At 34.4% G+C, this 235,420-nt stretch overlaps 5 protein-coding genes across 9 annotated transcripts; 4 read left to right on the top strand and 1 right to left on the bottom strand.

Annotated features, from left to right (window-relative positions):
* Positions 1 to 2,014: 2,014 nt before the first annotated feature.
* Positions 2,015 to 13,480, top strand: LOC132547051 (endoglucanase G-like). Its single transcript, XM_060210800.1, has 11 exons — positions 2,015 to 2,194; positions 2,670 to 2,874; positions 3,208 to 3,378; positions 3,672 to 3,856; positions 5,147 to 5,306; positions 7,143 to 7,254; positions 7,595 to 7,751; positions 8,245 to 8,389; positions 11,813 to 11,978; positions 12,409 to 12,599; positions 13,449 to 13,480. The coding sequence occupies exons 1-11, from the start codon at positions 2,015 to 2,017 to the stop codon at positions 13,478 to 13,480; spliced, it is 1,704 nt and encodes a 567-aa protein (XP_060066783.1).
* Positions 13,481 to 18,374: 4,894 nt separating this feature from the next.
* On the top strand, positions 18,375 to 27,551 carry LOC132547066 (uncharacterized). Its single transcript, XM_060210819.1, has 11 exons — positions 18,375 to 18,554; positions 19,148 to 19,448; positions 20,575 to 20,742; positions 21,784 to 21,971; positions 22,779 to 22,938; positions 23,138 to 23,249; positions 24,043 to 24,193; positions 25,020 to 25,164; positions 25,487 to 25,658; positions 26,409 to 26,593; positions 27,493 to 27,551. Exons 1-11 carry the CDS (start codon positions 18,375 to 18,377, stop codon positions 27,549 to 27,551), a joined length of 1,821 nt encoding a protein of 606 aa, XP_060066802.1.
* A 29,713-nt stretch (positions 27,552 to 57,264) lies between these two features.
* LOC132547050 (polyamine-transporting ATPase 13A3-like) lies at positions 57,265 to 92,830 on the top strand. The gene is made up of 27 exons (XM_060210799.1): positions 57,265 to 57,712; positions 66,255 to 66,346; positions 70,730 to 70,815; positions 71,774 to 71,848; positions 72,197 to 72,266; positions 72,644 to 72,782; positions 73,278 to 73,340; positions 73,831 to 73,962; positions 74,824 to 75,000; positions 75,704 to 75,849; positions 76,837 to 77,037; positions 77,956 to 78,017; positions 78,672 to 78,816; positions 79,189 to 79,305; positions 79,763 to 79,919; positions 80,658 to 80,778; positions 81,218 to 81,521; positions 82,707 to 82,826; positions 82,999 to 83,078; positions 84,197 to 84,349; positions 84,727 to 84,823; positions 86,874 to 86,946; positions 88,898 to 89,048; positions 89,708 to 89,853; positions 90,176 to 90,264; positions 90,942 to 91,022; positions 91,358 to 92,830. Exons 1-27 carry the CDS (start codon positions 57,265 to 57,267, stop codon positions 92,828 to 92,830), a joined length of 4,998 nt encoding a protein of 1,665 aa, XP_060066782.1.
* Positions 92,831 to 118,135: 25,305 nt separating this feature from the next.
* On the bottom strand, positions 118,136 to 124,072 carry LOC132547065 (glutathione S-transferase 3, mitochondrial-like). Its single transcript, XM_060210818.1, has 5 exons — positions 123,862 to 124,072; positions 123,271 to 123,335; positions 121,444 to 121,501; positions 120,544 to 120,616; positions 118,136 to 118,984 (listed from the first exon to the last, which is right to left on the bottom strand). The coding sequence occupies exons 1-5, from the start codon at positions 123,982 to 123,984 to the stop codon at positions 118,884 to 118,886; spliced, it is 420 nt and encodes a 139-aa protein (XP_060066801.1). The 5' UTR covers positions 123,985 to 124,072; the 3' UTR covers positions 118,136 to 118,883.
* A 2,180-nt stretch (positions 124,073 to 126,252) lies between these two features.
* LOC132547071 (kazrin-like) lies at positions 126,253 to 219,522 on the top strand. 5 transcript variants are annotated; one of them, XM_060210825.1, is made up of 13 exons: positions 126,253 to 126,583; positions 193,524 to 193,868; positions 200,215 to 200,415; positions 204,334 to 204,494; positions 205,653 to 205,799; positions 206,667 to 206,823; positions 208,465 to 208,683; positions 209,129 to 209,432; positions 209,813 to 210,047; positions 210,754 to 210,855; positions 211,452 to 211,618; positions 212,943 to 213,069; positions 215,704 to 219,522. In XM_060210825.1, exons 1-13 carry the CDS (start codon positions 126,547 to 126,549, stop codon positions 215,863 to 215,865), a joined length of 2,364 nt encoding a protein of 787 aa, XP_060066808.1. In that variant the 5' UTR covers positions 126,253 to 126,546; the 3' UTR covers positions 215,866 to 219,522. The 5 variants fall into 5 exon arrangements, with proteins under 5 accessions (XP_060066808.1, XP_060066807.1, XP_060066809.1 ...); XM_060210824.1 differs by lacking the exon at positions 126,253 to 126,583 and adding an exon at positions 146,623 to 147,292; XM_060210828.1 differs by lacking the exon at positions 126,253 to 126,583 and adding an exon at positions 171,250 to 171,389.
* Positions 219,523 to 235,420: the final 15,898 nt, after the last annotated feature.

Below are 235,420 nucleotides of genomic sequence, written 5' to 3'. Positions count from 1 at the left end.
TTAACAATTTACGAGCTGCTTCTTTAGTGTGTTTTGAATATGACATGTTTATCAATACTTTAGTTAATGTTCTTCACGGGCCTTTAATAATCTATACACACTTAAACATTGGTGTGATGTATAATGCTGAAGATTTATACATTATTTGACATCCATACTCTACAAAGAAAGAACGATAAGTACGTTTTCTTACCTGTGAATAAATTACATCTTTGCATTGTAAGAAAATGGCAATAGTTATCATTACAAAAACACTAGGTTATCGAAATCACTCAAGCATCAAAGGTCTGTATTAACAGAAAAAATCCACGAGATTTTCTACGACAATTTATTTTCTGTGTCCTCGCTTGAATACAAATATTCACCTAATTTGGCTATTACAAATACAGATGGAAAGGATGTTAGTCATGACTTGAGAGGCTTGAGAGTGTTGGCGTCGAGTAGCCCAGCATTTTGGCTGTATTCTTGACAATTTGCTATTATAGTTAGTCGTTTTAGTCACACTGTTTCACGTCATCCTCTAATCGGCCAACCCGCAAAACAAGTGCTAGGTTAGATTAATACACTTAGGCAATCAATTTATAACCGTGCGGTAGATACAAGTAAATTGTTTTGGCGTCGTCTGTCTGCCCATGTTGTCCGCATCAGGTTGAGAGTCTATCGATTGAAAGTGCAGCGTCCTTACGCAGGATTCATTCTGTTGCACCGTCATTGTAATAATCCCCGTCATTTAACCCAAGTGCACCGTCAGTCGGCTTTAAGACAAAGGGAGAATAGTACCGATTTTATCTGCAACAGTATGATGGCGGGCTTTGAGGAAGTGTAATGATTGGAGAAGGCATTTGGGTGGGGGTGGGAAGGTTGATGGAAGGTTAGTCAGTGGCAATGAAACATTTAACTAGTATTCAATATTAGAACAAAAACATCGTTGGCGCTATTTTACAGCAGGATAATGCGCCACCTCCGCACACTAGTCGCGTAAGCAGAATAACGTTTAGGTGTTCGATTGTCTATTGAAATCACCAGATTTATCACTAATTGTGTTTCAAAATCAACTGTCAAATTTCAAGGTTTATTTGCCGGTTTGTGAGTTCCATGTGACGACGCAGCAATGATTTTTACCTTGCAAACAGTAGTCATACCTGTATAAATGTGTTGCATGTGACATTGACTCCAACGTCTTTTATAGTCGAATAAAAATAAGTTTGATCCAAATAAGTAAAACACTTCGTACGTAATTAACTGCAATTTATCAAGGAAATCGTTAATTAATCACAACATGAATGAATGTCAAATTTCTATTAAGGTTTTGTCCAGTGTATCTAGTGAACTAAAAGGTATTACAGGCATGTGTGTAATTAGTCATTCAATCCATTGGCCAGAGAATATTTGTATTCCGAAATGGACATTGAGTTACATGTTTATCTTTACAAGGTCGCATGCCCTGAAGTCTTCAATCAACATAGATTCATAGTTTCTCATAGTTACTCAATAGACGACCTATATTTCGACGTCTTCTGATAACAAGACTAGGCCGACAAATTTCCCCGGATCGTATTTGCAGTAGATTAAACGAAGGAACTTGTAGAGGTACTAGTAATCAGTTTTATATCAAAATATTGGTCATGTTTATGTTGTGTTCTATTGAATTTTTTGTTGTTTTCACAGCTATATTGGCTCGTGCAACTATGTATATGTTAATATTACAAAATCTATTATGCTTTAGATGGAGGTTTTTCCTTAGCATGTCTGTACTCAAATATAAACATACTACTCAAAACGCTTCAGATCTAAATGTTGCTATAGAAACAGTTATTTGTAAAATGACATTTCGTGGCAATCGCAACATATGGAACAAATTCAAATTTATTGACGATTCTTTATTTTTCTCAAATATTTATACTACCATATCGTCCTTTATTTCTTAAGCATTGCCAAATGCATCGGTGGATAGTTGTTGATATATAACAAATTAACATTGATTTCATTACAGGATCGCATCAAAGTCGCCGATATGATTGTGGTTCTTCTCTTGGCCTTCCTGGTTACCGGGAATGTGGCGATCGAGGTACCGATGACAGGGGTGAACGATTGGGGAGGAAGGTTTGAAGGAAAATTTGTCTTCAATATACCAGAGGAGGTTTCTGGTTGGGAGGCCATTCTTCACTTCGATGAACCGATAACAGGGATGACGGTAAGTATGGTCTCGAAGACTAACTTCAAAAATCTTTTAATATGGGTCTTAAATACTAACTTACATATTTTAAATGAATTGTGGATCTTGATAACTGATTCAAGATTCGTAAGCAAGTATGAGTGTTGTTTAATAACTCGTTATGTAAGTATGGATCTTATTTCATGACTCAAGTCGTTATGTAAGTAAGAGTGTTGTATAGATACTCCACAATCGTTATGCATGGTATTGTTTAATGCCTCCAGTTGTCCAGTTGTTACGTAAGTATGGGCGCTCGAATGTAGGCATTAGTATCCTGGAAGCATGAAACATCTGTACGAAGCAGTTTTATTTCATTATCTGGCTCTATTGCATCTAATTTAAAATTTGTATCAAAATGTGCTATTCTTTTGTGTATCCGTTGTGCAAACTTATCGTCCAATCCGAATGCACTATCTGTGTTTAACATTGAAATAAACAATCCGTTCTTCGGCAGGAATGGATGGGCGATATCATCAAAACTGCCAATGATAATACTGAATACATATTGGTCAGTAAACCTCACACGGGGATTCAGCACGTTGGTCAAACACTGACCATCACCGTACAGGCTAGTTATTCTGGAGGTGCACCGCCCACCGGAAAAGGAACTCTTGTAAATATGGCCCACGACGGCCAGACGGTGCCCCCCGCACCTACAGGTAAGACGTTGTTTATGTAAACGCTGGTCTATAAATCCGCATCGTTAAGGGATGATACATGTAATCTAACATTGGCAATTAACAAGACCGATACAAATACTTAACCATGATACATGTCAAAATGCATGATAATTTGACACAAATGCGCATATTGAAAATGACTTTGATAATATGGAAATGGTGTAAAATATAGGAACAAAAACTAGGATGTCGGGTGTCTTCTAACTAATTTTTAAATCATAATTCCCGTCTGTGGCGGTAATCCATCGTCGATCATTCCAGTTGTTTGTGAATTGCAATATAACTATTGAATGAATGTACATGTTTTTAAAGTTCCCGGTGCTAAATACAACTATGCCGAAGTTCTAGAAAAGTCCATTTTATTCTACGAGGCTCAGCGATCGGGAAAACTGCCTTCTACCAACCGGATACCTTGGAGAGGAGACTCAGCCTTGCATGATCAGGGGCTAAACGGAGAGGATCTCACCGGGGGATGGTATGATGGTAGGTAATAGTACTATCCTTGTGTTAGTGCGTTTGATTGGATTGTAATGTTATAATACAGAAAAAATCTAAACAAAAAATAAAAATATTGTAAAGAAAAGCAAAAAAGATGTATAAAACTGTGGGCTGTTATGATGGAAACAACGTCTGTTGTCGGTGAGATTCATGAACTCATGCGGTTGAATATATTTCGCTTGTACTGATTTGACATCCAAGTGAAATTCGGAAAAATAAAAATCTTTGATGATTGGTTTGAAAAATAAGCCAAGTTAGATATATCTTTTGATCAACAGCTGGTGACCATGTGAAATTTGGACTTCCTATGTCGGCTAGTGTGACCATGTTGGCCTGGGGTTTTCTCCAGTATGCCGATGCCTACGAAGCAGCTGGACAAACAGAATATATGTATGACTGTATCCGTTGGCCTCTCGAATGGTTGATCAAGGCTCACACAGCACCAAACGAACTTTATATTCAGGTATGTCAAGGCCATTTGGTTTAAAACGGACGGTAACCCTGGAATAGATTAAATGTGGGCGAAATAAGTACAGTGACCTGACAAAAAGTATTGCAACAAACACGGCCGACGTCATTCACAATTGAAAAACAAAGCTGAAATTTAAAACAATATTTTTCAAATCAAAAATGTATATATAATACTTACCAGACTTTTAATATTTTGTAATATAGCCTTTCTGGATGATAACACTGCGAATCCTTCTGGGAACTGATGCATATAAATTTATTATGTAGACCTGAGGTAGACGTCGCCAGATATCTTTCACTGCTGTGATAAGTTGATCCCTGTTTGTAATGTCATCCAATTTTTTATTAAGTTTAATTTTTATATATCTCCACATATTTTCAATAATGTTTATATCTGGGGATTGTGCAGGCCAGTCCATATTTGGTATACGATATGCAGTTTTCCAGGCATTGGTCACTCTAGAACGATGAGGGGTCTCATTATCATCCTGATAAATCCAATCACCATTTGCCAAATTCCATTGCAACCACAGGCCACAAGTTTTCGTCCAGTAAATCTATATACTTTTGTGAATTTATATATATCAACCTCAACTAAAGTACCAACACCATTATATGAAATTCATCCCCAAAACATTAACTCACCTGTTAGGGCGCTTTCAAGATATTCAAACACTCCGGGTTCCACTTTTCTGTCGATTTTCTCCCTACAAGTAAACCATTTTTCTTGCCAATAACAACTTTTGTTTCGTCCGTAAACAGAACTTTTTTCATGCCGGTAGTCAATTTATTTCTATCCAAAAATCGCAAATGCAATGTGCCAAATTATTTTTTGCAGAAAATCGATCATGTTTGTTGCAATACATTTGTCAGGTCACTGTAATCTGGAAAAGGATAGAAGATAGAAATCAGTAATTTTGTAATTCATCTACTTTCAGTGTTACAATCATGCTTTACGATAATGCATTGTAGAGACATGACACTGTGTGACACCTGTTTATTCGACCTTCGAAATAGAAATAGCGTATGTCAAATAAGGAAATAAATGGTATCACACCGCGTCTTTTATCGCTTTCATGAATGATGCAGGGGGTTATAAGTATGGGGATATTAAAGAATTAAATACTAAGAACTCCTCTATATACTGAGGTAAACGTTGAATATAAAACAGGAGGTTGCTGCTACATAGGTTAAGGAAATCTGAAGAATTTTGTGTATTTCATAATTGTAAAAGTTTAACTTCGATTTCACATGCTGATATATAATTGCTTGTTTGGTAAAGGTAGGAGATGGGGGTAAGGATCACGGATTCTGGGGCAGACCAGAAGACATGTCAATGGATAGACCTGCATTCAAGGTCGACGCCACTAAACCAGGAAGTGATGTAGCTGGCGAGTATGCTGCTGCAATGGCTGCTGGGTACTTGGTTTTTAAAGACAAAGGTAATGTGACAGCGATTGATGGGTGAAAAATCGACAACCGATTGAATTCTGCTCATAAAAGTTAGATACAACTGTGATAGAGAACTAAGTAATTTTCACTTACCAATGATGGTACCCAAGCAATTCTCTCTTACCAATGATGGTACCCAAACAATTCTCTCTTACCAATGATGGTACCCAAGCAATTCTCTCTAACCGATGATATGGTACCCAAGCAATTCTCTCTAACCGATGATTTGGTACCCAAGCAATTCTCTCTTACCGATGATTTGGTACCCAAGCAATTCTCTCTTATCGATGATTTGGTACCCAAGCAATTCTCTCTTACCGATGATTTGGTACCCAAGCAATTCTCTCTTACCGATGATTTGGTACCCACGCAATTCTCTCTTACCGATGATTTGGTACCCAAGCAATTCTCTCCAAACGATGATTTGGTACCCAAGCAATTCTCTCTTACCGATGATTTGGTACCCAAGCAATTCTCTCTTACCGATGATTTGGTACCCAAGCAGTTCTCTCTTACCGATGATTTGGTACCCAAGCAATTCTCTCTTACCGATGATTTGGTACCCAAGCAATTCTCTCTTACCGATGATTTGGTACCCAAGCAATTCTCTCAAATCGATAATTTGGTACCCAAGCAGTTCTCTCTTATCGATGATTTGGTACCCAAGCAATTCTCTGTTACCGATGATTTGGTACTCAAGCAATTCTCTTTTATCGAGGATTTGGTACCAAAACAGTTCTTTCTTACCAATGATTTGGTACCCAAGCAATTCTCTCAAATCGATAATTTGGTACCCAAGCAATTCTCTCTTACCGATGATTTGGTACCCAAGCAATTCTCTCTTACCGATGATTTGGTACCCAAGCAATTCTCTCAAATCGATAATTTGGTACCCAAGCAGTTCTCTCTTATCGATGATTTGGTACCCAAGCAATTCTCTCTTACCAATGATTTGGTACCCAAGCAATTCTTTCTTATCGATGATTTGGTACCCAAGCAATTCTCACTTACCGATGATTTGGTACTCAAGCAATTCTCTTTTATCGAGGATTTGGTACCAAAACAGTTCTTTCTTACCAATGATTTGGTACCCACGCAGTGCTCTCTTACCAATGATTTGGTACCAGGGCGTTTCTCTGTTTAACAAGTATTTGGTACCATTAATTTTCTAGTAATAAAAACAATTGATTCATCTGTTTGAAAGTGATATCGGTAACAGGTTATCTGGTTTTGACATTTTGGTTTATTTTTGCTGATAACGTATACATCTGCACCATGATTCTCATGTTGGGGTTTTCATGTTGAAGGTTCTGTTTTAAGTAAGAAATTTCCGTTTCAGGCTTTCTGACTGGATGCTTTTCCATTGTGTTGAAAGTTCTTTTTTAAGTAATACATTTCCTTTCCATGTCTGGCTTCCTGCACTGAGCACTTATATATATATATATATACATATTTAATTTAAAAAGATAAAAACTTTGTGTATCCTGAAGATGGCCGCGAGGCCTGAAAACTTTAGTGATATATTTGTTTGTCTCATGTTAAGTGATTAATTTTCTCTCTCTCTCTCTCTCTCTCTCTCTGTCTCTCTCTCTCTCTCTCTCTCTCTCTCTATATATATATATATATATATATACATGTTAAATTTTCTAGTAATGAATTCCCATGTCTAGCTTCATGCACTGAACGCTTTTCTGTTGTATTGAATTTTCAATTTTCAGTAATGAATTCCCATGTCTGGATTCCTTCATTTGACATTTTCGCTTTTGTTTGAACGTTCTGTTTAAAGTAATAAACTCACGTGCTTCAACATTATGATTTTACCTCAGATCCGACGTTCGCTGCTCAGCTTCTCAGTAACGCCGAAGAGATCTACAAGTTTGCTGTGACCTACAAAGGGATATACAGCAATAGTGTCAATCAGGCCGCCGCCTATTACAGGTAACAACAGGCTTCATGTGTTTTAAACTAAAATCTTGAATTTAAACGCACGTTTGAGAAGAGCAGTGTGAGGTCCATCTGTTCTTCGACAGTGACCTATTTTAAATGATTCCTTCCTATATCACCAACTCTACTTCATGCTCATGCGAACATTTTCTTTTACATCAAAGTTTTAATCCTGTATGACACCATGATTTATCACGCAGATAAACAGTAATGACGTTGATCGAGGACATGCACTAACTGGAAAGTTCTCTATTCATTATTTGTTTTTGATGAAATATACGAGAGCGATCAATCACTCGTTCTTCGTTTAATGTTAACACGGTTTTCGAAAAAGGTCGTCTGCCTATGAAGATGAACTTTGCTGGGGAGCGTTATGGCTTTACATGGCGACAAACAAAACCTCATACCTGACAGAAGCTAAGACATATTACCCTACTGTGGCTGGACCAGATTGGGGACAGTCTTGGGATGACAAGGGCGCTGGTTGTCAGGTTCGTCACGTGTCTCAGAACAAACAATATACATGGAATCAGCAACAACAAAAATAGAAGCATGCCGGCTATTTGAAGTTTAAGTAGCATTGAAATGTAACGACATTGTCGCATGGTATCAAACTGAATGTATTTTCATTATTATCGTGCATTTTGAAAAATGATTATATAAACTCTCTCAGATCACGATCTATTTTGAAATATCAAAATGTTATTGAATATATTTGAAAATGATATTTAAGACAACTATGAATTGTAGTAACTACCGTTGGATTTGTTAATTTGTGGTGATCGTTTCAATATGTCATGTCCAAAAAGTAGAAGATCGAAAATTTACTACTGGTATAGACCCATAGCATAGCATCAACATTTAAAATTTTGAAAATTAGCTAAGAAAAGAAATGGGTTTTACCTTCAATAACGAGACATGCATCTCTATTTTGTATCCGCAGTATTACTGCATAAGTTATAGATAGAATGGCTTTACTTTTAGATTCTGCTGTATAACATTACTGGAGAACAAAAATACAAGGATAACATAGAGGCCACATTTGCTGATTGGCTACCCGGCGGCAGTATTCCTTACAGCCCCAAGGGTCTCGCGTTTCGCTCCCAATGGGGATCACTCAGATACGCATGTGAGTATATTGAAACCGACACGATAGAATCAAATTAGTTTATTATACGCTTGAGTAAACTTCCTCTGTAAAGCAATTTACAGATGAATTGGGTCAAGTGATGTGTTTTCGGTCTGATTTGAAACAAACACTTCTTTGCTTTAATGTTTAAGTGTCAATTCGTATGACACGCATGTCAGTTATTTAATTATTTGCGTGATGTAATTTGTTATTGAAGCCACATTCGTTTAAATAGAGATATCGATGAAATATTTACACGTTAGGATATTGGATGACATTAAAGTCTATTGTGTTTTCAGCATATATATATTGGATGACGTATGTCTATTGTGATTTGTGTAATAAGTGACATTATACGCCTATTATGTCTAATACTGCAAGTGTAATGAGAGACATTACACGCCTGTTATGTCTTATACTATAAGTGTAATGGCTGACATTATACGCCTAGTATGACTTATACTGTAAGTGTAATGAGAGACATTAAACGCAAAGTATGTGTTATACTATTAGTGTAATGGGTGTCATTATACGCCTAGTATGACTTATACTATAAGTGTAATGGTGACATTATACGCCTTTTGTGTTTTATACTATAAGTGTAATGGTGACATTATACATGTAATGGCTGACATTATACGCCTAATGTTTTGTGTTTTGGTGTAATGTAATGGCTGACATTATACGCCTTATGTGTGTAATGGTTATACTATAAGTGTAATGGTGACATTATACGCCTACTATGTTTTATACTATAAGTGTAATGGCTGACATTATACGCCTACTATGTCTTATACTATAAGTGTAATGGTGACATTATACGCCTTTTGTGTTTTATACTATAAGTGTAATGGTGACATTATACGCCTACTATGTCTTATACTATAAGTGTAATGGCTGACATTATACGCCTACTATGTCTTATACTATAAGTGTAATGGCTGACATTATACGCCTAGTATGACTTATACTATAAGTGTAATGGCTGACATTATACGCCTAGTATGACTTATACTATAAGTGTAATGGTGACATTATACGCCTTTTGTGTTTTATACTATAAGTGTAATGGTGACATTATACGCCTACTATGTCTTATACTATAAGTGTAATGGTGACATTATACGCCTAGTATGACTTATACTATAAGTGTAATGGTGACATTATACGCCTAATGGCTATGACATTATACGCCTATAAGTGTAATGACTTATACTATATGTCTTAGTGTAATGGTGACATTATACGCCTACTATGTTTATAAGTGTAATGGTGACATTATACGCTTTTTGTGTTTTATACTATAAGTGTAATGGTGACATTATACGCCTACTATGTCTTATACTATAAGTGTAATGGCTGACATTATACGCCTAGTATGACTTATACTATAAATGTAATGGTGACATTATACGCCTACTATGTCTTATACTATAAGTGTAATGGCTGACATTATACGCCTAGTATGTCTTATACTATAAGTGTAATGGCTGACATTATACGCCTACTATGTCTTATACTATAAGTGTAATGGCTGACATTATACGCCTACTATGTCTTATACTATAAGTGTAATGGTGACATTATACGCCTAGTATGTTTTATACTATAAGTGTAATGGCTGACATTATACGCCTACTATGTCTTATACTATAAGTGTAATGGCTGACATTATACGCCTAGTATGACTTATACTATAAGTGTAATGGTGACATTATACGCCTAGTATGTCTTATACTATAAGTGTAATGGTGACATTATACGCCTAGTATGTTTTATACTATAAGTGTAATGGCTGACATTATACGCCTAGTATGACTTATACTATAAGTGTAATGGCTGACATTATACGCCTAGTATGACTTATACTATAAGTGTAATGGTGACATTATACGCCTACTATGTATGTGTAATGGCTGACATTATTACTATATGTAATGGCTGACATTATACGCCTAGTGTAATGGCTGACATTATACGCCTACTATGTCTTATACTATAAGTGTAATGGTGACATTATACGCCTACTATGTCTTATACTATAAGTGTAATGGCTGACATTATACGCCTACTATGTTTTATACTATAAGTGTAATGGCTGACATTATACGCCTTTTGTGTTTTATACTATAAGTGTAATGGTGACAGTATACGCCTAGTATGACTTATACTATAAGTGTAATGGTGACATTATACGCCTACTATGTCTTATACTATAAGTGTAATGATGACATTATACGCCTAGTATGACTATACTATAAGTGTAATGGCTGACATTATACGCCTTTTGTGTGTAATGGCTGACATTATACGCCTACTATGTCTTATACTATAAGTGTAATGGTGACATTATACGCCTAGTATGACTTATACTATAAGTGTAATGGCTGACATTATACGCCTAGTATGACTTATACTATAAGTGTAATGGCTGACATTATACGCCTAGTATGACTTATACTATAAGTGTAATGGCTGACATTATACGCCTACTTATACTATAAATGTAATGGTGACATTATACTATAAGTGTAATGGCTGACATTATACGCCTACTATGTCTTATACTATAAGTGTAATGGCTGACATTATACGCCTACTATGTCTTATACTATAAGTGTAATGGCTGACATTATACGCCTACTATGTCTTATACTATAAGTGTAATGGCTGACATTATACGCCTAGTATGACTTATACTATAAGTGTAATGGCTGACATTATACGCCTACTATGTCTTATACTATAAGTGTAATGGCTGACATTATACGCCTACTATGTCTTATACTATAAGTGTAATGGCTGACATTATACGCCTAGTATGACTTATACTATAAGTGTAATGGTGACATTATACGCCTAGTATGTCTTATACTATAAGTGTAATGGCTGACATTATACGCCTACTATGTCTTATACTATAAGTGTAATGGTGACATTATACGCCTACTATGTCTTATACTATAAGTGTAATGGTGACATTATACGCCTTTTGTGTTTTATACTATAAGTGTAATGGCTGACATTATACGCCTTTTGTGTTTTATACTATAAGTGTAATGGCTGACAGTATACGTCTAGTATGTCTTATACTATAAGTGTAACATTGGTGCCTACCTTGTAAAATAAGAGCGGTCACTGAATTGTATCTACAGAACGACTGAATATTGAAGATTGATCTTGTTTCCTTTTTGAAGTTAGTTTCTTTATAAGATAAGTAAAGTTTATTCTAGTGCAGGACTTGATCAAAGTCCTATATACCAGACTCATTCACAACAAATAATGAATAATTCATATAACCTTTTCCTGCATATCAGAAACGCTCCTATCTATTCATCAACTAAATTAAAACCTGAAGTAAAATCTGGGTTATACATATGTAAGCGAGTTATTGATAAGTGGGAGTATTCTTTAATTTCAAAGCTAACATGGCGTTCATGGCTTTATTGGCGGCTGATACTGGTGTTCATACTGACGAATACCGCACGTGGGCAAAGTCGCAGATCCACTACGCGCTCGGTGACACCGGAAGGAGTTTTGTCGTCGGATTTGGGGTCAACCCACCTACTCAACCACATCACAGGGGCAGGTTAGTACTTCCTTTGTAATATGTCTGATGCAATTATCTCAGCTTCGATTTGTGATAATTAAACGATTCAGAAAAAAAAACTAATTCCAACAATTGTAAACAACAAAATCATAATTGAAAACATCAGGACATCAGGATCACCTTGTAATCTTGTAAATCGGGCACTATTTGTACTGTTTTTTCCCTCTGTTCAACGTCTAAGTCGAAAAATCCACAGTTGAATAATGTTTCGTAATAACATGTTTCTGATAATTGTCACTACAAAGCTATATTTTTGTTTCATCTTTAAAAGAGAATAGTCGAACGCCTATCAGTTTAATTCTACAATTTCAAGTTTGATTAAGGAAAAAGAGAAAGACAGTAAATTATATCCCATAATTTAGAATGTATACAGGCCATCAATAGAGTCTTTTATCTGTCCCTTTCTTAGCTCTTGTCCCATGATGCCAACACCTTGTTCCTGGGAAGCCCAGCAGCAGAAAGGTCCCAACCCACATACCTTATATGGAGCCCTCGTTGGGGGTCCTGACGGCAGCGATTCCTATACTGACAGTCGTAGTAACTACATCAACAACGAAGTAGCATGCGATTATAATGCAGGCTTCCAGTCCGCTGTAGCAGGTGAGTACTTTACTTCCATGTTTCGAGAGGTAATCAGAGGAAATAAACATAAATTTACATATCACAAAATCCACGGCGATACTTCCAATAGTTAAATGTAATGTGAAGTTTGTTTATTTGTTATATACTGTTGACGGAAGGTTTCGGGTAAGGTTGGAGAAGAATTATGTCCAGATTTTCATACATAATGGCACCGATTAAGGATGATTTCGTAATTAAATTTACATCATCAGAAATTTTCAAATCGGTCATACCATTTTGCAAATATGCGTTTTTTTGTATATTTTCAGATATGTCTAGCATTTTTTTGATATTTTAGCTTTACAGCTGATTTTTATAATATTTTGTCCTAACCTGTGCTGTAATTTAAATAGTTCTGCAGTGAATAAAGTGTCTTGCTGACAAAACTATTTAACGGCAGTGTATAAGCTTGTGATTTTCAGCATTATGTCATTTTGAGCATGTAAAAGTCGCCCAATGTAGAATCGGGATTTTTTCTTTTTCTTTAATATATTTCCTATCCTTCTTTTGTTTTCTCTGTCGATGTCATATAAAGCAGTTGTACACACGTATTATTGTTTATTTTTCATCATATGTGACTTTTCCTTATCATTTTTGTTTGATTTTCTGTTCCAAAAGGTGCTTTGTTTATATACATCAAACGCGTGATTTTCGTATAGAAAAGAATGTGATTTTTATTACAATGAACTTAGCTGCCTGTTCATGATGTTGACTTTATTGACACACTTTCATAAAAGACCGAAGTTGTGTAATTAAACAATAGAAAATAACATTTTCTACAAATCATCTCGTTTTTATATTCTTAAATGTGACTTTTTTCTCTTTTAGGACTGCTACACAATACCATGATGGCTTCCTAACCGAAGTGCCAGTCTTGATTAATGTAACTAGGTTGATTTATTAGGAAATAAAACCACAATTCATATGAGAACTGGTTGTTAAAATATTTACATCCCCGCCATTTTATCCATTTTATGTTGACCCGTCCGTCCAGCCTGATGCCATGCCGCCACATCCAGTCCATGTTAATGTCATGTCTTTACTTGTGTGATCTTTACATCACGTTCTATATATGGTAATATTAGGGCGGTCAACAGTCAGGATTAATGGGTGAAAAGTCTCATTTGATAACTTCCGTTCATCAACCAATACATGAGAACGGCGAAAAAGTGCCCAACGTTTTCTAGTTTAAAATAACTTTTGGTGTAGAATTTTTCTTAAAATAAGGATTTTCTTTTCAAAGAATGCTGAGGATGAAAGCTTGACGATGATTGAATTCCTTGTTGCGAATTTTTTGTTGAGTTTGGTGATAGCAAGGCATTCCAAGAGTATATTGACAAACCAATGGTACCAGGCCATTCCCCTGGCTTTTAAGTTTCATATAAGATTAGTTTTATCGAAGAGTTTATCAAAAGAGGTTACAATGCCGACACCAAGTCAATCGGTTCCATTTGTTAGTGATGTCTGATCATAGAATAGCAAGACATTTATACACCTTGCACCAACGTTACAGGTCACGAACACAATAAACTCTTTTATGAAAGTCTGACGATTTTGATGTTTCTACTGTGAATGTTCCATTTCTAGTATTTCCTAACTTGCGATACGAATATAGCAGTGTTCGGCTCGTAAGAATGTCTGTTGTTTGCAATGTTCTAATTTAAAAACGTTGTATTACTTAACAAGCATGATCACGTATTCTCATTACAGAATGCGGTTGTTAATTGGACCGTTTCTTCGTGTAATTATATTCGTGTTCCGGAATTGTACCAAGCATTATCAAGACACCATACAAATAAAAGGAATTGTCATTAATGATAAGAAATAGACGATCCTGCAGTTCACAACGGTGATATGCAAATATTACATTTTATTAAGTTTTAAATATCGTGTAGAATATGAATATGAAGTTTGAAGGAACAAAACATATCTCACGCCAATGCTGGCATAACTCATCATAATAAACCTATCAAAATTGGAAATCAAGGACTAGTCCAACATTTCCACATCAGCCGCTGATCTCTACCTTTTCCTGCAACGAAACCAGCATGGACAGACTCTCACCAAGCTGTACAATAAGGGTGATGATTTCAATTGTCCTTATATAAATGTTCTATTTCTGCATTCCAAACCAATGGAGTTTATATGTCACAATTGATTTAATATTCAATGCCTGTTTCTAATATCACGATATCTGTATAAGATGTTGTCAACTTACGGACAAGCTCATAACTTAGGGCTTCAAAAGAGACAGGCTGATGAAAATTATAGTGATGTCACTGAGAAAAAAATTGAGTGATATGAAATTCGACGTGTTTGATGTTTGTTAGTGTGCCTGTTGGTTCCGGTGTCGAAGACCTTGTTCTCATTTGAGAACATGACATTGTTTCCTTGGATTGACCAAGAATCACATGGTTGATGAAGCAGAAGACGCTTATTTTTCGGGAACATCTGATCTTATTCTCCTTGTACATATTCACGAATCTCCGTGTAAACATTTATTTTGTTATTTTGCTCTTGGGTTATTGAACAAATTCGTTAATGGTAAAAATCTCGTTTCTGAAAGAAGTCTTAGAATCGTGTTCCTGTATGTGCTAAGATGTTTTGTTATACTTTAGCCCACACTTAGTTTATTTTTGTTGTCAAAGTGAACAGTTAGTTTGACAGCCTAAAACTTCCACTTTGATTTTCTGTCTTTATATTCACCTGTAATGCCAGCGTACATGCTTCTTCGTGTATAGTTTGATACTAAGTTATACATATTGTCGGTATGTTTATGAACAATACACGTGTTGCTTGATATGTAAAACGCTGAATAGAATACAATTAGTTAAAGTCAATCAAGAAAAACGCTGTTTTTTTTAAAACTCTGTTAATTAGGTGAGCAATCACTGATTACTTGAACAAAAATACAAATCGGTGAACTATGATCTCATTACTACAGTCAACAGGTAGGTATAACTTACAACTGAATATTGACAGTGCCTATGATAGATTCCTTTCAAATTATGCGATCTCGCAGCATGAAGTCTCAAATTTTCATCGTTGGTTATTTTTAAATAGCAACAAAGAAAGAATCATCCAAAACCTAGAAAAGCATCAGTTAACCAGAAATGTTAAAAAAAAATCCGACGAAATTTATTTACGATATCGCATTACATTCAATTATATCCTCTATGGAATAAAAAATATAAAATATTAGCGATATATCTATGCTATCACCCCATGCCATGAAAAATCGATGTCATTTTATAACTTGGCATTTGCTTGACCAATGTGGCGGTGTAAGAATTTTTTAAAAGAAAATGGTTCATTATGAATGCCCAAAATATTGAAACCTGTGATTAAGGATTAACTTTGAATATTGTAAATGTTATTTAGTAAAAAAATTAATAATAATAAAATAAGAATTAAATAAAAATAATAATAATAAAAAAAGAATTAAATAATAATAATAAAAAAACTTGCAACGGTAGAATCCAGTCAGTAAACAGCACGTCATAGAGTTGCATAAGTAATGACTGGGGAGTTCATTCGGTAGAATGACCGTGTGTATCCTGCTGTATATGTCAGTAACCTTTTGTACTGAGTGTACACCGTTTGACATCCCATGCCAATGTCTTAAGACACGTGTTTGACTGTTGATGGATCTTGCTATGTTTGTTTAAGGGCGTATCAGTGAAGATTGCAAATAGGAGTTGATACTTACATAACTTAAGCTGAAAATTCGAAATTAAATCACATTAAACACAAGTGCGATCATAGTGCGGAAAGTTTCTTATCCAATAAAATATCATAATTTTGCTATACATGGAATCATCTACTCTCCAATGGCCAACTCAATTTCTTAAACCCCATTGGAATCCCTATTGATCTGGAGTATTGTGATATGTACTTTTGATATAGTCAGTCCACAAAGTACTGTATTTTAAAAGATATAAGGACTTTTCTAAAATTTTCATCCTTTCCATGTTTGATTTTACTGATAAGTCCTCGCTGGCCTACGTTCGGGATCACTGGGTACAGACCAATCTGAAGACTTTACATTGTGTGTATTACTCTTTATAAGTATCTCTTGACTCCAAAAAATTTGAAAGAATATCTATTATCAACTCTTCAAAGTTGAAAGAAAACTGCAAAATTGAAGACACAATGCATTGCTATGGCAAATTTCATTGTGACGGTAGAATGATAAATATTGTACAAAGACAATGATTTATACATGGTGTGTAGAATGTAACCAAAGGCATTTCTAGAGTGCGATGAGAAAAAATAAATTTTGACGAGTGAAAACGATGGGAAAAATAAGAAAATCAGCATAAAGTAAGAACAAACCACACGTGTCAATGTCAAGGTCGACCAGGAACAAAAATACGTTTAGGATAAACACCAGGGTTATATAATCTATAGCGCAAGGATTCAAATTAGGCTTAACGAGGGGGATTAACGAGGGGGGTTCAACGATTCAGTTTGCTGTTTATCGAATGAATTTGATTCTGTTAAGTAGTCGCATGAAGTCCACATATGAACAGTTTTCCTTGATACAGTAGTAGTGTTTCGGTAGGTAGTCCCAACGTCAAGTCTAGAGCTGTCTTATAACACCAAATTATCCACTGTGGCGATTATAATAGTAATCAAAGATCGAATAGATATATCAATGTGTAATTTTCATAATTTCATCATCTGTTCATTAATCTTAAAATTTCAATCATGTCGGTATTTTCTTTTTCCCCACAAACCAACCTCTCGCCCTATGATTATCACATTTATATAACATTATATAAATGCTTACAGATAAAACATTTTATTTGAATAAGATTGTTCATCACATGCTGTAAACTATGGCATGTCTTCAACTTCAGATTGTATGAATCAGAGAAAAACAAGAACTCGGGTACATAGTTACATTACGCATACATTTTTCTGATGCTTGTAAGAACCAGATACCATAAAGACAAATGTTTAATTAATTTATAAAGCGACCATTTTAATGATATTCTACCTGTACGTAAAACAGAACAAGGCTGACTTGGTGAGAAATGACATTCCTATGTAGGCGATTTAGAAGACGTGGATTTCTACAGATAAACCGACCTAGATTTTCAACTGTCTGTAAATGTTTAGTAAGTATGTAACTCAGTTATTCTACCAGATAAGGACGTCCAGGTTATATAAACAATACAACCAAGGTCTTGAGACTATTGTGTGGTGAACACAAGTCACAGCACCACCTCTCACGTAAGTATACACTTTTCTTCCTCTTTCTGCCTCCGAACCGATTTAGCATACATTTGAATTTACTGCAACTGACATTCTTCTGTCTTATTTTGCATAAAGCGATAATTTTGCTTAAAAAATGTATTATAGATTTTTATGCAGCTGCTCAACTTGTCGCGCAGAAAAAATATACATCGTACACATATGGATAGCATTAAGCTTACATAAATGTAATAGTACCACGTGATTTATGTAGGATTTATCTGGTTTGTTAGAAAACAGCCAGTTTACGGGTATCGAGTGATTTACCCAATGATAACGTGTAGAATGGTACTACTTTATCAGAAACATTTCGTACGTACAGGTGACATTAATTTTTTTTCGATAAAAGATGCATCTGTTTTCTGTCATCGTATTGAAATATCTAAGGTAAACGATAACTGTCCTAGACCTGGGAGCAATGATACATAGGTATTCATAAACGTCCTCCAATCGAATCTTATACAACATATTTCTTTCTTTCTATTTCAGGTAAAAATGCTACGAATTTTGGTTCTAGCCGTGACGGTAACCTTGGCGTTGGGGGCTGCGACAAATGTCCAGATAACCAATGAATGGCCTGGAGGCTTCCAGGGCACGTTCACAATACATCCAGACAACGCACTGCACGGTTGGAAAGCTCATCTCCAATTTTCCAAGCCCGTCGATAAACTTGAGGTACAAGAACCATGATATAATCAGATCTATGTTACAGAATACCCTGTATATGCATTGATGATACTTTAATACAAAATATTTTCTTTTTTTCATTTTAGGCGCTTTTTGCGGTTAATTAAGTAAAATCATTATTTAAATATATTCATATTTAATGCCGGCATCGTACAAATTTAATCTATTACATTTTCTTTAAAGTTATGAATTGATTTGCCCACAGGCTATGCGTTGACCCTTTCAGTAAAGTTTGTATGTTGAGTCGAACATGATGAACACTGGTCATATCATATGTTCGGCATGTTGAATACTGCCCTATTTCCTTTCAGATTTCTGCATGTTGATTCAGCAGTGACCGTTTGTGACATTATAAGTGAAACATTGACCTTCTGTCCTTGTACTGCCTTGAATGTCACGGTTTTACTATTTTTGACACCAGACACGTAACAATTTGCCCGTTGATTTCACATAATGTTCAGTATGCTATGATGTTGCTATTAGTTTCATTTGAGATCGCGCAAGTCGCTTAATGATAAGTGTACTTTTCATGACATCACGTAAGTTTTGTGCTGACGCTGAGTTTGTTTCATCTACAATAGATCTGGAAGGCCTCTGTTGTATCCACATCTAATAATAATCAAGAGTATGTGGTGCAGAACGTCCCCGGGGTTGGCGAGATTGGCGGCGGGGCTAGTCTTGATGTTATATTTGTTGCACGAGCTGGCGGAGATCACGCTGGTCCCGTGAGAGTATTCGTAGAAGGCGTGGATTCAGGATCAAGTTCGAGTGGTGGCAGTTCCAGTTCCGGTGGTGGCAGTACTGGTGGTGGATCATCCGGTGGTAGCGGATCTTCGGGCGGATCAGGGACTCCTATTTCCGGCGGAAGTTCGTCACTCGGATGTAAATTAATCTTTTCTTATATTTAAAAAAAAATGTTTTTATGATGAAATGTACCAACACACTTTTTCTATTGTATTCTCAAGGATTCGGAAAGCAGTTTTTTTTCTGTAAACTTAACGTTGTATTCATTTTACATGTTTCTACACAAAACTATGAACAGGTAGCAGTGTTCACAATGTGTAAAGTTATTTTCAAAAGTCAAAGTAACGCTGCCGAGTTCGTTTTTTTAAACAAATATGCCAAAAACGCAGATACGAACTGTTTTTCCAAAGAACTTTGATGAAGGTCATTATTACAAATTATAGGCATTACTGTTTTCAGTTACAGAGGGGGTGAGCGATTACAACCTAATACAATAACCTAACATTACTAAAATATATCTCCGAAAATATAACTTATGTACCTCTGAAAATGATATGTCGCAAGCCAACTTTGTCATAAGATATAAAAAATATAACATACACTATTGTTGTGACCATATTTCCCAAGAAAGACAATCTAGTTTAACATTTCTTAAATGCCGTATTCTTACAAAAGGTTGTTGAGTCACAGTAAAAACATCCATTAATAGATCACGTGAGTAAAAAACAATGCGACGAAAACTGACAACAGGTCACCCCAATTGAGTTGATCAACTTGTTGGATCTCACCTCAGCTAGAAATGAAACATTGAGAAATGGTGCAAACCCGAAAAATGATAGATATAGCATGAAACACATATGGATTGTGTGATTGTAGGGTTCTGGGGATAATGACAGCGAACGGAATATCATAACTGACTGCTGGGTGGTACAAGTGTTTAAACCCTTTCACTATGGAGGATGGTATTTGATATGATCTATATTTGTTATCTGAATCTGATCTTTTCCCTTGGAAACAAGGATATGCATTCACGGGTAGTGACTGTTGTTGGTTAAGGTATAGACCTCAAACAAAAACTATTTAACAATTCGCCGATCACAGCAATGTTTACAGTTCATCTGAAGTAAAAATGATTAAAAGAGAAATATTTTCATATATATCGTTTCTTATTACTTGTACCAGTTAGTCCCAACCATGTTACGTGGAACCCTTTTCTTAATAAATGATTACTGACAATACGAGTTACTGTTTGTCTCCATTGCAGCCTCGACTAAGTATGACTACGGAGCTGCCCTCGGTCTGTCCATCTTGTTCTACGATGCTCAACGGTCTGGTAAACTGCCTTCAAACAACCCTATCCCGTGGCGATCTGATTCAGCTCTTGGGGACGGAAGTGACGTGGGAACGGACTTGACCGGAGGCTGGTATGACGGTAAGCATTTGGAAAATACTACTGCTGCCTGGTGTTTATATCAAAACATATTGTGGCATTCAATAAATCTGTCTTAATAATTTGTCGTTAGCGGATTCAGTCATACTAACTAGGAAAATCATGATACAATAACAAAGAAACAAGGGTAAACATAATTTGCTTCATCAAAGACACCCGCCATGCAAAGCCTGCCCAACATTTAACAAACCTAGTACGTCAAACTGTATAAAGCAAAAAGAGAGATTTGATTATATTAAGGACGCGTTTTTATAGGTGCGTTTGAAATTGCTAAAATATGCCAGGAAGGCCAGCATATTGTCAGACTCTAAATCTTAGTATCATATCGATTATTTGTTTAATGTAAATTTTTAACTAGTGATCATCATCTGTGATCAGTTGACTTTTCATTTGATTTCAGCCAATAACGCTCAGTTATGCCATAATATATGGCAATGAAATATTTCAAAGTTGACCGCTGACCTGATGACCAGTAACATTCAGATGTTTTTCGTTTTACATGTATATACACATTAATCTCTGAATGTGAAAAGTATAAAGAAAATCTTAACGTAATCAACCAAACAAGAATTTAGATATTTTGGAGATACTTAGTTTCTACTTATAATACGACGACATTGTCCTTTGACATCGGGATTCAAGCATTTCCGCCAAAAAGGATGTAGTAAAGTGTGATTGAATTGGTTGAACCAAATCAAAATACGGACGGACGAACAAACAGACGGACGGACAACCTCTATTGGCTCTATTAACACAGATGTATTCATGTATAAGATAACTAAAGTTTATCATTTATGTTTTATCTACATAACTCTTTCATCTGAATTTGGCGTCTATGGGGGCGACCCACATTCGTTATTTCTTTCACTTCTATACTCAAATATTTAATAATTAGGCTTTACTGTATATGCTCCTTAATTGTACTGAACGTTACTATTCATTTCTGTGTCTTGTTCAGTCATAGAGTCCCATAGGTAAGAATATTTGTGGTACTGTGCTAATACATTTTCAATATTTCAATAGCGGGAGACCTTGTCAAGTTCAACTTCCCGATGTCATCAACAACCACAATTTTGGCCTGGGGCTTGTCCAAGTGGAAGGATGGTTACCAGGCAGCGGGGCAGCTGGAAATGATGTACGATTGTATCAAATGGCCACTCGACTACTTCCTGAAATGTTGGAAACCAAGCCAGAACGTATACTACGCTCAGGTAAGAAGGGAGCGTTTAATTGGCTTAGAAATGTGACTACTTTCGCAATATAGGTACAGGTGAGACTGCTGTCATTGTAAACCGCGATAGAATACTTCTTTAGATAAAGGTTAAGGTAGGAATGCCATAGATGACTGCCTGCGATATAGGCTCAGGTCAGGCTACTGTCTTTATACACCGCGATAGGAGATGACTTTCGATAAAGGCTCTTGTAAGACTGCTGTCAGTAGAGACTAAGACGACACCACAGTTATCAAAGTAAAAGTAAGACATCGCTATATCGATAGCAAGACAAAGTATGATATAGTATCAGGTTAGTTTGCTTTCTTTATTCATCTTAACAGGAGATTACGTGCGATATAGGATCTGGTTAGCTTGTTGTGTTTGTAAATCTCGATAGGAGATCAAGTGCACATCAGATAAGAGGCATATTTTTCAATGACTATCATATTAGAAGCATATCTTAATACATATCACTTAAGAGACATCTTTCAATACATGCCAGTTAAGAGACATCTTTCACTACATGCCAATGAAGAGACATCTTTCACTACATATCAGTTAAGAAACATCTTTCACTACATACCAGTTAAGAGACATCTTTCACTACATATCAGTTAAGAGACATCTTTCACTACATACCAGTTAAGAGACATCTTTCACTACATGTCAGTTAATAGACATCTTTCACTACTTATCAGTTAAGAGACATCTTTCAATACTTGTCAATTAAGAGACATCTTTTAATACATGTCAGAAAAGATACTATAGGTACGGTATATTAGCAGGGGAAGAAATATGTTGTAGGTTGGTAATGGTGGAACTGATCACGCAGTCTGGGGCAGACCGGAAGACATGCATATGAGCAGACCATCATACAAAGTTGACACCGGAAGACCCGGAAGTGACGTTGCAGGAGAAACTGCCGCATCTCTTGCTGCTGGATCTATTGTTTTCAAATCCAGAGGTAAACCTCTTGTTTGTTACAATGGATGCACAATGTATATACACATACATATAACTTACCTTTTAATGGTCGAGGATTGCCGAAAGTTTTGTATATCAAGCTTTAAAAAGACGAATATATAATCATCCTACAAATAATGTTGTGGTGAATAAGAAAACAAAAACATGTCAAGTGTCTACATAGATAAATGCGATTTCAGATGCTGGTTATTCTGCTAAGCTGTTGACAGCTGCAAAGAGCTTGTACGAGTTTGCAAAGAATCATAAGGGTATCTACTCCCAAAGTGTCCCTGATGCTCAGAGCTATTACGGGTAAGTCACCAAAAGTAATGTTATGTATATAAAAAAGCAAACTGTCCATTTAATATTCGATTTTCAAGAATGAGTTTTTTTCGCGATTTTCTTTGACGTCATGTTTGTACCGATGATTTTAAGATACATCCCTAAAAACTGATGTCTCATTCATGACAAAACGTGTATTATGAGCAAAGAAAATCTGCATAGTATGACCATCCTCAAATTATTTTACAGAGGGAAACCTAATGAAGTACCATCGAGCTTCCATTGCTCTTTGCAGTATGGCCTTTCTGTACTTATCTTTTCAGCAGGTTTTATTTCCTCTCATTTACTTATGTGATCCAGAGAAGACAATAAATCATAACTACAGGTTAGAGGCTTTGATATTTCTGTTTCAGCCAATATTGATTTCCCCTGTCGTCACAGGTTCTGAACTAGGCTCGAACGGTCGTAGGACAGAATAGCTGCATTGTATCCATTATTTGCTGTGTTGTACATATGTTGTATGCAATGCTATTATCTCAGGGTGGTATTCAAATGTGCGTCTGTTGCACAATTCCTAGACAAGGTAGCATGACACTTCACCTGAGCATAAAATTCTAAAATAATCGTGGAATAGTAAGTCCGCTCTGACATTTGACATGAAACATGTTGCTTATACCGAAATAAGTGAAGTTAGGAAACAATAAGTTTATTTGTTTTTCAGCTTTCCGCCCCGTGAACAGCCATGGTCAATTTAATGCAATCCCTTTCCCCGCTTATCACATGATTAAATGCTTTGATTAATGGAATTTTTTGTATTGATCAGGTCAACAGGGTACAACGATGAACTTTGTGAGGCATCAGCGTGGTTGTATAAAGCCACACAAGAGGGACACTACCTTGAAGAGGCGAAGGGCTTTTACGAGAATGACGTCAGCTGGGCATTGTCATGGGACGACAAGAAGGTCGCTTGTCAGGTAATTACAGACAGGTCGAACTGTTCTCAGGGCATTGTCATGGGACGACAAGAAGGTCGCTTGTCAGGTAATTATAGACAGGTCGAAACTGTTCTCAGGGCATTGTCATGGGACGACAAGAAGGTCGCTTGTCAGGTAATTACAGACAGGTCGAAACTGTTCTCAGGGCATTGTCATGGAACGACAAGAGGGTCGCTTGTCAGGTAATTATAGACAGGTCGAAACTCATGACTTGTCAGGTGGTAAGAGACAAAGAAAAATTGTCCCCATTACAAGTCCGGTAATTACAACCAAAGAGGAACTGTCTTTAGGACGTGTCCGGTAATTATAGTTAAAAAAAACAACTGTCCTTAAAACCTGTCAGGTAAAGAGCTACTGTCCTCAGAAATTAACCGGTAATTATAAACAAATAGCTTCTGTCCTCAGAAATTAACCGGTAATTATAAACAAATAGCTTCTGTCCTCAGAAATTAACCGGTAATTATAAACAAATAGCTTCTGTCCTCAGAAATTGTTCAGTAACTATAAACATAGAGCTACTGTCCTCAGAACCTGCCAAGCACTTATAGACAAAGTGCAACTGCCTCAGAAATTGTCAAGTAACTACACTTATATACAAAGTGCAACTGCCTCAGAAATTGTCAAGTAACTACACTTATATACAAAGTGCAACTGCCTCAGAAATTGTCAAGTAACTACACTTATAGACAATGACTACCTCTATTAAGATTATTTCGCGGTAACCATAGATAGATGGAAGCCTACTAAAGTGTGGTTACATTTGACAAGAATCGAGATTTAAACTGGGCATGTGATTATATTCCAGCTGCTTTTGTGGGAAATTACAAAGGAGGCTAAATATAAGTCAAACGTTGAAGCGTTTATCAACAGCTACAAGCCAGGTGGTGGTATAACATATACTCCATGTGGACTTGCTTGGAGAGATCAGTGGGGCAGTCTCAGATATGCTGGTATGTATTTTACTATCCTTCTTATTATGTTCTAATTGACAAACTTGCATTTTTTTTCGTTATGGAAATTCGAACGCCGATACACTCAAACAAGCCAAAAATACATACACGTTAACGAAAACCTGAATTCTAATTCAAAGTCGATGAAACAAGAGCAAAATATCATCAAAAAGCAAAAAACAAAACAAAACAAAACAAAACGTTGATACGGAGGCTTTTGAAAACGTAAAAATAAGTTGCGGTGTTGTGTAATTTGAATTTATCATCTGAATGCATTAGACAATTTTCAAACGCATAAAAACAAGAATGTTTACTTTCCTAGCAAACGCAGCGTTTGTGGCGCTGATGGCCGCTGAAGATGGAATCGGAGGAGCTGACTACAAGACATTTGCTCTCTCCCAGATCAACTATATCCTAAAGGACAACAGGCAACATATGAGTTTTGAGATTGGCTTCGGTAGCAATTATCCCAAACAACCTCATCACAGAGGAAGGTATATTTATATATTTATGTGTATAGCTATAAATAGCAAAAAAAAAAAAAAAAAAAAAAAACCCAGTTGCACAGTTTCATCAAAAATAAGAAAATACCAACATGTTAACTTAATGCTAATCTAAACACAATTTCAACACAACTAGGGCGAAAAATGGATTAAGAAATACAGTTTACATGGATACTCCTAAAACCATCACAAGGTAAATAAGACAAAGTGTTCGGGAAAGATAAGCGTTCCCAGCTTATACTCAATTCAATATTCATGTCCAGACCATAAGAATATCCTGTGCGAAGGTTTTGTGTAATGAATTACGTTCTTTCACAATGTACAGATAACAACCACTATTATGAGAACATCGCGTATATCACATGTTGTATATTGCTGATATATCGTTTATAAATCGAGTAATTATTATTATTATTATTTTAACGTTTCTTCCTTAGTATGAGCACGAGTCAGTACCGACTGAATGTATTGTAAATGCTATCGATCAACAACACCAGCGACAAAATGGACGCACTGTTCATTGTAATTATCATAAGAAGAGTTTGTGATGGCGTTAGAAGCTGTAATTGCTTTGATGTGTTTTTGAAATCATCAGATATATGGATATTTCGTAGTATATTGAATTATGGGGTTATTGAAAATTTACTACTGTATTCAGTTCTATTTTATTTATTTTTATTTTGAAAATTGCTTTTCATTTTCGTCTTTTTTTGTAATATTTGACCAAACTGTTTTATATAGCTCCTGTCCCGGCGCCGGCTGTGGATGGAACGACTACAACAGCGGCGGAGACAACCCACACGTTCTCAAAGGTGCTCTTGTCGGTGGGCCTGATCAAGGAGATAATTACGCCGACAAAAGGTCAGACTACACCAAGAACGAAGTCACATGCGATTACAATGCTGGATTCCAGTCAGCACTTGCAGGTAACATTATCAATAATTTGATTTGCTCTTTTTCAAAGCATATTAGTTCCATTTCTTATTTTTCCATTTCTGACTTTTCTTTTATTGCCGGAGTTAATTTCTCTTCTTTTCTATCCAATTATCTCGGTAATTTCTTTCATCATCGATTCTATTGAACGTATCGATTCTTATTATCACAACTTTTTAGATGGTCTGTTATCATATGAACATTCTTTTCCTCTGTATTGTGATCGGCTGGTTATAAAAGAGCACGTAATTACAAATGAAAGCTTACTTTTTAATTTAGTCGATATTGTTAGGGCAAACATAGTGATACGCGATACGGATTACATAGAAGGTTGGTATAAAAAGCATATCCTGGAACATGCTTTAAGTACTTTTGTATAGACAAACGGAAAAATTGTTATTGATGATAAAATTTAAGAAACTGTATTATTCTTTCCAAATAAAGCGTCTAGTATCAGATCGCAATCGGCCAATAATATCATAAACTCATGACAAAAATTGAATACTGGTTTTTTATGTAGACTAAAAAACAATCATTTTATCGAGGGAAGTGTTGTCGCTGTTTTAGGAAATATGAATCAGGCCGTTATACTGTAACAATGAAGTCCATTTACGTTTAATAGAATGCACCTTTGAATTAAAACGAGTGTATTGATATAGTGTTTTATTATAGAATTATGAAAAAGGGCATTTCTATCGTGGGATATTGTGTTTTATTTATAACAATGTATCTTATAATTAAAAAGGGGTCGATTAATGGCAGTTTTACAATAGTTATGAAGGGTTAGATTTATTTTATCTTATACCTGTATTACAATGACATAAAAGTATTTTTAAATCCGAATTTTACGAAACAGTTCACTTTAAATATGAAATGGTATTATTTTTCACAGGTCTGTCATCAATGGCTACACGTGGGGAACTCCCAGCATCACCAGCCGCTAAATGTTAAGATTGACATCACTATGTTCATTAAAACATCAAATCTAAATTTGATCGTGTTATTGTTGTTGTCCATTTAAATATTTAAATACAGGTCAAGTGATCACGTAATCAGATGTGAACTTTTAAGGGACATACGCTATGATCGGTTGGTGTGAAGTACAGGTATTAATTTCAACACATCACCAGTTAGTGACACCAGATTTTCGCGTTTTATTACAGGAGTGCATTTCGGCAACAAACAAGACATCAATTTGTTAAAAACGTGTAACGTAATGTGTTGCCTCTAAAACGAATAGGGAAGAGAGGAAAGTACTATAAATGCGCGATGTTGGTAAGGTGGCATGTAACTGCCATCTACTTGTACGTGTCATGTTGCCATTTTAATTTATCAAAACAAATAGTCATATAAACACACCTTGTCATGATGATATCGTGTTGAGACGTATTAATAAGTCCACTAGTCGTGATAAATTGATTTTTAAATATCCTTAATTATCATGACAGCACGACATTGTGCCGCGGTGATGCTCGGACTTGACATGCGTTGAAACTTCAATTTCTCTAAACATGGACTAACACGTTATTCGGTATACCTCAGTTATATCACTGACCATACACTGACTAGTGATTACTTCTCTTCGTCACTGAAAAACCAAAATACAGAGGCCTTCCGAATAATGTGTTAGTATATTTTAAGAGAAAGTAAAGTTTCAACACACGTCACTTTCAAGCAATATCGCGACAAAAAATCGCGTTGTCATATCTAAGGTGATATCTAAGGTGACTTAAAGTTATCGCGATAAATATCACGACTAGCCGACTGAATAAGACATTGCTACACGTTATTGTTATGACCATTCGTGTTAATATGACAATTTGTTGCAATAAATTATGACAACATGAGTCGATGGCAGTTACGTGCCACCATATTTTAGTGTGGCGTTGTCTACGTTCTCAAATTGATATGCTGTTGGCATGTTTTTGTGACATGGAAATATAACACACTAATTGACTAATTGTTTTTAGTTAAGTTGATAACAATTATGTATTTAAAATAAACAGTCATACATACAGCATACAGTTTACTTTCAATAGAGATGTGTCATAAATTATCTGCCTCGTCAATTTTGTAATTCGAATACAAATATTTGATCTAAGTAATATATTAAGGCATTCATTATAATGTTTATGTGTTAATTGATATTGTCTTATTGATTAAACAGACTAAAATAACATGTGCCCCTTCCGGTCCTTTCAATCTCTCCTGGTATTATTTATTGTTGTTTGGCGTTAATTTGGGAAATATCTACAAATAGTTTGTAATTAGTTTTTAATGGAACAACATGATAAATCAGCATGACAATCCGACAATACCTTTTCATTACCAATGTATAATAAATGAGGCTGTGAGAGCTCTTACAGCGATTTTCTATAAATAGTAATGAAGAGCTCAAATTTGTCCAAGGTAATTTGATGTTTCATAAGTGTGTGAATTTTGATGAGAGTCTCTCAAGAAATGATGCCAGTATAGAGCCGGTAAGTATTTCTTTAAAAATATAAACGATGACCTTGACCTTAAGGCAACAAGCGTGAAATTCAATTTTGTCCAAAATATTTTGATGCTTGATAAGTGTGATAAGAATATCATAACAAACTTTATTACGGACGCAGAGACTGACGAATAGGAAAAATACAGTCCCCGCATGGGTTTCATCGGGACTTATAAATTTAAAGACTTGATAAATATTGCCACTGTTAGGTTCGGAGAAAATGATGGAAGCATACCACATATACCTCAGATGTACATGTCGTTGAGAAGAAATAAAATTTCATTACAGCAAGGGGCCCAAGGACCTTAGTGCTCACCTGAGTTACAATGGTGTCGTTATTCTTGTAGAATGTCGTAGAAAACTAAAATAGTTTGAACTACGTTGTACACTGATGCAAGACAGAATTTCGGTAAAGAACCTTCAGACTCTCAGAATTCTCGGTCAAATTGACCATTTTTGGCCGCGCTTCTCTGCCCCTTAGAGTGAACAATGATTTATATTACCAATAACTTTTTGAATCATTTCCAACGGATAAAATTGTCCATAACTTTTTATTTTTTGATTTAAACCATAGTAAACTTTACCCCTCCCTAGAGGAAAATGACAGACTGAAATGACTGCCATCAATTTGAAGTATGTTTTGAAGTCAAGTTTGGTCAGAAGTTCCCGTTGCACAAGTGTGCACTATAATGATAAATTGTGAATTACACTACTTCAAAAATGCATACCTTCGAGAGTAAAAGATAGAGGGAAAATATTTCTATTAAAATTGTTTATTCTTTTGTATATCGAAATTGAATGTTTTAACATATGCAGGAATTCTGGGTTGCTCTGTTGAAGGCGGACCAGCTGATACACGACACAAACACAAACACAGAAGGGAGAGAAATAAAGATGTTTAGAGAGAAGAGACAATTTAGATTCCAGATTTAGTCGCATTTTGCGATCATGCAATAAGGAGGACAGACAACATCTTGAGGCTCTGATTGGTAGTACTGTTTTGTCCTTAGCATTGTATAAGGACGCTTTGTAATTATGGGGTAATCATGTGAGTTGTCGTTACCATAAGGGTTTAGCAAAGGTCTTTCACATCCTGGTCTTGTTCTTCTCCTCCTCCTTCCTTTGTTTGTTTGTTTTTTTTCATTTTGATATTTATTTTTGTTCTGAGTTGTTAACTGTTAACTGACTAAAATAGAGTATCGACAGCTCAAAATGATATTGCTTTATATAAAGGAACGAGGAAATAGGGACATATGGTGATTGTTTCTTTCGTTTATTAGACTTTTCGGGGTAAAATAATCTTTATGGATACGTCATAACTAGAATAAATTATTTCCTCTGTAGCCTTCATCGTATATTGTATAGCCGCTTTTGCTAGTAGTCATCGAACGATTGTATGTTCGCAAGGCTACTATCCTGAAGAAAACACATTTGAATTTATATTTACAAAGTGCTAGTCACAGATAGAGAGATCATTATACTTTCCATCACACCAATAAACGATCAACGTGTTGTGAGCATACGCCTACGGATTACTTATAAACATCGTATAGAACAATAACTAACTTAAAGAGGATAAGGCGCTTTGCATAAACGCTTTCATTCGACACGTCATAACAATAACACTACTGGAATTAATATTACTTTCATGTAAAGAGAAACCATAGCCCCGTATTTTTGATTTCCATATCTCATCAAATTGCAAATAAGCGGGTATGATTCTTGAGATAATCATTCCTCTGAGTATTCTTTCCTGGTGCCGAAAAACACTAGGAATTTCAGTATCGTTATTGGTAAGTTTGATCCATTCAACAACTGACTACATGGTACTTTCAACCGAACTGATGATTTCTTTTAGATGGGGATTAACGTCCTGGTAACAATCAGTTATATTAGGACTGGTGTCGAGAGGAACATCAATTCAAGGGTAAGACGTTAATAAAATATTAAAGTTTAAAAATAACTTCATGTTACGGACCACAAGTCCGGACTGTCAATGGAAACATTTTAATTAAAATATAATTTAATTTGAATGACTATACATTGACAGTCTTATTACAATGACATGTTTTTCAATGAAAAATTAATGTACTGATGTAGCAATAGATTCTACAATTTGTGGAGCTAATCAAATATTCCTTCACATGGAACTTACTGATCTAAAAATGCCAAAGGCTGATCGGCCTTAGCGTCCATCTGACTATAAAACATACATATGAAATAGGCTCAATGGGCCTGAATTGCTCACCTGCTCTGCAGTTTACAAAGAAAGTTGTCAGCTTATAAAGTCAATTTCTGCCATCTTGAAATCCTATTCAACATAGATTTTAATTATCAATACATTTGATACCGATGACCTTAAAAATGGGTCAAGGTAAATCCTTTAAATATATTTATTAGACATTCATCCAGTTTTGTTCCAGAACCAACAGAAACAGCTTGGACCCTTTGGTTGTTGAGAAATTATTTAGTGATTTTAACACATTTGACCCCTCGTACCATGAAAGGGGGTCAAGATAATTAATTTGATCAAGTTTGTTTGTACAAAGCATGCAACAGACCACATAATAACATTCTAAGGCTTTTGGTTATGTAGAACACATTAGACATCTGGAAAATGGGTGACAGTAATTTATTTGAACAACCATTGTAGCCCTTTCTGTCAGTCTATTGCAGACCACATATCAGCATCCTTAGTCTTTTGGTTATAGAGAAGTCGCTTCAATGAAAAGTTTTGTGCACAGCAGACTGGATCAGTCATGATTAATATGTGCATACCATTAAACCGTCATTCTATACTTATAATTATAAAAAAATTCTGAACAATTTCCAAAATAAAGAAATAAAATATATTTAAAGTATATTATATATACTAAATTTCATCCCCCTCCGTAGACAATATGTGAGAATCTGAATCATGTATTTCACTCTTTAGGAAAAGCTTCATAAATCCAACCATCCATGAAGAGCATTTGATTCTACAAGATTGAGGTGTTGAGAGGATTTCTGAAATTCGAGTTAATTTGACCTCTACTTTTTTCCCGCATTTTAGCCTCTTGGGTCAGCTAAAATCAATAAGTGCATGTCATCGGGCCGTCATTACAATTATATTTCTAACCAGGTTTCAATTGTTTCCAACAGAAAAAATATACCCAAATATATAATTTTCCTTTAAGATATAGAGTAAACTTCACTCCACCCCGTGGAAAACGGGAACTCCCAGGATTGTGTTTTTCACAATTATGATAAAGCACATGAAGACCTTCTTTAGTAATTTCTGAAGAAGAAGATTGTTGTAATTTAATATTTCGATCCCGTCGTTCAGGTTCTTACCTGAAAAGTGGAAAAGTTTACGGAAGGCCCAGACGGATAGTGATAGCAATAGGTCCTCCACACCTTTCGGACCAGAAAAGATTTCTCTTGCTACATGCAGGTAAGCCGTAAGAATTGTACCTGATGCCCACAGTGCATGATATTAAAAGGCGAATGAATTTGAAAGTAGGTAATGTAACTGCAGGTTTGCTTACAAAGCATAATGTGTCAGGTTAAGTGACATGCGGGGTGCATTCGGCAGTTCACTGTAACATTACTATAAATAGGCTCCGTTTGTAGACTTCGTCATTGTTATAAATATAAGAATTTCACTAAGATCGATATCGTCTATGAGTTTCTGGCTGACAACATCGAGGTTTTTGATAAGATCTTCCTATAGGGAGCTAACTGTGTCGTCTTGGTTTTATTTTTTGATGCGATTCTGAATTTATCGAAGAGCTTGTCAAGGCAGCTCACATAGACTTTGTAAAGTCTTTCAATTGCACTTTTAGATAGGTGATGATCTTTTGTCTTTGAATAACAAAATATTTACTGACCACTAACATCGTATATACCCACTAGAACCGGACATTTTAGACACGACAGACACTTATACATCAGCCATTATCTCGATATTTTCCTACAGTAAAACCAACATGGACAACATTTGGTCAAGTTGTATGAAGAGCATGTTGATTTAAAATTGTCCATTTTTGGATAACAACATTCCAACGCATTGTGGTTTACATGATGTGGTTGATTCAATATTCAACTAGTCCCAGTATCACGAGCAAGATCTCGTTAATTGACAGAAAAACATTAATAACACAGGATGAGGAAACCTACGGATATATAACACGATATGTAGCTAGACATGTTTGCCTGTTAGTTCATCGTTGTATATCTTGTTCTAAATTTGAAAACGTAACATTTTTTCCCTTTGATTAACAAAGATTTACATGGCGGATGTCGTAGGAATAAAATACATTGCAATCGGAATTTTGTATAAACTCTTCACAAAACAGTTCTGTTCACAAGGACCGTAAATGTTACTCACATATACAATGTCTATCTTTTCATATCAACCATAGAGTGTGAAATTTCCTATACTTAGAAATATCATTTAAAACATGAGTGAGTGTACTTTTTTGGCAACAGGAATTTTATTTGACCACAAAATTTTGTATCTAGAGATGAAATATAACATGGCTATTTTGACTCCTGTTTTGTTTGTGTCGTAATGGAATCGGAAATGACGTAATGAATAATCATTACATGTTGATAATAGATTGTCGCACAATCCAATAAAATAGATACCGGAAAGATGTTAACGTTTTCTGATTATAAACACGTGCGAATGTTCTTGTTGTAATGGGATTTTCATGTCTGGTTTTAGATTTTACCGTACTGATCCACGCTTATGTAAATATTATTGTGGCGAGATCGCCTACGCTTTGATGTAATCAAAATATACGAGATTCCATTTAATTTTAATTTGTATACCGCTCTTTTTGATGCTTAAACGTCAATATGAACCTTCCTTACATGTAAACAATAAAATCATGGGAGGATGCATGCTGTGAAGATATAAAAATTTGAACATTTACAATAAGGGGAGATTCTTTAAAAGCTGTATGTGTGAAGCTTTTTGTCCATAACATGCATATGTGCCCTGCATTTTCAGATTCCATTTTGCATTATACGGTTCTTGTATTTGTTCCTGATGTCCCTTTAAATACGTGGAAGTATATTGGTATTTCATATAAGTATTTTGAAATAACAAATATATACAGTATATATATATATATATATAACATTCTCGCCTCTGTTTCGGTTAAACCCAACACGGTTATCGTGCAGCAGATCTTGCCATGTTATTAGGTTGAATATGTTGAATATTTAAAGACAACAATCAATGAGAGACTGACGACGTCATTCCCTGACTGTAGGATCAATGATCAACTTGTCACTCCTTCACACTCCCGCAGATTAGCGTGCAGAAGCGAAGCAGTATATCTAACTGACTAAAACGATCAGCTATGAAAAAATATCTGATGCTGTTAACGTTTTTGCACTGTAGATGGACTCTTCCAACCTTCTGCAATGGTATGTATATTTTATCACTCAAATTTCATAAGGTTTTACATGTTTTGCTCTCATGAATCACGGTCATTTTGTAATTGTGAAATTAAGTGCGCCCAAAATGGATATTGATATTGTTTTTGACCAAGTTAGTTTTTCGTCCCTCCTTCCATGATTTAAGCCTATAACATCACTAATGTGCCTAAAAGAAAAAAAATGATTCATTATTTGTTAGTACCGTATCTGATTCTATTACTCCTGTGAGGTCCTTATCACTTATGATAACTTACTTTCTTGAAAGACACCTGTCTATATCGGAGTTTTCTTTTCACAAACGACATGGTAACTTTTGTCACTTGATTTCCCAGCTAATTGATTTTTTGTCTGAGTGGCAGTTATTTCTTTGAAAACTTATAAAAAGAAGACAAAAACACGAAAATATAACAACATTATCATAATCTAAACTCAGAGTCAGTAAACCTTTGTTAAAATATTAACTAAAGATTAACACGGACAATAGCTCATACAAGAACGCTTGCGAGTCCCGATTTTTCTAGAACAACGCCATTAAACGTTTAATTTGGTTTTTAGAACCAAAATCAACATTGGCATAGTTTGTATTATATATACACATTCAGGCATTGCCACTATAAATGTATAGTTCAACAAATGCATTGATACTGGGAATCATTTCTCCGATGCAAAAAAATTGTAAACGTTTTTCATATGGCGCAAACAAAATCTGCAATAAGCGGACTAGTATTTTAGCTCTGAATTACCATAACTGCTAAAATAGGTACGATAACAATATAATTCTTCTCGTGCATACCACTTTGCAACTTTAAGATAAGCATATAAGTTTGTTCGAACATCTTTCAACATATGTTAACGAATTAGATAAAAGAATATAGAAATTAATTAGTAGGCTTTATTTAAAACCAAAATTTGATATGTATATTGAAGATTTTAATTGATGAGCACCACACCGGTATTCTTCACGAACTTATTGTTTATTGTTCTTCCCTTAGAATACTTTCCTATTTTCTGGTTCTAATTGAAATCGAAAGTGTGTAATAATTACTATGTCAGGATATAATGACCAGGGATGTTTTTGTCATATAGAAGAAATGTTGACTACCTATAACTATAGGTCGGATGTAGAACAACTGTTTCATTCGTATATCCAAATCTATTTTTGGTTGAATTTATTGAAGGTATTATCAAAACAGGTCACAAAGACCCGTCAAGTCGTTTAATTTCATTTAAGATATTGATGACGTCTAGTCTTTAGATAACAAGAAATTTGTTGACTGTGTCCATTGTACATATTCACTAGAACTGGAAATTAAAGATACAACATCTCTTCCACATCAGCTGCTTATGTCGATCTTTTTCTACAACGAAAACAACATGGTTTGTCTATTTCTGGATAGCATTATCCCTACATCTCCAACCTATAGTATTTACATGTCACAGGTAAATTGATTTTCGAGGACCTGTTCCAATTATCACGATTTTCGTACAAGAAGGCGTCAGGTGACTGACAAACTCGTAACATAAGGGTTCAAAAAGATGCAGGTTGATGAAAATTATGGTCGCCAAAGTGATCTTAATGAGAAACGTTCTATTTCTTTATGCGACACGAAGCTGGACATATTTGACGTTCGTTAGTTTGCGTTTTGGTTCAGTTGTTGTACACCTTGCTCTCATTTGAGAACGTGACATTATTTATTTCGATTGACCAAGGTAAACATGACGGGTGTCGTCGATGAAGCAGAGGACGCTTACTGTTTCGGAACACTGTCTTATTCTCCTAGTACCTTTTCAGAAGTTTCCGTGAAAATCTTTCTTTGTTCATATTTTGCCCTACATTGATGAAATTTGTCGCCATGTTGGTGCTTTCTTGATGTGATTTTTACCATTGTTACGTGACCGTGTAACGTGAAGAGTGATGGCACGTTTCAATGACTCCATAGAACATATATATGAAAAAATCCCCAGCGTACGATCGTTATTACCATCATGATAATAACTGGACTCATTTGTTATTCATAAGGTATTGGCAATTCACTCTATACTCGCCTAACATTCATATAATTGATATGCTTTAAATGACGGTACCAGAAGGATAACATCAAAACAAGAAGGAATTTGATTATAAAAGAAAACAGTAGTACTATCGAGTCTCTACTCCATTCTGGTTAACATTTAATTATTTACTTTATAGCATACAGTATAGTATACGATATTCGATCCATTATAGCTGATAAGACCGTAAAACAGTATTGTCCTTTCACAGCTTTACATGGTTTCAACGCATGGCGGGATCCATTCGAAATGTACTTCCGGTCCTGAAGATTATAAAATAGTATGTACCTTACCTATATCAGATACATATTTAACAAGCAGATTTCTTTTCTATTATTTCTCTCGACCAGAATTGCTGTGTAGGATTTATCGAACGTATCGACTACGCATGCTATTTCACGAATTATGATAAACAAATCATTACCGGTGTACATGACCGATAAAACCTCGTTGTCAATCAGGTGAAATTACGAGGTGCGTTGTTCGATCCTCCCTTCCCGTAGCTTTTTGTGTTAATCGGGAAGCTGAGGAAGGGACCAATCTAGTGCTGATGTGTTTGTGTCCTTAAACAAGACACTTAAACCTGATTGCTCTAGTTGGCAAACCTGAGAATAATCAACTAGGACGGACAGCAGGCACAATTCGTATGCCAAGCCTGCCGGAGAGATCCGAAATTGAGCAACCGATTGGTGTGTCGTTGCCACCCATATGGTTAATAACACTTTCGGAAAAGATAGTATTAATTCTACCTTAAAGAAAATATCAACGTATCAAAAGAGACTTTAATTCGAACCCAAATTCTATAAAAGTATGGCAAAATATAACAAAAGCAAGATTAACATGGAGATCCCTGAAACAATGGAAGTAGAAAAAGACCATTTGTTCCTGGAGGTAAGGCGTCTTCTGCTTCATGGAGGATACACGCCATGGTCATTTGGTCAAGTTGGAGTACGAAATGTTACATTCACAAGTTGGAAAATAATATGAATGAAACCACCAGACATATTATTGGGCATCAAAATCGCTCACATAATCTTCATAAACCAGCATCTCTCATACCATGTACTGTTAATTTGTCGGCTGTCGACATTTGCATTAACATCGCGATATTCGGAACAAGCACCTGCGACAAGTAAATACCGTAGGCTGGGGAAGCAGCTATGTTATTATCTGGAAATAGAAAATTCACGATTGGATAATTGAAATTAAGCTTACCATACAGCTCATCCAAAAGGGAAAATTATGCAATGTTTATGAAAAAAACCATACCAACCACTTAGAACTTAAATTCATTCACAATGTAAAATACAGAGCTTGCCTGTAGCTAGGTGTCCCTTTGGGAAAGGTTGAAGCTTTCAGTGCAAAACAATGAATAAACTGCAACAAACCGCAACTTCAACTCTCTAATACTTATCAGTGGTGCTAAAGGTCTGATATTTGAAACCTAAGAAGCGACCGAGGAAAATCCAAGATGATCGATAAAATGTCGAAATCCAGATGAGGAGATGCAAGGACCCTTAATTGAATTCAAAAGTGGCACGCAGGTTTAATTTATGATCAAAAATTGTTAAAATGTCGGCATTTTCTTTGGGTTTTTCACCGAGTTGATTATATGGCTTGTGTTTTGGGAGAGGCTGTAAGATTAATATTAGTAGTAGCTTTTCAATAGTTCAATGCTGAATCAATCTGTTTAAATTTTGAAAATTGCACAAAAAAAAAACATACAAACAATACCATCTTTTAAATAAAAAATTGGAATTATATGGCAGACCCAAATAAGGAATTATTCCGCTACATACGGTTGTTTTGTCTAGAACACGGTCGGCATTTAAGACATGATGATCGATAAATTGAATTTAGGACATCTTGAATATCTTATTTCATTGAGGCTTTTTCTATACTGTTTTTAATGGGAAACATGGTTCCGAAGTACATGCTAACTTGTAGTGCATAGATGATATCATGCATGAGGCTCTTGGAGGATGAATACATTTTTAGGGATGACAAACCAAGTACATAACGTACACAGCTTAAATAGACGAGCGGAAAACCAATCAATATTGTTAATGTGAAAGTAGAAAGACAGCAGTGAAATAAATGTCAACTGAATGTAAATGATTTACAGTATATTTCCCTACCAAAGCAAATGATCAGGAAACATTTCCTTTTGTCAATATCATGATTACGATTGTTTAAACAGTTAAATGACAATTAAAATGAATATCCAAACTTACCAAGGTTACTCACCTCTTTGTCGAATCTCCACAACAGTACCAACGGACGCCTGCCCCATGCAAAGGAAATATACATGACATGTTGTATCAAAATGAATAAAATTATGAAAATGATAATGGTTAAAAACAGAGGGAAAACAGCGCTATTTGTTTTGATGGTAAAAAGATTGAAATTGAAACAGATGTCTGGTCAAGATGAAAAGGCTGAAAAAAACTAAGGGTACGAACTCTGACATATTGCTGAATCAGAATGTTGTTCACAAGAACACTAAACTCATGCAAGGTTTAAAAATTACAGTTCATAATGGAAAACAATGTAGATTAATGTTGTGTCTTTTGTACAATCCTTAATAGCCTGAAGGAATTTGATAACCAGACAAGATTAATATGCAGAAAGAAGGGTTACAACTCTTTAACTAATTGCTAATCTTACATTGAGAAAGACGTAACAATATGTAATGGCCATGAAACGAAACAAGTGTCTACTAAAAACCTGAGGGAGATCTCTGCGTTTAGGGAGATCACGGACAACAACTTTTACTCTCGTTTGCATACCTTTACTTCACTCATTCGTAAAGCATTTTATCCCGTTCATACGATCTTTGATCTCATTTATATGAATATTATTTTGTTACTACGACTCTTTCAGTTTTCTTCCGATCGTAGATACAACTCTTGGATATTACTCTGTCGTTGACATTTTTCATTTGATTGGTACGATTTCTTTAACTCGTTTAAACAGCTGTAAGTACTTGTTAACACGACTTATTTCGTACATACACACTTTCTGCTCGTCCGTACGCCTAACCCGTAATTGTTTTACTATAGAGAGTACTTACTATGGAAAGCCTTTTTGCGCCCATGCCATGGGAGATTTATCGTTATAAAACCAAGACACATCATCACACACTAATTACCATACGTTGACAGGACGTTTGGCGATATACACCAAACAACCACTTATTAAAGACCATAGACTTTGATAGGACGTTAAGCTACAAAAAGAGAAGAAGGAAAAAAACCCAAACCATCACTCAATAATGACTAAAGATGTTGATAGAAAATATACAATATAAAAACAAACAACATCACTCCCACATGACCATAGATGTTGATAGGACGTTAAGCTATATAAACCAAACAAAACCATTGCTAAACAGTAACGATAGCTGTTTACAGAACATCAAACAATATGAAAACAAAACCATTGCTAAACAGTAACGATAGCTGTTTACAGAACATCAAACAATATGAAAACAAAACCATTGCTAAACAGTAACGATAGCTGTTTACAGAACATCAAACAATATGAAAACAAAACCATTGCTAAACAGTAACGATAGCTGTTTACAGAACATCAAACAATATGAAAACAAAACCATTGCTAAACAGTAACGATAGCTGTTTACAGAATATCAAACAATATGAAAACAAAACCATTGCTAAACGGTAACGATAGCTGTTTACAGAAAATCAAACAATATGAAAACTAAACCATTGCTAAACGGTAACGATAGCTGTTTACAGAACATCAAACAATATGAAAACAAAACCATTGCTAAACAGTAACGATAGCTGTTTACAGAACATCAAACAATATGAAAACAAAACCATTGCTAAACAGTAACGATAGCTGTTTACAGAACATCAAACAATATGAAAACAAAACCATTGCTAAACGGTAACGATAGCTGTTTACAGAAAATCAAACAATATGAAAACCAAACCATTGCTAAACAGTAACAATAGCTGTTTACAGAACATCAAACAATATGAAAACAAAACCATTGCTAAACGGTAACGATAGCTGTTTACAGAAAATCAAACAATATGAAAACTAAACAAGCGATCGGTAATGACCTTATATGTTGATAGGACATTCAACAATTTTGAACCAAACCGAATATAACGAATGCTGACAGAAAAGATAAGAAAAGACAATTGAAAGTTGTTCCTGCCCATCTTAGTTTTGTAGAAATGCCATCCGTATTTAAGAGAACTAAAACTGCTGAGGTTTCTCTGTTGGACTAAGCACTAACGAAAAAATGTTCCAAATAGTATAAACATATATTTGTACTGGATGAAAAGAACATCAATTTAAGCACACTTTTCATAATCGTACGTAAACGATGTATATGTTCTCGTCAATGTATGTTTTGCATTGTATTCCAGCAACTGAGACCGTAGCGGTATGTGAAGATTCTTCTTATGCTATTAAGTGTAGTGGAGGGATAGAAGTGTTGAGCGCACGCTATGGAAGATTTGACACCGTCACGTGCATTCATTCAGCTATGGATAGCGTTGGATGTGGCGCCAGTGGCGTGTTCGATGATATCAGAAGTCAGTGTGATAACCAGGTGGAGTGCGTATTGTCACCCTCCAACACAAATTACGGAGACCCATGTCCTAACACATATAAATACTTAGAGATCACCTACGTGTGTAGGCCAATACGTAAGTACAATGGTCAACATGTGCTAAATCATTGTCTTTTTCAGCGATGTTTGTTATTTTCATAATTATTTCTTTTGTTGACAGTTCACTATTTATTGCTTTTCAAATATAATGTTACAAAAATGTCCCCATTTTAACTTATCACAGTATACATTATGAACATTCATTCTCTTATATAACTGCTCAATGACGTAATAGCAACAGTAGGGACAAGCGAATGGTAAAATTTTCGAGGCATTCTGCCCCTTGATTAAGACACAAAAATCACATAAATTATATCACATGCATAGAACATGAAACCAATACAATGTTATAAATCTAAATTGAGAGGGATGGTGTAAAATTAAGTGTCTCGATAATCCCTTCGGCCGATGGACGCCGAAGGCCCTTTATAGCGGACAAAAAATCATCCCAAGTTGTTGTATGTAAGATGGTGATTTGAATATCAAAAATGTTTTACATAAATCTAAATATGTTTTGCACTCTAGACACTGAGCATATATGTCACCGCAACAAAAACAATGACACGTCAAACTCCGAGGATAGTAGTCTACCAGTACATCTCAGCCACATTCTAAATGTGGAATTGTTGGATTAAAAATAAGGAAATTTATTGTAAACAATGTTAAATGTAAGTGTAGTTAAAATAATAAGTAATTTGATAAAAAACTGGTTAAATACAATATATATATATATATGTGTTGATATGTTAGGTTATGGTTTCCAATGTTTTCAATGTCCAAAGGTCATCATTGATGGATGACCATGACGATCCAATGTATATGACGAACCTATTTGAGCTAAATGGTATTTAAGACTATAGCGAACGCTCGTGTGACCGTGTATTCACGTCGAAGGGAGATTTGTAAAGCATATAATGCAAAACTTAATATTTTAGTTAATTTATAGTTCTTGTACATAAAATATACTACTATTGTCTGAACTAGAAATTGGCAATTATTTTTACTATTTATACATATACATGATTGCAATTATTCATTTTTCAATTGTTATGAACATCATATTTCATCAGGAAGTGTACTTACATTATCATTTGATCCAAAGAAACATAAATAACCTGTTTTCGTCTAGGAACACTTCATTATTGTTTACATATCAAAATTACTTTTGACAATGCAGTTTGAATGGAAGCGAAATTGAATAGAAAAAAACGTAAAAAGAAATGAATTTAAAACTGTAAGTGAAAATATTTATTGGAAAAAGCATATTGAAATCGATCTATCAAATTGAGTGGCAATTAATATATATGTCATGTTTCCAGAATATTGATTTTTGTTCAGACAATCTATTTCGGAACAGATACCAATGTTAATTGTGTGATGGCAGAGAATTATTCATTTGTATCCTTTGTGTGTTTTAATGTCATTCATAGAAAACGATCTTAACATCAAAACCGAAAGCAATCTTATTTACCCAACATTTATGTCAAGACCAACAAAAAATAGAAATATCAATGGTATATTTAAAAAAAATATCAAGCAATACATACATGAACCATGCAAATAAAATGATAATAATGAATTTTAAAACAATTGCGAAGCAAGTTTTTCCAACTTATATTAATCACTCTTGCTGGCTCGGATGGAAGCGGGAGAGGGTTCTCAGTGTGGGAGGAAACCGGAGTACCCGGGGGAAATCCACGTGGTCGGGCAGGTGACCCCATACCTATTCACATCCATTCCGGGAATCGAACCCCGGACGGCTAGGTGAAAGGCGAATGCGTCCCCACAGCGCCACCTGACCATCCAATATGCATATAACTGTTCAAATATCATGAATCTTCCTAAGATTTTACAAAAGGTGGCACGATTCGGAATTTGCATATGTACTTGAGGTTCTCCTGACGTTGTAAGATATATCAAAATTGATTGATATTGTTTGGTTTTCGTTGGTTTATATTGTTCAATGTTGTACTGAAAGCTATGGCCAATAAATGATGGCTTCACGTTGTATGCGTGGTGAGTGCATGTGTTGAGGGTATGTGTTTTGGGGAAGCTGCGATTTGTGCTGAACTTATGCCGACTTCAATATCTTTACAACACTGATTATTCTTCATCAAAGTATAAAGAAAAAATGAAATCAACCACTATGGAGCAGCGTTGTGTTTACTCGATGTCTACATATTTCGGCTCCTATTATGAAATATTAATCAAAAAAAGAAAAATTAATTTGGTTTACTGACTTCATTTAACAAAACTCATGGAAATAAGAATAAGGTGAAAATTTCAGCTTTCCTCTCCTCCTACCTCAGAGCTGCTTCACCAAACATATAGTACAGAATTACCTATTAGTGTTGTCTATCTGTTAGGTTCCATGTGTACATTCTTTAAGAGCAAAATTGACTTTATCTTTCATCTGATAGGTAAATTAATTTGGCGTACTCTGATATATCTAACAAATTGAGAAATTCTAGGATTTCTGACTTTTGAATGACAATGGACACTGGATAAGAAAAAGAGCAGTGCTATCGACAGGTTGTGCTTTATTTAGTCTATATACCACTATAGTTCTGTTGTACATTTACAAATAAGCTGTGCTAGCTTCAGTGTATAATCGTGGGGAAATTTACGACTTGTTAACCAGTACAGATCAGTACCGCGTTCGAAATGAATAGAACTGTGCGTTGTTGACATTATTGAAGGCTTCATAGCATCTCATCACTTATTGTAGTAAACGTACCTACTATCCTCCGCGCAAAATTTCTCCGTGATTCGTGTGTAGGACAAAAACCATTAAACACAAAGGCCATCAAAATTGATATGTCGAGCCTCATAGCAGTTATGAACATGTCATAAAAAACTTTCTGACTGTCAAAGTTTGTCACCAAGTATAACAGCAGATAGTCGAATCATAAAGGGAGTTTTCTAGACCTATTTGTTACTTGCAGAACAAAGCTTGTTCAAGAACATTTTTCCTCAGATCAACTTCGCCGAATTTGTCTAGTAAGTCAATGGCTTGTGTTGTTACACATATGGATGACAGAATACGCGATTACGTTATTTTTCACCAGTTTGAAACTTGTCACGCCTCCACTGTGAATACCAACACAAACCAGTGCATTTTATTACTGACTCCCCTTTGTCAACGATGCTTTTCTGTTTTCGTTGTATTGAAGATTTTAGGTAAGGGGTATGCTTCCATCTTCCTTTCTTACCCAGTATAGTGTGTTCTGTCTAAATTTACACTTCTTAGAAGAACGCGTTTCAAATAAACGTGAATCTGTTTCAATGAGCATTTAACCCGATTGTAAATTGTGGACATAAAGACAAATAATGAAATAATTGATCACTTCCAAAAATAGCAATACCAACAAATCCAACCTTGAAATACGCCCTCTTCGTCTGGGTAGGAAATGACCTTCATTGTCGAGTATAGTATTATACAAACGAATAATCATTTTTAAAATCTGCGCACCTCTGTATAGAATGTGTTTCGTTATAACGCCATCCATTACCGAAATCCACGCCTTTTAAAGCATTCAACACTTAATATTTGGTAATACATATTAGACACCATACGGATTAAGCTTTTGGCACAAAGCATATTTACAGAACAATTTATCAGTTGTTTATGTGCATTATCAAAACGCTGTTTTCAGAGCTCTGAACGCTGACATTTCATAGCCTTAATTTTTTGGGAACGGTCAAGTTTGTAAAAAGTTCCTGTACCAACCAACGATGCTAATTGTAATAGTTTCTGATCCTATTGCTGACGCACACTTTCAAACTTCCTCGTAAAGAGGAGTTTACATTCTTTGACATATAACTCGAAACCCATATCACATTGTTAGCCATTCCATAACCACATTGAACATTTTTCAAGCATTGATGCATGCAAAAATGTAACTTTAATCAGAAAAAAGGAAGTCTTTCTTTTGTGGCTTCGTATATACCTCTCACGTTGATCTTGAAGAGAATGTACATCACAAGACCACAGAGTGGACATAGCATCTTTTTTTTTTTTTTTTTTTTTTACATTTTTGCGTTAGCCGACTTCTACTTCACTGGATATGGATACACACTGCATTCATATTAAATTACGGTGTGAGAGGTGCGTTAATACAAACGTACTGAGATAAGATCAGCGACGTTCAAGAAATAGTCTTCGAGAAGCAAACAATCGTCTGGAACTTTTTATCGGAAGTCGAAGAGACGCTGTTTGAAATTCCATCGAATGGAGACACATACGTTGTTATGGAGATCCCGTCCAACCCCTCTCAGCATATATTATAACCTGATTTAGAGGAGGGGTTATTTCTTAACTAACCAAGATAGGTTTAACAAGAGGATGTCGGCAGTGCGCACTTGCATTGAATGGAGATTTGGAAAAGTCCTGGCTCTAGAATTTGAAATTATACTTGCAATAAGTTGGAAAATATCATGTTGTTGCCTCTCTTTACGGAAGCCAGACAAGTCTGATTTTCGAACTAGGCCTGCCTTCATTTCAGGAATATCTCTAAAATGTATATTACTTGATTTGCCTAATGTTGTCAAAATATGACGGACGGTGTCTTGGACAAAATTGCGGAAAATACACATCTACAAAGATCATAATATAAAGTTCAAAGGGTCGGTTTCCAAAACGGCCCCTTCTCTGATTCAAATTTCCTGTTGGTGGTGCATTGCCCATGCCGTTGTGGTCACAAATCTATAAAGTATAAAGATTTAGGTCACTTGGTTTGTTTTTTATGGCTCCTCAAAGTTGTACCTTTCAGAAGCTGTCTAAGTGTTGATTAAATGTGCATGTTATGTAAAATATTAATGAAAATCTAGTCACCGTAAAGAATACATTCATGGCATGATTGTGACAAAAAATCATGTTTCCATCGCGCTATTTGGCTGTTTTATGGAAGAAACAATCTCAAAAATGCCATTTTCGATGATAACATTTTAGACACAAAAACTGTGTTTTTTAGAGAATACACCCTTTTATGGGCGTTGGATGCAAACCAATTTTTATCCTATTCAATAGTACGTAATATGCCATTGAAAAGAGGAAAAATCATCAAAATGTAAGAGGTGGAACATTTTCAATATTGGGTTGAATTGGTCCATGCATGCCGAGTCATCAAGAGAAGAAAAGCTTATTGTAAACGCAGCCTGGTTCTGTGAAAGGACGTGCGACACCTCTAGGAGGTCATTAATGATTTCGGACGATTTTGATGGTAACTTAGATTCCAAGAAACCTCTACCATCAAGGACAACAACTGTAGACGGATTTAAGTCGTTACCAATAAGGTGAATGGAGCAGACGCGGGATGAGGTGGGACACCACAGTTTGTGTGAATAGATCAGGTGATGTCTTGCACGTTTTGGTAAGACTGATGATTTTGTTCCATTTTTTGGAAAGGTAACAAGACAGAGGCAACATTTTTTGTGTGAAAATGATCCATTCAAAAGATCATGAAGGGTCAGCAACGGCAGGATATGGGACGGGGAGTCGTCTTCTTCCTCTATTTCCTGGTTCAGCTCGGGTTCAGGTTCAGGCTGATTTTTGTTCCGAAGATACTTCATGTAGCACTTCTGGCAAATAAATGCTTGGTCCTTTGCTGACATCAATCCTTGTTGCACCAGCGTATCTAGGAGCCATTTATATTGTGGACTATTTACATTGCGTGCACTTCTGTTCTTATTGCCACTACGTTTCTTGAAGTATACTTGACACTCTTCTCCAACACATTTACCCTCCATCTTTAAACAATAACGATTGGTTTATGAAGCGTCGATAAAGTAACAAAATAGCAAGCCACCGATGATTGCAGTAAACAGCTAATACTTAGTAGTTTGGTACAATTATGCGAAAATGTGTGATAAATAACGAACAACTAATTACACAAAATAACAAGACAATATAATAAATCACATTCAATACCTCCAAGAAGCGCAGAATTGATTGATTACTTAGAACAAAATAAAGTATTTCATATGGATAATCTATCTATTCGACATGGCGTGGTCGGCAGGCACAAAGAAAGTGAGACAAGTCAGGGTCCCAACCCTGACAGAGCCACAACGCTTTGGAGATGGGACAATAAAACAAGGAAATTGAGACAAGAATAGCTAGCGTCGAGTGAATGATTTCGTAAACGTATAGACAAAGACAAGAAGATACGGATAAATGTACAAGGCCACACGATCAGAAAATTCAGAAGAGGACAGCTTGAGATGGAACAGTATTCATGTATCAGGGTGTCCTCAGTGTAAATCTTTATATCGATACTATTTATTTAGTCGTTACACATCATAAAACTGTCATGAAAATATCCGCTCTGATATTCAATATAAAAGTTTGTATAAAATAAGCTATATAATAGGGTTTCAGACAAGGTTGTTACTCATTTCCCCTTTTCTTTCAATTTACAACCACATTCAGGCGGCGATATGAGAACGTTCCACCACATGGAATTAGCTGATTTTTGGTACACATATGAAACAAGTAAAGCTCTATCCGATTTCTGGTGGAAATTTGCATCCAAAACTATATAACGGGAGAAAATTGCAAATCTATGGCATTTTTCTTCATAATTGTGTTTCTGCAAGTGCATTTTCATTCGAGAATATTTTTTTTATGTTTTATGAATAAATACGATGTTTTGGAAATATTTATCAAAAGAAATTTATACTATGTTGCGAATTATAATTTCGAGATAACCTTCTTTTATTTACGAACTTATGTCTTTGATGCTGAAATTAACAACTTTATAAAAATACATTTTCACTGAAAGGTGTAAAATTATTTTTCGGAAAAGAAAAAAACAGTAGTTGAGCTAGATAAGAAATTATACGGGGGCAGGCTCCTATGGAGAATTAACATTACTGGAAACAGGCCCTTTAATCTAAAATTTAATTGTGTATCAAATAAATAAAAACAGTGGCACGTCCAAATAAAAATGTTTGTGTTGAATGGAAAATTCAAATTTTTACTTATGTTTGGTTTTTGACAACTAAGCATGAAATAAGTATAAAGTTTGAGATTGATCGCCCAAAATGAAGTCGAGTTTTATGGAAAAAATTGCAGGCATCACTAAGATGAAAAATGAAAAATGATAATATTTGTTTAATCTATTTCAGGTACGTTTTAAAATTATTTTCAGCGATTAGGTCTGTCATGATTTGCATCATCAATGAATGTTTAGCCTTTTTTAACTCCATTTTCAGTTTTCACTCTTCTTCTTTCAGCTCCAAACGTTCTTTTGCGAGTTGCCATTGTCCTCGCCTCACTTCAAATTCTTACTCTTTTAACGTTCTTTCCATTTGGTGTTCTCGCTTAAGTACTTGATCTTACTGTTGGGTCTCTTGGGCTGCACAAGCCGTATATTGTAAGAAAATATGGGCGTTAAAAAACATAATTGACATAAAATGTCAATGAGAAAGTTAATCATGTCATCACACCTGTTTACACGTTTGTACTTACTTGTAATTGCCACGCTACAAGTTCTGGCTACGTGTAGCAAATGCTTGAATGCATAACTCGATGACGTCATACACACAAAATTTAGGGGATTCCCCTACTTCATGTACATAAGAGTTGCTTAACCTCTCTAATGACTTTGCTCTGAAGTGATTAGCATTCCAAATGATTTGTTTTTTCGAACATTAAAATCGTGTTGGAAACAACTTGTCCTTACTTTGAGAACCGGCCATGCATCATATATACATTTCAGGGTATCTATATATACATATTTATGTGTGTTTATTTAGAGAAACGCGTGTGGATTGCATAAGAGCTTCCATCAAGGACACTCGCGACTGTCAAAAGTTTAATTGGGCAACCTATTACACAATAATTGCCTTCCGGCAGGATAGGTGGCATGTTTATACCATTCATGAGTATAAACAAGTCAGCGAGTGTTTGATTGTTTACAGTACTGCCAAAACAAGTCAGCGTACTAGAATCGCGATCAGCAGCAAGCATACCGCTATGCATGAAGGATGCTGCAGTGACTTCAGCGAGGTTTGATCACTGAGGTGGTGCGACGCAATTGCGCCATCATTTGCTGAGCGCGAATCAATTATCGATGATTTTCTGCCGTTATTACACCTGGCTAGATAGGTCGTTGAGTGCTTGGGTGAGACTTTCAGTGTTACCCATGTATATGTTGTCTAAATGTCTTGATTCAGTGACCCAACCGATTCCTTGAGTTGATCGCAAATACTTCTACTTAGCTGTGTGGACGTCATGCTGGGCGTCTGACATGTGAATGGCTCTCTCTGGCCTATTTTGCATAGCACGAATGTTCCTCAATATTTTAACAGAATTAATCAATTAATTTATTAGTTAATAAATGGAAGGAACCTTTACATATAGCAATCAAATCGTTTTGCATAAATCGTTAAAACTCTCTTTAGAAAATCACATGATAAATTGCAGGTTTGGAACGTGATTTTGCAGGGAGCAAATGATCTCCTTTTTAAGATTTTATTAGCTTGTTGTACTTAAATCAATCTCTTCTAAATGCTGTTTGACTTTACATTGAAAAAATGTCCATATTTAGTCTTCGTCTAATCTGTCTTTTGTGCGCCAACAGCTAATGAAATCGTTCGAGCAAACAAACGAATTTGCCGCTGGCTTTCAACCCGTTCGGCTGAGAATGAAGCGAATGTTGAACAAGAGGGTTTCTCACTAAAACATTGTCTACGATACCGTTGTTTTGTAATGCTTAATCTGTATATGGTAAATGTGCAATTCAAGGAGTAAACTCAATTTCAATCTTTTTGTCAACTCACACATCGGTTATATGATTAGATAGAATTTCCCCTTAAAAAGCACAATAAAGACAATAAAGGATTTTCCATTGAATGTCTAACTGACGATCTACTTTTATGACGGAAAATATCGATATCTTGACTCGTGCTTTGCACTGATGTAAAGAAATATATATGCTGACATGACATCCTCCTGAAATATAGATTTTTGTATATAGAATACGTAGAGTACGTAATGATGTCAGTTGAAGAAATACCATATACAACAACAACAAAATTGTAAGGCCTGATTCTACCACAATTAAAATAAATGTTCCGTCGAAGTATTGTTGTGTACCGTTCATATTTTTTCCGTACGATAACAGTTACTGAAATGACCTGTAGTAGAATGACATTAATTACCATACAAAAAGGACAGTTTAAAACATAAAAGACAAACAAGTGGATAGAAGCTTTAATACCAATTTTGAGTTAGACATGATCGTGCCAAGTATTGAATTAAACAGAATCATACACTTGTTTCGTCCTTCTAGGAATCGTCAGTGATGCTTAAGGGCCTAAAATTTGAAGTCTATGGTGTGAATGAGTAAAATCCAAAGTGTTCGAAAGAAAAGATTAAAACTAGATGAAAGGTGTACTATCCTGATGATTTAATAAATATCTTAATGTTCCTATTTCTGACAATCACGTATTTGTATATGTTTAATTTCTGAACCGTGCCACAATTTTACTGGATTAGAACATGACAAAGAATTCAGTAAAAGGAATAAGTTTTATATATTTCAGAAACAACAACCGAAGCCGAGACAACCTCTACCACCGTAACTGCAGTAACGACCACAATGGCAGATGTAGTCACCACTTCCACTACAGCTGAGACCATGACTACCAACGTTGCCGCAACCACCACAACCACCGATGCCACAAGCAGTTCTGATCAAACCCAAAAGACTAGTTCAAAATCGACAACACTCCAAGTACCATCATCAGTGGAAATGACTTCACATCAGCCCACAACGTCTACTGTTGTGTGGTCTTCACCTAACCCAGAGACAAATGTTACATGTGCTTGTATCTGTCGTTATGTTACTGATACCCCGTGTGCGGATAGTGATCTGCCATGTCTGCTTGCTAACCTAAAGGAGCTTTTAGTGGTAAACAAAACTACACTTTCCTCGTTTAAAAGGACTAAAATCAGTGTCTATGATTCGAGAACATCCTCCATGGTCATTGGATGGTCAGGTGTAACAATACTTGTGACAGTTATAGCAATAATAGTATTGCCTGATTTCATTAAACTTTCCAGATTTTTGTTTTGTAGCAAATCTTAAAGACATACATCATGACTCATGTTTCAAACAGACATTCAAAAGAACCACAGGTATGATCATATTGATTTTCAGTTCACTAGTGTGGATGTCTTGTTCTGATCACATACACATGTTAAGCGGAAAACTAATATTATTATACTCGCATTGTTCCTTCTAATCAGGATTTGCAGAAATGTACAAATAGGATATTAAGTGGATCCTAAAAACAGGATACTCAGTGGAGTCCTAAAAACAGGACACTCAGTGGATTCCTACAAACAGGACACTCAGTGGAATCCTACAAACAGGATACTCAGTGGAGTCAAACAAACAGGATACTCAGTGGAGTCAAACAAACAGGATACTCAGTGGAGTCCTAAGAACAGGATATTCAGTGGAGTCCTACAAACAGGATACTCAGTGGAGTCCTACAAACAGGACACTCAGTGGAGTCCTAAAAACAGGATACTCAGCGGATTCCTACAAACAGGACACTCAGTGGAGTCCTACAAACAGGATACTCAGTGGAGTCCTACAAACAGGATACTCAGTGGAGTCCTACAAACAGGACACTCAGTGGAATCCTACAAACAGGATACTCAGTGGAGTCCTACAAACAGGATACTCAGTGGAGTCCTACAAACAGGATACTCAGTGGAGTCCTACAAACAGGATACTCAGTGGAGTCCTACAAACAGGATACTCAGTGGGGTCAAACAAACAGGATACTTAGAGGAGTCAAACAAACAGGATACTCAGTGGAGTCAAACAAACAGGATACTCAGTGGAGTCCTAAGAACAGGATACTCAGTGGAGTCACACAAACAGGATACTCAGTGGAGTCCTACAAACAGGATACTCAGTGGAGTCCTAAAAACAGGATACTCAGCGGATTCCTACAAACAGGACACTCAGTGGAGTCCTACAAACAGGATACTCAATGGAGTCCTACAAACAGAACACTCAGTGGGGTCATACAAACAGGATACTCAGTGGAGTCATACAAACAGGATACTCAGTGGAGTCCTACAAACAGGATACTCAGTGGAGTCATACAAACAGGATACTCAGTGGAGTCATACAAACAGGATACTCAGTAGAGTCAAACAAACAGGATACTCAGTGGAGTCCTACAAAAAGGATACTCAGTGGAGTCCTACAAAAAGGATACTCAGTGGGGTCATACAAACAGGATACTCAGTGGAGTCATACGAACATGATACTCAGTGGAGTCATATAAACAGGATACTCAGTGGAGTCCTACAAACAGGATACTCAGCGGAGTCCTACAAATAGGACACTCAGTGGAGTCAAAGAAACAGGATACTCAGTGGAGTCCTATAAACAGGATACACAGTGGAGTCATACAAACAGGATACTCAGTAGAGTCAAACAAACAGGATACTCAGTGGAGTCCTACAAAAAGGACACTCAGTGGGGTCATACAAACAGGATACTCAGTGGAGTCATACACACAGGATACTCAGTAGAGTCAAACAAACAGGATACTTAGTGGAGTCATACAAACAGGATACTCATTGGAGTCCTACAAACAGGACACTCTGTGGGACCATTATAATGAATTTTAAATAATCTTTAATCTGCGTTAATAACGTTGTGATAATTTTACATGTTATCTTTTTTATTGTTTTTCATTATCCTATTTCTGATTAACATGTTTATTAATATATCAATAACCAAAATATTGTTTAATTATATTACCTCATACAATAGCGGCATTGTAAAATAACAAATCATATCACTTCAGATAATATATTTTATTATAAAATGCTTAAAAATTAATTTTAACTTTGACGCAAAGCTAAATATTTGTTATCATGCATTTTTCAATTTTAATTATCAATTAACGCAAGCATCAATAAATCATCATATTTTTCAATGCTATTTTCAGATTGTTTCAATTAATGCATCGTACCTTAAAATTTGCAATTTGATAAAAAGAATTCAAATTCGGGTACCAACATTAATATCTTATTTTGGCCATACCTTTTAATTAACTCAAAAAGACGATTTAAGTGTTTCACTGGAATTTTTGAAAACCCTAACAGGTAATAGGAAAGGATGCAATCGAAATTAGAGATAACATGTTTCCATCTAACTCATCATATCTTAAAAGGTCACACGTGGTCAATGATACACGTGCACGTGTGACATACTGTAGATATGTATATACTTTGTGCAAATAGTAGTATCAATTGACTTCATACTATCTCTCCATCTTTATTGATGTTGGCTATCTCACATACGTGTATATTATAACATTACCACTGTCATATGGTGAGATGAACAGATTATACCATATAGATGATGATACAAATGGATCACCACCAATATCCCAGTAAAATGAGAATTCCCCGTAAAATGAGATATCCCGTAAAATGAGATATCCCCGTAAAATGAGAATTCTCCGTAAAATGAGATATCCACATAAAATGAGATATCCCCGTAAACTGATATATCCCCGTAAAATGAGATACCCCCGTAAACTGATATATCCCCGTAAAATGAGAATTCTCCGTAAAATGAGATATCCACATAAAATGAGATATCCCCGTAAACTGATATATCCCCGTAAAATGAGATATCCCCGTAAACTGATATATCCCCGTAAAATGAGATACCCCCGTAAACTGATATATCCCCGTAAAATGAGATATCCCCGTAAAATAATATATATCCGTAAACTGATATATCCCGTAAAATGATATATTTCCGTAAACTGATATATCTCCGTAAACTGAGATATCCCCGTAAACTGATATATCCCCGTAAACTGAGATATCCCCGTAAAATAATATATATCTGTAAACTGATACATCCCCGTAAACTGACATATCTCCGTAAACTGAGATATCCCCGTAAACTGTTATATCCCCTAAACTGATATATTCCCTGTAAACTGAGATATCCCCGTAAACTGATATATCCCCGTAAACTGATATATCTCCGTTAACTGTTATATCCCTGTAAACTGATATATCCCTGTAAACTGAGATATCCCCGTAAACTGATATATCCCCGTAAACTGAGATATCCCCGTAAACTGATATATCCCCGTAAACTGATATATCCCCGTAAACTGATATATATATATCTGTAAACTGATATATCCCCGTAAACTATATATATCTGTAAACTGATATATCCCCGTAAACTGAGATATCACCGTAAACTGATATATCCCCGTAAACTGAGATATCACCGTAAAATAATATATATCTGTAAACTGATATATCCCAGGAAACTGATATATCCCCGTAAACTGAGATATCCCCGTAAACTGATATATCCCCGTAAACTGATATATCCCCGTAAACTGAGATATCCCCGTAAACTGAGATATCCCCGTAAACTGATATATCCCCGTAAACTGAGATATCCCCGTAAACTGATATATCCCCGTAAACTGATATATCCCCGTAAACTGAGATATCACCGTAAAATAATATATATCTGTAAACTGATATATCCCCGTAAACTGATATATCCCCGTAAACTGATATATCCCCGTAAACTGAGATATCCCCGTAAACTGAGATATCACCGTAAAATAATATATATCTGTAAAATGATATATCCCCGTAAACTGATATATCCTCGTAAACTGAGATATCCCCGTAAACTGAGATATCCCCGTAAACTGAGATATGCCCGTAAACTGATATATCCCCGTTAACTGTTATATCCCCGTAAACTGATATATCCCCGTAAACTGAGATATCACCGTAAAATAATATATATCTGTAAACTGATATATCCCCGTAAACTGATATATCCCCGTAAACTGAGATATCCCCGTAAACTGATATATCCCCGTAAACTGAGATATCCCCGTAAAATAATATATATCTGTAAACTGATATATCCCCGTAAACTGATATATCCCCGTAAACTGATATATCCCCGTAAACTGATATATCCCCGTAAACTGAGATATCCCCGTAAAATAATATATATCTGTAAACTGATATATCCCCGTAAACTGATATATCCCCGTAAACTGAGATATCCCCGTAAACTGATATATCCCCGTAAACTGAGATATCCCCGTAAAATAATATATATCTGTAAACTGATATATCCCCGTAAACTGATATATCCCCGTAAACTGAGATATCCCCGTAAAATGATATATATCTGTAAACTGAGATATCCCCGTAAACTGATATATCCCCATAAACTGATATATCTCCGTAGCGTTCAAATTTTGGCTTTAAAAACTTATTGATTTCGTTTAATAATATAACCAATGACATCCCGTGTCCCAATTTCCATAGTTCTCGTAAAAATCTAAACATCGAAATAATTTCATCGATGAACCTTTTTATCGTTGCCTATTTCAGAATGATTTGAATGCTCCAGATAAAGTTATACATATTTACAGCAAAAGAAATTGTGCGTTGTTTTATTGAAAATGGTTAGACAGAGAAAGGCTACCTTTTACGAACGGAATCTTTATAAGCATCCTATGTTGTTCTATTTTCATTTGTTCTTGTTTTTACTATGTTTATTATGCCACCCATGTTTTCAGAATATAAACAGATAAACATGTCCATCACCTGTCAGATATTTACAAACACATTGCCATCTTTACAATAAGTATCTCCATGTCATTCGATGCTCTACGTTGATAATACATCATTTTAGTGCATTTCTGTTTTTTGACAATGGTTAAGTGTATTGATCCTTCCTGTACCAGTGGAGCATTAAGTGACTTGTATATCATTCCGGCATTATTTATGATTCTCTGACATTATGTTCATTAAACATTGAGTATTTATTGCTGATATATATTTTATTAATATTATGCGGAGATATTCACCCTAACCCTGGTCCTGATAATGATACTAGCTCGATCTTTCAAAATATTTGTATTTGTCACATAAATGTATGTTCATTAAGAAACAGGATTCATCTTCTTGCTGCAGAATTCTCTGACTATGATATTTTATGTGTTAGTGAAACTCATCTCAATAATTATATTCCTGACAATGATTTATCACTTGAAAACTATGGTAATCTCTTCAGAAAAGATAGAAACAACTGTGGTGGTGGTGTTCTTATCTACTCTAAAAACAATCTTAATATCAAGCGAAGAACTGACCTTGAGTCTGATGAATTAGAATTACTTTGGGATGAGGTATCCACTCATAATAAGCCTATTTTAATTGGTTGTATCTACAGACCTCCAAATTCTCCTGTTAACTACTGGCAAAAACTTGAAAATAATTTAAATGATGTGTTTGATTTACAAAGAGAAGTAATTCTGGTTGGAGATATTAATCAAGATATGCTAAACCTTAGTCCAAACTCTCATTTTTATAGACTCTTATTAAAATACGGACTACAAAATACTGTTACTGAACTTACCAGGATTACTCCTCAATCTTCAACTTCACTTGATATTCTTGTTATTAATTAATGTTAACTTTGTTACTAATACATCTGTGCTACCCGCATCTTGTAGTGACCACTCCCCAATTACTGCTAACTTAAACTTTAAGTATTTTAAGAAACTTGCTTATAAAAAAAAACCTTTTATATTTCCAAAATACTAATTTTGATGGAGCAAATGAATTTTTTAGTTCTATTGTCTGGAATTTTCAATTAGTAGGTGATATTGATGAAATGAATTATATTCTATCTAACAAAATTTTAGCTGCTATTGACCAATTTGTACCAAACAAGACTGTAACTATTAGACCTAATGACAAAATATGGATGACTAATGAAATTAGACTGAAAATAAGACAGAGAAATCGTCAGCATTCTAAAGCTAAACAACAGAATTCCCAAGCCTCCTGGAATAAATTTAAAGTTATTCGAAACCAGGTAATTACCTTAATTCGAGCGGCTAAAATTGAATACCTATCTAAATTACAATCTTCTCTTATTGATAAAACTAATCCTCCTGGAAAATGGTGGCGAATTGCTAAATCAGTTATGAATCTTCAAAATAAAAGCGATACTGACTCTCCCCAGATAATTAATGATGATCTGAAAATACATCCTCTAGATAAAGCTGAGTCTTTCAATGATTACTTCACATCTATTTCAACGACAGACAAGAATGCTGATGATTTACCACCTGACTATCCCCCACCAATTATTAACTTCTCTTCTATCGACATAACTGAACAGGACATTATTGACCAACTTCAGCTTCGAAATTCTAACAAACCTGCTGGCCCTGATGCCATCCCTCCCAAATTCATAAAAGGAGTTTCTCAATCCCTTGTTAAACCTCTCTCTATAATATTTGATAAATCTATCTCTGCAGGTGTACTTTCTACCTCCTGGAAAAATGCCCATGTAACACCTGTATATAAAGGGAAAGGAGGAAAAAGTGACCCTTCCAACTATAGGCCAATCTCTGTTACTCCAATCTCCAGTAAAATCCTTGAGAAAATTGTTTTCAAATATTTGTATAACTATCTTTCAAGATACAATATTATCTCTAGAAACCAATCAGGTTTCTTACCAAAAGATTCTACTGTTAATCAACTTTTAATTATATATGATGAAATTATTAAACATTTGGATAAAGGCAAAGAAGCAAGAATGATATTTTGTGATATTAGCAAAGCGTTTGATAGAGTTTGGCATGATGGATTAATTTACAAATATGGTATTAGTAATAATATGTTAAAGTGGTTTTCATCTTATTTATCTGACAGGAAACAGAGAGTGGTCCTAGATGGGTACAGGTCCAACTGGAAAACATTACAGGCTGGGGTCCCACAAGGTTCAGTTCTTGGTCCTTATCTGTTCTTGCTATATATTAATGATATTGGTGATGATTTACTATCTAATTATTTGCTGATGACACATCTTTATATGGCCTAATTGAGGGCGACAGGCAAGATTAGGCTGATATACTAAATGATGATCTCCAAAAAATTTCTAGATGGGCAAATAGGTGGGTTATTATTTTTAATCCGGATAAGACTGAACCCTACATTTTTCTAGGCGAATAGATTCTGAAATGCTGCATCCAAATCTGTATTTTAATAACTCAGTTATTAAAAATGTTACATGTCATAAGCACCTGGGTCTAATTTTTAACAATCATGCTAACTGGTCCAACCACATAAGCTTTATGTATGAGTAAGCTTATAAACGAATAAATATTCTTAGAATGTTAAAGTACAAAATTGACAGAAAGTCACTTGAATTAATATATATTACATTTATTCGTCCTATTTTAGAATATGCTGATATTGTTTGGTCTAACTGCACAGAAAGGGAATGCAACATCTTAGAATCAGTTCAATTCGAGGCAATACACATTATTACTGGTCTGAGACGGGGCACCAGTCATGCTATCCTTTACAATGAGTCTAGATTAATACCATTAGCTAAACGGAGACACCTACATCAAAATATCCATTTTTTAATATTTTAAATAACAGATGCCCTCCTCATGTAACTGATTCTATACATCCTTTTATCAACAATAATACTGCTCATTATCCTCTTCGACACAAAACTCATGACTGAATAGAATGACCCATCCTGTCTGTTTCCCTCATTGACATCCATTTATGCAATAAAAAAAAAAAACATTTTTGTCACAGCCTGTTATCAATCCTCTTTTACAATGCACTGATACTTTTAAATATTACGGTAAAAGAAAGGCAAACATAACCTTGTGTCAACTAAGAAACTCTGCAAGTAATCTAAATTTTGACTTATTTAATTCCCACCTTAAAGACAATCCTGCCTGTACTTGTGGCCACCCAGTTGAAGATCCTACTCACTTTTTTCCCATCGCCCCTTCTTTACTATTCAAAGACAACCCCTTCTTAATTATCTTTCTACTCATAGTGATTCTATACCTCTTACCACTGATACATTTCTTAAAGGATCTCATACACTTGATGCAAATATAAATAAATCTATTCTTGATTTGGTTCAGAGATTTATAACTAATACCGGTCGCCTGTTTTAGCCTTAGTATTCTTATATATACATTTTTTTTCTATTTTTAATTTGAATTTGTTATCTTAAGCTTGGTTCGCCCGTCAATTTTTACGGACTCGGCTCAGGATTGTGGGTATATGGACTGTTTGAACCTGCAGCCTGTGCCGTGATCAATTGACAAACTTTGACTCCATCTAGTTATATATAATTATATTACCTATCTAATCTTACCATTCTTTAACACTATAATTTAAATGATGGTAATGCTTGCCTAACATTTCTGTTAGATAATTATTCAACTGAATCTATATTCTATATTCTTTTCCTGGAATGCTATCATTATTATTCAATATCTTTAATTTTTATTGATGTGTCTGTGTACTTGTTTAAGTTGTATGGAGAGGGCTTCCATAGGCTCTGCCTGTTGCCCAATGCCATTTGTCACCAACATCAAGACAACAAAATATTCTGAAATGAAATTTTTGCATGAAAAAGTAACATCTAGAATATAACAAAACATTTTTTGCAGTATGGTATGACCGTGAACATCATATATGTCCAATTGGAAATCAAAGATAGGACACGATAGACTCTCTTTACCTACAACGCATCAGGACAGCGTTACAATGATGATTGCGATTTGTTTATCCCAATATAAGGATATTCATGAAAGATAACACAGGGTTCGAGAGATGTAGGTTGACGGAGACTATATGGAAGAGCTAAGATCGCCATCAATTTCTCATTGGAAAATATTTTATTTTCTTGTGCCATTTATATGATATGCGCTTGGTGTTTAGTTTCGCTTTCATCGGATTACTTACTCGCATAAACATTTTGCTCATTTGTTGTCATTTATTGATCAATCTTAAATTTGGATTTAGATTTTTAACGTGTTAGTATATTTTTGTTATTTTAATAAAATTTAGATAAAAAATATAATGTCTTGATATTGTTTTCATACGTTTTACAAATAAAGATTGGTGTACAGCGATCAAAGTATAGGTCTTATCTAGCCTTAACATGTAATGGTACGTGACAGATCGTCCTCTCATGAACCATTCAATATTTATAAAAGTCACAAGGCCGTGGTGATCTATTTCTACATCACAACATTCAAAACATACTAATGTCATGAAAAAAATGCAGATGATAGGACTAGACACATTCAAATAGCATAGAAGAGATATCAAAGAACATTAGGGGAAATGGATCAACACATAACGGTCATAAATTGGTAATGATAAACGCCGTTACTTATCTCTTATCAAACAAAGAGTCTTAAATGAAACGAGTTTTATTCTTTCGAGTCTTCGCGAGTAAAAACTGAAACTCCAAAAGGGCTTTCATGAAGGCTCATAGAAAATGAAAGCAAGCTTTATTGTATACTTGGATTTGTAGATTTTTTTCTATCACTCATACAATGTTCCATGTATCTCTGAAATGAATTTCGGAAGATTACTATAGCTTAATACATTTCTTACGTATTCCTACCGCCATTGTTATATACACGTGTACGAGTAACACAAAAGAGTTCCATTCTTACTAAGTCACATTGACAACAATGCAGATTTGTTCAAAAGAGCAACCTTGTAGCCTGATTGGAATCGGAAACAACTGTCATCAGTAGACAGAATAATCTTAACAATCTGAATTATAGTGTCCACCTGAATAACTCCAACGAAAGATCGACAAAATATCTCATTTTTATGCAATTATTACCGTCGGCTAGTCTCATCACTTGATGTATTCGTCATTTCTAAATCGTATTATACAAAATGATGGAAATTACTTTCAGAATGGGTAAGACATTCCTCTCTCTGGTAATACAAAATTTGGTGTAACATCTTTCAGAGGCTGTAAAATGCAACGTAAATGTTGATGTTGCTCGATATTCGTGTCACGTGGCTTAACGCAAGTGTTCATGAACCTAAAACGTCACTATGATATCTAGGGCGATATGTATTAATTCTATCAGTGTGTAAGAGAAGCTGTATCTGGTAGGTAAAGATAAAACTAAGACATGGAAAGAAAGTTGGTGTATTCTCAACAGTATGATATTAAAAAGCAAGATTAATGGTGATTCGTCCATACCGGAACGGCGTTGTCAATATGATAACATTTCGTTCAATTTCTCACTGACGCAGCGAACGAGAAAGGGATCTATGGTAGGCAACACTAATGACATACGTGCAAATCTATAATGGGCGATATTACAGGATACACTGATTAGGTGACAAATATAGATATGTTATCTGTTTATGTAAGTAGTGACGCTAGCTGCTCACTGTCTGGCTTCCTTTTCATGATTGTTCCAAGTTAGGTTACCTTACTCATAAAGATATCACGTGGACTATCATCAGTGAATTTAATTCCAGAAACAAAAATTAAAAGAAAAAAAAAAAAAAAAAAACTGATATTGATAAAGCCTCATCAGGCAATTTATATCTCCCTTTTGATGTCAAGCATGTTAGGAAATTACCCGTTTTGTTGATAAACAAGACCATAATGCATGTTAAACTGAATTATGTATATAAACGACTTTAATTTGTTTGTTTATTGTCTATTAACCTCAAAACGTATAAGTAAATCAAAATACTGTTGTCAATTAAGGTTGATAATCGATAAAATGCACGACCATCAAAGTAAACACTAAACATTCTACATGACGGATATCGTCCATGAAGAAGACAACGTTGACTTTCAGAATCACCTGGTGTAATTCTCTGTCGCTTTTAAACGTTTTATTTATTTTGAGCTAGAATAATGAAATTGGTTTTACCTTGATATTATATATTACAAAATTGATTGGTTTACGAACAATTATTGCTATTCGCGACTGTATATAACAGATGACTGGAAAGTGAGGTCTAAACTGTGCATAAATGATGTGCCTCTGGCATTGTTTTAAAATCAAATTTCATTTTTTGTTTCTTTTCATTTTCAATGCATTTTATAACATTATATTATATATTTGTGCGATATCAAGCAGAACATGTTTGGTAAGCGTTAGTTTGCCCATTGGTTCCGTTGTTGCATACATTGTTCTCATTTGAGAACCTGGCATTAATTACTTGAATGGACGACTTGATCAATATTAACTTTCTTTTGTTCATATTTTGTTTAAGTTTTATTGAACTCAAAAGTTCTGATTGCGATTACGTTGATATATTGGTGTTGACTTGGTTTTGTTTTAGCTGTTACAGTGGCTAGTTCTGCTTTTATAGACGGTATGTTTAAGAGAGTATGAGGAAAGTCCTACATTCACGTGTAATGCTTTTGATACATAACAAGAGTTCAGCTAGTTAACTTTTTAATGTGAATACTCAGTAGCTGCTAGCCTGTCGGAGTACGACTTTAAAAACGCAGGTTAGGTTAGGTCAAATATTTACAGAATTTAGATTCTAACATATTGTAAAACTCCTTTCAGTTTAGAAAACTGTCGGTGTTGTGAATGAACTACGTACTGTACCCATTATTATCTAGTCGTTCAGTGTAGAGATATGATAACCTGGCCACCGTGTACAAGGTGAAGAACACGTGTCATATGCTTGCCGAGTGTAGTTATAATCAGTATCTATATTTATATAACAATGTATTTAATCATTTGTTGTCATGTGCCTAACTGATGTGAGGAACTGTTTTAACCTAACTGTTGACGACGTTAGGTAAAGTGATGTCCGCCGTTGACCATTCCCGCCGTTGTTACCCATATCAATCGGATAATTAGTATTGTGTGTGGATGCATTGAAGCACTAAATGATGAAGGGATCAGGTAGGTTTTTTATAAGCAATATTTGTTTTCCTGTTTAAAACTGTTTGGCTTGTTGGAATCATATCACATCCATAGTATGTTTAGATGTACATGTAAGACTAGTTTTATCATAGACAAATACGACTCGTTACATAAACAATAAAATCTTTCAAACAATTATTCAGGGATGTTATATTAACTATCAAACCATAAAATTACATAATAATATTTTGTCCTGATTTCATACTGGAATATATATATATATATATATATATATATGTATATAATGAGATATAACTATATGTTTAAATGGATCAATATAAGTCTTAATTAGTCGGTTTTGTTATAAGTTTGTACATGAAGAAGCTTTTGTCAGCTCTACTTAGATGTACAAATGAAAGTCATATAATTCTATACAGATGATGACAATAGGAGACCTAAATTCATTGTCTATACTAATACAGTTAGTGGAATAGATTATCTCGGAATTTAAAGTTATTGTGCTGAGTTATGATGATATGGTGATTCTGACATATAATTTCTTCTCACAAAAAATACTGTACAGTTGTGGTAAAGCACAACACACCAAAACCTTCGTACGGACACACGCACTACACAGTATCTAGCACAAGGATCGCACATTTTGTGCCGTTTGGTAAAAACGGTAATTATAAATGCCCCGGCATCAAAACCAAATGTAACAGAGGTCACTATCAATTCCAATGCCTCCGCTAGGAATCGAACCCAGGACCCCTGGCTTAATAGTCTTACTAGTACTTATAAACAAGCTGTATCAAAAGCTTAGTTACACTTTTGTGAATTTTCCATTTCTAAATTCACCTGTTTCCTGTAACTAAGGTGTTTTCATGTCGTGGTTAGGGCTTGATGAACTTACTATAGGGTTTCGAGAAATGCAGGTTGATGAGGATTTTGGATAATTTTTACTGAAGTGATATAAATCTCATTGAGAAATATCCTATTTCCATGTGATATGAAGTTAGGCATGCTTGATGTTCTTTAGTATGCATGCTGATTCTGTTGTTATATAACCGGTGCCATTGAGACAGCAGAAGACACCTCTAGCATTACCGACTTCATTTCAATACTTGGACAATTCCTCTGACGCTGTGTGAAAATCATTGTATACCATTGTATTTACCGAGGTATTTGTCTTTTTGAGTAAAAGACAGATATATATGATTTTCCACTTTAAGGCAAGCAAAGTTACAAACACAAAATTTCATCTCACCACCAGAATATTCTGGTATAGAAAGGTTTGTTTATCCCTTGTCTGAGCAACAAATTCAGTTTTCAAATTTTGCACCCATCTACCTCGAGATGTGTTGTGTGTAAGCTATTCTTTCACATTGATCAATTAAGTCTTATTATCTGATATTTAATAAGAACCACATACTTATACTAATGAATGTAGGTATTGTTAAACTGTTGTAGAATATTTATTAACTGACTTTAAGTAATTAAGATATGTTCCCTTGGTTTTATTAAAGAAACATTAAATTTAATACCAATATATTTGAAATGTAAAGTGAAATGTCATTCAGTTGATATATGTCATATTGTTTATAATGGAAACAGCACCATTTCGTGCTCAAGTGATAGCCTAATCAAACAGATTTTCAATTTTCCCTTTGAATTGCTGCAACAGCATTAGTTTAATTTTTTTTTCATATATTACTATATTTCTACCTTTCACTTTCCTTATAAGACGTAACCTACAGGTAGAGCTTAAGAGTATTATCTTTGTTCAGATAATTAGTAAGAGTCGACTAAATCTACAATCTGGTCTTATTCCCTTTTTATGTCCCGATATTCACGGTAACCTGCATGCTACGTTTAAATTCATTTGAATAGTGGCGCGGTTCAGAATACACACACGTACTTGATGTTGTTCTCAAATGACAAGATATCTGAAAATTACGAAATTTTCTTAATTATGGGGCAAGTTCACTTCCCAGTTTAGTGTTTGTCTATTTTTTCGACCACTTTGAATTTTCTTCAGTCGATTCCTAGACTTAAAATTTTTGGCCCTTAACATCACTGACAAGTGCTAGAAGGACGAAACAACTGTATGCTGCATTGCCTTAATCTACTGTAATCATTAGGTTGTATCAAAAGGCGCTATTCAACTGTGTGCCCTCTATACAATCTTTATTTTTCACCTGTAGTGGAGTTTTGTCCTTATGGGGAAGGCTTTGGGTTCTGTTCCCTGGCCAAGGCATACCAGAGTCTTTGAAAAAATCTATTTTATTACTCCCGGCTTAAAACGGTTAGGGTTATGACTACTACGATTGTTACCCGTGTAATGTGACCATGTCGAGTGTCCTGCTGGATGCTTTTGACAATACACTGTAGTATAAGAACGCTGAAACGTCGTCATCAGTCCGTAATATCACGGAGAGACTAAAGCGAACATGTGACAGCCTCCCAAACGGACAACCACTCAACACATACACAAACCGCGCTTATATACATGTATGTATGACATTCATAACCAGAGCTGTTAAACGTGAAACAATATAAAAACAAACCATACAATTATTCTAAGACAATCACTGTTTTTTTCACGCAATATATCTATCTAGATGAAAACAATGTAAACATGTTCAGTCGAATAAATATTACATTAATCTAAAGTCCGAAGGATATTTCATAAAATTTTGTTAAATATTAGAAAGTCCAAAAAGCTTATCAAGGAGGCTTTTAAAAGTCCACGTGGATTTTTTGTCATGGATATGAATTCATATTATGTGACGCAACTTCTGAAAAATTTGCTGTCAGATATATTCTTTTTTTTATGAATAAGCTATTTTATTTTCTCAGGCTCAGAGAGAAATGTGAGACTTTTGGGTCATCAAATTCCAAATTTTGATAGAGCAGCTTAGGACCCTACCATCCACCACGAAAATTTTATTCTACCATATTTGGATCATTGGAAGATTTTCCTTTAATAAATTTGAGTCAGACTGACATTTTTCAGTTCCACCCATAAGCCCTGGAGATGATCAAAATATGATTTCTTGTTATGTAATAAAAACATGCTCACATGTTTTCATAATTAATTAAAACTCGAATTCGATGAAACTAGGACTAAATATACACAGAAGAACGATGTACACGAAGACTCCTTCAGTAAAGCAAGGAGAATAAGACCAGGTGCTCCGGAAGGGTGACTGTGTACTTATATTTGTGTATTCTTTGTGTTTACGGTGCAACTCATCTGTGTTATGTCTTGCAGAAAGCTCAACAGCGGAGGACCCTGGCAAGTCCAGCCTGCCGAGAAAGACAGGGGACCGAGAGTATGTCAACCATGGTATGGAAGACGAAATGGTATGTCACACAAGCTGGGCTTGAAACTACTTTATACAATAGGTCTATAAATAGACACATTTGTGTCGCTTTCATTTACATATCTAAGATGACAACGCGACGTCAACCAAAGTAACTATTTACCTAGCTTTGTTGCCATTTAGTTTACAACGCAATCAAAGTTTTAAAGTCTATGAATTATTAAGTTCTATAAATTGTTTGAGATACGGAATAAAAGAAAATTAACAAAAACTCTTACCACATTATTAATGTTGGCTAAAACTGGTTCCCTGCTTCGACATTTGAAATATTGAAATGATACCAGAATAAATTTGAAATTAGCAGAACACGAAATCTTATACTGGAAATTCAAAATTTGAGAAGTTATCGACACTAAAGTGTACATTAGATCTTTTTTTTTTAGAAATATTTGCAGTGCTGTTTCGGAAACATTTCCGACTATTAGTTCCAACTATTCTCTCCTACTTTCCTCTTTCATGTTTGAACCAAATTTCACATCATTGCCCTTTGCATGTTCATTTTAATATCGTTATATAGTAAACGTGATAATTTCAATTTTCCTGTTGAATTATTTCTTTATTTCTGGATAGCAAAATATTTGTATTCCCAGCCTATAGTATTGACATGTCGTAGTTAATTCAATACTTTAGTAGTGAATGTTTCCAATAATACCAATTAAGAAATATTCAATATCTGTGTGCGATATGAAGTTGGGAGTGATGATTCCAGTGGTTTTTTTTTTATCTTGTTCTCATTTGAGATTTACTGGGCGGGTGGCGTCGAAAAAGCAGAATAGGTTTACGTTTCTGGAACCCATGGTCTTAATATTCTTTTATTTGCTCAGAAATATCAGTGTAAGTCATTTTTTGTTCTTATTTTGCCATGATTTTACATAATTTGAATTAAGATGATGTCGATATTTTCTTTGTTAATTTTGAGACTAGTAAAAAATGACGTTAACGCATTCAAATGGAAAAGATGATTTCTTGTGTTGTGCAGCGTTGCTTAATGGTCACTTTTACATAATATTTTCTGTAACAGGAAGTACAAGGCTTTATTCGGTCTAAGATGAAAACAGCTGTGATTGTATCCTTAACCGTTTTAACTGGCGGGGTACTGCGCCTTTTTCTATTCTGGTTCCCACATCTCCTCGTTAAGTGGACTCACCGGAAGTGTCAACTCGGTGTCGCCAATACTGTAGTTTTAAAGGTAAAGGAATGTTTTATATACATTAAGCTCAAATCGTTTTAAACAAATAATCAAATGTTTACTTCTTTCACTTGTCCATTCACCAGACAATATCAAAGAAATTATTTCAAAGTTGGTTACGAAGAACAAAAGTAACAGTTCACGAGCAATTTCTCGTTAACGATTTCAGCGCAAATTTTCTACGTTTTATAGGCATTTTCCCCATGGTATACTCTGATGTTTTTATTTTCTGCTTTCTGATTCTCCAGTAATTAAAATAAGAACGTAGCACTTTATGCATGGAACAAAGTTAATTTGACCATCTATATATCATATGTAAGGACAAGAAACTAGTAGAGTTGATTGTTGTAGATGAAGGAATCTACAATGTTAGGTTTAGCATGTCGAACGGGTACCCCTCTAATGTTGATATAACAAGTTAGAATCCGGCAATCTTTTTAATAAAAGGCTTACGTTATTTTTTTATTTGAAAATGTAGATAGTGAAGGATTAATACTTGTTAGAAATATCATGTTATAGTCATGGTCATATCAACAACATTAGCATAAGCTTACCACAATGTTATAATGAAAAGAAAGCAAACCGTATATATATGTTTAGCGCTATGTTATAATAAAAAGCAAACCATAACATATATACATATATACATACATGCATATATCAAAAACTATATATTTTTCAATTCAGTAATGACTCTTGTAAAAGCCCAAGTGAATTACTAAAGTTGTTTGTAAGCAATTATGTATAAGACCTGTTATTATAAAGTTATAATTAAAATGTAAGAAAATCATAATTATAAAAAAAATAAAATAAAAAATGATAAAAAATGAATAAAAAAAGTCAGATAGGAGTTGCTTCCCTTGTATTATATTGCAAGACGATTGTCATCTTAATGGCTATTTCTAATGAATGTCTATATCTTATGTTTATGTATTTTGTCTTTTAGGACTTTGATGTTATGTATAGGAGAGGATTTAAATAGGCTCTGCCTGATGTTTAACCCCTTTGTCATATATGTAATTACATGTCAATAAAGTTGAAAAATGACCAGTAATAGTATCATAGTTTAACATCAGACACTGTACATATGTCGAGTGTACTAATAGTCTTACGGAGGTTTAGAGAGTCAAACGACACAGTGTGTATCACATGTAATTGCTGAAAGAACTTTGTGCTTTTTTATCTGTCCAAAATATCAGGTTATATTTATCTTAGTGAAGAGATCTCTTTCAGGAACAGTTCAATTTTTGCCCACGCACCAAATTAAATAGTAGTTTGTAGTATTTGTAGCATCTTTACTGATTACCTATGAAGAAAGGTTAAAAATCCCAAAAGGTCCATAGTACTTGTGCTACGACCCATTTGGTGTCGTAACATAGGAGTATGACAGGGTTTATCAACTGAAAAAATATCAGAACCACAACGTACATTACCAAATGATATACTGTTTGAGTAGTAAGGACCGGTTTGACAATATGTATCAAAATATTGCAAAATAATTTTTGTTTTTTTTTGTTTTTGTTTTTGTCAGATAAAATGATTTTTAATAACTGAATTATTTACTTCCAGGTTTAGTGCACCAAGGTTCTTTATGTATTATTTGTTCCTTTTTGTCAAGAACATCGGGTGAAAATTTCAGGAAAGTACATGCTTCAGTTCTTTGAGAAAACACGCCTTGAATCCTTTAATCCTATTTCATGGGTAATCACTCTAGGTGCTACAAATACCACCCACTTTTATCTAATTTGGTGTGTGGGCAAAATTTCCATTTTTCCTGAAAGCGATCCTTTATTCCGATTTCACGTATTTTTGACCAAAGGATCAGTATGATCAGAAGTTTGTCAGTGACGTCATGACGGCGATGGTGGACAAAGAATATAACACAATAACAGGGTAAGATAATGACTAAGTGTTCTGAAAATTAGATCACATCGAAACTACGGCACTATTTACATCAATATATAATATTTACGTCAAGCAAAAATTGATATCACGACGGTAAAAAATCTGCATGCTATCGCGCTCATCAAATATATAAAATTTATGTTTACCAGGAAAATTAATGGAGTATAACTAATGGTAATTTGAATGTTGCCATTTTGTTTTATGGTTGGTTGACCGTGCGGGTAATGCTGATCTTACAACAGCTTTATCAGAAATCAAGTATCTGCATGACGCTTTTGTATAAGTAATAAAATAATGATATTGATTTCTCTTTTTATTATAATATACGAATATTCATATACTTTGATATAACAGGTCCGGTCGATATTCTTATAAACGCTCAGGATCACACAAAGGTTCTACAAGAAAGGATAGTGACACCATTCCTTTATTGTTCTCCGATGATGAGGTAACCGTTAGATTGAAATAAACAATATTAAATAACAACAATCACTACGTTAATAGGTAAATATCTTTTGATGAAAGTTCACACATGCGGTTTAAATCTTGCTTTATATATAAATTTCCATATGTTGTATCTCTGATACACGGAAATGGCTAAATGTATTTGGCTTTGGGGCAAGTGCACCTTCATCTAGATTTTGACTTTATTTTCCATCACATTTGATTTTTCTCAGTCGCCTTCCAGAAGGACGAAACAGCTGTATAATGCAGTTTAATTCATTGTTTGGCTCTGCTGTATTGAACACTCAATTTATATTAAAATATGCTATTCACTTGTTGTTATTTGTACAATTTTTTTATAGTAATATCATTGAGTGAAAAGTAAAACACTTCAGAATCTACGAATATTTCAGTAACATTTTAAATAATTTTTGGTGTTCAAATAAATAAGTGTACCAGTTGAATCAAACAAATAAGTCTTTCGCCAAAATTTAGGATCTTACAGTGTTTACCTGTGCTCCAATTACTTTGTATACTCAGATTACCACTTTTTCTGAAAAGGAAGATTTCGCAATTATAATGAACAAATGCAAAACGGATTAAAGTCTAAACATTTTGCGTATTAAAAATACATCACTTTAGTCTACAAGATCGTTTATAAATGTATAAAGAAATTATTCTATATTTTGATAAAATTAAGGATGTTTATAACCAAATAATTTTCATGTACACATTTATTGGAAATAAATACAATTCATACATTGTACACTTATAAGCACTTATATATATTTTACCTTTGTGATGTAAATTCAATATTTGTTTTAGCTTCAATTTGATGTTATACGTTATTTCATCTCGAAAAAAGTCAAGTATGTCTGGAACCCAGCAACAGAAACTTATGAAAAATTAAGGTAAGTCTTATTCGTATTTCACATCTACATGTATAGTATATGACACTGCATTGGTATACAATAAGATGTGAACTATACAGTGTGTCGTACTCTTTTTGCGAATATCGTACTTGGACTTTAGGTAAAAACCCAAACTCTCCTTCAGGGTGACACTAAAATGAAACTTTGTCTAAATACGTGTGAGATATTGCTTGAGGTATGGTATTTACCAGAAAAACACACGTTGCTCAATAATACATTTAATACCAACGTTTTGAGCAAAATTTCTTAATGTTGCTATTCTTATCTAACTATGTATATTTTAACAGATCATTTCATGTTTTAATTATAACAAACAATAGAATGATGACTTAGGGATAACTGTTTTCAGATTATCATACTTAAAGCTCATCCTGTTTTCCAAATATATTCATTAGTTCACTAAATATTTTACTTCACTAAGTACTGTCATCAAAAATCGCAATATTTAGCTACAATCAGGGTCAGATTTCACAATCTGACAAACAACCAGCAATATTATTTCCTCGATATTTGGTCGTTGATCTGTCACAAAATCATTGAAATTTTAATTGAAATATGGAAACTATTCTAAAACAAGTGAATAAAGTGTGTTTTAATCTTTAGATTTGTTTTACTTAAAAAAAAAGTGACAAAAAGAATTAATTTTGACAAACGTCCATTTGGGATTAATTTGTGTACTGCAGTACATGTTGTGCTCTAATTACTTTGTATACTCTGATTACCACGCAATGCCTTTTCTTTCCAATTGTCCATCGACCTAAACTTAGTCACTGAACTAGATTTACCGAAGTCGTATATTTAAAATACATACTTAAAGTGTTTCCATAATATGATAGTTCTTACTAGTAAACTTTAAAACTCTGTACCATTACTAACTTGTTTATAGAATTAATGGATCCTAATGTTTCTTTGTTTATGTACATAACACCGGAAACAGGGGTCTTGAAGAGTCGACACCATGTTCCTTTTTCCACAATACCCTAGGACAAAGCAGGGCGGAGCAAATAAAAGGGTATTGATTATTTATCAAATGAGAGCGTGCATCAACGAAACCACACATTTATGTACCATGCTTGTTTCGATTCTCATACTCTTATACAGTATTCAGAATTTTTTTTACTCAATTTTAAGGTATGTAACAGGTCGAAATGATCAAGGAAATCAACGATTCGTCAGTAAAGTAAAAATAATATTGCAATACAATTTCATATAGAAGATTGATCAATATGATGATATTTCCTTTTTATCCTATCCAAGGTACGACTTGAAATAAAAGCTCAGATAATCGTAATGAATTTTAAATTTGTTGGCACATTTCTGAAAAAAATCTATCAACCAAACTTGTGTTTTATTGTTTCAGACGAGCAACATATGGAATTAATCGTATTGAAGTGACTATCACACCTTTATTTCAGCTGTTTTTCCAACAGGTGGGTTATATTTAAATTTAATTTAAGATTTGAATATTCCATGAAGTTCCATCGTTTTATACTCCATAAAAATATTTAAAGTATCGGTTTTCTACTTATTGTGCGTGCTACAAAATGGAAAATATTTATATTTCAGTTTCAAATATTATAATAATACATAGATCTTAATATAACATATATATAAACATACATAAGCTGATTGAATATCTCGTTTATTTATATGTTTTTGAATCGGTACGAATATAATATAGAGTCATTAAATGAGAAACGTAGAATCTCCCTCGTGTTACGCACGTGGAATCCTTAGGGAACAATTTACCATATTTGCTCAAGCACGGGAAGTGTCACGATATGATTTAGTTCTGTTAACATTGCAGGTCCTGTCTCCTTTCTACGTGTTCCAAATGTTTAGTTCTATCTTGTGGTTTGTGGAGTGGTATTACTACTACGCTGGGTTCATTGTCTTCATATCTGTTCTATCTATGACGGTCGCGATCTACCAGACAAGAACGGTCAGTGATTCAGCAAAAATAACACAGAACTCTTATAAGCAAACACAAATCAACAGTAATTCCATGTTATTTAACATCTATAGAAAATATAAAAGTGGTATTGACATTGTCAAAAATGACTTGTAAGTTGCTAAACTCAATAAATACAGCTTACCCACAGGTAAAGTAGTCTCAACGGTGTTACAGAGAGTTTTGTTTCAATTTGCTTAGATGTGGATAGGCAACACATTTCAGAATAAAATGTTAACAGATTAAATCAATTCAATTCTTTCACGCCTCAAAAAAACCCTAAGGGAAACCATACACACATTTTCTCATGGCTCAATATTTGTATAGCTATGTTGAACGTCATATAAGTGATACATCTGGGAAAGTTATCGATCCATGTCATTTAAATCCAGTTTTGGCAATATAATGTTGTAATTGTAATGTATACTGTGATGAAAATACACTAGTTTAACGAAAGAAATGTGAAATCAGATTTTTTTCTTACAGACAGAATTAGCTCTACGCAGTACAATAGAGTCCTCTTCAAACGTCCTTGTATATCGAGGAAAGAATGGTACGTTTCCTGCATATATCTTTTTATGTCTATTTACATAAACTTCGATTTCCATATTTTATTAAAGGAATATTTCGAAGTGAACTTTATATATGTTTTCATTGAGTAGTTACGTACAAAACTTGCTATTGAACAGTAGGTAAAGTCGAGGCAATGAGTTATGAATGTACTCTTTCTATGAGATGGGGCCCGTTTGTGAGGCAAGGATAATAATGTGTCGGTCGTAAGTATTTTGTTTATGGTCAATCACACGTGACATGAAACATGGAAAGGACCAGTTGGTTCAAGAAGTCCATATCTTGACAAAAACGTTCAGACATTGATATCGATACGAAAATATGGCTATCAGAAAATAAAAACAGACCAGAGGTATCAACGCATTTTTAACCTATAATTTGTTTACTGAATTGTTGACATGTTTAAATGATATATTAACTGTGAATAACTGCCGTTTTCTCCCATTGTTCCCAAACGTTGTCTGTCATTTCAGTGTATGAGGAAATATCTTCAGAAGATCTGGTTCCCGGTGACGTCATAGAGATCCCCAGGCGAGGCTGTATGATGCAGTGTGACGCCGTTCTTGTGTCAGGAAATTGTATAGTAAACGAAGGGATGCTTACAGGTACTGATGGATAGCAGCCAATACCATATTAATGACATTATATATAAAAGTGATCATCATGGTTTTTCAAGAAAGGTGTACAAAATTATCTGTAGTAGTTATTATGGATTTTGTGCGTTTTCCCAGAAAACCGCCTTATTCTGCAAGATTTGAAGCCATTGGAGTCATTTTGAAAGGTCGACGTCATGACAATCACCATGTTTATTGTTCAGATGAAATTCGTGTTACATTTCGAATCCATTGTATTGAAACAACGTTTGTAAACAATACTACATAAGCATAGCATTACATGAAAACATATTATTACTTTTATTGTCTAGAGGCTTCATCCCTCGTCAAATTTCACACGTTTTAAAGCATCAAATGATCAAGGACAAGTTGAAGCTTCAACTTTGTTGGGTTAAGGTCAAGGTCACCGTTACTAATATTAGAATATATGTTGCAAACACTCTAGCGGCTTTAATCCTAACAGGATTTTGATGAAACCTTAAATATTTACAAGTATAACAGGATTTTGATGAAACCTTAAATATTTACAAGTAACAATAACACATTTAATCACATTGGTGATACACTGCTTTGTCAAATATTTATTTTTGTTTATTACATTTTAACGTTAAAATCAGTTAAAAGCTAATCATATATTTTTTCCAAATGAGCACCAAACAGCACAATTTTATAAACCATTACAGTGTAAAAGCTTGCGGGGGTCGGTAGGGATATGTATTGCTTAAGTAATCTTCAGTATGTTTGCTATGTTAGTAAATGTTCTTCTTTTATTATGGTGTAAATAGACTCTATGCAGTATTTGTCGGAATGGACTGTATGTTGTATAATTAATATATCATTAATCTTTTATAGGAGAAAGTGTACCAATTACAAAGACACCTCTCCCGAACCCCGCATTGTCTAGATCACAGGAAGACGTCTTGTTTAGTATGCGTGAGCATGCGCGTCACGTTTTGTTTTGTGGTACAAAGATTATCCAGACTCGATACTATGACAACCATAAAGTTCGAGCTGTTGTGATTAGAACAGGTAACATTCAAAGGATTTTATGATATGGAATTACCTCAAATGTAGGCAGATGGCAGATATGGATGGTAAATGATAGGGGTTGGGGTTCGGATATCAACATATATGTATATCAATACTCATTTGTGATTAATGTCTTTTTTAACTTACGATAAAAATACTTTAAAAACTGTATGAATTGCGACAATTACTGGAACATATTTCTAGATTCTGGACTGAAGATGGTAGACACTGCAGGTAAACTTTTAGTCCTCTGGGTTAGCAGTAACCTGTATGCTACGTTTCAATTCATTCAAATAGTGGCACGGTCCAGAACACACACATGCACTTGATTTTGTTCTAGAATTATCTTATTTATGAAAATTCGAAATATATTTATAGGTGGAGCTAGTGTACCTCCATATCTATAGTTTGACTTTTCTGTCACTCATTCTCAGTCTCACACCACCCACTCTTCAAAAGGTAGACCCTTAACATCACTGACGAGTCCTATAATGACGAAATAGTTGTGTGACGTACTTCAATTTATTGTTTGGCAAACGTATCTAACTCTAAATTCGCATCAAAAGATACTATTCACTGGTGTGTCTTTTGTGCAAATAATTAATGTGGCAATGTGAACTATTTGATATACTTTGAATTTCTATTTCACACTCTTAATATTTAACAATAAAACTTATTTGTTTACCTTGTTTAACTATTTAAGGCTATAATACAGCTAAAGGAGAACTTGTGCGGTCAATCATGTTTCCTAAGCCGGTGGACTTCAAATTTGAGGTGGACTCCTATAAATTCCTGGCTTTCCTCTCGTGTATAGCTACATTTGGTGTCATCTACACATTTCTGGTCATGGTAATTAAATTATTACATTTTATTAAATGCTTGTAATAATAACTGCTTCTATGTACATGTCTGTTATCAAACACTTTAAAGAAAACCCAGTGAGCGATTTTAACTGAACAATGTTTTCAAAGTGGCAATTTCAAATTTGATTTTTTTAATATAAGTTTTTGTTTACGAAATCTCTTTCGACTTTGACTTTACTCTGCTGCCTCTTATGTTGCAATTCTTGTTTTGTTTTGTTTTCAAATGAATAAAAACTCAATTTAACCTCACGGTCACAGGGGTCAAATGTGTTAAATCCCAAACGACACTTTTCTCAATAATAAAAAAAACATAGGATTCAAATTTCTGGCCTGCAGCATGCATCCTGGGATGAAGGGCTACAAGATTCGTTCAAATGATCGACTTTGATGTAATTTTAATGTCAAAGAGGTCAAATGTGTTGAGCTTTTAAAGGTTGTTCTTTCAACAGCAATAGGTCATGGAGCACAGTATTTATATAGTTGTATGTTAGAAATATGATTTTAAATTTGCAGTAATGGACAGAGTCGTGTGTGTGAGCTGTAGCACTGGTTGGCCATTCCCGCCCAATTTTAATCATATAGGAACTATAATCTTATATAAAGGACGACAGTTGATGTCCATTGGTTTCCTGTTTACCTCTGTAATATATCTATTTTTATATAAAGATGCTAGATACTTGAGCTTGAGTGTTTGAAGTATAATCAGTTTTGAACTGGTTTGGTTGCTTCTGATAAACTAGTAATCAGTATATATATATGTGTGTAAGGGCGTGTGTAAGTTAGTGTGTATTAAACAAACTCTGCAAAGTAGAAACAAAGTCTACACAATGTCTACAACTTTTCCATTCTTATTGGAATTTGAGGAATAATTTCCATTTCAACTCATAATCCCCATAGCTTCTTACTTTTTTACTTTGGACACCCTTGTAGATGTTTGTAGACACCATCTTTGCCATTGTCTATCTTAATACAGTCCAACAAAAGTGCACCGATCGACGAGGTCATCATGCTAGCACTTGATCTTGTTACCGTGGCCGTCCCTGCTGCACTGCCGGCTGCGCTAACAATTGGAATCGTGTTCGCGCAATGGCGACTGAAAAAGAATGGGATATTTTGTATAAGTCCTAAACGGATAACCGTCAGTGGCACTCTAAATGTCGTTTGTTTCGATAAGGTAAATATTCAAATAAGATCGTTTATACAATGGAAGTTATGCACTATTGAAACAATAATTCTTAAGATGTTGCTGTTGGAAAATGAAAAATAACGATAAAAGGACCAATAAAAAAATGTTTGTTATTAAAGTATCCTAAATATCACAGGGCAAATGATGCCAAACATCAGGTAGGGATTTTTTGATGAAATTGTTAAGTAACAGGTTTTTATCTTAATGCGATTAATCATAACTTCGTATTTTTAAACCCTAATATAGAATAACCTGTGATATTGATATTTGTAAAAAAAAGAATAAAAATTAAATTGCAAACACGTTAACTAAATCCAAACTCAGCTGTAATAAAACTCTGTCAAATCTGATAACAAAAGAAAGATTAACACTGAGACGCCTAAAACAAAGAGAATAAGACCAGGTGTCCTGAAGGAACAAGCAGCGTCTGTTTCATCGACGACATCAGCCATGTAAATCTTGGTTAATTCATGTAGATAAAGACAGATTCCTTAATGAGAACAAGGTATACAACAGCGTGATATTTCATTTTTTTCTGAATAGCTCCAATGACAATCAGGACAAAATCGTAAAATCAAATTAAACTGAACAATTTATCGTTTGACTTACTAGCAGGATAGTATTGTACGCTGAACAATGATAAGAACTGGTACAGATGCCTTGTGAACAATAGATTTGTACCCGTTGTTATTGTTATGATCAGCATTTGAGAACCTGACATTTTTTGCTTTAAATGGCCAAGGTTTACATGGTGGGTGCCGTGGACGGAAAAAATCGCTTACTCTTCCGAGACACCATGTCTTATTCTCCTTGTACTCGTTTTCTTTTGTTTTTGTTTTTAGTATTCCTTGTGGTGATTATATTTTTTAAAATTTTCTGTTTTGCATTTTCTCATGTCTCCAAAAGACTGGTACAATAACAGAGGATGGACTTGATATGAAAAGTGTGGTACCAGCCACAGATGGCAAGTAAGTGTATATTTTGTAAATAACCAGAATAAATGATTAATATCTTGAAGATAAAATTACTCTTGTAATTACAATGTATTCAGTTCTGTTTGACCCATAACACCAACTATAAACACTTCTCATTAAAAAGGTGATAGTCATTAATGATAGTTAATTCATATGATATAAAACTCATTTTTACCATATTTTGAAATGCATAAATAAAATCTACGTTCCGAAACCGCAAATTACATGTAAAATGGTATTCTATCTTGGAGACATAGGTTAGATTTTATTTTTAATGATTATAATATTTGTTAGGTATTTACATATGCAGAAGATTGTACAAAAGACAAGCAAGTAAATACCACTTTTTAATTCAAATTTAAAATTAGATAAATTAGCCAAAAGTCTTGATTCTTGTAATTCGTACATAAATAACTTACATATAGTAACATGACGTTTGACAAACTTACTGAATATAAAGAATCTCATTTTTCTAATCACAGTACTTACTGCTCTCTCTGTATTACCTGATATATTGTATTAGTGGTTTTCAATCAATCAACCAACCAACCAACCAATCAATCAATCAATCAGTTAATAAAGAATTTCCAACTACTTACTTTATTTTACTCTCCTGACACTTTAACCTATCGTTGTTATTTGCCACAGATTTTCAGGAGAAATAACCGCGATATCTACACTGACAAGGAGTCCCATCATGGCTGCTATGACTACCTGTCATTCCTTGACAATAATTGATAACCAGTTGTGTGGTGATCCTATGGACCTGATAATGTTCGGCGCAACTAAATGGGTAAGACTTCATATCAAATTCCAAAGCCTGTAGTCTAGGTATATGTATATAGTGTAGTATAGTGTAGATCAGTAGCATTTTGTTTTTGGTTTTCCTTTCTTTGTTATTGTATCATAATTCGATGTCTTAGTATGTGTACATTTTGTAAAAGGTTATCAAATGAATAACCCTTTTCACTAGAAAGTCAGTCATATTTATATTATAAACAGAACAGTCACTTGTTTAAAACCAACAACGCTTTTTAATATTTTAAAATGATACAGTTAAATACACGGTGTTTTTTTTTTGTGATAAAATATCAAAACGAGTACCAAAACCCAATCCGGTTTAATTTACTACTTAGAATGATACCGAGAGAAATTTTGTTCATAGGAACTTGTGGAACCGGGACAAGAGGAGACAAGGTTCGATCAGATGGCTCCAACCATTGTCAAACCTGTTGCTGCCATCAATAATATCTACAACGATTCTTTCGACTCAAACTTTCAGGTATTTATATCAAAGTCATTTGAACACATTTGCATAGAGAAAATTGTTGGTCGAATAAATCTAGATGTCCTGCGAGTCCCAATGGATCGGATCCATTTTGATATCACAAACATAGATGATAGACATAAACGGTAATGTAAGGTTTGGCAAAATGACAGCCTTTGGTAAGTAATTCTAGAGATTTTACAGTTGATACGGGGTGCATGGAAATAGTTGCAAATTGGTAACACCGACTGACAATCCTATTTGGCAATCGCTTGCAAACGTTAGTGATGGGAATCGAATGAGATTTTTAGAATAGCAATTATATTTTCGGATATCGTCGTAGCCAAGCACTAACAAATATATGTAGGTTAACTTTAAGAAAAGTTTGGTAGGTGTATTTTGTTATTAGTTTTGCTCGTACCTTTGTATAGCTTTTAACTGATTGTCGTATATGTGGTCGTTATACCGACAGTTGCCCGTTGAAGAGATTGGCGTGATCAGACAGTTTACATTTTCATCGACACTACAACGAATGTCTGTCATTACTCGCAAGTTGGGGGACAGTCACTTTGAACTCTACATGAAAGGAGCTCCAGAAAAAGTCATTACTCTTTGCAAATCAGACACCGGTAAGGAAACATTCTAAGACTATTTACTTCTACTGAAACATGTTGAGTGTTATTCAATGTTGTTGTTGTATTTCTTAGGACTCAAAGGTGTCTTTCTTATGTTCCAAAGGCTCATTGATGTGCTCCACTGAATTGATAATTTGATTTTCGTTTTGTCTTTGGGTGCTAAAGTATCTTATTCTTTTACTTTCCGTATCTATGTCTTGTGGAGTCATGGAAAAAATGTTATTTTTGAATAACAATAATTTGGTAACTTGAAGCCAATAGGCAAATTTCAAATTTTGTTGATAGCAAAGTTCTACATCTTCTTGCCAGGGTCAATCCTTTTGAAACTGTCTCTTTCTATTCTTTAAACTTGTTTAAATACATTATTTGTAAATCAATTAAGATGGCTGAATCCATTAGCATCATTTATTTTTTAAAAACAATAAATCTTATCAACAACTGATTATATTTAATTTATCATGCGATATTTCCTCTGATGCATTATCTTGAGGTCTGTCGATAAGCAATTTCAGTAGGTGATATGACATGATTCCATGTGACATATTCATACATTAATATCTTGCAAAAAAAATCATTGTCAATGAAAAACAACAACATAAATATTAACAAAAATTATTGTTTGCTAAGTTGTTTTTCAAGCAGAAGAAATGCACCAAGCTTTGCACACATCGCTAAACTCCTTTATGCCAGTATGTTATTCAAACACGCTCCATTTTACTTGTTGTTCTATAGTGCCAATTGACTTCCACGAAGTGTTAACACAGTATACACGACGTGGACTACGAGTGCTGGCCCTGGCATGGCGACCGCTTCCCGGGAAACTTAAATACACAAAAATTCAGCGGATACAAAGGTTCGTTCACTTCCTAAATCAGCTTTTGTAGAGAGGTTGTATGCTGTTGTGGATTCTAAAATTAGAGCTGTCCTTATAGCAAACGATGAATAAAAACAATCAAATGAATCAAATACCTGTCACAGAATGTTTGATATTTGGAAATAATCAGGATGTTTTGATTCAAGAAAAAAAATCAATACATCTACATTTCCCGTCCGACCATTATTTACATTATTGTGTTAATCTTATGGATAGCATTGATCAGAAATCAATCGATTGGAGTATAAGATTAATTGTGGGCAATAGAATATCCTGTAATTATGCGTCATCATACATGTACATAGTATGTATACTAATTGACAAGAAAACGCCTTTTTCATGACTTCCGCTTATGTTCCGGGATTTGTCATTTTATGTATCTCACATTCGTACTTTCCATCAATGTTATTTTCACCAGAGAACAAGTGGAGAAAGATTTACGATTTATCGGTCTAATGGTGATGGAAAACAGACTGAAGCCTTCCTCCAGCCCGGTCATTCACCAGCTAAAAGAGGCACACGTTCGTCCCGTGATGGTAACGGGAGACAACATGCTGACCGCTCTGAGTGTGGCAAGAGAGTGTGGAATGATTGACCACAAAGACAATGTGATTCTTGTTCAGGCTTACCCAGCACAGGAATGGTCTAACGCATCATTGGAGTACATCTACACAGACATAAAGGACCCTGAGGACTTGGATCTCATAACATTATCGGGAGGGGTGAGGCGTGAAAAATTGATATGTTATTTCGATAAACATCAAACTGGGGAATATAGTGCATTTTAAAAGCAATAAATCGACGATTGAGATTATTGCGAACTCCTCTACAAAATACTTGTATAAATGAACATGTAAAATGAAGATGGGCTGAGTAACACGGTGTTATTTAATACCTGAAATGTGAACAAATGTAGGTCAAAGGTCACATAGAGAAAAAGTACCAGCGTAAAGGTATAGATACAAGAAGCACACATGCCAAATATGAAAGCACTACCTCCTACGGTGCAATAGCTATGGGCAAGATTAAAGTTGACAACACACAACATACAGCATAAAACCAATATGCCCCCTATCATTCTATCCGGGACGGTTTATAACTGAACTGCTAATCATACACTTATATTGTCAAATTTGATATTATTGTCTTCACTGGAATTAAAAACATTGAAGTAAAAGGTATGCCCAAACTTGTTCCGTCTATCTTCACCGATTTAGAGATTGTAGACAACAGTTGTTCTTAAGAAATTGTCCTTATTGGGGACATAAAATATCCAAAAGTGCGTCCAACTGTTGAATCAGTCTCCGGCGGTCGCCTCAGTTGAAATGCGTAATTTCTCGTAATTTGAATATAAGTACATGTATAAAATTCAAAGGAAATTCCCCCATAGATTGATGTTACATATCAAGTATCGTTATTTTTTGCGATTGTATTTAGGAGTGTTAAGTTATAAGTTACACTTAAAATTAATCTGTCCTGCTGCATATTACACATTATACGGAGAGAGGTCCGATTCTATTCAATCAATCTGAATTAAACTTGTGGATATATGCAATATTCTGTTTCAGATAACGGTTGAGATTGTCGTGATTGTCAAACTGCCGAAGTTATATCATCAAGCGATTTTACTGTTTTTATATAATATTTTTGGTAGTTCTGGGTATTCTGGAAGGTTTACCATTGTTGGATGATCCAGTGGTTTAACATGCAGTACATAGCCATGATCACAAGGATTCCGACCAGTCGTGCTAACCAGACGACTTACAATATTTAAAACACTCAATAATCATGTATAAAGTATATCATTTCCTTGATATCATGAAACGTACATTTTTGTTATTTATTTGTTACTTAATGTTTTTGTGTATTGCTGAAGTAATACTGGTTACATGTTATTGTTTTTACAGAGAATAGGGAACATAGATATTTCAGAAAAGTTTAATGAAGTGAATGCCAGATATCACTTAGCGACTGACGGGCGGTCATGGGCTGTAATACGAAAATTCTTTCCGGATATAATCCCAAAAGTAGGTAAATCGACTAGTTAATATATATTCCATATTGATATATAAGTATATGATACCAGTATTATTCTTTAAATCTCTCATGATTTAAACAATATTAATCAATTAATTACCATGAAATATTAATGCTTTTGGTCACAAGTCTCCTTGATATACCTAATGTTATTATTTACAGTTGGCAGTAAAAGGGACAGTGTTTGCGAGGATGTCACCAGACCAGAAAGCACAGCTGGTAGAAGAGCTTCAGGAATTAGAGTATGAATCATCTCCCTGTGAATGTACTTTTCTCAAACATATTTATACTTTATCATCAGATTGTCTGCTTAATATTTTACTTTTAATTCTAACAAAAGATTGTACCAAGACACACTAGCTTAAAAAAACAATATTCAGTACAGGGAGCCCAACACAACAGAACCAAATCATGAATGAAATTTTGATATGCAGCTGTTTCGTCCTTCTAGACTCGGAAGTAATGCTGAAATTTTAAAACTTAGGAGGCGACTGAGGAAAATCAAAGGTGATCGATAAAATGTTGAAATCCAGATGGGGAGGTGCACCAGCCCCCAAATTAGTAATTATCAAATATCTGATGACTTCCTTGACACGTTGAGGTCATTTGTTTATTCTGAACCGTGCCACAATTCGAATGAACTTGAATGTGGCATGCAGGTTAAGGCGAACCAACAGTGAGTACCACTCGCTATCTCGAAGACTGTACAAAAGCCATACAAGTGAATAGAACCAAAAGAATTGATAAACAAGGTTGAATCTAGTGTCTTACTTTTACCATTTGTTTTCATCACGTGATTAATTTTTAAACTCTTACACACAAAGTGAAAGTTGAAATCATTGCTGGCTCGTCTAGCTGTTTAACCAAACCTTTGACAAAACTACTATTTACCAATCTTAGCATTATCAAAAATGTAAGAATTGACTGTTCAATAATCGAAAGTGACAGAAATAAATGATACTTGTTAGTTACATACAGTTTGAATCACAAGTTTTAAGCCTAGAATAAATTGAATCCAATGAGTTTTTTAAGATAAATACAATATAATTTAACAAAGAATTGCATGCAAGTTATTTATAGATATTTATAAATTAATAAATTTGCGGCGAAGAATTGCCTCAACATTGCAAACACGTTTAATATGTTCTCTATGTTTTTGGAATATTTTAATGAATTCGGCACACTTATGTATGTGTTGCATGCCTATCACATAATAAATTTAATTATTTTTGAAGCAAAAAGCTCTCATTTAGCAAGCTTTCATATAGTTAATTTGACATCGTTACATTGCATTTAAATATTTACCGCTAGATCAGCTATGTACATTTGTTGCTAGGTAGTTATATCTATATGATGCTAGGTATTATGTCGGGATGTGTGGAGATGGAGCTAATGACTGTGGGGCCCTGAAGACAGCACATGCCGGCATATCTCTGTCAGAGGCGGAGGCATCTGTCGCGTCACCCTTCACGTCCAAGAACGCCAATATTGAGTGCGTTCCTACCCTTATAAGGTACGCGCTGATTAAGATGAAGGCATGAATACAGATATGATATAGACATAACTTACCCTATAGGTATATGTTTTACTTTAATATATTGTTATTCTTATCATGTACTTCAAAAGTAATTTGAAAGTGTGTGCTTGCTTTATAAGTATACAACGAAAGTGCAACAAATGGGACCTTGGTATTTTCTTTGCTTTCATATCGTCCTCTATCTTCCTGAGATTTTGTGTTCCTTTTAAAGCCCGTCCCGATGCGATATTGCGAGGGCGTTTATCAATGTAAAACTAAAAGAAATAGTGTTTAATTCTGATGATTTTAAAGATATTTATTATGGTGTAAATGATGAAATAGTAACATCATTCATTAGTGTGTTTATTATGCAGGGAAGGACGAGCCGCTTTGACGACATCATTTGGGATATTCAAATACATGTGTATGTACAGCTTGGTGATGTTTACTACCATCACTATGTTATACTGGGTAGGTAACACTTGTATTTACAATGTGTCGAAAAATGTCATATTTTGTCAGGATCAGAAACGTTTGAGCTCTGTCAGAACCAGTATCCTAACTCTCAGAACCAGTATCTTTACTGTTAGAATCAGTATCATTCCTGTCAGAACTAGCATCATTTCTGTATTAACCGGTATTATAACTGTAAGAGCCAGTATCATTTATGAAGGAGCTTGTATCATTACTGTCAGAACTAGTATAATTTATGTTGGAACTGGTATCATTACTGTCAGACAAGTATCATTTATGTAGGAACTGGTTTCATTACTGTCAGAACCAGTATCATTACTATCAGAACCGGTATCATTACTGTCAGAACCAGTATCATTACTATCAGAACCGGTATCATTACTGTCAGAACTAGTATCATTACTGCAGGAACCAGTATCATTTATGTAGGAACTGGTATCATTACTGTCAGAACCAGTATCATTACTATCAGAACCGGTATCATTACTGTCAGAACCAGTATCATTACTATCAGAACCGGTATCATTACTGTCAGAACTAGTATCATTACTGCAGGAACCAGTATCATTACTGTCAGAACCAGTATCATTACTATCAGAACCAGTATCATTACTGTCAGAACCAGTATCATTACTATCAGAACCGGTATCATTACTGTCAGAACCAGTATCATTACTATCAGAACCGGTATCATTACTGTCAGAACTAGTATCATTTTTGTAGGAACTGGTATCATTACTGTCAGAACTAGTATCATTACTGCAAGAACCAGTATCATTACTATCAGAACCAGTATCATTTCTGTAGTTCGATATTTTCATTACTTTCTGATAGCATTAAACAATGGCACAACTGACGGATGTTCAGTGGGGTCATGCCATTGCAATGATTATGCAAGGTCAAAGGCAAATACAGTGTCCATATTTACCATATAGAACGTCTTGTTAGATATCCTGTCTTTCATACCATAGGTATTCATACCCATCCTATCTATGCAAAAACTGTAAGGAAGCGATTGCAGGAAGTTGGTTTGCGGGCACGTCACTCGTATGTAGGTCTGTTCGATGCTCGTTTCCGGCATCGTATGTCTTAGTTGGCGGTGCATGCCCCCAGAATATTCTCATTGAGGCAGTGGAGGCGGGCCTTGTTTACTGATGAGACCTGGGGTGGATCAATTATGATGTGGGAAGAAATCTCACATGCCGCTAGGTAAAGAGATGAGATCCTCCGACACTATGATATCACATTATTGCAACAAAACAACCTCACTAAGAACAATATCCACCCTCTGGACTGGCCGCCAAACAGCCCCGACTTATCCCCTATTGACCACTTGTGGGACCAACTTAAGAGACACCAGCCTCCCCCGTTACTCTGCCCAAATGAGAGCATCCCTCACAGAAGAATGGGCCAATATCCCAATGAGAAAGATAAACTCCATCATGAACTTCATGCCGAGATGAATCAGGGCTGTGGAGAGAGCGAATGGGGACATGCCCGGTATTGACTAACCAGCTCCCACAATCAGTTCATTTCAATTTCAGATGACAGAGTTCTCTTTTTTTCAATTCCCTTCCATTACTCCCAAATTTTCAGTTTTTTTTTCTGTATGAATTAATCTTCATTTTTAATAAACAAAATATTGAACATTATCCTCGACGTCTTGCCTAGAACCATCTTCAAAGTTTACCCTACGTTTCTTTATCCCTTGAGTATATTTACAATATGTATATGATGTGTTTTATCCCACGCCAGGTGTATTTATTTGGTATTATCTCTACATATATTCTTTCATGACCTTCATGTGTGTTATCAGCAGTAACATGTATCGGATTTCCTTAAGTGATGTTATCAATCCTGTTTTACGATCGGTATCATGTATCAAGTAGATAACAATGAATAACAATGAGTCACTTTTACTTGTCATATCATTATAGCACTTTGGTTATAAATATTTTATATATGTTGTATAGTTTTTCATTAAAAATAAGTAATAAGTGTCGTGATATAATAATACTAATACAAAACGAATTTAATAATTTTCCAGAAAAATGCAAACCTATCAGACTTCCAGTTTCTCTTCATTGACCTGGTTCTCTTAACAACCCTTAGTGTGACCTGTGAGTAAAATCATACATGATATATGAAGTTGGTATTATATGTGTGGAGAATTGAGAACAAATAACATGTGTTTTATAAGATAAAATGTGTACTTGGTTTACGGCATGTCTTGTCAATATTACATACGATCGCACACTGATTAGACATTAAGTAAACGGTACTATGACGTAAAAAGTTTCACTTGATTGGATTAAATGAATGACTGGTTCACACTGTAAACACACTGGCATGTCCATTGTTTTAGTAAGTATTATTTGCCATTTACTGAAATCAGACGTTCCATGAAACAAAAGACGATTACTCTTCCGGAACACCTCGTCCAATTTTCCTACTTTTTCAGGAATTTTCGTGTAAATCTTTATTTTTCAATAGTTTACTCTACTTTTGTTGAATTTTAGTTTGGATGATTTTGTGTTCACATGGTGGTATTTTCTTGTTATGTTTCTCCTTTGGTACACTGTAGTAAAGTGTGTGGATTGCTGAAGTGGGTTAAACGTTTCGGTCTAAGACATTTGTTGACCCTATAACAGGATAAAATTTTAAACAAAACCTCATCTTTATTTTACAAAAACTGCAAATCAAGATATCACGCCTGTAATTCGGGTTGTGTGGACGCATGCGTGTCCACTACCAATGTGCCACTTGACCACCAAATAATGACATGAGAGGGGAATTATATATAGTATGATATTATATATCTAGCTTTAATCCTGCATATAACAAAATACAGTAAACTTATGTACAATAACTTCTAAAATTCTGTAACACGAGCAGGCCGAAATACCAGTTAAACAATTTGATATGATTAAGCTTCAATTTGACAGAAAGTAAATTGCCTGTCATCATGCATGTGATCGCACTGTCAAGTATTAGACAAGAATACAAAACAACCAAATACTTTCATTGATAAAATGATTAAAATGTGTGTCATATTAGAGGTTTACGATTCAGTAAAACCGATACTTGAATATGGAAGACACACTGTCTACTTTTATTTCAAAACCATCGAAAATGCTCTGTCATTTAAAAACTAGAAAGTGAAAGTATAGTTTACGAAAGACTTTTCTTTGATAGATTTAACAATATCATATATTTATTTGATCAATCATTATGGATTGACATTTAAGTACATGGATTACACTTTATCAATGGAGCTATTCACTTTAAGTCGCGAAATTCAAAACAAGAAAATGAAAATTATTTCAGCCATGCATAACTATTTTCGGAAGGTAGTTTACAGCGATTAAGATTAATTTGGAAACATTAATCTTTAAAACAATGTTGATGATCCGTTTGTTATTTCCATAGTGACAGATGGTAAATTTTATAAAATAATGTAGCTTCACATAAATTCATTTCAGTAATAAAAGAGAAAGTAATTATTGAAAGATATATATGTTTGACGTAGTACAGATTATAGCTTGAACTTTAATACTGCCAAGCTACCACACTTTTACCGATTTCCGGATAACAAGTTGGAGGCGTAGAATATCTTATTCAATACTATAATATTTTTATGATTCTTGTTTTATTGTGTTATGTATTAGCGATTAGCGGCAATGCAGTTTTGCGACCAGTCATTGTGTTAAAAATCAATTACATCCAAACAAATTTTGCGTCCGTGTCGTCCCTCCCCCCCCCCCCCCCAAAAAAAAAAAATAAAAAAATAAATGTTGTGAATATAATTGATATTCATAAGAAATTTATTCTTATTACAAGTTTAAACATGTCATGTTGCTATCATAGAATATACATATGCTTTATGTTTCTTTATCGTATATGGTATTGACAATACAGGAAAGCTTTAAGAAGGAGTTTATTCTTTATAATTTATATAATATTGATGAAGATACATTCGCAGGATGTAAAATTAAATAGCAATGTCTGTATTACATTGTGATAAAACTTAAAAATTATCACTAAATATCGACCTTTTTCTATCATACACAGTCAGCTGGACAGGGGCGTATTCTGAACTGGTACGGGAACCACCTCTTCTCAAGCTCGTTAGCATATCGCCTATATTATCAGTGTTTGGACAAACCGTGATTTCTATGAGTTTCCAAGTATTTGTGTACTTAAACATTAAGGAGCAGACCTGGTAAGTACCTTAAATGACATTTCTATTTATACTTCCGACCTTTTACAGGTAGGGGAGAGGTTGACAATACGTCTCATTCGAAATCAGCAGATTTGCTTCATATTTCTTCTTTGGTATCATAACATTGAGTTAAACATCTTGCAATATTCAGGTTGCCATCGGTCAAGGCTAAACAGTTAAAGCTCATGCTTGACAAGTTCTGTATACATGGATGCATGGACATTCACATCTTGCTAGCTTTCCAGCTTCCCATTTGACTTTTGTTTCTTCGATATCGATGGGTTTTTTTAAGCTAGTAAAATTAAACTGCATGTATTTTGTGCGGAAAGCAACTGAATCATATGTGTTTTTCGTTTTTCGTGTTCTTCTGTACATTTGTTTCGAATAAGTCTTAAACTGAGTTAATTTAACGACCATTAATATACTATGCCGGTTTCCTTTAGTGTGATAATAAGGGAATAACATTATAACGGGTACAGGATGTGGAACAGGACAATTGATCTCTCACGTCTCCTTCAGAAGGTTTCTTGATGTGTATGCTGGCTTCCATTTTGACTTAAAGCTCTGTCGGTTTTCAATGTGTAGTTGACAAGGATTTCCTTAATCAATGTAATTAATGCTGGTTTATCTGTTTTTAATTATCTACTAATATATTCCAGGTTCGTACCTTTCGTAGAAAATGAGGTGTGGGACTATAGATGTGAAGAAGTTACTGCCTTGTTTCTCGTGTCCACTTTTCAATACTTCTATCTCAGTATTGCGTTTTCCAAGGGACCCCCATACAGAAAATCAATATTTTCCAACTGTGAGTGTCTTCTGACATCTATTTCATTGTGCTTATATTGCTAGTTTGTGAATTTCCTACGAATACCATGAAAAAATGTGATTACGTGTGAACAAATCCTTCTCCTTTTTACCAGCTTTTCATAGATTTTAATGTAATCCTCTGATTTGAATATTTCAGTGTTAATTAAAAGAAGAAATCCTAAGTTTGTCTTGCATTTGATCATTCAGTATTGACAAATTACTGAAAAAATAGTCACCAACATGCTTTACCATGAATTATAAGATATCAATAGAACTGAAAACTTAATTATTTTTATTTACTTTAATGTATTAATTCACAGATCCTTTTATGGTGAATTTAGTAGTGTGTTTCGCAATGAATATCTGGTTTACGTTGTATCCAGGAGATGGTGCTGAGGATTTCATGGAGGTGAGTTAATGTTCATCACTCTTTAAAGAACCAATCGATGATGTATAACTCAAATTTGATAAAACTAGTTCAAAATGATAAAATGAGAAATACATCGAGACTAAGAACAGATGCAACAGACGAGAAAAGATCTCCTGTGTCAATGATGATACCCATCATGTCCAGGCGTGTACAAATCCAAACTAAAATTCCATAAAACCAATGCAAAATATGAGCAAAAGAATTATTTAAACGGAGACTCATTGAAAATACACAATTAGATTAAGACCAGTTGAACCGGAAGAGTAAGCGTCTTCTGCTTCATCGCCGACATCCGCCATGTAAACTTTGGTCAATCCAAATAACTAATGTCCCGGACTCAAACGAGAACAAGGGATACAACAACGGACACAACTAGCAAACATACGAGCATTAAACACGTCCAGCTTTGTATAACACAAAAAATAGAAATATTTCTCAACGAGATCACTATGTCGACCCCAAAAATGAATGCACCTCCCAATACCAATATATGGTTGGGTACAGGTTTTGATAAATAATGAACTAAATTGAATCAAACGGTTATTTTGTCATTTTGTCCCAAAATGTGGACATCTAGAAGGCGTGTTTATCAGGTAATTAATTCCGTGGATTTTCAATATACGATTATTTATATTGAACCTGTTTCTTCTTGTCAGCTCAAACCTCCCCCATTCCTCTATCGCCTTATTCTGCTGGGAATAACCATCGCCTATGGATTCGTATCTATATTGTTTGAGGTAAGTAAAATGTTTCACGAAATATACAAACCAGTAAACACATCAGTTTTAGAGGGTCTTAACATTTTAATTTAAAAGCATAAATACATTTTACTTACGAAAACTACTGATTTCGAATAAATTTCTTTACTGTTTGTCATTTCGTTTTCATATCAATTCGCTTAAGAGTATTCATATTAATCAACGAAAATACAACTATATAAAAATGTAGACAGTTGACAAAATTCCCTGTTATTTTTTCTTATCGGGGAACATTTATCATTATTCGGAGATATCCCTATTATAGGGGAAGAATAAATGTTTTGTTTCTATTTTTATTTCTATATTTAATACAGATGTATGTGATTGAGAGTCCCTATATCAACAATACACTACAAACCAAACTGGAGGAATTGTCCAGAGGCGCATCGTATAGATATCAAGAAGTTGAAAAAGACATTGAAGGGGATAGTTCATGGCCCCCAAAACAAACAAATCCTTCCAACCTTGTCGAAGCATTTGCTAGATTGGATGGTGCACACAATACACCTGATTTCGACCAAAACAGCCTTCTCAGTAGCCTTCTGTACTCGAGCAGTGGTTCATACAGGTCACATAGTCTTCATTCAACAGGTTCTCTACGATTCTCATCCGGTTCCTACACAGTTGGGAGAGATGAAGAGCACCTAATTGGTTCTATTGGTAAAGAGCAGGATGCAACGTCGATGGGCGCAATATTTCCATATCTGACTAAAATGGAGGACATTACCGTAAAACAGTTCGGAAACGTCGAAGGATTTATTAATGCTCTTCCGACAGATCCTACAATCTCACAAAACGAGCCGCCATATGATCAAGAATTTGTAAATGTTGACAATCGAACTAAAAACACGCAGTCATATGAAAGACATTTAAAAAATTCTGACATGGAAATTGACCCGCAAGAAAGAACAGCTTTTTTCATCGCAGATCAACATGTTATACCTCAGATAGAAATTGTCAAATCAGATTCTAAACCTGATATTGTAATGGGCAATGTTGACGACACTGTGCGAAATGAAGATAGTAATCACTTAAATGTTGTTACTAATGCTGACTGTGATTTACTGACAAGAAGACCAGTGGGTGATCTGAAGGAGTCTTCTTTACCTGCCGACAACAACATGTCTTCAGTGAAGATAGCTTTTGACAAGGACATTACGGAACAGCACATTCGAACAGATGATAATAACATACCACAGCCCTCCGATTACCTTTCATCAGGAACTACTGTAGATGTGAAAACTGACGTACTCCAAAGGCAAGAGTTTACCCAAAGTGAGCTTAGTATAGAGCAAACGAACCAACACATAGACAGACAAAGGGAAACTGACACATTATCTAAGTCTCATACGAAAGAAACAACTGAACTTCCTGTAGAACAAGTATCTATGCCGAGAGAAGAATCCACAATGAAAATGGAAAATACAACGCCCAACAATTCAGCACAAGAAACAAACGTTGATTATAACGACTGTAAAGAAGAGAGTGTTGCTAGCTCGCGACAGGAGTCAATTGACAACGAAAATCAGAACACTGCGATTAAAGAAGTACCTCATACTGAGGTTCCTTCATCAGAAACTTGCAGGACGATAGACAAACAAAACGACCCGGCCTGTGTTCTGTTAGCAACAGAACATAACTCAAATAAAGAGCTGGACAATTCTCGCCACACAGGTGACGATCTAACGAAACCTAGCAAAGGTTCAGATGAAGATCTCAATGGAGAGGACATCAAAACAGGTAGTCTCGAGAATAACGTCAAAGATATAGATACTACTCATTTATAGAAATAGTAACAGGAAATGGTGATAAGAACTGACTGATAATATAGAGATTATGTAAAACGAGAATTTTATGCACTTTATGTTCATGTGTCTTTGTTTTGAACTAAATATTATCATCAGACACTAAGGCGACGACTAAATACACAACGGATGTGACTCATAGAACATCCAATGTAGACATCTAAAGGGTTACAACCGTTAGGTAATATCCAGTGACTAGGTGAACTGGTATTAACCCTTAACAGTTCGAGTAACAATTCAAATGACTAAACCTTGTGCATCTTGACTCTAAATTCATTGTTCATATTTCCATTCTTAAGACGGGTATAACGTTTGATTGTTGATCTTGATTGCATATTTCTTTCTCCATACAATTAATCATTTACAATTTTTACTAATCCTTCGGGTTACTGATTTTTTGAGTAATTGTATGAATTTGTTCACATTATTAATCATGTTGTAAAACTTAATTTATAAGATACTAGATCTTTTATGAGTTACTAATGAGATTATATAACATATCTTAGGGGACGACATTAAAATGTAACTGAAAAAATATTTCGAAACTCATTTCCTGAAAATCTTGTACCAGGAAAAAGGATTGAATTGCACTTGTTTAAATTTGATAACGTTGTTCAAGTTTAGATACTTGGTTAGTGTGACATTATATAAAAAGTACACTATTATTTAATTTATCAGAGTTGAAAAAGTTCAACAGAGCAGTATTCTCAGGAAGAGTTTGATGAATTTGGTATTGCTTTAAGTTGAAATAATCGCCTATTTTGGTGTTATCAGTAACACATAATCCGATCTTAAAATTACTTTAAATCCTTTAAATACTTAGAAAACAAATGATAGGTACATATTTTCAAATGTCCCATATAACACTAAAAAAAAAAAAAAAAAAACCCAACTTTTCTTATGTTATTATGTGGCAAGGGAGACAATTATTTTATGCATCACTGAACTTCCACATTTTAACATATGTCGCATCATAGTTTGGTGGAAATATTGATGATTAATTGCTATAACAAAGGATAGTTCCAATGACACCTCTAACCCAAGAGTAGAACAGAAAGTCCAACACTGAGCAGTGGAGCACTAACTTGAAGTGATGTATAATCAGTTTATAATGGCGGTACGACGTGGAACATTGTATAATTCTCATTAAACATCTTGTTAACAATGGCTAATCGTCAGAAGTTAATAAATTGAACTATAAAATGTTGACGAAACACTTGCATGTAAATAAAATCAATATCTGAAAATTGTATCCTTTTAATTGTGCATGTTATTTCTCGCCTTTTTCTGTGGAGCAATCTAACGACACAGAGTCTGTTAAAAGTGACATTAATAGTAATTTATTCTAAAATTCTTACAGTATTTGGTGTTTTATGTAATAAATGGTTGATTACATGACATTATCATAGATCATTATCATCAGTCAGTGTTAGCCTTGCAATATAGATGAAATATAGCATTAGCGATTATTAGTAGGCTAGATATTGTGTCTTGCCATTACAGTTGTTTTCATCTATGTACATTTTATTTACTTGTCTGAAGATATATGATGCCTAACACTTGATAATAGTTTATAGTCATGCGTATTGTTCTCTTGGACATGCCTATGTAAAATTAAAATGAGACGTAATGATACTGGCGTTCGAGTTCTTTTGTGAATTTGATTTTGATTCTTTTAGTTACTTATTTTTCTATTCCTCTATATCTTACTTTTCTTATTTAATTTATTAACCAATTGATTTACTTATTTTGTTTCTTCATTTTTATTTTTTGTTGTTGTTGTTTTTTATTATTATTTTCTTGTTACGATTATTATTTTTGCCGTAAATAGATAAAATTCATCAAAATCTTATGTAACTTCTGGATCACTAGGTCTTACTATCATTGTGTCTATTCTGGGGTAACCGTGTATATCTTTCTTTCATTAATATTTTGCCCTCGTTTCATCGAATTTGAGGTTGCAGTAAGATTCAGCTGATATGTAGTTATCTTTGTTGTTGTTTCAGAAACAGAAAGTGTCCTGGGTTAAGACAGTTTGAAATATTATATTCGCAAAAGGTATTTCGTTATGAATGAGAAATAACAGTAGTAAAGTCATTGTATCACTATATTGTTTAAATGTCTCACGTGTGGACATGTAGGTTTCATAGCATTATCTTAATCGAAAAAAGATGTTCGATGTATTATTTGGTAAGTCAGTAGAAGGCTTTTAATCGTTCATGCAACATTTTTTCCATATTTATATCCGTAATTAAATAGTTTCATTTTTAATGATAATCATATCTATAGAGAATGCTATTTCGTCTTATAAACGTCGCTATCTTGATATCATACACGTTAAAACCTCGATATGATATAACACTTTATAAACGTCACTATATCGATATAATATATAGCAACGCCTCGATATTATATAACGTGTTATAAACGTGGCTATCTCGATATATTGAGCGTCAAACCCTCGATATGATATAACACCTTATGAACGTCACAATCTCGATAAAATAGACATTAAAACCTTGATATAATACATTACCTGACACACACAGAATCTCAACATATTATACGTTTTATGCACATCACAATCTTTATATTATACCCGTTTTATGTCATTTACTTTTCATTTATCAACCATCCAGATGTACACTATAAAACCTGGTACTAGAAACATGATAACATTTAATGGGGGAACTCAAAAGTGTTTAAAATGTGAAACCATCGTAGTCATGACAGGTATCCACTAGTGTCCTACCTGCAGGGAAGCTTGATCCTACCTATATGTGTGAGGTAAAGGACAAAAAAGGTATGGAAACACATACTTGTCACATGTTAAAACTTGATAACTCATTTGTTTATAGTTTTAGGTCTAACTTTCTTCATTTCTTTTATTCAAAATCTTCTAACAATATCTACTGATATTTTCATAAATTCCTTTTTGTTGTATTGAATGATTCACTCTTTTAATTTGGGATACTAAACACCTTGGAATATGACGGACGAAAATAAGATATAATAGAATACTATGTAACCTGTTTTGTAAACAGCGCGTGAATTCTTACTCAAAACCGATGAAACGAAGACAAAATAATGGTCCTAAGAAACATTAATAATGAAACCTTTAAATGTACAAAGACAGAAGTGCGAGAAGTTGATGCTACGATCTTACATTATTCCTAAGGACATAAAGATATATCATTTCTACTACAAAAAATATTTCAAAGCAAAATTAAGATAAAGAAGACATAAACAAGAGAAAAACATCTTTCATCACAAATTTAGAATTATATTTATATAGATTCATAAATCATTATCTCCCTTCTTGGACTCATTAGTGATGTTGATTAATGATTAATCCGATTGGTGTGTTTACGTCATCAAGCCTCATTCAGCGCAGTGTCGAGGTCATGAAAACAAAAAGATTGAACCATACACTGTTGACGTTTCAATATTCTGGTTTTAATAGATGTTGCAATAAAAGTAGAATATATAGTCAGTGTCTTCATTGCAATTTAGCTCCGTCAGAAAATCTACCTTTTTTTTTATTTCTTCATCCTTGCAAAAAACAGCTTACATTTAAATGCGTTGGTGATGTATTTCCTATGTAGTGTTTCTCCCCGCAATGTTGGAATATCATTGTACTGAAATCATGTCAGCCTTCAAACAACAAAGTCACGAAGACATCCACTAACTTAGGATTGTAGAATTTGTTCATCATCAAATATCTTCGAAATAAAAAAAAATAAAATAGTGTTATCAGACATATAATTTATTCATTACAGTGGAGTACAGATGTAAGAAAAGCAAAACAATTTTATTGATAACTGGAGTAAATTAAAACCAATGACTTGTCCACTGATCATTTTTATACAAGATTCCGAGTCCGGTATTTCATTATTTTGTATAATGATATAGACATTAGGGAAGCAATGAGTGGATGTAATGGGCACATTGAACTAGATCCTCTGTTGTTTTGTGACGTTGTAGTACCAGTTGTTGTTGTTGTTGTTGTTGTTGTTGTTGTTGTTGTTGTTGTTGTTGTAGGAACCGTAGTAGTTGTGGTTGCAATAGCAGTTGTTGAGTCTAAAACAGAAAACAGAATTTTACCAATACTTTATATCACGATATTTTTGTAGAAACTTTCTCTCGTAATGTAAACATATATATCTTTAAAAGATAAATCCAATCTGAATTACTAAATAACTAGTTCATCGGGATTATCATTCATCGCATGATTTTCAATATTCACTAAAGTAACGAAAAATTCCTCTCGAGCAACGCTTCCTGTTGAATAGTTTCTGTACATGTTGATGGTCTTGCTGTATATTAAACTTTAGCTGTGCTCTCAAAAAATAAAACATTACAATAGGCTTTTAATATTTCGAAAAGGAATCCGCAATTTTATGCAAATCCATTTGAATCAATCATGCATATATTTAGTTTTGTTGTGCAGTTTAAGAACAACCAGAATGATATGATGTGTCCATATTAGTGATCATGTGATGGTTTATATCGGAGGCTTGTTAGTTGAATTATGTTTCTTTGAAGCTTATCACAGCTTTACTAAGCATTGTTTAAGACAATGTTGACATAGAATGATTATATACATAATGATGTTTCAGGGGAATATTTACGACAGGGCTGTGACTTAATTGTTGGACCAAAAAATACGTCTAGAATATCTATGATAATTATGAATACAAAAAATTATCAATGATTTAGACAGCATTCAGATTCCCCTTTTCCCCGCAGAGAATTTTACCCCTAAATTTCATATTGTACCTTCTATTTTATAGATTCTGTAAACATTACAAAATACTTAACTCCGAACATTAAGCTACAATGCTCGAAGCTACAATGGTAATTACCAAAAAAGAACGAGAAAGATATCGAAGTCTTGTTGCTAATTATCTGCTTAATTTCATGATTTCATGAAAACATGAAAGATATCTGCACAAAACCATCTGTGGAAGTATGAATTATTCATCAATTTGAAACCCACAGAAATAATTAACATTCATGTAATAAAAAGAACAATTATTGTCACAACGGGCCGATTTATCTATTTTCTAAGTAGAGATAAGATATGCGGTGAAATATTAAGGGCGTATATGATATATTTTTCAATACACAATCTTTAATCATGCAAATTTTACGACTGGAAAGACAACATTATACAGTGGATATGGAATTCCGTCTCTTTGAATCTCTTACTCAGCAGGAAAACATTTGTTATGTTAAACATATCATTCATATATAAACAGCAGCATTATGCATTCGAATAAAGGTGATATCAATTGATATAGATTTTATTCCTGGTGGTTTAATTCAAAGCGAGGATTATGCACTATAAAGCATTTAATATCATATTGTAAAGACGCCCTCTTCTAAGCTTAATGATAACTACACCATATAAATATACTGTGAATTCATTTTCAATATGAACGATCGTAATGTTTTGTTCATTGAACATACATTTCAGTTACATGGGTGTTTTTTTACCGGTGGATTGTTCGGTATGTTACCTACAACATAAAGGTAGATTTAAGATTTATGAAGTCTGACATAACCATTAATATCTATATAAGAGGAACCATTACGTGAATGACTTGCATGTATAGAGACACAGGCATAGATTTATATTAAACGCGATCTTTTAGATATTGTGGGACAGAGTAAAGAATTAATTATCAATGTCAACAAATACATATGTACTACAAATCGAAATACAATGCAGATATTCAAAACCAGTTAGAATATAAGATGATAGATATCACATGTACTGGCATAATGGTTTACACTCAAAGCAGAAATTATGCAAATTACCCATTGATTGAAAATGAAATTATATCATGTTTTCAATTTTTAATTTAATTTTGAGATTTCTTCGTTCGACAAGAACTGAGGAAATATACACACAAGAAGACAAATTCAGATGCTGTTATTCGTAATCAGTATGTGGTTATCCATTTTTATCCATTTTCTCCATTTCAGTGTTGTCAAATTTTATTCTCCGTCAAGAAAATTTAATGGAACCAAAAGAAGGTAACTTCCCAACATGAAAACGTGTTAAGTTACGTAATAAGGAAATCTTTCACCAATTGAATGGATACACAAATCTTAAGTGAGAGAAAACCTACTTTCTGTTTCACACAAGGGTCCAATGTAACCTGACACACAGGTGCATGTTTTTGGAGAAGTAGACCCGCACGTGCCACCGTTTTGACAGTTTCCAGTACCATTCTCTCCGCAGATGTCTAAAATTAGTTTTATCAGAGCTGTCTATAAGGACAACTGTATTAGTATAGGTTTTATGGTTACAGTTACTAGTCTTATCTAATAATTCGCTCATTATTAGGTGTTTCCCTTATAACATATTTAGTGTCTTGGGTATTTAGTTATTATGTCCCTATTAATTCAATCAGTATATGCTTGTTTTTAATATTCAAAATGTTTCATAGAACGTATTTCATATTGAATATTTCAATTGAAACTTGAATCACATTATCTACAACTTCAAATCATGATGCTAAAAGTACACTATTAGCACGTCTTGACGATTAATTAAAACACTTTCTTTATACTATCGCAATCGATATGCAAATGATAGAAAGAAGAATGAAAGAAACTGAATTCAGAGTTGAGGGAAAATGAAAGGGTGAAAAACAATTAATGTAACAGCGGAAATTTACAAGCAAATGATACACATGAAACTGCCAACTCATACTGTTATGCTGATGGTTTCAAAATATTATCTTCGCTCAATCGCCATTCATGCATATGTATATATCAAAAATGGATATATGCATTCAATTTCCCTGTTATTTAATTATCACAAAATCATTCAATTCTTAATTAGTATATTGCAAATACTGCATTACGATATTACTATTAAATATACTTATATACTATTAAGTATACTTATTTGATTATTTTGGTTAAGCAATGGTAGTTTTATGAATAGTTTCTTTTTCTATTAATTCACTGTTATATCATGAGAAACCTGTAATAAATTTCGATATTTACATATTCATAGCTTCAATAGGCAAAGAAATTCAAAACGAAGTCAACTTTCAAGATAAATATATTTCAACAAAAACTTCGTAATGTCTTGTTATGGTGAGTCGTTAAAGAAATTATTACAGCACACACTAAAGATATATCCATAGCATACCTGCACAGGAGGCATCATTACAAATACAGGTACCGCCAGAACATACGTAGTTGGCAGCACATGTTGGTAAACACAGAGTCTCACACTGTGCAAACAACACTGCAAGGAAACATTCCATTCAGATTTACAAGAGATCAAAATTTACAAACATTTTTACTAAAATATTAAACAAGGGCACAGTATTGGCCTATAACATTCAGAACGTGCGTTTTCTTTGTGCTATAATCGCGACGAAGTCTGAACACAAGCACTGAAAGCATTATTAGGTCGTCAGAAGCATATCTATTTCTTCACATTTATATTGTACTTTGTATCACACAATTATGTGGCCATGACATCAATGACCAGAGACTTTCAGTGACTTAGAACTAGGAATAAATGTAAATATATTTCTATCAAATATGTATTACGTTTTTATTGTATCAAAGTGGTTATAACAACCAATACAATATCCTGATGATCATTATTTCATCACACAAAATGAAGGGATTTTTGTGTCACGTAAATAACCTGTTATGTAATATTAATTAAACAAAATCGATCTAGACCTTCGATTCTTTATACTAAGACTAATATGCGTAAAAATGATATCTATAAATTGTTGTCTCCGACATCCTTATTAGTTCTTGCGAATACAATTAAATGTGATTATAATTAAGCGATATCTGTTGCTGTGATAAACTGAATTACCATCAGATGGAGGTCTATGTTTGTTGTTGAAGACCCTATATACATTTCAGTAATGCTCTAGTACATATACACATCAACCTCTATAAACATTTATAATACCCCAGATTCACGTTTCAGTCGACTACATATTAATGTTGAAATCGTAATCTCATTACTAAAACTGAACATTCCATTCGTTTTTTAAAATATGGATTTTTGTTTACATGACTAAAAATTATCTGCATTTTTTTCGAAGAACAAAAAAATATTCAAATATATATACGTTGATAAACTGTGCACTGTTTTTGCTAATGTGATACTAATTCTTAATTTTTATTTTTTCGCATATTTGACAAACTAATTGCAGTTTCGATATAAAATAATACAAAACGTGAGCGTTACTTTTATATTATTGTCTTCCTTGTCAAGGATTTTGCCACTTTTTTTCGTTATATCATATGTATGGTTTATTTATAATAAAAATTGGTCTTACCTGTAATTAAAATGAATAGACAGGCATGAATACCGATTTCCATACTCTGCAGAGTAAATCAAATGAACACACATCAAAACTAATATGTAATAATCAGACACATTGAAATACATTGAAAATAATTATTTAATTAAGTCATGATAATACTTATTATATCGGATATCATTAAACAATGGTTACATAAATAAATCTTAAGTAACTTATGACATAACATGTTATAGCCAGAATCTTCCATTAATTGGAAGAGTAACAGTTTATCTATTGATCGTCTTCATGTATCGAGTCTATATAGTCACCGTTTTACTTGCTATTTTTAGATGATGATTTATATACACAGATAAATAAGACGGAAACATTTGGGAAGCTTTGGAAGAAGCTTATGATATCACTCAACCATATTAAGAAATATCGGATGACTACACAAGATCATCAACAGACAAGTTAACGTATAGGATTTAAGACAATCGGGACAGACATTAAAGGCGACAGTTAGTGATGGTAGATCCAGGTGGTATGAATCAAAACAATTTCTGTAGCCGACATTATAACAGTATACTGTTTTGAAAGTTATATTCCAATTATGTGAGAACTTTGGATCTCTGTTTTATTTCACAGTTACCGGCATCGCGTGATATCATAATATTTTCATATTTCATTTCATATGATTATTGTTAAGCCCTCCTCCATTGTCATCCTGAGACGTGCGTATAGCCAGGATCAAATCGCGGCTAAATATGTTTGAGGGGTTTATCTAATATTTGCTGAATCATGAAAAATAGATAGATAAAAAGAAGCACATATTTTACAACAAGGGAAATAATGTATGTACAATCACCCTGTACATTTAGATGGGAGAGTTCCTGAATTTGAAATAAACAATCCTGGTAGAGCGTGTCTTGACACTTGCATGGGTCCCTATGCTTTCCTTGAACTGTTTATCTACCCGTCTGATGTTTTCAATCAAATTATATTATGGTGATAAAGAAATATGTAATTCATCTGTCAATGTGTGAAGTACACTAATAATAGTGTTTTGAACTGGTACCAAAATTGTGGCCAATCTCAAGAAATATTTCAATTGCATTAACATCATTATTGTTCGGATGAGGTCTATTAGTTAAGTATGATCGACATTACTTATTTTACAAACCGTTTTTATATACACCTTAATTATAATTAATTTACATACATGTAAAAATACTCAAATCAATGTATCACTTTTATACTCTCATATAAATTGTTCTTAAATCAATGTTTGCAAAACTTTAACTAATTTCAATTAGAAATTAAAAAGATGAAATCAAGCTGTATCCACAAGGCTTCGGGTAGTCGGTGAGAATTAAGGGTTTATATACTCTACGTTAACGTGTCATTTCGTGGGGTCCGCTATTACAATTAGTGTGTCAATAGCTATTCAATTTTGATTAAACAACTTTGATTTATTGTCAAAGGAAAATGATTACTTCAAATGATAATGAAATACTATATTCGGAATTAAGTGTATACGGAATGTTCAGAAGGCATTTGTAATATTAAAAGCGATATCAAACCTTATTCAAAATTCTATTAATTGAAATTCACAGTTGAATATAAACACTAAATCATATAATTAAGATATATTATAACAATGCTACACTTTGTACAGAAGGGCTCACCTTTAAAAACGAGTGTTATACAATTTTATCATTACATTCAATGTGTATATCCTGGGTCCAATTAATTGTGAAGACTATCTCGTATAGCGAGCAGTGTAAACACGAGACAAGATATTTGATATACAAGAGGTGGTAAAGCACTCAATAATGAAACCTTCTATGTGGCCAAATCAAAAATAAAGAAAGGTCACAAAGTTCAAAGTGAAATTCGTCTGTCTGATTGTAATTATGTTTGCAAATCCTTACAAGTAATCATGAAATTTATTTTCCACTAGGCATATTTTTACTGATTCCCATGCACGTGCGTTAGTACATGATGTTGATAATTCAGAAGTCGGTATAACACTAATGTGATAAGAATTACAGAGAAGTCAGTAAGACAAAATCCTACAAAATGTTCTGTTAAAATGAACATTTTGTACAAATATGATACATATCTTGTCACACATACCATTAGATACATATTTCATGAAAATCTAGTTACAAACACTACAGTTAGTCACCTGAACTGTTTAAATTTTTTATGAGTACAGCTTCTATTCAAAGTGCCAATTACATTCTTAAGTAGTAGATTTTCTTCATTAATGACAATTATCAGTCTTTTATTTGGAATTCATATTTGTTCGTTATAAATAAATTCAGGATTTATGAAAGCTTTTTTTCAAAACTTGAAACCAATTGTGGAAACTCAATTTCATATGGACATTGAAAATATTTTATTTAGTTGAAAATCAGGTCGTTATAAGATGTTTGCTTTTCTTTGTGTGTCATATTTTTCTCTGATGGTTTGCCGCACGCTTGAACACCAACATCACAACACAATAACAATTCTCTAATAAGTCGTGATAGGGACCTGTCAATCTTACAGAAATACGTCACAAGGAAAATACTGTAAAAAGTTTTGTTTACTCGCATAACAAACGTCATTATGACTCTCCTGATTAACGAATACTTTTTCTAACGGAGTGAATGACCCTTCAGAAACAAACATTTAAAACTATTTGATTTTTAACCGATAATAGGTAATAATTACAATACACCTAAAACTCATTGTAGATTGGACAGGTCAAGTTCATATGCTTGTGGTTCGTCTAGAGCTCAATATTTAATTGATAACCTTGTTATCTTAACGGGTAATGAAATAAAATAAAATGAATTTTATTCATATAATTTTACTATTTACTATACAAATTCACTTTTCATAGTTTGTTTTCTATGGTTATATGCAAAACATAGTATTTTCAATCTATTTCATTTCGTGTGTGATTTGAAAGCTAAGACAAATGATTTAAGTTTAGGCGGAAAGCTGTATAAACTTTAAACTAATAAGGAATCACAAGGTGTCATGTTTGATTGATAATACTTACAAAGCATACTGTTGTCAAAATACGAAAAAGGTTAGGATGGCCATCATTGTCTATTATTTTAAATGAATGTATTAGAAAGTTTGTTTTGACATCACAATGACTTGACAAATGATGGCCAATGAAGCAAACATTTCATATAAAGAAAATGCAATAACTAAGTGAAGACAGTATTTTTAAATCCCATAAAGATCTTGTTTACTTGGGGTCTGATAACACCATGAGTCAGATTGTTAGATTTATGATCTACATATGTAGATCTGTAAATATCCCTGAAAACAGAAATATCTTACTGATTGTTGAAGTCTTTCGAATTGTGACTAGGATATGTAATTATCTAAAACGACCGATACCTAAAAAGGAGTTTAAACACCTCTCTCATTACTCTAATGTATCGCTGCTTAGAGTTAAGTATTACCTAAAACGTAATTCTAATTAACCATATTAAAAATAGATTGTAGCGCTTTCACATGTCCACTTTTAGAAGTAAAAGAAATAGAAAAGTAAGCCCATTATACTTTTTTATATATGCGTTTTGATAACTATGAAAACAATGTGTGCATTTATTGGTTATGTTGATATATAAATATTGTAACATCTAAGTGTTCAAAGCGTTTCATAAAATAGATGTCTAATCGTGAAAAAAAAAAAAACATAATAATTATAAAAAAAATGTATTTGAGTTTAAACTTGAACTACCCAAAATAAATATGGAGCATTGGAGTTTGTGAAACTGTGTACCTAAAAGCATTTTTGACAAGAATGTGATACGAGGAGTACATGTTGGCGGTACCTGTTATTGACTTATCATTATGATTTTGTATCACTATACAAATACTTGTAGCTTTGGCGGTCATAATTACAAACATCACGTTCTGCAAACAAAACGGTTTGCTACAGAAAGAGTATGTTGTGGTCTTATTAATACATTTAAAGCCCAGTTATCAAATAACACTTTTTTTATTTCATATCATTTCAATATTACATGTGTAGATTTTGTATATAAATATTCTTTGATTCGATTTCCTTTTTTTAATTTCGTATTTGATATTGCATTTACTGTAAAAATCTCTCTACTACACGTAAGTTTCTTACTTGATATCCCGTTAAGTTAAACACTCCATCATGCGTATAATTCCAATCCCAATATTCTGTAGTAGTTCCAGTTGTAATTAATTCTGATACTTACGTCTACAGATTAATTAGTTGGTGTTTTATCCATTAAGAATAATTTCTATGTTTACACAATTTTCTCATTCGCTCATAGTATTTGTTGAAATTTTGGGTCAAAATGCAATATCACCATGATCTATGTATATGAGAAGCAGCATTTGTAAGAAAGGCCGTTTTGCCGATTGAGACACGTTAGAATGGTTATATTCCTAACTAAACGAATTTTTCCGTCCACATCTCGCAGCGTACATAAAAAAACACACACACATTAAAGTCTTAGGATACATACATTGGTGACGTAAGGTAAAATAACAAATTGTTCCTAAAACTTTAAAGATTAAATGTCCTTTATGTGTTGTAAGAGGAAATAACACATTTTGTAAAACTTTAAAAGATTAGATATCCCTTACCTTTTTGTGATGAATGTTTATCAGGGAAACAGATCACGTCTATAAGTTATAAATGAAGAAAGTTAATCCGCGTACATGTTTAAGGGTCTATAGTATAAAATCCAATGAGTATCTCGGTTGCCTAACATACACAGATAAAATGAAGAACGAAAACCGTGTTGCCCTTTAAGTCTATTTATAATGTACCTATATAATGTTTTCTGTCGCGGTTAGCACGACCGTGTCGAATCTCGTATTTTGAAAGCATATGCAAATGCATTACAACTCCGCATGGAACATTAAATGCTCATTGTAACTTGATATTTACTCGCGCCGCCCGAAAGAGTGCATTTCAAATTATAACCTTGTTTAGGGTAGGTGACATTCCCTATATCAAATGGCTGGTGATAAATGGATACTTGAGAAGGCGTTCTCATTTATTTATATTTTTATCTGCTTATGAACTTGACATCTATTGTTGACTTTATTTTTTGTTAAAAATGAGAATATCTTAATCTTTGTAATCAAAATCTATTACATTGTTTTTTCGCACTTCGGCGTTATCATTGGCTATCTGAATAAAATGTGAATACATACGCGAGATTTCATTATATTTGTTTTGATAAACGATTTCCATATGCCTCAGAGCTCATTAATATTCATACAGAAACGGCTGGAGTACTTTGTACTTTAAAAAAAATAGGAAATATCTTTTGGCTATGTCTTACAACTAATTGTGTTTTCAAGGTATGAATAAGTTTTACCGATTTCATTCCATAATAGAAGTTAGCGAAAATTAGAACTCTAGATTAACGAAATAAACAAGACTGCTCCGTTTCCTCTGCCAAACTTCCTCGTTAGCCTCCAAATTAAACGGGTATACAGAATATTTCGTGATCAATATTCGAAAAGTGATGCAACTTTTACATTTCAATTTTTATTCGCGATTAAGTTACATGTTTATTTAATAATCATTACCTATTTAATACGGCTACTGATGAACAATTAAGATATGACAAAAGAACAATTATCTTAATGACAATTTTATTAATGAAGATGATTTATACACAGAAATAAGTGAATGATGCCTTGGAACACGAATTTATTACAACATATGTAGAATGATTCATAAATCTGAGTCATTCAGACGCATTGCTGTGGTAGGATTTCCATGATAAGTAGTGACCATGCAAGGGTGTAAATAAGGAAAGTGAATGGGACAAAAAGATGGAATTTGTAGTGTACAAAAGGAAAGGCACGTCGGCCAGATATTGTCTACTGGGAAATGCCTACTCCCATTTAATTTTCGTCTTTGAACAAAAAGGGCGAACTTAAGATGGGGTGAAAGATTGTTATTCTTACTTGACTCTTTTATATAATCCTCAGAGGGCGAGATGAACATTAGGCGAATTCATGTATATTGGCATAAGTGTGAAGATATGGCGGACGAAAATATCCTAATCTTCAGTACTACACTGACGAAATTATGTTGAATAATGGATGAATTTAACAGAACATCAACATTAATCGCAAACATCAGAGAACTGGTTATAAACATACGGAAAGGTAGCAAATGAGATTGTTACCAACTGAAACAAAGGTGTGATAGAAAAAAAAAAGGTTAACAACGGATACTGTTGACAAAATAAAGCAATAATGTTTGATACCGTTCTAAGCATGATATTTTCGAACGCATGTGGAGATATGACATAGATGGAATCTAACTTTCATCTTTCATTGTTACCTTCCTCGCTCTATTATGTCAGATCTAGTCACACAGGTAAATAACACCAGATAATCAAATATTTTGATATCACAGTCAATCAAAATATCTATATTTACCCTGAATGAGTGCGCCTCCTGATCTAGATTGTGATTTTAGATAAATTTAGATTTCCCAAGAAGTCTCATGCGGTTCAGAATTTAGTCCCTTGACATCACTGGCGAGTCCCGCGCGAAACAGCAGCGCGATGCTTTTCTATATATATTTAGCTCTACTGTCCCTTCCTCTGTACTTAAAGGTGCCTTCCTCTAGTTTTCCTTTCGTACAATCTTTGATCACATCTTCACGAGACAAATAATTGTATTTCTGAAGTCCATGACTACCCAAATAGCTGCTTGGTGGTATCAAATTGTGTTAATGTTTTGTAATGTTGATTCATTTGGGGGTCTAAGGGTAATTCCAATATAGATATAGACATAATTTAAATTATTGTGATAAGCAAAGACTAAAATTTGACAGGGTCATATCGTCAAAACACATAGATGAAACACAGACAAGGGGTAATCACATTGGTGCTAAATACACCCGAGCGTCAACACATTACAGTAATACAAAATATACAACAACGTTAACCGCTCCCTAACACACAAAGCCAAATTGTACCACAGCGTCATCACAACAGGAAACTATATAGAAGTATACTACAGTATTAACATAAAAAGGCAAGATATACCACAACATCTACACCACAGCGTGATCATACAAGGAATCTGTGTACAGTTTACCACACATTAACACACAAAATCAAATCACACCACAGCGTGATCACACAAGGAATCAGTATACAGTTTACCACACATTAACACACAAAATCAAATCACACCACAGCGTGATCACACAAGGAATCAGTGTACAGTTTACCACACATTAACACACAAAATCAAATCACACCACAGCGTGATCACACAAGGAATCAACAGGACCACACATTAACACACAAAATCAAATCACACCACAGCGTGATCACACAAGGAATTAGTGTACAGTGTACCACACATTAACATACAAAATTAAACTGTCTTCACACAAGGAAACTACATACGGTGTACCACAACATGACCACACAAAGACAAAATACCACAAAGTTAATAACACAGAGTCATAACACAAGTAAACAACATGTAGCGTGCCTAACATGAATACACAAAGTCAAACTACGCCACAGCGTCATCACAATACGAAACTATATATGCAGAGAATGAAAATGTTAACACCGAAGACAAAAACAACAAGAGAATACCAACATGATAACATATTTATAATCTAAAGTCAAATTCAATAAAATTAGGACAAAATATGAATAGAAGACAGATTTATACCGAGACTCCTGAAAAAGTATAGAGGGAATAAATCTAGGTGTTCCAGTAGAGCAGGCGTTTTCTGCTTCATCGACGACACTCGCGAAATAGATCTTGGACAATCTAAGTAAGCAATGTCATGTTCTCAAATGAGAATAATGTATACAACAAAGGAAACAACAGTCAAACTAACGAACATCAAACATGTCCAGTTTCACATAGCATAAAGAAATCAATTTCTCAATGAGATCACTATGACAGCCGTGAAACCCATAATTTTTCATCAACCTGCATCTGTTGGAATCATGTGTTATGAGTTGACAGCTTCTTGCATGAAAACCGCGATAACGAGAACTGGCCCTAGATTATCGAATCAATTGTGACATGTAAACACCATTGGTAGGGGACGCAGGGATGTAGAAATTCACAATAAGGAAATTGAAATTATCACGCTCATAAAAAAACATAATATATATAATTGTCTACACATATAGTGTTAAGTACAAATTATATAACTTATCTTATGATGATAACGTATGGTTTTATTGTCGATTCAATTAGATAAACACCAGATATGGAAGGAAATATCGGGATTGGAATGCTGTTGTGATTGGGCAGATTTCCATCCAATTGGTGTGGTATTCATTTTATGGTAAATCAATATGTTCCGGAATCTTTGTTTGTTTATTGACGCCGTGGTGTATTTTTTATTTCTGTTTATTTTAGAAATATCACAACGTGATGCAATATAGTAAAGCATTTTATGTCAGGGGAAATAGGAAGCCTGGGTTTGAGATGAGACAACATTGTAACCATTCAGCTCTCAGGTTTTGACTGGTGTGCAATTACCTTCTAAATTATAGATAAGAATAAAATCACACCATCACCTGCGGCAGAGAATAGCAGGTCCGCCGTCATCAATTATTAGCAACGTGATCCAATCACTACATATGGAGACGTGGAGGGGATATACAATTAAGGGTGAATATTGTTGTGTCTAGTTAAATCCCTGTCCTGTCATACAAGTGAATCACACTGAGATGAAATAGTATGCAAGACATCATGGTATCTAGCTGGAAAGGATAAAATTTAAAAGATCATGACAATTACGACTCGGAAAACAGCAAACTTTCATTTCATGATATTGCAAAATACATTTTTAGTCCAGCAATAGTATGTATAGCGTATGGAATGATAAAATCATCACATCCGTCTATTTTTTCTCTATTTTTTTTCAGAAATATCTCTAAATTGTGAGCATTCTTTAACTAAAGAAAGTCAGTTTTGATCCTTGATCCTCTGTTCAAGAAGGACAAGTATTTTTGGAAATATTGTCATTCCTCACTGATGAATTAATTATTTTAAAGAAATTTAAACAGTTCAAATTTTCATATGAGCTTACATAAACACAGGTAAAAATTAATCAGATGACGCTTATTCTTCCGGAACACTTGGTCGATTTCTTGTTTATTTGATTTGTTCCGATATTCTCCTCATTTTGTTTTGTTTTGATTTAGGTATATATTACCTTGTTATTATTTTCTTCCTGAAACCAAGAATAGATAATGAATTAGGGAGAGGTTTTATTGTTTACAATTATAATAGTTCATATCATAAACAAGTACTTAATGTTCTGAAATTATTTGATGCATGGAATCACGAAATTTATCGTATTATATTTACCTAACGGCTGTCATAGTGATCCGGGTGTGTTTGATGCTCGCTAGTCTACCTCTTGTTCTCATTTGAGAACGTGACATTTCTTACTTGAATTTCCAGAACACAGTCTGACTATGTACTTTTTCAGGAGTATCCCTAGGGATTTTTTCTTTTGTTCATTGTTCACCCTAGATTTATTGAATTTGAATTTGGATTATGATTATCTTCATATATTGGTATTTTCTTGTTTTACGAAATATGCGGCAAGTACACCTCCTCATCTAGATTTTGGCATTTTTGCGATCACTTTTGACTTTTATCTCAGTCACTTCTTAGGTTTTAAAATTTAGGCCTTAACATCACTGACGAGTCTAGAAGGACGGAACAGTAATTATATTCAATTTAATTGTTATTTGACTCTACTATATCAAATACTTAAATTGTGTTGCAAGTTGCTATTCACATGTGTGTTTTTTGTACGATCTTGAAAATTGCACATTTAATATATATGTATATAGTGTATCACGTTTTATAACTCTAACAGCTAGGATACTTCTAAGAGTACATTTAATGCTACTTCAGTATCATGTCAGTGTAACTAGTCTTTAACATTCCTATTTTCACATAAATAAACCATTAAAAGTTGAATTTCCATACAAGCTGCCGAAAATGCAAAACATAAAGAAAAATTAACATTTCAAATCTTTATTAGTCTTATCGTAAGTTTGATAGAAAGTTCGTTACAGATGTACCTATCTTTAGACACTTGTTATTGTGTAAAGGTAAAGCTGTCACCCATCTTTATCACACCATTTATATTTGTAATTTGAATTGATAAGATAATTTAGCATGTCACAGCATCCTGCCACCTAGAAGGGAACATACACCAAACTGTTACATACATAAAAAATTTATCTCATTCCACGCCCCGTCAACTTTTTGACATTTATCACTTTATCTAAATATTTTCCTTATTTTCAATTTAGCTGAAATGATGTTCCGTCATTGTTACACACGGCTGAAAAAGTTAATATTAAAACTGATTAAAACTTAATTCATTATTTGGTTCCACTGTATCTCACCTTAAAATGTGCTATATATACACCTGTGTGTGCCTTTGTATAACCCTGTAGGTTGCAGGTGGTAGACATTTCTAGTTGACTGTCAGTCCTCGAGGTTTGCCGTAGCATATGTGCCACATTTTTTAACTTATTCGAAAAGTGACAATGTTCAGAATATACACATGTACTTGACGTTCTTAAAAAAGTGCTTGATAAATGAATATTGTGAAATTTATTGAATTTCAAGGCACCTCCCCATCTAGATTTTGACTTCGTCTCGATCACTTTAGATTTTCACAGTCACTTTCATAATTCAGGCACTTAGCATCACTGACGAATCCTTGAAGGACGAAACTGCTGTTTAATATGTTGTACTCTAAATAATTCTTAATTTGCATCAAAAGGTGCTTTCCACTTGTATGTCTTTTGTACAGTCTTTAGACGGGTGTTTAATTTCCCCTTAAAATTTTAACTATACTTTTACCTCCTGATTTTTAGACCAATTATCATTGTTTGTGATCTAACCAGCATTCATTTCACCAGTTCCATAATAATAGACTCTAGCAAACACAGATAGGTCCTTAAAGGATTACTAATTCTGTGATACAATGCTTTTCCTTTTTCGGAAAATCTACGTACCGTGGGTATTTCTAAATATTGTAATGAAGACTTATAATATTATAATACAGTGTACGCCTATTTTGGAGCTCATCTGTGGTGCTATGAGTAGATAATTTAATTCTGTATTACACAAACATTGGTAAGTTTTATCACCTTTACATCATAAACCTATCGACGTCATTTTGTAACGTTATATTTGATTGGCAAATGGTTCGATGTTGTCGAGTCCATAACAGATATCAGAAATAATGCAGTGTGATATTATAAGGATTAACTTGAATTATCTTTTTTTTTCTATTATTGATCTACTGAACGGTGTGTTCCCCATATATAAACCACATGGTGAGTACATTCCGTATTTTTCCCTTCTTTTTCATTGCTCAGAATCCTAACAAATAATCAAATAACCATTAAAAATGTGCAAGTCCAGAATTAGAGTACAGAATATCATGACTGGCCGAAATACTAATGTTAGAAATCTCAATAATACAATTAAGATATATGATATGAAGACGTCAAGTGTCTGCTTTTATTTAGGACTTGTGTTACTAAAAACTTCAGAGTGAGAAGTGGTATGCAGGGCCACGGAGAACCGCAGTGACATACAGCTTCATCATGTACACATTATCACAAACAGTTTTATAATTTAAACAGCATCAATACATTTTCGTCATGTTCACATAATCGCATACAGCTTAATGATAAACAAATATGAAGATTTATCATATGCTTTAAAAAATACACCCTGCACTTTTCTAAATCATGATATAGGGAACACAGAGATGATGCACTATTCTACATCATGATATAAGGAACACATAGATGATGCACTTTTCTAAATCATGATATAAGGAACACAGAGATAAAACACTATTCTACATCATGATATAAGGAACGCAGAGATGGTGTACTATTCTACATCATGACATAAGGAACACACAGATGATGTACTATTCTACATTATGATATAAGGAACACATTGATGATGTACTATTCTACATTATGATATAAGGAACACACAGATAAAACACTATTCTACATCATGATATAAGGAACACATAGATGATGCACTATTCTACATCATGATATAAGGAACACATAGATACTGAAGTTTAATTGATTTAATTTCTACTTATCTTATATATCTTAAATCATCAATGAATTAGTTTAAACTCCATGAGAAACAACAAGAAAATAATAATTACGTTCTACTTATTAAAAGATTTCTTTTACTTTAGATATCAAAACAGTTTTGGAATTGACTGTCTAGTTTAGATAATATTTATCAATTATAACAACAAAGTAAACAGACTTATTTCGGATAGCAAAACAGGCTTCGAGCTTATATTAATTCTTGTACATACAACAGCAAATGGAATTTCAGGCCTTAGAACACCTTGCGCACATCATATTGTGAATAACAATTAGATTTAACAATTCGATAATTTATACATCTGGTGAATAGGATAGATTGAAGAATACATTTCTCGTACAAAGTATATGACGCCGTAATTGATATTTGTGGTCACGTGCTAGTTACATTATGCAATGGAATCGAGTCACGTGTATAAGAAATTGGCTGCTATTACAATAGATTCCACACAAATAAACACTCACTACAAAAGGTATATAAATATGTTAATCAAAACGCTTACTGAATTCGATAAAATTTTGAAAAGTTAAAAAATTTCTTTTTTTTTGTCTAGAGAATTATCATTTCCCTATAGAAGATTTGCTAGAATCTACATCTAGAATGTAGAATTGTATTTTGTCTGGTTGCGGTATAATTACTACATGATGATAAGAAATGAAAAATACTTTCAACAAAACCACAACTACAAAGTGGGCGTTCCTCTAAATTTCTAATATAAAGATGTTGTTTTAGAATTACTACATTTAAGTGGTGATCGTCCATGTAATATTTAAAGGGGTCTGCTACCGATGTTAAAGGAACGAGAGACTACTACCTTAACATTTTTGTAAAAATCTTTAGAGTTTACGGACAGATTTTCATGAATGTCTTCAGGTAACGCATTCCATAATTGTATCGAGAAATTTAAAACTGAATTTTTATATAACCGAGTTCTACAAATAATTGAAACTTAATCATTTGAATTACTGGTAAAATGATAATGATTATCGGATACTTATCTATGACTAAATTAGACAAGTACGGTTATGTTTTCGTGCGATAAACTAAGATTTTATGATAATTCCGTCATTTATACAATTTTCCCGGCCCACATCTTTATAGAGTAAACTTCTATTTGACAATGTTGTTGAACCCGTGACTATTCTCGCATTTTAATTCTGGATGTTTTCTAAATTCTTATATAAGTGGTTTGGTAGATCGTTGTTTGATAAAATGTAGTAAATTTTGTCACGACGCAAACAGGCTAGTTATACAAAGACAAGTGGTTAGATGGTGTGAGTCAATCCATTATTTACTTATACCAGAGTTCTTACATAATTAAAAATGTGTGTAGAGGGGAATGGACCGAACTGTTCACTCAATAACCTTACTTACCACAATTATAGTCCAAGTTGTAGGTATTTGTATCGAAGGAAAATCAATGGTCTATGTTAGAAATATCTACTGGTAATTATTTACGGAATCGAATTATTAGCAGATCAAAGTATACATTACAGACAGGAAGAATACAGTACATACACACATTGTAAACAAAACGTCACGTGATCAATCACGCCAACTGACACATTGTTTCAATTAGAGAGGTTTTCGTGGCGAATTCGATATGCCCGGATACTTTGCATTCTTTGATTACAGATGAAACATGCAGGATGTTAATTCCCAAAAGGAATAACAGCAGATTGATGCAATAATTTACTTTGTTGGAAATTATATAATGTTTTCCACTTTTATATTGTAAAGTTCCGTTTCTAAATAATAACATTGCTGTTCCGCTGGAGATTTCACATTGATATTTAAAGTCTTTCCCCCAGTATCACATTACCAGGCACTGTTTGACACCCAATAGATGAATTTCTTTATTTATTTAAACGGGTTTTACGTCCACTATTATGACCTTTCGGTCTTTCAGCGGAAGAGTCATAGATGAACTACTAACAAGGGTTTTGAGAGATACAAGTCGGCAAAGATTCTGGGGCAATTATAAAAATGTGGGAGTCACAATAACTTTATTGTGAAAATATTGTTTTCTTCAATATAACGTTCGGTGTGTTTGATGTTGGTAAATTTGCCTGGTGGTTCCTTTCTTGTTAACCTTGTTCGCATCAGACAACCTTCTTGGACTGACTAAGGTTAACGTGACAGGAATCATTAATGAAGCAGAAGACGCTTACTCTTCAGGAACATCTGGCTGAATTAAAAAATATTTGATCACATGACTGTTCTGAAAAATAGTTTCTACTTTTGTTTGTTATTTTGAAAGTGACTTTCGTTTCATATTAGGATAACGGAAATCCCGTGAACATTGATATCGGAAGTTACTGTCATACAGACATCGGATTATACATTTTAAATCACATAAGACATCTCCTTAATCCATGGGTTTTACTCTTGATGTCTTTACCTTCTGTTCACAGTTGGTTTAATCAAATTGAGGGTTTTCAGTTAGAATTTAACAAATTAGTTTATATGCATCCATAATCAGTAATTCCGGACAATGTACATAATCACCAGTGTTGTGTGTAACCCTGGTGTTAAATGTGAGGCTGTAACGTGTCGCTCGTTGTGCATGAACTACCATTGGATTTAGTAATCTTATCGTCATTTCATGGAACTTTGTGTGCAAAACTGGCACTGCTTTATTTTGTCTACATTCAAGTTCCATGAAACTTTGTGTGCAAAACTGGCACTACTAAATTTGTCTACATTCAAGTTCCTTATAACTTTATTTGCAAAACTAGCACTTTTTAATTTATCTATATTTAAGTTCCATGGAACTTTAGATATAAACTTTGTTCTATTAAACAGGTGTAATTTAAGTCTGTATGTTGTTCATCTATCCACGCTGATACTTCAAAGATTCTCGTATACAAATCAGGCACTTGTACAACTTTGAGGCAATATCGTTAAATAAAAATATTATTATATGAAACTTCATTCAACATCTGATTACACAGCAGGTGTATGTTAATGGTCAATAAATACATGCAGCACACTATAAAGGTCACAGGTCAAATTAGTCATAAATTCATATCAAAGTTAACACCAGTCTTTTCAATTCCATGTCTTATACACGTAGCACAGTAATAACAAGCTATGACCATGAGGAACTGTATGTTAATAAGGGACTACATCTAGATATATTCATGAGGTTCTAATTTCATGGTTAATTTCATTCACATATAAATTTGCGGATTTACAGTACCTACCAATTAAATGAAAATAAATTAACAATTTGAAAGTAATATACCTGTAACTAAGGATGGGGCAGAATCTGAGTAGGGAAGGGGTTATGATGATGAATACAATCAGAAAGAAATAAAGAGGACTGTAGGACATCAATAAATCTCCAAAGAAGGAGAAAAATACCAGTTCCTAAAAAGGACATTTTCCAACATTTACATAGGGGTTGAATTAACAGACTAGTCAAAAAAATATCTCAGGTGATCAATGTTAATTAATATGGCATACTCTTCCAATTGCATGACAAAGGTCAATAGGTCAAATTTATGTCAAGGTTTAATCTATAGGTTACCAAAGTTCATAAGTCAATTAAGTCTTCATTATCAGTCAATATTGCATCATTTTCACATCTTGTTACAATGCAGTTCATCAAAGGTCATAGGTCAAGAAGTAATCAATATCCATTTGTATTGTTTAGTTTTCATTTGTAGATTTGATTGCAACTCAAAGTTATACCTAATATGACTGTATAGGTCACCAAAGGTCACATATCATATAAGTCATCTATTTCAATCAATAGTGATGCATTATATAGGATATCTACTGATTAGTCAGATTGCTCCTTTCTTCAATGTCAATACACACATTCAGGTCAAGGTCAACTAATAGGTCTTCCAGGTAAGCTAACAATACATAACACTTTCTGGTTTACAACTTACATACCAGGTGAAAAGGAAAGTTATAAATAGAGGTCAAGTTTTCATTTATATTGCCCCTAACAACAATCTTTTGCTGAACCTTATAAAAACAGACATTGATGTTATTTTTAGACTTAACATCAGTAATTGCTGTGGTGGCCATATTGACTTCTGCTGGTTATGAAATCATCATCATTTGTCTAAAATCATCATTTTAAGGATGGTGGTGATGACAGCCATCTTGAATTTCATTTTCCCTTAAAACATGATAGAAATTGATCAGTACCTTGAATTGATCACTCAGAAGAAATTTCATCTAAAAGTTTATGAATGCCAGGTGACTGATATAACTTCACAACATTAGCTCATGTGACCCTTAATTCAGCTCAGGTGAGCTATGAGAGAGTCTTTGACTTAGTTAATCTAAAATGTGTGTCCTAGGTCTTTGAATTAGAAAGAAATTGCCTCACAACAAAGATTGTTTCCAAAAACCTGCGCAGATATGTCCATTAAAAAATATTCCTATATATGAGCAACTATTTTAAATACATGTCGTTGTACAAGGTCATATCTCCAAAAAAGTCAACAGGTGAAAAGGTTTAAATAATTGTCCCATGTTTAGTATTGATGATCCACACAAGGTCGGGATACAAATTAAAATTTGACAAGCTGCTGATCCCAAGAACAGCTTGCGAGCTGGACTAGTAGTATCCTTAAATCTTGTTTACATGGTTATATCCTCAGAACACTGTAGTAGCCAAGCAATACTCAGACTTAGGTCCCCTATCAACCAACACTGAACAGTCGCACTTTATCATCTATGTTGACTAATAATTTGTTCTTCTCATGAATGACAAGGGTCATTCAACAAAATATTGTGTAAAAATACAAACAAACCAAAAAAAACAAACAAAAAAATCTTTAATTTTATCATATTTCTTTATTAAGTTTTAAAAGGGCAATAAATTGGAATATTGATATATTTTTTTGACCATCCTGTGATTTTGTTCTTTTTTTAATTACATATCCATTAATCACGGGAACAGTCCAAAGTTTTTATCATACAGGGTCACTGTAATCTAATCAAATAAACACAACAAGGAAACCATAATTAATGCTATTATTGCATTTTTAACATCGTATGTATAAGAACATTGTCCAGAATTATAAATGGCACTTTTGTTGACATGAAAACATATCTTCACGTCTATGATGTACAAACCAGGATGAGAAATTATGATGGAAAATTATGATTGGATGTATCCAACATTTATTGGTTAAAAATGTTTGAGTGGTTGATTAGACCAAATGAAGAGTGAACAGTCATGATACACTTGTATCTTTCCATTGCATCATTTTAAGGTTGTTAGGATAAAGATGACAGTAACGACACAAGGGAAATAACTCTGGTATATCAGTTTCTTACAGATTCATGTCAATTGCATTTTAATAACAGAGATCATTAAAAAAATCCATATATATATATATATATATATATAACAAATTAATTCTGTTCCTGATTAACATGTATGAATTGTGTATATATACATTATGACGGAGGTAATTCTCCTAGTGATGGTGATCGATGGCAGAAATAACCATAGGAATCCACTTTTTTCAATAAGCAGATGAATTCCTCGTCTCTAAAGTGGATGTTTTGATGTTGGATTAGAAGAAACCAAGAAGAGACAGGCCAAATAACACTGTACAGACCAGCAAAGTCAGCAGGCCAATGTATGCGAAGGCGCCCCTATTCCTTTTCTCTGGGTCTGCAGTATGAAAAAACAAGCTGTTTACTGCATGGAATTCACTCATGGAAACAATTGCAATACAGTATGGTTACATCTCCCCAATGATATATGCAATACATTATGTAGGCTACTGTTGCTATGGAATACTTACCCCTGGTACAATAGCCCATTATGTAGGTTACTGTTGCTGAGGAATACTTACCTCAGTTATAATAGCCCATTATGTAGGCTACTGTTGCTGAGGAATACTTACCCCAGTATAATAGCCCATTATGTAGGCTACTGTTGCTATGGAATATTAATAGCCCATTATGTAGGCTACTGTTGCTGAGGAATACTTACCTCAGGTATAATAGCCCATTATGTAGGCTACTGTTGCTATGGAATACTTATCCCAGTATAATTGCCCATTATGTAGGCTTCTGTTGCTGTAGAATACTTACCTCAGGTATAATAGCCCATTATGTAGCCTACTGTTGCTGAAGAATACTTACCCCAGTATAATAGCCCATTATGTAGGCTACTGTTGCTGAGGAATACTTACCCCAGTATAATAGCCCATTATGTAGGCTACTGTTGCTGAGGAATACTTACCCCAGTATAATAGCCCATTATGTAGGCTACTGTTGCTGTAGAATACTTACCCCAGTATAATAGCCCATTATGTAGGTTACTGTTGCTGAGGAATACTTACCCCAGTATAATAGCCCATTATGTAGGCTACTGTTGCTGAGGAATACTTACCCCAGTATAATAGCCCATTATGTAGGCTTGTGTTGCTGAGGAATACTTACCCCAGTATAATAGCCCATTATGTAGGCTTGTGTTGCTATGGAATACTTACCCCAGTATAATAGCCCATTATGTAGGCTTGTGTTGCTATGGAATACTTACCCCAGTATAATAGCCCATTATGTAGGCTTGTGTTGCTGAGGAATACTTACCCCAGTATAATAGCCCATTATGTAGGCTTCTGTTGCTGAGGAATACTTACCCCAGTATAATAGCCCATTATGTAGGCTTCTGTTGCTGATAATAGCGATGTAGGCTTGCTGAGGAATACTTACCCCAGTATAATAGCCCATTATGTAGGCTTCTGTTGCTGTAGAATACTTAACCCAGTATAATAGCCCATTATGTAGGCTTCTGTTGCTGAGGAATACTTACCCCAGTATAATAGCCCATTATGTAGGCTTCTGTTGCTGAGGAATACTTACCCCAGTATAATAGCCCATTATGTAGGCTACTGTTGCTGAGGAATACTTACCCCAGTATAATAGCCCATTATGTAGGCTACTGTTGCTGAGGAATACTTACCCCAGTATAATAGCCCATTATGTAGGCTACTGTTGCTATGGAATTCTTACCCCAGTATAATAGCCCATTATGTAGGCTACTGTTGCTGAGGAATACTTACCCCAGTATAATAGCCCATTATGTAGGCTTCTGTTGCTGTAGAATACTTACCCCAGTATAATAGCCCATTATGTAGGCTTCTGTTGCTGTAGAATACTTACCCCAGTATAATAGCCCAATACATAAGTTATCCTAGCTGTTGATTATACATATATAATTACCTCCAGTATAATAGCCCATTGCGTAGACCACACGTCCAGCTATCCAGATCAAGCCAGCGACAGCTCCCAGTTTCTACAACATTTGTAAAAAAAGTGGTACACATATATAGTTACCTAAAGGAACTCCAGTAAAACAGACTATAACCTGATGACAATGTGTATTTAGAATAATCACATCAAACCAAGATAAAAAGGCTAGCAGAGACTCTAAAGTCAAACAGAGATAATTGAAATGAAGATATGTATTAACCCAGTTACCTATCATCACAAGCAACATGATGTAATTAGAATTATAATGCAAATCTAGAATATTTTAATCTTCATGACCTTGAATATTGGTCTGTTTCATTTCATTAAAGTGTTAAGAACTTCATACCAGTAACCCACCAGTGACCTATCATGTTCTGGGCCTTTTCATTGTCACTAAGTGTTTAGGACCATCCCAGTAACCCACCAGAGACCTACCATGTTCTGGGTATTTTCATTGTCACTAAGTGTTTAGGACATCATCCCTAGTAACCCACCAGAGACCTACCATGTTCTGAACCTTTTGGTGAATAAGTAATTTCATTGTTTTATCCAATTTGACCTTGAATTTCTTCGATGGGTTTATTTAATAGGTATACAGAAAACATTATTGATATTTCCCAATGTTTATCTCAGATTCTGTACAGGTAAATCACAGGTAAAAACTGAAGTAATAAGAAACATTATAACAGCTTTTAAAATAACGCCTATATCAATACCGTATATTTTGGAGCCTCTTGATTAATCTTGTACTCTTTCCTACTTAGGAGAAGTTGATGCCAGATGAACAGCACAGATGAATGGCCACAACATTAGCTCATTTAGCTTGGAATGATGGGCTAGAAAGATTAATATATAATTTGATGTACCTACCGGTGCATATAGGCCTCCAAATATCTGTAGCACTAGGTATGTTGGAAACACTTCCAACCTGGAGTAAACAAAAACAGACATTTGATCACAAATCATATAAATCACATTCACTGATGTAGGTAATCTATGGCTAGCTGTCAAAACATGTGTAGAGCAAGAAAGTAAAATTTTTTTTATAAAACTTTGACAATGATTATTTTTCATACAAACATATTAAACTTGTTCAAAGTTAAATCAACCAGCTGTTGCTATGACAACAAAACTCATTTAATTGAGTTTTCAGCATTTTGATACATCTCAGTATCAAATTTCATCACTTGATTCAAGAATAAAGTATAAAACAAAAATAAATCTTTCAGTTCGGAATCCTCCATCTGGTTGCATTGGATACCATCATAAAGATATCATATAAATTCTGAATATCTGCAGATCAATACTGATTCTTACGGCAAGTTCCATTAAAATTGTGTGTAATCGGAAACATTGGAATAGAATATAAATTCAAGTTTTCATATTTCATTATATACCATACATGTACATGCCAAATCTAAAATGACTGGTATTACTCACTGAATGGAAACTTTGATGCCCTGAAACCAAATTGAGATCATTTGGTACCTTCTATGTATGAGAATACTTTCTCATTTTTAGAAAACATCAATGGTCCCCAATTTTCATAAGCTAAAATCTGTTGAACTGGATGTCTGATGTGATTTATTCCAGCTGGACATTCAATAACCTAGCTGAGACATCATTGGTTGATTTTTTTTTTCTTTTTGTTTCAAAAAAATTTTTGGCAGGATGCATTTCTAACCATTACTGTAAAGGGTTGTTCAGTTAATTTAAATAGTTTAATATTCTTAATATGTTTTACTTCCTTGTGGACAGATGATGATTTTTAGTCAAGATATTTTATCAATCTATTAAGATGATAAAAAGTTCTTAATCAGTTTGAGACAAAAGTTTCTGTGACCCATCTCGTGTTCGGGGCTGATGTCATGTACAATTTTTTTACCTTTCTTAACTACATCATATCTACAGTAGTATCCGAGATGAATGTGAAAATCTAACAAAGCTGTTATAAATGACAGATCATAGATTTCCTAAACCTACAGACATGAAGATCAGTTCCGTGTAACCCTTCCTAAAAAACTACATACCCGGTATATGTACCAAATATGGTCATGATCGGCACAATGAACAGAAGCTATTGCTACGGTAAATTTATTTTCAGTTGTGAATCATGTGACCTTTGACCAGACATCTGTGTCCAATTATTACAAGAAACCAGCTATTGCATGGAAAGTGAAGACAGCAGAGAACAACACAAAAAAATCTAGTGGTATGTCTCCCCATCCTAACAAAGTGATGATTTAAATGTAATTATGATGAAGAGAATGTAAACCACTAATCCTTTAGGCCATACTTCATGTTTACATGTGGTACTAAAAGTGGTCCTGGCTGGTCATGATCATCATCTTAAAACAAATAAAATACCAATGGTAACTAACACTTTTAATGTAAACAAATCATACTGACAATATTTAATTTATAGTGTTAGGGAATCAATCACAACAGCTTCGGAGTAAATTGATATGGATTTATTTTGAACCGTCAACCGGTTTCGCCCGAGCTTCATCAGGACGACAAATTAACAAATTTTTTGTTGAGGTGCCGCACGGAGGTGTAAGTGAATCCACTACTCTACCTACTAAATTGAACGGCGTTGTCTCTATCACCAAAATCCTACTTAATTAATAAATACATGTACATGTTCTGATAGTCAAATTCACTAAACAATACATATTTATGTTTGTCACCACATACGTGTTCTGATGAGCTCTCTGTACACAGTTGAAACGGTCATCAGTGGGGCTATATAATTTTGGGTACTGCAAATATAAAAAAAGAAAGAAAATCATTGAATTAATAGAAAAACATGGTTTAATGTTGTTTGTAACACGTATAAAGTACTCAACTTTTCATGTTTTCTGAAGTATCAACTAATTGCACCTGTTGCTGAAAACGAAGTAATAAAAACACTGTATTACACGACACTCTCTACATCTTTAACACTCGCCTATATTTCCTCACACTGTTTCCTTTCATCTCATTTTGCTATCTTTTTTCGGTCGCTAAAAGCCGGAAAGGTCGTAATAGTGGACGTTAACCCCTTGTATTGATCATGGGTATATCATGATTATGTATCATATATTAGCATTGCTTTTAATCAACAGGTAACATGCAACACCGTGCAAATCTTGTTATACAGCAGTGAAATAGCCAAAACTCCAATACCTGATCAACATTATGTTATGATACTACAGTTGCACAAAATATAAGCTTAAACTTTTAGTTGTCAACCCCACCCATCCTTTTATCGAACACTAAATCTGACAACAGTGTCAATTAACTTACGCGAACATCATACTTCTTCCTCGCCATAACGACTTGAATCCCTAGCCATTGCAACAGAAAAATTGATGCAACGATCACAAGGATTACGAATCCGAAATCAGGAGACAATGCAAGCTCTGCCATCTCAAAATACCCGTAGAATGATATGATTAAGCAAAGTTGTTATTTAGGTCGTCAGTAAAGCGTCACTACTAAATTTAGAATTGATAGAGCCTACCGTCCGCTTCGTTTAGTAAATGGGTCATTCAAACCCCAAGTTATAAACATGACCCTGAGATGGCATTCGTTACTTTTGATACAAAACAAGACAAGACCTATATATATGTGTGAAATTAAAAATATTTCAGCAGAAATATCATGTTGCGATCTGAAATCATATTTCTGTCCAGAGAAATCGCTCAACCTGCGTAAGTGCACGCGGACTTAAATGGGTACCAGAACACGGCATTCGGATATTCCAGAGTTACTTCCCTTGGTTTCACACTCGGTGGCATGGTACATTGCACTGGCATGTACAGACATGACATTAAAAAATTCTTGGAAAACACTTTGTCAGCGGTATACATAAAACATAGTCAGAAGTATACGCAAATGAAATTATCTTTCAAGGCACAAGACGTTTCCAGCAAGATTGAGACAAAAAGTTAGTGTCAACCATCACATCTGTCATTGAATCCGAGGGTTTTTTTTTACTGACTTCTGATGACGGTAGATTTTGGTATACTAGTTCAAAAATGGGGGAAATATAATTTTTTCATTTCCATTGCTACTGTTCTCATTTTTCTTTGTGGTATATAATTAGGTCTAAAACTGATTAAAAATCTTCATACGATCATGAATGTCCGATTTTTTTCTCGGGATTCCAATATTTCAAATATGTGACGAAAATTCGTGAAATTTCCACTGAAATATATCCAAGCCTTCCATAATTTTACTCAAGAGAAGAACACACGTAGTAACAGAATATTAGCACAATCAACAGAGTAACGACGTTAAACACCATCACAGAATGTGGTCCACAAGCAAAATTTTTTATAATACAAAAATGGATATTTCTGCGAAGGGACATGTAATTTGTATTTTACGTCCCTGATCTGCATCACTACATGTGTTCAACATACAGACAGTTGTCAGTTCCGGAATATGTTAAGTTTTGTTTGTGTTTTTATGACATTAATTATGTGTACAGTATAGGCCTACAATAAAATTTTGTCAGATTCATTGATTAAGCAATTTGTCATCCGGTGCGGTCGTAAATGATATATAATTTACTGAAATGGTATTCTCGATGGTTACGTCATCGATATATTGTACTGCAATAGGTAGGTCAATGAAAACAGTCTACACTGTATGTGATTATTGATTTTTCCGCGCAAGGCAGCTGCAGTTTCTTATTAACTGAAGTATAATGAACGAATAAAATTAAGTTAAAATTGTCTTCAAACAAAGACTCATATAAGTATAAAGATACATATAGATATATATTTATAGAAGTACGTATGAATTTCCTAACCGACAACCTGTGTGCACGACTGCATACCTATATATAGGTTACCAATTAGTAACCTACGTATTATATGTATGTACGTGCTTTCTGAAATACATGTGTACAGGCTTACACACACTCCCGTCTCTTCAAATCTTTATGGTAACCACGTGTCTATCTTATAGAGAAAGGTTAATCTATGTTTCATGCTTACATGTATATATGCACGATGTATGTATGTGAAGCCAGATGTTCAACAATCACTCACACTAATGGAGTACAATTAACAAAGTGGTGTATATATATTGTCATAAGTGTACATTACTTATATCATAAAGCTTTAATGACTTACCAATCGCGATACGATTTCATTATGTTGTGTTTGCTAGAGGAGACCGCGAAATGACACATACATATTGGTATGAGGTGATATAGGCTAACGAAAACAGAGTCTGTGGAAGATCAAACTGGTGTCACATATTTACACAGCTTCGAATTGTACAATCATCATACGTCTCTGGTATTAATTGCTATTTTCTGTTTCGTTTATACTTTTCACAGTCTCATCATGCTACCAAATACTTTTGATTAAATACTTGAAAAGTAATGAATTTTATGTTCCAAATTAAAAAAAAAAATACGATATAAAATGTTTTAATGTGTTTGGATATTAATTGATAAATATATGCTTTTATTGAAGAATGTCAAAACTGTGTTTTCTGTTTAATTAAGAAATAGCACGCAAATAGCACTACTCGTTTAATGATATTGTTTAGTGTCCTATCACATTTTATTGATTTCACGCGGGCACGAAACTATTACCCTTCATTATGAATGGAATCGCCTTGTGTGTAGTGCGCGAGACATTCCGCGTGCGACGCTTGTAGCTCGCGAAGGTCAACACCAATTTCGACAATAAGTACTCGTGTGTCCTTGTCTGACATTACCTGATAACTGCACACGTGAATGTATTACAGGAAGATGAGCTTGTTAATGCCAGCACACGAGCACACTTACATGTAAACATGGTATTTACGAACGATAATGCTTGCAGGTTGTCGATTTCTTTTCGCCAGTGCCGTGTGTGGGACTGCATGTTCACAACACATCATGCATTCATGTGGTGTCATTTAATCTCGCCACGTTTTTTTTCATGAACGTGCATCTTGAAAAAATTGTATATTTTGACAAAACTATATATGGCTGGGAACGAGTGCAAGATGAACCTTGTGAAAGGTAAGTTGTTTATATTTTCTCATTTCCTAGCCTCACCTGGTGAGTCAGTCTCCGACAGCGTCACCTGTGTTTGGAGATAGAAACAATCTATATCGATCGGTGGTAGGGATTTATGTTTGTAACCGATCTTACCAGCGTGTTACTATATGTATCTTGTGCTTATCTCTTTACAATCTAAGCTTTCCTGACTGTATACTCTGCAGCTGTAGCCCACTGTATAATACTTGTCATCATCAGTATTATCAACTTAACCCATCAGCAATAATATCACTCAACAACTCTCATCATCACACAGGCTGAGGAATAATGCTCCATCATATGACAGAATCATGTTGTTCCGACCTCCTCATTTATAATTTTTCATCAAAATGCGTCATCCTTCTCTTTCTATTTCGGTTATTGATGTTGTTGTTCCCCCTCCTGATTTAGGAGTCCTCTATTTGCCCTTTTCTCTTCCTCCTCATTCACTCCTCTACTGAATCTCCTCGTGGTTATTTCTCGTCTGTCATACATTTCCTTGTACTTTAAACTGTAACTTACCCCTCTTATCTTGGCACCTTTGATTTTTTTCTTATCCTCTGTCTTCTCATCTCCTTCATACTGCTCATTCACTCTCTCCATCTTTTATTTTTCTTATTTTCCTCCAGCCTTTTCTTGTCCTTCCTATTGTTCATTCTTCCTTTCCATCTTTTGATTTTCTCCTTTCTCTCTTGTTTTGTCTTGTGGACTTTCTCAAACTGCTGGTCTTTCTGTTCTTCCTTTTGTTATTTCTCATGTTATTTTTTATTTTTTTTTCTGCTTTTTTTCTGATTCTTGTCAGGGAAATGATCAGTTAAAAGATAAGAGTGATATCAGCAAAAATGCTCAAAGTTGTCATCAGATTATTGATTGTTTGGAGTGGCGATGTATTCACCATTGGTCTGTTTAATACATTTTTAATGAATAACACATTAGAAAACGGATTCACAGGCAAGTGGTTGAAAGGTGACAGTAGGAAGGGAGATAATTCTTACATTCCTATAGGAAAAAAATGTTGTCTTCCATCACATGGATGTACATATTATATACATTAAGTACTAGGTATTTATTGATGTTTGTTTACAAACATTCTTATTAGACGTGAAACATTGTCAAATGGTATGAATGCATTTCTATTTAATTACATGTATTTTCACTGTGTTATGTCTCATTCTTGTGATCAAAAGCAATGATACAATTCTGCCAGACTCCAGGACTCGGTAGGAGTGAAAATAAATTTTTGCAGTGAATTAATAATCCTAAGATTTCATTGTGAATGCAAGATATTGATAAATAAAAAAGCCAAAAATCCAAAAATCCAAATAAAGTTTCTTCAATGCATTTTAAAAATTTGTTAAATAAAAGTTTTTAAATATAATTAATTAATATCAATAATATTTCATGGAACAGAGTTCTGTACTTGTTGACAGATTTACATCAAAATGGAGTATTCCATAATATTGATTATTTTATAGTAAGGTTGAAGAAACGCAGAAGCTTAGGAATTTTCTGTAAAGAGTGTTTCTGCATACTGTATGTACCTTTATTTACCATGTGGTCCCCTCTTGAGATAATACAATGTTGAAGCTGGGACTACAACATGGCTATATGTAAAGGTTTATTAGAATCACAGATATACATATCCTTTCTTAAAGTGCTGTCTGGTTTCCCAATTACTGGCTATTGTACAATATAGCTTTTGGATTACCCCTGTATGAGATCTATAAATAACCAGTGTTACTTCGTGCAGTTTTATTGATCACCTACAGTTTTTACCATAAATATCCTGATAAAGGTGCTTGTGTTTGGTTTGTGCTGTATATTCCTATTAAGAAGAATGGGTAATTTGGGTCAGGACAGTCCGAGGCTGTTTTTTTTATTCTTTTCAATATGTTTGCCAGCTGAGGAGGTCACTTGATCAAAACAACAGGCTAGGGTCCATCGATCAAGGGGGCGGCAGCCTTTTTGGATCAAAGGTAGCATCCTTGTCTAGGGTTCTAGTGAGAGAGGGATATAGGACAGGATAGGGGCCTGAAAGTGGTTTTAAGCTACTTAGAAGGCAATGGGAAGCACTTGCAGTCTTACGGGTAATAAAAAATGACATCATGACATTAGTTTGATCATACTGAAACGGGAATGTCTGAGCTGTCAACAGCTTGCAACATGTCAAATTAAAACCAACCTGAAATTCACTAAGCATAGTTATTGAACTATCAAAGGTTTTTAGTATAAAAAAGTAAACTGATTATGAACCTGATTATTAACTTAAGTCAGCATATTACCTTCTGTCAGCATAAACCTGGTCTCTTTCATTTTATCACATATGGTCGAAACCATTTGCCTGATTGGACCAAATTTGTTGATGAAGTAGCCATGGACATATCTATCAGGTGTTGCTTTCTGACTAATCATGAAAAGCCAGTCAAGGCTACATTAATCTTTCAATGTTAAAAATTATTCCTGAAATGTTTATTAGAAAACAACGAAACTGTTTGAGTCAGAAAATTTTACTAAATTAAGCAAAAACAACCACGGCTAAAATCAAATTACAGAGGGTGGAATCAGCCAGTGGCGAGCTCTGATTGAAAAACCTTCCTGCTTCATGATGGCCCGAGGTGAGGAGAAGAACTTGGGTTTTTTTCCCTTTATGACATCTTGAGACATTATGAAACAAGCTTGTGTAGTACTCGTTAGACATGGTTCTATGTAGCAATTGACTGACAGAATCTTTATTTAAGAATTTTGTCTTCACTCCTGATTGGTACTACGAGATCCCGTGAGATGCGTGCGCATTGTCAGCAGTCATAGCTTGCTTTGTTAGCAGACTGATAAGAGGGATTCTGTGACCACTGTCTTATTTAGTGTAAATTCAGCAGTATTTTCATTTATTACTTATAAAAAGTACATAATAGTATTTTAATATACTTTATTACTGCTGTGATCGAAAAAATTACCGCTTGATTTTAGCTGGCTCGGCTAGAAATCATGTTTCGTTAGGTGAGGGGCTCCCTCGTCCTGTGGCGGTTTGGCGGGATATGTGGCCGCCATATTGGAAAAATATAAAATCATCAAGAAATATTTAACAAACATTGAATAATGGTGTATTATATGTTTCAAGTTTATAAATAATAAAACACTATCAAATTGGCTGGTTTATGCCAGCTTGTTTACATTGACAACAAAATTGCAGAGTCAGATTTTATTTTTTATTTCTGAGGCATTCATCAAGAGAAAACAGAATAAAACTATTAAATACTATCTAATATACATTTGACTACAGTTTATTGTCAAAATAAAGTGGGAATATGTATAAGTTGTGTGTGTAACTAAAAAATGAGGTAACATGTGGATCACATGAACAGTGGTACTTATTGCAGAATGATTGCTCTGTATTTCCAAGCAGACATTCAATAAAATGGCTTCAGCTCATTTCATATGATAAATTGCCAACATACACTGTACCTGTATTATGAGCACCGCACAGTCGTAGATATCCTCCATGGAAACAAGCACATGTAACAGTCATCCCAGAAATCACTTCTGGTAGTGACTGTGAAAGTTTGAGTAAACAGTGTAGCCAATTTAAAAATTAATAAAAGAAAAAATTGCTTACTTCAGCAAACATCATGGTTTGATTGTGACTGGTTTGGGGAAAACAGATCAACAGATGAGATACTCTGGAATTTCAAAACTTATAATTTTGTTATAACTTTTTCTTGAGAGGTAGAATTTTGTCAAATATTATATTTTCAATTTGAAATAATTGATTTCAACAATTATCACATGATAAATCTTATTTAAATCCATAAAGTGATTAGAATGTTGCCAAATTACAGATGAAGGTAGTACATTTTTTCATCTTGTTGTCACTGCTTGGCAGGGCTTTTTGTGTAGGTTATTGTGGTTTTTCTATACTTCTAGCAAACAATATCACTCGAGACAAGTTCAGGAGACAGGAAGTGCAATGTAATGTCATGGAGAAAAGTGATTTCCTGTTGCAGTCTATTTAGTTTGAACAACTTTCCTTAATCAATGCTACACCCTTGTTTGATCAAGGATTGATAACTATTTGATGAACCTGAGTTCTATTTCATAGCAAAGTTGTTAGTATGTAAACATAAAACACATTAATTCTACAGCAGACAGCAGGTGCACTCCACTGGCATCAGCTGACAAAGTAATCATGCCCAGATCAATATGTCTGGTTGTCGTGATCAAGCCCGTTAACACATGTTCAAGTTTTATATCGGGCTATAAAAGAGGAAAAATCAGTCAGTCTCCTATTTTACTTGTGTACTTTAATGTTAATAAATGTTTACAAAATAGAGGACGTTGTTTTGCTTGGATAACATTCGGGAAAATGAAAGACTGAGTCAAACTATCTGTATAAGTTATTATTCACATGCATTTCATATTTTCAGAAATGTTTTTAAAAGGAAAAGATTTTTCATTTATTTGTAGTTTTATAATCTAAATGTTGAATGTTTTGAGAAAACTTATTAATTATAGTTTGAACTTCATCAGGGCTTTGGGATTTATGTGTGTGTATTTCATCTTAAATATTACAGTATCATGTACTTGTAGGACTGTTTTCTCTTCAGTAATAATTACCACAACTTTAATATGTCTATATAGTACCTGTACACATAAAGGAAAGATATATTACAGTGGCACTTATTTATATGACCATAATTATCAGGAACTAAAGAGTAAGATAGCGATGGACTAGCTGTTATAATGACCTGTACAAGATATATCCATACTGGACAATAATAACATTTATGTTCAGGAACATGCCCACCTGTTGATTGATCAAGTTTGTTATTTATATACAAACCCGGTAAGTTATAACGATTTACCTGTGATGATAAATCTTGTTAATCGATAGATTTACTGATCTATATGAATATCAACATACAGTGTCATGGTAATGAAAAGTCAGTTAAACAGATCATGCACTATTATATCTGGCTATCTGTAATTACTGTACAGATATTGTTCTGTAGAAAAGTTCTACAGCCTTACCTTGTTACTAGAAAGCTCTTAATTCTTATGGTATATTTAATAATAATTGCACACGTCATTGGGCCTTACAGATTTACATGAATCCTGCAATGGTATATTTACAGAAATTTGCTTTTAAGATTTAAAAAACAAATCGTCTTTTAAAGTTCTGTTATTTCCCACATGTCAATATTGCTATACTGGTACAGTGTAATTTGGACTGGCTGTACATGAGCCCGATCCAAGGATTTTTTCCCCCTGTACATGATCATATTTTGTCAGACAATACAATTATAGTTACCGTTAGTAATTCCCTGATGTGTATTTCTGGTGCCTGATCAGACTTACTGGGTACCTCAGAGTAATCCTATTACGTATCACCACTCAGTCAGTTCTCTGTCACACCGCTGACCAGGCAGTACCTTAGAGGCCTATTAGACAGATATGATAGAGTATCATAGTGATGCTACAATGTCATGTTGATCCTAGATAATGTAATAGCATCACACTTTATCTCTTCTCTGTCAAAATTGGATATGGGACTTTAACAGCACAAGTGATTCTGATCCTACCATATTGTTACTGATCGTCATTCTTTGCTTTTTAGACAGTTTTGTATCTTGTAAGATAAAGAATGAGTAAACCTTTAATTGTAAATATGAAAGTGTTATAATATTATCAATTTCTTTTATAAGGAATGAAAAAGTAAGTCTTTTTTTTAAAGAAGTTTTTTCCTTAATAATTTTGTAGGATATTGCACCTTTTTGTATGTCACACTTCCACTCCATGTCACAAGAGAACTATTGTGATTGTATTAACAAGTTTTCTGTCTGTTATTAAGGCCTTTCAGCTGGCAAAGCTATGATGATAATTCAGGAACAAGTGTTGAAAGCTACATTTGCTTCGTAATTACCTGATAATTTATCTGTGGGCATTCCTGATTGGCTGAACTATGTCTTTGGTCATCCCTAATTGGCTGATCTTATATTGGCAGGCATCCCCTGATTGGCTGAACTATGTCTTTGGGCATCCCTAATTGACTGTTATATTGGCAAGCATCCCCTGATTGGCTGTTATATTGACAGGCATCCCTGTTTTGCTGATCTTATGTTGTCATGCATCCCTGATTGGCAGATCTTATATTGGCAGGCATTCCTGATTGGCTGATTTATGTTATCGGGCATCGCAGATTGGTTGATCTTTATTGGTGGGCATCCCTGATTGGTCTGCCTGCTAAATGGAAAATTTCAAATGAGAAACTATATGTACTCATATTCTCAATGTTGCCTTTCTTTTCCCTGCAGGCCATTCAATTAGCATATAGCTCAATTATTCTGAACTTTCGTCATATCAAATATGTAACTTTTAATTATGAACAGAGTAACACTATTTTCTAGTATAATTATTAAAATTATAAGTGCAATATTCTAATGACTGTAATAGCTAGCTAGCTATCTGCTAAATCTTCAGACTTTGGAGATATCAGACGAACAACAAGAGGATGTTCTGTATTGGTATTCTGATCTTTTGAAGTCTATGTATATTTCTTTGATCAGAGCCATTCTAGATGTAATCATTAAAATTTCAGCAAGACAGAAACTATTGATATACCAGTCTGTAATCCTCTGTCACACTACCTTTAAATATTAATATTCCCATTGACATATCAGGTTTATGAGAAAAAAAAACCCTTGGATCAAGTTTTTAATATTATCAGCAGAAACACTTTAAAGTATTTACATAGAACACTTGTTTCAAAAGATGGCAGTGAATAATACCTGAACAGTTGTGACTTCTAACCAAAACGAACTTTTCGAGATGATTAAACAGATCGCAGGACATCTGAGTAAATAAACAATACGGGGAAATGAAAAGACAAATTTAACCCATAACCTTTAACCTCACAGGGATCTGACCCTTGTGGCGTCTACCATATAAGGTCAGACAGGTTTGTCTAGCAGAGACAGACTCTGAGGTAATCTCAGGTCACCCTCTCCAGGTATGATCGATTGTTGAGCCACTGCGTGGGGTAGTTTATGGAGTTGTTTTTTTTTTCAAAAATATTGTCACACTTTGATCATCTATGGCTACAATGCAAGACATGTCTGTATCAAACACAAAAAATTAAAAGTTTTCCTTTGAGAAGTGACCTTAACAGTATGTAGATTATCATTAATTAGATTATTTTTTATCCTTTACATCCAATAGAAGCTTCAGTGCCTATATCTGGAAAGTTATGCTTTAGAATGAACTTGTAGCAATATACATAACATTGATAGTTTGTTTGATTATAGAAAATGTAACAGAATATTTCTACTTTCATATCAGGGTTCTCCAGTGTCAGCATTTCGTTTAATGTCACTAAATAATTTAATGTCACTAAAGTATTTCCAATAAAATTTTTGCAACTTTTTTTCTTTTGTTTGAAGCACTTCTGAAAATAAAGCTAGCAATGAGGCAACATTTAAATTGTTAAAAGTTGATATTTTTTTCTTTGTTGATATTCCTAGCTGTGATTTTTTCCACGTGTACCTGTGTACCCGGTAATGTAAATGAGTCGCTGTCAACACCTTTATGTACCTGCGTCTATACATACCTGCACCGTCTGGGTAGAGGTGTATTTACACCCAGTGAAACGGGTCATCAGTCGACACACATTTTGTCATTCAGCTACTCCGATAACCAATCAGATCCACCCGTGGGTAACAATAGAACCAATGAAATGCAAGACTACACAGTCGGTTTTATCAACAATGCTAAGTTTTCATCAATGTTTATTACTGTTAAGGCTTCTAACACGGTGTGTTCATTAAAGTCGCTACGTAACTCCAGGACATTTAAAAATGATTTTGTATGAACTCATTTCCACTACTGTATCTGGAAGTAGTGGTAATATATAGCCACATGTTGGTTTGTCCCAGGCAGTCAGAGAGCTGTTGGATTTATACCTTCAGGACAGTGTTAAGGAAATCCATCTTTGGGGTCTGATCCAACATGGACGATGCAAACTTTGGTAAGTACAAGTTTTGTTTCTTGATTTTATAAAATGTAAATGAGATTATATATTTACCTGTAAAACTCAGGTAATATTGATTTCACTTCCTTAGATTTGAATGTCTATAGGTGTATTAAGAATGTGCATGGCGTATTATACTTCATTGTCATTTTAGTTTAACCGAGATATATATGTCCCGAGTATAAAACCACATTTACCATAATATCTAGAATTTGGCAATTAAGGTTTATAGTACTGTAATTGAGCACAAGCAGAATTAAATTAACTCATCAAAATATAGACTGAAAGATTTCTCTTAATAATCTTAGAAATTCTGTGAAATTTAAGTAAGATAAGTTAATATAAGTGCTGTTACAGGTGACAAGTTTAGATATGCATGGTTTCATATTAAAACCCTAATTACCATAATCTTCTTGTTACATGCATTAAATTATGAAGTTAGTTAAATAAGATATGAGGATGCTGTTAACAGTGCCAACATTGTTATGTCAACTTAACCATTCACATCATTAAAACCAAACTAATACTAAACTATTAGGAATATATATTTATTTCAAATTTCATTCGATAAAATAACTGATATTAACTTTGAAGACATGAAGAGAATGTGTTTTTAATTTTCAGATATATCTGTGATTTTCTTTTGAATATTTCAAAAGCCAACAATACTTTTTTTGATTTGATGGCCAAGACTTATGCACTTCAAATGCCATTGTATAGGGTTTTAGCTCATCTGGCCTACAGCTATACTGAGGAAATGAAGAAAGCATTCCTGAATGTACATCAGAAAATCATTTACTAGATTGATAAAAATTACGAGATTAATTATTTCTTTCTGTGTAAGGATCATTTAACAACCAGATCGAGTGTGTTTTCTGTTTATGTAGATAGCTGACCTGTACAGGAATAGAAATCACTACCTAAACATTGAGGCACATGTGTGTATCTGACCTGAAATGTTTACCTTGAACTTTACATTCACCCTGGGAAAGCATAAAAAAGCAAATCTTGACCCTTGTACAAAAATACAAAGGATATTAGGTATTCTATTGACAAAATCAGTTAAAATGACTGCAATTGAAGTATTGAAGTATGTGTAAGGGGGGGGGGGGGAGGGGGAAGGAGTGTTTGTGAAGGGGAGTGGGGAAGAGGTAGCTGGAGTGCAGCATTTTCTGTCTGACTCTTGACTAATTAATATTTTACATCTTTCACATCTTAACTATCAACTATAAATATATTTTGCCACATAGCTTCCATTCCATTTACAAATGATTAATGATTCTTTTAAACTTTATGACATGGTTCTTGTTTCTCTGATAGTTAATACATTGTGGCTCAAAAATTCTATTGATATTTAAGGTCCATCTGTTATCTATAAATAAGAAGTCCTATATGTATCCTGTCTACTTTTAATTGTCTGGCTGATCTGTACCTTGTGCATAGATTAAATTCTAATTATATCTACCTGGTACATGAATTTACATGGCCTGTTGGCAGTTTGCTGCATTTCTTCTGGAACATATCACATACAAAAATACATTTTTTCCCATATTCTTTATCTTTTTTCATTGTTTAAATGGCTATAATACTTTGGATTTTCTTTTTTTATTGCTACTGGTAATTTCATTTCATGTTTTTCTGGGTTTTTTTTTTCTTTGTGAAGAAGCAAAGCATTTTCTAACTTGGTTTTGAAGAGAAAGATGTTTTTCTAAATTTCAATAGGTCATAAGTTGCACTTATTTCAAGAAATGTACCAGGGTAATTATAAAATCTCTTCACCTCTGTCCTCTAATTACTATTGGTGCTGTTGATATGAAAATAACCAATATAAAACCAAACCACAGAGATTATCAGGGATACATTGCACTGGTAAATCACCGTATCAACAAATAGATATCCAGAGGTGGCGATGGTTTATTATTTTTGGATCCTGGACACAAGGCCAAAATGGATTCATCTAATTATGCTATAGACAAAATATACACACATCACTGGAAGACATGTGGAGCCAACAAAAATTATAGACTGATAAACAAATGGGAGAACATGAATTCTGTCTGACCTCTGACCTCATGTATATAATGTGTAGGATTAAGGACATGCATCATCTATGCAGTAATGGGCATGTGGCTGTGCATCTATTTGGTGAAGGACATTTAGTTAGCATTGTTTGTGGGGTGAAGGACATGTAACATTATTTGTGGGGTGAAGGACATTTATCATTATCTGTGGGGTGAAGGACATTTATCATTATCTGTGGGGTGAAGGACATTTATCATTATCTGTGGGGTGAAGGACATTTATCATTATCTGTGGGGTGAAGGACATTTATCATTATTTGTGGGATGAAGGACATTTATCATTATCTGTGGGGTGAAGGACATTTATCATTATCTGTGGGGTGAAGGACATTTATCATTATTTGTGGGGTGAAGGACGTGAAGGACATTTATCATTATCTGTGGGGTGAAGGACATGTATTATCATGTGTGGGGTCTTGTCATGTAATGCTATTTGTTAAGGACATATGTGGGTTCAAGGGCATGAAACATCATCTATGTGGTCAAGGAGAGTTGTCCAATGGTGGTCATCTGTTGGGTGTTTGAATCTGATAAAGAAACTGCAGGGCTCTCGATCTGCCAGATTTGGGGTCGATATTCGACCCCATTCCCAATGCAAAATGGTATCTTTTTTTCTAATTAGACCCCAAGTTTTCCCAATTCTAAGGAAAACACCATTATTTTTCCAAATTTTAAGGGCCCCGGGCCCCAGTCCCAAAATGGAGTGTGAGAGCCCTGAGCTGACTATACACAGAGTATAGATTGGATTTGAAACTGGTTTTGTGAGAAAGGGTTGTGTATTTGTACTAGGAAGTGGTATAGGTTGTATGTGTGAATGATTGAAGATGGCAGTACTTGTTAATGATATAAGTTCATTTTACATCAGTAAATAAATCCAATTAATGGTGAAGATGTTTTGGAGAATGGAACTTGTCTATTGGTAGCTGTACATTGGCTACAGGGTTGCCCAAAGTGTGTCTATGGACACTTCCTGTACAGGATGAGTTTGTAAGACTTTGAGAACACTTGGATTTCCAATCTTCCAATCATCATTATGATTGGTAACACCATCAGAACCAAGGAATCCTGGGTATATTTGTAAAGTAATCATATTGTTAGTAGTGGCCCTAACACACTACATGTTCATGTTTTCTGTTGTACCCAGGGGACCACTAGGGGTATGTACTAATTAAATTGATATAACATAACAGGAATGTGCATTACTTTCCTCCTGATTGACAGCACACACACCACAGCGTTACCTGATTGGTACCCTACTGGTCAGTTGATAGTTTGTTGTCAGTTGACCTGTTACAACTGACCATTACACTTGCATTAATGCAGGAATTGAGAGACTAATACATTTTGTAGATTTTAGAAGGTTATTTGGTGTTCAGGTTAACACATCAAATGTGAAATTGATTCATGCAGATACAAAATCAGTGTTTTACAAAAGAGCTTAAAATATGACTTTACTTGTCAGCTGGCTGTTATGGGTATGAAATTAAAATTAAGTGTGGACCATCCCCATATGATTGTATGTTGGGAAGGCATTAAATCATCCCCTCCACCCCCCCCCCCCCCCCGACCCCCCACAAAAAAAAAAAAAAAAATCAGGTAAAAATTGAAATTTTAAGTACAAAGACAAATAGCTGAAGATTTTTTAAGCTTCAATAGAACCTGGTGGACATTACAATAGGGAATGTCTGTAACATATTTGTCAGTTAAATACATATATTTTTTCAGACAAAAAAGTTATTATGACCCTAAAGATTTTTAAAGTAATCATTGTATGTCCACTTAATAGATATAGCAGGGAAAAAATCTTAGATCGTTTTAAAATTTTGTAATTAGATCATATTTCAAGGATAAAAATTCAATAAATTTGTTTAAATTCTTTATTGTATAAATTCAATAACAGCTGGGACAAATATAAAATACATATCGCAGGGTTTTTTACTGGTTAAAAAGTCACAGATGTTTTTGGAATCCTGGCAATTTTATCAGTGTGCTGCCTATATGATTACAAGCTGGTCCAGTTTGGATGGTTTGACCATATGTCTACTATAAGTCCAAACAGTTAGGAAGCTGCAGTGGAGATGTGCTTTATCTGTTTGAGATGGACTCTACCTAATTGTCTGTGTAGTTTATCCTATCATCTCGGGCCTTCCTGATTTATAGGTAAATATCCACTATACATAGCCATTGGTTTTGTACTTGGATGAAATACAGAATGAGCTCTCGCTGGAAATACATTGTGGATTGATATTTAAAAGAAAATTGAAGGTAAATAATTGCATGATCATAAGTTATCTGTATGTATCACATAGTTAAAAAGTTTCTTCATATTGAACCATGAAGATCTGTATGATGGTTAGAAAGTACTGAATGGAATTGCTGTTGTACAAGTTATTTTAACAGGAAGTAGCAATGTGTTAAAAAAAATGTCTGGCGGTGACCAGGAGTGATGGATTACCCATTTCATACAGAGAGTAAGCCATTAAGGCAGAGTTTGTTTGTAATTTGCTTGTTAATTATCAAAAGTTCATGTACAGGTATATCCAGCTCATTGTAAATTCATAATTCAGAATAGTTGAAGTATATACTTTACTTGTAGATACATGTACTTGAATTATCTCCCTTTTTGTAAATATTTTTTTGTCATATTTTATAATGTATGTTGTATTTATCTTCAAATTTTCATATTTCTTTAACTGCTAATGTGTGAGCAATCGATTAATCAAATTCAAACAAATCTTTCTGATAGATCATAAGATATTTCCCAACATTTATTCTTTTTTCATCACTGGCGATTTTATGTGACAAGAAGGAAGCATACACCCTTAATATGTATTGGTCCAGACAACTGAATTATCATCTGTGCATCATACATTATGCATTATACCAGCATTTATATACAGTGTATGTATATTGATGACTGTTTATATAATGACTTAAGGGAGCCCAGACCTTCTAGGTAACATTGTATAAATAGTTACACATTGACGGTGGATTTACGTGAAACATATGGAGACTGAGATTCCAGATATACTGGTAAAGTGAACATTAGTATATTGATCATAATACTGTAAACACATTGATACATATAAACAAATAAAATATCTTCTTTTTTATTTCATTTTTTGAAATACTTTTCAATTTTATCCTTAATTGTGATTAATGCAATAAATCATAAAAATTGGTTTGTTTTGAAATTAGAAATATTTATAGTACTGCTTTGAGATTTGTTTCTTAAATGTTTGAGGTAGTTTTAATTCAAAGCCCAAATACCTGTACATTTAACCAAATCCATGTATATTTGCTATCTTGGGTAAGATTTTGATAAAAGAGACGCTTATTTTTATTGTTATGCCATTAGTTTGTACACGTGATGAAATTTGCCTTCACATGAAAAAAAACCCACAATTCTCTGTATTTTTTCTGTCCCAGTTGATCTTAGGTTAGGAATGACCACTCACTGCACTCTCTCATAGCACTTAGCGACCACATTAACCATTGTGGTCAAATTGTTTACATATACTGACCAGAACTACCCTAGTACAAGCTATTGAAGGTGTTTAATCAGCTTGTGAAGATTAAGCCTCACATTCCTGGGCTGTGGAGAGTGATCTAGCTGCCTGTTGGCTGGGTCATCAATAGGGCTGTGTGTGTGACATCTATACCTCAGATATTAGCCTGGTGACCTTGGTTTGACAGGTCTACTGATAAAGATGTACAAGTGTCTTGTCTACAATAGAACACAACTGTTTGTCCTTGGATTACCTATAACTTCTGTATGTAGGCTTTCTAGTATTGTATATTACATGCAGTAGGCTTTCTAGTACTGTATATTACTACTTCATTTAGCCTAGGGGGCAACATTTTACTTTTTACTCAAGTTCACATCAGGGGATTGGGCTTATATTTACAGGACAATGAAATGGCACTGATTTATAATTTTACTTAATAGCATTTACATATAGGCTTATATTAGTCATCTAAGGGTGAAACAGGGAAACAAGGGCGCGGGGCTATAATTTTCCAATCTCCTTCCAGCCATCTTTGTGTCTCTGGAAGTTAGCTTCTTTCCTTGAGGGATTCCCATTAAATTTTACTCACTTATTCAGCATCAAACTGTCTTGGACAATTTTTGAGTTTCGGGGTTTTGGATCAAGGTTAAGATCACTGCCACTAATTTAAGTAAACCATTGTTAATGTTCTAATAGCCTCATTCCCCAATCAACTCCACATACCTATAAAGCATAAAATTTTGTTTGATGATTAAGTTCAAGTTTCAGAGTTGTTAAGCCAAGGTCACCGTTAATATTTTTAGAAAATTTGTAAACATTACAGCGTAATAGCTTGTGGGTGACGGTAGGTGACATGTATTGCTTAAGCATTATGTAGAGTTCAATATCTTTACTTAAAATACTAAACTAGCACTTAGTTTTAAAAACACAAGTAAAACATTGGCACAAAATATCACAGAAATGCTTTTTATCATACCTTTGTAAATCAAGATATAGAATTGTTCCTTGGGTAGGTTATCTCCCTTGTAATTATCAGGAACCTTTTTTGAGTGGGTATTATCATTACATAACACATATATTATGCATATATACAACGCTGATAAAAATACATTATGACACTTTTATAACAGTGTGATGAACAATGATATATGTACATACTGGACATTCATGAATTCATAGTATCAAAAAGCAGCCCAGTGTGCCTGTATCACCCAACTGGTTTCAAACATACAACCAAGGAATAACTCATGTCCAGGTGTTGTCCTCTCAAATATCATAAACAATTATAACTTTATTTCTATTTCTTCAGTTCATATATCAAATTATATGTTGCTTCCTCCAACACCCATAATTCCACGGCTCAACCTCTCTCTTTCCAGTCCAGGATCCAATAGAGATACTGACGTCAAATCGCATCTCACTTTCATCACTACCAAGTCACTACTGACGTCAAACTGTGTCACACTTTCATCACTACCAAGTCACTACTGACGTCAAATCGCGTCTCACTTTCATCACTACCAAGTCACTACTGACGTCAAATTGCATCTCACTTTCATCACTACCAAGTCACTACTGACGTCAAATTGCGTCTCACTTTCATCACTACCAAGTCACTACTGACGTCAAATAGCATCTCACTTTCAGCACTACCAAGTCACTACTGACGTCAAACTGTGTCACACTTTCATCACTACCAAGTCACTACTGACGTCAAATCGCGTCTCACTTTCATCACTACCAAGTCACTACTGACGTCAAATTGCATCTCACTTTCATCACTACCAAGTCACTACTGACGTCAAATTGCGTCACACTTTCATCACTACCAAGTCACTACTGACGTCAAATCGCGTCTCACTTTCATCACTACCAAGTCACTACTGACGTCAAATTGCATCTCACTTTCATCACTACCAAGTCACTACTGACGTCAAATTGCGTCTCACTTTCATCACTACCAAGTCACTACTGACGTCAAATTGCATCTCACTTTCATCACCACCAAGTCACTACTGACGTGTGACCTTGTGTCAATATCATTTACTGACTTTGTTAGTTTTGAATCGGAATGGTCATGACAGCTACTAGAATTCTACTTGTGTTAATATCGCTTTCAGAAGGCGTTATCTGTCTCTCATCTCTCTCTACCATTGTTGACAACGCAACATACTTGTCATATCCTTAATACGAAAGAGCTCTCTATTACACAACACTTAATTTACACCCCATTTCAAAATGCTGAGTACACAAATAGGCAGTTACATCACCATGTGTGCAAACATTACTTGTGTATTATGTAGGGTGGAGTCTCCTTATAAACAATAATAAAACTTATCATTTATTATTGTATATATACGTCTATCAATAAGCTTATCACTAATGTTAACCCACAGGTCTATTGCAGTTCAGTAACTAAGCAAAGAAACGCTATTTGTCTCGTAGGAAGCCAACCCCTTTTGTTGTGCAAGTTTTGTGTTGTTCCCCAAGGCAGGACAATACAGGATATTTTGATTTCATGACATGACAATATGCCTCATGCAAATACATTAGGATTACTGCCACTCTGTACAGCCAACATATATGCAGTTTAAACTCTTGAGAAACTGTCAAAAATTCAACTTCTTAGCAACTTTACAGAGATGTACAACCTTGTCTGGCAAATGATGAAAATGGAGGTTAAATGTATCCACTGGCGATATGTCACAGCTGTAGATGTGGTTCTACATCCTCAAGGTGGACAAGAAATGAGTGGTGATATGTCACAGCTGTAGACGTGGTTCTACATCCTCAAGGTGGACAAGAAATGAGTGGCGATATGTCACAGCTGTAGACATGGTTCTACATCCTCAAGGTGGACAAGAAATGAGTGGTGATATGTCACAGCCGTAGACGTGGTTCTACATCCTCAAGGTGGACAAGAAATGAGTGGCGATATGTCACAGCTGTAGACGTGGTTCTACATCCTCAAGGTGGACAAGAAATGAGTGGCGATATGTCACAGCTGTAGACGTGGTTCTACATCCTCAAGGTGGACAAGAAATGAATGATATTAAGGGTTGTGATGATTGTTAAACCAGGCTTGCCTGAGTTCCAAATTGGGGTCAGCCCTGGCAAACCAACTACGGTTTCAATGCTTGCAAACCAACCAGGGTCTTCAACTCTGCGAACCTACATCTAGCTGTTTAATTATTATAATAAGTCTGTGTGACATGTGGATGTTTGTAAAATGTAGGGATCTTTTCTGGCTTTCATCTGAATGTATAGTACACTCCCAGTATTGGAGAACATGTTGTGTACTTTTTGTATGTAAGTGTATCTAGATAAACTCTTGGTATCTGTAAATGTCTAATTCTGGCCAAGAAATAGACAAGAAAATACCATTGCTGGAACACACAACTGTAGGATTGGCTAAAGATGTACTTTGTATACTGATGCACTGTTATTGAGTTTTATATAGAATAGAGAATTTTGGACACAGTCCTAATTTGTTGTAGTCGGTCTAATTGTCAAACAAGGGGAGATAATCAGAAAACTGTAGGATGGCATTTCTTATTTCAGGAATGAAGCTTCTAATGAATATCTAAAATCATGCAATAATGTGCTATTTCCAATTTATTTTTCTTAAAAATTTTTCAGTTGCTGTTGCTAATATAAATTGTTTACCACGATTTCAATTATCATAACTCTATTTCCTGTGTAAAGATCATTTAGATTTGTTTTTTCAGAGTATTTGTTTTAGGGTGGTTGGAGGTTTGGTGGGTGGGTGGGGGTTGGATACTGGCATGGGGTACATTATATATAAAGTTAAATCCTTGTTGGAATGACTTTATATTCAGACGCACTGATGTCCCAATAGGAATACCTTGTGTAATTCTACAAAACTCTTCAACGACAGTTCCCATAATTACTTCAGGTTTCTGTGTTTAAAAAATCATGACTTGGAAAGTTGAATCAGAGCCAGAAATTATTTGGGGTTATTCAGTACAGACTGGGTCCCAGTGTATTTTGGAATAATGTATGATTATAGATTTCCTAATACGATTTGTGTTACCATGACTCTTGACATTCACCAGCACTGTCTTCCCTGAAGACACCTTTAAATATATTACGTCAGCAGAGTAGGCCTCCAGAACACCCTAAAGAATTATCAGTCTGCCTCAGTGAGATCATTGATACAAGATATACTCTTGATGGCAGTATCGTTTTACACCAAAAACAATTACAACTCATAAATAACTCCTGAATATTCTCTGTCTCGGTTGTCTCTGGTTCACTGGGAACTCAGTAAGGTTCTTAAATATTGATGCTATTTTCATTACTCTATTGTTTCTAATTTTGGACAGGAAATCTTGCCTCTCTCGGAGAAATCGATAGAAATTCTCAAGCTGGTTTACTCCATAGATCTTTTTCATCTCAATTCAAACTAAATTTTTAAAGTCTAATTCTAAAGTCTTATAAATCATGCTATAATCACATCAACTGATTAAATAGCCTTTAACAATGTAAACTAATGAACAATGTAAGTTGGTGGACCATGTCAAAACTGCATTAACTATTAACCAGTGATGTTCAAGGGTACAACCATATAAAGTTATTAACCAGTGGTGTTCAAGTGAACAACCATATTTTTGTAAACCAATTCACTATGCTACCACCATGCATTCAGATTAACCATGCTACACCCATACAAACTGATTAACCATGCTACACCCATACAAACTGATTAACCATGTTACACCCATACAAACTTATTAACCATGCCATAACCATACAAACTTATTAACCATGCTATAACCATACAAACTGATTAATCCTGTTATAACCATACAAACTGATTAACCATGCTGTAACTGTACAATCTGATTAACCATTCTATAACTATACAAACTGATTAACCATACTATAACCATACAAACTGATTAACCATACTATAACTATACAAACTGATTAACCATGTTACACCCATACAAACTTATTAACCATGCCATAACCATACAAACTTATTAACCATGCTGTAACCATACAAACTTATTAACCCTGCTATAACCATACAAACTGATTAACCATGCTGTAACTGTACAATCTGATTAACCATTCTATAACTATACAAACTCTTTAACCATACTATAACCATACAAACTGATTAACCATACTATAACTATACAAACTGATTAACCATGTTACACCCATACAAACTTATTAACCATGCCCTAACCATACAAACTTATTAACCATGCTGTAACCATACAAACTGATTAACCCTGCTATAACCATATAAACTGATTAATCGTGTTATAACCATACAAACTGATTAACCATGCTGTAGCTGTACAATCTGATTAACCATTCTATAACTATACAAACTGATTAACCATACTATAACCATACAAACTGATTAACCATACTATAACTATACAAACTGATTAACCATACTATAACTATACAAACTGATTAACCATGCTGTAACTACACAAACTGATTAATCATGCTACACCCATACAAACTGATTAACCATGTTACACCCATACAAACTTATTAACCATGCCATAACCATACAAACTTATTAACCATGCTGTAACCATACAAACTGATTAACCCTGCTATAACCATACAAACTGATTAATCGTGTTATAACCATACAAACTGATTAACCATGCTGTAACTGTACAATCTGATTAACCATTCTATAACTATACAAACTGATTAACCATACTATAACTATACAAACTGATTAACCATGCTGTAACCATACAAACTGATTAATTGTGTTATAACCATACAAACTGATTAACCATGCTGTAACCATACAAACTGATTAACCATGCTGTACCTATACAAACTGATTAACCATGCTGTAACTATACAAACTGATTAACCATGCTGTAACTATACAAACTGATTAACCATGCTGTAACTATACAAACTGATTAACCATTCTGTATAACTTATAAAGTATTATACCATTTAGTATCAGTAATTCTATTTAAAGGTCAGTTGTGGTGTAATATTGTATTCTGTGGCAACTAATTACATGACATATCACACTATTGTCAATGTAGTGAATCACTTTAAGTCCTTATATCGATTATTTCGGTACAAAATATAAAAATACCCTAATATTACATAGCTATAGGCATATTCCTTGATTTTTTAAAGAAATAGAATGAATCATGATGCATGTGAGACTTTTTATGTTTCCTTATTAGAAATGAACGCATTTGATATGAAAATGATTGACTTACCTGGTAAATCCTGATATCACAGCAACACTGGACCTGAGTCATCTGTTTATCTCATGATTTACCATTTACATAAGCAGGAATAGAGAGTTTTATTTTTATCAATAAGCCAAAGTAATAAGATCCAAGTGACATGTATGCTATAATAATAGATGTTTTCATGTTCTAGGGGACATGCTGCTGACTATATTTAGGAAATTCCAGTCCTAATACCTCATCAGACTGGCTCTCTGTTGGAACAATTGCCTTTTATTGACAGCACTTGTAAGGATATTACAAATGTCACCAACACAGAAATGATATTTGTGAAATGTTACTGGAATATATGCATTATAAATGAAAGAATGGAATTCATGTGACAATGAAGAAAGACGAAAGCTTGCATGAGGAGTGTTACTAGTGACAAGCTCATTAGGGACAAAGACTAGATACTCTGGGGATTGAGGGATGTGTATTGCATGATCGTGTGTTATCGTCTGCTGGAATTTTTAAAGATCAATTGTTGGACATCCACGCTAGTCATCCTCACTCTGCCTGCCCATCACGGTATACGGTGTACCATAGAGTACTTCCAATCCAATGCCAAAACAGTAAATCAGATGGGCAGCACTATTTTGACCAAAAACCAGTGTCAATGCTAACAGGACTAGAAGGAGATTGTGAGACATAGCGACCCAACGATGGCTGCATGATTAATGTTTATCTAGCGTGGCTGAAACTTGTAACAATGGAGGATCCTCAAATAGCTCTGGATGGAATTCCATTGAGTATCATGTCTTCTAGTGCTCGAAAGAAATACACAGACGCAATTACAAAACAGAATACCATCGCAGAAACAGGTAGGGTTCCTAATTGTTTTTGGAAAACTACCATATTTGGTAGTGGTGAAGTAGTAAAATGTTGTGTAATGAAATTAGTGTCATTTATTTTGTCTATATATCATCAAATGATGTATAGCATACATATCATGGTGTGCAAACTGTATTGTCGTACGTGAATGAAAACTCTTGATTCTTGAATTTTTTGATGGCGAATATCCAGCTGAATAGGGCAGTTGTTTCAGAGCCTGGCACTAATATAAGCTACAAATTATTTCATGTATAAGGAGGAAGTGTACACTGTGAGGTATTCTGTAAATGTCTCAGATTATCATCACAATTGATTTATAACCCAGTATAGAGTCGACAATGTATACTCGTAAAAAATATATAGACAGAGCTCTGTATATATACGTTACTTACTGTTTACAATGTTCATATTTAAGAGAACAGAAATATGAATGGCTGTTTATAACAAAAATTAAAATAATATTTGATAGATAAACATGTGCATTATCAAGTTTAATTGATTTAAATTAAAATGGTGAATTGTCATCTCTTAGAGAATCTTCTCGTCCCATTAAATTGTCTATCAATTAGTGGAAACACAATTAAGAAAACTTTCTCTACAGATATTTGTTTTTATAGACGTGGATATATTCCCTATGAAGCCAGCCTGATCTGTTGCTGTTCAGTAAAACTAACCGCCTTTTTGTTTTCCAGTAATAAGCACATGCTTTCATTTGAGTCAGAAATGTTGTCTCATTATATATAATATTAGAATGAATATATCCTAATGGCATGCACTTATGTAAGGATTCAGATTTAGATCAGAAGAGAAAAATGTAGGGACCAGTAAGGACTGTTTTCATAATTCTGATGTACAACTGGTGTCATATTTATGGCTATTATATCGTACATAAAATAAAGGTCATTTGAGAGAAAATTACATTTATATAATGTCAAATTTGCTTTGTAACAAGTTGTTTTTTCTCATAGGTTTTGAAATGTTTCATATTAAAAAGAACACTTTTTTTAATATATTGCTGTTGATATTAAAAGGAATACATGCTGTTGATATTAAAAGAATACACAGCTTTGAAATATCTATTAATATAAAGAGGGATACAAAGCTTTGAAATAGTTGTTGATATAAAGAGGAATAGAAAGTTTAGAAATATCTATTGATATTAAGAGGGATGTACATTTTGTATAGCTTTGAAATTATCTTTTTTAAGAGGAATACAAAATACCACTTGATATTAAAAGATCATCAGATGTTGAAAAAGCTCTTGATATTAAGAGGAATACAGTACTTTGAAATGGTTCTTCATATCAAGAGAACACAAGGTTTTGAAATGGCTCTTGATGTTAAGAGGAGTGCAACACTTTAAAAAGACTTTTAACATTGAGAGAAATACACAAGATTATGATAATTCGGATTTATTTCAGATATTTTAAAGATTATGTAGTCATTGTTTTTCTATTGATTAGAAAGACATTTTTGCTTTTACCTGAAGGAATTTTGAAAATCATTTCAACTTCAACATTTGAGATATAGTTAGGTATTCCTGTTTAATATACACATTCAAAAAGTGCTCCCATCTGAACCTGTGTTGAAAAATACAATGATATTTAAAAAAACACAAATCTATATTAGCAATTTTGTTTTTATTTAATGTGCTAACATATAGCCTTTTCAAATGCAACTTAAACCACCTGTAAATTAACCTTGAATTATTTTAAGAAATTACAAAGAGAGCCTGTTATAATTCGTTCATATACACAATAGTCCTGTGTTTAAATATATATGGTAATAGTAGAGGATTAGATTTTACCAGCAAAGCTTGGTCTACTTAATGAAAATTTGAAATTACAGTTTAAAATCTAATTTTGCAAAATTAACAAAATTATTTTTTTCATATTTAGTAAAATTGAAATGTACATGTGTTTGTTTGATGGGTACAAATTACTTTTGTTTTGTTAGGTTGTGAACAAAAACAGAATAAGGAGCTGGTTTAAAATGTTTTGAGTTTAAGTTGAAATATTTAAGTGTCACAGCTAGGCAGTTTATAACTGGGCTGAAGTATGAGAATTACCAAGTCTGCATATATTATTGTTGAATTTTCTGTCAAACTACTTCACAAACATTTATTTATGGCATTTTAATGAAATTTTGTAATTTGTTGTTTTCATGACAAGGGTAAAAGGCTCTATATCAGATTTCAAGATGATAAAAAAACAGAGAGAAAAAAAAGCAGAAAATCTTAAGACATAAAAACCTTCAATGCTATACTATGCTAACAAGCATGGTAGTTAGGTGAGCTGACATAGGTACTTATGTTTTACTTATTCAGTAATAATTAAATATCTATGTGGTCACATTTTTAATGGGTTAATTAGAAAGAAAATAACTTAAACAATTACCAAAATCATGGATTGGTAAAGAATTTTATAGCAGCTGATATGTAACCACAACATGTCCATTTATATCAGAGATCAAGAATATGGTTAAATGTTGATGTTTTAATTATAGGTAAAGATTGTACAAGTACATGTACTTGTAGAAGATTTAAACCATATATACAATATTTATAACATCTGACAGAAGTCCAGCCTTTTATCAGAATCTAAGATGGAGCTGGTGTCTGTGATCTGGATACTGGTACAACTCTTGGGAAACTTTAGCATGTGAAAAATGTAGACACCGTTTAATATACCATGTAGGAAAAATAGAGGTTTAGTTGTCCCATGAATAGACCAATATCAGTAAATAATTCAGTTGTCAGGCTTGAGATTCCATATTCAATTCAGTAGAACTGAATCTCAATTATACAGCACTTTATAATCATCCTCTTGTAAAAGCGTGATTTTCAAAGCTTCTCAGTGACTTTATTTAAAGCTAGAAAGAATACAATGATTATTCTTGATCCCAAGAATGTTTGAATTTGAGGTCAACAACCAAGGTGTAGGTGAGTGTTATTGATTGATAAAGGAAAGGTAATGCACCCCTATATTATCAATTACATATTACTTAAGGGCAAACTCTAAATATTCAAGAACTACTGACCAGGTATAAAGAAGATACAAAAACTGTTTGATTGGAGTGTCTATAAATAAAATGAAAGCAATGCCCTTGTGAATTGTATGGATATACATTTGGTTAGCTGAAGATGATATTGATAAGGATGTTACTGTATGAAAATTTGTTTTTTATTGATAATAATTGAGTCCTTCAGACTTTTCCGTGAAATAAAATATTTATGCACTTTGATAAAGAAAGTAAAATATTCTCAGAAATGGTGTGTTCAAGAAGAAATTTTAGAAGTACTTTTGTTATGAAATTGATCTGTAAATCGAATGTACTAGGTTTTCTCTCATTTAGGTAGAACTGGTACTCACACGCTTGATATTACTAGAAATTGCTGATCAGGAGGATTATATGTGTTCATTACATTGTGTTTTGGGTGATATCAGCAGCTATTAATAGCCTGATGGTGAATTGTCATCACTTAGATAGAGAATCTTCTCATTCCATTAAATTGTCTATCAGTCAGCAGAAACACAGTCTGTGCTGTCATGGTAGTATCCTTACAGCCGAGAATATTTAGCCCAATTACTTTAGATGACAGGCCTTCCCCATACTACAGGGAGACCACCACCGCAAAGTGACCCTGGCTGTTCGTGGCCTGCAATAGACCCAGCAAACGAATGAAAATAAGTTTACCTCATACATATCACAGTAAATTTCATCTTCATATCACAATGAAATGATTTGATTTTCAAAAATGGAATTTTTTGAGAAAAAATGTATGATTGAGAATTATGATTATTGTTAATGTAATTGTTCTTCAAGTGAAGGTCATGAGCTGCAAAGATGAAGGAATTGAATTAAATGTTCAGAAAATTTATCCCAAGACCAAAATGTCGATCACTTGACAGTATGTGCCTTTATTAGCACCAAAATGAATATGAAAAGCTGTAATAGCTGAAAGAGCCGTCAGACTAAGGTGAAGGTCAGAGGTCATTGTCATCCTCCAATCCATACTTGGGAACAGTTCGTGTTTCACAGAAAACCTAAGACCACAAGTTATCTTTTGTTGTCATGGTTAATGTCCTTGAATGAGTCGATACACCTCAAATAATTTGGCTAGTCGTGTTATTCTGTGAGACAGCCATCAGACTTGCTACAAGGAGACCCCAGGGTCAACTCAAAATAACCCTTGATTGTTCACAGAATAAAAATTCAGCAAACCTTTAAAAAACATTTTTTTTTGCTTTGACACACAAGATATACAAATGTATGTCAAACAAAAACCCACATCTTACAATACTGTAAGGCAACTACAACAGTATATTAAAATACAAATAATACAACATCAGGGTAATAAGTTACATTTTTATCAAATAAAAAAACCACAAATCATGGTTTTGCCATTACACACTATCTTTCTAGGAATCTTCTCAACAATTTATGTAAGCCTTTTGGCACAATGCCAAATTTTGACGAATTTGGCACAAAAATGTTCAGTCCAAATTTGTTGTACATTATTATTGTCATTCTAATTTCTAATGATAATGAGATAAATTTATAATGACATTTTATTTTTAGTATCCAATATCTATAAAATTTACAAGTCTCTGATGAGATATTGTAAGTAGGAAATAGAAAATTGACCTTAATTCAATTAGTCCACAGAGGTCAAATCTCAAAAGGTCAAGAATCATGATTTGCAGCCAATATGCATTTGGAATGAAATGCAAAAAGTTTGTGAAAAAATTACCTTCACCCAGAGTCAGGGTCACAAGAATGTAACAACTTCTTTATTTAGCAAAAGGTCTAGAATCGTGGTATTTGAAAGGTCTAGAATCATGGTATTTGAAAGGTCTAGAATCGTGGTATTTGAAAGGTCTAGAATCATGGTATTTGAAAGGTCTAGAATCGTGGTATTTGAAAGGTCTAGAATCGTGGTATTTGAAAGGTCTAGAATCGTGGTATTTGAAAGGTCTAGAATCATGGTATTTGAAAGGTCTAGAATCGTGGTATTTGACTGATGGGTTCTGAGCAGTTATATCTTACATATTACCAGGCAATGATGCACTAAAGATGTAAGGTTACAACACTTCAGATCCATTGGTGCAGTATAGGACAATGTATGTATGGTTTAGAAGACAGTCATTTGGTAAATATAGATACTTGATACAAGTATTTAATACTGTAGATCAATGGTGTATTGTAATGACAATAGGAATGTTGTGTCTGTAATCTTAATTTAGTGTTTTTTATGCTTAAGATATTTTGCTAAAATATGACTGCGTTTCTTGAAGTTTCTGTATGTAACAATTGTTGTGATCGTGCATTCATTATAGTGCTTGTATGTTAGAAATTGATTTGTGTTGAAATATGGCTACATCAATATATGTTTTTTGGTAAAAGTATTCATATTTAAGCGAAAATAACTCTTATCCATCATGGTTTCTTGGCTGTTCAGGTATTCACAGACATATTGTTTAGTTTTACACATAAGGAGACATTTCAAAGAAAATATTTGATTTGAACTGAAGCATGAGAGAAATATTACATAGTAGTGTTGGTATGCTGTGTCTTTGATGAAATCATAACACATTTGTTAGACTGACCCTTAGGGTATTTGTACTTCGTCTAGCCTGGAAACATCATAGTTTGAAATTGACATCCTAACTAAACGTATTTGATGTGGTGTGGTTATACTATTCATAAAGATGACCATTCATGAATTGTTGGTGGTCATTCTAGTAATGATGATAATGGTCATTATATTGTTCCCTAACCAAAATAAAGCCCTGGGGCAAGCTGTTGGAGGTCAAATGGTCAAGTCATGCCAGGTTAAGTGGTCACACTGACACATGGGAAGTGTCCAGATAAGTGAAAAGTGCTGACTAGAGATTATCAGGTATGATGTTATTACATTGGTCACCTGGGGTCACTGACCTAACACTGCCTGAACTTACCTGGAGTTGTTATATACAAATGAAGAGTATTACCTGAAGTATTAGGTAATGTGGCCTGGTTATCATATATCATCAGAGAATTTAGAGAGTGTGAATTTTGTATGTCGATAATAATCTAGAGTTATTAGAAATGTTCAATGTAGGGGTATCTCTGATTGGTGGTGAACCTATCAAACAGTTAATTGACTATAAAAGGTCAAAGGTCCTGATTTACTGAGATGGTTTTGTGTAAATCTTCAATTGTAAAGTCGTAAGTTCAAATCTCACCATTTACTATGACTTTTTCATAAATTATTCATGAATTTATATCCAGAAATTTGATTTCTTCCAAATTGATTGTCAATTATGTAACAAGTAGAAAGATTTGTATTGATATATTTTTTAATAAGATAAAGATTAAGATTGAAAAAAAAGGCAACATAATTGTTCTTCCTTTCATCAGAACTCATATCCATTAGACTGAAATAAAGAAGCATAGTAATTGATTTTGGTTCAAGTTTCTGTTTGATCAATAGACGCTGAAGAGAAAAATGCTGGTAAAAATATTGAGGTCGGCTACAGTGGAGATTTTGAAGACGTAAAGCTGTGATGAGGGCTGGGGTATTGGGCATGAGGGCTAATAGCGGTGTTAATTGTTATGATGGGACATTCCCTTACACAGAACATTCAAATACAGAACTTAATTATATTATAGCTGTTTCAAATGGTGGCCTCATGTGGCAATGTGATGCATAGGTCGTCTCTTGCAGCCTTTCAAATTAAATCTGGATGCATCAAATACTTCGTAGTCTGCTGTGCAACTGATGTGAACGCCACGATCGTGGTAATGTGGCTGTACGGTGGCTCTGCTTTGCCTAAGTTCAGCGACAAGGACATGAATTATGTAGTGTTTTATGTGGTGTTTGGTGAGATAGGAATGCTGGATTGTTCTCTGACGTTGTAGAGGTGGTGAATGAACAGTTAACATACAAATGGCTGTCATCTGTCACCACGAGGCGTCACGAATATTTAATCAAGATACGGAAGCTGTATTATTGATTGGAAGAAACAATTCTGAGTCAGATATGTTACAGTTTTTAATTACCGTTTTAAAGGACTTTGACAATTTTTATTTGATGAACATCGAAGGTCAATCATCAGTTAAAATGGATGTGAAGTGATTACAGCAACATATCAATGCAGTGAAAACGTTCATATTCACTCTGGTGTCGTATTAAATAGATTATAAAATGGTCTATGAAACCAAAAATGCAAAATTCACCTAATCACGAATGTAAAGACCAATGTAAAGCTGTTGTTGGTATTACAATCATTTATTAAAGAAAGCTTCTGTATGCAATGTTCTGAAAAGTACAGTTGATCACCTTTATTCATCAAAAATCAAATTTAAGAAAATCTTTAAATTTCTCCTGAAAAGACAATTGTAATATATGATAGAATATTGATCGTACAAACCACCATTTTATTGGTGTAATTTTTCTTTTATGTCTAGGATCTAGAATCTGGTCATCTCTCGAGACTGATGACATGTACTTCATTTCTACATTTTCATATTTATGGTTCAAAGGTCAGATTTGAGACACATTGGATCAGTTGGAGTCAAGGTTTCAGAGTTTAAGGTTATGATCACTATTGCAGGTTGCATGCTTTACAGATATTGTGTAACTTTTGTAAAGTGTACTTTGAGATGACACTCATCTTCAATATTTGTGGTCATTTGGAATTTACAATATATGAACTAATGGCTAACAATCAATTTATGGAATTAAAAAAAGACTAATTTTATCTATTTAAACTGTAAAATTGTTCATTTTAAATTCACAGCCTTGTGATGACTAATTTTCATTTATTTTTTATTTAGTCTTTCCTGGTCCTTTTCCTCATTCCAAAATTAGGGGTTGTATATTCCTTTTTAACAGGTCCTTTGTAGATCACTTTCCTATATGTTCCCAATGATTTTTAATTCTGCTATTGTCCTTCAATTTTCCCATGAAATTGATGTTTTAAAGTTCCATATTGGATTATAATTGTTGTAATGACTGACTTCAGTAGAGTTATCAGAAGAGTTATCTCCCTTCGCCCTGTTGTATTGATGTACAGAGGAACGTATGTACTTGTGCACTACTATCATAAATATTTATCACAAGTACAACTTAAAGGTTTTATGTTACATGGTTTGTGATTGTTATTTTATCTATCAAACACACTGTAAAGTACATGTGTACTTCACCCATTTTGTAGATATTTTGGCTACTGTTAAAATTTTTCCAAGTGTGAGAAACAACACTTTGATTCTTTCCAATGTACCAAGTCAGAACACACCTGCCTTTAGATATCGGTGTAGATACTATCTGTCATGTATATTTGAAAATGCTCTTCCACCTGAATTGCACACGTCTAAAAAACTATTTTACCTTTACATTGTCACAATTAATATCTTTGAAATCAACTACATCTTGGAGAGATTCTGAAACAGTGTAGCATTAAGTATATACATGGACAAGAACCATTTTTAAGATATAAAGAACGTTTTGAACTTAAAGACTCAGTAGAACATTCAAAGAGTGTTTTTATACAACTATAGGTGAATTATTATAAAACATGACAAAAGCTACTCAGGTTTTTGATTTTTTTTATTTACGTAAGTCCGGCTCATTGTTGAAGATGATTAAAAGATTAAACTGCCTCTACAGAAAGTAATCATAATGTAAAATGTGGTACATGTCAGTTTGGTCGGGGACGATATGATCTTAAACATGACCTGTTTCCCTGACGTATAATACATGTGCTTCGTATTGCACTGGGTTTTATGTACACATGTCATTCTGATAAAATTCTAATTGTGTTTAACAGAATTGATTGAAATTTTAAAGGACACTCGGCAAGTCGTTTTGTAGTCGTGTTACCCAAGTAGATGACTCACTCACTTAAAGAACCAGGTATTCAACTTTTTTCAACAGTAAATGTCGGGCTTACGTATTTTGTATAAAGATCACGATTACTTCATATAATTTATAACAGGGTATTGTACATGTTGATGACATCAAACCACACATTGTAGGTCGATCTTCGGCCTTGGGGGGCAGCACATTTAAACCCCGAAATAAAAAGTCACTTAACTGTAATTTCCAATGACCCTGCAATGTTTGTGTTGTATTGTATCATGTGTAATGTTTATGTGGCAGATGGAATCGTCAGCTGGGGGCAAGTAAAATACATAGTAGTCTTTATAGAAGACATGTATGCACCTCCTACAAGGGCTAGCCACAGTGGTGTCAAGCATTAATTACCATCACTGATAACAAATTTAAAGACACAGGTGTTTTTGATAGAAGACAAATTGTGGGGTCTTTTATAATCTAGGTACATGTTAGCATGTACCCAAACTGTTCCTATCTATTTTATTTATAATAATGTTTTATTTGAAATACTTGCATTTTTAGGTCATCTGGACCCGAAGGGTCCGATGACCTATAGTCATCATGCTTCGTCCGTCGTCGTCCGCCGTGCACCGTGCGCCGTGCGCCGTCCGCCGTGCGCCGTCCGTAAACTTTTCATTCAAACGACTTCTTCTCAAATACTAGAAGGTCTAGGGGGCTAATACTTGGCACAGAGGATACTGGCATGGAGCTCTACCAAGTGTGTTCAAATGAATGACCTTGACCCACTTTAAAGGTCACAGGGGTCAAATATGTTAAAATATTTAAACAACTTCTTCTCATTAACCAAAAGGCTCAGAGTGTAGATATTGGGCCTGTGACATGCTGGGATGAAGGACTACCAAGTTTGTTCAAATGAATGACCTTGACCCACTTTAAAGGTCACAGGGGTCAAATATGTTAAAATCTTTAAACAACTTCTTCTCAATAACCAAAAGGCTCAGATTGCTGATATTGTGCCTGTGGCATGCTGGGATGAAGGGCTATCAAGTTTGTTTAAATGAATGACCTTGAACAACTTTCAAGGTCACAGGGGTCAAATATGTCAAAATCTTTAAATAACTTCTTCTCAAATACTAGAAGGCCTAGGGGGCTAATACTTGGTCCATAGCATGCTGGCATGGAGCCCTACAAAGTTTGTTCAAATGAATGACCTTGGCCCACTTTCAAGGTCACAGGGGTCAAATATGTTAAAATATACAAAGGACTTCATCTCAATAAGCAAAAGTCTATGAGTGCCGATATTGGGTCTGTAGCATGCTGGGAGGAAAGGCTACCAAGTTTATTTAAATGAATGACCTTGAACAACTTTCAAGGTCGCAGGGGTCAAATATGTCAAAATCTTTAAATAACTTCTTCTCAAATACTAGAAGGCCTAGGGGGCTAATACTTGGCCCATAGCATGCTGGCATGGAGCCCTACAAAGTTTGTTCAAATGAATGACCTTGGCCCACTTTCAAGGTCACAGGGGTCAAATATGTTAAAATATACAAAGGACTTCATCTCAATAAGCAAAAGTCTATGAGTGCCGATATTGGGTCTGTAGCATGCTGGGAGGAAAGGCTACCAAGTTTATTTAAATGAATGACCTTGAACAACTTTCAAGGTCGCAGGGGTCAAATATGTCAAAATCTTTAAATAACTTCTTCTCAAATACTAGAAGGCCTAGGGGGCTAATACTTGGCCCATAGCATGCTGGCATGGAGCCCTACAAAGTTTGTTCAAATGAATGACCTTGGCCCACTTTCAAGGTCACAGGGGTCAAATATGTTAAAATATACAAAGGACTTCATCTCAATAAGCAAAAGTCTATGAGTGCCGATATTGGGTCTGTAGCATGCTGGGAGGAAAGGCTACCAAGTTTATTTAAATGAATGACCTTGAACAACTTTCAAGGTCGCAGGGGTCAAATATGTCAAAATCTTTAAATAACTTCTTCTCAAATACTAGAAGGCCTAGGGGGCTAATACTTGGCCCATAGCATGCTGGCATGGAGCCCTACAAAGTTTGTTCAAATGAATGACCTTGGCTCACTTTCAATGTCACAGGGGTCAAATATGTTAAAATATACAAAGGACTTCATCTCAATAAGCAAAAGTCTATGAGTGCCGATATTGGGTCTGTAGCATGCTGGGAGGAAAGGCTACCAAGTTTATTCAAATGAATGACCTCAACCCACTTTCAAGGTCACAGGGGTCAAATATGTTAAAATCTTTAAACAACTTCTTCTCATTAACCAAAAGGCTCAGAGTGTAGATATTGGGCCTGTGACATGCTGGGATGAAGGACTACCAAGTTTGTTCAAATGAATGACCTTGACCCACTTTAAAGGTCACAGGGGTCAAATATGTTAAAATATTTAAACAACTTCTTCTCATTAACCAAAAGGCTCAGAGTGTAGATATTGGGCCTGTGACATGCTGGGATGAAGGACTACCAAGTTTGTTCAAATGAATGACCTTGACCCACTTTAAAGGTCACAGGGGTCAAATATGTTAAAATCTTTAAACAACTTCTTCTCAATAACCAAAAGGCTCAGATTGCTGATATTGTGCCTGTGGCATGCTGGGATGAAGTGCTATCAAGTTTGTTTAAATGAATGACCTTGAACAACTTTCAAGGTCGCAGGGGTCAAATATGTCAAAATCTTTAAATAACTTCTTCTCAAATACTAGAAGGCCTAGGGGGCTAATACTTGGTCCATAGCATGCTGGCATGGAGCCCTACAAAGTTTGTTCAAATGAATGACCTTGGCCCACTTTCAAGGTCACAGGGGTCAAATATGTTAAAATATACAAAGGACTTCATCTCAATAAGCAAAAGTCTATGAGTGCCGATATTGGGTCTGTAGCATGCTGGGAGGAAAGGCTACCAAGTTTATTTAAATGAATGACCTTGAACAACTTTCAAGGTCGCAGGGGTCAAATATGTCAAAATCTTTAAATAACTTCTTCTCAAATACTAGAAGGCCTAGGGGGCTAATACTTGGCCCATAGCATGCTGGCATGGAGCCCTACAAAGTTTGTTCAAATGAATGACCTTGGCCCACTTTCAAGGTCACAGGGGTCAAATATGTTAAAATATACAAAGGACTTCATCTCAATAAGCAAAAGTCTATGAGTGCCGATATTGGGTCTGTAGCATGCTGGGAGGAAAGGCTACCAAGTTTATTCAAATGAATGACCTCAACCCACTTTCAAGGTCACAGGGGTCAAATATGTTAAAATATACAAACGACTTCTTCTCAACAAGCAAAAGTCCATGAGTGCTGATATTGGGCCTGTAAGATGCTTGGAGGAGAGGCTACCAAGTTTGTTCAAATGAATGACCTCAACCCACTTTCTAGGTTTGGCTTGCTTTTTGTCAGATGACCGTTAAGGCCCATGGGCCTCTTGTTTAAAAATTACATTAAGATTTTCAAAGCATGAATTATATACCAGCCAAGAATTTCTTTTTTCTACTGGTAAAAATGTAAGAAATCACAATTCATATTTCACAAGAACTGCTGTATTGTCATAAGATAATATTTGTTGCCCTGTATTTTAAGTCTTATTGACTCATAATCTTGCAGGAAGTCTTCATGTATTAACATGAAAAGCCAAAGTAACAGGGGCGTGCTGCTTTGTAATTACCAAAATGGAGGAATTGGACTGAAATAAGGCACAAATACAGTATTATATACCTAGGCACAGATGGAGTTTACTGTATTCAGCATTCTTTTTCTTATATAATGTCATCTTTTAATCAAGGAAATAAAAGATAGGAGTCAAGACTGAGTATAAGATTACTGGAATACAGAATGCATTAACACCTAATGATGAACACAGGGATAAAACATTCCTGGTACAGGATGTAAGGGTTATTTTGTGAATATTATTGTCACTTCATTCCATGTTCAGGTGGTGCAGTGGTTACGCACTCACATTTCACCATGCTGAAAAAACGGTACATTCACAGATGTATAATCTCAAATTCATTTCAATTTGCCTGCAAAATATTTGCCAAGTTTGGAAGTCGAGACTTTTACATCCTGTTCGTTGTTATCTACGTGTTATTTGATAATGTTAGATATTTTGGACATATATCCGGTTTCAAGTTTACGGAACTTCATTATCTGATTCTGTGAAGGAACATAGGAATGAACTCTTCTGTATACATAGAGATTTATGTATAGACACTATCAACTTGTCAAAAAGTCTTTTATGGTCATTCTGATCCTTAAGTAATATGTCTCGAGTACTGTACTAAGTGTTTTGCACTTTTCACCTGTAGTGTTATGTCAGACTCGTTTCTCTTACTCCTAATGATATAAGACTAAAGCTGATCTGTTGTAATAGGATTTTACAGAGTACATTCTGTCGACTTTCTCCTTCATTAACTGGGTTACTAAATATTGGATACCAGGGTTCAATGACTGGGCATTCTAACCTGGTATTATTTTCATCACTCGTAAGCTTACAATATTTCTGAAGGGCTATGTAGCCTACCCTGTAGATATAATTAAAATTATCGCTAAAAGTGGTATATGTCGAAATTTAAAATGTAAAGAACAGTTCTAAGAATTAGGATGAGAGATTATAGAATTTTGTACAACTTTTTTTTTATATTTTTAGATTATTATAGTTAAGCTAACAAGACATGACCTGGCCTTGACAATAATACCCACCTCCATTGGGAATTGAAATGTATATATAAAGGCTGACAGAGAAGTCAGGGAATCAATTGTTTCCAGTCTACACTGCATTGTCAGCTTGATAAGTCAAGATTAAGAAAAAAACAAGAAAAAAAACAAAGAACAAATTATATGATATAATTAATTTTTATTTGAATTTTTGTTTTATCATTTGCATGTATATTAAAATGTTGAAAATAAATGGTTTTAAGACTTAAGTTATCAGTTAAGCTGTCCTGTGGTTTTCCTTGTTGATACAAAATGTATTGAAAAGACTAAATGATTGTAAATATTGATGTCCAATACACACATGTACAACAGACTAAGAATGTTATAACTGGAGGGAAACTTGAAATCTTAAACCATCATTATAGGGTACATATCCAGTTTCTATTGTCCAAATTTTGATACCTGTGATCTTATCAAATTTTATATTGTGTCCAAACATCGATATCCAAAGAGATACGAAACATAAGTGGACAATGAATGTGACTTTGACAAACGATAGTTGATCGTTTGCTTTTCAATTCTCAGGTAGCTTAAATAATCATTGGTACATTCAAATGTCATGTTGATTTAAATGTTTAACATACGTTTATCATGTTTTAAGGAGATTCTAATGTACTAGGCAAGGTCAAAGGTCCGATAAAATATTGATAAATAAATTGACACAACTAGAAAAAAATTCTTCGGTGTTGAAGAGAAAGTTTGCTACTGTTCATTAAGTAGTAAATTTGGATAGACAAAAGAATTATGCATAACATGGAATGCCAAGGGTTACATATACTATAGTGATTCCTGCTTACAAAGACAAGCTGGTTTGCACCTGTGTAAGTTTTTACCTGTGTGAGAAGTTGTTCAGGTGTGTAATACAATTATCAGAAGACTACACTGTAGGCTATGTATTAATGGTGCGTGGTAATGGCTGGGGAATACACCTTTAACGAGGCTACAGGTAGCAGGGTCTGGTCCCAGTAAGGAAAAAAACAGGGACACATTCAAAGGCTGACTGATAGAAGGAAAAACTACAGGTAGGTGTAGAATTATGTAATGTTAATTATTATCTGTGTGATGGCATGGCCATGATCTATCAAATTCAACATTTAATGTGTCTGGGATATGTACCACTTTAACATTTATAGCTTATCTAATTGAACTGGTTTGTCAGCCCCCTTGTTGTTTCTCTCTAGTTCTATCCCGAGTTTTCTTTCATTATACATGTTGTTTATATTTATGGTTCTTTCTGTCGTTTAGCCTCCACAGCTGTTTCTAATGATTCTTGTTTATCCCTTTCTTTTCTCAATGTTCCTTTTATATATACTGAATTTCCAGCATTTTCGTTTTTATCACCCTTTATACATCCTTGTTTTACTTTCATGTTTCCATCCTGTTCCCATCCAGATCTCATGTCTTCCCCACAAATTTTGCCTCCTGACCCCTCCCCGACCTTAATTTCCTACTAACCCTCTTTCTTCAGACCCATCCCCAATCCCGCGTTCCTTACTAACCCATCTCCATGAGGTCCCTCTCCCCTCTACTCCCCATTCCTTACAAACCCATCTCCTTGAGGTCCCTCCCCCCTCTACTCTCCGTTCCTTACTAACCCATCTCCTTGAGGTCCCTCACCCCTTTACTCCCCATTCCTTACTGACCCATCTCCTTGAGGTCCCTCCCCACCCCTATACTCCCCATTCCTTACTAACCCATCTCCTTGAGGTCCCTCCCCCCTCTACTCCCCATTTCTTACTAACCCATCTCCTTGAGGTCCCTCCCCACTCTACTCTCCATATCCTACTTCATTCTTTATTCCTTACTTGCCCCATTTTTTCGAATCCCCTCTCCCCACTCCCTATTAACCTTCTTCCTTGGGTCTCCCTCCATCTCCACAAATATCCCTACCAATATTTGCCCTTGGTACCCTACCCCACTCTCCATTTTCTTTTTACCTTCTGTGTTGGGATCTTTCTCTCTCTTTCCTCTCCTTATTCCCTACATACATTCTGCCTTGTGACTCCTATTCTGGTTTGGTGTTTTGTCACCCCATCCTGTTCCCATGGTCCAACCCTTGGGCCCCAACCCAACAAGGTCCCCTTTTGGACATCCTGGGTCTCTTTACCATATTTTATTCAGCCACCTGTCTCCATTGAGCTTTCCCTACTGACCCCATCCCCTATCTCTTTCTTTAGCAACCTGGTGCCCTTGTGTCCCTCTTATTCACTTCCCTATGTGTAAGTGCCACATGCTGAAACTAGCGTCTAAAGTACATCAGTGACATGTATTAATGAGTAACTATGATAGAACTTTGTGGCTAATTGAAAAAAGCAGTCCCAAAACCTAATCGGTATGGAAGCTGAGATAACTCTTGATCTTTATCAGAAGTAAAAAACAGCCATGCATGCTTAGTAGTGGTGTTGACATGGGTCATGGAGGGCAGTCATTACCACAGATTTGTGGGTAGCCACAAATTAAAAGGAGAAAAAATCCCTGGCATGCATGATCGTAAAGAATATATACCTGTGTTTAAAGTAAACTACCAGCTATGCAGTTTACTTCTAAACAACAATGAAATGTGCTCCAAGATAATCATATACCACAAACAATGAAAATTTTTACTGTGGAGCGACGGCTATATAAGGCAGGAGGATGGAGAACTTCCAGTTGACAGAAATGAGAATTTTAGGTGTGAATGTTAAAACTTTTGAAAATTTTCAAAAAGTGAAAATTATTTAAATGTCATTGATTAAATCTAATAACAAAACTTGAAATTATTTAGAAATACAACACACCCAGATGTATTTACAATGTCAAATGCACTACTATAATTTTAAACACAAATATTCATCTGCAATTTAAAGGTGCTTCTATGCCTTTTGTTAGTTTTGAGGGGAAATGAAAGTCAGTTAAGATACAGGTGTTTCTGAAGGAAGAGAGAACTACAAATGAAATAAATGTTTTTACAAATTTGTTAGAGAAAATATGAAAAAAAGCCTGTAAGGTTTATAAAGTACAGTAGTGAAGTACTTTCCTGAAGTGTCATATATTGAGCATAAACAGTTGAAAGAATATGTTGTAATATGATGCATTGAGTATGTTTGTCTGCTGTCCTGGACAATGTCTGTCTGAATGCAGTTAGTCTATATGCAGGCAACAATTACTTAATCCTCTGTAAATAGGATGGCAAAATATTGAACTATGAAACCATGTTTTATATGCAGATATTTAAAGAGTTATAGCCCTTTGTTAGTAAGGTAACCGCAGAATACTCCAAACCCTGCTGTTTAGTTTCTTTATTTAAGTTAATTTGCTGAATATAAATTTTGTTAAAGAGATAAATCCTTACAACCATCACTTTTCTTTAATTAATCTGATATGTTGTCATTGTTTACATCCTGTACTGATGGATTGATGGTAATTTTTTTTTTGTTAAAAAAATATTACTTCGATCAAACTACCTATAACTATTTTGAGGCTGTTTATGGGAGGCAGATCTCATGGGCCTAGAAAGCATTACTACTGTTATTTTGCTATGTTAGAATTTCATGTCACTTACCATAATTGTACTCTTTTGAGACTACCTACATACTGGTAATTATTTTGATGGTGTTCAAATAATATGTTATTTACCGTACACAAAACAGATTATGTTGTCGTAGGTGTCTGTCAAAACACTGCTCCAATCTGCCGACAGGTAAGCACGGCTGGCCTTCAGTAGTATACACTGTAAAAGGTGTCGTAAATAGGACATTCATCTATCTTTCGTAATGGTAAATGCGTATTGAATCACAAATTGACACTGGTCACTGTCCCGGCTGGTGGGATTATGTTGACCACAGGTGACCGCCTCTCCTACTGTACTGATTAATCTGGCGTGGTCAGCTTAATGTAAGAAAGATTGTTGTGATCAGCATTCCTCGCAGCTGGTTTATATGAAGTGTATCAACATTGTGTGTCATTCATGACTTATTTCACAGAAGATCGCTACCTTACAGGAGAAAAATATCAGGTAGGTATTACCTGCGATATCCTTTATATCGCTTTGTTTACTTGTACTTTCTTTTTTACATCTACCTGGAAATAATAACAGATGCTTGATATCACAATTACTGAAATGATGATGTACATATTAGCGGTGTGTAGGAATCTTCGGAAACATTTTATAAAGTAAGTTCATGTGCACAGAAGAGTTCTGTAGGGACAGGGAGTAATTTATTGATCAGTGACCTTACGAGGAATGATAATTAATCGTCAACGTTTCACAGGTGTGAGGTACAGGGGATTTCAGATGGTTCAATGTTTTGTACACTTTTTGCATTCCAGAATGGCCGAGAGTTGTTATGGAAAGTTCTACTATTGTTTGAAGGGAAGTAATAAGGGTTGAGATTTTAGAGCAGTTAATGTGCACAATGTCTTTTCACCCCAGGTGTAGAATAAATGTGAGCTCAACATTTTTTGGGCGGAGGCAACTATATGAAGGCACAAAAACATGTAAAATGTAAATGAGTTGATATGTTCTGCTCTACATCCCCAGAGTTATATCAGACTATATAGAAAGTGATACAACACAGTATCCAGTGTACTATAAAGTAGGTATTGAGGCCAAATATTATAGAAAGGATTGAGCTATGTATCTTAACAATAGCCTGTATGCTTTCTATGTCCTGCTCTACATCACCTTATAAAGATTTGACATATCTATTAGTAATGATGAATATTATCTTACCTATCAGCGTTAAGTATATAATTTGTCTAACAATACCAACAACATTCTCTATAATGGACCAGTTTGTATGAAGCTGGACGTGTTTGATGCTTGTTTGTTTACCTATAGGTATGGCTTTATTTACTTGGATTGACCAAGTTTTATATGGCGGGTGTTATCAAAGCAGCAGAAGATGCTTACTATTCTGTAACACCTGGTCTTATTCTCCTTGTACTTTCTTTTGTTGAAATTTTTCTGCAGCCTTATTAAATTTTTGTTTGGATTATGGTTACATTGTATTACATGTTGATATTTTCTTTTGTTTTGTGATTTCGTAGAAGTTGGACTTTTTTGTTGAGCATGTCCATTTTCATGTGACCAAACAGTGATTATATAATAAAGTAATTATCTCTAGTTATTTGATAGCTGTCACTCTATTTACTTAAACTAATTGCGTGGGAAAATAGAGGAAATTAATGTATTTGCTTAAATACATGGAATGTTTGGTGACAAATTTATTAAACAAATATATGTTTTTCATTTCTCACTGGATTGAAAATTGTTTAATGGCCATAGAAATTGATCAGTACCAACCTGATCATGGACATACTGCTTTCTATCAGTTTGTCTGGTGATCGATGATTCATTAACTCCGCTGCATTTGCATGTACCTTCCCAAGTACAATATCTAGATAAAATTGTGTCTTAATCATGTATTGCTATAGACAGAGTTATTGCCCTTTAACATTCATAAACATAAATATGTTAAGATATAGGTAACATATTCAATTGTCTATAGTGCATAGTAATGTCTCTTCACATTTTGAACAAAAGAAGGGGTGTAACATTGTGTAGATATGTAGAACTTGGTATCAACCTGTTGACGATATAAGTCTCGTTGTTAAAGATCTTCAGTAAATACTATATATATCTTCCTGAAATTAATGTTTTGAATTTTAAAGATAATTATAGACCATATATCTGACAATACAGGCCTGAATGACTTCGGTAACAATGACGCCAATCCATGTAAGTTGTAGTTTCAATAGACATCCCAACTAAAATTTAACATTGTCATGTCAAATGTCATTCTTCCTCCTTTTAAATCGTAGGTAATATGGTTGCCCCTCGACTTATTGCACAAAAATACAGTATACATGTATATATATACAGTATATTTCAAAAATATCATTTGAGACAATTTTTCAAAATCTGTGAAGCAGACTTGTTGAGACTATCCAGGGGATTTTGAAGATAATTTTCCTCACATATACCAGGTAATGTTTAAGTCAGCTCTATAGTAATTGTAACCTCTCCTTGATATTAAATCATTAAAGATGACGTACAAAAGTAAATGTCGCAGTAAAACTCAGATGCGAAAGAAATGTTTTTGTAACTAACTTAAATATATCATATACGCACAAAGGAAAGGAAAAGGTTGTGTCATAAAGCAACCAAACAGGTATTAAATGTAGACAGCTGGATTCACCTGATATTTGATACATACATTTACTTGAGATTCCTCTATACCGTTTTGTTCATCAAGAATTAGTTTTCTGTACCAAATATTGTTAGCTTCAAGACAGTCATTCAAATATTTATTTTGTGATATATTGGAATTAAACATACATGTTGCCTGGGATTTAAAATTAACCCTCTGTTTTAATAAATTTTGGGAAGTTTATACTTTTTATGAGTTAAAGTAATTGAAAGTTTTATTGAGGTTTGTAGCGTATTAAGCTGAGAACACTCTACACTTATCAATGTGATGTAAGTTTTTAGTGTTTTTGAAATCAGAGTAGACCTGTATGTTACAATGTTCCTTAAGCTTTAGATAATGCAAACATGCATTAATGCTATAGAATATCCTCAACAGTATTATTAATATGTCCATTACAGGTTATTAAGTATACAGACAATGTTATAATGTATGATTTACATAAATATATATAATTATAAAGACCCAGAAGTTCCAATACAACAGCATATTTTGTTATACATGTAGCGAGTCGACTTTTAATGCTGTCTACTTAAATTAGTGGCTGCTCTTTTAAAAAATCCATGTGATCTAAATTCATTGTTGAATTTAATTCTCCTAATGATAATTCATGTTCATAGCAAGGACTAGAAAAATACGATAAAAAACTTAAAAAAGATCAGTTCATGTGAAAAACTCTAGATTGAAGATCTGAAATATCTTAAAAAGAGCGCCATAAATTGGGTTTTTAATGAAATTTAGATACTAATTGAACTATTAGATTGCAAAAAGCTGCTAGATAACAGGTGAATGCCTCTCTATTTTACAATCTTTCTCTGCCAAAGATAAATTTATCCCTATTACAAACTTTTTAAAAATAATTTCAGTTTTTTGTTTTGGAAATAATTAGCGATTTTCTTTGTTTATATCGTTACAAAACATAAAATACTGTCTTCAATTTTTGAAAAAAAAGTTGGCAGAAAATAATCTCCTAGATAAGATGAAGGCCAGTTAATAAAAAAGTTTGTTAAACTGCTTTGTCTTGGTTTCTGTTTGTTAATGATAATGTGAAATTTTTTTGCTTGGACTATAAATGCTGGCCTGGTACTGAAATAGACAATGCCCTGGCACTGATTTATAGACAGACAGAGGCGTTAATCCTGGTGACGCTGGCGGAGCCAGAAATAAAACCAGTGTTGTTTAGAAGAGAGCTAAGGCTTCTGTTGCCTGATTATAACTGTTTAGACCCACAGTTGTTCTTCAACATCAGCGTCAGGCTTATCACAGAACATCAGAATTAATCAAAGGTAGCAGAATTTTATAGAAGCAAGTTGCCAGGAAGCAATGTGTAGATATCCTCTTATATATATATATACTTATTGTAGATCGGGAGGTTTCTAACCTTCTGTTGCCGTTGTTAACATTTTTCATCTGTTTCGGGAATTTTTAAGAAATACCTGTGATAAATAAGGGGCCCAGTGTGATTTGAATAAAGGCATCTGCTGAAAAGCCATAATAATGTATGTCAAACCAGTTAAGTAAACAAATATTTCAATAATATATTGGGAGAATGTATGACAACTGTATACGTTGTCTCTGATTGGATGATTGCTGTATACTCTGTCTCTGATTGGATGATTGCTGTATGCTCTGTCTCTGATTGGATAATTGCTGTATGCTCTGTCTCTGATAGGATGACTGCTGTATGAACTGTCTCTGATAGGATGACTACTGTATGTTCTGTCTCTGATTGGATGACTGCTGTATGCTCTGTCTCTGATTGGATGATTACTGTATGTTCTGTGTCAGAAAATGGATGATTGCTGTATGCTCTGTCTCTGATTGGATGAATGCTGTATGCTCTGTCTCTGATTGGATAACTGCTGTATGCCCTGACTCTGATTGGATGACTGCTGTATACTCTGTCTCTGATTTGAAGACTGCTTTATGCTCTGTCTCTGATAGGATGACTGCTGTATGCTCTGTCTCTGATTGGATGAATGCTGTATGCTCTGTCTCTGATTTGAAGACTGCTTTATGCTCTGTCTCTGATAGGATGACTGCTGTATGCCCTGACTCTGATTGGATGATTACTGTATGTTCTGTCTCTGATAGGATGACCGCTGTATGCTCTGTCTCTGATAGGATGACTGCTGTATGCTCTGTCTCTGATTGGATGATTACTGTATGTTCTGTCTCTGATTGGATGACTGCTGTATGCTCTGTCTCTGATAGGATGACTGCTGTATGCCCTGTCTCTGATAGGATGACTGCTGTATGCTCTGTCTCTGATAGGATGACTGCTGTATGCCCTGTCTCTGATAGGATGATTACTGTATGTTCTGTCTCTGATAGGATGACTGCTGTATGAACTGTCTCTGATTGGATGACTGCTGTATGCTCTGTCTCTGATAGGATGACTGCTGTATGCTCTGTCTCTGATTGGATGACTGAAGTCTGTTCTATTTCTGATTGGATGACTGGTCTCAGTTTAATCTGTTGCTGGTTGGATGACTGCTTTATCAAATCACTACAAAGGTCAACGCTTGATTATTCATTCTTTAAAATCTGTGGCTCTTTAACATGAATTTAGATAAAAAAAATTAGTATGTTTAAAAGTTCAAAGTGAAAATGAGATTCAACAGTCAATTTATACTCTTTATTTATATATCTGACAGACAATCATTGTCAAAGAAATATCCAAACATTCTAGATTTAGGCAATTTAGGGATGTCATCTGTTTAACCTCAATGTGTAAAATTATCAGTATACAAGGGTATTTCCCTATATAATATAGTACAAGGAATGACATTGGCTTAAAGTATAGTGACACTTTAAGTGATTAACAAACATTTTTTGCATGGCTTTATGTAATTGATCATCATTACAGTGATTCACAAATCTTTATTGGCTTGGCCTGATGTAATTGATCATTACACTGATTTACAAATCTTTATTGGCTTGGCCTGATGTAATTGATCATTACACTGATTTACAAATCTTTATTGGCTTGGCCTGATGTAATTGATCACCATCATAGTGATTTACAAATCTTATTGGCTTGGCCTGATGTAATTGATCACCATCATAGTGATTTACAAATCTTATTGGCTTGGCCTGATGTAATTGATCACCATCATAGTGATTTACAAATCTTTATTGGCTTGGCCTGATGTAATTGATCACCATCATAGTGATTTATAAATCTTTATTGGCTTGGCCTAATGTAATTGATCACCATCACAGTTATTTACAAATCTTTATTGGCTTGGCCTGATGTAATTGATCATTACACTGATTTACAAATCTTTATTGGCTTGGCCTGATGTAATTGATCACCATCATAGTGATTTACAAATCTTATATATCTTGGCCTGATGTAATTGATCACCATCATAGTGATTTACAAATCTTATTGGCTTGGCCTGATGTAATTGATCACCATCATAGTGATTTACAAATCTTTATTGGCTTGGCCTGATGTAATTGATCACCATCATAGTGATTTATAAATCTTTATTGGCTTGGCCTGATGTAGTTGATCATTACACTTATTTACAAATATTTATTGGCTTGGCCTAATGTAATTGATCACCATCATAGTGATTTACAAATATTTATTGGCTTGGCCTGATGTAATTGATCACCATCATAGTGATTTACAAATCTTTATTGGCTTGGCCTGATGTAATTGATCACCATCATAGTGATTTACAAATATTTATTGGCTTGGCCTAATGTAATTGATCACCATCATAGTGATTTACAAATCTTTATTGGCTTGGCCTGATGTAGTTGATCATTACACTGATTTACAAATATTTATTGGCTTGGCCTAATGTAATTGATCACCATCATAGTGATTTACAAATCTTTATTGGCTTGGCCTGATGTAATTGATCATTACACTGATTTACAAATCTTTATTGGCTTGGCCTGATGTATTGGATCATCATCACAGTTATTTACAAATCTTTATTGGCATGGCCTAAAAGTGTTGATTGGGAAAGATTTAGTCCTATGATGCGGTATATTAGCATAGACTGTCAATATAATGTATTCTGTGTATGTTTAATTTGGCCTTGCCTTCCCAGTGCACTGTGCAGGCCTGTGTACGGGAGATTGTTGGCTGCACTTTAACACTGGAGGATGAGAAATTCCTTAGTTATGTCAAGTGGTTGTATGTCTGTTTCTCTACCAGACAGACAGACACTGGTGTAGTGTGTGGAGTGTTTTCTACATCCCTGTGTGTTCTCCAGGATCACTGGTCACCATTCACCCATATTAACAACACATCACTGTAGTTTAACCAGACAGCATCAACCTCGGACCATCTAATTGTTAGTAATTAACATTGGTAAGTATACCAATTACATATCCAAGTGCACCATGTTACATACTTCTGCATGTGCTCAGTTTGTATATCGGTGACGGCGTGGTGGTATCACAAACAGGAATTTATTACACTGAAGTTTGAGTTATATTGGTGTCCTTTGATTTACATTTTTAATCAGCGATTCCTGAAATCTCTGGAATTGCTGGGTTTCAGTAGCCATTGATTATTATCACACAACTCAAGGCCTTTATTGACAAGTTTGGGAGGACTGGAATCTGAAGTTGTGCGGTCTGAACATTCTTGTAATGTAGCTGATATTTAACATTGAATCAACAGCTGACTAGTGGATAACGCCAGGAGCAGATGATCAAATCCTGACAGTCTTCCAACGAAGATAAATTGGTAAATACATCAACAGATTTCTGCTGATACTGATTGTTGACTATTGATATCATACAGGCAATATATCTGCTGAAATAGTTGTACTTCAGGGACTAATCATGACTTAGTTAGTAATTACTTTTCATATCCAGACAGATAAAATCTCAATAGACAACTTTTTGATTAGACAGGTGATCTCAATAGGCAAGTGTTTAATTAGACAGGTTAAATCTCAGTAATAAATGTTAGATTAGACATGTTGAATCTCAGTAGACAGGTTAAATCTCAGTAACAAATGTTGGATTAGACATGTTGAATCTCAGTAGACAGGTTAAATCTCAGTAACAAATTTTAGATTAGACATGTTGAATCTCAGTAGAAAAATCTCAGTAACAAATTTTAGATTAGACATGTTGAATCTCAGTAGACAGGTTAAATCTCAGTTAACAAATTTTAGATTAGACATGTTGAATCTCAGTAGACAGGTTAAATCTCAGTAACTTTTAGATTAGACATGTTGTCTCAGTAGACAGGTTAAATCTCATATCTCAGAAATCCATATGTTAGATTAGACATGTTGAATCTTTATCTCAGTAACAAATTTTAGATTAGACATGTTGAATCTCAGTAGACAGGTTAATCTCAGTAGACAGGTTAATCTCTAACAAATGTTAGATTAGACATGTTGAATCTCAGTAGACAGGTTAAATCTCAGTAGACAGGTTAAATCTCAGTATTTTAGTGACATGTTGAATCTCAGTAGACAGGTTAAATCTCAGTAACAAATTTTAGATTAGACATGTTGAATCTCAGTAGACAGGTTAAATCTCAGTAGACAGGTTAAATCTCAGTAGACAGGTTAAATCTCAGTAACAAATGTTAGATTAGACATGTTGAATCTCAGTAGACAGGTTAAATCTCAGTAGACAGGTTAAATCTCAGTAACAAATTTTAGATTAGACATGTTGAATCTCAGTAGACAGGTTAAATCTCAGTAGACAGGTTAAATCTCAGTAACAAATTTTAGATTAGACATGTTGAATCTCAGTAGACAGGTTAAATCTCAGTAACAAATTTTAGATTAGACATGTTGAATCTCAGTAGACAGGTTAAATCTCAGTAGACAGGTTAAATCTCAGTAGACAGGTTAAATTAAATCTCAGTAACAAATTTTAGATTAGACATGTTGAATCTCAGTAACAGGTTAAATCTCAGTAACAGGTTAAATTAAACAAATGTTAGATTAGACATGTTGAATCTCAGTAGACAGGTTAAATCTCAGTAGACAGGTTAAATCTCAGTAACAAATTTTAGATTAGACATGTTGAATCTCAGTAGACAGGTTAAATCTCAGTAACAAATTTTAGATTAGACATGTTGAATCTCAGTAGACAGGTTAAATCTCAGTAACAAATTTTAGATTAGACATGTTGAATCTCAGTAGACAGGTTAAATCTCAGTAGACAGGTTAAATCTCAGTAACAAATGTTAGATTAGACATGTTGAATCTCAGTAGACAGGTTAAATCTCAGTAATAAATGTTAGATTAGACATGTTGAATCTCAGTAGACAGGTTAAATCTCAGTAATAAATGTTAGATTAGACATGTTGAATCTCAGTAGACAGGTTAAATCTCAGTAATAAATGTTAGATTAGACATGTTGAATCTCAGTAGACAGGTTAAATCTCAGTAATGAATGTTAGATTAGACATGTTGAATCTCAGTAGACAGGTTAAATCTCAGTAATAAATGTTAGATTAGACATGTTGAATCTCAGTAGACAGGTTAAATCTCAGTAATGAATGTTGGATTAGACATGTTGAATCTCAGTAGACAGGTTAAATCTCAGTAATAAATGTTAGATTAGACATGTTGAATCTCAGTAGACAGGTTAAATCTCAGTAATAAATGTTAGATTAGACATGTTGAATCTCAGTAGACAGGTTAAATCTCAGTAATAAATGTTAGATTAGACATGTTAAATCTCAGTAGACAGGTTAAATCTCAGTAATAAATGTTAGATTAGACATGTTAAATCTCAGTAGACAGGTTAAATCTCAGTAACAAATGTTAGATTAGACATGTTGAATCTCAGTAGACAGGTTAAATCTCAGTAATAAATGTTAGATTAGACATGTTGAATCTCAGTAGACAGGTTAAATCTCAGTAACAAATGTTGGATTAGACATGTTAAATCTCAGTAGACAGGTTAAATCTCAGTAACAAATGTTAGATTAGACATGTTAAATCTCAGTAGACAGGTTAAATCTCAGTAACAAATGTTAGATTAGACATGTTGAATCTCAGTAGACAGATGCTTGATTAGTCAGATGATATCAGAACCATATGTTTGATTAGACAGATAATCTTTATAACAGGTGTTCGATTAAACAGGTGATCTCTGTGACAGGTGTTTGATTAGACAGGTGATCTGAGTGACAGGTGTTTGATTAGACAGGTGATCTCTGTAACAGGAGTTTGATTAGACAGGTGATCTGAGTGACAGGTGTTTGATGAGACAGGTGATCTCAGTGACAAGTGTTTGATTAGACAGGTGATCTGAGTGACAGGTGTTTGATTAGACAGGTGATCTGAGTGACAGGTGTTTGATGAGACAGGTGATCTCAGTGACAAGTGTTTGATTAGACAGGTGATCTGAGTGACAGGTGTTTGATTAAACAGGTGATCTGAGTGACAGGTGTTTGATTAGACAGATGATCTTAGTGACAGGTGTTTGATTAGACAGGTGATCTCAGTGACAGGTGTTTGATGAGACAGGTGATCTCAGTGACAGGTGTTTGATTAGACAGATGATCTTAGTGACAGGTGTTTGATTAGACAGGTGATCTCAGTGACAGGTGTTTGATGAGACAGGTGATCTGAGTGACAGGTGTTTGATTAAACAGGTGATCTCAGTGACAGGTGTTTGATGAGACAGGTGATCTCAGTGACAGGTGTTTGATGAGACAGGTGATCTCAGTGACAGGTGTTTGATTAGACAGGTGATTACTTATGTTTTCATTTGAAGCAGATAACTTTCAATATCTATAGACAGGTTTTTAAGTATACAGCAAAGTGGTCAGAGTTAACAGGTATTTAGTGTAAAAGAGAGTCTGGTCACTATAAACAGGTTTTTAGAATATACAGCAAAGTGGTCAGAGTTAACAGGTATTCAGTGTAAAAGAGTTTCTGGTCACTATAAACAGGTTTTTAGAGTATACAGCAAAGTGGTCAGAGTTAACAGGTATTTAGTGTAAAAGAGTGTCTGGTCACTATAAACAAGTTTTTAAGTATACAGCAAAGTGGTCAGAGTTAACAGGTATTTAGTGTAAAAGAGTGTCTGGTCACTATAAACAAGTTTTTAAGTATACAGCAAAGTGGTCAGAGTTAACAGGTATTCAGTGTAAAAGAGTGTCTGGTCACTATAAACAGGTTTTTAGAATATACAGCAAAATGGTCAGAGTTAACAGGTATTCAGTGTAAAAGAGAGTCTGGTCACTATAAACAGGTTTTTAGAGTATACAGCAAAGTGGTTAGAGTTAACAGGTATTCAGTGTAAAAGAGAGTCTGGTCACTATAGACAGGTTTTTAGAGTATACAGCAAAGTGGTCAGAGTTAACAGGTATTCAGTGTAAAAGAGAGTCTGGTCACTATAGACAGGTTTGATGTCTTTTTGTTCCCAGGTACTACACCGACAACTGCTCCCAAAAATGATGTCTATTCTATCAGGGATGTGTTAAGAACATGTTCCTGGTTTCGTTGACTCCTGCTTTCAGTGGTACATAAATGTAATCATTGAGGATCAATATGATGATAATCTTTTACCTGTTCATTAGAAAATGTTGTTTCTGTTATGAATGTTTCACAACTAATATGAAATTATATGACCAGAGAAAATAATCGGCAGATTGTTAACACGTTATCCAAAATTAATATATAATTGACAGGTGTCTGTTTCTGCACATGTCAGGTGTAAAAGTGACTGTTATATCTAGCTAAGCGACCTTGTTTTGTTTGTCAGTCAAAACTTACGTACAGGAATCCACTTTGTTACATATTAATATTTCATATGTTAGTTTACTATTTGTGGTTAACAATAACTATCAGTATTGAATATCAGTGCTTGTGTTACCTAATATTGGAATGTTAATTATGAACAGCTGACAGATGTTTTAAAGATCCTATAGAGTTACAACAAATTCTTAACATCATGTATATAATAGTTTCTACCATGTAGATCTGTTATATAAAATGAAACTTTCATATGTTTTTGTAATGAAGATATAGAGGACACTAATAACAAAACCAGAATGTGAAAAATGAAGTTTGTTGTTGTTACTGATATCAGTGGTTTTAATGGAATGTGACTTTATAATGGACAATGGTTTTACTCTTTGTGACAACTAAAGAATTTTGAAACGAGAGTTTCATAAAAGATTGAAATCTTGAAATAAGTATTGGGAAGTGGCAGCTTCCCATTTCTCCTTTTATTATTGATAATTATGAAATGTTATAATAAATTCAAATTAAACTGAAACAAACAATAAAACCATTAATCTGTGATCTTATTGTTGAAGCCTTTTAGTCCAAGGGAGATAACTATGTTGATAAAAAGGCAAAAGGATTTCAACCTAACTATACCCACTAACTTTGCATAATTCATGTATTTCCTTGTGTAGATAGTTTGTTGAAAAAGTTACAGACTGAAGTTTGGTTCTTGTGTTTTGTAATAGAGAGTTGTAGCCCTTTCTTTATTCTGATACCAATTCAAATTTGACAAGTTTTCCAATGTTGTTTCATATTATCATCAGATTTTACAGATACTATATGTACAATTAATTGATGATGTGTGATGGATATAGTGTTGTTCTTATGTGTTATTATTTAAAATTTAACATACAGAGTTATTAGAATGTTTTACTTTTACATGTGAGGAATTACTTTGATACTACTTGATAAGTTCAGAGCACAATGAATATGTAAATTAAATGGAGTTTGTTTAAATTGAGATGAGGAAGACAATCTATAAATTTGCAAGTTATTTTTGGTATGAAGATTCTTTTTTAAAACAGGTGCTTTATACCACAATAGTACAAGTAATCATTATACTGATTAAGTCACAAAATGATTACATTTAGTATAGAAACCATTGCATCATCCTTATTATTGTAATTAATTGGCTAAAACATACACAAGTAGCTTGAATTAAAGAACATCAACATTTTCAAAAGAGATGAAATATTCTGAATGATAAAGATAATCACCAGTTTGCTTTGAAATATTCTTAATGATAAAAATAATCATGTTGCTCTATGCTCAATATACAGAATGAGTCAACGCAATGTAAAATGAGAAGGATGTTCTGTGAAAAATTCCGTGTTCCAGTGATTATTTTACCATCAAGAAGTTTGCAGCTGATATGAGTTTTATCAGTGGGAAAATACATCTATCTTGTAAGTCGGCAGTAGAATTCTAAACGAGATGCTTTTAAAAACTGTTAGGTTACAGTCAAGTTTGATAAGGAATCATACCTATCTAAACTGTACATTATGAAACAGATGTTCCACGTCAAAAAAAATAAAGAAATTAAAAGGTATGTGTATTAAATAATGCTTTTATGTATACAGTTTGATGGTATGTACATTGTACATGTATATTTTATTTATAAAAACGTATCTTCATTATACGTATTATTTTGGTGCTGCTACAAAAGTGTACAGGTGCTCATCGCTCAGAGATATATCTTAACAGTGTAAAGTTTCCCTGGAGAATCTATCCTACAGGGAAAGAACAGTGTAAATCTGATGTCAAATGGATACCATTTCATTTGTTGATGTTTGTTAGATATAGTTTTACTTAATGTTGTTAGTTGGATAATTTGATTAACTTTGATGTTAACTGGATAAAGTTTGACTCACTGTGATGTTAGCTGGATAAAGTTTGACTCACTGTGATGTTAACTGGATAAAGTTTGACTCACTGTGATGTTAGCTGGATAAAGTTTGACTCACTGTGATGTTAGCAGGATAAAGTTTGACTCACTGTGATGTTAGCAGGATAAAGTTTGACTCACTGTGATGTTAGCAGGATAAAGTTTGACTCACTGTGATGTTAGCAGGATAAAGTTTGACTCACTGTGATGTTAGCAGGATAAAGTTTGACTCACTGTGATGTTAGCTGGATAAAGTTTGACTCACTGTGATGTTAACTGGATAAAGTTTGACTCACTGTGATGTTAGCTGGATAAAGTTTGACTCACTGTGATGTTAGCAGGATAAAGTTTGACTCACTGTGATGTTAGCAGGATAAAGTTTGACTCACTGTGATGTTAGCAGGATAAAGTTTGACTCACTGTGATGTTAGCAGGATAAAGTTTGACTCACTGTGATGTTAGCAGGATAAAGTTTGACTCACTGTGATGTTAGCAGGATAAAGTTTGACTCACTGTGATGTTAGCTGGATAAAGTTTGACTCACTGTGATGTTAGCAGGATAAAGTTTGACTCACTGTGATGTTAGCTGGATAAAGTTTGACTCGCTGTGATGTTAGCAGGATAAAGTTTGACTCACTGTGATGTTAGCAGGATAAAGTTTGACTCACTGTGATGTTAGCTGGATAAAGTTTGACTCACTGTGATGTTAGCAGGATAAAGTTTGACTCACTGTGATGTTAGTTGGTTACAGTTTGACTCACTGTGATGTTAGTTGGTTACAGTTTGACTCACTGTGATGTTAGTTGGTTACAGTTTGACTCACTGTGATGTAGTTGGTTACAGTTAGGCAAATACTTGGGATGAAAATTAACTATATGTATGGTATTAGAATCTTTTTTTTCCATAAAAATGCTATTTCTTTCTGAAAATTGACATCTGCAGACAATGTTAAAAAGGATAAGGAAGGGAATGTATGACAACAATGATATTATTCTGTTGTTTTCTACCTTTTATACTGTCCTCCATCTTCAGTAGTCAGTTAGTTTTTTTCCCACAAAAGCTGTTTCCTATCAGATATGCAGATGTACCCAGGATTTGTGAATATTTCATATTTTGACTGCTAGTGTTAAACACCCTCTACATGATATCTGTATTATCAGTATACAGATGTGAAATATATGTTTTATTCAAGGCTATACAAAATGATATCAGATAACCATACCCAATATGATACAATTTGCACATATTGGAACATTGTAAAGCCTTAAGGGTGTATGCTACCTTACTGTAGCATTTTTTACCAAAGAGTTAATGTTACTCTTCTAATACATGTTAAAAGCATTAAGGGTGTATTTTACATTACTGTGACATTTCCTCTTCCACTGAAGAGTTTTTCTCTTACAGTATGTGTCAAAAACATTTTAAGCCTTAAGGGTGTATGTTATTACACCATGACATTATCTTTTTTACTGAAGAGTTTTACTTAGATACATTGCAAAACCTTAGGGATGTGGTGCTTACCTTACTGTGATATCATCTCTTTGTTAAAGACTTCAGCCTATAAACAATGAACTCTGTGAAGCCTTAAGGTTGTATGTTACCTGACAGTGGTAACTCTTTCCAACTATTGAGAAATCTAAAGCAAAAAGGCAATAAAATCACAACACTTTCTCTGTAACCATTCAAAGTGAACGAGATTTATTTTTCGTGGTGAAAATCAGGATTCTCATTCTGAAACATACAGCAGAGAGAATTAGTATATCTGGTAAGTTTGACTATTGTATGGAAGGGAAAATGCCTGTTAAACAGTCTGCCCACTTCTCACAGAGTTTAGAAGCTAATATTAATATTATTTCATTGTCTTGTCATTAAGCCGAACTGATGGTAAGAGTTATGTTTTGTGCCTCTTGTGATTATTATAGGATAAATATTGTATTACAGGAATTGCAATCACGGAAATACAGGAAGAAGCCACACCTAACCTCCAATGATATGTCACACTGATACAATACATTATTTAGTAAATCTAAAATCCTGCTAGCATGTATTATCTGTTAGAGATTAGGCAGGCTTCTGGTACCTCTTACAAAAAATACTTTGAAACTATAGACTATAGATTAAATGCTTTGTAGAATATCTAATAACACATCACTATGTGTAGAACCACAAGGAATGGTATCCTTCCTAATCTCAGTAAGTTGGAAGAGAAAACGTTTTTCTTACAAAAAAAAGGGCTAACTTATCATTTGACCTGGAAGTGATCTATGCTGAATGGGGTCACATTTCTTTGTGTTTTTATCAAAGTTGATTTTTTCACACCTACTTCCAGAAGATGATAGACACAGAAGGAGGTTTAATGCTTACAAACAGGAAATATGCTACACTTTTTTGATAAGCTTACACACAATTAGTTTTATTGTATTGTAATTAAAATTAGAGATACTTTTCTTTATATTGTAATTTTAAACAAAATCAAATTTGAAGGAGGTAACTATGCTGACATCAATCAAATAACTACAGATCATAACCATATAGACAAACGGGCCTCAATGACAGCTTATCATTAAAAAAAAAGTACGCACAAACAAAAAAAGAGACAAAATGTTTGTTATAATGAGTGGGTTTAAATGATTTTACATGTATAAGTATCAGTGAATGATTTTAATGTTATCAACGATGTTTTGTTCTACAGAAAAGGTGAAAAAATGAGACTATCTACTTTAAAGAATTTTAGGTGTGATGAGGAAGATCCTTTAAATGAAAAAGCAATAAAAAGCTGGTATGTGTAATATATGTTATATATCCATGAAGAAACCCCAAATATATTAACAGGAAAGTCCTTCTAACTTAGATAGTGTTGTGTCAACATATACCTGTCACATGTATGATTCTATAAGTATGTCTATATATATTATGAATAAGTCTTCATTCCATGACCAAGAGAAATATTTTAAGTGGAGTCAAGTACTTCATTACACGTTATAAACCCACGTAAACTTGTACGAACATTCACAGGAAATGAAATGTACAATAAGAGTTTTGTGTAGATTAGGAGTTTATTTATGTGTTCGGTATTTTTCTGTAAATATCCATTTTGACAAAGATTTATCTTTTCATTCTAAGTAAACCTTCGCTTATTCTGTCAAGTTTATTTTTGTTGCCTGTGACTCGCACTGAGAACCCCTGTCACTATGTAATCATCAGATACTTTGATTAATTGTCCTAACATTGATTTGTCAACAACTCTCACAACATTAATTAACAAATGACAATGTTTTGTAAAAATATCCATTTTGTGAGTAACAACTAAATCAGCTGTAATATACACTGCTTTCAACTCATCATTGGTTGTGACATGTATTTTAAACTTTGAGTCTGGTAAACATAAAAGTAGCAGATATACTATATTTAGACTGCACTATTTCCATGATAATGATATTATGTCTATCAAATACCAAACAAATTGATGTGCACTTCTTTTAATGTCATGTTTTCTAAATACCACTGATTTGAAATGCAAATTCACTTAATATCATTGATTTGAAGTACAGCTCCTCTTAATATCATTAATTTGAGATACAGTTCCCTTTAATGTCATTGATTGCAGATGTAGCATTATCCTAATCTCATCAAATTGTTTTCTATTCCCTGGATTTTACACATAAAAATGGTTTTAAGAGAATAACGTTTATCATGTGTATACCTGTAACGTTTTTGTTGGTACATTTGTGTAACACACACACTCACAGATTGTGAGGTACATACAATTGAGAGAGCTGAAAAAACTCCATATTTAAAGGAGTGAAGAGGAAGTAATGGAGCCAGCAGGATGAATTCTATTTTTCCTGAAATAAGATGTAGATCGCTTCAGTGATTTTTCCATCTTTGAGCCCACGTACGTAAACATAATTCATAAAAGCACTGATCAAACAGTAGGTTGTGACATTTACAAGTAGTGTTCTGCATAGTTCAGAAAGTTTTGCCTCGTCTTCAGTCAATTGAGATTTTTTAAATCATTTGTTTGATAGTGATGAACAAATAGTGTTTGGTAAGTTTTGTTCTGAATGTTGAATACATTCTGTAGCAGTACAAAGACATGGGGGAACTTTATATTCTGAATCAACGTTTAAAGATGTGTTTTGGTTCCAGAAGTTGTGAGTAATCAACTATAATGGCATATAAACAGTGATATTGTAAACAAACATTAATGCTGGTTAGTTGTTGGCATGTTGTTTCTATATTTAGCACATCAAAACACACACTAGGTGTACCTATAATGCCAACATTGATGATAACATATGATAAAGAGCCAGAAAGTTTTCTGGAGCTTGGTAGTCGTCCATCAAAGTGGCCGGGGATGTTAGTCAGGCATGTGATAGAGATGACTCTATCCCGAGTCAATCTTTGTGAGAGTACAGTTATCACACCAAGTTCATCTTTACACTATATAGTCAGCTCTCAGATATCTCACACATCAGAACATGAAGCCATATCTTTCCTCAGGCTATGACATTAACTGTTTTGAAAATGTGTGGGAAATTAGTCCATGGAAAGGTTTTTCAGTAAAAAAAATAAATCTGTATGTGAAGAGTTTTTCCTTGTTACTGGTCACTTATAAGTTGTCAGTGCAAAGTGCGATATCAATGAGAAAAAAACATCAGGAGGAAAGTTATGCTCAATTCATGGGGTGTAATAGCAATGGAAAGATGACTGAACTTTTAACATCAGATGTAGCAGAAATCTCTTCATTCTGTTTAATGCTTCCTTTACTGTGTGATTATCTCCCCTTTCACTGCCTTCTAATTGTCTCCCCTTACATTAGTGATGGTATCCCCTAACACTACCTTCTAATTGTCTCCCCTTACTTTAGTGACAGTCTCCCCTAATACTACCTTCTAATTGTCTCTACTTACACTACCTACTAATTGTCTCCCTTTACACGACCTATTAATTGTCTCCCTTTACCTACTAATTGTCTCCCTTTACACTACCTACTATTGTCTCTCCATACACTACCTACTAATTGTCTCCCTTTACACTACCTACTAATTGTCTCCCTTTACCTACTATTGTCTCTCCATACACTACCTGCTAATTGTCTCCCCTTACACTACCTACTAAGTAGACTTCATACCATTTCTGTTTTATGCTTTTTAATATGCTGATGCTGCATAACGGTGGAAACATGATGACAAAGTAAAATACAACAACTTCCATTAAGAGTAGAGATTTCTTTATTCTATGTGTATGTTTTATTAGTGAGAAACAACCACAGAGTTCAACATATGGAGTGTTAGATCAGCCATTATTGTTATTGTTTACATGTTGTGATGCTGTAGTGATACCCAATACATCCCAGAATCTACTGTAACTTGTCCTGGTAGTGTTATGTTACTTCTAAGGGTGGCCAGAGAATGCAGTGGTAACATTCTCTGAAGAGCTCTGGAAAGGTTAAGGGTCATCTGCCTGACCACATGTCAGTTTTCACTAGGTACTGACTTCCTCCACAGTAGGACCCTTCATGTGTTTTCCATCTATACAACCAAGTGTGAGTAGTAGTATTAGTTGGATAATATTTCACAATTATTGTAAACTATATTAAGTTCATACCCCCCCTCCCCCCCACCCCCCCACCCCACCCCCCAAAAAAAAAAAACTATTGTTGTTTCCGTCCCTTAAGTGAATTACTGTTACTGAAGTCCAATAGGGTCAAGTTGTTCTAACCTGTCCCTCTGTGTTTTGAAGGAGGCTGTAGAGGAAGATAAGGAGGAGAGTAGATTATTTTGGTGGTGGGGTCACATTACACTGTAAGGATTAGGTTGTTTACTTGTTTACCTCAGCTTGACGTCATATAAAATTGTTCATTAAAGTAGATACAACATGTTCCATGTTTTGTAAGTCCTTTGAATTAATTATTTCAAATGTTAAGAAATTTCTGAAAGCAGTGCACATCCTGAAATTTCATCATAAGCCAGGCCTAGCGGGTGGTTTCTTGTACATACAGATATGGAAGGGAGTTACTCCAGCTAGGGATCTTGTTTTAATAGAAAAGGACTGTTTCCTGGAGGGAAGGGATTTTAACTTGTGGGTGGGGTTTTCTGCTCCCTGCATTATTTTGATTGAAGGTATTTTAAGTGGAAAATCTTGGTATCTGACTCCTGAACTCCCTTATCAATGATCAGTGATGTTAACTGGAACTAGAGTAAGGCCCTTGGCTTGTCAGCCTCTCTAGTTACAGACAACTATACTCCTTCTGGTCTAGTCAGCTTTGATCTCTGAAAACAGCAGCCAAAGACACTTGAAAGTTATGAAAATAAAAACTGTTAGAAATAATATGAAAATATATATCACACAGAAAAGACAAACATTTTCTTAGGTAAAAATGATTTTGTTATCCTGTCAATAGAAATATATAGAAAGCAATAAGAAAATCACTGAAGGGTTATTACAAAGCTGACTTGTTACAGAAGGTCTGTGTGGATGTGTATGGTTGTAGTACAGTACCTGTTACATATACATGCTGTATGGTCTATAAGGCTCTATCACTCCATCACCCAGCCTCCTCAGTCTATCACCTGTCTCCATCAGGCCAGCATCTGTACCTGCTCCAATTAACAGGTCAGCATCAGTACCTTTGGTAATTAACCACCAGGTAGGCATGGTTTGAATTAATCAGTGAGTACAGGGTGACAGTTTTAATTACTGGGACCAGAACACCCAACGACATCTAAATCCAGTGTTGTGTTGGGAAGTGATGATTTGAATTTCATGGTTTTCCTGTTTTCTGGAGGAATGTTTCCTAATTCTTTTACCAACAAGAGAAAATGTCTAGATCAGTATATGTCACCAGGAAATGCTATGTGCTATTGTGATACTGTGAGAACTTGTGTTGGTTTTCTGGATGTTTTGGTGTGAAGATGTTTCCTGTTAGAAATCAATATTGTCAAGGTGATCAATTCAAATGATTTAGTTTCCAAAGGAATTAATTCTTATTGTCGGTTTAACTTTTGGTAAAAATTGAAACTAATGTCTGTTTGAAAATCATTACCTTGAAAAAATATTATTAATGAAACTTTTTTATCAAATTTTCTGCAACAAAGAGATTGATGTTAAACCTCAAAAAGTTATCCAAATTTATGGACATAAATTACAAATTCTGAAAAGAGTCAGGAAAGAAAAATTGATTTGGAGAACAGCTCTCAACAGACACTAAATATATTACATTTTGGTTGATGGAAAGACATCTTTCAAAGGAATTTCAATTTGTGATGTATTGGGAATGATTAACTTTATTTCTGGAAATCAGTTTTGATTTAAAATTTTAGAATATTCAGCCTTGGCTATTTCTGAACGTCTTGTCTGGAACTGAAGCTGCTAAACTGTACACACCGCTAGGGTCCCTTGGAAAAGTTACGACGTGAAAACCATGTAATGGAATCATCCAAGATAAATCATGTTTAGAAGTGATCGGGAAACATATCCATACTGGTTCTCTTGAAATCAATTTGTGTGTTGACATATTACTGAATTACCTACCTGCACAACTTAGATTTGAAATCGGAAGACTGTAATCTTCAACCTCAACACCTACAAGTAGTTTTTTTTTTTTTTTGTAATTTCTTTCCAAGGTGATAACTGTTGAAATATCAAATGTTTAAGATCATCTTTCATGGTATGGACCAGCTTGGTAATATTGTGTAACTGATGGTCTGACAAATCCAAGAGGAAATTTCTGATGGCGGTACTTCACAGTGTACGAAATCTTCAGAAAAATCTGTATATATATATAACTGTTGAAGTTCATTTTGTGCCATTAAGTGGAAATTCCAATGTGAAAACACATGTAAGTATTGTATGAATAACAGCTTTCAAATCTGGTATAGGAGGACAGCACCTGGGTACAGAAATTAGAGGTTAGTGGTGTGATTCAATAAGGTTCTACAGAAACCGGTTGCTGATCATTGGTGTAACCTGCAGGTACTGTCCATCTAGAGTTCAGGGGTGTGTTTCAGTCATGTTCTACAGAAACCTGCAGGTACTGTCCATCTAGAGTTCAGGTGTGTGTTTTAGTCACTGTCTACAGAAACCTGCGGGTACTGTCCATCTAGAGTTCAGGGGTATGTTTTAGTCACTGTCTACAGAAACCTGCGGGTACTGTCCATCTAGAGTTCAGGGGTGTGTTTTAGTCACTGTCTACAGAAACCTGCGGGTACTGTCCATCTAGAGTTCAGGGGTGTGTTTCAGTCAGATTCTACAGACATTAGGAAGTACTATTCATCCAAAGTTCAGGGTCACTATTATATCTGGAATCCAGATTTATATTACATTAGTTACATTTATAAACTCTATTGATGTTTGACGGTCTGATTCTGATACCTAGTTGTTAATGACAACCCTATCCATGTCATGGACTATGAAGTCAACTCATATATACTGCATACATTTGTATAAATGAAAGAGATATCTTGTGAAAAAACAGAAGTAAATTATGTAAGCAACATTCTTTACATAACTGTGGTCTGTACAAGTTTCATTGGAAGAGATTATGCCAGTCATTCCTTTAGGTACAGCAACACAACATAAACAATAACATCCACTATCATCTGGCTTTAATTGGAACCATTCAGTGTCTCCCAGTTGGAGATATGCTGAACCAGTAGTCTCTCACCTGTGTATTACTCCAGTTGACCTCCATTTGGCAGAATGTGATCACATCTTAATTCCAGAAACATCATCACATGAATTTGGCTTATCTCTGTTTTACCACATGTTCTCATTAAATCTTTACTGTAAGGATGCTTTACCATAATTATTTCAATACAAAAATATCATTTTTTACCTTCAAATCACTGTGTATGGTCGTAACAGTGAAATCAGCTGGGCATCAGACTTTACAGCTCAGTTGTATGACAGTCCTTTCTTTGAAGCAGTTAGTGTTTCTTGGTTTCTTGGGGCAGATTGTGCAGCTTTGAAAACTAGCTGAGATGATGGTATAATTTTCTCAGGAAAGACACTCTAACCTTATGGCTCTGGATAGTAAGTATCCATTGTATCTCCTACTAAACTGTGTCTCTGTCTCAGTCTACCTTGGCAATAAACCTGGGTGGTCAGGTGGCACAGTGGTCACACACTTGCTTTTTCACTTAGCCTTTGCATATAAGATTCCTTGAACAGACATTAAAAGGTAACGGAGTTGACCTGCTCTACCACATAGGTTTTTGGGTTTGTTCCCACATTAAAACCTTTGTGGGCCCATCTACAGGGCCAAGAATGATTAATATAAGTTGAAATTGTTTCCCAATTATAGTAAAGCAAATGAAGTTTATGCATTAATTGAAATGAAACAGTAGATATTACAAAGGGTTGCAGTGACAAAGAAAGGCATCAGACCATCTTTATCACCAGCCATGATCCACATTTAGGTCACAGGTTAGAAACTCCTTAACTTCTCTCCACCACCTGAACCTGGCACATCCCTAAATGACCTTGTTAATGGGACATTAAGCAACAATAAAAAAAATCTACCAAAATTATAGATATTACATAATTACGCCTTGGTTCCTTACATGATTTATACCACCTCTTATTAGCTACTTAATTAACGTACTTTTAATACATTATCAGATTCGTTTTGTAATAAACTCATGGCAGTAACACATTAGGTTTACATCAGGCTGTAAAATAGGAATTACTGGTAAATATGAGAAGGCTTAACCAAGTCATTGGTTTTAATATGATGGTGGAATCATTGCTATATTTTAGCTCACTTAGTGTAAAAATAATTTCTGTCTGAATTTAAAATTCATCTGTATTTACTTCAGTTGAACAACTTTTATCAAACACACTTTCCTTTTTGCAGGATTTGATCCACTTCTCAGCCATTGATCTGAAAGACTTAGAAACAAAACAAATCACTTAGTATTATGTATGAATAAACTGGTGTATTAATATTAGAAAGCTATATATGTGTAAATAATGACCTTTTTACCTGCACCACAGGAGTTACTGCCTGCGAGCTGCTGATTGCTGTATCTGATTTCACACACAAACTCACTGATATTTGATTTTGATGAAGATAAAATTGTGATGTATGATTTACCAAAATCAGGGGACGGAATGATTTATTTATGAAAAAGTTTCTTAATTGAAGGTCAAGTTTCAATGGTGAAAGTTTCTGCCTGGTACCAATAGCATGTTTGAGAAATATTTTTAAAGGCTTATGTTGAATTGCTAGAATCAAATAATGAATGTCACTTTTGCATTTAATTTGGGTGGGAAATATTGTTCAGTGTATGTAAGTGATAATATCAAACAATTCAACCACATTACATAAAGATTTTATAATCTAATTTGGACATGATGTTATGGTTACAAACATAATTGGCTTTGATTTCTAGAGAGGTGCATTTGTTTGTTGAATGTGAGATCATCATTCTTCATAAACAACAAAAGATTGGCTGTTTGCCAAGTTTAATACCATGTAATCATGTTGATATAATGTCTTTCATTCAAATGTAGCTTGAACATTACATATAAATTGTAAGAACCATCTCATTGTCAAAAAAAATTGTATTTGTGTCTTAAATTTTGGAGAAAATAATGAACTGGTTGTGTATTGGTTGAAAAGAGAAAATAGGCCTAAAATCCACTGTAAATACCGTTCACATTTTTATACTTAATTCATTTATGATGACGTCACATGACAGTTGAAACATGTTGATAAGTACATTACAACAAACCTCCATGGAGTGATTTCTGTATTGTCTCTTTAAAGTCATTTCTGTGAAGAAATGTTGAAGACCAACCAACTGATATTTTTCTTTTCTTGGTTCTTCAATTTACAAACATGTCTCCCACCAGGAATCCACTGTTAAGGTGTTTTTGCTGTCTCCCACCAGGAATCCACTGTTAAGGTGTTTCCTGTCTCCCACCAGGAATCCACTGTTAAGGTGTTTCCTGTCTCCCACCAGGAATCCACTGTTAAGGTGTTTCCTGTCTCATTGTATTTACCAACACTTCCAGTTTTCTCCTGTAAAGTTAAATTTAAAACTAAAATACCTGGAAAATTCTCTTCTATTTTAAGAATAGAAAATGTTACAATAATGATATTCTTGAAAAGAAAACTGATAAAAAAATTTCTACCTTAATAAACTGAAAGCAGGAGATTATTTAAGTAACTGTATATATATATATAAATTAACATCACTGTTTTCTGGCAGTTAAATCCTTGTAATGAATCTTCCGTTTATTAGCTAACACCTTGAATTTTCTGTTCTCCTGGCATCATTATCAGCATCGCCAGGTTGTGTTGATAAGCATCAGTAATATTTATTTGGTTATGGAGTTTCTTTCGGAGTACATGATTACATCTTAAGTCAGAATGTATATTTTTAGGAGAAAAAAAAATTATATTTCAAAAGGTATGATATAATTTAAACATTTATTCAACAACAATTGTAAAACAAGCTTTAAGCAAGGGGTCTTATTGTGGGAGGAAATCGGAATATCAGGGAAAACCCATGTGGTCGGGTAGGTAACCCTATAAATACCTTCTCTAATCCATTCAGAAAATCAAACCCTGGACATCTTGTTAAAAGGCAGCTGTATTACCGACCATCCTTAAATGAAAGACACCAGTAAGCTCCTTTATAAACAGGTACAAGAGTTCTGATATTGATGGTCTCAAGGTTTCTCTAGGGGTTGACTATTACTAGGGAAAGTAAACTATATTTTGAGCAATATTTGACGAAGACATTTTAGGTCAAATCTGATATAGAAATGGTCATCACATACATTGTTAACAACCTGAAGTAAATGTAACATTCCTAGTAGTAGCTGTGACATCTGATGTTGACTGCCATCAATACACTGTTATATGATTGTACTGGGGTACAAAGTTTTCGTATTAATGACTCACTGGGGACTTATCATCATTAATGTGAGGGAGCTTTCTACCTGTTGAAGATTGAGTCACAAGCTGGACCAGCTTTATAGAAGGTACTTACTATTCCACCTGTTTACTGAAGTCAACTTTATAGAATGTTTGATATTTCCTTCAAAAAACCTTACGGTAAAATGTTGCTATTATGTATTTTTATTATCAATTTTGAATTTTAAATGAAATATCTTTTTCAAAAGAACAAAAATTGGTCCAATGTCAAAAAATTCAGATAGTTAATAATGGCATTCAGTGCATCCTTATCTAAGGTTTGAGATATTGGAAAATTGTAGCCAATTTATAACTATTTAATGAAGTTTATCAGACGTATGTCAGTGTTCCAGAACAACACCGGAACATTGATGCGTGTACACAGGATGGTAGCTTTGATTTTTTTAATTGATTATTTTCACTCCGAGTGTATTTCATGGTTAGATAAAAATGTCTATTTTTGATGTCTTCCAATTTAAAAACATAATATTGGGCATTAAAACATAGATGTTATTTTGTCTTCAGATTTTGATGTAATCTTCAGTTTTGTCAGATGCTTGCAGACTAATATTGAACATGAAGATTGATTTACATAATTTCATGAAAAAAACCCTTGGGATTCATAAGCTTTGAGGAAATTTAACGTTATGTGGAAGTGATTTTATTCTTTTCTTCCATTTGCATCAAAAGGATGAATTTGACACATATTTGAGCGACTATAAATATTGTGTTATTGTAAGATATATTCTGGAGAACTCACCGTGGACTGTTTTTTCTGTCTGTTTAGGGTTGTTGAGAATATAAAATGTGAAATTTTCATGTCTGTAGTATGATTGGAGATAGATTATATTAATATAAATTTTTCATAACTCAAATTTTCTCCTTTGTGTTTTAATCTGTTCTGTGAGATGTAAACCTTCAGTGAGAAGGAAGTCAGTCACTGGAATATTAAGGTTTTGTATTCCGATCAACTGTAACTGGTGTTATTTTTATTTTGATCAACAAAGATTGCTTGAGTTGAGACCAGGCAGGCTTAATTGAACTTAGCCATCTGTAACCATTTGTTATGATAACTTACAACATTTCTGAAGGTAAAGGTTGTTTACTTGTGTTTTCATCCGTAAAATGAGATAAAAAGATTTTTTTTCCTTCATTGTGACTCATCTTTATGGTTGACGACATTTTTACATTTTTTTAATGTGTTCGTGACAAAATTGTAATTTTGGAAACAAATATAATGTGTGTATATCAACGTGATGACATGCACCCACGTATTTATGTGAATTCCAAAACTACATATGATCCATGTAGAGAAGTATGTAGAGGGTGGCCATTGAAATGGTAGACATTCATCACAAAGGAATCAGATATGAAGGTAGAGGTGCGTGAAATGTGATGTTATCTCCTTCCCTGGAATAGTAAACAGTGAACAATTGTTACAATACACTGCCACACATAATAATCTGATAATGGTTAGGAAATAAAATGTCTTCATTTGATTCTGGATGTTACGATAAAAACCTGGAAGTGTGATGTAAAAATAAGCTGGGTATCATGGGATCGTCATCAAGGCTGTGTGATACAGGTAGGATATACAACATGTATTTACTGTTACTGTTGTAATTCATAACCTTTGTAATGCTTATCATCATTATACATGAATAATGGTGATATGATGCTATGAATGAATGATTGATGCATAATGTCATCGTGCTGCACATTGGGCTTCAATTTCACGCATTTAAAAAATGACTCTGCGAAATGAAGTCCGTTTCAAGTATGGCCCTTATGCCAATCTTTGTCTGACTTTTAAGGTTTTATTTTATGAAATCTCTAAAGCATAAATGTTTGAATTTTGTATTAAGCAAGTTATATATGAGTTTGTGTGAAATATTAGAAAATTTGTTGTTGTTTTTCGTGCTGTTGCTGTAATATCAAAAGATGGGAAAATAAGCAAATTGAATTTTTTTTGTCATTTACGCTTAAATTTTTGAATTGATAAAAAAATGACATCAATTTTCTATTTTGTTTTGATTATCAACTGTAACAATTTACAATATTTATTGAGGAGCTATGAAGCTTTAGTTACAAGTTTCTACAGTTCAAACTCTCACTTTGGACCAAAATGTTTCTGTTTCATTTAAAATAATAAAATTTGAGTACCTCCCATTTGATCGAATTCCAAAATAAAATTTTAGAAAAGAAATGAAAAATGAAAAAGAAAACTAAAATTTCTAAAATTATTTTTAAGATTATTTTTTTTTAAACTTAATCTCAAGTTATTGTTCTTGTATTTAATTATGCATTTTATTATATATAACAACAATAAACAATAAATAAATAATAAAAATTCTTTGTCTGAAGGTTTATATTTACATCATGATTTCAGAGTTTCAGCGAAATAATTCTAACACTAAATAGGAAATAGGAATTGAAACAAGCTTCGAGTTGTCATTGATTTATACTTATTCAAACCATGTTTATATTTACAGAGTGCAAAATTAAAACCCAGAAAAAACTAAATAACACAATGATGTATCACTGCCATGAATCCATAACACCATTGTATAACTAAGATGTCCCTGTAGCTTTTTATTGCCTACTGAAAACTTTCGTGATAGAAATATTACACTTCGCAGTGTTAGATAAGAATTGTTTAGGACCTGTAGCTTAATGCATATTTGTTGCGTAAAGTCCATATGTGTTTAACAATGGTAGAACTATTTACTGCTGGGCCGTGGGTGTAAAGAGATCACCTCTATACATGTAGTCTCCATTGGCCTATCAGTTGTTGCTGGGATTGTACAAAAACTCTAAGTGTTCTGGTAATATTGATTGAAATAACACATCCTTCTTGTTAACTATTTATCAATAGACTTAAAAACATTTCTAATTGATGCCAGTCTACCACAACACCAGGGGAATATTTAAAGTGCTTTTACATAGTGTTTGTAGAGACAAAATTTCTGCTCATAGAATGTTGGTCGCATCAAGTTTCATGTATGAGTTTTACTTCCAAGTGAAAATACATATCAACTTGATAAAAGGGTATTTTTCAAAAACAGGATGAAAAAACAAAAGTTCTGAAAATGTGTTGTATAATTATTACATTTTGATCGATTACAAACATGCTTTTGAGGTGTAGCATGCCAGAATTCTACACCTTCAAGACTCTTGGGAGTTGTTTTGCTGTTATTGTAAAAATCTTTATAACAGCTTTCATTTGGACCTGTGCGGGATACAAAGAGGAGAATCTCAAGTGTCTGATTATAACAGTATATATATATATCCATTAATTTTATTTTTATAAAAAAATTTACAGTATCTGAATGAATCACTTGAGTTTTAAGTAGGCTGATATCACTTCTCATATAAGTCACACATCTTCTCTTGAGAATTGCTGTATATATATGCCAGAAGATTTCTCATTCTTGCTGCCTAGTATATCTGGTACCCAATCTGTGGGTTAACTCCATCTGATATATTCACATTTGGTCTCAAGGTTCCACATTAGAGTGTTTCTGTATTGATCAGAATCATTGTTACGTGGAATGTACTAGGAAGGGGTATGGTTCATGGATGTGCTAGACATTTTGTAAAGGTTAAGATGTTATAAGGAGGTAATTTTGAGAGAGAAAATGTGATGAGATATTTTATATGGTTTTTATACATACCTCCAATGTCGGATGGAATTTCAGTGTGAAATTGAAAAATTTGATTATTTCATTTTAATTTGGTTTCCATCATCACATCATCCTTATGGTGATCCAGATATGATCTATAAAAGATTAATATCAAATACAAGTAGAATATAATGTGAAAATCTAAATTTTCTCTGATTTAATTGTGTGGTGTAATCATGACTATATTTCAACAATCTGTTTTTGTATTCCAGCTATACAGTCTTTGGATTCTCTAAATGACCAGATTGTACAGTATATATTCACACCATCCAATGGACAGAGTTTCGATTTCGACAAGGATCTCTTGCCAAATGAACAAGAGACACTGAAGTCGTCGATGGTTTTGATTCGACGGCTTCTTCACGACGCGCAGAGCAAGTTTCGTAAAATGGTAGAAGACAATAGACAGCTGGCAGCTCGTATTGATGGATCTATACATGCAGCTAACCAGGAAGTAAATGCCCTGAGGACTGAACTAGTGGACACAAATAAACGATTGTCAGAGATTGGAACTGGCATTGAGAAACGGGACTGTGGAGTGCAATGTGACGGTGAAAGTAAGTTTGAAATAATTTCAGAGTTTTACCCCTTTCTTTGAATACTTTCTTACCTGGCACATTTGTATTAATACACCCATGAATTATCCCATGTCCTACCCTATAGGTAGGGTGTAAGGCACCTGCTGCCTTCATTGTATGATTGTGAAAGGTGACTTAATCTAGGATATTTCTATTTTCTCTGTTTTATAAAGAGATTCTTTTCCTAATGTCTTCCCTTACACTGCCTTACTTTTTGGCGATTAGTTGAGTAGAGGGTTTGGCGTTCTAGCAGTCCCGTGGCCAAGGCATACCAGAGTCTTTAAATATGGTTACATTGCTCCACAATGCAGTTTAGCATTTTGTAGAGTGTATTCACTTGTTTATCTGTTAAAGTTGGCTTCAGTTGAATAGGGGGCTTTCACAAACATGTACATAAAAACAAGCATTCAAGGACACATATTCTCACCTCACATACACCGAGAGGTCAGAGAAGTCATTCTGAAATGGCCTTTGCTGTTGATAGGACATAAAATAAACTAATAAAGCTATCCTGACATGCTGAGATTTTACACTACATCTTAACTTGTTTGATCTATTAATGACTAAGCCATCATCATCATTATCATACTTAATGATCTGTCACCACATCAAGATCACACAGTTTATCTTCCGTATCAGCTACCCACTGTTCCCTATGATGATATTGATCCCGATACTTTAGTGTTCAATTGAAAACATTCTGACCTTGATCATTAACAATCAGAAAACGTTTCATGGTGTCTTTATTGGATCGGTCTCACCTTAAATAAATGTCGTAATGATTTGTTTTCGCTGTGGAATATCCTAGGATAAAAAAACCAAAAGCTTTCTGGAAATTACGAAAATCAAAAAGAACTGAAATTGAAAATATATGAATTTCTTTCACAATTACTGTAAAGATATTGGTTTTAGTCATTCAAATTGTCTGCTAGTGCTGAAAGTCTTGTGTTAAGATATTATAGAACTGAATGCAGTTTCTGTACATTGCTAATATAGCAGTTACTGTGAATGTACACATTCATCGTGGTGCTAATTTGCCAACAGGTAGTTATGTGCTAAAATCTCATTGTGGTAAATCAATTACTTTTACAATCGATCTTATTTAAAACACCTAGGCATGCAGTAATTAGACCAATATTCACAGGGGGATAAGACAAGTGTCTCCAGTGTCTTTCTGATAGACAGCATGCAGAGTTTAAAGTTTGGAAGATATAGTTAAACATTTAAATCAAATGTTAAGGTAGATATAGTGAAGTCAGATGTCAAGGTAGATATAGTGAAGTCAGATGTCCAGGTAGATATAGTGAAGTCAGATGTCCAGGTAGATATAGTAAAGTCAGATGTCCAGGTAGATATAGTGAAGTCAGATGTCCAGGTAGATATAGTGAAGTCAGATGTCCAGGTAGATATAGTGAAGTCAGATGTCCAGGTAGATATAGTGAAGTCAGATGTCCAGGTGGATATAGTGAAGTCAGATGTCCAGGTGGATATAGTGAAGTCAGATGTCCAGGTAGATATAGTGAAGTCAGATGTCCAGGTGGATATAGTGAAGTCAGATGTCCAGGTAGATATAGTTAAGTCAGATGTCCAGGTAGATATAGTGAAGTCAGATGTCCAGGTGGATATAGTGAAGTCAGATGTCCAGGTGGATATAGTGAAGTCAGATGTCCAGGTGGATATAGTGAAGTCAGATGTCCAGGTAGATATAGTGAAGTCAGATGTCCAGGTAGATATAGTGAAGTCAAATGTCCAGGTGGATATAGTGAAGTCAGATGTCCAGGTGGATATAGTGAAGTCAGATGTCCAGGTAGATATAGTAAAGTCAGTTGTCCAGGTGGATATAGTGAAGTCAAATGTTAAGGTAGATATAGTGAAGTCAGATGTCCAGGTAGATATAGTGAAGTCAGATGTCCAGGTAGATATAGTGAAGTCAGATGTCCAGGTAGATATAGTGAAGTCAGATGTCTAGGTAGATATAGTGAAGACAGATGTCCAGGTAGATATAGTGAAGTCAAATATCCAGGTAGATATAGTGAAGTCAAATGTCCAGGTAGATATAGTTAAGTCAGATATCCAGGTAGAATATGTGTAACAGAAAACCTTTTTAATATGTCGTATGTCAGTGGTTGGTTTGGGAAGGTTTAATGATACCATTTGTAGGCAGAGAGTGAATAAAAATCATTGACCCCAAAAACGATATCACAAGGTATGAACACTGTCTGTTTTAAGGTTTATATTGGTATTTGAAAAGCTTACAAGTCTGGCCCAGCATGTTGCAGTATTTACATTAAAGACAAGGTGCATGTTTTGGAGATCAATGAAAGATACTATACATATCAAACTCAGATTGCTGTTACACTTATCATGGTGTACATGTGAGTGCAGGTGCTACTTCTATCAAGCCTCCTTTAGACCCAAACTCCACAGTTTATAGACATGGTGGTAACATGCTGTGATCTTGTGCAGTCAAATAAACATACCAAATTACTAGTGATAGGTATCAAGGCTGATCAGAGTTGGAAGTTTGATCAGGAAGGGGAATTAGTTCTGATGGTGTAGGTAGTACAGTAATAAGTTGGGGAGGGGGAGTTTTGGTGGTGTAGGTAGTGCAGTAATAAGTTGGGGAGGGGGAGTTTTGGTGGTGTAGGTAGTACAGTAATAAGTTTGGGAGGGGGAGTTTTGGTGGTGTAGGTAGTACAGTAGTAAGTTGGGGAGGGGAAGTTTTGGTGGTGTAGGTAGTACAGTAATAAGTTTTGGAGGGGGGTTTGGTGGTGTAGGTAGTACAGTAATAAGTTGGGGAGGGGGAATTTTTGTGGTGTAGGTAGTACAGTAATAAGTTGGGGAGGGGGAGTTTTGGTGGTGTAGGTAGTACAGTAATAAGTTTGGGAGGGGGGTTTTGGTGGTGTAGGTAGTACAGTAATAAGTTGGGGAGGGGGAGTTCTGGTGGTGTAGGTAGTACAGTAATAAGTTGGGGAGGGGGAGTTCTGGTGGTGTAGGTAGTACAGTAATAAGTTTGGGAGGGGGAGTTTTGGTGGTGTAGGTAGAGAGTACGGTTATATGTTGGGGAGAGGATTGTGGTGGTGGTGGTGTAGACAAAGTATTATCAGGGGTCGTGTATGTTTTTTATACCCAAATCCTGTTTTGTGTACACAGACGGGAATCCATTATGACCAACAGGTCTGTTTATTGTCTATGTAAGTAATCTAGTTATTAAGATTTTCGTAAATATTTACATCCAGCCTTGAACATAGTCCAGATATACGTACAGGAACCACCCAACAAATGACTAGGCATATGTGGCTGTTATTACCATCCAGATATAGGCACAGGAATCACCCAACAAATGACTAGGTATATGTGGCTGTTATTACCATCCAGATATAGGTACAGGAATCGCCCAACAAACGACTAGGTATATGTGGCTGTTATTACCATCCAGATATAGGCACAGGAATCACCCAGCAAATGACTAGGTATATGTGGCTGTTATTACCATCCAGATATAGGCACAGGAATCGCCCAACAAATGACTAGGCATATGTGGCTGTTATTACCATCCAGATATAGGCACAGGAATCACCCAGCAAATGACTAGGTATATGTGGCTGTTATTACCGTCCAGATCTACGTACAGGAATCACCCAACAAATGACTAGGTATATGTGGCTGTTATTACCGTCCAGATATAGGTACAGGAATCACCCAACAAATGACTAGGTATATGTGGCTGTTATTACCATCCAGATATAGGTACAGGAGTCGCCCAACAAATGACTAGGTATATGTGGCTGTTATTACCGTCCAGATCATGACTAGGTATATGTGGCTGTTATTACCATCCAGATATACGGAATCGCCCAACAAATGACTAGGTATATGTGGCTGTTATTACCATCCAGATGACTAGGTATATGTGGCTGTTATTACCATCCAGATATAGGTACACCCAACAAATGACTAGGTATATGTGGCTGTTATTACCGTCCAGATATACAGGAATTGTACAGGTATATGTGGCTGTTATTACCGAATCACCCAACAAATGACTAGGTATATGTGGCTGTTATTACCGTCCAGATCGCCAACAAACGACTACGTACAGGAACCACCCAACAAATGACTAGGTATATGTGGCTGTTATTACCGTCCAGATCTACGTACAGGAATTGCCCAACAAACGACTAGGTATATGTGGCTGTTATTACCGTCCAGATATAGGTACAGGAGTTGCCCCACAAATGACTAGGTATATGTGGCTGTTATTACCGTCCAGATATACGTACAGGAATCGCCCAACAAACGACTAGGTATATGTGGCTGTTATTACCGTCCAGATATAGGTACAGGAGTTGCCCAACAAATGACTAGGTATATGTGGCTGTTATTACCGTCCAGATATACGTACAGGAATCACCCAACAAATGACTAGGTATATGTGGCTGTTATTACCGTCCAGATATACGTACAGGAATCGCCCAACAAACGACTAGGTATATGTGGCTGTTATTACCATCCAGATATAGGTACAGGAGTCGCCCAACAAATGACTAGGTATATGTGGCTGTTATTACCGTCCAGATATACGTACAGGAATCGCCCAACAAATGACTAGGTATATGTGGCTGTTATTACCGTCCAGATATACGTACAGGAACCACCCAACAAATGACTAGGTATATGTGGCTGTTATTACCGTCCAGATATAGGTACAGGAATCGCCCAACAAACGACTAGGTATATGTGGCTGTTATTACCATCCAGATATAGGTACAGGAGTCGCCCAACAAATGACTAGGTATATGTGGCTGTTATTACCGTCCAGATATACGTACAGGAATTGCCCAACAAATGACTAGGTATATGTGGCTGTTATTACCATCCAGATATAGGCAGGCAATACACAAAAAATGACTAGGTATATGTGGCTGTTATTACCGTCAAATAGGTAGTTGAAATATGTGGCTGTTATTATGATATACGTACAGGAATCGAACCCAACAAATGACTAGGTATATGTGGCTGTTATTACCGTCCAGATATAGGTACAGGAATCGCCCAACAAATGACTAGGTGTATGTGGCTGTTATTACCATCCAGATATAGGTACAGGAACCCCCAACAAATGACTAGGTATATGTGGCTGTTATACCATCCACATTGTGTAAATTAATTAATCATCTTAACCTTAAAGACGTATATTAAATGATTTTTTACATAGACTATTCATTAATTCTTAAATAGTTTGAAATACATACACTTCAGTCTGTAACTCTTGGAATTTTAAAGATTCAAGTATAGGTTTGAAACTTAAAACCGATACAGTGTAAAAGTTATTTTGATAGTGATAAGATGTTGCTGTTTTATGATAACGTTAGAGTGATGAACTGGCATGATAGATGGCCAGTTGGTATCAGAGCCAGCTAGTAACATCTACAGCAGCATCAGTAGGATAAGCTGCCACACAGAACCCTGCTGAGTATTAAAATATCCAGTCCAGTCAATACGTTCCTCATCCCTACCCTGTCTTATATGATCTATATATATGATCTTGATATGTTTGAGACCTTAGACTTCAAACTATCTAGTCTTTGTCAAACTGGTTTGGTTTTGGTAAATTTGGAATGAGTTCTGGACATGGCTCATTTCAATCCTTGCCTGGACGAGTCTGGTAAGTGTCACGCCTGGAAAATCTTTAAGTTTGATATCATATTTCTATTATTATTCTTGATACTTTTCATTATATATTTGTATAAAACAAATCTCTCAAGGATTCAAGAGAACTGTAAATACATGTCAGGAAAAATTCAATTCACCTCATCTCATGTACTGAAAACGAGTGTCAAGATCACTTTATTTGAATATTCTTTAAATTTGACAGCAAAAAGACAGCATGAACCATGCACTATGAATTACTGGGGGGAATATTTTTTCAAAGGGAATTAACTCTGAAGCAAATTGAAGATGTATGTGTTGTGTGATCTCTGTATGATTTTAAAGGTTAGATGAGCAATTTAAGAATGGATAAACTATTGAATTTCAAATAATTACAAATTACAAAGATAACTTCTAAATATAATTTGTTGTGTCGTGTCTTTTTGACCTAAAGTGTGACTTCATTGTATTAATGAACTCACTTCATCTTCAAACTATGTGGTTTGGGTCAAGTATTCTGGTTTGTTATGCTTTAAAGGGAGGTAATTTTTAAACAGATTTGTGTGACATCAATCGTTACCTTCTGTGTTGATATAAGAGTACCAGACTGCAAGTTAGACAGGGTTATTATGAAATACATAATTGTAAAAAGTGGATTATTGTTTGTTTGTAGATACGCCACGCCACAAAGCTGATGAGGAAAATGAGCTGAAACAATTAAGGGAAGAGAACTCCCGTCTGGAGTCACGCCTGGCAACACTGGAACAAGATGACCTCAAGGACATCGCTACGGAAACCACAAAGATTGGAGAAATGAAGCTTGACCTTATTCAGACCAAACAGGAGCTCAACCGAGCCAAAGAGGCATTGCAAGGTATGAAACATCTTATAATAAAGGTCAAAGTGAGGTCACAGATATCAATTTAAAAAAAAATATATCACCAAGCAAACATTGGATCAAAGCTGTATCAAAGACTGATTAGACTTAATTTAATTACTTGTATATTTTGTTTTCTAACTGACGACATCAAATACGAAGCATGCATATATGATAAAACTCCATCTGTATGACAAAATCAGCAAGTTAAGGAAATATTTTAAAAGTTTTCTTGTAGGTTGATGTTATTGTGTAACTGGGATGGTATTTTTAGTAAAGCTTTTGATGTTATTGTGTTACTGGGATGGTATTTTTAGTAAAGCTTTTGATGTTATTGTGTAACTGGGATGGTATTTTTAGTAAAGCTTTTGATGTTATTGTGTTACTGGGATGGTATTTTTAGTAAAGCTTTTGATGTTATTGTGTTACTGGGATGGTATTTTTAGTAAAGCTTTTGATGTTATTGTGTAACTGGGATGGTATTTTTAGTAAAGCTTTTGATGTTATTGTGTAACTGGGATGGTATTTTTAGTAAAGCTTTTGATGTTATTGTGTAACTGGGATGGTATTTTTAGTAAAGCTTTTGATGTTATTGTGTAACTGGGATGGTATTTTTAGTAAAGCTTTTGATGTTATTGTGTAACTGGGGTGGTATTTTTAGTAAAGCTTTTGATGTTATTGTGTTACTGGGATGGTATTTTTAGTAAAGCTTTTGATGTCATTGTGTAACTGGGATGGTATTTTCAGTAAAGCTTTTGATGTCATTGTGTAACTGGGATGGTATTTTTAGTAAAGCTTTTGATGTTATTGTGTAACTGGAATGGTATTTTTAGTAAAGCTTTTGATGTCATTGTGTAACTGGGATGGTATTTTTAGTAAAGCTTTTGATGTTATTGTGTAACTGGGATGGTATTTTCAGTAAAGCTTTTGATGTTATTGTGTTACTGGGATGGTATTTTTAGTAAAGCTTTTGATGTTATTGTGTTACTGGGATGGTATTTTTAGTAAAGCTTTTGATGTTATTGTGTTACTGGGATGGTATTTTTAGTAAAGCTTTTGATGTCATTGTGTAACTAGGATGGTATTTTCAGTAAAGCTTTTGATGTTATTGTGTAACTAGGATGGTATTTTCAGTAAAGCTTTTGATGTTATTGTGTAACTGGGATGGTATTTTTAGTAAAGCTTTTGATGTTATTGTGTTACTGGGATGGTATTTTTAGTAAAGCTTTTGATGTTATTGTGTTACTGGGATGGTATTTTTAGTAAAGCTTATTTTACCAATATGGCGTTATATCTGGCAGACATTTGTCATCATTTACGGAGTCCCTGAATTATATGTCTCTTAAGGTTCAGAATTGTTTCAGGATTGTAAAACCTTGTCTTTATCATTTTACTTGACATCACTGTTAGCTAAGTTTGATGGATTTCAATTTGAATGCAAAAGAACTTTCACAGAATTAATACGCGGTTTCTTCGTGGTAAATTATTTTCACAACGTCCAGACAAAGACCAAAGACATTCAGGATGTTGGTTCTCCCCTACCCCGTAAGGAATTTAATTTTTTTGGCAAGTTGTAAATATTTTAGTTAAAAATATTTTTTTGAATGATTTGAAATCAGCTCAAGGACCATACACATTTACAGAATTAGGGGTTAGGTTGATCACAGGACAATGAAGTGTCATTTTGTGACTTCTGCTGGACAACAATAGATGTGACTGTACTTATCCTCAGACAGGGGCTCGTTGTAGGTTGATCAGAATAAAAATAATAATAATTTTTTACTAGGCAGTAATCCTATAATATACACACATCGTCTTTGAGCACAGAGAAATGGCAGGGGGTGGGAAGGAGTACCTATATGTTATAGTTTAGTAGGAATTGATGCAGAGAATAACCTTATAGTTTCTGAAAGATTCCACGCACGTCCACCAAAACCTATAACATTTCTCACCACTGTGGGTTGCTGTAACAAATCCTGCTTTCTTTACATTATAGTGAACATGTGTTGAGATATTATTCATCAGCAGAACTCTATTTTATACTCCCTAGCGTGAAGACATTAAAATGAAAAAGATAAAATTTGTGTCATTCTATATCTTCTGTAACACCTTGTTGTTTTGCACAAGAAATGATGTGATGACAAAAACTTCTTGAAACTTAACTGACATGTAGGGGGGGAAAAAAACCTCAAAACAAGTGTAAAAATTCATTTTGAAATGGGAACTAGAGTGTTTGTATGTCAACATGTTAGATAAATTAATAAATCCAGCAATTTGTGCTTCCTATTACTATGTGCTGTATATCACCTATACAACATGTAATGGTTTTCGATATGATGAAGTAAACTATGTTACAATTTTACAAATATCTGTTTGTATAGCAGTTGTTAAATACATCAAAGTTGGGATGTAGATAAAATATTTTTTTACAGATCAGGTTTGTTTGTAATGTTTTGGAAAATGTGTGAAGTTTGTAAATGATACGTTCAGGTCACAGAAGGTCACAGTGTTGGCATGTTGGCATGATTCTGGAATATAGAGGGCAGATGATCAACACAACAAACCTCAATCTGTGATATAAAAGATGTGTGTAGAGAGCTGAGTGTGTAATAGATAAAAAAGATAAAAAATTGTTTTTATTGACCACACATCTAAAATTAAATGTACCTACTTCGTTTTTAGTTTGAGCTCTGATTTTCTGTAAATTATTCCAGATTTACATATGTAATGAAAAAATTTAGATGATATTGAAATCTTCCAAAAAGATATTGAAATCTTCCAAAAAGATTGAAATCTTCCAAAAAAAAAAAAAAAACAGAAAGGTAATCTGAGATGGACGATTTCTACTTTAAACTGAAACACGTGATATTGTGTTTAGCCATCAGTCTGTTCATCTGAAAGTAAATATGATCATCATTCTCGTACTGAATAATTTCCCACAATTTTCTCTTGACCTTTTGACCCTGAACTTAATACTTAGGTTTCCAAAGCATAAAAATACCTTTGAAATTGTTATATGACTGAACGACACATTTTGTAAAAATCCACTTTATTTTGATTTGGACTTTGACCTTGACTTGAAGTACCAAAATACATCAGAATACAGGTTTCCTTTGGATAATCTATCTAGAAATTTCCTTTATTGACATCATGATGCAAATACACCATAGGAACATTCAAACTATCTTTAAAAATTTTTAAAAATCTTAAGAAATTTAAAAAATATCTTGTGACTTGACACACCCCACCATTGTAGTTAGTGTTTCACTGGAAGCTGAGAAACAGACCAGTCTGTGCTGACATGGTAATGTCATTGGGCTAGACACTTCACCCTGTCATTGCTGTGGATGGCATGCGACGGGTCTCCTGTATGTTGTTCACTGAGGTAGTCACTAGCTGTTTTGAGAAGACTCCGCCTTCAAATGACCGTGGCTGATCACAAGGCAATAAACCTAACAAATATATCAATCATATTCAAATTGCAATAAACCTATGAGATCACTCGGATTTGATTGATGGTTCCATGTTTATTGTACTACTTTATCAATATAACCCCATACCTAATGATGACCATGGCCCCAATCACTAGCTGTTGTTCTTCAATACATTGTCTTACAACGCACTCATCCTCTGTCTTTTTTTCCGAGGTCCTTGGGTCCTTTTGATTGTGATAGGATAAACACGGTATATTTACAAATATGGGTATTATATACCAGTGAAAACACACTTAAATTTAATCTGGTTTTATAGAGATTTTGATAACTGACAAAACATATTTTATTACTTGCTCCCAAGAAAGATGGAATATATTTAACTGTATATTGTATTTATAACTTAATCACCTAACATATTATCGAGATGTTTCTTGCTGTTATGAACCGACAAACAAACAAATGATTGTTTTTACTTTTGTAGCAATGAAGGGTGATCGAAAGCGTCTGAAGGCAGAAAAGCTGGAACTTCTGAACCAAATGCGTCAGTTATATACAACTCTAGAGGATAAGGAAACAGAGCTCAGAGACTTTATACGCAACTATGAGACTCGTATGAGGGAAAGTGATGAAACCATCAAACAGGTAAGAATATAAAGTAGATCGCAGAATTGAAAACAGTTGACAAAAAGGTGTGTACTATAGATATGCGAGATCTATTGTACTGTGACCAGACATCATATGGGTCATGGACTTATAACTCTGCAAAATGTATGTTTAACCCTCCGGACTCTGGGCTTCATCACAAAGAATATCCCTCTCAATCAGAGATGCTTGGATGGAGGGAGGAGTGTGTGTGTATGAGGCGGGTGGGGCTGTTATTCAAGGACACATGTACCTGGCTGCTTCCTAGTAATTTGTCTCAAATCTATATTTCGGTTAATTTTACATTTATATCTGCGTTCCTGATAAATAGAATATTCTATTTCAATAGATATTTATGAACTTCCCCTTTTAGCATATGATATTGATTTGAAATCAAATGATTTTAAACAACATCTGCATAAACTGTTCAAAGTTCAAGATCACAGTATTCTGTGCAATATTCTGTAAGCTGTCTGATCTAGCCACACCCTAATTACATACCAGGATCAAAGGAAATTAATCTTAAACTCCTACATGGCACGTAATATAGCCCACACACGCTCTGTCAATGAAACCTACATACATGAAAAAAATGAAGCAGTATTTTTGAGATCCACCTACAAGAATGAGCTGAAATCGTTATGTTGACAAGTTTTTGTGCCTGATTTGCTGTGTATGTGATATTTTAGACAATTAACACATATTTTAAAGTATGTGCTGGCTTCATCATTCACTGGGGATGTATTTGCTGTCTAGGAATGAGTTTTAAATGAAACCAAACATCGAAGCATTGAATAGAATGGTTTGGTAAAATTACATTGTTCAAACTTGCCTGGATGTGAATGTTGTATCAAAAGGACTGTCAGTCAGGGGAAAAAATACTTATAATTGTCTTCCACGATGTATTGTCACAGACATGCATTTAGTTAGTTGTGAGTGATTATATTCTGTGATGACATGGCAAGCTGTGTAAAATGTCACAGCATTATGATATTGGCTGCAGAACTTAGGATATTGAAACAGCAGTGTCAGGAGAAAGATGAAATTATTGTTTTAATTTTCTTTTTTTTTTTTTTTCTCAAAATTCTCAAATGTTGATTAACAAAGCCTGTTTTTCTGGATGTATATTAAAGAGTATTATCGGATGTTGGGTTGTAGCTTGCCACAGAGCGGGAGGATTGTGAACATGAACGCTGGGATCTGATGAAACAGGTCCGAGACGGACAGGAACGTACCTTCATACTCAGGACACAACTGGAGACAAAAGACGCACAAATAAAGAAGCTGGAAGTAGAATTAGTGGAGGTTAGTGGACAATATCTGTATTTTTTTCTCTTGTGAATTAAAGTATCTTTGTTTTCAATTAATTACTTATCATAACCAAATTGACAACAGTACATTATTACCATCTTGTGCGTTTTTTGGTCTATAATCTGTTTTTGACCTTAGTGTATTACAACCAAAAAAGATAGATTCCTGACCATTTATTACACTATGTACATCAGTGCTAGAATGCTCGACACTAGTCATTTCAACGTCACGCTCTAATCTTCTTCTAGTCGTGATATAAGAACTTTTAGTCTATTGACAATACCAATCTGAAAAAAAAGTTCCAAAATACACTGTACTTATCATTTCATGTGCAGATGTGTTGGTACAACTTTATTGTATATCATAATCTAAGTGAACATTACTCTGTTACACACAGAAATGTGGACTTTTTTATCACTAAACCATTTGAAAGATGATAAATAGTATAATTTAGTATTGATATTTAACAACCCTGTGTAATTTGACTCTAAAAAGATTTTATGCATACTTAATTATAAACAAATTCAAATAGTTTAACTAGTGAAATATTAGTGTAAAAAATTAATGAGAAGCATGGTATGTGTTCTTTACCTACATCTGATAAATCACACCTACAAAGCCTCTGTAGACTAAGGTGTGACCCCCTACAAGGGGACAGTACACTGACACTTTTGATGTACTTTAAAGCATGTGTTTGGCTTCAACTGAACAGCCCAAAGAAATTCCTTTTTCATATAAAATGTTTTAATCATAAATTTGAACCATGTCATTTGACAACAGTGACAAAGAACATGGTAATCTCCATTATTAACCTTACTTGACCTTCAGTTTTGACCTTTACTCTGACCTTGAACTCCTCAGGCAAAGGAGCAGCAAGTATGTGGTCAGAAGCTTCGCAGCAGTATGAACCACTCCCCTAACAGTGTTGGCGGAACAACGACAAACAGTGAAGAATTACCGCCCTATGAAACACCGCCTCCATCAACAAACTTCAATTCCAAAAATAGTAGCATGGAAGGTATGTATTATAGTCCTTTCCATATTGTGTACATTCATAATTCTGTTTTTAGATTTGAAGGACATGTACAGTATTGAAGCACGAGATTAAAATGGTCTGTGGATACCTACTATATACTTAGATGATAGTGATTTCATTTCTAAGTTGGATGTAAAACAGTTGGAAGGGTGGATAGATGGGTTGGGGTGATTGATGGTTGGTTTGGGGGGTGTGTTGGTGGATGGATGGGTTGATTGATGGATGGTTTGGTGGGTGTGTTGGTGGGTGGATGGGTTGATTGATGGTTGGTTTGGTGGGTGTGTTGGTGGATGGATGGGTTGATTGATGGTTGGTTTGGTGGGTGTGTTGGTGGGTGTATGGGTTGATTGATGGTTGGTTTGGTGGGTGTGTTGGTGGATGGATGGGTTGATTGATGGTTGGTTTGGTGGGTGTGTTGGTGGATGGATGGGTTGATTGATGGTTGGTTTGGTGGGTGTGTTGGTGGGTGTATGTTGTTGATGGTTGGTTTGGTGGGTGTGTTGGTGGGTGTTTGGGTTGTTTGATGGTTGGTTTGGTGGGTGTGTTGGTGGATGGATGGTTTGGTGGGTGTGTTGGTGGATGGATGGGTTGATTGATGGTTAGTTTGGTGGGTGTGTTGGTGGATGGATGGGTTGATTGATGGTTGGTTTGGTGGGTGTGTTGGTGGGTGTATGGGTTGATTGATGGTTGGTTTGGTGGGTGTGTTGGTGGGTGGATGGGTTGATTGATGGTTGGTTTGGTGGGTGTGTTGGTGGATGGATGGGTTGATTGATGGTTGGTTTGGTGGGTGTGTTGGTGGGTGTATGGGTTGATTGATGGATGGTTTGGTGGGTGTGTTGGTTGGTGTATGGGTTGATTGATGGTTGGTTTGGTGGGTGTGTTGGTGGGTGTATGGGTTGATTGATGGTTGGTTTGGTGGGTGTTGGGGGGAGGGGGGGGCTTTACCTCTCCTGCGTCTAAAAAATCATTTAGTAGGGGGGCCCTCTGAGTTTTGATAGAAAAGGGATAGGTGTGGCCTTTATCCTTGTATTTATGGGTCTTGTAAGGAGGGGATGGGGGCATGTAACCTTTATGGGTCTTTAGAGGAGCTGAATGTGTGTGTTTGTAGGCTTAGGCTGTGTCCATACAGTGTCAAACATTGTTAGAGTCAGCCAGACTTAGGCCAATCTGGAATGGACTAGGGACAAAATATAACTTGGTATTTGATAATGGATATATATATATAGACATGTTTTAAAATTTATTTGAATTACTCCAAAGTGTCATCAGGATAGGGAAGCAGATAAAGCTCAGTTGGTAGAACATTGATCTATGTAATCTCGGGTGGAGATCTGAGGTATGTGGTTCAGCATTCCCAGTACTCATACCTCTGTATGGCATGTGATGGACCTCCCATATGCTATTCAGTGATGTATCCGCCAGCTACTACAAGGAGACCCTGGCAGTTCATTGGGTGATCAACCAAAAGAACACCATACTTGATTATGGTATAAAGTCCAATAGTGCTATGAATAACATTCAGGATGCAAGAACAATATTCTTTTGATCTCATCGTTTCTACAGGATCTTCACAATAATTTTGAAACAGTGCTTTTGTATATAGAATGAACTTCAAAATTTCAGCACTGCCCATTACGCCTAACAACAAGACGAGGGAAAGAAGCAATTCCCTTACGCCATTGTTGGATAGCTCCGATTTCAGTCCTTCTAGTCAAGATGCAACAGACAGTCCTGCAGACCCAAAAAAGAAGAAAAGGATAAGCCTCAATTCCATATCCCGAGTATTCTCACGGGGTCGGGTCCGGCGCTCGATAGCTCTTCCTGCAGACACTGACTTGGATGGTATGAAGATCATTTAATGATTTTTCTATATTTTGCTCTATGGTTATATTATGCAGACATTTTCTAAAGAAAGACTTTGGTAAAATGTTCCCAGCCTTCATGTTAATTTTTAATCATGGTAGTAGTTTCAGGGCTTTTTTCTGAAGTTGTTGTTATATTGACAAAGACATAGTTTATAACATCTATAGAGTGTGATAGCTGTTAAAAAAAAATAATTTAGAATAAAAGTATTAGAGCACTATTTGCACAGCTAGACCAGTAAACTATGTTAAGTGATTGGTCAAAGGGAAGCAACTCAAACTTAAAAATTCATATTTTAGAATTAAGACGAGTGAACCATTAAATTGTTTTGAGCAATATGGATAACATAATAACAATCATATTTTATGCTGTCTTTGAAGAATTCTGTTTTACTAAACAAGATTTTTATATTTTTTTTTTCCAGACATTCCACCCAACTCAAGATTAACATTATTAAACCCTGACAACTATCAAGAAAAACTGCAGATCGTTGAGCAGTCTAAAGGTTGTCACATGACTTTATGGAAAGCCAATCAGGTGTTAGCATGGCTAGAGATTGTTCTCAATATGCCAATGTATGGTAAAATGTGTACAGCTAACATTAAGAGTGGAAAAGTCCTGTTAGGTCTTAGTGATTCAGAACTTGGATCAGCACTCGCAATTTCCAACCCCATGCACAGAAAGAAGATTCGGATTGCGATAGAAGAGGCCCGAAATCCAGCAGATATGTATGTTTATTGGAAACCTATGTACCTTGATTTTATGTTGAATTATTAAATATGTATGCAATGGAAGTACATGGTTCAGATATCATTTGAAATTCACAGAAACTATGAGAAAAAAATTTTTGTTATTTCTTGTTTTGGCTCCTACAATAATGGTTGACAATTTGGCACTTAAGTATTTGAAATGAAACCTAAATCAGAGATATCTGACTATCATATTTTCTAACCTTGAGTGAGGAATCCAGAGGAAAGCAGGACTAAATCAGTTTACACATTATATCATACCCATCTTTATTCAGCTACTTTCTTTTTTAAACAATTATAACAATATAATATATGTATGAATTTTTTTCAAAATTAGAACAAATCATTTATCTCTTTAGAGCATTCCCCAAATCCTCCTTGCTTGACCATACGTGGGTAGCGCATCGCTGGATGGCTGACCTGGGTCTGCCACAGTATATACAGTCATCAGAGACCAATCTTATCGATGGACGCATGCTCAACATCCTCTCAAAGAAAGAGATGGAAAAACACTTGGGTATACATCGAAAATTCCACCAGGCCAGCATATTTCATGGCGTTGAATTACTGCGCAGACTCAATTTCGACAAAGAGGTATGTATAGGATACTCTTAAGTTTTTAGCTCACCTGGAACAAAAGGTATATTGTGGTGTCCATCATCCGCTGTCTGACAACAATATATTGCAACTATTCATGAACAACAGAGTGGATTTTAATCAAATTTGGTCTGAAGCATCCTGTGGCAAAGTGGAAAAAAATAGTGTAAATATGTTGGTCTGCACCTTCCCCCCAGGATCTGAATAGGAAAACTCTATCAATTTCTTTAAAATCTATCTTGTTCTTTAGGAATTGCAGGATATTGTCCAAAATTGGTCTGAAGCATGGTTTGGTGACGGGAAATCAATTTTGTATAAATGTTGGGGCTAAAGTTTTTACGTTAAATGTTTTGGAGCACATTTGCCATAAATGCAAATAATGTGCAGGTATTTATAATTTTTTTTCTTAAATCATGTGATTACTTTAGTTTTGATTTCTGCTGAAATTGTAAAAAGAACTGAACGGTCTCTGTCGTTTGAAATATGTTGCATTAAAAAAGATATTGTACATTAAATTAGTTTGATAGATTCTGAAACTACAAGTACTATGTACAAGCAATTAAGATTGGCGTTGATTTCCTGGATGAAGGAATCCAAATTGATCCTTACACAATGATTTCTAATGGTAAAGTTTCCTGTCTGTATTACTGAAGTGTGAATAGATAAAGTTCTAATCAGTTCATCTCCTATATGTTTTTTGTAGATACTGGCTGATCGGCGATCAAAGTGTGACAGCACAGAAACAGACCCACTGGTGTGGACCAATCAAAGAGTCATTAAGTGGATCCAGAACATAGATTTGGAGGTATTGCTGTCACTCAATTGTGGTTACATGTACCACACATCACCCTTCCATCACAATTCCACCCCTGCTCCACAACCTGACCCATTACTCCACACCCCACCTTCTAGCCACAGTATCTCAACCCTAACCCTATTCCACAACATCTCCTTCTATTCCACAACTTTGCCCTCTACTCCACAACCCTCACCTTACTCCACCATTCCACCTCACAACCCTCTCCTCTGCTCCACACCCTACCGTCTACTTCACATCCCACCCTCTACTTCACACCTCAACTCGACTCCACACCCCTACTCTCTACTAATCATTCCTCAGACCTCACAGGTCACCCTCCCACTGACCCCACAGGTTACTCGCTTTGATCATACGTGTCACTCTGACCCTGACCCCTACATTTCACTATTCACCTGACCCCTAAGGTCACCCTAACCCTGACCCCACATGCTGCCCTTCCCCTGATCCTACATGTTGCCTCTCCCTGACTAAACATATTTACTATCACAATAACTCCTTTCTACTAGACACTTGTTATCCAAAATGGCATCAGAACATAAAACAAGAGATAAAGGACCATTTTCATTGTTTGTATTTTGCAGGAATATGCTAAAAATCTGAAGGAGAGTGGCGTTCATGGGGCCCTGATGGTACTGGAACCTCAGTTTACATCGGACACCCTTGCCACAGCCCTAGGTATACCACCTTCCAAGTCCTATATCCGGCGACATCTCAAGACAGAACTTGAATCTCTAGTCAAACCAGCCAGGTATGTCACGAAAGATTTTTTAAGATTCATTTTTATTGAGAAAGATGGAATATTGAAATGCTGATACAAATCAGTGACGATTCATGCGTTACTGAGGTTTACTTTGTTAGTGCTAAATCTGACAGAATTGCTCTTTTAAGATGTACCATGTATATTGTAAGATACGAAAACCTCCACTTTTGTTGGTTAGGGATTAAAAGATTGTACACCTGAGTTTATTGATACCAGGTCACTGTACTTCATGTGTTTTCTAACTTTTATTGAATACAAATATTTTATCAATTGTCAGTTTTATATAAAGTATTTGGTGTATTATAAAAATCAATGATATGAATGGAGGACTAGCATCTATGCATTGTATGTGCTAAGTAGCTATTGCTTGTGTGATACATCACAATTACAAGTATTTAAACATCTTTACATTCTTATGCTGAAAGTGTGATTGTAAATCTGATTTTTTTTTCACAATACGTTAAGGAATTATTTATACAAAGTATAATTAGTTTAGATATAAGCTGCCTTGTGATTTAGGGAGATAAAGTTTTTTCTGTCATGACTAGGTCACTCTTGGTGCATGCAACTTTTGGAGATTTTCAGAAAAAAAAGAAAATCTGAATTTTTTGCCCTTGTTTTGCAAAGAGAGCTAAAAAGTGATATACTTATGGAATGACTTTGAAATTGAATGCATGAACTTGTCCGTTTATATTCATCCAAAAGCTAAACTGATTTATATTACTAATTCAAAGATTTAAACTTTAACAGACTATCATAAGAATTATCAGGTCAGTCTCATTAACCAGCAAAATATAAATCTTTAATTGTTTTAATGAGAAAAAAATATTTCAATATTGAAAAAATGCATGTTCAAGTGTGTTTGTATTTGTAACCATGACAACAACACCATTACTAAAGAATGAAAATGTGCATGATGTCATAGGAAATTGTAGTGTACATCACTTGTTTTGTGTGCAAAGCTATTCCTGGATTACTTCTGGCAACAAGATTGCTGCTTTTATCATAATGAAAAATATCTCACCTAGACACGTACATGTGTCTTTCACTGAATTCTGAGCCAAAAATACATTTTCAACTACCAAAGGATTTCAACTTAATTACTTATAATGTTTAAGAGTGTAATTTTAATTTTATAAGTACAAGGATGAGCCAAATTACATTACAAGTGATGTACACTCTTGATTGTTGCCTAAGTCGTTTTATTTGAACTTTTGTTGATAATTTGTGTCTTACCATATTTGACCATGAACTGTTGTTTGAGTGACCTTGACCTATGGACTAACACTTTCACAACCCTGATTTATTCCAGAAATTCCATTAATGTTGTAAATGGTAACAACAACAAAACCCTGACACGGAACTCCACACTTACTAGAGCCTATAGGAGCTCTTCCATTACGGAAACTACGGGGCCAAAAACGAAGCTTAGCTTCCGGGTAAGGGAAGGCATACCGTATACTTGCCTATATACAGCTTTGTACATATTGTATCCAAGCTTTTTTCTTCAGCCTGGCAGATCCCGTCACCAATAATTTTCAGTGAGGTGTATGAAATTCATAAGGATTTGTTTCTATTTTGGTTTTTTTGGGGGGGCTTTGTTTTTTGGCTTGTGGTAGAGTTTGAATAATTCTTGAAAAAATTGTAAAAATGCTATTTGTTTGGGTAGGATGAGTAAAGAGGTAGGGAGAGAAAAGATGGTTATGAATACTTCATAAATGTGATGATTTAGTGGACTGGCTATGTTTCTGCTGTATCAGAGAATTGACTCACAATCTATCAACAGTATACATCTGTACATTGTATGTTAATTCTGCCAAAACTGTCATATTGTCTGGTATATACCCTAGTACATACCCTACTACTTAAATACTTATAGTGTACTGATATAAATGGTGGTGCACCTTATAAGACAAAATAATTGGCTGATCGATGAATTTGAACAACTTGCTTTTGTACCTGTCATATTTTCGATTTACCTGGAAAAAAAGTTTATCATTTATAACAATATGTTGCCTTTTTAGAAATTTTTAGTGTTTTTGAAATTTCTGTTAACAAATTTGAGAAAGTAAGAATGTGCATCAGTCTTTTGAAATAAATGCTTTATTACAAAAAGGTTTTGATCATCCTCAGTTTTAATAGCCGATCAGTGCAATCAGTGTGAAAATAATGACAAATTTGATGTTGATTATTGTCCCACTTCACACTGATATTTCATAAAGTCATCTTGGAATGGATCTGTGTCCAAATGACAGATAAACTTAGTGTTATAAAATTGTCTTACAATCAGATTTGCTTTAATAGTATTGTTTTGTTTCATTCTTTCACAGCTATAAAATTTATTTATTTTTATTACAATTTTGACAACCAGTTTACTCATGTGGTATTTACTTTTGGCTTTTCTAATATCTTAAAATCTAGTTTCCTTCCACCAATTGCACTCTACACCTCACTGAGCGTTATAGGTCAGGGATATAGCAATATATCTAAATCTATATTGTATTTGCCGTGTGTATTCCATAGGAAATATCATACATATACAAATATATACATCTTGATTAAATACTCATATATACTCCTATCAAAATTTATTGGTATTAGGAATATAATGGATTTATACATGCAACTGTGATAGCCACTGCACCCTATGTATGTAATGAGTAGCTGTGATTATCTCCCCTGACTTTACTAAAATATGATTTCCTATTTCCTTCAATATTAAACTGCAGGAATTATTTGCTGAAAGTAATAACTGCTAAAATGACATTTTTCAGAAAATGTGTGAATTATGGATTTTGATTGGCCACTCAGGCAATCATTTCCAATGAGATCTCGTTAACCTTTTTATATCTAAGATACATATATATGTTGTATTTAATTTCACCATAGAATTGTTCAGTTAATATTCGCTTACAGAGAGGCAATCATAATCAAATGAATTCATTAGCAAATCTTCCATTTCCAATTTGGTGTAGGCTAGAAACACTTTGTATCATTGCTATTGTTTATTTAAAATTTGTCACAAGTTTTTTAGATCAGAGAACCACCAGATAGTGATATAACTGGGCTTGTTTATAGTCTGCATGTGTTGTGTGTGTATAATCTGCACATGATATGTATATTTGTATATACTAGTGATAGATAACAAATGCTTGCAATAACAGAAAATTTCGAGAAAATCTCATCAGATTAAAGCATGTAACTATGTACATCAATAGGATTTTAAAAAATGCCTTTTTGACTCTTTTTTTTTTCATTTAGTGACAGTGTTAGAAATGAATATATATTTATACTGAATTCTGTGTGTCTTGTCTGTCAATAAATATAGTGTCTGTCCGCCTGTCTGTATGTACAAAGAAAACATAATTTGTTGCAGGTATTTTTTAAAAAGTACTGCGTAGGTAGCATTAAATGTCGGTATATGGTCATTAGATATGTATTCAATACAATTCTTTCTCACTTCATCATTGTTATTGAAAGAAAAATTAGGAATCCAAAAAAAATTGAAGCAGTTTGAATGTTTCAACATTTTATGAAAAGGGGAGTAACTCTTTTGATCTAAACACTATTATTTGTTATGATATGCCTGTTAATCAGTATTGTAGGTTTGGTGGTGTCACAATTTAGAAATATTAACATATGAATTATCACAGTTTAGAAATATTTACATATGAATTACCTTGTTGGTGTATCTAGGAGACATTTTTAGACTCCCAGGTAAAGCCATATTATACAAAAGAGTTGGGAACCAGTGTCAGAAACTTCATTTAAAAAATACCAGAACATGAATGGTATAAAAAACCAAAAAAGGGTACTGATTTGCTAATTAAAGATGTTTTTTTGATTTCTTGAATTTTAAGATTTCATTTCATATATAGACATGAATTGGTTTCATTTTTTGTTGGACAATGTCGTAGGTTTTACTCTCTGACTGGGTATTATCACCTGGTACAATGTATATATTTCATTGTATCTTTTCAAAGGGTTAGAATTCATTACTAGGTCTATATAACTGGGCCATAAAGCATGACAGGAAAACAGTATTGTAATGATTGAAGTATTTCTGTTAACAGGGATCTCTGGGCAGAGCTTTCGGAAGGAAAGTCAGAGAAGACATGAAAAATTTCTCCTTTGAAGAGGAAACCTCCAAAAGGAAAATCTCAGCCCCAATGAACTTTCAGCACAATTCTTTACAATCAGTATTTGAAGTTGAGAAAGTGAAAACAAATTCCTAGCATTCATTTAGAATATTTTAGATTTTCACAAATTTCTAATTCCTAGTTATTAATACCCAGTGGAAAAGTGCAATTTTTGTGTGAATAAACTTATTTGAATTGAGACATGCAAGGATCATCATATGAGATTTTGGATGTGAAGAAGCATTCTTCCTGTTGATAGGACTGGCACAGCGATTTGTACATGTCAGGAGTATTGTAGGGTTGTCTATTTACGTATAGACCTGACATTTGTAATGTCTTTTAGAATTTTAGTTGTGCATGCATCAATGGTAACTGGTCATGCTTATTTGTTTTTAAAGTACTGATAATTTGTTTTAAACAGTTAAGATGAAATTTTTTTAAAGATTTTTTTTCTAAATTGATAAATCACAAGGGTACATCTATTAGCATAATGACCGTATATCTTACAGTGAACAGTATTTGTTGGAGTAAAATTATTTATTTGCATAATATATACATATATTTAGGAACCAGTATTTTCATCAAATGCTTATATAACATATACGTATGTATTTAGAAACAAAACTCATTGTTACATATTGAAATGTGATAAAGTCAGCAATCTCATGATATCTGTTTATATTTGTGAAAGAAAAATAGATTCTGGAGTATATAGAGAGATTGATGGGAAATTTTTCTCTATTATTTATTTGTTTTCAATTCAAATGTGTAATACGAGTAATGAAACTCACTTGTTAAACTTTTAAAATCTATCTAAATTAGTTGTAATCAAAACTACATACGTATCTGATGAAAATGATCAATTCACTTGAAATTTTACAGACTTTTAAATGTACTTTTTGAAACTGCATTTGCTCAAATTTTATCCATGACCAGCTTCATGAAAGAATTTAATATTCAGTATATATTGACAAGAACAATTAAATCACAGAAATTCAATTAACTTTTTGAATTCATGTAAATTGTATTTTATGAATAAATTTAAATACAGTTATGAATATTTATATGTAGTTATGAATATTTTAACATAGATATGAATATTTATATGCTGTTATGAATATTTTAATACAGTATGAATAGCTGTACCATAACAAATCAAAGGAACATTTTGTATGGATGTGCAATTATTCTCCATAAATCAAATTATTTACAAATCCATTGTGGATGATCTTAATTTATATACACAATCACTTAATTTGACAAATTAATTGTAATATATATAATTGGAAGTATGTGTTATTGCCATTTTTAACTATGTATGTTGTTTCATTTTGTTTTAATCAGAACAGGTATACTAACCATGTTTATTTTTATTATCAAAAGTACAGCCACTATAGGAAGATTAGCGAAATGTCAGTAGGAACATGTTAAATAGAATGATAAGTGTTATCAGATGATTTTAATGTGTTTTAATTTGATCAGAGAATTCAGTGAGTAGTAAGTTTTATTCTTATGAGTACAATTAAAAACAGCACAATTCAAAGAATTTTTTTCTTTATGCAATCACTTCAAAAATGCTTTCACATGTAAATTCCTCATAATTATCTTTTAACTGCTTGTTTTACAATAGTTTTAAGTTTTTAGTGTAAAATTTAACACAGATATATTATGATTAGTCTATCTGTCCCTGTCTGTCTAAACTCTCTTTATCGGTCAGGTTTCAAGTTGTAGCCTTCAGTTTCCAGTTTACAGTCCCATTCCCACATCTGTCAAACTTTTGAAAATAATATCAATCATTTGCACTATGATAATGTGTTTATTTCTTAAACTGAGTACATAACATTGCATCATGTGATGATAAGTTCAAGATTAATCAAATTTTTCTTCAGTTTGTGAAATAATTCAAACCAGAGATCTCCAGTCTTCCAAGGTTGAGGCATGGCAGGTACACTGAGAGTCTTGTGCAAATTTCATCATCAACAGCAATTTTTAAAACTTTTAACATTTTAATATTTTTAGATATTTAGTACTTTCCTTAAAACAATGTTCTTTGGCCCTTTTATATCCTACCTCATATTCCATCATGACATATTGGTTTCTACTGCATATAAACTTATTGAAAGTCAATAATTTGAAAACCTAAATATTGTACTCATAACTGTAAAGTGAAAAATATGAGAGATCAACATATTGAATAATTAATCTTAAAAAAATTGTTTCAGAGTTTTAAATTCACAACTAATTAAAATAATCTAGGAAAACTTGATTTAAAGAATTTTGGCTGAGATGATTCAATTGAGGAAGTAGATAAAGTAGAACATATCTCATTCTTGACTGAATCTAAAAATATGATATCTGCATTTTTAGCATTGTTGTATATTTTCTGGATCATTATCATATATCAAAGCATTTCCATAGAAATTAATGAAATCAAACAGTTCAATGAAAATAGAAAGTATTGTTGAAATTTTTCACCAGCCAATATCATGCAGAAGTACTGCCTTATTTGAGCTTCCTCTTCCATCTATTTCTGAGGAAAGAATCTGGTTTTGAACAAAAGAAATAATTAGTGTGTTAATAAATTGTTCTCTAATTTTTTTATCCTTTTCTACTCGAAAGATTTTTTCTGGATGAAATAGTGAGCAATTATCTTTCCACAAATATATTCAAATATTTATCAATTCATGTGTAAAAAATTATAGTTCTGACAGAAACACATTGTATATGTTAATGATGAACAAAAATACCAGGTGAAATGGCCCGTGCACGGCTGTGATCACAAAGTTGGTTTTATATCAAAGTGTAGGTGTATCATATTCATTTGAAGTGTGTTCCAATTAGCCTGTTTTTCATGATTCCTTAGTTGCTAGGAAATAGGAAGTTGCTTAATAAGATGTAGGGATTACATCATTACAGTAGATGTGTTCTTCAAACTTTCATCTTTATGGTTATATACATATCTAGCTGTGTGAGGGTGTAAGTTGGAGGGAGTCCTTGATTTATGTTGCGGATGATTCTGTTTAATTGTTTATTTTAGATCAGATTTGTGTAGGATAAAACCATAAATAATATTTGTAAATATTCTGGATACGGAGTACAATGAAATGTTTAAATTTTTTCCAATAAAATGCAAGTTATAAGTGCTTTAACTGGATGTTTTACTTGAGGGAGAACGTAAACAGGTCTTAAAAATTTCAAGTGTTGTGTGTGATTTGAAAGTTAACGAGTATGCTTGAAATGAAAAGCATCAAATCTTCATTTAAGAGTTGATGAAAGTGAAAATTTGTAAACAAAATATTCTAGAGTCTGTGTACTGTATTTAAGAACTATAAATATTTTATTGTCTGTGATGCGAGAAATGTACGAGAGTTAACTCCCTTGTATCAATTTTTAGGAGATCTTTTGTACCATAGTAGTTCTTCCTGCGCAGATTGTATGAGGGTAAAGTTGTTGTTTTAGTTATCATGATCTCATAATTGTATGGAGTGTGTAAGAACACAGGACATAGTTACTTCATGTAGTACATGTATCGGTAACTTGAGATTCCTAAAGTGAAAGTGACAATGATGACATTACCTGATATCAGAGGACATGCCTGATGATTGATGAATTATGGCTATAATATGTGATACAAGCATTTTTTATCATTGTATATTTGTCATTTTTATTGTAAATATGAGTACTTTTATGTAAAGATGTTTAATGCTTTCATCAAACAGTGTTGAATATAGGAAAACTAAACATTAAAACATTTTTCTTTGTTCTATTTTTGAATCGCTCCATTCAAATTGTCTGCTATCAATGATGCATCCTCTGTCATACTTCATTTTGTCCTTAAACTTAGTTATGACTACATGCATCTTTCCAGAAGTACTGAGCGGACCCATTTTTAGGTCATCTGGACCCGAAGGGTCCGATGACCTATAGTCATCATGCTTCGTCCGTCGTCGTCCGCCGTGCGCCGTCCGTAAACTTTTCATTCAAACGACTTCTTCTCAAATACTAGAAGGTCTAGGGGGCTAATACTTGGCACAGAGGATACTGGCATGGAGCTCTACCAAGTTTGTTTAAATGAATGACCTCGACCCACTTTAAAGGTCACAGGGGTCAAATATGTTAAAATCTTTAAACAACTTCTTCTCATTAACCAAAAGGCTCAGAGTGTAGATATTGGGCCTGTGACATGCTGGGATGAAGGACTACCAAGTTTGTTCAAATGAATGACCTTGAACCACTTTAAAGGTCACAGGGGTCAAATATGTTAAAATCTTTAAACAACTTCTTCTCAATAACCAAAAGGCTCAGATTGCTGATATTGTGCCTGTGGCATGCTGGGATGAAGGGCTATCAAGTTTGTTTAAATGAATGACCTTGAACAACTTTCAAGGTCACAGGGGTCAAATATGTCAAAATCTTTAAATAACTTCTTCTCAAATACTAGAAGGCCTAGGGGGCTAATACTTGGCCCATAGCATGCTGGCATGGAGCCCTACAAAGTTTGTTCAAATGAATGACCTTGGCCCACTTTCAAGGTTACAGGGGTCAAATATGTTAAAATATACAAAGGACTTCATCTCAATAAGCAAAAGTCTATGAGTGCCGATATTGGGTCTGTAGCATGCTGGGAGGAAAGGCTACCAAGTTTATTTAAATGAATGACCTTGAACAACTTTCAAGGTCGCAGGGGTCAAATATGTCAAAATCTTTAAACAACTTCTTCTCAATAACCAAAAGGCTCAGATTGCTGATATTGTGCCTGTGGCATGCTGGGATGAAGGGCTATCAAGTTTGTTTAAATGAATGACCTTGAACAACTTTCAAGGTCACAGGGGTCAAATATGTCAAAATCTTTAAATAACTTCTTCTCAAATACTAGAAGGCCTAGGGGGCTAATACTTGGCCCATAGCATGCTGGCATGGAGCCCTACAAAGTTTGTTCAAATGAATGACCTTGGCCCACTTTCAAGGTCACAGGGGTCAAATATGTTAAAATATACAAAGGACTTCATCTCAATAAGCAAAAGTCTATGAGTGCCGATATTGGGTCTGTAGCATGCTGGGAGGAAAGGTTACCAAGTTTATTTAAATGAATGACCTTGAACAACTTTCAAGGTCGCAGGGGTCAAATATGTCAAAATCTTTAAATAACTTCTTCTCAAATACTAGAAGGCCTAGGGGGCTAATACTTGGCCCATAGTATGCTGGCATGGAGCCCTACAAAGTTTGTTCAAATGAATGACCTTGGCCCACTTTCAAGGTCACAGGGGTCAAATATGTTAAAATATACAAAGGACTTCATCTCAATAAGCAAAAGTCTATGAGTGCCGATATTGGGTCTGTAGCATGCTGGGAGGAAAGGCTACCAAGTTTATTCAAATGAATGACCTCAACCCACTTTCAAGGTCACAGGGGTCAAATATGTTAAAATATACAAACGACTTCTTCTCAACAAGCAAAAGTCCATGAGTGCTGATATTGGGCCTGTAAGATGCTTGGAGGAGAGGCTACCAAGTTTGTTCAAATGAATGACCTCAACCCACTTTCTAGGTTTGGCTTGCTTTTTGTCAGATGACCGTTAAGGCCCATGGGCCTCTTGTTCATGAGTAGAACTGTACTTCTTTTATTCTGATGTTGATCAAAATCCATCTTGCATATTGACTGTTAAATCTACTTGTGGTCCCTACATCAGTTTCTTTTTCAGCTAATTTGAAAATTATTCAATGTGCTGCAGAGATTTTCCTAACTTGATATATATATGTCTGCTACACTTGGTCCATTATAAAATGATTACATTTAATATTGACTTTCAGAAAGAGAAACTTGCATGGTGGTCATCTTAAGATTTTGACAAGTGATAAAAATATCAGAAAATCGAAAGGAGATAAAGCAAATGTAATGTTTTAGTACGATTGGGTCAGGCTTAAATCAGCCTTTTCTGAGTCAAGATATGTAGATATAGAAAGGCAGTGAAGACATGACATAGCAGCTGTTAACAAACCAAATATCTAAATCTAAATTCATATAACTATTGTCTTAATCAAAAACAAAACTCTGAGTCAGTTGATGCATTATCTTTATTATAATTTACTCACCATTGGACTTGGGACCACGACAATTTGAGTAAAAATGAACAAAATGTGATGAAACTTGATATGCAGTCTTATATCAATAAGATCTCAGGTGGGTACCTATTGGGTTGTAATATGCAGAGTTGATGTGTTGAAATTGTCTTTCGGGTATCCTCTGATCATTCTATATGTCTGATATAACATTTTACGTAGACATCTATGGATGTGTTGAAATTGTCTTTCGGGTATCCTCTGATCATTCTATATGTCTGATATAACATTTTACGTAGACATCTATGGATGTGTAGAAATTGTCTTTCGGGTATCCTCTGATCATTCTATATGTCTGATATAACATTTTACGTAGACATCTATGGATGTGTTGAAATTGTCTTTCGGGTATCCTCTGATCATTCTATATGTCTGATATAACGTTTTAGGTAGACATCTATGGATGTGTTGAAATTGTCTTTCGGGTATCCTCTGATCATTCTATATGTCTGATATAACGTTTTACGTAGACATCTATGGATGTGTTGAAATTGTCTTTCGAGTATCCTCTGATCATTCTATATGTCTGATATAACGTTTTACGTAGACATCTATGGATGTGTTGAAATTGTCTTTCGGGTATCCTCTGATCATTCTATATGTCTGATATAACGTTTTACGTAGACATCTATGGATGTGTTGAAATTGTCTTTCGGGTTTCCTCTGATCATTCTATATGCCATATAAGTTGTTTTTCTCCATTTCCTCTTTATCGCTTAATTCTCCGCAGTAATATATTATCTACTCAAGTATGTGTCTTCATGGCACATTTTAGCAATTGTAAAGAGGACGGAATTCATCACTTCAATAGGTAAACATCGTACAAATCTATATCTATATTCAACAAGAGATCCCAGAGGGATCTTGGCGCCCACCATTTGAGGATCTGTTTTCAGTTCTTGATGATTTGTTGTTTTTTTTGTGTGTGTTACAGGTGTTGTAAATGTTCATGAACTGGTCTTCATTGAATGTATTCAATGATGGCACAAGATATTTTTTATTAAGCACCTATTAGCAAATATCATTTGAAAAAGATCCCAAAGTATTATTAGATAGCAGTCAGTTACAGGTGGATAATGGACAACATGCTTGTGCTGTATTACTGTCGACATCCAAGATGGCTGCCTGTGGGCCACCTTGATTTCAAATCAGTCCAAAAAAGGTACAATGCACAACTAGGTACCAAAGGGAACCTGCATATGAAATTTGAGAAAGATCCATCCAGTACTTTTCCAGAAATAGCGGTAACAAAGTTTTACATCCAAAATCCAAGATGGCCACCTGTCGGCCATCTTGAATTCGAATCAGTCCAAAAAAGGTACAATGCACAAGTAGGGACCAAGGGGAAACTGCATAGGAAATTTGAGAAAGATCCATCCAGTACTTTCTCAGAAATAGCGGTAACAAACTTTTACTTCCAAAATCCAAGATGGCCACCTGTCGGCCATCTTGAATTCGAATCAGTTCAAAAAAGGTACAATGCACAACTAGGGACCAAGGGGAACCTGCATATGAAATTTGGGAAAGATCCATCCAGTACTTTTCCAGAAATATCGGTAACAAGAATTGTTTACGGACGGACGGACCACGGACCACGGACGCAGGGCGATTTGAATAACACACCTGTAGTGTCCATGATAATCTTATAATTAAGTTCCGGATATTGTAACCCGGTTCCGGATCCTTTGTATAAATTAGATACTAGGGGTATCAATAGGGGTCTAGGTATTGACTTGTTTTTTATGCTAAGAGCATCAGCATGTTGCTGTCGCCCCTGGCCCTGAGTATCAGTACTTCGTTTTCATTGGTTCATAAATCGAAAGTTTACTCCTACTCCATTTGCCGGACATTACCGTAATCATTGGATTATCGCCCCTACAATAAAGTTGCTGATCCTAGTCATTAAATGAAACAACCTTATCGACATTTTCTTCATTACTTGTACATCAAGAAAACGTTTTGTGTTGTGTATTAATGATAATCAGACATCGAAATTTGTAAATACAGTGACGAAGACTCACGTTTTATGGTGGTAAATTTTGCGAGGCGATTCCAATATGGCGGCTTAACTTTCTTTTCCGCGCGATGCATTGTGGGAGTCATATATCTTTCTTTTTTTTTCTTTTTCGAAAATTTTCATCCCGTTTAATACTGTTGAAAACTTTTGAAAATACTGAAATATGTAGTTGAAAATAAGAATGATTTAGAGTAGCATAAAATTTTGACGGAAACAGCCGGGGTGCTCTTTGCTGCTGGACCCTGAAAGAAGACGGCGGCAGAAAGAAGATGGCGGGTATTTGATGCAAGTAAGTATCACTATATATATATAAGCTGAATTTAAAGTCAATACCTCTACTGAACTAGCAATTGCATTTTTTGCAAAATACTCATTTGAAATGAGCTATCGCATGTATTGAATTTAGGCTCGACGGCGACGCGCAAGCTGGGCACTGTCGCCATGGCACTTTTTTCAAAATATTTTCAAGACTTTTCCTTTGAAGCAGTATGCATTTGAGAAATGTTATGTAAGCATCTGTTGCTTCCGTAAAGTATTTCAGTGTTTTGAAATAAATTTATTTTTGAATGATCGTGAGTGGCCCAACAGATCGGAAATTAAACAGAAAAAAACTTATCCGTAATATTGTACTGTACTACTTACGCTACCGTGAATAAATCTAGGAATCTATCTGTGTAATATATCGATTTTACTTTAAAATATTGGTCACTGTCCGTGCTATTGTAGATCTAGCTCTTTCAAATTTCTGATCGGAGATAATTTATAAGTACCCCAAGTCCAGGGTATGAAATCGTATGGGAACTCTAAAGCTATGCCAATTGAAGTTTATATATATAGTTTTAGCTTAAATTTAGTTTTTGTCTTTCTGACATGATGTCTCGTTGATTCTGTTGAAGAGTGATGCATGTGAACGATTACAATATGAAGATTGGGAATAATGAAGATGTCAATTAACATCTGAATCCCGGAAAGTGTTTTAATGAAGATTAGGATAAACCTAGCAAAGTGTTAGGTCCCATTGGTACAATTCTTATTATGCCTGAACTTTTAATTTATGTACTGTATTTGTTCATCTCAGAAATTTCAGTATTATGTCAACTGCGTCAACTTTCAGTTCAACACTTGATTCATCAATTTTACACAGCCCTAGGCTCAATATTTGTCATTAATTGTCGACTGTTTATAAGCATTTTAGAGTTTTGTTTCCATGGTGAATGGAATGAAATGGGATAAATAGTCTAACCAATACCCCTCGAGAGCTTATTAAGACATTGCAGTATTATCACATTGGGCCTTATTAAAAGTCAAATTGAAACTTTAAGAAACTCAAGTGACCGGAAGTACAACAATAAGATGTTGATAATCAATGAAATTGATTAATTGAGAGGACATTGTCTGTACAGATAACCAGGCTTTGTAGTGGTTTGTTCAGAACTGTAGTTCTGGTTAAGTAACCATTAATTATGTCCTTTCAGCTACAATGACGTACATTTTTGAAATACCTCTACTGTAGCTAAATGTGGCATTTGTAATAGACATAGCCAAAGTTAATTTTGGGATAGATGTAGCCAAAGTTAATTTTAGGATCAGTTAGGACAGCTACTGTTTGTAACAGGCATGTGTTCAATTACATGATGATGTAATTAATTAAATTACAATATGAAAGGCATTGCCACTACAGGTATTTTTAAAATGATTAAATAACCATTACATGACGGTCCAATGTAATTAATTAAATTATACATTACTTTTCAAGTCAAAATGAATTTTTTTTGAAATACAAACGTCAAAATAAATTATCATACTGCACAGATTTATCACACTAATTTTATGATTCAATCTCTGTATGACCATGGTCAAGATATTATCATTTTGCTATCTGTCCATCGCTTAATAATTTGACAGTCCTGAACGTCAAAGTAATTAATTACAGTATATTTAATATAGATTCCTATTGGGAAGACTATAAGCTTATACAGAAGTGTATATTTCTTGCACATAATCATAGCAATAATGAAATATAGTTATTTATTTCCCTTACTCTCTTTCAGCAAGTGGATGTCCCTGAAGAAATGAAATCTGGAATGGTAGAAGGTATCTCTATTGATTCTTCTAAGTTGGAATTGGCCATGGTGACCAACAATGGATTTGAGGACCTTATGGTGGATAAAAACGTCCTTCTTTCAGGCCTCCAATTAGATGTTGAATATGATTAATCACTTGAGGAGATGCTAACAACCATGTTGCCTTTTAATGTCACAGTACTCTCTAAAGGCGGAAATATATTTATCATCACAAAAGAAGAATCAACAAATCGCGGAAACTAAAAAAATGTGGAAAAGATCATTGTATACTGCATTTGTAGTAAATTTGTATACAATCTTCAATTTACTTGAGTAGAAAGATTTACTAGTTATACCAAGTTTGCGTAGAAAGGATCACTGTATACTGAGTTTGTAGTGTACATAGAAAGGTTTACTTATTTGTATTTTTCTGAGTTTCGTGTATACAATATATAAAAAAAACTTTTTGTGGAAAAGATCACCGCATACTGAGTTTGTTGTTTACAAATGTGTAGAAAAGATCGCTGTATACCAAGTTTATAGTTTACAATTGACTAGAAAAATCACTGTATACTGAACATAATACGACTTCTATTTAAAACCTTCATTTAAACTTAGGCATGTATTTTTTTTATGTATCTTAAAAGTCTACCTACAGCAATTTTGTGTATGCAATCTTGTACTAGGATATTGACATGACAAGATTACATTGCTGATCAAAGCATGGAAAGAATACTGTATCTAAAAACTTAATAAAACAAGATATAAGCAACTTTATCATGTTTTTTTTATTATTATTCCATAATGTCTGTCCACATGGAATTTGTAAGCACTCTTGTGCATTCTTATACCACCAAAAGGGTGGGTAAACTGGAATCAGGTTGTCTATCCGTCCATCCATCTGTTTGTCTGTCTGTAGACACATCTTGTCTGGACAACTCCAATGAAACTTTTCAGTAATATTCGGGACAATGTGTAGATGTGCATGCACCATTTTCCCTCGAAATATCGATTGCCATGGCAACTGGTCAATATAGACGGGTTTTGCTCGTCAGTCAACTTCTAAACCTGTGGACCAATTTCAACAAAACTTTGCAGGAATGTAGGGGAACGTGCACATGCCGCTGTGTTTCAGAGGATGTTTCTGTGCAAAAGGTCACCATGGGGAGATAGCTAAGGCTGTGGGTGTTGGGGGTATTAGTTATCATTTGGATTACAGTTTCAGTTATCCCTGGGCAATGTGGAGAGGATATAATAATGATTTTGAGGATTGAATGTAGAGGTCACAGTACTTGCATAAGTACTATATGATTACCTTGTAAACGCATTGAGACTAAGACAGTATACCATAATCAAATTTGGAACATGTATCCCTTATGAGAAGTCGGTTTCTTTAGAAATTCAGGGTCAGATGTCAAAGATCAAGGTCACAGTCAAAAAACGGATAGATGCATGGGGGTGTTCTTTGCATTTTTCTATCAAATTTCACAACCTAAAAGATATTCACATCTTGCAAATTTCAAGGTTCAAGGTCACTGTTAGTATGTAAAAATTATAATACAAGAGGAATAAAATATCTTGCGACAAGTTTTAGAGAACAAAGAATATATAAACATGTCAACAGAATTGTAGAACCAGCAAAACAAGTGTAAAATTGAAACAAAGACAATATCTACTCGAAGATTCCCTGAAAAAGTACAAGGAGAATAAGACCAGGTGTTCCGAAAGAACAGGCATCTTTTATTTTAAGATATGGTGACATATGTTTGTTTTAGAAAATTGGCACTCTTATGCAGTCGTTTACAGACAATCTGGAAAATGAAGCTGCCCAATATTTGTATGTAGCATGTTATTTGCATGATGGTCTAACTAATGGTCTTAAACCAATAAGATACGCAGTCTTTAAAGTGATAATATGGTGTCCAAGATCAACATTTCCTACAATGTATCCAAAGAAATGGACAACTTCCCTATCATTGCATCTTGGAGCCTACATAAGTAATACTACTATGCTTGTTATTTCTGATATCTGCTGGTCATTTTTTATGGGCTGCAATGATTTACTGCTTTCATATAGTTGGTTTCAGTATATAGCAAGCTAATAACAAAGAATTTATTTTTTTAATGGTCTTAGCATACCAGTACTTTCAGTACTTTGATTTTCTACTACGTCGCTATATTACAGGTACCATGAAGTAATTTTTTTCGGTTCTTAAACATGAGGTCGAAATTTTGTGATCCAATTTTTAAGACCAAAAATGGTGGTCTTTTGACCTATAGGCTCCAAAATCGTTTGTTGTCTTAGCTGTGTTTGAACTGGAAGTGGAACTTGAAGTGTCATTATGTGACACAGATGTCTATCATGGTCTGTCAAAGTTTTAAGCCGTAGTCGTAAGAAACGTGGTCTGTTGCTAATGATGTTGAGCTTGAAAAATTGCGATTAAAATTATTAACTCAATTTCTGAATGTAGAGGGCACAATTGATAGACTTAATTAACTTGTTGCATTGAGGATAATTGAAAGCAGAAATAAAAAATATCATTGAAGCCCCATAAATTTAATCACAATTTTTCAACCTAAAAAGATAACTAAGAAATAATTGTATTAATGTAATTATAACATTTATTATTAAAACTTCATTATTTTTTACAAAACATTCTCACAATAATTTACAAACAAAATCTATCTATTATTATTTCATGTTGATTATAAACAATTTACAAATTAATTTACAAAAATTACAATAATTAATAATTAAATAATGTAATAATAAATCATTTGAAATAAATAACAATTGAATGAATAGCTAGAAGTATTTACAATTAATTAAAACATTAAAAATTCTGCAGTACAGAGAGACTGACTGTGCAGGGGGCGACAGCGACTGTTTATGACCCCGTCCAATGTTCATGTTCAGGTGATGGTGGCTACAACCGAAAACAAAGATATCTTAATAGAAATGTAAGCAGAAAAAAATACATAGCATACCTACACACACACACATAACTATTGTCTTTAAGACCACACAATGTTAATTCCTATGCTTTTAAATCATTCCTTTATCCCCATTGACTGATCTCGGTGAAATAAACATTTCCATTTTTTAAAATTTTGAATCACTACGTTTTAACTTAAACTTACAATGAGGTCGTCGCTATCGCCCTCAGAGGGTGCTCTGGACGGAAGACTCTGGAGGTCAGCGTCTGGGGCCTGGCTGGACTTCTGTTAGCGAAAAGGTCATTGGTTAGTTTAAACAAGTTGACAATAATATCATTGGTTAGTTTTTACTAAAAAATTGGAAATGTAAAAAACTAACCCAATGATTTCAATTAAAAACCAATCTATCTTTACAATTAACACGGGCTTTCCCATCAAATGCAAATTTATCATTACTTATTTTTGCACTGTATTTAGCAATCAACACAATTTCTTTAGATAAAAGCAAATTTATCATTACTACCAATCAACACAGGCTTTTGCATCAAACTGTTACATACCTGATAGATGTTATTAATGGTCTCCCAGACACTGACTCTCTCCTTTTTCATTGAAGACTTATCATAATACTTGTTTGCCGTCCTTGGGTTGTGAGCCATGTGCTTGGCTAGCACCCTCTGCTGATGGCGGTTTCCTCCAGCGTCCCGCAATGTTGAAACCGCCATCTTCCTGCACAACGTGGTCGTGAGGGGTGGCAGATCCTGACCGATGTTGATGGCATGTCTCTGCCACTCCTTCTTGACGGCCTTGGCCATGGTCTAAAAAAATAAAGATATAATCAATTTTTGAAAACCCAGGTTTACGTTGGAATTAAATCATTTCTACAAATACTGATAATATAATTAAATCTTGTGGTCGTTAACTTTGTAAACCTTTCTCTTAAAACTGCCTTGGTTGATCTGCTTTCTGAAAGTAGAAAGAGAAGCTCCCTCTGAAATATAACTTATAAACAACACTCACCGTCCCGGAGAGCTTCTTTCCTTTGTCGGTGATGAAGACCAGCTCCGACGCACCGGCAATGCTCCCCTTGGCCACGTTTGTTCGAAGGTCCTGAAGAAGGGACGGTATCACCAACAACGGGCATTCCTTCCCCGACCCCGACCCCGACCTACAGGTCGAAATTTTGTGATCCGAGTTTTGGGACCGAAAAAAATAGCACTCAAACTAACATATTTTTTTTGTTTCTTGTCAGAATCGTAAGATCTCTTAATACGATGCATAGAATATCATAACGCACGATTTAAGTGCCAGAAAGTGGAGTTCTATACCTTGCTTAAATATCAGGTCGATGCTCACAGGACCGAACTCAAACTTTTGTTTATAGATCACTCAAAACCGGTTCTATCTCCTTCTAATTCTAATAAAACATGCATTGGCCATTAATAAACAACATATCGAACGATTATCAGCTTTGAATTAAAATTGACAAATTCTATAGAAAAATAGTCAAGTCGAAATTTTGTGAGCGGACTTTTTTTTGCCGGACCGAAATAGGTAAAAGTACAATTTCGGTAAAAGTAGGAAAAACAGATAATTTTTCTATTGCAATTCTTAAAAAGAATTGTTTTCTGCGTGTTTTGACGTATAGTAGAGTTCTGAGGGGTTTCTACTTTTTCTGGAATGGGACTCGACCGGAGGTCCCAATGTGAGCATCGACCCCGCCGGCTTCAACCCAGAAAATCGCCATTTCTCAAGAACTGAACGTTAGAAATTTCTGTAATTTTGGCACATTTCTCACCAGACCCATGACCAAATGTTCCCATAAAATCAACGAAATCAAATGATTAGTTTTTTTAGAAATATGGAATTAAGAAAAGTTGGGAGATTTGGGTTCGGATCCAGGTAGGGTCGACCTGACGGGGTATACCAACTTACCCATCATATTCCCGAAGGTCCACCATGAAATTTAAACGATGAATTAGACCAAAATACATGCCACGAAGCTTAGTTCTATGAGTTTAAATGTTTCAATCTCGATTTCTGAGCTCCTAAAGTTAGTATTTAAGAAATAAAAAAAATGAGTCCTGAGCCCCTATTTCGACCCAAAAGCCGGAAATAGCGGGATTTTGCAGGTTTTACCCTTAGCAATTGGTTTTCCACCTTTTTTGCGCTATTCCAGAGTTTTCAGAAATCTTCGAAACATCGGCTAAGTCCACAGGTCGAAAATGTGTGAGCGGACTTCTTAGGAAGAAAAGAAAAGTAAGCAAACTAAATTTACTCAGTTCTTTAATATATTTACATTTACTCTGCATTGTCAATATATAACACTACCAAGACCAGATCCTTGTTATGAGACCATACCACGGGCGTAGTGATATGTTAACAATTGATTGTTGACGTCACTTCATTTGAAAACGACGTCACAAAAACGTCTCCGCGGCAACTACCATTCCGTAAAGAAAACAACGCATCCCGGTCAGATACCTCTTATCTTTAGTCTTACAATAATTTCATATATGATGTGCAACTATTGATTGGTTAATTTTTGAAAAGAATATAAGAGTTTTAAGGGATTTTGTCATGCACTACTTTTTTTTGTAGGGAAAGTCACGAGATAAAATTCCATTGGCAATTCCTTTGGCTGTTCTACTTGTGGAACATACATCGAAAATATTGAATTAAAAAGTTTTTTACAACCGGAATTATTCAATTTGTCTGCAATCCTGGTCCGTGTTATAGGACCATAACACGGAACAGAATTCTATTTAATGCTTAATTAAATCACAGAGAATTGTTTCCTATATATGTATATAGCAACAATTCACAGAAAGATATGATATGGATAACAACTAAAAATGTAACCAATGGAACATACTAATTCATGAGACATAACCTATGAAATGTGTGAGTTTGAAGTGTTATGGTAAGTCTATTGAACATATATTCAGGGAGTAATGTCGATCCTTATTATATTGAAGTTATTTAGATATTTTTTTTTTTATATCATTCAAGATACAATTGCATCTTATTTAGATATATAAGATATCTCAGGATATATATGATATCTCATAAAGTATATAAGAAATTTCATATAATATATATCATATAAGATATCTTATTAGGAATTGCACCTGATGTCATATAAGATATCTGATATCGTACATAACATATCTAATATGCTATATAAGATATCTGAAATAATTCTCTACTTTATAAGATATCTTATATAAATGTGAAGTTTCGTCAGATGTGAAAAGGGAACTCTCCCTCTCAGGGAACCTACATGTATGTAGTCTGTTTCAACAAGACTCTTGATTCGTAATTAAGGTGGCAAAGCGAATTCGTTAACACGTGGTCTACAGAAATTGGAATAAAATTTACGTGTCGGCTTTAAATTTTGATTTCGCATAAAACATGAAAAAGTTTTCTTTAATCACACTTTAGGATCATCAACATGAAACCAGTTTATCCAGACGTAGGAGAGAAAATAGTAACGCCTGTATTTGGGAGCATTCTGTTTGTCCTTTCCGTTGCCACGAAATCTCGTTCTATTTCAGATATCTTATACAGGTATGAGACTTTGAGTTTATATAAGATATCTCATATAGTATATAAGATACCTTATATAATATAAAAGAAATCTTGTATAGAAATCAATTAAGATGTCTAATTAAGTATATATCATATAACGTAACAATCTTATGTAATAAATGAGATATTTACCATAACATGCTGAGTTATTTCACGTTGCGCTCATGACATAGACCGTGTATGTTTCCGCTGTTAGGAACAAAGCGAGTGTCCTTTTATAAAGTTTGAAAATTAACTAACTCGAGTTGGATAAACATGATAATCCACAGCCGCAGATATATACGATATCTTATATAATATATGAGATATCTAATATATTATATGAGATATCTATAAAGTACATAAGATATAAGTGGAATTAATTTTTTTGACAAAATCCTATATGACATATGAACGAACACGTTCACGTTTTCTTACACCAAATCAGTCATAAATGTTTTGACGTGCTTCACGGAAGTTGACGTTTTAGATGAGATTTGCTGACGGACTACATTTTTCTGACGATGTAGTTGACGCCGTTAGTCGGCTTTAAATGTGGAAACTCGACTTTTTTTTCGTTGATAAGTACATTCATTTGAAGGTATCTAAAATTATTTACACAATTGCTTCAGATGATAGAGTCATAAACTTTTATTTGATTAAGTTCCGACAGTAATTATCAAAGTTGTATTTTTCACGTTTAAAATGGTCTTTAAGTTCAACTGGCTTAAGGTATTAAAAGCGACCCCTCTTTTTTCTTTTCAGTAAAATCATCTCCTGGTCTTAAAAAGTGAAATTCTCGAATTTTGAAAAAAAGTTGAATTTTACAAAATGTCGAATACCGGATTTTGAATATTTCCAACGATTTACGTCACTAACCCTTGTGAAAAACATCATTTTTTTCTTATTTTGTGTTTTGTATCAATACAGGCACTCTATAACATTCACAGCATAAAACAATGTTTGGAATATATAGATAATATCACAGAAAATATGTTATGAATAAAAAAAAGAAGCTAAAAGATGTTATGAAAATCAATTTTTCTGACTTTACACTATTCAGGGGCATAAAGCAGAAAAAGTAGTGCACCAACATATAATTATGTTGGTTTTAAATTCCCCTCTACAATCTGATCAGCCTGAACTATTCCCCAAATCGTGCACTGTGTCTTTTTGGACAAACCCGATAACACAATACGGCCGTCATTATGGATTTTGACAGGGGAAAATCGCAAAAATGTCATATCGTCAAAACGTCACTGCTATGGGCGTGATTCCTATATTGCATTCATATTGACTTAATATTACATCTGGTAATACCAATGACTTTTCCTTATCACAAACAATAACAAGTAAAGAAAACGAGATCATTTTATTTTTGTCAGAACAATGTACGCAAATAGAGATTAATTCGATATTTTTCAATTTTATGAATTAGTTGTATACGAATTAAATGATACATGTATGGCGTTTGTTAAATGAGAAAGCATTGCAACATTTTTCCTTCATCACTGTACAACTGATTTCCTTTGAATTTCATACATTGATTGAAACTAGTTATAAACCATTAAAGATTTTGTACCTTGATTGTCCATGTTTCTCATGTACGCCACATTGATATTACTAATGAAGCATTAAAGAAAATATAACAACATACACAATCAGAATTTTATCATATTACACACTGCAAATATCTCAATTTTTTTTCTTTTCGTTTATGTGACAAAAAACTATCAAGGAATTCCATATTAAGGGAACTCACACAATTTAACTAAGAAATGAGAGTGAAGTGAAAAAATGTTATAACAGTCATTCAACTGGCAACTGAAGGTAGAGAAGGAAGAAATTCCTTTTCTTCCGGAAAAGCGAATGAAGGTTACTTGGATTTCTATATCATTTTTATAAGTCATACCAAAGAACTTTCTTTGATTTCCTATCCTGCAATTGAATATTTCAATTAAATTTATGGAGAAATGTTTTTTTCTCCTCTGATTTAATGAAGAATAAACAAATTCACGGAAATTATATCCCCCACTTTCCCTGCATATTGTATATTAACATTCCCAAGGAAGCCAAGTTTGGGGCTGGTTGGCCCAAGAAACTCACATCCACTTATGTTAACACTGACCTTGACTTTTGACCTCTGATGTTGAGCACTCTTAGGAGGAACCTAAGATGAAGTTTGATGTTTATCTGTAAAAAAAAATTAAAATAAATCAAGTCATTGGAAGAAACTGGTTTTTTTATCTATTAATAGCAACAGTGACCTTGACCTTTGACCTCTGACGCTGTAAAGAAATTCAAGTAATCACTGTTCGAGAGCAACCTGTGTGTAAGTTTGGAAGGTTGGTGGCCCAAGAAAACACGAGTTATTGTGTAGAAATGTTTTAATTTTGAATACAATGACCTTAACCTTTGACCTCCGAAGCTGTAAAGCAATGCCAAGCTAGCACTATTTGTGAAATCCTGTGTATGAAGTTTGAGCTTGATTGGTCAAAAGAAAACGCAGAAGTTATTGCACGGAAACGAAGTGTGACAGACACATTTATAGACGGAAAGACGGGCAAATCAGAATGAGTATCCCCTGCTTCGTTAAAAGTGGGGGATAATATTTAGATTATCTAACATTTATATTTATGATTCAAACGACTGAACATTTTATACAGTGTATTCCTTTTCTGCAGTGTATGGAGAAAATTATCTTCCAAAAATATGGATATTCAGGTTTCTATATGATATCCATTACCCACACGTTTGATGATAAAACTGCCATAAATTCTTGATCTGACTGAGGGAACTGTCGTAGAACTTGGACAACTCAAGGAGGCAAAAACATGTGTGAGATACAGGCCTTCTTCCTAAACCAGTGACGTTCACGAAGGAAGCAGTGATCTCCTTTCCTACAAGCAAGTCAGATCCTGTGGAAAAGCGCAAAAATTTACCAA

The sequence above is a fragment of the Ylistrum balloti genome, unplaced genomic scaffold, assembly GCF_031769215.1.
Source record: "Ylistrum balloti isolate Yb309-2 unplaced genomic scaffold, AGI_CSIRO_Ybal_v1 Utg369932, whole genome shotgun sequence".
NCBI lineage: Eukaryota > Metazoa > Mollusca > Bivalvia > Pectinida > Pectinidae > Ylistrum > Ylistrum balloti.
This window is presented reverse-complemented; position numbering and strand designations above follow the sequence as displayed.

Coding starts and splice junctions, on each gene's coding strand:
- LOC132547051 (XM_060210800.1), top strand. CDS start 2,015: ATGATTGTGGTTCTTCTCTTGGCCTTCCTGGTTACCGGGAATGTGGCG. Junction 2,875..3,207: donor GGTGCCCCCCGCACCTACAG/GTAAGACGTTGT, acceptor ATGTTTTTAAAG/TTCCCGGTGCTAAATACAAC. Junction 3,379..3,671: donor CACCGGGGGATGGTATGATG/GTAGGTAATAGT, acceptor TTTGATCAACAG/CTGGTGACCATGTGAAATTT.
- LOC132547050 (XM_060210799.1), top strand. CDS start 57,265: ATGAATCTTCAAAATAAAAGCGATACTGACTCTCCCCAGATAATTAAT. Junction 73,341..73,830: donor TGTATATCGAGGAAAGAATG/GTACGTTTCCTG, acceptor CTGTCATTTCAG/TGTATGAGGAAATATCTTCA. Junction 86,947..88,897: donor AACAACCCTTAGTGTGACCT/GTGAGTAAAATC, acceptor TATCATACACAG/TCAGCTGGACAGGGGCGTAT.
- LOC132547071 (XM_060210824.1), top strand. CDS start 147,142: ATGATTAATGTTTATCTAGCGTGGCTGAAACTTGTAACAATGGAGGAT. Junction 205,800..206,666: donor TGGAAGTAGAATTAGTGGAG/GTTAGTGGACAA, acceptor TGAACTCCTCAG/GCAAAGGAGCAGCAAGTATG. Junction 213,070..215,703: donor AAACGAAGCTTAGCTTCCGG/GTAAGGGAAGGC, acceptor TTCTGTTAACAG/GGATCTCTGGGCAGAGCTTT.
- LOC132547065 (XM_060210818.1), bottom strand. CDS start 123,984: ATGGCAGAGCTTGCATTGTCTCCTGATTTCGGATTCGTAATCCTTGTG. Junction 123,336..123,861: donor GGAAGAAGTATGATGTTCGC/GTAAGTTAATTG, acceptor TTATATTTGCAG/TACCCAAAATTATATAGCCC. Junction 118,985..120,543: donor AATGGGCTATTATACTGGAG/GTAATTATATAT, acceptor TTCATACTGCAG/ACCCAGAGAAAAGGAATAGG.
- LOC132547066 (XM_060210819.1), top strand. CDS start 18,375: ATGCTACGAATTTTGGTTCTAGCCGTGACGGTAACCTTGGCGTTGGGG. Junction 23,250..24,042: donor GATGCTCAGAGCTATTACGG/GTAAGTCACCAA, acceptor TGTATTGATCAG/GTCAACAGGGTACAACGATG. Junction 25,659..26,408: donor CAACCTCATCACAGAGGAAG/GTATATTTATAT, acceptor TGTTTTATATAG/CTCCTGTCCCGGCGCCGGCT.